General features: G+C 37.4%; 1 protein-coding gene across 3 annotated transcripts; it reads right to left on the bottom strand.

Moving 5' to 3' along the window:
• Window positions 1-3,915: 3,915 nt before the first annotated feature.
• PEX5L (peroxisomal biogenesis factor 5 like) lies at window positions 3,916-167,820 on the bottom strand. Of its 3 annotated transcripts, XM_007094576.3 has the most exons (15): window positions 167,608-167,820; window positions 166,031-166,102; window positions 99,229-99,333; window positions 90,562-90,673; window positions 82,477-82,671; window positions 79,044-79,167; window positions 78,041-78,137; window positions 67,280-67,375; window positions 19,487-19,603; window positions 17,085-17,228; window positions 14,167-14,237; window positions 12,442-12,639; window positions 11,626-11,791; window positions 11,078-11,235; window positions 3,916-4,987 (listed from the first exon to the last, which is right to left on the bottom strand). In XM_007094576.3, the coding sequence occupies exons 1-15, from the start codon at window positions 167,698-167,700 to the stop codon at window positions 4,783-4,785; spliced, it is 1,953 nt and encodes a 650-aa protein (XP_007094638.1). In that variant the 5' UTR covers window positions 167,701-167,820; the 3' UTR covers window positions 3,916-4,782. The 3 variants fall into 3 exon arrangements, with proteins under 3 accessions (XP_007094638.1, XP_007094640.1, XP_042812734.1); XM_007094578.3 differs by lacking the exon at window positions 99,229-99,333; XM_042956800.1 differs by lacking the exons at window positions 166,031-166,102; window positions 167,608-167,820 and adding an exon at window positions 101,826-101,868.
• Between the last annotated feature and the right edge of the window lie 75,973 nt (window positions 167,821-243,793).

Genomic DNA, 243,793 nt, shown 5'->3' with positions numbered 1-243,793 from the left:
TGCTCCCTCCATTTCTGGTCTCCTTGCCCTTATTTTTTCATGAAGCAGGGGTTACAGAAAAAGGCAGTGAGAGGACTTCCAAGTTCATTCTGAGTGACCATGAAATCACCTCATTATCTCTGACTTTCAGTGTTTTTAGACATACAGACCAAGTCCAGTTTCTTAAGGGATGTGGCCCACGTAGCTCACTCACTTATCAAATAAATAGGGCCATGTTGAGGACAATGGTGTGACACCCACACACTCACTATGTAACATTTGTGCAAATTAAGCCGTCACGTCCACTTTGCCTTATGGTGGTTTTCATGTGCCTGACATTACCCCAACCTTCCCACCTTATTTAGAAGGTCAGTATTTCTAATTTACTCCTACATTTTAGAAAATATTTGAAATGCACGATTCAGAATTTTGAACCCAAAACTCTGTGGAAGCAATCAACACAATTGCATTTAGTAGTGTTCAGACACACGGATTTTGTTTGAGTTTTGGATCTGTTGTGCCTCAACTGGTTTAAAACTTGTTTAGATGTCTAAGTACCTGGATTCCTCAGTAGATTCATTTGGCACTGGCTGCAACACTGCATAAGCCAGATGTGTGAATATCTGTAAAGTTCAGTGTAGTGTGATAGCAGGAAAACAGTCTTGACAAGAAGATATTAAAAGCAAATAGTAAAACTATAACGCAAAGTTCATGAAAATGTTTCCTTGCTCAGAAGCAAGGAAAAATAGGCTACCCTATGAGATTTAACCATGCACTGGGTAAATTTACATTCAGTACAGTTATCTTGCATGCTTTGGTTAATATTTGAGTAGGCAGATTTGCAAGTACTAATGCATGCGTTATTTTTTACCTGAGGTTATACGTTTTATTTTTTAAAAATTGCCTTTTTACAAACCTTATGCCAGAGTTCATCTATGAACACTCTTTAAAAAAATATATATCTATCTACTTCTTAGTTCAAAACAGTTTAATTTCAACCAGTTCTATAAATACTGAGATGACAGGGAAACTGTGCAGTAAAATCGGGAGACGGAATGAATTTGAAATCATTTTACAAAGTTGAAATCATGTGTGTGCATGTTTAATAATTTCTAAAATATGAGGACTCAAAAAAATTGGTACACAAATGAAACCTTCAGAATACCCTGTTTCTAGAATCCTTTCAGAATCATTTCAAGGTATAAAACAATAGCAACCACTAACTTAAAGTGCAGTCTAGTCTTGTGGAACTGATTCAGGGGCAAATGAGGAAGGGACACAAAATGACCATCTTGCTTTCTCTATATTCCCAAAGAGCTCATGGATAAAGTGTATGGAAGAGATTTTGGGAACTCCTGTTGTATGTGGGACTAGCTATACTTGTGTTCAAGTCTTGCTTGTATAGCAGGAATATACTAGAAAGACTTACCTAGTATGAGTATCTAGACATGGACCCAAGATACAACATAATAGTTCCCTTTAAAGAAAAGGAGAAGAGTGGCATCCAACTCTGAAGGTGAGTATGTCCTGCACATTCTAGCCCAGTGAAGTGTCTCTAATTTGCCATTCTAGCTCAAATACAGATTGGCTGAGAAAGCACAGCTCATAGCTGTCTGCTAAAAGCTTCCTGATGGACAATATCTGCCTTTCTTTAGGTGTCATGGGGAATGACCTTAAGAGGAAGCCTCATCCCCACTGTCAAGGTACAACAGCACGTAGAAATAGCCCACTTGACATAGGTGTAACATATCTTGAAATTCAGCAGTGATCACTGGATTTCTCTGCATTCTCATCCAATCTGCCAATGAAAATAAGTTCTTAAAAGTTACATCCATGCAACTGAAGGGCCATTCTAGAAAACCAGTACCATCCTCTAAGAGATCTTAGGCTTACTTAGTAAGACTCTCAGAAAAAAGGAACTCAAAGCCTTCCCAGGGTGCCTTAGACAGGAACCAAGGACACCCTGCCTTTTGAAATGGAAAGAATAAATGACAATTTCATACCACCAGGGTAAGATACCAAAACCAGTTCTGTCTTAAAAAAATGTGTATATACTTGAAAAATGCATACAATAAAGATCATTCTAAAATCTTACTAATTTTTGGTGGTGCTCTGATTTCTATAAACTTTCACTTATTTTTTAGTAACTGTTTTTACTTAATTTTGTTTAAAAATACTATTGAAAAATATCTTGGGCAATAATTCTGCACTTCCTGATAGGCAACAGACTATGAAAATCTTGGTTCTGATGGACACTAGATATATTGAAGAAAGTGCTACTGAAATTATCCAAGTATGATGGGAATGGAAAACTGTCTACTCTCCTCTGAATTCACTTGGTATTCTGACAGCAAAATCAAACTTGGGCTGCAAAATTTATCACCACTTAGCAACAATCAAATTAAATCAAAGTATCCTGCATTTACCCTACTGTCAGGCTTTAAACTATTAACTGAAGTCATGCATGTAGGGCCAACAAATCTAAGAAAACAGCCTATTGTTATTACTGCAAATTCGGTTACTGTTGAAAGTATAGAGTGGCATCATAAACAGAAACCTGCAAAGCTGGCTTTGAATCCTGTGTTCAGAGGCTCCTAATGGACTACGATGGATGCAAATCAGCCAGTCAGCCAGTGAACGCACGGGAATTGGCGGGAGCGACATGCATGGAATGGATGTTCTTCTCTCAGGGATATTCAAGCAGGCAGCTGCCATGAACTTGGACTCTGGCCCTGAGAGTCCTTTCTAGACTGAATTCTAGGATTCTAAAATTATAAAGAATATTCTTGAAAATATTGTTGAGCTTTATTTGCTGCTGAGACTGGAAGGAAGTAGGCAAAGACTGGGTTGTCACTACTGCCCAATGGTGAATGCCTTAATGCCTCTGCCTCCTGCTGTCCAGCTGGGGGCATCACCTTTGCCCAAGTGAGCTTCGACAGTGAAGATGAAAGCCCGGCACACCACAGGGCTCTCCACTCTTTGTCCTTATAAACCTTATAAACTCTTCGTCTTTATAAACTCTCTGTCGTTATAACACACGTGAACTTCAAGGATTTGTGGTTTCTTGTTTCCTTGAGGCCCCTTCCTACCTGAGGAACTTCCAAGGTAATAGAGGAGAGGATTTCTACCTGCACACCCCGCTCCCCTCCTCCACCGCCCTCACCAGGAGAAGCTAACTCTCCAGTCAATTAAACTGTCTTGACTCAAATGCTGTTTGCTTGGTAACTATAATCATGAGAGTAACCAGCTACTATTAACCAAAGAACACGAAGAAAAAGTTGGGATCAGATTGCTTTGGGGAAGATTCTGGAGGAAGGAAGGAAGGAAGAAAGGAAGGAGAAACAATAAAGAAGAACAGGACCACTTATTAGAACAACTTGCTAGAATTGGACACTGGCGATCTTATGTTTTGGTTAGCATTTTGCAAACAATTTTTCTAACTCTTTAAAAAATGATGTCAATCCAAATAATCACCAAGCCCCAACAGGGCACAACACACCCTGCAGAAGTGAGTAGAATGTAATCAATGAAATAAAACACCACTACCGACAGAAGGTTCCTGATACTTGATAAATGTTCCAAATGAGAGCCAAAGAAGCATGCATCTTTCATATTAAACCACTGACATTCAGTGAGATTCAGCTAGAAAATATTGATCTTCTATCAATTAGAATGCAGAAGGGAGAGCAATGCAGATTATTATGGAACTAAGAAAACACTTAATTTTTAGGAAAAAATGTATCACTCTTACGAAATACTATTTAAAATATTAACAGTTTAAAAGGAATATTGGTGTGCAGGGCAGTCAGAAAGCAAGTAAAGTATGACATTTAAGCAAGTTAATGTTAACTCTATAGAAATCCCATAATCATCCAAATTCCTCCCTGCAGAGAATGCATGAAGGGACAGTACAATGTCTCTTGCTTAAGTTCATACGGTCCCAGAAAGCATGTGAATAAGATCTGTGTTTGACATATTTACACCCTGTGTCCTATCTGCTTTCAGAAAAACTCCTTCAAAACTCTACACTATGAAAAACTATTTTCAGGAATTTTTATTTGGTCCATTGATCTAACAAGGCCGAGTTCTTGAATCTTTCACCCCTAAGTTAAAAATTGGAGCAACGGAACAAAACTCCAGCAAGGCATAAATAAGATATTAAAGTGCGTATATACAGTCCCAGAAAAGTTTTGATTGGGAACAGCAAAAATTTCTAGTGCAAAACTGCTTTTGCCAGCAAAGCTCCCTCTCTGGAGTCGAAGGGCTACAGTAAAAGTTAAAATCGGAACAGGTCTAAGCAATGCCTCTCTTTAGTCAAGGGTTAATATATGTGCATGCACCTTGGCCCAAACTACCTTGTAAAAGGGGGAATTGCAGGGGGTAGTTCAGAAACAGTCAGAATTCCCTGATCAGAGGCAGTGCTTTCTCCAGGTGTCCTATGAGCAAGTTCCTTAGGTGTGTCATCAGCTGCAAAAGTGAGGACAAAAACCCCAAAGGACGTGTTTTGAATATGCTTGCAGCTTGTGAAGAGTATTCACACACGGTTACTTTATCTTGGTTTGTCTTTGTGTCTCTCAGTTATTCTTCTGAGCCCAACCTTGACTCTATGTACAACATTTTGTGCTTTTGAATCTGAACAGAGACTGGGCATCGTCTGTAGGAGTTCCCTTGTGTCATATCACCATGGCCTTTTGGACATCTGGTTTTATCCTTTTTGGAATTCATAATAAAATAGTTTTGCATTTCTTAGTACAATTACACAGATAAGGATTTATCATTTTTAATTTTTTTTTTTCTTTTCCTTCAAGGATCCAAGTTGAAAGCTCTTAGGAGGACATCCAGGTCACCGAGATTAGCCGCCTGGAAGAGTTCTGGTTGGTCCATCAGAGAAAGTGCGATTCTGAGGGCAGCCCAGATATTCCCAGAGATTGCAGGATGAGGAACTTGCTGTTGATTCCTGCTTTTTCTTTGCAAACTGAGGGCAGTGAGAAAATTGCTGACCGCTTCTCTAAGAGGGTAGAAAAACAGACATTTAAAAATGCAACAAATTTCAGAGTTAGCAACTTAAAAAACAAAAATGGATTAACTTCTTTTAGTTCAAAACCCTAAATCACCTCTCTGAGGTGTTTTAGATCATCAGAGGAACAACCTTCTGGTTGTCTCATTATTCTTTTGTGAAAAATCATTGTTCAGTATAGCAAAACCAGAAAGAAAAAGGGAATTTTATTTTAAGAATGTCATGTGAGACAGAAAGAGTAATAGCAAAACCATTGCTAACTCATTAATGCATTCCTTTTCCCCCTACCTCAGGGGTAATTTAAAGACAGAATCCATTTGCAAATGTGAATTATACAACTAGGGTTGAAGAGGAAGCATCTGGCCCTACTCAGAAACAAAGTGGCTTAACTATTCCTATTAGTGATAGTAATATGGGAGGCGGCTGGGGCTGAATTGATTTGCTCTCGGAACATCTGGGTTGGAATCCTAAGCATTTAGCCTTAGGCAAATTTATTATTTCCCCAACTGTATAATAGGGATAATAGAACTCATTTTATTCATTTATTTTTTTTCCTTTTAAACATATGCATTTATTAATACCCCACCCTGTTCCAGAAGGGATTGGGGATGTCAGCAAGTTACTATCAGGGCTTCACTTTCTTCATCTCCAAATGGTCTAGGTGATATAAGTTCATTCCAGTTCTTCCCTTTTGTGACTCTGATTCTAATAATTTGTTGGTTATCTCCACTTAGAAGTTCTGTTAACACCTGGTATTTAGGGACGCTTATGTGGCTCAGTCGGTTAAGCGTCCGACTTCAGCTCAGGTCATCATCTCGTGGTTTGTGAGTTCGAGTCCCGTGTCAGGCTCTGTGCTGACAGCTCAGAGCCTGAAGCCTGCTTTGGATTCTGTGTCTCCCTCTTTCTGCCCCTCCCCTGCTTGTGCTCTGTCTCTCAAAAATAAATAAACATTAAAAAAATTAAAAAAAAAGATGCTTCATTTTAGAATATGGAAAATGGGATGGGGGTGGGGGAAACCTACAACTGGTTCTCCTGATTTCTGTTCATGGCATCACCATCCAACCAGCACCAAAACCTAATGCCATCTTCAACTATTCTTGCCCTTGCCCCAGCATCTCACTGAGCCACGTGGAATCCACTCTCTAATGTCTTTTCCCCACTTGGTCCTTCCCACGGCCACATGTAGTTGAAGCCCTTGTTAGTTGTCTCTGTTCTGTTCTATGGGAAGTCATTTTAAAATTTATTTATTTATTTATTTATTTGAGAGAAAGAGAGAGAGACAGAGAGGGACAGAGGATCTGAAGCAGGCTCTGCGCTGAGCAGTGAGCCCCTTGCAGGGCTTGAACTCACAAACTGTGAGATCATGACTTGAGCCAAAGTCAGACGCTCAACTGACTGAGCCACCCAGGTGCCCCAAGAAGTCATTTTAAAATCTTGTTGTGTGAGGTACAGTTGGATCAATTTATGTGAAATCTTTTATTAAATCAGATCACTAGTTCTCCAAGTGTGGTCCGGGGAACTCTAGGATCAGTGAGGTCAAAATTATTTTTACAATTCCGAGATGTTATTTTACCTTATTCTCATTTTCTCACGAATGTACAATGGAATTGTACAGTGATTACACAATATGTAAAATCCCAATAGATTGGATGTGGAGACAGATATGAGAATCTGTCTTCTATTAAGTAAGATATTAAAAAAAGTTTTTATTTATTTTTGAGATAGACACAGAGCACGAGCAGGAAAGGGGCAGAGAGAGAGGGAGACACAGAATCTGAAGCAGGCTCCAGGCTCCGAGCTGTCAGCCCAGAGACTGACACAGGGCTTGAACCCATGAACCATGAGATCATGACCTGAACCAAAGTTGGTCCTTAACTGACTGAGCCACCCAGGCGCCCCTAAGCAAGATATTTTTAAAAGTTGCAAAAATGATAAAAGAATGCCACTCTTCTCGCTAAACATTTTTTTGTTTTGGGGAATAATTATTTTTCATAAAATGTCTAATTTATGTTAACATGTAGTTAATTATTATTTTTAAATGAATCTTATAAACTTTCTCAGTTTAACTTCTAATATGGTAAATATTGGTGGATACAACCCACCTAAAAGCTCTTGGAGGTGCCTGATAATTGTTAAAAGTGCAAAGGAGTCCTGAGAACACCAAGTCTGTGAACCTTCCAGCTCTTTCTGTCCACAGCTGCTCTCTTGCTCATGTACCCGGTGTGCTTTCTGTCTGCACTCTCAGGACCTCTGTCCCCAGAAGCATGAATTCTGTATCAGACAAACTGGTCTTTGCTAAGAATGATGACACTGCTTTAATTTGTATCTGCTTTACTCTTCTTAAAAGCTTTTCACACATTTGATCCCACTTAATCCCACAAGGTCATTATTAAGCATCTGGTAAGAAGCTTTGAAGTGAGGCTGGACTTCTGATTCCAATGAACATGATCTAGACATTGGTTCATCTGTATTGTTAGACTGCCTGGAAATAAATGGCAACTGGGAAATGGTTCCACTGTATTTGGCAACCTGGCTAATGGAAGGGATTGGGATTCTAATCATCTTCTCTTTTGGATGTTTAGTAATCAAGCAAGAGAGGGGGGTTTATAAACAGATGCACATGTGGGGTTTACTTTGGAGGCCCTTTCTGGCTTCCTTGTTCCAGGATGGCAGCTCAAATGACAAGAATTCCATTTCCTCTCATCATCCTAGGCTCGTAAGAGCTCTGGGGGAGAAAGACCCCGGAATCTCCTCATGCACAGGCTGTTCCTAGCTGCCCCATGTGTGGCAGTGGTCTCTGAGGGACAGGGAGAGTACCAGAATAGTCTAAATGCTAACTTTGCCAGGCAACGTGAAGCGGTCCCCATGAAGATAGTCTAAATCTGTTCTCCAACTTGGGAACACAGAGTCCTTCTGGGGGATTTAGAAGATTGTACATGTATATGTATGAATAGTTTTTAAATGGTTTACACACACACATATATATGAATAAGCTGTTCATGTATGTCTTGATTAATAAAGTGCATTCATTTAAAAGCATTCCTCATTTTATAATATCTTTCCCTCATTATATTAATACTAAAAACATTAACATGAAAGGGGATGTGATTTATGTTTTCATTAAAAAGAGTCCTCACTCTTGATAATTTTAAGATCCTTTGGAGCTCCTACTGACAGAGGGGTAGCATTTCGAGCTACACATTTCACGCCAACAATTTCCTTTCCTTATTTCAATTGTATAAAGTACTGGGGACTTGCTTTGACTCTTTATAGAACATGTGCAATCACAGGAGTGCCTGGATGGCTCAGTCAGTTGAGCATCTCACTCTTTTGATTTCAGCTCAGGTCATGATCCCAGGGTCATGGGATTGAGCCCCACGTCAGGCTCTGCGCTGAGCATGAAGCCTGCTTAAGACTATCTCTCTCTCGGGGCGCCTGGGTGGCTCAGTTGGTTGGGCGGCCGACTTCGGCTCAGGTCATGATCTTGCGGTCCGTGGGTTCAAGCCCCGCGTTGGGCTCTGTGCTGACAGCTCAGAGCCCAGAGCCTGTTTCAGATTCTGTGTCTCCCTCTCTCTGACCCTCCCCCGTTCATGGTCTCTCTCTGTCTCAAAAATAAATAAAGGTTAAAAAAAAAAAAAAGACTGTCTCTCTCTCTCTCCCCCTACCCTTCTCCCCACTCACGTTTTCTCTCCCTCTCTCTAAAAAACAAACAAAAAAGAAAATGTGCGATGACAAACAAGTGTCATAGCTATGTACATAGACACCTGCAGCCCTTGAGGGAGAAGTTCCAAGACCCTGGTGGGTATGGAAGTATCTGAACCAGCTCTTGGCTCTTCTTCTCAGCCACATCTCTATTGAGGGTTATTATTTCCTAACTATCCACTTACACCTCGAGTTAAACTTATTTTCAGAATTCATTTAAGGTTTATGTCTCACTTGGTGGTCTTCTTTTTCTCAGGGGGAAAAAAAACCCAAAATATTTAGTACTGATAAAAATTTCCCACATCTAGCATGACGATAAAGGACCCACAGAGCTTAGCTGAGATGTTTTGAAATTTTTAAGTAGCCATTTGATCAAGGTTGCCCTATTTACCAAGTAAGAATACAGGATGCACAGTTAAATTTGAATACCAGATAAACAATAATTTTTAGTATGAGCATGTCCCATGCAATATTTGGAAAATACTTACCCTAAAAACATATTTGCTGTTTATCTAATTAAAATTTAACTGGGAATTCTGTATTTTATATGGCAACTCTAAAATTGACTTGCTCCTGTACAGGTGACTTTCTGCTTGAGGATTAAAAATCCATTCCCGGTAGAGTTGCCCATTTCTACCTATCATGGACCTTCAAGGCCTCCTGCAAGCGGGTGCCCTACTGAGGCTTATACATGTAAGTGCCAAGAAAGTATTTTATTGGCATCTCAAGTACTGTTTTCTACACTGTAACGAGGAGTTACAGTTAAGAACTACTCTACCAGAAGCCTTGTAAAAGCCTCCTCTGATAGAAGTTAATATGACTACATGTACATACATATTTATTTACATCTCTCCCTGTTCCAACAAAGGACCTAAGGTATCTTATTAAATACATCTATATGACATAGTTAGAAAGTTAAGTGACTAAAAGGGGTAAAGATAAAATCGGGTTAGGAAAATCAGATGAGACCAGAATGAACTTCATATACAAAATGGACATTGCCAGGCCTTTGACAGCTGATGTGCGAGGGGGCAGCAAAGGTTCTCCCGTGACCCTTTGCAGAGCTGATGTAAGGAGGGTCTCTGCAGTCGCACACTTCACAGTGCCCATGAAATAAAGCAAACCAGTTGCAGAGTCACTCAGCTATTCCTGGTTTTAACCTGAACAAGGTCCTCTTGGAGGACGGGTATAATCCAGTGACTAATGTTCTAAGATTCTTCTAGTATAAATGTAGCAACCAATTTCTGAAACGTCAATATTTGCCAATGGCACAATCCCCAAGGCAGTTCAGAAACAGCAATTTTTCAGATGTCAAAGGGATTGCAAGCCAGTTATGTAGCTCTCTGATGACTTATCTGAATAGATAATAAGGATACTGATGATGATGGCAATGATCAGAATCATAATAATAAATGCTGACTACTGTTCTGTGCTAGGCAATTACGTTTAACCTGCATAATAATCCTGCGGGATAAATATTATCACCACTTGTTTTTAAGCAGGTGAAGAAATTGAGGCTCACAGTTATGTGCCCAGAATCACAAAACCAGTAAATGGCAGAGCTGTGATTTGAATCCAAGCTTGTCTGATTCTAAAAGCCAGGCTTTTTCTGAGAATGAGAAAGGGTTACATTTTTTGTGGGATTTAAAACTAACAATTCTCTTTTTTCCAATTACAAAAATAATACCTATTTATTTAGAAAGTCAAAAAAGTAGAAAGCTAAAGAAGGAAAAATTACCTATACTTTCATTACCTAAAAAAAATAAAGGTCATTTATGGGCCCTGTAGATGCATAAAAAATAGTATATATGATATAGACCTGATGATGAGGAATCATGACAGAACAAGACATTTTAAACCATAAACGCACCATTTAAAATTTTTTCTTAAAATAATTTTTTAGCCAACTTTACTGGCAAAGTAGTTTTAGAAAACCTGGACTTTTTGTTGTGCTTTGCCAAAAACTGACCCTGGACCTTCTTAACTCATTTTGTTGGTTTCCCTGTCCCTATCCCCCAAGGTTCTCTTTTTTGCTTATTTGGGAAATGAAGGGTTGGAATGTTCAAGTTTCTCAAACACTTGCCCTTGGAAGTGTTACTAACTTGTCCCAACCCAGGCTGACTGAATGGAAATCTCTGGGGAGAGGCCTGGGAATCTACATTTCACAAGCTGCCTCCATGATCGCTGTTCGCCACAGGCTGAGAAACACTGAAGCACACTGTTCCTGCAGCAACAGGCCCCAGGATCCGAGGGTTCAAATTTTCCCTTGACAAGAGGAGGAGGGTTACTCCTACAAAAGGAGGTATTTTCACTGGGAAACAATCTTTCACCTCAGCCCTGCATGTGGCTCATGGTTCTCAGCCTGTGACCATACTTCACCTGTAGGCGCCCAGATTGATGCAGCTTATTCCCAGATTGTATCTGGATCGGATGAAGCCTGGCTGAATCTCCAGTGCTCGTGTGTAGGCCTCCACAGCTTCCTCACTGCGGTCTCCGTTCGCCAAGGTTGCCCCGAGACGGTTCCATAATGAATAGTCCTGATGACAAAATTAGAACTAACAACCAGTACGAGTCACGGTGACAGAGTATTCCCATATTTCTTGCAGAAGAAGGATGGTGGCGAAAAATTTATCCAGTGCTCATGGATGGGGACCATGACAGTGGTAAATTACTCAAATGATTTTACGGACAGCTTTGTGAAATGACTTTCATTCATCAAAGAGCAGCTATCATTTGATGCTGTCAGGTAGTTCATGTTTCTATTTTAGGTACTCAAGTATTAACAGCCACAGAAGCATATCATTAGTACTCATAATTTTTAAACCATTGGATGCAGGCAAATAAGGTGTAGCAGAAATGTGCAAAGTGTAGCCTGCGGCAACTTATTTTTTAACAGAGAACTTTATGGTTTCTTGTTGGGCACTTACCTCTGGCCGAACAGTTAAGGCAGCATTAAATGCATCTATTGCTCTGTTAAATTCTCCGCTCAGGTGGAACAGTACCCCCAGACCTGTCTGTAGGTCTGGGTCAATCATATCTCCATTTTGGTGGGCAGCTTCCAGATATAATTCCTTAACTCCTTCCAAAACAGAGCTGCAAGGGAAAAAATGAGATTTATAATCCAAATAGTCTGAACATATATTATTTACTATTATGTCCACTGTTCTAAGAGAATGTTCTAAGAGAACATTACATTATTCCCTTAATGAGAGGACTAATACTGCACATTAAAAAATACCTGCTGATTTTCATGAAATATTTTGTCATACACAGAAACAAGACTGTACTAAGTCAAGTCTTCCCAAGGAGAGTTTCATTGACCCTGTGAGAGCCAATGTGGAAAACCCCAAGGCTCTATGAGAAAGAATTTAACATCATGATTTATTGCTGATAGAAACAAAACCCCTAGAAGAAAGGACTTCCGTTTTTACTCATATCCAATTCTCAGTCTTTATGAAATGTGGTGCATTTTGTAACTTATTTTAGGTTAATTATATGTCCACAGCACTTTGCTTCGAATTATGGTACTCAGATAAACGCCTATGCGTGACTACAACGTTGATCATGTGTCCAATTGTTGGTTCTGCTCTCAGCATCAATCTTTTTAATCAGAGATGCTCTTCTAGCAGGATGTTGTCCTACAATAGTTCTGGAATGGCTGGGGCTGGGGGTTAATTACCCTTAAGGTGACTAATTGTGTATATGGGTGTTTACTGCCCACGGTCGTTTAGTTAGAAGCATACCTATCAACTGGAGACTTGGACATCCTCCGGGTAAGGCCTGGAGATCCTTTCTTGCTCTTCACAAGGTATTTGTACTTTGGATTTTGCTTAATCCAGTTCTTTAGAGCTTCGCAGGCATCCTGCTGATGGCCAGTGTTAGTGTAACTTACAGCCAAAGCCATCAAAGCTTTCAAGTTGTTGGGCTGTAATTCTAAGCACCTGCATCAAGGCATAAATAAATAAGTAAATAAATAAAAAGCCTATTTCAGATTTTTTTCTGAGACTGACTCTAACAGTTCTTTAGGAAATTTGAAGCCTTTACTAATTAAATGGTGCAAGAGCATTGCGAAGTTTATATTAAGCCCCTGGAAAATACCATATTTATCTATGTCAAAATTGGGACATAAGTATATTTGTAAGAAAGTTAAAACTCATCTTGCTGAGTGCTAGATATGGTAATTTAACAAATGTTTTTTAAAATGTTTATTTATTTATTTATTTTGAGAGAAAAAGAGCATGCGAGCAGGGGAGGGACAGAGAGAAACTCAAGCAGGCTCCACATACTCAGCACAGAGCCGGACATGGGGCTCAATCTCACAATTGTGAGATCATGACCTGAACCGAAATCCAGAGTCAGACACTTACCTGACTGAGCCACCCAGGTTCCCCTAAATGGTTTTAAAAACTATAGAAAAGGTGGCTAATCCTTGCACAAAATTTCTTAGGACTTTATTTCATGAGGCAGGGATATCACTGTTTCAGTGCTGCTCTACTATTAATATAGTAAACGTATCTTACCCACAAAGCAAACTGATTTGAGCTAAATTTGGATATCCAAAGATGAAAGGCTGTACAGTGTTTTATAAAGGAGAGGGAGAATCCTGTGTTTCTAGACAACTGAAGTGGGTTTGCAGAAGGCACAGGCTACAGTTGCTCCCCTCACGCTATTCCACTGGCCTCTAGTGGGGGCTTTTCAAGCTTTGATGTACATGAGAATCATCTGGGGAGCTGGCAAAAGGCAGATTATGTAATATAGTGGGCCTGGGGTGGGCCCAAGCCTGAGCAGGTCTGACAAACTCCAAGGTGATAATGAAGCTGGTAGTCCCTGGAGAACACTTTGAGTAGCAACCCCCAGTACCTACATCAGTGCTTCAGCGAGAGATTATATAGGCGGGGTGGTTATATATTAAGTAGGGAAAGGGGAAGTCTATTTGGTAGGGCTATTTTTTCAGGGTTGGAATAGGGGCTCTAATCAAGTAAAATGTGATGCTACATCCAGCCAAAGTAGCCTAGACCTTTACTCAGGGGCTCGGTAGTGATACTTTGGTATTGATAGGTCATTGAAACTATCTTGGGAGATTCTCTGTAGACACAAGGAGCTAAAATTACACTGAGATTATTTTGAGTATATTTTCTCCTGAGGAAAACCTTCAAATGCTGCAGAAGGTTACAAAGTTAAGAGGAACTATATATTTAATAAGTCTATTTTATGACTGCTTTTGACATGGATACTTTCATGCCAGTGATGGTCAACTGATTTGCAGGTGACAAAACACTGTGATTTAGGAACATCATTTCTTCATGAATTCTTGTTTCCCACAGCTAAGTGTAATACGAGGCATCTCAGCACTTATCCTGGCCAAATTCTTCATAATGTACCTAAGGGTTAAAATACAAGTCTGAAACAATAGAAGTCCATTAGCCAGGGCCCACTAGGCCCGTGAGTTTGCACTTAGTTTCATGTACCTCTGGAGGGCGACAATAGCTGCTTGTTCATTTTCATTCTCTGCCTGGGTTATCCCGAGGAACTGCCATGCCTACGAAAAACAACCAAGGTCAACATTGGAAGAGGAAGCAGAATCACTCCTGTGCTTTAGATTCCTCAGTGCAGAGCAACCTGAGATGCGAGAGTCTTGTAAAAGGGAAAAATGTCACATGCATTTCTTTATCCAAAGGCTCTTCTGACATCTGGGTCAAGATCCTCTGTTATTACTTACGAATTCTCAGGATTTATTCTCCTGTGACCCATGGAAACATTTGAATATCCGAGATTTCATGATATTAGGTGTCTTAAAACCAACAGATAAACATATAAAATTATGCATTTGTCAGGAAAAGGGGTGCAAAAATAACCCAGAAATGTAGCTGAAGAGTCTAAAGTTTATAGTAAGGAATCTCAAGATGTACAAAATGAAATCAGCTTGTAAAAATGCAAGTCTGACTGTTATTATAAGAGGTAAAAGAAATTTAGGAACTAGGGAAAAGAAAACAAAAGCTTCCACTCCAATGTGTTCACTGCTCTAATATCACTGTTAAAATGCATAAGGCACATATAAAATGCAATATAATACAGACATAATTTTATAGCCTACACTTATACTTTATCATGCATCATAAACGTTTTTAATGGTTTTACAAAATCATGATACTTAGAATTTTCAATTTAAATTTCGTTGAGTGGATATTCCATTATTTACTCAACCAATTCCCTACTGCTATAAGGTTGCTCCCACCCTGTGTTATTGTCAACAATGGGACAAATGTCTTTAAGCAGGTCACATATTTCATATCGACAATGAAAGTTTTTAATATAAGAAATTTCTCCCTATATACTCATAAGAACAATAATTCTCGCACCATTACAAGAGCAATCTACATGAACCAACCTCTCATTGCCGACACTGTCCTCAAATTTACTGGGGATGGGGGTGTATTAGAGTCTTAGGAATTTAAAAGGGTTTGGGGAGTGCATAGTTCTCCCACCTACAGACATTTTAAAGCAAGACTATTCATGAAAATACCTACACTCATCCTGAAACGCTGTAAGAATTATATTGGCTTTTCCCATCATGGGTTACTATTACCCATGCCATATCAACTCATAAAAAATACTGATTATTCCCCTCCCCTCTCAATATCGGCACTTCTCTTTAATCTTTCAGACGTACACAGAGCAGCCCCTATTTTGAGCTCACCTTCCATACATCTTAGAATGCTTCTTAAGATTGATGAAACAGTTCTTCTCTGGGGGTTTCTTGTTAGCCTTTGAGTAGGGTGTCACTTTCACTGTTCACAAATTGCCCATTATCTTAATTTAGGGGTCTCCAAGATTCAGAGGCCCTGGGTCCTTGGTTGGGATCCATTTGTTGTTAATCAGTGCCCTAATGTTCTCATTTATGAATCTGAGATAATAATGTGTATACATCTTTTTTAACCTTCCAGGGTTCCAATATTTTGGTTCACAATTCCAACTCTCAGTTCAATCTCATTTCACTGTCAACGTTTTGACTAACAAGACACCAGGGCTTTAACCTAGTGATCAGTTTACTCATCCTTCCTATACAGACTTTAAGTACAGTCAATAGTAATGATGAAGGCTAATTACTGATGTGTCAGGCACTGAACTAAGCACTTTATTTGTATGACCTAATTTAATCCTCACAACACCCAGTGAGATAGTTATTGTAATGTGATTTCCATTTTACATATGAGGAAATGGAAGCTGAGATGGTTTACATGACTTGTCCCAGATCACATGGCTCATGGCTCATGAGTGGTAGAGCAGGGATTTGAACCCACACAGGCCAGCAGAGCCTAGAAGCTTAACCACTATTGTATACTGCCATCTCAGAGCCGTGTATACCCCTCCCTAAAATTTCTGTGAATTTCTTATAAGGAAGATTCTTTATAAGACAATTCCCGAAAATTACTCATGAACTAAAACTTTACACCTGCTGCTATCTAATTATAGGCCTTCGCAGGTTTGGAAACATGGTGGACCAAAATAGGATGATGGAAGCCTCCCTGGGTGGTCTCCTGGCCTCGGTCTCCATCACCTTCTACACCTCAGCAAAAGGGGTTTTTCAATTCAAACATGCAAATCTGATTATATCCCTCTGCTGAGTAGAGTCCCCTGCTTTCATGAAGTTCAGAGTCTTACCCACCTCTTCCTACCTCCTCTCCTGCCATTGTCTCCTCTCCTCTCCCCACCTGGCACAATGTTTCATGCCTCACTGCCCACGCACAGACCACTGCCTCTTAACATCTTGACTCCCCTGCTGTCTTTAATTAATCTCCCTCCTTCAAAGCTCAGTTTTGGACTTAATTGTGGGAGAAGACTGGCTTAGGACCCTTGCTCTCTGCTCCCCTACCATCCTGTACATACTCTAACACTGCATTTCTTACACTGCATTGATTTATTTACTTGTCTCTCCAAATAGAATACAAGTGTGTCTTTTCAATGGTTCCATTTTTTCCAGCTCCTCAATATTTGAAACCCATGTCTGGCACAATTCTTGGGACATAGTATGTGCTCAATAAACAATGAGTGAGTAAATCAAGGGTGAGATAGGGTATGGCTCTAATCCTAGATGGAACTATACACTGGCCCCTGAAAACTATTGCTGAGCCTCTAGGTTGGCAATTTTGGTTTTTCATTTCTTGTCCCCATCCTTTTATTTTGGGCACTGTAGATACTGCAGATTTGGTTAGAGAAAGGTATACCTATTTGTAACTTTCAAACACACAGCACAGTAAACCAGGTTAACTCCTTTGGGAACCTTTAACTGAAGAAAATGCAGCCCAGTAGAACTCTGTGGCATCCTGTGTCCCTCATTTACACGTAGTCACTTTGTGAGCCTGGCAGGACGAAGGGGATAGGATACCTCTGCATCTCCAGGGTCCTGAAGAATTGCCGCCTCCATGAACAGTATGGTGACAGGCAGGTCCCCCTCCTTCAGTCTTTTTAAGCCCTCTTCAAATGCTCCCGGCCAGTCCTTGAAGGGATTTTCGGTGTGAAAGTAATATCCCTACAACGCAGAGAAGGGCCAATACAAGATCCATTGATTTATCTCTTCATTCTCACGTTCAGTAAGCTCTTTTTGAATTTGAATTTATGTATTTATTTTAATTAAAATTAAATTTAAATGACTGGTTTTCTTTCCTTCCTATGAATGTAGTACATTCTCACTGTATACAGTTTAGATGGTATTATTTTGTTATTGAATAATATAAAAAGAAGCAAAGTTACCCATAATGCTACAACCTAAATATCACTGCTGATATCCTGGAGTTTGTTTTCTCTGTTGCTCTTTTGTTCTTTTTGTTTCAATCATTTCTCCCCAAGATTTAAAAAATACAGAGTTTTGGACATATTTTCGCTAAGTGCTACCATCCGTTCCCCTCAAATGTTAATGCCACATACTGTACATCTGTGTATATGCTTTGGCCCTTTGGAGGTCTACAAACCATTCCAATATCTGAGATATTTTTTTACCTTCCTGCTCCTTGAACCAGTTTTTGCCCCATGGTGGGCCATACTGCCCCATTGAAAATGCATATTTTAAAGCTATAGATTTTTTATTTCAAAAATGTAAAAAATACAGAATTTATAAATAATCTAATATTTTTATGAATATATAAATTAAATAAATAAGCTTATGTATATATGCAGTTTTGTAGCTTGTGCCCCATTTGGTTTTTAAAATTATCTATCTTGTGCCTAAACTTATTTAATTAAGTTTCTACTGATGGACATTCAGGCTACTTTCAATTTTTTTATTATTGTAAATAAGATTAAAGTGAAGATCTCATGCTCAAATCTTTGTCTGCATATGATTATTACATTAGGATGGACTTCTAGAGGGCTTCATTAGACTTAAGGCTATGAACTATTTTGGAGCCCTTGATGTGTATAACTGTTTTTGAGAAAGTTTGTCTCAAGTTAAACTCTTATTGGAATTATCTGAGAGAAATGATTTGCTGCAACTTTACCAGCATAGATTATCATAATGTCCTTCTAATTTGATAGATACAAATAAGCTAGTCTGTTGGTGATGCTACTAAGGTTTTAAAATACATTAAATGGAGACCTTCATTCTCCACTGGCATTGAGAAAGATAACACCCCTTATCAAAGCCACAGGGTATGACCAGTTTATGTAGTGGTATAACAGATATGGGGTCCTGGGGACGAGAATCTCAGGGCCCAGCCATGCCTCAGGTGCACCAATTATAGCCTAGAGTCTGACAATCTATATCAATGTCTTCTCTTCTTGCTTAGTTTTGATTTCATTGTGGAAAAGAGTTATTTTTAATAAGATAGTTCTTCGGATTTTATGAGAATGCCTGGCCTACCGAGGGACAGAGAATGGTGGGGTAAGGAAGACGTTTTAATGAATGACTATGTAGGTTGAAAATCCCCTAAGATTGGAGACTATTCATCATCATATCTACTACAAGGTAGGCATTTAATAAATATTTGTTGGATTGAACAAATGGAAGTTATCCAGAACTGAATACTATTGAGACTTCCTCTACCATAAAAAGTACATAATACAAACATATATATGTATGTGTGTGTGTGTGTGTGTGTGTGTGTGTGTATCCCTTGAGTTAGAAAATTCCATACTTTTTCCTATCTTTTGAATCATTTCAATTTATTTTTGAAAATGTTTTTAAAAGCATAAATCCAAGGGCAACTGGGACATCATGGGTAATTTGGCTGGTTGTTCACTGAACTCTCACATTTGCTGGGGCTCCTATCAGGGGAATATCTTTGAGAAATCCCCTTGGGACTGGACCTGGCTGTGTGAAGGGTATCTTTTCCATGTAGTTCTTTCGTGAGCTGTGTGAGGACCCTGTGAAATATAGCCCTAAGCCCCCACTTCACTCCCCTGTCCATTGATACCATTTCTGTTAGCTCATCCACAGGGCTCACATGAATGACTGACAAAAAACATTGTGGGATCAGCCAGTTCTTGTCCCAACCCACCCTCAATGTCAGTCTGTTCAGTAACTTGCCAGCAGTCAGGATCCAAGCTCTTGTTGACTGCCAAACTGTATTAACATTGATAAAAATAAGGATATTCCATTCCAGCTTTGCTGTCTTCACACATTGGATGATTATATTGTTTTCATCTACCAGAATTTCTTCTAGGTCAGATTGACATTAAATTGTCTGTTTAATTCTTAACATTTTCACAAAATAGTTATTAACTAATTTATAAAAATATGATGCAAAGAGGTTGAGAAAACTGGTCAGCGTATATAAGAACAGAATTGGTCACCTTCTCACTAGCTGAGATTGTAACTTGGTTCTGGGCTTCTTGGTTCTCGGATATCCAATTCCTCCGGGCCATTTCTTCCCATTCTGCTTGCATCTTATCCCAAAACTCTGTATCTGACTAGGAGATAGTAAAAATGAAGACAGATGGATTTAAGAACATGCTATGTCACTTGGGTTATTTCTAGGAAGACAGTTTTACTCATAGATCAAAAGGAGTTCTTAGGAGGAATAAAATGTTCAAACTGGTCACATCCAATGATACTCATGGTTGAAGAGCTTCTGGAGGGTACTTAGTGGTCAAAGTGTTGAACTGGATTAGTTGTGACTTTCTGCAGCAGGAAAATAGTTACCATATGAAGGACCAATATCATATATACCAAATTCAACTAAAAATCCATTACTTGAGCAGTTTCAAGTGTGGGTACCAGCCACATATTTTAGGAAGGATGGTCTTTCTTAGAGTCACTCTCAGGATATGAGGAATTAGAGCAGTGGCTTTGGGACTGGAGGGGCAGTGACTTGGGGAGGCAGCTGGCCATGAACAAGGGAAAATAACATTAGTTAACCCTCCTCTGTGCCAAGCACTGTGCTGGGAGAAAACTGAGTCTAGAGGATTATGGTCCTAAAGCTAGGATTGCACAGGATCAGAACCTCGGTCTGGCTTCTAAGCCCATGCTCATCACCTTACGGCAAGCATGGCCTCGTAGGGCTAAAACATTAAGGAGACTGTCTTTTGGTGTGAACTTAATGGAGTCCTTTTAGTTAAGGTCTTACCAATGGCAGGATGATTTTTTGGAAAATATTACTTTGTGTTTTTCTCTTTATAATTTCCTTCATGTCTTCCAAAAGGGAAACCAGGATGTTGGCTCTCCTTTACTTCAGGGGAGGACTGAAGCAGAAATTTTCTGCAAGATCTGCCCCTGGTTAGCTTCTATTTTGTTAAGCCTGGAGAGAGTACTTTGGGTGTCCTGGCGTGAGGGGAAAGGGGCAAATATTTTAGAGAACCTAAGAGAGGAAGGGGAAATTTTCAGGGGTGGGAAAATAGAAGGAGGGTGGTGGGTTCTGAGATGAATGGGAGACTGGTGCTTAGCTTTTAGGTTTTTCCCTGCAAACTGGCCTGACCTCCAAGAGGGTGCCAGAGGGTATGGCTGGGGGGCTGACTTGAACTCTGATTCCCACATGGCAGGGACATAGACAGAAACTGGATTTCAAGGAACCACTTGGGGCTTGTCGGCTGTTAGCCATCAGCATGAACAGATGGAGGATGAAGACTCTGCCCTTGATTTCTGACACCCCATAATCCTTCCATATTTGGTGCCTGAGACTATGTTACTTTCCAGTTGGTAAGAGCGATGCTTAGAGACCACTTAATTTTCTTTAAAGAAAACAAGGGATTTTCCCTTGAACATCTGAGTGTGGGACTGACATGCACGCTCTTTACCTGCAAATCTCAATTTCTATGATTCTAAGTCCTGTGACTTGCTGACACCTTCAGGGTTGCCCTTCACCTTTCAGTCCTTCTATCTTACCATCTTCTCTACCCTCGTGCCTGATAGTGGTTGTTCTCTGGTGGGAACTCTTCAGAGTTGCTCCGAATGATAATTCTAAGTTTATTTCTTCCGGAAGTAAATGTTCGGGGATTAAGGGCCAACCCAACCTGTTTAATCCAAGGCTTCTAAGTAAGTAGTCGGTCTTGTCATTCTCCTTTATTATGTCTACACTGTGCCTTCCTACCACAGGAATGGGTCCTGTCCCTTCAGCAGAGGCCTCCCCTTGACGAAGGCTCAGGGCAGCAGGCACCTTGACAATCTGTGTCTGAGATGCTAGAAGCACATGGAATGGCCACCACTTATCCAGGTTAAGGTTAGGGATAAAATCCAAAATTTATTTTTTAACAAGTTTTTAGTAGAATTTCAAATTGTGCAAACAGATTGATCTCCAATATACAAAAGCAATGGCTTGATAATAAACTAAAAGGACATACACTGCCATGTTAAGAATAATCTGTCTTTGAATGAAGGGATGATGGGTGATGTTTTTCCTGCTTTATACTTTTCTGCACTTTCTGAATTTTCTAAGTATGCATTGCTGTTATAATTTTTTAAAGGTTCAAAACAACAATGAAGAAGAACAACTATCTGACCTTTGTAAATACCACAAACCTGAATATGTAAGTCCTGAGGAATTTGAAAAAATTTTCGGAGACCTGGGGGTCTGGGTAGCTCAGTCAGTTAAGCATCTGACTCTTGATTTTGGCTCAGGTCATGATCTTGCAGTTTGGGGGATTGAGCCCTGCAGTGGGCTCTCAGGTGACAGCGTGGAACCTACTTGGGGTCCTCCCTCTCCCTCTCTTTCTGTCCCTCCCCTACTCATACTTTCTTTCTCTCAAAATAAATAAATAGAATTAAAAAAATTTGCAGACTCATTTTCTTGAATAGCTTTTCAAAAATGTAGTTCAGCTTCTCTGCATAGAAACAAAGATAAATCTATCAAGTGAATTTTATAATGTTTACTGATTTTCCCAAGTCTTCTGAATGAAATAATGAAGAAGATTTTGTAACATGTACATCTGGTTTACAAAAGGATGCATCACCTTTCCTGTAGGTTCAAATTAGAGTTGTGGATGCATAAATAAGACTGCTATAGGAAACAGAACCTCAGTTAAGGTGAGGCTGTCAGGCTCTTATTTAACGAGATACTCCAGGACTTACCACTTAGAACAAATTATGCTGACTAATTAAAGTGCACAGCACAGTTTCATTTAATTACAGATGACTACTTTTAGCACAATTTTCATCCAGTCTCAGAATCCAGATTTCATTCATGTAACTGCAATTAACACTGCTTCTTTTTTTCTATTTCTAATCAATTTTAGAGAAACCTGAAACATATTTGAATTTTAACCATTGTAGATAGGACTGAAGGGATTTTATGTATTGATGATTTTCTTAGCTGTTCTGGGATTTTGGTAGATTGTTTTTTATATTCTACAGGTAATAAGTTATCTGCCTACATCAGAAATGAGCTATTTGCAATCTACTTTCATTTTTAAAAATGATTATAACAGTGGTTGATATTCATGAAAAGCTTGGGATATGTGGTATCGTGGTTGAGAAGGGTAGCTCTCTGCTCAGGTGGAACTGGGAAAAAAATGTGGCTCCATCACTAACCTTCTGCAAGACCCTTCACTCCGCTAGGTCTCATTTTCCCTATTTTTAAAGTGAACATATAACAGTGATCTTGGTTAGTTATTATGAGGATTAAATGAGAAAATATATCTGTGGCATGAAGTACACGGTAAATGTTAAATAAGTGTAGGTGTGTTTAGTAGTGTTTTTGTATCACTGAGAAAAATATAAAGAATAAAACAAAGATCTCACCTATAACCTCAAAGCCCAAATATACATCTATGAGTATCCTGGTGTTTTAATTTGCTGTAAATATGTACCCTCTTCTAGATAACTTTCCTCTATGTAAATCTTTCCCTTCTACCTAATTATTCAAAAATAGGAGCAAAGTTAAGAGATTATGGAAAAAAACTGTTAAGTAGCAATTAAAATGGTATTTATGGGGGCGCCTGGGTGGCTTGGTCGGTTAAGCGTCCGACTTCGGCTCAGGTCATGATCTCACAGTCTGTGAGTTCGAGCCCCGCATCGGGCTCTGTGCTGACTGCTCAGAGCCTGCAGCCTGTTTCAGATTCTGTGTCTCCCTCTCTCTCTGACCCTCCCCCGTTCATGCTCTGTCTCTCTCTGTCTCAAAAATAAATAAACGTTAAAAAAAATTAAAAAAAATAAAATAAAATGGTATTTATGAAGAGTTATTACAGCATGGAGCAGGCCTTGGGCCTTTATAAGTAGCATGATCATAATGATAGAAAACAGCAACAAATACTGTGTTGGGGAAAAAAGACTGTAGAGAAATGCACCCATAGTACTACTTTCATGGTTGTGAGTAATTTGTCCCATTACCATTCCTTGTATTTTACAGCATTTCCAAAATTTTGTATTGCTAGCATGTTATTTATTTTTATTTATTTTATTAAAAAAACATTTTTTTGATGTTTATTTATTTTTGAGAGAGAGGCAGAAACAGAGCATGAACGGGAGAAGGGCAGAGAGAGATGGAAACAGAATCTGAAGCAGGTTCCAGGCTCTGAGTTGTCAGAGACCATGACCTGAGCTGAAGTGAGACGCTTAACTGACTGAGCCACACAGGCACCCCTATTTTTTTTAATATAAAGTTTATATATTTATCTTTGAGAGAGAGAGAGAGAGAGCAAGCAAGCAGAGGAGGGGCAGAAAGAGAGGGAGACAGAGAATCCCAAGCAGACTCTGCACCGAGTGTAGAGCCTGATGTGGAGCTCAGACTCACGCACCTGTGAGATCATGACCTGAACCAAAACCAGGAGTCAGATACTTAACCAACTGAGCCACCCCGGTGCCCTGCTAGCACGTTATTTTTGTGAAAAAGTAAGATTTGGTTAAAAAATACTTCTTTTCAATTTCAATTCCTCCATGGTCTTTCTCCAAAAGACCCTACACTAGAGGCATCTCTTGCTTCTTTGAATTCCTTCGAATTAATATTCTGTATCAGTGGTTGGAAGAGAGTTGTGTGTTTCTACTAACCCTGTAAACTTGAACAAGTCATTTAAAGTCACCTGTACATTTTTTTTTTTTTTTTTTTTTGTCCTCTGTAAGGTAAGAAGTCTGAATTGATTAGACACTCAGGTTTGTTTACGCAGATTGACTCAAAAGATCAGAATAAGGGGGATGGGAAACAGGCTTCTAGTCTGTTCACTGATCTCTAAAAATTATACTTTAAAGCATTTTCCCAAGAATAAAGCTGACATTTTCCCTTTACTTTTTGATTGTAAAACTAGAAAATAAAAATTTCTATAAGAACCATGACAAAATTAAATATTAATGAAATTAAAATGTAAAGAGTAAAAAAATCAGCAATTTAATTTAGAACCAGGGACTTTTAAGGAAGAACAGCATATTGCCAGTTCCCATTCACCACCCTATTTTGGTCATCCTTGAGTTAAAGCAGAGATACTTTCAATTTTGTAGTCAAACATAATTGTTGATTAGAAGGATCCTGGGGTTGTGCTGTGAAAGAACTGTTTGATATAAGATTGAATGCCCATTGTGTCTGTGAGGAGTCTGACTTTCTTCTTCTTTCTTTAGACATCTATTGATTAACTGTCACTGGATCAAAACTTAAGCAATCCATTATCTATATGCAGAAGAAAAGAGGCATGACAAGAAATGAAAATCACTGTGCAAGCTTGGGTAAAATATTTGCCACAAACAGTTTTTGTTAACGTGAAATTATGTGCAGATCAGTTAGAGACCTTACTGCCCTGGGATCTAGCAGCCCAGGTTAGCAAAATGTGGCCAAAACATCTGTACTCACATATCATATTGACTAAAAGCTAATAGTCCAAGATTCCATGTGGCTGCCCAAAGAACACACTCAACCTGGGGCTGCAAGAATAGATGGTCAGCATCCTGATGGAGGATGGGATAGAATTTTGATTGGTCAGAATTAGTTTGAGCTCTGGGTGTAGTCCTGGGGGGGCCATGTAGTGAGGGGCATTGGCAAACTGGCATCTATTCAGGCAAGAGTGAATAGGCAGGCAGGAGTAACCTGGTTTATGAAACAATTCACTGGTAAAGCAACGTTCACAGGGTGATGGAGCTGAGTAAGTAGGTTTAGCCTTGTCTTGCAGACAGAAGGACTAGGGTGAATGAATGGCAGTTCTTGGGGGGCAGATTTTAATCAAATGCCCGAAAATGATGGGCTGCTTCCTCCTCAGAAGACTGGGTTCCCCAACATTAGAAGTCTTTAAACAGAAGTGCAATGACCAATGTGAGAAGTGCTGTAAAGACGATTCACAGATTAGCTTGACCTAATGAATTCTATGGTCTCTTAGGACCCTGAGTGTGTCTGATCGCAACATTACCAATGAACTGACAAATTGAGTCAAACAGGAAGGCTCAAAATTAATAAAATCTCTGAGATAAGAAAAGGGTCACGCATGCCCCTTTCTCAACCTAAATGGTATAGGGAAGAAAATCCATGGGCTTTGGCATCAAGTAAAACAGGTCGCAAAACTGGCTATGTTCCTTGTCAAGAGACCTTTGGCAATTCAGCTCACCTCTTTAACTCAGTTTCTCATTTGTAAAATGTAGAAAGTCTCCTGAAGTGGTTGTGCAGATTAAGTGAAACAATGTATGTGAAGTGCTTAAAACTAGTAACATTAAGAACAAAGGAATCAGTAGTTACTGTAATTTTATATTCATAAATGAAAAAAATTATTTCTCAGGATAGCGAGGGTGCAATAGCATAACCTGTACACTGCGTGGTTCAGAAATGTTGAAAAACAGAAATATTGGTACTAGCACTCAACATAGATTTTCTGGTTGCCTCTGGGTTAGACACGCTTCCTTGTTTAATGAAATCGGCCATCACTGCAGAAGTTGGCAGGCACATGGCAAATAGCCTGAGGCTTTCACCAAACGATGTGGTAGCAGGCTGGCTGCAGAAATGTGGGGAGAAAAAATTGGAAATGATGGGAAGGAGAGGAAAGGGCACAGGAGGTTAGAAATAATTTAATACAAGCTTGAGCAGGATGTCAGAATCTAAGATATTTTCCTGTTCTTTCTAGTCTTCCTCCCAGGGCAAGCTGCAAAGAGGAATGGAGTATTAGTGCACAATGAGGAAAACTTGTCCTTCAAATGGGTATGGTCATTTTTGAAAGAGATTTTGGCATATTCATTAGCAAATGAATCCCTTTGTGGAGCCAAAGTTTGACAAGATTATATCAGTTTGTGGCTCCATTTGGTATCTGTATTCACAGCAAAGAACTACTCTTAAAGGTGCACTGGGCCTGGAGGTTTGCAGACCAAACCTGGGGTTTGCTGCTGCTTTGGGCATAAGGTTTTGTGGGGCCGATTTCTCAGCAGGCTTCCTGGTGGCTCTTTGGGCAGCTGGTGATAGAGGACAACAGGGCTACTTTGTGATAGGCATAAGGAGATGGGAGCATGGAAGCCTGGCTGGCTCAGTTAAAAAAGAAGATGGGAGGGCCCTGGGGTTTGAGCCTTGCCTCACATCCATACGGTCACAAGTCCTGTGATAAAGGAAGTGGCATGTGGATGGATAGTTGCAGTGCAAGCCCTGACAGTTGGCTTTCTTTTTGTAAGGCAAATGCCTGACTTAAGTTTTGATTGATGAGGCATCCACTTCAAAATGGCTATCTTAATAAAAGACACCTTGCCGTTAGATCAGGAGCCAGGTCATGCATCGCCCCCTCCCCCCACCCCTACTCCCAAGGCTACTTTGTTTTAGACAGCTTGGTTGATTTCAATAACTGACCATTTGGGCTGGTTGTTTTTTCCTCCTCCCAGTCTCTAAATTCCTGCACTTCTGTTTTAAATGAGTGAATGGTTTAAAACCAATGAAGAATGAGCCCTCAAAACTCTAGGTCCCCTGCCCTCAACCCCAATAAAAGCAGAACCCTGGGTCTGCTCTCTTTCTCTCTATCCATGACCTCACTGTGTGGCTCCAGGTGGGCCATGTAATTTTCAGAACTTATAAGAAACATTTTCTCTTTCAAAATTTCCTGGTGGTTATTGCTGAGAGCATCTTGAAATCATAATAAGAACCACAGGCGCTGGTCCAGCCACAGCACCGGTCATTGATAGGCTGAGACCGACACAGAACAATAATGAACTAAAGGCAGTGTAATTCAGTTCTGGGGGGGCATTTCGTCTCCTTCGACCATGTTTACAAGCGGTGAAAAGTTACTGAGAACCTCCCTACTAGCTGTAATAAAATAAGGTATTAGAAATATGTACTAAACCCCAAGTAAGTGTCTGCACTTTGCATTACAGCAGCATTAAAGAATAAAACAAAAAACTTAGATGTGAGTGCTACTCTCAAGATGCTTACAGTCTAAGTAAAAGCAGAGGCAACTGTAATTCAGGATACAGTAAACAAATGGTGCAAAAAGAGATAAAATCACTTGCTCGAATCACATTATTTTTGTTAAATAAAAGAGCCAGAATTTTTTTTTGAGAGAGAGAAAGAGAGAGAGAGCTAGAGAGTGCAAGCATGTGCGAGTGGGGGAGGGTCAGAGGGAGAGGGAGAGAGAATCTCAGGCAGACTCCACATCCAGCATGGAGCCTGATGCCAGGATCGACCTCAGGACCATGAGTTCATGACTTGAGCTGAAGTTAAGAGTTGGATGCTTAACCGACTGAGCCACCCAGGTGCCCCTCATTCTTTCCTTTTACGGAAGATTGCATCTTCCAAATTGGCTAAAATGGTATTTCCGGTCTCCCATCCTCTTCGGAACCTTGCCACCCTCCTTTAAGGAGGTGGAGTCACTTGCCTGTCTTTGAACACTTGCTTTGACAAATAGAATGCAACAGAGATGACGTGCTGTGACTTTTGGGGCTAGATCCTACAAGGTGATGCAGGTTCTGCCTGCTTCTCCCTTTTCCTCTTGGGAAGGAAAAGGGTTCACGTTAGTCAGGGAGATAAGGGACTCTTTGGACGTTTTTTTTTTTTTTTTTATTTTTTTATTTTTTTTATTTTTGGGACAGAGAGAGACAGAGCATGAACGGGGGAGGGGCAGAGAGAGAGGGAGACACAGAATCGGAAACAGGCTCCAGGCTCCGAGCTATCAGCCCAGAGCCTGATGCGGGGCTCGAACTCACGGACCGCGAGATCGTGACCTGGCTGAAGTCGGACGCTTAACCGACTGCGCCACCCAGGCGCCCCGTTAAGGGACTCTTTGGGAAGGTTGCAGCTGTAAGTGGGAGGCTGAAGCTGTGGCAGGGTTTGGAAAAAAAATGGATAAACATATTCTAGACCTGCCTGGGTTAGGTGCATGAGTGGAGTGTCACAACTTTCTGATAAGGCCCAATAAAAGTCAAAGGCAAAAATCCTTGGCAGTTACCCAGTTGGGACCCTTCTCACTCTTGAGAGCTTTGTACTTTCCTCAATAAACTCTATTGTTTTGCTCACTCTGTTGTCCATGAAACTCACTCTTTGACTCTGTGAGACAAGGACCAGCACCTCTCCCACACTCTTGTAACCCTGTCAGGACAGCTCACTCCTGGAATCTAGCTATCTAGATGGCTAGATATCTAGCAAGGAAGCCCAGGCCTCAAAGAAAGGTCACATGTAGGTGTTCTAAGCCATTGCAGCTAAGGTGTCAGGCGACTATTGGCATAAGCCTGACATTTGAGTGAGAATGCCTTTGTTTGTTTATTTGTTTTTTTTTAAGATTTTATTTTTAAGCAATCTCTACATGCAATGTGGGGCTCAAACCCACAACTCCAAAATCAAGAGTCGCATGCTCCACTGACTGAACGAGCCAGGTGCCCTGAGAATGCCATTGGATGGTTCCCACCCCTCACCATCTCCACGAGGCTTTGAGCCACACCGACATGCAGTGGAATAAAGATGAATCATGCTCTCTGAGACTTACCCAAACTACAACTTTTGAGCAAAATAAATATTGCTTTTTTTGAGCCACAAGTGTTGGAGTAATTTATTACACAATCATAGTAACTGGAACATACTTTAGGTTGGAAGACTGGAGCACGGGAGGAAGACTAGATGTAGAGAGTGACCTTAAAGGGTTGGCAGGAGAATGAAGTGTGGTAGCATTTCCCCAAAGAGTATTCTAGAAACAAAGAGTTCTGTAGTCAAATGAGCTGGAGAAACGTTAGATTAACCCAGAGGCTGCCAATTGGTGGCCTAGGGGCCCAATCTAGCCACGAGACATGTTTTTTCCCCCACTCAAACTGGATGTAAAATTTCCATCAAAACCCAGATTTCAGACATCTCATGAAGATATGCTAATATTAGGCCCACGTGGACCAGAAGCAGCAACTGTCAGGTGGTACATGTAGTTTCCACTTCATCACAGCCACCACCAGATCACTATCTTTACCCACCTGGCTCCTGGAAGTAGCTTGTTTGCAACTTCTGGACAAAAGTGAACGCGTTTCTTACTGCATGACTTCCCAGGATGTTCATATGCTAATGTACATTTTAAATCTCTCAGCGGGGATGTAAACAGTAGTCACTAAATGTATTTACCTTGAAACTCTAAGTGTGCATCTGTCATTAGGGTTCTCTAGAACACAGCTTGGAAAATGCTGATGTAGAGACTCAGAGCATCTGAAGTTCTACAAAAACAGAACTCTTTGGTGGGATAAATTCGGTATATCCTGAGAAGCTCAGGGGTAGGAATTTACCACATATAGTTTGTTTTCATGTGACTTTTTCCAGTGAAACTTATCTCCAATTAGCCAGCAGGTTCTCTAATCCTCACATCTGCTGTGTGAATCAGAATTCTTCAAGAATCTGTCATTGTTATTGTTCCAGAAGAGGAAATGAAACCCAGAATGTGGAGGGAAGAATTAAAATGCTTTTTGTCTGTTTTTAAGAAGACAACTCATTTGATGAGTTTATCATTTCAATACTAGCTATTCATTTAAAATGGCTTTGAAAATACATATCATTACATATACAGATTGGACAAAGACTGGAAGGAATATGAAAAAAATGAAAACAGTTAATTTATTAATGTCATGGGAATTCTAAGGAGTTCCTAGCTAGCCTTTCCTCCCCCAACTTTCTGATTTCCCATATTGTTGTTTCTTTTAAAATAATTTCAATAAGAGAAAATCCTTGATAAATAAATTATTTTTTTCTGGTGACCAACAATGTTTAAATTCTATGATTGGTTTAGGGTCTGCAAAACATGCAAACATTTTTCGTATTAGAAATAGTGATTAAGAGTGGAAGTTTTGGGGTTAGACATGGTCAGAATCTCATTCTTGCCACTTAACTGTGGTGTGACCTTGAATAAGTTACAAAGTCTATGTCCCAGTTTTTCCAAATTAAAATGATGTTGTTGGAAGAGGTAATTGAGAGGATGTGACTGCCAGTTGGTCCTAGAGCTAAACCTGGGTAATTAGAAGCTCCTCACATACTCCCCCATCCTTTGAATGTATGGTCTGCCTACGGTTCCCATAGCAAAAGCTGTTCTAAGGATGCGGCCTTGAGAGAGGAAGGTGTTATTGAGACCATCTGGATGGTATATGTGACTGAACCCAGTGAAGGCCTCTATATAAACTTTTTAAGATTCTGGTGGGCAGGTGTGGAGATCTCTTCTTGCAGCCACATAAGATAAGCCTTGTATGCAAGTTTCCTTTCTTATTAAATCTGCCACCTACCAATTTAGAGTGGTCGCCGTTTTCGTAGGTCTCTCCTTGCCTTCTGTGTATGGGCCCAGTTTAGGAACCAACAGTTGGTGAGCCAGCTAGGAGACCAAAGTAATGGGCTTTGGGAAAGAGGCATTCACGGGGGAAATCCTATGTTGGCCACCGATCTCTATGTGAGGAGAGGTGGTCACATATGTTAGATGCTCTTGGACCACCATGTGAGTCTCAGGACACCCTGAAAATGCTAGCAGGTTTGATATACGTGTTTGAGAAACTACACATAGCACATTGCAGCAAAGAAGGGAAATGAGTGGCTGCCACAGTGGGCTGGCCTCTCATGTGGGCAGCTTGGCTGGTCACTGATGCCCAACTAGAGGCTGAAGTTGAGTTAGAAAGTTGGAAGAGCTGAGCTATAGAAGGACAAGCAGTTGTCCACTACTTTGCTAGCTTTGGGGCTGGCAGAAAAGGTAGAAGAGGAGGATAATAAGTTGAGGAACTTGGTGGTCAATTTTGCAAAGCTAAAAGGGTACAAGATGCCTTGGGTTAAGATCCAAGAGCTTGTGACAAAGCCTGATTGGGATACTGAGAGGAGAAATCTCTAGGAAAGTGAAGAGAGCCAAGAGAAAAGAGGAGGATGTTATGGTGATTGACAGTGACAACTGACAGTCTCGTGAAGTTTGACTCCTAACACAACGGGAAAATTTAAATAGTAACTACTCTAGATTTCCAATAATGAAGAAATATACCCCTAAAACTCCTAGAAGAAACTTGCATTCTTTCTCTGTCCCTTGAAGTTGTAAGTCTTATCATGCCCTGGAAATATAAATACCACAGGAGACAACTAAAACCCTGCCCACGATTGCCTGGGACTGAAGAGAGAAAAGGGGGAAAGACGCTTTTTAAAATACAGTTTGCTATAGAAACTCCCTTGCCCCAAATCTAGTCCACAGCCTCCAAAAGATTACTATTAAAGGGCACATACAAATCTTAAAAGTCTTCTCTACAAATAGTAATAAAAAACTTTAGCCATATGAGTGGGTAACATTTACTTGTTTCATCTGCCAGAAACACATTTGGATTTAACTGCTTTATAAACTAGTGAATTTTATATTGTTGTACTGAATTCATGGCTAGAGTTTTGGAAGGAAAGCTATGGGATCTTTTTTTGTGTCTGTGTGTCTGTTATGTATGTCCATGGACATATATTACATGTGTGATGTTTTTCTTTTTAATTTGGTAATTACCAAAATTACCAAAATTAAGTTGCAAAGAGCTCTATTTAATTGGCTTAAAGAAAAGTAAGCTTTAACATCAATGGTGTATTTATGTAAAACTGAAACTTTATTTTCTTTCATCTGCTACAGGGACAAAGTTTTCTTGGACTATTGGTTTGTCCTTGATGAGATTATGAAAGGTTTTCCTTTATCTTTTAAGTAATCTGCCTAGAAAACAAAGATTCTATGTTTTATCAAAATAATTTCATTTTGCGTCATATGGTCTTTAGCAGGTCTTTGATTACTTATGAAAAACTGAGTCTTCTCCATTAAAAGAGCTAAGATTTTTATTTAATGGATAATTTTTTTTTAAGTTTATTTATTTTTGAGAGACTGCGTGTGCACGTGCGTGAGGGTGGGAGAAGGGCAGGGAGAAGGGGAGACAGAGGATCCCAAGCAGGGACCTTCTCTCAGCACAGAGTCCAATGAGGGGCGCCAACCCTGCACCGCGAGATCATGATCTGAGCCGAAGTCAAGAGTTGGATGCTTAACTGACTGAGCCACCAAGTCTCCCAGAGCTAAGTTTTTTTTTTACAACTATATGACTTTCTGTATTTGCCTTTCAAATCTTTGTCAGTTTGGTTAAAATGATAAGTAAGTATTGTTTCATGGTGAACTATGACCCTTTTTAATCAACTGTTTTAAATCTTTTGATATTTTTGACAAAATTCACCAAATCAAATTTAAATGAGGGCTTGTTGACCTTGTCCTAACTTAGGGATTTTTCAGATCCCTGGAACATCTCAAAAGATGTGTTTTCTCTCCTTATAAAAGGGAGATATTAAACTAATTAGGCTTATTTGATATGCTAAATTAAAAAGAGTGCATATCAGATAAGCTTTCCTTAGGGTATATTTATATGGAATTCCTAAAAATCTGATATGTCCTGGTATATAATGTTATCAGTCGCAATTTTAAAATGTATGTCATAGAAATAACTAAATCTCCTTGTCAATTGCATTATAATGAACTCTCATCAGATCTTTAACTATGGCCATTTTTAAAGTCTTTTGTCATTTATAGACAGTTATTATTTTACTCTGATGCTTTTGCAAAAATGTTCCTGCAAAAGTGCTTCATCTTCAAAGAGATTCATGGAAAAGACTCTGGCAAGTACAGTTTTCTAATAACTAAGATCAATTTGCCTTCATGTGGGAGAGACAATAATGGACCCTTCAAGTGCTTCCCTAAGGCTACGTGCAAAGCTTCACATTATGTCATGGGATGGTAGCCCAATACAATGGCCCGATTCCATTGATGATATAATGTTAACACATGAAGATTTGCTGGATACTCTGTAGGCTTTGCTGGACATCTGTGAGGAAAGGATAGGCAATAAACCCCAGAAAATTTAAGGCCCAGGTGCTGCCATAAAGTTTTTGGAAGTTGTTTGGTTGGATAAGATACACATTGTCCCCAAAGCTATGATTGGCACGATGCAAGCCTATCCACTCCCACAAAACATGAGAGAGATGAAAATCTTTGTAGAGATTTAGGGGTTTAGAAGGACTTTTACTCCCACCTGGCACAGCGCCTCTGCCTTTTATACCACCTAGTAAGAAAAAGGGTACACATGGAACTGGGGGGTCAAAACAACAAGTCACTTTTGAGAAGGCAAAAACACTAGTAAGGCAGGTTAAAGCTTTGGACATTTCCCACAGAGGGCTAACATTTAAATTAGATGTGTCTGTGACTCCAGAAGGTATGGGTTGGGTACTATGTCAGGGACAACAGAAGGAGAGAAGACCCCTAAAATTTTTGTCCCAGCTCTGGAAGCAGAGAGAAACCTGATGTACCCCACAGAGCAACAGCTGCTAGCAGTGGACACAGTGCTCCTCTAGGTAGAGCTTCTCACAAAGGAACAGTATGTCATGATAAGAACTTCCCCTCCTATCAATGGATGAATTAAAAATATGTTTCACTGATCTACCTCTGCCATGGATCAAACTCCCACTTTGGCTAAACGGTATGCCTATTTGCAACAGAGGAGCACCCTGTCTGCTAGCCCACCGTCTCTGGAATTGCAGGTGCTACTTGACCCTGTAGGATATGTAGATCCTATAAATATCCTGCCCCTATTCCTATGGGACCCTTGTGGCCGGTAGAAAGAGAATGGGGGAAATTCTCACGGAAGCCTAGTATACAGATGCCTAGAAACAAGAATGAATCACAGCAGCCAGTGGGCTGAACTCGGAGAATTTTGTCTGTGATTGCTCAGGAGCCCTGGCTGTTAACCCTTTACATATAGTTGGGCTGTTCTAAAGGGATTAACCCTATGGCTTAGACAATGGGAAGCCTAAAGATGGATAACCATGAATGCCCTTGTGTGGTCAAGATATATGGAAATTCAGTTTCCATATTCCAAGATATATATTCAGTTTCATCTGTAGGAGCCTGAGGCAGTCCTCACTATTTTCCATGCCTTAAATAATAAGACACTGATCCTTCCTGGCAATCAGGAAGCTGATGCCTTAGCCTGGGTACACAAGTGCTAGCAATTGACTCTTCAGTAGATACAAAAGATTGGATGCATAGGAATAAACGTCCACTAGCACTCAGGTGGGATGCAGGATGCAGGATTGCCCTTGAAATACACTGACTTGGTTAATGCATTAAAAGCTTATCTTGTGTGTTCTTAATAATGCCCAAGACAATTGCTAGAGAAGTCTGGGGACATCCATGGGAGTTCCCAACCTGTGAAAGATTGGCAAATTGATTATATTAGCCCCGCCCTCAAGAGCAAAGGTTCTAAATATGCCTTGGTTTATGGGGACACTGTATCTGGCCTAACCCAAGTTTTCCCATCACTGTGCAAACCAGGCTGCTACCATTAAAGAATTAGAAAAGCTGAGTACAGACACCCTTGTCAAAAATACAGTGATCAGGGATCACATTTCAAAAGTGATAATGTGTAAGACTGGCCAAAAGAACATGACCATGTTCCATGGTTCCATGCCCCCTATAACCACCCACAAGCAGTAGGGTTAAAGAAAGGAAAAAATAAAATATTGAAGCAACAGATTAAATTACTATCAGGTAAAACTACCCTGGCTGGATAGACTAAAGTATTGTCCCAGGCTTTACTTCATTTGAATAATCAACCAATAGGGACTATTATCTTGTATGCCAAACTGGGGACTGCTGCTGAGACATTTGATGTTGTAAAGATAAAAAAGTCATGGTAAACAGCCATTGCCCAGCTCTCACCATGAATCAATGTGATGTGCTGCTGAGAACACCAAACCCCATCGTGCCTGGGAAAGATGTCATCTACTGGAATTTGCAATAAGACGTCTCACTGGAATGGGTAGATTATTTTACACCTCTAAGTGTGGGGAACTACTCAATCTCCACTGAGATTCCACTGTCCTGCTACAAGCTGAACCTGTTGAAATGCACGGTACATGGAATGGAACATGTGTCACCGAGAGAGGGGTTTTGGTCTAGTATCTCCCACCACCACTGTATCTCCTCATGCCTGACAGCGCTGCCTCCTTTGGCTAACATGTATGGTATGTACAACTGGGTCAAGTTCCTAAAGCTGCCAACCTCCCTCTCCTCAAGGTCAGGTGGGTATGTTCTGTTTTCCACTGATAAAATCACTTGGCTGCCTTCTTTGTTCTCTCCATTGGCCTGGAGGATGATATGGCACACACAGAAGCTCTTACTAAATTCACCCAACAAACCTTAACTGATAGCCAGCAAAGCCTGTCCTTAATGAATACTGAAATGTCTCTGATGAAAAAAGCTGTCCTCCAAAATAGGATAGCCTTGAGCATTATTATTGCTTTGTGGGGAGGCACCTGTGCCATTATCCAAAGAAAATGTTATGTGTTCATACCTGATGAATCTAGTATGTATCATCTATTTTAATCATATAAAAATATAATGAATGCCCTGAGTGATCTGAACCCCAGTCTAGGGGACTAAGTAAATCAGGGGTTTGGATCATGGGGTTCTTGATGGAAAAAATTATTATTTTGGTAATCATCTTAATCTATTTTCTTTTACATTTGCCTGTATTGTTGCTGTAGTATCTGCCTCCAGTGCAGTCAGACAACTAACAAACAAGCCACCTCCATGTTATTAACACCCTTGCTGACCACTCAGGGCACATTGCAGAAGAGGGGGACACATAAGATTCTAAGAGCCAATCAGGAGAGGTAAGACATTAGAAGAGGTCATTAAGAGGAAGTGATTGCTGGTTGATTCTTCAGTTGGACCCCAGCAACTGGAGGCTCCTCACCCCTTCCCTTGTCCTTGGCATATACATTCTGCCTACAGTTCCCATTGTTGGAGCCATTTTTAAGGATGTAGACTTTATAGATAGTACGATTTTATTGCAGCCGTATGCAGCGAATTATGTGACTGAACCCAGTTAAGGTCTCTAGATAAATTTTTAAGATTTGGCAGGTTGGTGTAGAGATACACTCATCTTGCTGCCCAACAGAAGCCCTGTAACTAAGTTCCCTTGCTTATTAAACCTGCCTCCTACCAATCTGGAGTGGTCTGCCTCTTTCTTCAGTCTCTCCTTGCCCTCCGTATGCAGAGGTCAGTTTGCGAACTGACAAATGGGAGTGATTTGGAGCTGCTGTGAGCACTGAGTGAAATAATGAATGGATTTAGGACAGAGAGCCCACCAGGGGTAGCATTTATTGGTACAACTAAAGCAACCTTAGACTGTCTGAGCATGGAAACAGGTTCTTTCCTCCTCTCCTTTCCTTAGCTTTTCCTTTAGCTGCAGGGAAGGCCACTAGAGCCATTGGTTTAGAAGCAGTTCCTTTGTAGCATTTTTTCCTGGTGATAAAGAATTTAACTTGTTATATCTAATAACCATGTAGACACTGCCTTACACTGTGAAAAGCTTCCTCCTCCCACACTTTGGGCGTATTTAAGGAAAAAAAATTGGGTCAGTTGTTTTGGAAAAGTTAGATTAAAAAATCACTGGTATATTGATCATACTGTACTGCTATTTTGACTTTTTTCCTTTTTCTTTTTGACTACCCGATTGTTATAATGGTTGACCAGGTGTGAAGATAGTCTCGATCCAGTTTGTTATTTTATGAGAGTATTGGGGAGAAATGGGTTAAAGTTGTTTTCTCTGATGCTGGAATCAAACTAGCTGACTGAATGATCAGGCAAAGATAATGAAAAGCTGCCAGGAGCTCCCCTGCCCTGGATCAGGTGGTGCTATCACATGGAAAGGGGGATGTGCTCATGCTAGTCTGAGCTAATAACTAGATACTCATAGCTACTGTGGAGCCAGGTAGTTTCTGTTATGACCACCAACGCCTTAGAAAAATTCCAGATGGTCAAAATCATCACACATGCTCTTTGTGTATTGATTTATTGGCCTGTGAGGATTAATTTGGATAGAAATGGAGAAATATTTTCTCTGCCAAAGATACTAGGCATTGAATCTAGCTTGCTGGCAGTGGCTGCCTCATTCCCAGTATCAAAACACAGAAGAGAAGACCAATATAATACTAGGCCAGAGACTCCATCGGCCCTGGAAAAAAATCCACCATTGGAGCACTCTTTTCTACAGAACCTAACAAAAAATGGAAAAGAGGTTCTGGATGGATTGACATTCCTCTGTTTTCGATTATTAGATTGTACTGGCAAAATTTGCTAACTTTTACAAATGACATATACCTATATTGGTATTTGGAGCTATGTTATAATTAAAACACATTTTGAAAGGCCAGATGCAATACTTTTAAAAAGAAATACTTAGATGTACAAGATAGTAGTGCTTTTATAATGTCTGTATAAAGTGGATTTTTTTTCATACAGAACCCTTTTTATTAAAGTATTTCATAAAATTTGAAGGGTAGAATCTTCTCAAAATAGTTTATTCTATATACTTACACATAGTACACTCATTTAGCAGAATTATTAAGAGGTCTACTATGTAGCAGGCAATGTTATAAAGTATACAGGGTATAGCATAAATAAGACAGATGCTGATCCTGCCGCTGGAGTGTGCAGTGTGGTGGGGCATAGCTGAGTGCAATCCAGGCCTGTAAGATAAGGGAAGAAATGGTGCTCTGGGAGCAAAGAAGAGGGGAACTCAACCTAGACTTGGGAGTTCAGGGATCTGGATACAGTGCAAGCCAACTGAGACTCTAAGGGTGAATAGAAGTTAGCCAGGTAATGGGGTGAGGAAAGAACATTTCTGATGGGAGGAACAGCATGTGCAAAGGCTAGGAGGAAGATTACATGGCTTATTCTGGGAATTGGTGATTTATTATGATGCTAATGTAGACATCAAGGTGAGGAGTCAGAGCTGAGGATGTAGAGGCAAGAATGGTCCAGATCACAAAGGACCTTATAAGACTAGGTCAATGATTTGGACTTTACTCTAAGGATAAGTGGGAAGTCATGACGCAGATCTGTGCTTCAGAAAGACTACTCTGACTGAAATGAAAAGAATGGAATAACTGGGCATTCTATCCCCTCTGGAGGCAGCAGGACAAGTTACAAGGCTGTTGGAGTTGTCTGTGTAAGAGATGGTGCCTGGAATTCAGTGTTGCATTTGACAGATATAACAGAAAAGGTGAAGTAGGGGTATGGTGAAGACCTCAGATCTGGACACGTGCAGTTTGAGGTGCTTTTAGTGTACGTTGGAGCACAGATGTCTAGTAGGCTATTGGCTACATGGGTTTGGTCTCAAAAAGAAAATGACAGCCAGAGCTGTAGATTTTCTGATTGCGGTGGTGACTGGAATCACATGAAGGGATTTGTTGAACCAGTGAGAGTACATCAGGAGGGAGAGCAGACTGTTCAGAGTTGTACTCTGGGGAACATCAGCAGTAAGTAATAGAGGAGGAAGAATTCACTGGAGAGAAAACCCAGTAAGGGAATCCTTATGTGGAAAAAGTGTTTATCAGTGTGGAGGGCTGTGGCTGGAGCACATCTGTGAGCATGAACAGCCATGGAGCTGTGATGATTTTGTCCAGAGCAACACCCATGGAATAGAGGTAGAAGCCAGATTGCCATGGATTGAGGGCAAATAAGAATAAAAAGACACTGCCATACATTGTAATAGTACATACAACCATCTTTGGAGTGTTTGTGGAGTTAGTGAAACTATGAAGTATCTGAAAAATCCTGATCTTCATTTAACTGGCTTTCCCCTGACAATTTCATGCCTTTTAAATTTTTAAAAAAATGTTTATTTATTTTTGAGACAGAGAGAGAGAGAGAGAGAGAGAGAGCAAGCGAGCAGGGGAGGGGCAGAGAGAGGGAGACACCAAATCTGAAGGAGGCTCCAGGCTCTGAACTGTCAGCACAGAGCCTGACACGGGGCTCAAACTCACGAACCGTGAGATCATGACCTGATCATGATCAGGTCGCTTAACTGACTGAGCCACCCAGGTAGCCCCCCGCCCCCGCCCACCGCACCCCCATTTATCTAAACTTTAACTGATAAGCCAAATGCCTTATTTGAATCGTAGCCAAGGCTAAGGATGTGAGTGGACTAGGGAAAAGAATAGCCATGTTTTCTTTTCCTATTCTTTGTCTCATAGAATCTGAACATCGTATCAGGAAGGAAGAGGCCTTAGGAGCATCTAGTCCAACTCCTTCCTGTGGGGATGAATTGTGGGGGTAGGGCAGAGAAGAGATAAATTAGATTATTGCATGAATCTGGGTTGAGACCAGGGTGATTGCAACAAAAGCAGAGAGGAAGGAGTGAACCAGAGATTTTCTAGGTGAAGAAATAAGAGGATTTAGTAACAAAACTGCATGGCTTCTTCTAAGATCAATAATATTGTCACCTTCAATGTACATAATTTTTAAAGAGCTTTCAAGTGCATTAACTTATTTGACCTTCATAAGTGAACTTTCCAAGGTCACTAGATAGCTAATCAGTGAACCAGGTCCAGGCCCACACCTTCTAATACCTGCTCTTGTACCCTTTCATTAATGCAGTCTTGTTTGCCTTGTCCTACTCTGCAGCTCTAACCTATCCTTAGCTTTAAGGATCAATCAATGTTGTTGCTTGGTAAATACTATCTTGATAGGAGGAAAGAGCAGAACAAAGCCCTTCTGCTTGTCTCTTGTCACTTAATTTTCTGAGACAAACCAAGTTCATTCTGTTTAGAAATACAAGGTCATTGATACTGCTCTCAGCTTCTTTTCTATCAGGAATGAAGGCAACTACAGTGGAATGTTAAAATGGGAGTCTTTCAGTTTAAGTGTTGGCCGCTATTCTGAAAAAAGGAAAGAAAAAAGAATGAATAATAGGTGCCTGACTACATATATAGGGTTTGTTAAAAGAACAGTATATATGTACATATATATTTCTAAAATTTTGCCTATATTCATTATCAAAGAGCTAATCCTGGAGGCACCAGAGGAGAGCATTTCGAGGCAGTGGTCAAGGATGTATGACCATCTACCAAGCTACCCAGCCACCAAGGGCTGAGCCATCCTGGAGCTATCTGGAATTCTACCCCAGAGGACTTCCTGGAAGGGTGAGGATTGGTGACTTCACTGGAACTGAAGTGGGATATTCGCAGGAAGAATCTCTGAGAGACCCATGAAAGCAGAACATGAGAGAATATACTCATGTTATATATCCCACTGAGCCCAGAGAGTGTTTATGTCAGGCTATGATTGTACCTGCCACATAAGGCTGGGTTCCTTCCCCTAGTCCTCACTGCCCTGGTCCCACCCTGGAGGGCTCTGAGGCTGTGACTAGTGAACAGAGTGGGAGGAAGTGGAGCCAGAAGCCAGAAGATCTACCTGGCAGCTTCCCAACAACAGAGGATCGGGCCTAATGGTGTTCCTAGCTTGGTGGGGGTGGTGAGAAGCTCTATGTTGTGAATATGGAAGGAGTCCTGTAATTATTATAGAGGACTGTGTGTCTTAGTTACTGAAACAACACTGCTTTTGGGGCTGAAAGTGTCTGGAGGACTTTTTATCTTCAAGTGACTGGAAAAACTATAGGCTGAATTGTGTTTTCCCAAAAGATATGGTAAGGTCCTAACCTCTGGTATCTTATTTGAATGTGATCTTATTTGAAAACAGGGTCTCTGCAAATGTAATCAAGTCCAGATGAAGTTCTTATGGTGAGTCCCATTCCAATCCTACTGGTGTCCTTATAAGCAGAAGGAAATTTGGCCACAGGGGCACACAGAGTGGAGAACACCATGTGAAGGCACAGACACAGAGGGAAGACAGCCATGCGAGGATTGAGGCAGAGGCTGGGAATGCCTGGGGCAACCAGAAACTGGAGGAGGCAAAAAAGGATCCTCCCCTGTAGGGTTGGGAGGGAGCAGGGCCTTGCCAACAGCTGGACTTCAGAGTTCTAGCCTCCAGAACTGAGATGATAAATTTCTGTTGTTTTAAGTGACCCTGTTTGTGGTGTTTTGTTACAACAGCCATGGGAAAGGAGTACAAAGGACCAATCTATGATTTCAGTCAGAAGCTAGGATAAAACTAGCTCACAAATGGGTTTGAATGGGCAGAAGATAGCATAAAATTTTCTTTTACTCTCACTCTGTCAAGTTCTGCCATTAAATGAATGAAATGATAGCCAAGAGACCTCGTGCCTGATATGTGCTCAACAAATAGTTCTGAATGAATCATTTCCTGAGCTTGCTGAGATGCACCCTTTTTCACACCCTAATGTCACTTAATTTCTCAAATGAGCTTATGTGCATTATTTCCATTTTTATAAATGATGAAGTTGATGTTACAGGAATTAAATAACTTGTCCAAGGAAAATGGCATAGAGCCGCAGAACTGGGATTTGAACACAGGACTTCTTGACTCCAGTAAGTGGTGCTTCACTACACTATCAGATTAGTCCAGAAAGAACTGGGTAGATGTCCCTATGACCTGTGTTCAGAGAACTATGCCTCACTTGAAAAGATTTCTTAGACTTAGAATGCAAGAATCTATTTTCGTAGCAATTTTGGTTCTTAAAACGACCAATTGAAAAGTCTATCTTTAGGAAAACATGTAAAGAATAGGTTGTGTAGTTCAAATCAATTCAACATAGATTGAAACCTAGACTCTATGTCTGTGTTATGTTCGTGGCCTACAGAGCTGAAAAAGGCAGTTTTTGACCTCAAGTAGCTCACAGTTGCCTGGAAGGAATTTTTGGGGGTGTTGAAAATTATTTTGGACCAGAAGTTAGAAGACGTGAACTCTTCTCCTGGTACCATCACTCCCCAAGAATGTGATCAGCCATATCGAACAACCTTTTTTTAAATTTCCAAATGTTAGGTAACTTTTTCTGTAAACTGTGAAGAGTTACACTAGAATCAGGTGGTGTTATTGTTTTTATAAAAATACTTTTCTTGTATGATTTAAATGTCCAAAGAGATGTGACACAATGTATCAGTCAGTATAATGAATGGGCTAACTAGCCAAGCACAAACAATCCTGTTTAAGTTCTGTGAGGACAAAACCACATTAGGAGCTTTTTTTTTCCCCCTTGGAGCCAGAGCTTGTGATTTATTTTTTAAAATGATATTTAGAATCTGAAGAACACTGCTGACTCAAGAGAAATGTAAAGGTCAATTGTTGCATCTAAGCTGTGCTGTCATGACATTTGAATAATTAAAAGGCTGTTTTCAGAGATAATTGTGGTCCCACATTTAACTAAGTATTTAATGACAATAAACTATAAACATGCTCTGTTTTCATCTGGTGAACTCCCCAGAGCCCATTAACTGTCCAGATGGCAGAAAATAGAAGGATTAAAACAGATTTAAATTAGGGATCACCTAAATCTTTCAAAGTAGATGTAAGTGAGTGTTAGGAGTGTATTTTTAGAGACCTCCTAAACTCATTCAAAATTTGAGAGGACAGGCCTTTTGTTTCTCTTAGGTATTTGTATTTGGGTTGATAGTTTTTGATAAAATGCTTCAAAAATTAAAAAAAAAGTCCTCCTTGTAGACAAATTGTCATTCTTGTAGACAAAAAATGGATGAATAAAAAGAAAAATAATCTTACTAAATTTACTGCTTAGATATAGTAACTGGGAGTACTTTGATATGTTTTAATTTAGGCTTTCCCACTATGTATACTTATAAAAACAATTGTGCATGAACTGAGTGTCAGGCCAGTTACTTCCTTCTCTGAGTTCCAGTTTTCTCATTTATAAGAAGAAGTTAGGGGTGCCTAGATACTCAGGGTGTTGAGCATCTGACTCTTGGTTTCGGCTCAGGTCACGATCTCATGGTTCATGGGTTTGAGCCCCCTGTCAGGCTCTGTGCTGACAGCACGGAGCCTGCTTGGGGTTCTCTCTCTCCTTCTCTCTGTCTCTGCCTCTCCCCCACTGAAGCTCTCTCTCTCTCTCTCTCTCAACAATAAATAAATATTAAAAAAAGAAGTTAAAGCACTTACTTCAAAAGATAGCTGTGAGGGATAGATTTTATAATACTTATAAAATACATAGCAGAGTGGAACATAATAAATGCTCAATAAGCATTAGCAATTATAATTATTTTATTATTTACTGGTGGAAATGAAACCTTCCTGTACTTGTGGTTGTGTAACCTTTTATTATGAACATATTTACATGTCATTAGATGCACAACTATTGCATCATTTTAATGGCCCTGTAGTATCCCATTATATGGATCTATTTTAATACATTTCACCTTCTCCTATTGTAAAAATTTGCACCAAATAAATTGGGCATGTATCCTTATTGCACATGAGCAACTCTTTCTCTAGGATTATTAAAGACTTGCTGGGTCAAAGGCACAAACATTTTGAAGATTTTGATATGTATTGTGAAGTTGCCTTTCAGAAATATTGCGCAAGCTTCTTCTGAGCATTATCATTGTAAATAGTTCTTTCCCACAAGGGTAACTAATGAAACTGAACATTTTTCTTCCCTACATACATATTCCTGGTAGAAAATTTGTAAAACCTGCTCCAGCTGATGGGAAGACTTTTAATGATTCAATTTATTTAATGGACATAAGGCTATTTGGGTTGCATATATCTTCTTGAGTCAGCACTGGTAAATCATATTCTATTAAGAATTATTCCATTTGTCTAAATTTTTCAACTTTTGACTTTTTTCTTTACTACTTTTAAGTATATGCTATCTTTAGATATAGCTCTCTTTTAACTTCTAATAGTATCTATATGTGCCTTAAAATTTATTTAATCTTTATTTATTTTTGAGGGGGGGGGGAGGGAGAGAGACAGAGTGCGAGCAGGGGTGGGACAAAGAGAGAGAGGGACATACAGAATTTAAAGCAGGCTCCAGGTTCTGAGCTGTCAGCACAGAGCCTAATGTGGGGCTCGAATTCACCAACTGTGAGATCATGACCTAAGCCAAAGTCAGATGCTCAACCGACTGAGCCACCAAGGTGCCCCTATGTCCTTTTCTTTTTTAAAAAAAAAATCAACATTATCAGAAATTCGTCAATTATATTAGTAAAAAAAAAGCACTCCTAAGCTTTGGCTTTGTTGTTCCTCTCTATTATATCTTTGTTTTCTAGTTTATTAATTTATGCTAAGGTTATTGTTTTGTTATTCCATTTTCTTTGAGTTAATGTTCTTTCTCTAGTTTTTTAGATGTCTTAGGTTGATGTTTAATCTACAATGTTTAGACTTTTCTTCTAATCTAAATATTTAAGAGTATCTAGGGGCACCTGGGTGGCTCAGTTGGTTAAGCGTCTGACTGTTGGTTTGGCTCAGGTCATGATCTCACAGTTCGTGAGTTTGAGCCCTGCATCGGTCTCCATGCTGACAGTGTGGAGTCTGCTTGGGATTCTCTCTCTCCCTCTCTCTCTGCCCCTCCCCTGCTCGCTCTGTCTCTCTCTCTCTCTCAAAAAAAAAATCATAAAAAAATTTAAGAGTATCTAGTACTCCTGAAATATTGCTTTTTCTATATTTTATGTTTTCATTTCATAGTATTTCAGTATTACTCAGTTGTAAGAATTTATTAATTTCCCTATCATAATTTCTTTCGAGGCTATGAGTAACTTATTCTAAAGTGTGTTCTTAAATGACCAAATATATGGAGTTTTGCACTGTGGTCAGAAAACATGATTTACGTGAAACTAATCCTTTGAAATGTGTTAGACTTGCTATATGGCATGAGTGAATTTGGTAACTGCTCCAGGTGTACTTGGAAAGAGTGTATATTCTGTAGTTTTTGTACACAGCATTTTATATATATCTATTAGATTAAATATTCATATCTCTAGTAATCTCTTTCAGATCAAGATAAATTTCTTAGAGATGCATATTAAAATATCCACCATGATGGCAGATTTATTCATTTTGCCTTATAGCTTTGTCCATTTTTTCTTTATATATTTGGAATACCTCTTTTTAGTTGCATACAAGTTTGGAATGGTTTTATCTTCCTGCAAATTGAATCTTTTGAATCTTTTATATTAGTTAGAAATCCTTTTAGCTTTAAGTTTTTTTTTTTTTAATTTTTTTTTAACGTTTATTTATTTTTGAGACAGAGAGAGACAGAGCATGAACAGGGGAGGAGCAGAGAGAGAGGGAGACACAGAATCTGAAACAGGCTCCAGGCTCTGAGCTGTCAGCACAGAGCCCGACGTGGGGCTCGAACTCACAGACCGTGAGATCATGACCTGAGCCGAAGTCGGACGCTTAACCGACCAAGCCACCCAGGCGCCTCCTTTTTTTTTTTTAATCTGATACCAATAGCTATTCCAGCTTACTTTTGGTTTACCTGGCATATTTTCCAAATTTTTCTTTCAGCTTTTTGTGTCCTTATGTTTTAAGTGAGTTTTTACAAATAAATTTAACATACTTCATTAAGAAAAGTCTAAAGTTAATAAATATATTTATCTTTCCCCTGAACAACACAAAACTTTAGACTCCAATTAGAATTTTTATTATATTTTTTTCTGAAAGTTCTATTTTTCCAAATTTGCCCAGTTATTTTTGCTAGTCATTTGTCTTTTCTCATGTTTTCAATTCCCTCTTTTATTTATTTAAATATATTAAACATTCTTTTACATTCTATGTCTGATATATCTCAAGTCTTTGACGTCTGATCATTCTGTTTGCTGTTTGTGCTGACTTTCACTCATGGTTTCCTTTCTTATGTGTTTTGAGATATCTGATTTTGAACTTCTATATTTTTGGAAGTTCTTCTGTGACAATGTCTTGAGGCTTGGTTTAAGAAGTGTTCTTTTAGGGAGAATGTGTGTATGTGTTTATGTATATATGTGTTTATGCATGTATGTGTGTTGATGTCTATATGTGTGTGTGTGTGTGTGTGTGTGTGTGTGCGCGCATGTGTGTTTGTGTATGAGTGTTTGGCAGCTGTAGGTACCATGAGGGGATACTTCAAATTGAATTCCTGGATTGACAGTTTTAGGACCATGCAGGTTGTACGAATTATAGCTTAATGTGCATGAAGACTGCTCAATGTTCCAAATTGTCTTGGACTACTCCCCAACTAGCCCTACATTTTTTTAGAATTCCTCAAGTTTCTGGTCTATTAATACATCCTGATCTATTATTAATAACATATACATTTCCCCCTCTTATTGAAGCATGGTCTTTTAAGGCTTCTGGATTTTTAAAACTTTACTTCCCATGTTTTTTTGCTCACTATTTTGTCAATTATCACCGGGTGACTGTCAAAATCCATAGCTGTAGGTAAAAGGGATTAGCAGATAATTTAGGGTAGCTGTTAGTATTAGTGCTTGTTTATACTTTGAATTTATGTTCCTACTTCATAGTTTTAGATTCTAAGGATTTCTCTTATTCTCTTTAAAACTAACCTTAAATTTAAAAAGATGTTTTTAATATTTAATATCTGTATTTATATGTAAATATTAAATATTTATATACATATTGCCAGCGGGTATCTATTCTACTATATTGCAGAACTTTCATTGTACTTCTATTTTTGTATTTTGTATTATATCTTCAATGTAAAATTTACCTTTAATCAATATAATCTGTCTTTTATATTCCACTTAATTCTTTTTGGTTTGTATTCTACTTTAACTGGTAGTGTGTCTGGTATAGCTTTGCCCATTTCAGTATTATGAATTTTCCCGTATAATTTTGTTTGTGTTTCTTTTGAAAACACTTATTTTTTTAATTTTTAACACTGTATCTTTGTTTTCTGATAGAAGAATTTAACTCATTTATATTTATTGCTCTTTCCCCTCATCATTAGCCCTATTGATAAGCTTTTTTCTCCTTTTTTGGTTCTTTATTAATTTGAAAGTATTACATTAATTTTTATTGTATTCATAGTTACCACTCAATTAAAAACAATTTTGATCTTTTATTTACTATTGATTCAAAAATAAATATTACATTGAATTCCTTTATTTAAGGTGAGAGATTTATTATTCCTTTTACTCCTTTCTACTTCTACTTTGTCCTTCTTGTGTTTACTGAAAAATCAAGGTTTCATTTTTTTTTTTGGAAAAAATCAAGTTTTCAGACCTAGATTGTTAATAAAGACAATATGTAGTCTATTTTAAGAATAGTCTTAAAATACTTTTAGAAATTCTTCAAGGTTTCTGGCATTTTAGTGGCATTCATTCTTATTACCCAGTACTTTCAAAGAGTTTTTTCCACTTGTGTTTTGTTTCTTTGATTATTTTAATAATAGTTTGAGACAGGGGAATTAATCAGGTTAACAACAGAGAAATAAAATTCAGAATTCAGAAGATTAAATTTCCCTTAAATTGCATTTAATTTGGATGCTTGCACCAGAGCTGCCTCTACATATTGATATATCCTTAAAACACAAGAATCCAACTTCAACTGTATTAAAGAATAATGGAGATTTTTGCTATATCTTTTCTTGAAGAAATGCTAACAATGTCTTTTCTTGAAGTTATAAATTCATTGGCTTCTGATAAGTTGTATAAATTTCCTGGGAGTTAAAATATTTAGATTCTAGGTCCACTTCTATTATTAAACTTGGGGAATTTTGCTCAAAATTTCTAGAGAAGGCAACATTTTGCACAGAAAAACCACTGTCCTTAGTGCCACAAGGCTTGGGTTTGAATCCTGACTGTTGTTATTTACTAATGTATAATGCGTGCCTTTGGGTAATTTATTCATTTGCAAATGGATTATTACAATTTAACTCTTAGGATTACTTTGATGATTAAGTGAGATAGTGTACGTGCAAAGCTTAATACAAATTTGACAAATAATAGATGCTTAATAAGTTATGGCATGGTAGGACAACAGCAAATAAAGATATCTCAGAATAAAGGATTTGAAAACTAAATAATTTAATCAGTGTATTGATTCTTTCCACTAAGAAGAAAACACCCTATATGTATTTTTAAAATATTATTTTCCTCCCTCAGTGTTCTGATGTAGCTTGCTTTCTAATGCCAGGCTTTAAAAATTTTTTTTTAAATGTTTATTTTTGACAGAGAGAGACAGAGCATGAGCGGGGGAGGGGCAGAGAGAGAGGGAGACACAGAATCCCAAGCAGGCTCCAGGATCTGAGCTGTCAGCACAGAGCCTTACACGGGGGTCGAACTCACAGACCACGAGATCATGACCTGAGCTGAAGCTGGACCCTCAACCAACTGAGCTACCCAGACGCCGCTCTAATGCCAGGCTTTTAAGGAGAAAAAGTTTCCAACACAGGCTGTTAATATTGGTTGTTATGGAGACCATAGCCTCTACACTACTCAGCAAGTCTAGAATCTGATAATCATGTCAAGGGAGAGGCTTTTGCCTTTGAGAAGAGAAAAATCTACTCTTTCTGGTAGAAGAGGTGGGGATTCATTATGGCAGGTGATATATTATGATGTAATGCTACTGATTTTCCTTTCCCTTTTGCCTTAAGGTAAGGAAACATAAGTGTTTGACTCTAAAATTCTAAATTCAGAAAAAATTCCAGTTTCAAGAAGATTATTCAAATTTGTTTACAAAATCAGGTATAAATTAAAAAGCAATTGACATAAATTGCTTGTTAATAGTTTCTGAGTAAAGACTTAATTGTTCCTAGGCCTTTGTAATTTTTTTCTTTGAATATATTGTAATTCAGCATAATGTTTTTCAAATGGTGACAAACAATACTGGCTATGTTCTCCATCTAAATATTACATTAAAAAAATAAGTGGGATACCTCCTCAGTCAAGCTTTTGCAAAATCATAAACATTGCCACTTGATCAAGGTTTCCTAAAGAAAATAGGGCAGAAATGAACAAATGAGTGCTAGACTATTAAGTTATGCTCTTGTGCTACTGTCTTATATTGAAGAGAATAAACAGGATTTTCTGGGTACATTGAATAAAAGGTTGAATTCTATTTTCCAGTGCCATATAAACTCATATAACTACTGTACTTTTCCTTCACTTGCAATCACAGTTTGTGATTATATATCTGTGTGCCATTCTAGAGATTGGAGATACAACAGTAAACAACACAAACTCTTTATTCTCATGCAGTTTCCAGTCTGGTGAAGGGATATACTAACAGAAAAAACATACATATATACATACCTACATAAATAAATAATATAGTATAATTTTGGATAGTTATGAGCTCTTAGAGAAATGGTTACATAGGATAATTCTGGAAGATTTGTTTTAGAAAAGATGATGAAGGCAGACCTCTCAAAGAGGGTGACCTGTGAGCTGAGACCTAAACAGTCTGGTTGAGAGCATTCCAGGCAGAGAATATGGAGATGGAAATGAGTTTGGAGGCATGAAAGGGCAAAAAAGCCAGTGTGGCTGGAATGTCCTATTGTGTGGGGAGGAGGGATGAGAAGGAATGATAGCAGGATCCCATTATGTCCATGGGCCATAAAATAAAAACTTTGTATCTCATTTTATTTTGGCATATTTTAACTGGCAGTATTGGCAGGGAAATAATAGGATCAGATGTACTCCCTTGAGAAGAGAATATGTGATTCTTTAGGGGAGCAAGACTGGAAGCTGGGAGACTAGGTAGGAGGCTATGGCTGTGGTTTGGGCCAGGGTTGCTGTTGGTGTGAAGGAAGGTTTGAGCATGGGAGATAATGTGATTTCTTTAGTCTGGAGGTTGCTTCAATAGGACCTCCCACTGAATTGGCTGTGGAGTAATAGGGAAAGGAAGAACATTTTCCAGGATTTTGGTGTGAAAAGATTGTGGTGCTGTTACTGCATTGGGATAAGGAGTGGTTTGGAGTGGGAAATCAAGAGTTCAGTTGTAGACTTGTTAAGTATATAATGGATACTAGAACCCAAGTGGTAGTGTCAGTAAGCAATAGATATTCAATTTTGAATCTCTGGGAAGACATCAAGGGTGAAAAATTGGATGAGAGCCACTAGGTTATAAGTGGAATTTAAATCCATGGGACTGAAAGTGATGGAGAAGGAAAAAATGTAGATGGAGAAGAGAGGAGGAGCAAGGGCTGTGTTCTGGGCTATGTACTACTTAGAAGAAAGATACAAGTGGATAAGCCAGCAAAGGAGACTGGGAAGGCATGGGTTCTGAGGCAGGAAAAAACTAGGATCTAGCTAGTACAATGCATCACTTGGCACACAGTACATATTCCATACAATCTAATGAAGAAAAGCATAAATGATTGATCTGCCTTCTGTTCCCTCTGCTTGCCTCTTCATCTCATCTCCCATTCACGCCTGCATCCCGCCCTCCAATCTAAGCAAATAGAGTAACACCTGCAGGACCTCAGTACACCAGACACTCATCCACGCATTTGCACATTTTCTTCTCTCTTCTTTGAATGCCATCTTCCTTCTACTCCCAGTCTCTGGTTCAACTGTGAGTGGTATGCCTGCTCTTGGGAAACCTCCTTGGTCCTTGCCACACAAGGTAAGTCTCCCTTCCGTATGCCCTCAGGGGACCAGGGTCTTACATGTATCATAGTACTTATTACACCATATTACAATTCTCAGTTATCTTTATCTTCCACCAGATTTTGGGTAAGTTGAGGGCTGGGATAGTGTCTCCCATTTTGATATCTCTAGCTAGTACCTAACGTAGGGTCTGACAATAATAGTCACTTCTTAAACAAACAAATAAATAAAGTAATGCTTTTTAAGCAAATAAATGAATGTATAATTCAATTTGTGAGGATCAATTCAACTTCCTAATGACTTTAAGTTGTTCTCCCTGCCTTATGTATTTCCCTCAGCTTCCATGGGCAGGTTTATGTTAGCTTATCAAACCCACAGAAAAAGGGAGCACAACAGGCTCAGAGCTCTCTACATGTGCTTATTTTATTGAAACAGAAGATGCCTTCCATTCTGTACATATCACATCTGCATTTTATATGAGAGAAACCTCCACTGACAAGGCTTTAGAAACATCACCATTGCACTACAGACACGACTTAGATATTACTGGTGTAGAGGAGATAAAAAGCATACAGTGTTGGGAATGCAAGCTGGTGCAGCCACTCTGGAAAACAGTATGGAGGTTCCTCAAAAAATTAAAAATAGAACTACCCTACAACCCAGCAATTGTACTACTAGGTATTTATCCATGGGATACAGGTGTGCTGTTTCAAAGGGACATATGCACCCCAATGTTTAAAGCAGCACTATCAACAATAGCCAAAGTATGGAAAGAGCCTGAATGTCCATCGATGGATGAATGGATAAAGAAGATATGGTATGTATATACAATGGAGTATTACTTGGCAATCAAAAAGAATGAAATCTTGCCATTTGCAACTACGTGGATGGAACTGGAGGGTATTATGCTAAGCAAAATTAGTCAGTCAGAGAAAGACAAATATCATATGACTTCACTCATATAAGGACTTTAAGAGACAAAACAGATGAACATAAGGGAAGGGAAATGAAAATAATATAAAAACAGGGAAGGGGACAAAAAATAAGAGCTTCTTAAATATGGAGAACAAACAGAGGGTTACTGGAGGGGTTTTGGAGGGGGGATGGGCTAAATGGGTAAGGGGCACTAAGGAATCTACTTCTGAAATCATCGCTGCACTATATGCTAACTAATTTGGATGTAAACTAAAAATAAAATAAAATAAAATAAAAAGCATACAGTGTGGTTAAAATCATATCATAAAGTTTCCTTAGCAGTCAGCATTGTTAAATGGGTTTATGTAAAATGCTCCTGCTCTTTTGAAGATATTTCAAAGATCCTTTAAAAATTGTAAAGAAGTCCAATGAATTGGAAAAATTTTACCGGATTGCAATGCTGCTCTATCTCATGTTTAACAATGAGGCAATACTACACACGCACCATCAACTTTTTAGAGTCGCTGCATCTTAGCCTGCTGCTAAAACACAGATGTGACACAGCTGTGAGGTGGATCCAAGCCCTTCCATGCGGTTCAGATTTCACCAGGACTCTGCAACCAGAGTTCTGTAACCAGGACAGGGAACTATTTCTAGTTTCATTCGCAAATGAATGGGCATGGCAAGATGTAAGAAAGGTTCACATTGAATGGTCATACATATATAAAGAACAAAGTTAGCTTTGGAGCTAGTGTTAAGAGCTAAAACAGGAACCTATTTTTAAAAAATTTAAAAAGAGGGCTCATGTTCATGTCATTCATCCTTCTTGAATTCTGGTGCAAATGTAAAGAACATCAACCTGTATTTTTTCAGTGTGGGATAAAATTATTTTGTAAATGGCACAGTATTTTTAGCCATTTTAGTTGAACCTTGAGCATTTGCCCAGATTGTGTCTTGTGACGTGTCCCTTGTAACTAGTTTTGTTGAAATGTGTTAACTTCAGTAAGTATACTAATAAAGCAGAGAAAAGCACTGAAGAGTGATAGAGAAAATCTGGGAAGAAGGCTAGGCAATAAAAAACATTAAAGGAATATTCAACCAATAATAAAACATATTAAAATAAAATGTAAAAATATGATATGATATATAGTTCAGTGGCCAATTAAGACAATGAAGAAAGCCAGATAGAGATGGGAAGAAACTGAAAAGACAGATATAAATACAGTAGGTAAGGAGGAAGATGATTGCTTATCTCTTAAAAAATGCTTCAATCCTAGTGATATATTCTCTTTGAAATTATTATTCTCAGGTCAAATAAAACATTAAAGGATTAAAAATACACTGTCCCTAAGAACTTCACAGCAACACAGATCTAGAAATGGCTTTGGAAGAAACTGGAAAATATAGCCTGGGACTATAGCAGTATGTAAACTTGCTTTTCCCTCTATTAGAACCTTGACAAAGAGCTTGTTAGATAAAGATCTGGTAATGAGAGAACTTTGTTAGCAGTGAAAATGACCCAAGCTGGTGATGTCAATTCATGCAAGGAATTCAACAACAAATCCAACATCCTAACTAGATGTTCTTTTTTCCCATCATGGCTTAAATTGCTGCAGCAGGAATTTAGAGTAGACATAAGGAAAATATATATTCTGACTGGCAATATTGCAAGACATCAAAATGGGTCACTTAGGAAAGTTTTGGAATATTCTTTCTTTCTTGGCAACTGCTAAAATTGAACTAAATTAACTAATTGCTAAAATTGCTAAAATAGAACTGATGCTCAGGGATAGCCCTAGGCAAAAGTGGACAACCAGAGACTCTAAGACCATCTCAACAGAAGAAAGGCTTAGAAATCTTGGAATCCAGAGATTCCCAAGCTTGTTTGCACATTGAGTCACCTGGGAATCTTTTCAAAAAGCCTAGATCATAGCCAGGACCAAGGAAATCACAATCTCTGGGGTGGGACACAGGTATCAGGATTTTTGAAAGCTTCCCAGTTATAACATGGTCTCATGTTACAAAAGTAACAACTGAGGCCCAGAGGGAAAGAGACTTTTCCCAGCCTGCCAGGGCAGCTAGGGAAGAGGAGAATTATAACCAAAGTTTGTTGACCCTGATCTGATACAAAAACAAACAACCTTTTTGTATGTTTATGAAATCAATACATTATCATTATAGATAACTTGAAAAAACATTGAAATTGCCAATGGAAGTCAATAATCTCTCAATTTTACCATCTAGAGATAAATTATTAATCATTGTTGATATCTTTGCATTTCCTTCTGCTATTTTCTCAAGGTCCATATATACTTTTAAACTTTTGTAAAAGTTAGGATTATGTTTCTGAGAATAACAGTAGACTTTCTGGAAAGTCCGGAACTAGAGGTACAGGTTGTTTGGGGATACTGAGCCATATCCCTGCTATTTTTCTCCCCCTCCCTCAGGGGACACATAGCATGAGGCCCCGTCTTTCCTGACACTTGCATCTAGCCTGAGGACCAAACGGATTCAGGACAGACCATGTAAGCTCTTCCTGAGTAATGATGCAAAGCCCAAGTGTAAGAAGACTGCCTTGTGTAGGTAGTGTCATCACCAGCTGCACACCTAGGTTAGGGACTCTGGGGCTAGAGGAAGCTAGACTGAGAAACTGTGTCTGCTTTTGCTCATGTGGCCATTTTAGTTCCATTATGCGTGGGGTCCTTGCCTGAATAAATCAGGACCTCTACCTAAATTTACAGTGGTAAATTTGTGTGTGTGTGTGTGTGTGTGTGTGTGCGCATAAACACACATTGTGTGTGTTCTCAAACATTCCAGACAACCTGAAGGATGCAAAATTATTATTTTGAATAAGGTACATTCTTATTATTGATCAAAATAATCACTGTGATTTGGTGGATCCATAACATCAAACTTATCTAATAAAAAATATAATTCTAATTTTGAAGGCCATACTGTATTATTGCCACCTGGCCAGTTAAAACTAAAACCTAATTTATGATTTGATTTTTTAAATCTGATGCTCACAATCCAATATCTATTTACTATAAGTAGAGAATAAATGCTTTAGTATCCTAAAACAGCTCATTTTGAAAAGGAAGACAATTCGCTGAAGACAAATGAATCTTAAATGATTTAGAAAAGGAAGTGGTTGTGAGAAGTAAGATGATTCATTTTCAGAAATACTAAATAAAAGTTGTGATATTTAGTTAAAATAGGTTTACAACCTATTGGAAATATGTATGAAACACAACCACCCTCCCAAAATGGAGTCCCAAACCCTTAGACACTTTACTTCCTGGTTCTTCTTCCCCTCTCCATTCCGTTAGCTTTGCAATGAGCATGCACTAAAGAACAGAAGTCCCTGTATCACCTCAAGGAATGCACTTTTTGCCTTACATGGGCATAGGCGACTTCTGGGTAAGGCTTTAACCTCTGTAGTACTCAGCTAATGAAGAATCAGGGTAGAGACTTGCATGCTAGGAGATAAATTGCCTGGTGTAACTGTCCAGTGTGTGCTTGTCCATCAGACACCCACTCTTGCAATGCAAGAATGTTGATTGAAGCCTCACTTCTTTGTGCTCTGAGTCTCTGTGTCCCCTCTTTGGGTGAGTGGGTTTTTTTTCTCACAGTGGTTAACTTCAAATGTAATTTTCTCCAGCCCCCTTTACTTTGGGGGCTGCATAAATGATTTCGGTAAACATCCTGTTCCTATCACAGAAACACACCTGAGGTTAACCGGGGGAAACACATTCTGATTGGTTTTACTTATTCTATGAAAATGAAATCTTTTTTCACATTTAGGTTTAATGATAGAGTGATCTACTTATTTCCCTTCTGTCATCAGATCAGGTAGTCAGTCTATATTGTATTATGTTTGCATTTCAGAAACACTTCAGAAACATGGAGAGCTCATCCACTCATCCCTCTACTATGATTACCCAAGTTTTCTGATGTAGTACATAACTGGTGTTTAATAATCATGACATTCTGATTTGAAGGCCTGACTTAAGGTTATTTACTTATCCATTTTTACTCTTTGGATGCAAAGTAACTAAGAATTCCCTGTAAATCTTTTATTCTCAGATTTCATCATGCAATTCAGCATTTCACAGGAAATCTAATTCATCTGAATAAATTGGATGTGTGGTATTGATAATTTCCAGTTATGTTTTAATACCTTTCTGCCTTTTACTTACTCTCTGTCCTTGCCTCTCGCCTTTCTATTAAAAAAGATGGCTGCCCTTGGCAGGGACTGATGTGTATTTCAAAGAATAACAAATAGTTTTAATATAAATTAAAATAAACATATTAATAAAAGAAATCTGATGTAAGAAAAAAATACACCTCCAAACTAAATTTCAAGTTCAAATAATTTTTAATATTATTTACTATCTGAATTCTGAATTTCCTCCTTCTATCAATACCTCCCAGGCCAGGAAAAAAACTAGCTCCAAGGGAATGTGTAAACATGGGCCCTAGTTCTGCTTGCCAGTAATCAGCAGTGTGTGCTTGGACGAGTCCCTTAGCATCCCTGAATTTCAACCCTTTCTCTGCAGTGATGGAGTGGGCCCTATAAATCCTTGGTATGAGGTACCAACTCTAACATGGCCTGTGACATCTCTTGTAGGACAGTAACCTCTTCCAGAGAAGACTGGGGACCTCTGGGACCATCATTAAGATCTATGAGGCTTAAGTTTATGTGTCAACTTGACTGGGCCATGGGGTGTCAAGGTTAAACATTATTTCTGGGTGTGTCTGTGAGGGCAGTTCTAGATGGCATTAGCATTTGAATTGTCAGACTAAGGCAGATGGCCATCTTTTATGTGGGTGGGCATCATCTAATCTGTTGAGGGTCTGAACAGAACAAAAAGGCAGAGGAAGGGAGAATTCCTCCTCCCTGCTTATCTGAATGAGCTGGAACATTGGTCTTCTATCCTCAGACCGGGACTTATACCATCAGCTCTTCTGGTCCCTAGGTCTTTGGATTTAGACTGGAGCTACACTACCAGATTTCCTGGGTCTCCAGCTTGCAGACAGTGGATTGTGGGACTTCTCAGCCTCCATAACTGTGTGAGCCAAGTCTTTCTAATACATCACTCTCCCTCTTCTTCTGTCTTTATATAGCCTACTGATTCTGCTTCTTTGGAGAATCCTAATATAAGATCTAAGAAACCGATGATTGATCACTTGGGAAGAAGAGATAGAACTCGTTACCTTCATGGAAAAGGACTGCTTTCTTAATCAATAGGAAATATTTATTTACTGAACATCAATTATGTATCCAGTATTATATGATATATCATATACCTTAGTCAAATGAATAAAGGAAATTCAAGATGACACTTTGCCCACAGAGAGGTTACTGATTCTCCACTGAACTCTCTATGGTTGTGTGTTTGATGCTCTACTTATTAAACCAATGTGCAGCTTAAGTGTCATCAGAAAAGAGATGTCTCTCATCATTTAGTGTTTTGATTTTATTTTATAAAAAGCCTTTCAAAGCCAAAATGGCTCTACTGAATTAAATATAGAACTGAAGACTAGAACTATTTTATTCCTGACTCCCATTATTTGACAGAAATAAGACATTTAACCTATAGATCTTATTTTTATTCCTTTTCAATAAATTGGGAATAATAATATTCAACATTATAGGAAGTTTTATAGAATACTAATGATTGGTTTATATGGGGCAGCATTGTTATTCAAGAGATGGAGTTTGGAATATTCTAGAGAAATAGAATTACATTATTCTTCCTATAGACACAAACTTCCTAGAGAGTTATTTAATAACTGCTCTTAAAAGTAAAAGAAATCCAGAGGAGAGAAAGAGAGAGAGGGAGGGCGGGAGACAGGCAGAGGGAGAGAAAAAAGATAAAGAGAAGAGGGAGAGGCATTCTAATTTTCCTACAAATATCAGAACTGGAAGGTACCTGTGGCAGAGACTGCTAGCTGTCAGTCAAAATATCCTCTCCTTTCTTCTGTGGTGATAGCACTATGGTCATTTCCTAGCCTCTCTTATAGTTTGGGGAATGGGTGGTGGTGGTGATGTGATGTGTTTGACTAAGCTCCAGTTAATAGAGTGTGAGTAGATGACATCTGGGCTGGAGCTTTTAGGAAGGTGGGCCTGCCTCCTCCAACGTCTCTTTCCCCTGGTTGGGGATGGAGCAAGAAAGCACTTGTGACTTGGCTTTGACCGTGCAAGTGAGGATAACACCCTAAGGAACCGGGGTGAATTTTGGCATGGAGCAGATCTGCCTGCTAGTCTGGCACTTTTATTTTTAACAGAAGAAATAAACTATTTTGTTTGAGCAATTGCATTTTGAGGAATATTGTATGGCTGCTAGTGTTACCCTATTACTGGGTCTCACAATCATTAATCCCAGTGTTTCTGAAACTTGAGTCACTTGATCCTAACTACAATTTATCATTTCCATATTCTATCTTATTTACTTAATGTATGTTGTAATTGATACAGTTCTTTTATTTAAATAGGTGAAGTCTACTCTATCCTTGTCTAAATTATGTCCACAAAGTCATCAGTTTGAAGTTCTAGTTATATTTTTCTAATATATGTTAAAATAAATGCATAATTATTAAAATGCTCATCCATTTTCCACCTAATCTTATAGACCAACTACATAAAACACAATCTAATTCAAACCTCTCATTTTACTGATGAGAAAGCTGAGGCCCAAATGGTAAGATACTGGCATGGGTAGAACCAGGATCCACATCTAATTGGAGACTTTTCCCATGTACATTATATGCTATCTCACCTTTTCCAGATGAGTTTAACATGTGATTCCTGTGTACAGAATCTTCCAACAAATGGTTTAAATTACTTTCAACTACAGTCTGACCGATCTTTAGAGAATCTCTTTGAAGAGGAAGGGATAAAAATTATTGTCCAGGTTTAGTCAATGCACAGGGCACAGAACAGTCTGTAACCGCTCAAGGCTGGCTCAGATGGAGTGTGTATCTTTTCATGTTCACCTTCTTTTGCACCAATTCACTTAGTAAATGTCTGTTGATGAGATCATGTCCAGAATGCAGATCCTATATTTCTCTGATTTGGAGTTAAGGTCTTTTTTGGTCTGGAGCTTATATCCAAGCTACTTTTTGGTCTGAAGCTAGTATACAAATATGATGGCCTAGAAGACCAATCCATGGATAACTGAGGTTTTGTTAGAATGGGTCAAGTTAAAGACTTTATTACTTTAGCATTTACACAGTGGAAGAATATGATAACCATCCATAGCACTGACTTTAAAAAAATACAGGCAGACTCTAAATAACCCTCTTCCTTTAAATAGATCATCTGCCCATAAATTTATTTAAGACCATCTTACACCTCTTTATACTTTCATCCATATCACCTATGAGGGTATATCACAAGTTATTCTGCAATAATTCTTCTCTATTCTTCATATTATTTTGGAAATTTGTTTGTGTAAAATGAAAGGAAAATGAATCAATATGAGAAAAAAGGAACTTTTGCCAGCTTCCCAATGCACAGTATCCCAAGTTTGCAGAATACATCTAATCTTTATGTAATCTATCTACAAGTTGACATGGGAAGCATGTTCACTAACATGACATTATAAGCTTTGGGATATCTGTATCCTGGTAGTTAATCTCAAGATTCCTTCAATATTGCCCAAAGAATGTTTTCAGATATTTTCAAAAGATTTTCTCCTTTTTGGATATTGAATCTAAGTCAGAATGATTTAAGTAATGTTTAATCCATTAATCTCTTCTACATTCTTCAAAGAGGTGACACTGTCATAGAAAGCAAAAGGAAATATGAGGGGGTGATAAAGGCAGATAATTGTCATGGTAGGAGTACACCCAAGTCAGTAGTGTTTTACATAATCTTATATTAATCAAAACAGTTGGAGGATGGTCTCAAATTTCCTTCAATCTTTTACTATTTCTGAGGTTCCTATCAGATCCATGGTAGATATGCACAGAATAACTTCAGGTGAAAACAAAATTTCTATATGGAAAGAACTTTTTAGCTTATGTCACTAGAACTGGATTTAACTGTTGGGTTGTTTTGAATATGGAGAGATAAAGAAGGTCACCCATATTTCTAGAAAAAGGAATTCTTTTACTATCCATGTTCATTAGTGTTAACACTAATTACGAATTTGCCTGTGATTTCTCATAAAGCTCTGCTAGAAGGAAAGTTAGCCTGATGCCTGAAGGGAAGTTATCTTGAGGGCCATGTCCTTTGTGATAAGACATAGAAATGGAAAAAATGAGACTTGTCATGAAGAGATGTGTAGACACTGTGAAGAAGAAAAGGCAAGACCCTGACCAGATCCATGGTGAAGGGATGAATATGTCCCTAAGGAACGTGGACTGTCACTAAACGGTCTTTGTTCATACTCCCTTGGGGATCAGAGAAGATAAATTGAGAACCAGAATAAATGGGAGGGGGTGGTTTGAAAGACTACATTCTAGGGTGAATGAATACCTTCTTTCTATTCTACAAGGGTAATCTTTCCATTTTTGAAGTACTGAAATGGATTGGGAATGGAGATGAGGAAGAGTATGAAATAGAATGGGGCTTGGAGGAGTAGAACAACACAATAATTATTTGCTTAGTAAATTAACCCAACATGTAGCAACTTAAACAAACATTTACTATGTCATACGGCTTCTGAGGGAGTCAGGACTTTGGGAGTAGCTTAGCTGGGTGACTCTTACTTGGGGTCTCTCCTGAGGTTGGGATTAGGCTGTTGGCTGGGACTGCAGTCATCTAAAAGCTTAATGGGGTTTGGGGAGATCCACTTCAAAGATGGCTCACACACGTGGCTGTTGAAAGGAGGCATCAGGTCCTCCCTGACTGTTGGTAGAATGCTTTGCTTCTCAACTGCCAAGGGTTCTCATGACATGGCAGCTGGATTTCCTCCAGAGCAAGTGAGCAGAGAGAAAAAGAGAGAGAGAGCGAGCGAGAACGAGGATACAATAGCTTGTATGACCTAATCTTCAAAGTCACACACCATGGCTTTGACTTTATTCTATTTATGAAAAGTGAATCACTAAGCCCAGCCCACACTCAAGAGAAGGAGAACTAAGCTCCATGTTTTGAAGGGAATGTCAAAGAATTTGTGGACATTTTAAACTACCACATGCAATATCACAAGTGAGGCTCAACAGGAGAATTGGGCCTGAGGAGAAATCAGATTTCTAGAATCTAAAGGTTTTAGTAGACTCAATTAATTAGCCAAGAGGATTTAAAATTACACTTCCTGTTCTTTTTCTTGCTTCTGACCACTATATTCCTTTTGTCTGTGCATCTTCATTTTTCCTTATTCACACATGTCATTATTCTTTTTCAAAATTTGCTCACAAGGATCCCTCCCTCTGGGTAAAATTAGAGCTGTGAAAACATTGATTAAAACGTGTACAATAAGCATTATGACAGTATTGGGACCAAGTGAAATGTGACTTTGATTCCAGGGATACAAAGTTCATCTTCTGTTAGTAGGTTTGTGACATTTCTTAAGCACCCACTAATGAAGAGATGCTTGGATGAAATACATGCATTTGAGGAATCAATTGCTAATTTGTTCCTTTATGCATCCAGCAAAAGTTTGTAGGGCCTAGCTCTGCACCAGACTCTCTGAAAGGTGCTGAGGACATAAAGGATGCAACATGGTCCTGCCTGGAAGAAGTCAAAGCCTAGTGTGGAGGTGGCCATGTAAACCCATAGTAGCAACATCATGTGACAAGCTATACTTGAGTGATCCCCTGAGCTGTGTGCATATATCTGTGATTCTTCCAGCTCTTTAAGGGCAGAGGCTGTCTTACTCAATTTTGTATTCTTAGCACCCAGCATAGTGCCTGGCCTATAGAAGGAGCTTAATTTGTTACTAAGAACGAATTTGTTACTAAATGCAGTTAATTTGAAGGCTGGGGCACCTAGAGAGACTAACCAGCAAAATACAATACTACCAGATGCTGGCTCTTTCCTTCCCTGCTAAATAGGGATAAGGATATACTTTTCATGTGTGGTTGCAAGTGTGCTGACTGCCCACGTGACTTCTCTCTCCTCCACAGATGCAACACAGTTCCCACTAGGGATCTCCATTCCTGGGAGGCAGCTTCAGGCCTCATTGAGCTCCCAGGGCTCCTTCCCTGCTTCTCACTTCTGAGACTCCTTGTGCATCCTTCCTAGAGACCCATTGTAGCTGACAGTGCATTAGCTAGATGCTGGCTAGAAAGAAAATCCAAGAGGAAAGTAAGTTACTTTCCCTTCTTGTTCAGGGAAGATTTTTCTTTTAAAGTCTAGAATATGAGGGGCACTTGTACCCCAATGTTTATAGCAGCACTCTCAACAATAGCCAAATTATGGAAAGAGCCTAAATGTCCATCAACTGATGAATGGATAAAGAAATTGTGGTTTATATACACAATGGAATACTACATGGCAATGAGAAAGAATGAAATATGGCGTTTTGTAGCAACGTGGATGGAACTGGAGAGTGTGATGCTAAGTGAAATAAGCCATACAGAGAAGGACAGATACCATATGGCTTCACTCTTAGGTGGATCCTGAGAAACTTGGCAGAAACCCATGGGGGAGGGGAAGAAAAAAAAAAAGAGGTTAGAGTGGGAGAGAGCCAAAGCATAAGAGACTGTTAAAAACTGAGAACAAACTGAGGGTTGATGGGGGGTGGGAGGGAGGGGAGGGTGGGTGACGGGTATTGAGGAGGGCACCTTTTGGGATGAGCACTGGGTGTTGTATGGAAACCAATTTGACAATAAATTTCATATATTGAAAAAAAAATAAAAAAAATAAATAAATTAAAAAAAAAGTCTAGAATATGAATATTTGGTTCTATGTCCTAAAATTACAACACTTTTGAACAGAGATGAAGTTTTGGTGATTTTTCAATAAAATGGAAGATATAGAGGCAAAAGCATCCTTCCCCTCCACCGTACAAAGCCTTACTTGATTTAACAGTTCAGCTTGAGCCTAAGCAATGTCAGCCTTTGCACATAAACAGATTCCCAGCTCATTTAAGATATGCAATAAATGTGCATGTGGCATTAGATGTCTTTTCTCTAGTAGAAGAGACTATTTTTGAGCATTTTAGCTCAAACATTATTTGATTTGTACATTGTCATGTATTATGCTGTGGAAGCAAAAACCAGTTTGTACCATGTAAAATATAAAACATGCCTAATATTACTCATGGCAAGGACTGGTCAGTGCTACCTGCATTGTTATAAATGTGTCTCACTGACTGATGTTGAGATGAGGACAACCACACAAGACACTTCAGCATAGCCTTGGCCGAAATCTATATGCCATAGACAGAATTGTTTGTCTCCAATCAGCAATGAAAATGTAAATACTGAATTATATTAGGAGGTGATATGGTACTTTACATGCAACAACAGAGAGAAGGAAGTGCTGACCACATTAGGTGATTAACAATCAGCCAGCCATCCATTAATTCAACAAGTATTTACTGAATACCTACTAGGTACCAGATATTGTTCTAGACATCAGGGTAGAGTGGTAAATAAGAGACAAGTTCCCCTTTCTCACGGAGGTTACATTTTAAAGTAAAAAGACAGACAACAAACTGACAGAAACAGACAAGAAAAGACCCAGTGATAAATATAAGGATGAAAAACAAAACTCTAGGCTCTGTGATAGCAATTGGGTGGTCAGGTTCAGCTTTTCTGAGGCATTGGCACTCAAGCTAAAATCTGGATGACAAGAAGAAAACTGCCACATGAAGATCTGGGAGGAGTGGGTTCCCACAGAAGACAGAGCAGGGCAATGAGGTTGTCGTGTGAGAGGAACAGAGGGAAGCCCCTGAGGCTCATCAGCGGACTGAGGAGCAGAAGGAGCTGGAAAGGGCACCGGTATCAGGTCAAGAGCTAGGATGGCGACAGAAAAATAGGGTTTAAAGATGGAATAAAACATGAAATAGAAGGAATATTGGAAACAGAGAAACAGATGATATAAAAATATAAGATAGAGACTTCGGAAAAATTCAGCTTGCTCCAGGCATGATTTTCCTATGTCTTACTAGTGTGAGAACCGTCTCTAATAAAGCCAATCCACAGCACCTTTCTTTATTTGTTTTGCAATGAAGAACGAGGCACTTTTCGTTCTTTTAAGAATCTCATGCCGTCTACAACTTGACAGTTTTCCCTTGATTACCAACATAATACATGTTTAAGATGGAACATTTGGAAAATACAGATAAGCTAATGGAAGAAGTAAGATCACTCCAAACCCAGCCTGCCAATATAACTGCTGTTAACAGATTCTCTTTATGCTTATAAATTGCAGTAATTCAGAATATGGGCCCTGGAGTCTGGGTGAAAACCATGGCTTTGAAACTTGCTAAATGAGTGTTACTCATTTTTCAATCAATCGTAATTGCTTATAAAATGCTATAGAAATGTCTGAAATCTCTTTAAACCTCAGTTTTCTCATCTGCAAAACGGGAATAGTAATGTTACCTTCTTCATAAGACTACTATGAGGATTAAACGAGATCATCCATATAATTCTCCTGACTGGCACACCGTATGCACTTTAACATGTTAGGCATTATGCCATTTTCATTTTACAAAGTTGGGATCATATTGTAAAACTGTCAGTAAAATACATTATTATTCCAATCATCACTGGACATTTTTACATGATCTTAAATATTTTCCGTAATGTAGTTTTTAATGGTTACACAGCATTTTACTATAGAGATATAATTTAGCTAATTCTCTATTCTGGGACACTTAAGCTGATTCCAAATTTTCACTATTTAAAAAATTATTGTAAAATTTCACGCTTATTTCTCTAGGATAAATTCTGAGTGGCTGGGTCAAAGGCTGGGTCATGTATACTTTGATGCCTTTCATCATATCCTCTCCATGAATTAGATTATACCCTTGGATAAGAATAATGTTAGGAAGTAAATAGTCCACATACAGGTGAAGTTTTGTAGGTCTGATTTACCATCAGCTTAGTGAAATACTCCCCTCTATCCCCTGCCTTTTTTCTCCACACCTGTTCATACCTTCTGATCAGCAACATCTTCCCTCATTCCCTAAGAAAGCTTCTCAGTTCCAGGCTTCCAGATGAGCCAATCTGCTTACAATTTTCTGATTTGCTGGGAATTCTTTACTTACAAATTCATTTCCCTTGAAGCCGTAAACTCATAGGATTTTAGTATATTAGAAATCCAAGCCCCTCATCTCACAGATGAGGAAACTAAAGTTGACAGAGCAAGTGATTTGTCCAAGTTGGTCCTCTGGTCCATGCTGTCAGACAGCTAGGCTGGGTTGGCTCATTTCTTTATCTCTAATACCTAGTTCAGAAGTTAGCACATGCAGACAGTCAGTGTTTGGTGAATGAATAACTACTTGAAGTGACTTACAGCCTCCAAGGATTCTAAACTGGAAAGGACCATAGAAGTGTGGAAACTGAAGCCCATATTGGTTGATGAAATGTATGTTGTCATTTAGCTATTAGTGATAAGTTGGAATAACACATCAGTTTCTCAATTCCCAGGAGAGACAAGGAGAAGCCAAGAGAAGGCTTTGTGGGGTCAGGTGGACATCATGTAGAGAAGGGATTAAACTAATTCTGCCTTGTTCCAGAGAGCAAAGCCAAGACGAAAGAGAAATGGAAGTTGCTGGGAGGCCAATTTCAGCATAATACATGGAAGAGCTTTTTAATGGTTAGTAATGTCCAAAATAGAAACATATTTTCTAGAAAAGAAGTTGCCCCTAATTTGAAGTATTCAAATAGAAACAGGGTATGTTTGAATAAATAATTTGTTAAGTGTGTTTGAAAAGAAACGAATTTTGTTCCATGTGCCTGGTTGGGATAGATAACTACTAAGGCCTCCCCAAAACTAAGGTGAAATGATTTTATGAATATATGTACACATACACACAGATGGATAAATGAATAATTTTTTCCTTATTGATATGTTATTTTGTAATTAGGTCTTTTGAGTTGAACCCATTGTGTTTCTCATTATAAATGGGACCAGATAAATTCTAATGTCTTTACTGACCCAAGATTCTATGGTTCTAAATCATCTTTTTGGTGATAATTCAGTGTGCTACACATAGTAGGAATTCAAAAGATGAATTTAAATTAGCTCTTAAGTCTGGAAAAATCTACATTTAAGATAAATTGAGTTACAGGCTCCATGAGTTGAACAATTTGATTGCACTCAGCTGGTCTCAGTCAAATATATCAATTGATCACATTCAAGAACACTAATGCATTAACTTTTTTTAAACTAAAAAGGGATAAAATTAAAAGAAGAAATTTGGTGAATTGTATTGTGATGAGATAAAGTTGTTCTTATTGATGAATGATGATATTAAATTATGGCTAGAATTATTTCCTAGACTATAAAACCTTTCAATATGAAACTGCAAATATGATTTAATTGCACTTCAAGTATGGAGTTACTGAAAGACTGCTCATAGTATAATAATTTCATCCAAATCCTAGTGGTAAGATAGCCACATAAATGAACCATATCACAAGAATACTTTAAATTTTCAAGATTTCAAATCATTGATGGAAATAGAGATCCTAAAAAATTCATACTTGGGTTTGGTGAAAAGCTCCACTCTTACATAGCAATCTAGCAAAGCTTTGATGAGTATCATAGATGGTGTCTGTAATGTACTCTTTGTGATTCCAACCAGGGAGGAAATTGATAAAAAGACAGCAAAGGTTGCTTCTTTGGGGGCTTCTCTTCCTTCTTTCCCCTTTTCTTCCTCTTTCTGTTTATGCTTTTCTTATTAGGAGGCTAAAAAAAGGGGGGTGCCTGGGTGGTTCAGTTGGTTAAGCGTCCAACTTCAGCTCAGGTCATGCTGTCACGTTTTCTGAGTCTAAGCCCCACGTCAGGCTCTGTGCTGACAGCTCAGAGCCTAGACCCTGCTTCAGATTCTGTGTCTTCCTCTCTCTCTGCCCCTCCTCTGCTTGCTCTCTGCCTCAAAAATAAATAAACATTAGAACAATTTTAAAAAAGAAATAAATATTCAAATGAAGCATTTCATTTGATTTATCAACATTGCCATTGTTTTGGACAATCTTAATAGTAAAAATTTATGACTCGAGTCAAGATGGGATATCCACTGGCTAGAATATCTCATAGAATACCTAAGCCTTGCTTTTTACCTCACTCAGTTAGAAAAATGTATATTTCAGGAGGAACATGAATTTCTCTGCCTTTCAGACATTGTGCTGGATGCTAGAGAGACAGAAATATCAAGCATGAAACTTGGCCTCACAGAGGCATAGCAAATTCATTGCATAGGTTCATCATGGAACACAGATGAGGCTCAGAGATCTTTCTGACCCAGGACTTCAGACAGATTGTTAAGCTATCACAGAATTGGCACAGGAATTAGCATTTATTAGTCATCCAAGTCAGAAGTTCTCTGGTAACAGATCTTATTCTAATAATCATTATCATGGTTACTTCGTGTCATTAAAGTAAGACTCATTTCATATGTATCCTGCTGAAGTCTGAGTTTTTGAATTCCACTCCCAGCAACATGAAACAGAAAAAATAATTTAAAAAGAAAGTTACCTCCACTGCTGCTTTTGCCCTTTCAAATTCTTCTTCTAAGGAGTGGTTTCTGGAAAGTAATGCACTTCCCCAGCGCTGTTCTTTGGTCAATCGAGCCTGAAATAAACCAAACGCATGGTGTTATACTACTGGAATTACTGAATACAAAAGTACAAATATTTTTCCTTTTCTCATATTTCCCTACAGTTTAAGAAGCATCTGCAAAGGATGCTATTTTTGGAGTACTTTGCAAGAATGATGTTACCCAAACTGGATGGTACCAAAATGTGTATGAGCCTGCATGCATGATTCTTCTAAGAGTGGGTCTTAGCCTTGGTCATGTTAAAACCAAAGCCCAGGCCCAGCCTCCCAAAGATCTTACTTTCATTGGTCATGGTTCTAGGCATTGATATTTTAGTAGCCTTCCAATAGGATTCTAATATGCAGCTAAGATGGAGAATCTCCATTAGAAGACTAGACCTAAAAACTGATATTCAGGCTTCCAGTTAGTTAGGACTAGCTTCGGGTAAAACTAAGCTGCAGAGATGGAAGGTGCTACTAGACCTTTTTCCTTACATACACAGCAGATCCTCATGGTGAATTCTCTTTCCTTTGCCTTCCCTCTATTGGCACACTCTGCCTCATGTCCAATATCCTCAGGACATTGCTCTGTTAAGTGGTAGTCACTTAGATAAAATCATGTTTGTTAATGTCAACAAGTTTGTCACAATTAACAGACATTGTGAAAGACATCTTCACTTAGCTAAATGCAAATATTCAGAAGACCAGCCTCCAGCCCCACAAAGATCTGCTGGAATTTTTTAAATGTTGCTAATTTTTTTTTAATTTTTTTTAACGTTTATTTATTTTTGGGACAGAGAGAGACAGAGCATGAACGGGGGAGGGGCAGAGAGAGAGAGGGAGACACAGAATCGGAAGCAGGCTCCAGGCTCTGAGCCATCAGTCCAGAGCCCGACTCGGGGCTCGAACTCACGGACCGTGAGATCGTGACCTGAGCCGAAGTTGGACGCCCAACCGACTGAGCCACCCAGGTGCCCCTAAATGTTGCTAATTTTTAATTTCACAAAAACTAAATACATTCTTTTTGAAAAAAATTAATGTTTTCAAAATCATGGAAGATAAGAGGTGTACCTCTAGAACTTCTTTTTGGTTGCATATATATTTATGTACCCTAGACAGTAACGTGTTACAAAAATTTTGGCGACATCAAGGGTATGCTATTCTGTAGCTTACTTTTCTTCATTCAACAATCTTGGAGAGTGTCCATATTTTGTATTTATAGATCCACTCTATTCTTTCCCAGGGATTTCCTAGTAAAGTATATATTGTGGTTTGTTCAGACCTTTCCCCACGAGAACTCAGGGTGTGATTTTTTTCTCCATGTAATTGCTTATTTTCTTGTCTATCTTTCTGCTACACTGTGTGATCCATGAGGGTAGGATTTTGTCTGCGAACTTTTGTTCTCCCCTGTACCCAGCCTAGGGCCTGACAAGTGATGTGTACCCTAAAGATGCCTACAGACTGCAGGATGAGGGACTGTCCTGATAAGGCAGCTAGACCTTGGGGAACAGGAAGAGGGATGCTTGTGGAATGAAGCTCTCTACACCCTTTTATTGCCTTTTACCCAGCTGTTTGATTACTCTTCTTTAGAGATGCTCAACCTTGGCTTCTATGGGGGTTACTTGAACAGGCCTGGGCCCCACCCTAGACCAGTTAAAGAATTTCTGGGGGTAGGGTCTGGGCACTAAATGTTTAAAAGCTCTTTTGGTGATTTTGAAAAGCAGTCATGTATGAAAACTATTGTTCCACAGCAAAACGTTGCCCTTCACTGAGCACTTACCATCTATATAGCTCAGCTGCTTTTCATTTTTTTCTCCATCATTGCTGGTTCTCAAGAGGACCCCCACCCCCTTATTATCACACAGTTGTAATACCAGAGCTCACTACATGCCAGATGCTGCCCCAAGTCCTTTAGATACTATAACTCACTTTGTCTTTTCAATAACCTGTGAAGTAGGTATTATCACCAACTCCATGAAATTGAAGCACAGAAAGTGAATTAACTTGCCCAACATCACACAGCTAGTAAGTGGTAGGGCTGATGCTCTGAGCCATGTTCATAACTACTGCACTATACTGCCTCTCACAGGAGGCTGTGCTCAAGTGGCCATTTTGGAAAGATGCAAAATACAGAAAACTCTCTCAGAGGTTCATGCACGGTTGAGGGAATCAACCAAGAAGTCCTCAAGAATATGGTGGGCTGAAAACAATAATGATGTAATTGTTATGCACAAGTAAATTGTTATGCATAAATAACAGTCTTAGACTGTGTTTCGCACTAATGAACAAGGAAGGTTAATTTATTGAAACCTTAATTCATGTTTTCTCCTCGATATATTCACTGCTGCGTCCCTGGTATCTCACAAACAGTAGCTGCTTCATAAGCAGTCAGTAAATACTTGTTGAAGATTTGCTGTTGGAGAATATGTGTATGAATTACTTAAAGGTATTTCTCTTTCCTACTCCCAGAACACTATGTGTTCTCAGTCAAGGTTTCTTGATAAATCCAAGAGGCTAAGGGGAACTTGTAGGAAATTGAGAGGGGACTTATTTTTTGGTTCTGTGCCTGGAGTGGCAGAGGTCTGTGTTAGCAAGGCCCTGTGCCCTGATTCTGGGGAAGGGGAATGACTACAGGGTGCCTTAGCAGAACACCTAGTAAAGAGCTAGGCCTGTTAGCAATACAGAGGTAAGGCCTCTGGAATAGTGTGTGTGGTCAGAAGAGGGAGGGCGATGAGGACACATCCAAGTCTGCATGGGCATCAGTGCCTCATTCTCAGGCGGGCCAGGCTCAATGACCACCATGAACAAGCACCTTCTCTTGTTCTCTGGGTCTTGTGAAAGCTACTACTTTCTCTCAACCCAGATAACTGAGGCGGGGCTGGGGGGAGAGAGCTCCAAAAACGTAAGTGGGATTGACTATCACAGGTTCCAGAGATTAGGATGCAGACACAGATCTTTTGGGGATGGCTGTTCATCCCGCTACCACCCTTATCTGACACTCTTGGGCCACAGTACATTTCAGTCACTTTACAAATATAAAGGTGCAGATGGTTTGTAAATTTTTAAAATTGGTAAGTCGTTAGGATGGTATAGCCTGGTAACAAAGTTAACACCAAATATGATATGATCTTATTGTCTTGTAGAAAGTTAACCAATCTTGTATCAAACTTGGAAATCTTTCTCTGGCATTTCTTTCCCAACCATCTCTGTTCCTTTACTTTGGAACTAACTCTTTTGTCTTCCTGCTGGTTCCCTCATTAATGAAATAAATAAATAAATTTTAAAAATGTGGACACATGGTGAGAAATAAGCTGTGTATTTATATAATAATGTCATAAATGACCCATGAATGGCATGAGAAGAAAGAGAAAGCACTAATATTTTTGTCCCAAGGCATCTCCTTTTATTAGAGGCACTTTTTACCAGTGAAATATGATCTGTCTTGCCTGTGAAGCCTGACCTAACAGAACTCCATTACTGTCACTGGCTTCCCTTCATCAATGTTTCACGACCCAAGTGGATTATGAACCACAGGACGCAAAGGGCACCATATATCAGGAAGAAGAGGCAAAATCTCTCTCTCAGGATTCTAGACTTGCAGTTCATATTCTCTTTGCCTCTTAAAACAGCAAGTGTAAACAGAATCCTACTGTGCAAATGAAATTTTATTTCAGTAGTACAATTACTATTTAGGTAAGTGCTATTTTCCACATAGTTAGAAAGGCCTTAAGTCATTACTAAGACAAGTTATTGTCTACTTCACATCTTAAAGCCATTTATTTTGTCCAAGGAAGCTAAGCTAAATGTTATAAAATATAGAAAAACACTGCAAACAAAGGCAGTTTTCAAGCCAAGAGTAATATGCAACTAAAAAGGTTCTGAAACTTTTCAGCCCCAGACATGCTAGTTTAGGATTGACAGTGAAATACGGATTCTAACACCTAAAGATCAGCCTTTCTTTCAACCAAGACTTTTTTTTTTTTTAATCTAATTTCTTTACAGGCAAAAAACTGTCGTCTGGGAAAACAGATAAGCAATGCTGGTAAGCTGCAGATATTGTTTAGTACTTGACTAGAGGAATGGTCAGCAAAACAATGATAGCCATAAATTTGAGTTGTGGCTGTTTTGGTATCACAGTGGCTATATTAGTAGTTCTCAAGCTTGAGTGGGCATCAGAATCATTTGGAAGTCTTGTCCAGACACAGATTGCTGGGCCCCACAACCAGGGTTTCTGCCTCAGTATGTGTAGGTGTGGGAGTGGGGGCCAGAATCTGCATTTCTAACAAGTTCCCAGGTGATGCTGATACTGCTGATGTAGGGCCCCACGATGAGAACTTCTGATCAGATGCTGACATTCCGTGTAGGCAAGTGGAACTCCGGAGTTTACAAATATACTCTGATGTCGGCATTACTTTGCATCATCGCCTGATTTTGAAAAATGCCCCACAGTTACAACAACCTCCTGGAAGTGCCTTGGCTTTAAAAATAGTATTTTAATTGGTTTAAGCTAATTGGATTTTAAGGTATTACACTCTCTAAAGAAAAAGGATTTTTTTTTTTCTCCCAGCTGTTGTTTGTTCTGAATGATAAGCACTGGGTGAAGGATAAGAAGAATTAAATAACTCTTTAAGAATATTGTTTTATTCTCTTTATTCAAAATCATGATTTGAAAATTACTGTATTTGTAGCTGTGGTTGTCCTAGCATAATAACCGTTGGCTAACCTCTATGTCAGTCTTTCGTAACTCCTTATACAATTGCCTTTACATTACTGCTAGAGATTTCCTAGCAAAACACAGTTTTAAAAATCTCAGTATCTTTTCAAAAGAGATTGATGGGGAATGGGAGCTGCTTAACTGTAGAAAGGAAAAATATCTTATAACAACTAGCAGACTTTGGGTAACAGCATAACACAGTATTTAAAAGCATAATCTTTGGAGTCAGACTGCCTGGGGCCAAATCCTGTTTGGATTTAATAGTAATTCGTGACCTTGGACAAATTACTTAATCTCTATAATCCTCAGTATTCTCACCTGCAAAATGTATATTCACTTATAGAGTCCATACAAGAATTGAGTACAATAACTCATGTAAATGCACACACAAAATGCTCAGTACATAGTAAGTGCTATAAAACTTGGCTTTTGTTATCACCTTTCTGGTTAGTGCTTGTCAGGTGTGGCTTTAGAAATTCATTTAAAAATTATCTGTATCTAGAGCACTTTTGTTTAGTGGTTAATAGAGACTAGTTAGATTCTTTTTAATTAATTGATTTATTTTGAGAGAGAGGGAGCATGTGCACACACACACACATGTGAGTAGGGGAGGGGCAGAGAGAGAGGGAGACAGAGAATCCCAAGTAGGCTCCACAGTATCAGTACAGAGCCCAACATGGGGCTCAAACTCACAAACTGTGCGATCATAACCTGAGTTAAAATTAAGAGCTGGACGCTTAACTGACTGAGCCACACAGGTGCCCTGAGACTAATTGGTTCCTTACACAGAACAGATAAACTCTTGCCTCATTGAGATGGTCACAGTTTTTTTCTTGATCAGTCAACAGATATTTATTGTTGAAGGTACACACAAAAAAGTCGTACCTTATGTGTCAGAGCAAATTTCTAGAGCTTTGTGCAAGGCGGGCACATATGGTTCCCATCTCCGTACCATTATGAAATTCTATGTTGTAGAACATTGAAGCAAATCAGTGCTGATTTTGAAAAGAGAGGGATAGTCTATTATCATGAATAACTAAAAATTATTTTTGAAACTAGCTTCCAAAATGCTAAAAGAATAAAATTTTGTTATGTTATTTTTATTTTGATCTGCTCTTTAAACAATAATTAGCCACTACTTTCGAATTGTTAAATTTGACAAGAGTTGTTTCTCCTCTGTTAGTATTCTCTTATTTTTCCACTTCAGCAAGTATTTGTTGAGTCCCTACTATGTGCAGATTTCCTACTATGCTGAAAGTGATCTTCCATATTTCTTTCCTTCCTTCTTGCCTTCCTGCTCTTCTTGCCCTTCTGCCTTTTCTTTGCTCCTTCCTTCTATCTTTGCTTCCTTCCTCATTGGTAGCTCACTCACACCTCATTGGTGTGCTGTCAAGAGGGAAGAAGGGATGTTGATGTGGATCCTGCACTGTCTTCCAACAAGCAAAACTACATAGTGTACCATCTAATTGTTTCTAATAGACATAAGGTCTTGATACTTCTTATAACTGAACTCCTTTTTCTAATTTTTTCACTGCCTTACTTGTAGCTTTTGGAGGGTTGACATTCAATCACATTTGCTGAACTGAAATGGGCTTAAATGCAAACTATTAGTATTGCAGAGAGTAGAGGTTCCGAATGAATTTGGGAGGGAGGCACAAAATTGTGCATGGCCTCAGATCCAATGGCAATCCTAATTTATCTTACAAAGCTTCTGGAAGAAAGTGATATTCTTTAAAATCCCTTAACTCATCTTAATCCTAGAAATGTAAGTAATAATCAGGGACTGCAATGAGAAGGGAAATAGATGGTTTGTGAGTTCTCTCGGGTGAATAAGCTTGGTGTAGTTGATATGAGGTGGCTTGTGGGTAGGAACAGGGCTTTAGAAGCTGATGGGTGATTTGAAGGCTGGCTCTTCTTCCCTTTGCTACTTCTTTTTAAGGTGAATTTCTCATGTGAGAAATGGGGATATTGATTTCCAAGATTATTGCAAGAATTTCAAATAATATGTTTGAAATATTTCATTTATACACATGAGGTGTGTAATAGGACAGCTATTAAGAATGCATTTCTGTTGTATTGCTCCTTTAAGAATTTAGAAAACATATCTGCACTTGTGTCTTAAAGTTACAATTGTTCAGGGGCTCCTGGGTGGCTCAGTGGGTTGAGCGTCTCACTTCAGCTCAGGTCATGATCTCACAGCTTGTGAGTTCAAGCCCCACGTAGGGCTCTGTGCTGACAGCTCGGAGCCTGGAGCTTGCTTCAGATTCTGTGTCTCCCTCTCTCTCTGCCCCTACCCCTCTCACGCTCTGTCTCTGTCTCTCAAAGATAATAAATGTCAAAAAAAAATTAAAAAAAAAGTTGCAGTTGTTCTGGCTTGGGATACTGCCAACTTGATGGAATTATGATTATATGGAAGGAAGCATTTTCTATGTGGAGGTCAGCAAAATCAGAGAGCAGCATAACTATGACTAAGTACTGGAGAGCCTGGTTCCTGCAGCTTAAGTCCAACTTCAATTGGCAAGAACCCGTCTTGGAGCTATCCTTCCAGTGTCCAGACGTGGCAAAGAAATGCTTAACTGTCACTTTCCAGCAAAAGCTGGGTTCATTTTTTTTTGCCCCACCTCTATCTCAACCCACTTATAGAAAAAGCTAATTTTACATCATTACCTGTGTTTTGCCTCAACATTTCAAGCGTTTTCTAATTTTTCAGATTGTATGATTTCTTTAAACAATTAACTTCAGGGAATACTAATTACATGGTTGCGTGTCAAGAAACTTTATTGTTTTATTTTTAAAAATTTTTAATGTTTATTTATCTTTGAGAGAGAGAGAGAGAATAAGCAGGGGAGGGGCAGAGAGAGAGGGAGACACAGAATCCAAAGCAGGCTCCAGGCTCTGAACTATCAGCACAGAACCTGACATGGGCTCGAACCCACAAACCACGAGATCATGACCTGAGCCAAATCTGATGCTTAACTGACTGATCCACCCTGATGCCCCGAAACTTTATTCTTAAATACATAGAGATTATATAATTTATCATAATCTCCTGCCACTGATTAGTGTATTCAAAACACTATTTGAAAGAGACCAGACTATGCTTTTCCTGTTCTCCATTTTGAAAAGAAAAGGAGCTGACATAAGAATTCTCCATTTTCTTTGTGATTCTGAAATATAATTTTTTTGAAATATGATTAAAAATTTTTTTAATGTTTATTTATTTTTGAAAGAGAGAGAAAGAGAGTGCAAGAAGGGGAGGGGCAGAGAGAGAGGGAGACATGGAATCTGAAGCGGGCTCCAGGCTCCCAGCTGTCAGTGCAGAGCCTGACGCGGGGCTCAAACTTATCAGCTGCAAGATCATGACCTGAGCCAAAGTTGGCACGTAACTGACTAAGCCACTCAGGTGCCCCTGAAATATGATTTTTAAATAAAGCTTGCAAATAGCTCCTCACCTGTTACCTGTTGAACCTAAGATAATTTATGTTGGTTTGAGAGAGAAGAAAACATTTCCTTGATTTTCCCATGAGCTATCTGTGTGATAGTGGAGCAGAAATAAGTTTTGGTAAGCTGAAATCGTTTATTTGAATAGTCTGCAAGCCAGTTTTAAGTTGAATTTTTATATCACCTTCATCATCTTATCTACCTACAAAGATCATATATTTAAGGGCAGTATGTTTCTAACAGTTAAAACACCTTCCTGTCTTTTATTACAATTAGGTTAATCAGCCTATGCTCTTGCTGCTTTGAGTGATTTAGTATTTCAGATGATTAAATTCCCCATTTCATGAAATTGTCCTCATTTAACCATACGGTAGACTTAAAACTAGGAGATTATGATTTTCCTAGTTTAGAAAAATCTTGAAAAGCATGCAGTGTTTTTAAAAAAGCAAATTAAGCGGGGGGGGGGGGGGCGCCTGGGTGGCTCAGTCGTTTGAGCATACAGCTTCGGCTCAGGTCATGATCTCACTGTGAGTTCGAGCCCTGTTTTGGGCTCTGTGCTGACAGCTCAGAGCCTGCAGCCTGCTTTAGATTTTGTGTCTCCCTCTCTCTCTGACCCACCCCTGCTTGTGCTCTGTCTCTCAAAAATGGATAAACGTCACAAACACAAAAAAAAGCAAATTAAGGGATAAATTCTTTACATATAATTGGTGAGCCTGTAAAGGATTCATGACAATTTATCTAGACAGAACTGTCATGGTGCATTTTAAATTATGTTTTGGAGGACAATATCGGGAATCCCACACAAATTTTCCAAAGCACATTGTGTTTGCTTAAAGGCACACCAGTGAGCAAGAGGAAGGATGCTGAGGTGGGATGAAATCAGACAACCAGCAGGAGAGGAGCAGTCATTGGAATAACAAGATAAATGCATTGTGGGTCTCCACGGCAACTGAGGGCCCCAGTTGATCCTCTGCCCCTCCAGCGTTGGGTAGAACACAGCCCACCTGTGCCAAATCTCCCGCTCTACAGAAACAAATGTTCTATTGCTACATTAAATTTTTCCAAGGATTCCAGGTTATGAAACAGTACCAATTACTTTAGCTGAATCTAAATCTCTGATGCACTTAATAAGAATGTTTCTCTAATAAACGTTATTAATTAAAAAAATACATTTAGAATGAATACAGAGGATGAAAATACATTTTTATGCTATATTTACAATTCATTAAGCTTTCTAGGTTTATTTGTTCTGGAAGTGAGCTGACTTGTTTTCCAGCAGAGTCCTGGAAGCAGTAATGCCCACTCCTCTCCAGTGAATGTTAGAAATGGGGACAGGAGTCGGTTCTCTTAGTGGTTGATTCCAGTGGTCTTCCTTTGCCTCAACATTTCTTATCCGTGTCCTCCTGCTCTAGGCTGCTTACCAGTTCTGGGTGCATGGACAATTTTCCTAATCTCACTGTGTCTTAGTTTCCCATCTACGAAATAAGGGTAATAAATAAACTTACCTCATATAGCCATTTGTCAGGATCAAATGAGTTAACATGTATTATTAGAAGACTTTATCATAACAATCAATAATATTTGCTATTATCATAATTATCCCTTTACTTCACCTCACAGTATCTCTTAGTCTGATCTAGTAAATTCAAGAAAATTTCTCTTGCTTACTCCATCTCACTTACTTTCAACTAGATTGCAGAATGCATGAATGTAGACACATTTCTTAAGAGATCTTTGTGGTTTTAGATCAAGGCTGCATCCTTAGAGAGTGTTTGTGCCAATGAAAAGATTGAGGCTGACTTTGGCCTTCTTTGTAGTATTACCCAAAGGAGAGAACTAGTTAGAGACAAGCCAGTTACACTGGAGTTGAGGGTCAAGTAGTGGACAGATAGATCCAGTTCATACCATACTTCCATCAGTGACTAGTTGGGTGTCTCAGAAAAAGGATTTTGACTTTACCAAGACTCTTTAAAGGATCCTTAAAATGAGGCTAATAACAATTCATAGGATTATTTGAGTATTGGATGTAACATATTAAAAGCACATAGTAAAGTTCCTAATACTTAGTGGGCATTCACAGATGGTAGCTCTTACTATTATAATTGTTGCTAATACTGTAATTATTAATTCTTCAACATGAAATTTACTTTAATGTGACAGTCAGGATCCTGATATGTAAGTACCTTGGTCCACAGGGCATACATGTGAATGAAGAGTCAATAGGTAAGTTCCTCTTTTTTGTGTTTTGTTATATAAATTTTGCTACTACTGGAGTAGAAGAGATTTTATATTGCAAAACGATGGAAAAGTAAATGGTAGAACAAAGAAAAAGTGCTAAATATATAGTGAATTCGTTGAGACATGTTCCAGCCAAATAGACACATATATCATTATTTGTCTCAAGCTTTGAGACAGATTACTGAGAAAGCATATGAAATACAGAAAAAAATACTTCAAACTTTTTTTTGGGAAAATTTAAATAAAATATTTATGATATAAATTATCTATTAGAAAAGGTGGGTGGATTAAAGAATCAGCTTTGTGACCTGTGTTGGAGGCACTAATTCCAATTCTGAAGCCGACTCAGAGTTCAGGGCGCTTTTCCCACCACTTAGTTCTGGTTGAGATCTGTGTTCTGAGGACCTAGAGGGGATGAAAAAAGGAGATTACATCAAGAAACAAATTCAACTAGGAAGACAGTCAAGAAACTGAGTTAATTTGGATCATTGAGAGTCATGATAACAAAGCTCTCATTAGAGTTTTGATGAAAAAGAGAGCTTTTATATCATTTTACACAACCAAGTTTGAAGTTTAAGTGGCTGCAGTGTGCTAGGCATAATCTAAATCTGATTGATTTAGAATTCAGTTCAATTATGTACAAAAAGTAAATAAACGCAATCCCATTTTTCTTACAAACAGTTCTGCTTTATTAAAAGTATTTTGGGAGGGGAGTGTCTCACAGTGACCCAGGTGTGATTTGATCTTTACACAGAATTTGAAATGTCACAATAAGTGGAGATGTACAAGGGGCAACAGGAGACTGAAACATGTTGCCCTTCAGGAAGACTTAAAAACATGGTAAAATTCAGGTGGCCAATTTTTCTCATGAGCATCCACAGATTGTTCTTAATTAGTGTATTATCTGACAATGATGATTAAGATAGTCAGAAAAGGTTACCTGTGTAACCAGAAACATTTAATTTAACTGCCATTCATATAATATATTGAATATGCACACATATGTACATACATACATAAACCTATTTTTATTGATCGGCTCAGTTACACATTCAGAAAATTATCAACAAATATTAAAGAAATATTGAATACTGGTTATGAATCTACCAAAGTCATTATTGGTTGAATTTTTGACAATTCAGATTTAATACTTAGTTTTAGAAGCTATGATAACTAACATTGATACATAGGGGGTTATACATGGCACCAAGTATTTGGATTGATTTAACTCATTGGCTATTTCAGTACATAGGAGAAATACCCATACAGTTGACACATCAATAGCTATTTTCTGATATTACAATATCTTACCATAAGAGTTCCTTTGATCCAGTTCTAGAAGAGCATGATTTTCTTTCTGCCATTGGATGCCCCTTGCTATTTCGATCTCCATGAAACTTAACATCATCCCATTTTTCCAGTTGTGTTTGAATGTCTATGAAGGAGATGGGAAAGGGGTAAAAGGACAGTGGAATATGAGATACAGACAGAAGAGAGATCAAGATTAAGAAGTTTTATACAAGTGAACTTCACTCAACTGATGCTCCTAAACCTAAGACCAGTGTTTTAAGGTTGCATGAAAATTAATTAAAACATGTGCAGCTAAATAAAAATGAGACTCATTAAGAAACATTGGTTTACTTATAGTTAAACAATCAAGTTCTTTTACCTGAATTTGTTTCAAGAGCTGTGTGCATTCTGAATTCTGTGTATGAGTCCATGGAACCCCCATGGAATGAACATATGGAGTACTATCCTACCTGCCTCTAGCTAAGGAGGTGACTTTGAGACACTTCTGGCATGTTTATAAAAAGAAATTCTGTTTATGCCATCCTTATCAAAATAACACCAGCATTCTTCACAGAGCTAGAACAAACAATCCTAAAATTTGTATGGAACCAGAAAAGACCCCCAATAGCAAAGCAATCTTAAAAAAGAAAACCAAAGCTGGAGGCAACACAATCCTGAACTTCAAGATGTATTACAAACCTGTAATCATCAAGACAGAATGGTACTGGCACAAAAACACACTCAGATCAATTCAACAGAATACAGAACCCAGAAATGGACCCACAAACGTATGGCTAACTAATCTTTGACAAAGCAGGAAAGAATATCCAATAGAATAAAGACAATCTCTTCAGCAAATGGTGCTGGGAAAACTTGACAGCGACATGCAGAAAAATGAACCTGGACCACTTTCTTACACCATACGCAAAAATAAACTCAAAATGAATGAAAGACCTAAATGTAAGACAGGAAGCCATCAAAATCCTAGAGGAGAAAGCAGGCAAAAACTTCTTTGACCATGGCCATAGCAACTTCTTACTCAACACGTCTCCAGAAGCAAGGGAAACAAAAGCAAAAGTGAACTATTGGGACCTCAACAAAATAAAAAGCTTCTGCACAGTGAAGGAAACAATCAGCAAAACTAAAAGGCAACTGATGAAATGGGAGAAGATATTTGCAAACGACATATCAGACCAAGGGGTAATATCCAAAATCTATAAAGAACTTATGAAACTCAACACCCAAAAAACAAAGAATCCAGTGAAGAAATGGGCAAAAGACATGAATAGACACTTCTCCAAAGACATCCAGATGGCTGACAGACACATGAAAAAATGCTCAACATGACTCATCATCAGGAAAATACAAATGGAAACCACAATGAGATACCACTTCACACCTGTCAGAATGGCTAACATTAACAATTCAGGAAAAACCGATGTTGATGAGGATGCAGAGAAAGAGGATCTCTTTTGCACTGCTGGTGGGAATGCAAACTGGTGCAGCCACTCTGGAAAACAGTATGGAGGTTCCTCAAAAAATTAAAAATAGAACTACCCTACCACCCAGCAATTGCACTACTAGGTATTTATCCAAAGGATATAGGTGTGCTGTTTCGAAGGGGCACATGCACCCCCATGTTTATAGTAGCACTATCAACAATAGCCAAAGTATGGAAAGAACCCAAATATCCGGGAAGATGTGGTATATATATATATATATATATATATATATATATATATATATATACATACAATGGAGTATTACTCGGCAATCAAAAAGAATGAAATCTTGCCATTTGCAACTACGTGGATGGAACTGGAGGGTATTATGCTAAGCGAAATTAGTCAGAGAAAGACAAATATATGACTTCACTCATATGAGGACTTTAAGATACAAAACAGATGAATTTAAGGGAAGGTAAGCAAAAATAATATAAAAACAGGGAAGGGGACAAAACATAAGAGACTCTTAAATATAGAGATCAAACAGAGGGTTGGTGAAGAGGTTGTGGGAGGGGGGATGGGCTGAATGGGTAAGGGGCATTAAGGAATCTACTCCTGAAATCATTGTTGCACTATATGCTAACTTGGATGTAAATTAAAAAAAAAAGAAATAAATGAAAAAAAAATCTGTTTAAAGAGATGAGCCTCACTGTTAAAAGGAGGTGAGAAGAAAGTGGAACACTTTTCACAGGTTTTGTATAAACTGATTAAGTTCATCAAAGGAGTGAATTAATAATGGGAAGAGAAAGTAAAGATGCAATGGAGAAAGTCAAGAGAATGCTAGAACAATTTTTTTCCCTGTGGTTTAATTCTTACAGTTAAAGAACTTGGCTGGGTTCATTTTCATTAATAAGTGTGTGACTGTAAATAAATCACTTAAACAGCCTTGGGGTCCAGTTTTTTAATTTATAGAAAGATAGGTTTAATTTATAGAAAGATAGGAGGTAGTCAATGTCCTCCATAGTTCTTTAAGTATTTTTATGACTTCTTCACAGAACATCTTCTTAAAAGCAGAGACATAAAAGTCTCATTTTTAAGTTTATTGTGTTATATTGTTATGAACTTAATATATCCTTACATAAGTGTGTAAATTTCATTTATTCATTTGTACAACTGACTAAACCTAGAACACGTGGATAGTGAGGAAGTACTGGAGATACTTATAAAGTTTTTCTCCAAAGACAAAGGCCTCAGAGAGGGACATGGCAGGGGAGAGGGGACATGTTCTGAAATACTTGTCGTTTTTCTTTCTCCTGATAAAGCAGACCTTAATTTGACTGGTTGCATGAGATGAATTAAGCTTTCCTTTTTCAGGAAGATATACAGTAGAAAACAGGATGGGCTTTGACGTTAATCAGAACTAGCCTCAAATTCTAGCTCTTTCTTATATTGAGATCTTGGGCAGATTATTTAAATTTGAAAACCTGTTTCCTCACTTATTTCAGAGTTATGATGAATTAATGGGCTAATACATGTAAATCATGCCAGCATAGTCCTGGACATTATAAGCCATCAATAAATGGTAGCTGTTACTATTGTATCAGATACATCCCCATGCATGTTACATGTTCTGGATGGCTGTTCCTGGACCTTGTGTTAAAGTTATTTTCTCTCTCTCTCAACTGGCTACCTCCCAATCTAGACTAAATTCTCCTAGAGAGCAAGATTCACGTGTTATTCTTACTTGTAACGCCAATGCCTCATATGGCACCTGCCATCTATCAAGAATTTGACACATGTGGGTTGAATAAATAAATGAATGAATCCACATCAGTTATGCAAAATTGAATGCCCCAACTGCATTTAATCCAAGAACAAAAGTGTGTGCTGCCCATTTCCTACATGGAATTAATCTTTTCTACTCCTTTCCCATGGTTTTAATGTCATTTGTGGAATTTCCTTGTATTAAGGCAGGAGCAAGCAGCAGGCGACACATGCTATTACCTTACCTAAATCTAAGGATGAAGTCTCTGGGCCTCGGAGAGGCTGGCCTCTCTGCTCAGCATCCGCACTGATGAGTTCAGATCCATCAGCCTTTTTCTTGAGGGATGAGGTTTTCGATGAGGCCTCCAACTTCTTGGCTTTGGTTTGGGTTTGAGAGACGGGTTCACTCAGGTCAAGGAGATCTAAGCCTGTGGTCAATACTGTCAAACATGGAAGAGGTTAAGATAAGCCCACTCACTGCTCTGAAATTATTTTTAAAAATAGGATTCAGTTAGGTGCAGAAGAATATTGTGGTCAGAAGTATGCAATTAAGTGAGATGACCGTTGATTTGTAAAGATGGTCTGTGTTTAGACTGGAAAGTTTGCCGTGTGTTCTCCTTTACTTGGCACAGTACAAACCCACAAAATAGGACTTAGACCAGCTTTACCAGGGATGAAAGTTTGCAAAACAGTTATGAGGAAGATTTGGAAAACTTTTTAAATGTCTTTGTGTTTAAACTTCAAACTACTAAAGCATATAGGATATAAAGGAATGCTATTAATCACTTTTTATTTAATTAAGCAGTTCAATCAGAGAACGGCTTGCTGTTTGGGCTCACACTAGAGAAGTATCTTATAATCCATAGTTGATGAATAGGTACACATGTTATGCCTTTGCTGTTTAATATGCAAATTTAAATTTCAACATAACAAGGCATAGAAGGGCTACACTTTAACTTCCCAGCAGGTTGATTACATTGTATTAAATACTCTAGTGAAGACAGAAATAATCATTTGTTCAGATGCAAACTAGGCAAATGAGAATTAAAAAGGCAAGCTTTGTAACTCTTCATCCTTCTCTCTCTTACAGTGCAAGTAACCAGGGTTTGAGTAGCTCATTGTGAGAAATGGAAAATTACAATTAGGGAAGGTCCCTCCAGTCCTGCCTCTCTACCAGCTCAAGTACCAGAAGAGGCTGACTTCTGGCCTGGAATCACTTTACCCCCAGCTAGTTTAGGAAAGTCATCAAAGTGACAGAGAAATCCTTGTGTTAGCCCTTTCTGGCACTGTCTACAACTATGACTGAACCACTCCTTTTCTTTGATCTCCCAGCAGGTCCTCCTGGTAAGGAATGGATTTTTGTGGATATCTCAACATTCTTCCATCTGCTCCCCCCTTGCACTCAAGGTGGGTCAGACCTCAGTTGAACTCACAACCTGGGTTTCTTTAGTACCACTGTCCTCATGAGCTAACCACCCCTATAGCGTCCTTAGGATAGTTTGTCAAGCTGTATTCTCAATACAGAATTGAGAAATTCTCAGTTTCTGATTTCACTTACAAATCACAGTGATGGGATGTTAATGGTGAAGTGGAAAGACCTGACTCTACCACTGCTTAGCTGTGTGACTTGGAGTAAGTTTCTTGACTTCTCTGAACTTCAGTTTCCTCCTCTGAAAAATGCAGAATTAATAAGTCTATCTTTTAGATAAGATGTGAAGATTAACTCATCTAATTTGTATATTGAATATGTGAAGTGCTAGGCATACAATAGGTACTCAACAAATGTTATTTCTGTTCTTTGGTGGCCAACTTGTGATGCTTTTCTTTTTGTTAATCTCCTCCTATTCTCCCTGTTGTTTTTCTATTTTGGGCAAGAAGCAGATCCATACGATGACAGAAAGGGGGAACATCACTGGGAATAAAACAGAGAATGAGACAAAGATATTGGTTACAGAGGATGCTACGAAGTAAATTTATCATAAAATGGCCTGAGAGCATCAGCTTATCTCCTCTGAGTCTTCCGGAGGAGATGGGAACCCCCTTCCAATGCTAAGATGCTCTGAAATATGAGGAGTGTTATGTGGCTAGCAAGAACCTCAACGTGAGGAGAAAGAAGTGGCTTTTAGAGGTAAGCCGCCTGGCTGGGTGTCTCAAATTTAAACATGGCAAGCGGCCAACATAGACTAGGATGTAACACATTTCATTTTCTTTGAATGTTTAAACAGAAATTTCCAGGCCACTATTACGTTGGCAGAGATTCTAGGCCTACCAAAATTTCCTTATAACAGAAGGAAGGAAGTGGGTAACAGTCTCGGGAATGCCATATATGTCTTTTTACTAATTGTACAAACAATTAGGAATTAGTCAGTTGCTCCTACACTTCTTTTAGCAGTAAATTATATAGGACTTGTCTACTTGTATATAGGAAGTATATTTATTACGGAATAATAACTGATGGAGTATTAATTTAATTCTATATCTGCTTCTCACCATTCAGAACAAATGAATTACTAAAAGAGTGAACCGCATATTCAAACTTCGCTCAGTAACATTCTTTCCCTCTCCAAACTGGCCTGAGCACTTCCTGTGTTGGTTCTGAGCTCTGTGTTCCTTTGTTCTTTTCCCAGCAAACATGAAACAAATGCTTGGCACACACAAAAGGCCTTATTTGTTACCCACTTGATGAAGGGGGTGGCTTGGAGGTTGAATGGTAAGCTTTGAAGCTGAGAGAGTCCCTGGGGACTACGATTTCAAAAGCATACAAGGATGGATGCAGCCTTTTGCTTTCTGGAGGAAGACAAATGCATTTTAGCAAGTGTGTGTGTGTGTACATGTGTGTGAGTGTGTTGCATGCACATGCACTTTAGTTAATAGTTTTGAAATAAGGGTCTCACTGTTCCATCTGGGCTTCGAAGGAGGCATACCTTGGCATGGAAGGGGGTATTGTTCTGCTGATTTTTGTAACCAGATTTTAAAGATTCTCTTAGACACATTAAAGTTTGAGTTCCAGAATCTGTGTGTCTAAATGAAGATAACCACCTCTTACAGTGGATGTGAAAATGTGTGTATATGTTTATGTGTGTGTGTGAGAGAGAGAGAGAGAAAGAGAGAGAGAGAGAGAAACTAATAGACTTAAAAATGCTATGTTGCTGGCTTTGGAGATGGAGGAAGTGGCCACAAGCCAAGGGATTCCAGGTACTTCCAGAAGCTGGAAAAGGCAGGGAGACAAATTCTCTTTTAGAGCCTCCAGAAGGAATGTGGCTCTGCCGACACCTTGATTTTAGGACTGCTGACTGACAGAATTATAAGACAATAAACTGGTGTTGTTTTTAAGCAACTGAATTTGTGGTAATTTGTTACAGCAGCAATAGGAAACTAATACAGCTTGTAGATCAGTGTCCATGCCAGGATGCAAACACAGGCCCTGTCACTCCCAAGCATGTGTTTGTTACCACTCCTCACTACACTTTATCTGAACCTGGAAGAAATATGCTGATTCCATTGGTGCGGCTTTGATTATTTTTTTGGTTATTCCCAGTCTGGCAGTTTGGGTAGTCTGAGGCAGAATTTAAATAGTTGGTAATCTCAAAAACTGCTTCTTTTTTTAAAAAAAAATTTTTTTACACTTATTTATTTTTGAGAGACAGAGAGAGACAGCATGAGCAGGGGAGGGGCAGAGAGAGAGGGAGACACAGAATCAGAAGCAAGGTCCAGGCTCCGAGCTGTCAGCACAGAGCCCAATGCGAGGCTCGAACCCACTAACTGTGAGATCGTGACCTGAGCCGAAGTTGGATGCTTAACTGACTGAGCCACCCAGGCACCCCTACTTCTTTTTTAAATCACCTAGTTTCATTGGATAGAATTTCCTGAAGATGTAAGATGTAAGATGCTATGTAAGTACTTGTTTCCATTTATCTCAAGGATACCTAATTGAAGATCACAACGTATTGAACTGCAAGGCTCCTACAGGGCACTGAAGATGTTTATGAATGCTAGATTACTTGGGCTGTGGGAGGTTAGGCTGCTTAAAACAGTTAGAATAAAATAGCACCTATTATGAAGCTCTGATTTGATACTTTGATGGTAAGCACAATGCTATTTACACCACTACAGTATAATGAGGCTCAGATTTCTAGTGTATTTCTCTTAAGGAATAAATCTACATGGAGTGGTTAGAGAGAGCAGATCATGAAACAACCCTGATTGGTGCAGCCACAGAATGTGCCACAAGGAGCTGATGAGATCTCTGTTCTGTTTTGTAAGCTACGCAGTTATTCTAGAAACATGGTATTCTTTAGTATAGTGGCTACAAAGCAAAGTCTCTTAGGAATAATTTTGCCAGTGATGTCAAATAGATAAAATGGACTTAAATAATTCAACAAATTTTTGCTTATTTTATCTGAATATGTAATTAGAGCTACTTCCTACATTTCTAAGTTCTCTCAAGAGGCATGCCATTGGGTTCACAGCTACTTGGGCTTCATAGAAATGTATTTTGTAAATATTACACTAACTTTGCAATTAAAATATTTAACTGGGTGGCTGTGACATGAGTGTGAACTTTGTTAAGGGTGGCTCTTCCCTTATACATATGGGTCACTTATACAGGTACACAGGTCTCATATAAGGAGTTGAAATTATTTTTTTTAAATCATGAAAAATGTTTCTTCTATAGTATCCAACTAATGGCTCAAGTTTGGGGATAAAATTTTTTTAGATTATGCACATTGATAAATGCAAACCAAGGACCCCCTGTTTTTCTTGGTCTTTAGAAAAGACTCTTTCCTGCACTTTGACATATGTTAGGTTTTTTGGGAGATTATAGACCAACAAGTTATTTTTGCAAATTTTAGAGTAAATAGTTGTTCTATAATGTAATCATGATCTTAAAATATCCATTGTCTAGTTACTTTCTGAACATTTGATATTTGCATCTGTGACAATATGTATTTATTTGTCATTTTAAAATCAAGGATATTAGTAATGATCTTACCTTACCTACCATGTAGGGATACAGTTTGAGAGGGTCAAGGAATTAGATACCATGTAGATTACAGATGAATTAAAGATAATTTGGGGTATTAATGACAAAAAAATTAAAAACATCTTTATTTGATCAGCTTGATATTATCATTATTGGATGACAAAAAGTTAATCCTAAACAAGCAGAACAAGTAGAAACAAGCAGAAAGTAAAAAAGATAATTCAATACTTTAGAAAAAGATTATAACTTAGAACTTCTATGAGACAGAAGACTGACATGTTCTTTTAAGATCAGTAGAGGAAAAAATCCTATCATTTGAGTGACATTTGGAAGAGATAAATATTTCCTATATTGTTTATTTTATGCTAATTTATATAAGAACTATGTTCTTTAAATATTTAAGTAAATGTCAAGGTGGTGGCACACTTTATTTTTTATTGGAAGAAAATGCCAAGTGTAAGTGACTCTCTTAGTCTTCTTGACTGACTTGGTACAAACTAGAAGCAGGTTTTCTTCCATATTTTACTCCAAGATTGTTTAATACCCATTCCTTAAGCATAAAGATATACATAATACTTGGGGTGTAACAGACAATGTTCAAAGACTGTCCTGATTTGTCAATGTACTTTCATAGTATTCTATAAAATAACAATATTCTATTTCAAATTATTTCTTTATTAAAAATTTAGATAGAAAATAGTAACTATATCTTTTCCCCAGAAACCTTAGCTATAAAATTATTGGACCAGATTGGAATTCTTTCCAAAGTGTTTGTATGCTAAAATTTTTCCTGTTTAGAGATGTATAATAATGTTCCATATTGAGATATCAATAGTAGGTTCTATAAGATTTAAGAAAAAAGTGTATTTCTTAGGCATTAAAAAATACGGAGTTTCCTCCTTGAGATATACTTTTAAGATTAAAAAAACACACTATCAAATAAGAGTATTCCTTCAGGATAAAAATCTGTGTGACCCAGATGCACTGAGTGATGAGGACAAGAGAAGAAAACCTCACAATCTCAAAATACCATTATTCTTGAACTCCTACTTTGGAGGGTGCCGTGGATTGAACTGTGTCCCCGTAAAAAAACTCATATGTTGAAGTCTTAAGTCCCTAGTGCCTTGGAATGTGACTTTATTTGGAAATAGGGTTGTTGGAAATATAATTAGTTAAGATGAGTCATATTGTAGTAGAAGAGGTGCTGAATCCAATATGGCTGGTGTTCTTATGAAAAAGGGAAATTTGGATACAGAGATAGACAAACACAGGAAGACATGCACACAGGAACAATGTCATGTGAAGATTACAGTTATGCTGCCACAAGCCAATGAACTACCAGCAAAGGAAAGTTTCTTCCTTTCTGTCCTTCCCAGGACAGTTTCTTCCTGAGCACATTTAGAGAGAGGGTGGCCCTGCTGATACCTTAATTTTGGTCTTCTAGTTGCCAGAATTACAAAACAATAAATTTCTGTTGTTCAATCCACTCAATTTGTGGTATCTTGTCATGAAAGTCTAGAAAACGTATACAGAAGGCAATATTGTAGTATTGCAATCGTAAGAAATTACATCTTCTTTTGAATTTTTTCTCCAATATTTCATATATCTCTTTCATAGGTTGGAAAAATCAAAGTGAAAGTGCCTTTTGAATCAAGTATTATGTTGCTGTCTCTGGTGGGCCCTTCCTAAGTGACATAATTTTAGCATTAGTGGGAGTTGGAAAGTGCATAAGGTACTGGAATCAAGATCTGAGAACTATCCTTTCCAGATTTTTTTTTTTTTTAGAACAATGGGAACTTCTCAGTGCATCCAATTCTCATGGATTTTCCTGAAGTGAGAGACACAAAGCTCCTCTCCAGTTTTGGAGGAATGAGCTCTAGTTTCATAGATAAGCAGGATAAATTTGATCAGGTAAAATCTGAACTTACTAATTTCTTGCTTAAATGTGCCAAGTATAATTTTATTTGCTTGATTACTCAAAGTGATAGTTGAATTTAGAAAATGATTGCTTTGGTGTGATATAAAGAAAGTTAATGCATTTGAACAGAGAAGCATCGGGTATACTGTTTTCCTAACCTGATACCTAACAGTAATGGTAACATCTGTTAGAGCTTACATGGTATTAAGCTCTTACGTAGATTGCTTCATTTAATCTTCCCAAGTAACCTATGAGATGTTACCATTATAGATGAGGAAACAGACTTAGTTAAGCAACTTTCCCAAGGACAAGAGCTGCTAAGTGGCACAGCTGGGTTTTGACATTGTGAACTGTGACTCCAGACACTGTAGACTATACTCCTGCATAAAGCTTCTATCTTGTGTTAACTTTGGCCGTTGTAATTTTTAGCATTTAAAAACCCCACAATTTCATTCACTCGTGATTTTCTTCACTTACTTAAAAGTGTAATGAAAATATACCAGGAAACAGCAAGCTGAGGACATGATGGGGAAATGGATGCACTTAACAAGGCAGCACGTAACTGTTCTCTCCTTTCTCCATTAAATTCTTTCCTGCAATCTAACATAGCCTTTGTTCTTTGATTCTGAACATCATTTTTTCATCCTTATTTGAACAAGATGCCTTTGAATGTGAGTGGTGACTGAATAAAATCAATGCAGAAAGGCTGTCTCTGATACAGAAGGTGAAAAGTAGCTTTTGCGTCACATCTTATGTAGCTCCCTCGGGGTGGGCCCTAAGTGACTTAGTTTTAGCATCAGTGAGAATTGGCAAATGCAGAGGGTACTAGAGAAGATGTGATTCATACCAGTGGGATCCTGCATCCACTCATTGGATGAATACTTATTAGTGCCTATATGTATGTGCCTACACAGATGATAGTTCACTGTTTGGGTATGTTTTAATTCCAGAAGAATATGCAAAGAAATCATTGTAAGAGGAAACAAGTAACACATTTACATGACAGAAAAATGAAATCGGCTCTTCAACATTTCAAGTCTCTAGGACTTTTAATTTTGTCATTTCAATCCGCTTGAAGGGGCTGCCTACATTTTTGGACTTTTGTCACACAAAATATTTCCAGCCATAACTTTAAAACCTTACTCTGAAATAGATGCTTTTGTTTTAAAGATTCCTTGTAATGTGACTTGAGATGCAAAGATGTAAATCTGCACAGAAGAGATTCATTTGCTAATATTCAGCAAAATTGGTTGGGTAATATACATTGCAGTTTCTTTTATATTACAGAGTGATTTACCATTTTATGTTGAATAGTATATATTCTAAGCTTTCATTGGTTGCAAACATTATTCTACTTAAAATGCATTATAGAAATAAAATATGCATTTCACTATAGTGAAATGGATCAGTTAAAAGTGAAAGAATTACCGGCTGTGTTGGACGTTACTGGCCTTGCTATTGCCTCCGATTTGGTTTCACAAAGAAAGTCATCGATGGAGGGACTCAAGAGGGGTCTGCTTTCTTGCTGTTCATTCACCAGCTGAGAACAGATGAACACAGGTATCAAAGGGCTTTGTTACACTGCAGAATCAGATGAATTAAATGTAGCCTTGCAACAAAATGAGAATAGCAAGCTTATAAATAAATAAATAAATAAATAAATAAAGGGGTAAGGGCAAGAAAGAAAAAAGATATTAAGGGATGGGGAATGAGCCTTTTAGCACTGTCAACATATGTTGGATGCAGCCAATTTCAGTTTTTAAAGCTCAAGCCTTTTTTTTTCTCCTAGTACTGTTTTAGAATTCTAATTTCAATATGTGGAAAATGACACCTAATGAATCACAGTTCCTAAGGACCAATCCCACTCTTCAGTTGGACAAAACACTACTGAGACCTGATATACTGGCCCCAGACTTTGAGGTGACACATTCTGTTTAGGATGGGCCATCAGTATTATGTGATAAACACACAGAGATCTGTATGTGTGTGGATAAAAGTTCTTCTTTTCTCTCTCTCTAAAAAAACTCAAGACATCTATGGGCACATATCCTTCTTGCATTTCCTTGGGATGCTTTTGTAGAGCATAACAAACATTATTTTGGGAGAGTAGAAAATATTGCTATATTAACTATATAGGTATCCAGTGGATATGTTTCTGAAAATCTATATGTAAAATAGATTTCTGTCAATTCAATTGTATTTTCCCATTGGCTTGTTCTCTAATTTTAGAAATCCTTCAGTTTGATTTTTAGTTGGTCTCTAATTAGCAGTGGCAGCCAATTATTAACTTTCAGTTATTCTGCACCTCTTAGAATCCAGACTTCCTTAAGTTCTGCTTCCATGGTTAAGGGAAGAAATATAATCATGACATGCAAGTGGTTAATTCCTAAATTAACTGTTTTCCTTTTTCAGGAGTTTTTATATTGGCCTATCTCAAAATTGACATAACCATCCAGTTTTCTACTTAAGAAAAAGATGTGCCTAAAAGCCTCTAGATTTTTAAATACTGATTTGCAAGTCTGCATTTTCAGAGACACATAAAATAAAGATGAAGTCTTATTTTCTTTATTTTTTTCTTCATTTTGGATATAAATTCCTTTGTAAACAGGGACTAATAATAATTCTTATATCACAGCTCTGTGAGTAAATGTGTGAAATGGGCCTGGATTAACTATGGTTTTAGAAGACCAGGGTGTTAGATTTCTGTAGGTACTTTTAGATGTAAACATTAAAAATTATAGTCTTAATTTGATAAAAATATTTCTAGAAATACTTTTGTCCACATAAAAATGTCTAAATGGAAAAACAAAGGAAAAGGCAGTTGAGAGGCCTTATCCTTTTAGGTAAGTCTATCTATCAAATATTTTTTTGGAGCCTCTCTCTTCATGAAACTTCAGACTTATTTTCTGGAGAAAGTACTTCTAGCATTCTCAGACTTTTCTCAACATAAGAAGAAAGAAATACCAAAGAGGGGGCTGTTCAGAGAGACCCTATGGCGTCCAGGACTGAGGTATGGCTTCTCCTCTGCCTCATAAGGTCTGTGTTTCTTCCACACCTACTGTCTTGTTTCTGAGCACACATCAAACCCAGACTGATGGAGTTGTTACATCTGTCTAATTTCCATAACTGAGCTGTTCCTGTGGCTTTCTTGCATAGATACAAATCAAAGAGGAAATAACAAACTACTTTCTGAGTCTGTGTTTTTCAAAATGGGGCACAGTTTAACTGTTGGGAAATTCTGGGGGTGTAGTAGGGGATGGTGGCAGGTCTCTGGGGTGAAGAGGATAAAGGGCCAGATTTCAGATATCATGGGAAGGTAATTTAGGAATTGAAAGTTTTTTTGGTTTTGATGGAGATAGGGAAGATGAAACAAGAAATATCACGAAATCTTTTCTTACAAGTTCTGAGGTCAGAGGCTATGTCTTACTCATACTTATATCCTTCACTACTTGTAATAGAATGTTTTCATGTACGAGGGGATCAATAAATGCCTACCAAATGGGACAGTGACTTTGCAGAAACTGAGGATGTAAAAATATCTACCTCAAACTGTCCAATTTTGAACTGTGTCTTCAGTTGGATGAATTTGGGAATCATTATTTTAGCCATACTAAGGCCTATTTTATTTGTATTTGTATAAATAAGAATAGCTTCTCATATGCCCCCTCCTCATTTTCAAACAAATTTATGGTTTTCTTATGGTGACCTGAGAATAAATCTTTTAGGTCCTAAAGGGAACTTGCAAAATGAACTGAATCTCCCAAAGAGTTCCTCTAAACTTTGCTTCCAAATTGTAGACCAATCTATTCTCTCCTTATTCGTTGGTAGGATATGACTTATTGACTTTCTCTTAGAGTTACTTCCTTCAGTTGGAAAACACTTTATGAACTTACCTCATTTCATCATTTGAGTACAGAATATATTGATGTTAAAAAATAATAAAAGGTGAGTCAAAAGGTTTCCATTTTTAAAAATAATTGAGTTAGAGTAATTTCAATTTGGATTAATCAGATGATCAGATCTGAGTCAAAATGACCCACTACATTAGTTTTTAGGGTCTTTGTCTTCTTACTTTGTTTACATTTAAAATTTTCATTTCTTATTCTCCTTTGTTCCTCTTCTCAATATTTAAAACACTTCAAAGCCTTTCTAATGGTCAGAGATTCTTACTTCTCTTTCAGGATCCCATTACTGGCACATTGTCTGGGAACCTTCTTCAGCATTAGGCAGTGAGTGTCTTCTTAGAGCATCTCCTTCTTGCCATGTTTTACCCAGTCTTATAACTTTAGTTTCACCTGTTTTTTCCCCTACTAGACTATGACCTCTTTGGAACTAGAGACCTTATCCAAGTAACTTTTGTATCTCATAGCAGCAGTTTAATAAACATTGACTGATTTACAGTCTAACTGAATGGTGAATTGTACAAAAGAATGATTACATGGGCACCCCCAATTTCATACTGGGTTTGATCAACTCACAGACAGGCCAGTGGTCCTCAGAAATGTTTACCAAGTTCCTGGCAGGCTTTAAACCATGAATCTAAGTTCATTTTCTCCCAGGGTTACATCATTTAAATGTTTGGAAACTTAAAGTTATCTAAAGGTTCATTTCTAAATGCAAGGCTTTTACCAAACAGTCAAGAATGCAAAGCTTGAAAGCCTAATGAGAAAAATAAGGGCATAGGCCTGCCCCATGCCATTCTTGGAAGAAGGACATGGCCCAGTGCAAATGGGAGGCCAGTGATACTTCAAGAAAACATTACTACCTCACTCAGGAATTTATTTATTTATTTTATTTTATATTTTATATTCTGTTTTATTATTTTATTTATTTTTTGAGAGAGTGAGAGAGAGAAAGCAGGGGAGGGGTAGAGGGAGAGAGAGAATCTTAAGCAGGCTCCACCCATGGAGCTGGAAGCAGGACTTGATCTCACAACTGTGAGATCACGATCTGAGTTGAAATCAAGAGTCGGGCGCTTAAACCGACTGAGCCACCCAGGCGCCCCTCCCTCAGGGATTTTAATTCAGAGATTCAAATTTGAAGATTTTGAGGGAGAACCTTACATGGTCAATGGACATAGAAACAAAAAGAAAGAGCAGAAGTAAGAAAGCTGCGCATTTACATGTAGGGGTTTCCTTGCCACCCAGAATTCACAAAGACTATTGAACATTTATACTTTCCTTGTAATCATAGGTTGTGAATGAAATATTCTGCCAAATGCCTTCAATTAACTTATGACTTAGACTGGTCAGTTGATGTGGCAACTATTAACCACCACAGGATCAAATTGGTTCTTATTTTACATCCAGTGTTTAGTATTGCACGGAATGCAGACAATAATATCAGCTTTAATAAATTATTGCCTCTTGGAAAGCTTTATCTAAAAGTGCATTTGCCTTAGTTCAACTTGATTTCTCTAATTTCAGTGTTAACAATTAAATTATTATGTAATCTAAGCTACAGGGAATATTTAACCAAGATGAAAGTAGAGTATTTTGCTTTTAAATACTGCCTGTTACTTAAGCTCCAGTGTATGTTTATATTGTTTGTTTTGTGACTTAAATATGTTTATTTATCTTTGAACAATATATTGCTTAGGTATTTCATTAAAAAGTACAGAGCTAAATAAAGGTTTGTAATAACTTATATCACCAAGATTTAACACCAGACCAAAATACATTTTGCAATGTCTGTAAAGGATAATAATCCATTATTCCATAATTTTTACACTTCAGATTGTTGATCTCAAACTGTTGTTTTAGTTTAAAGTAAAATATTCTTTTTATTTTTAAACACTTTAGTACTTAATAATTTTAAAAGTTCAAAAGTTAAAGTTAATAAGTTAAAAAATAGTTTACAAGTATCTCATATTTGAACTGTTAATTTAAAAAGTTTGTAATAATATACCATGAGGTAATAATATACCATGAGGTAATCTTACCTCATCTAAATAAATTGAAAAATTTAAGATTGTTTTGTTTTATATAAAAGCATAAATATGATTTTAATAAGTATATCTGTGCATTTTGAAAATTCATTTATTATTTGTGACATTGTTGATGCAAAGTATGTGTCATTTTAAAATAGGTTTTCTTTCATAATTTCATAATTGAACTACTTGTTTATGGCTTTATTAGTCCTATGCAAGTTTAGAAATTTGTGTGGTGCCCATCAAAATAGTGACCATGTCAAAACTAAGTTAACTGACTCAATCCACTGAAACCCCAAGACAACTAATTAAATCATTAGGATACATCCTTTAAATATTTAGACTTTGAGAGTTTTGTCATGGTAACTCTGACACCCGACCAAAGTAATTTCTTGTGAGCTAGTAATCGTACTAATAGTTCTGCTCTGCCTCCTCCCCCCACCGCAGTAAAGGATAACCATGTAATAACTTGCAACTCTTTGACTTGGTCTAAATGTCAACCAACTGACTATATTTTCCTGACAGGATAGTTAGACTTAAAAAATGTGGATCTGTTCATGGGGAAATAAATAGATATTACTGTTTACAGCTTGGGTAGTCCTAACATTGAGGCAGGCAGGAGAACATAAAGCAATTATTTCAAGTTGGTAATAGAAACCCAAACAATGCTATATTTAGCAGCCTTGAGAACATTTTTTCCAATCAAGGACATTATTCTTTTTATGTTTATAAGGCACAAAAATAATATCAGTATCTAGGTATCAGGAGTGGGGACAGATAGAAAAACAAGGGTTGAGTTTGCAAAAAAAAAAAAAAAAAAAAAAAAAAAGAAGAAAAAATTCCCTTAGCAAGAAGAGATCTGAAACACACACTTTTCAGATATTATACTCTATAGATATCTTGCTTAAAAAAGTGCTATGGGATGTGGTTAAAATGGAAATTTCTGATGGTTCCTTATGAGAAAAAATATTTGCTAACAATTTCATTTTCATAAAGAATAATAATTTTTTCTATGATATAAGCAATCTTTTGGCACATAGTTGTTCCTTCTTCCTCAAATTGGATTAATTTATACTATTACAGTCTAGAGGAGTGCTGTGCAATAGAAATAATGAGAACTTGCTAATTAAAAATTTTCTGGTAGCCGCTTTTAAAACATTGAAAATAAACAGGAAATAAATTTAATAATATATTTTCTTTAGCCCAATGTATCCAAAAAATGATCATTTCAACGTGTAATCAACATAAACATTATTAATGTGACAGTTTATATTACTTTTCTTTGAATAAAATCTTCAAAATCTGGTGCGTATTTTATACTTTTAGCACATCTCAATTATGGGTAGTCACAAAACACTCAATAGCCACACATGGCTAGTGGCTACTGTATTGGACAGCACAGGTCTAGAGAAACTCTTTCCCTCAAAGACTTGAGGACGTACTGTTTTTCCTTCAAACCTTTCATCAATGCACACTTGTTTACATACTGCTTGACTTCAAGTGTTAGTCTAGGACAGCATGAAACTGAGCTTCTATGAAGTGCTTAACATATTGTTTGCTAATACAGAATTAATAATGAAAGTAAACAAAAAGAGGAATTCTCAGAGGGCCTAGCAATTTCTGAATTCGGGTCATCTGGCCAACTCTCACGTTTTAGTTCAATTTGTTCAGTGTACTATAAATGACTTCACTGGATTATGTTTGGTTAAATCTCTCTAAAAGTGATTGTAATAATCACAAAATACAAAAAATGCTGCAATAAAAACTATTCTACACTTACAACCTGTTGACTGAACAGTTAGTAAACAAGTTAGGACTCAGTGTTTCAAGAACTTATTTTGTACTTTATCAATTATGGTTATTCTAAGGACATTATCGAGAGAGCAGCAATTAGTTTCAGACACATCTGGAATCTATGAATGGGCAGCTGGCATTGACATACCAGTGATGAAGATGAGTCAATGTAGTCAGTAGTATGTAGCACTATGTCAGAAGGGGCTATACAGGAGATGCTTGGACAGACATATTTCAAGACACTAATACATTCACACAGGATAACAAGTAAGAATGTGGTATGGTACACGGATTGGATGCTATGGTTGCTATGAGAAGTACTCACTTTTTCAGATCATTCTGCTGCTTTTTGGCTTGTGCACGCCACTGGTGCATAGCAGGGAAGAAGCCACTTGTGTATAGTGGAAAAAGTATGTCAACTAATAAAGCTGTATTTGACTGAGAAATAATTGTATCATAGCTGTCACTAAATTAATTCCATAAAATTATCATCACAACAGATGCATTACGTTTTATGAATCAGAACTGTTTGCTGATTCATAAACTAGCCAGTATGCAACAAGAATATGATGCACCAAAGAAAGCATTACATAATCTTCATGCAGTAAAATTGTAACTAGAACCTCAAAAACAGTTAATGAAACATTAGACAGGGATTAAAGAAGGAACTTGCTACACACAAATGTTCTGAATATGAAAAAATGGTAATCACAATTTCTTTTCTAAATTAAAAAAATAAAAAATGTATTTTGTGTTAAATTTTAAATTCAAGTGTAGGTTATAATGGTAATTTTGGACCTTTGAAAGGGATTACTGGAAAGCACATTGCATTGCATGGTTTGGGGGAAAGAATCTTAGGTCCTGGGGCCTGTCCTAACTTGTGATAATCTGAAATGATATTGTAGTACAACTATGCCAATGGCAAATCTGGATAGGTCTTCTACTGATGAATATGGCTCTGTCGTTAGCCAAGAACTCCCAACTAGTTCTCACCTCCTTTAGCATTTACCTGAGGAACTCTGAGCTGCGTATTTTGGACATGGATCCTACAAAGGGTAGGAGATCAATGTAAAACTGTACATGTTTTACTATGTAAATTAAGTAAAGAATGGAGACGTTGGTAAATATAAAGCATATTTCTTTGTAACTACCACTATGTGTGACTGGGAAGAAGCATCTCTTCTTTATGGGTAAAAATCTCACAATATAAAATTTAACCCAAAGTCCTAGGAATCTTTAATAATTTTTTTTATTATTCAAAATTGATTGTTGTATGATGTTATGATTTCCATTACTTACAACACAGTGTTTAGAATAAAATAAAACCACACATGTTGGCAGCAGCTGGGGATGTGATCTGATGATATTCTAAAAATAAGTTGCCATAATTTAGCTTTTGATATAAATGCCTTTCATGAGGACTGTAAATGGACATGTTTCTAATTCTAGACATGTTCATATAATTGGAACTGAATCACTGCATTTACTATTGCATTACAGAAAAAAAGAAATGTTTAACAATCTAATCTAAATTATAAGATAAATGCAAGTAAAAATATTTTTCATTTAAAAATTTAAAACTGATAGTTCCACAGAGTGGTGATGAGTTTACTATACATATTTATGTGGATTTTACAGGGTGTTTCAAAAGTCCCTGAGGACATACAGGATTCACAGTCTCAGCGTGTCTTTGCATACAAATGCAAACTTTTTTCTATACTTGTAATAATAAATGCTGAAAATGGCTCTCATGTGTGTATAATAGAGATGGTATTTTTGTTTTCAAGGTCACTAAGTATAAGAAAGGTCACAAATGCCATTTTCTGCATGGGGACTCAGGGACTTCTGGCTCATTCCTGTAAATTAGGTATCCACATAAATATGTATAGACATATATGTAGTATGCATAGTCACAACATAAATATATTTAACATTTAAGAAAATTTAGATATTCTACTGGTAAACTGACATATGTATACAATAGAACTTGTATTTATTCACAGGAATTTGATTTTTTTTTTTTTTTGGTTGTTGTTCAAATGTACCATTAGCTTAATTGTTATTTCTTTCCCAAAGTTGTTAACAAGATTCCTTTATAAAGAAGCAACATGGTTTACTTGCATATACATTTTTTTAAAACTAAAGTTGAGTAATGAACATTAATATCCACAAATGACTAAATGATGGAATTTTCCTTTTTTAGCAATTTTGGTTTTCATTTTATATTGTATAATTATTTCATTGAAACTGTGTTTTTTAAAAATTGGTTCAAGTTAATGTTTTTTTTTTTTTCTTTTTGCTAGTTAGAAATCACAATGTCTGATAGATTAACATATGTCAGCTTCCTACAGGAACCCTATGGGTCTGCCCACCTGTGATGTCATAGTAAGGAGGGGCTTTTCTTCAGCAGACTCCTCCCTCGGTATCTCCTTCATCACCATGGCAACAGCCTTATCTGCCGCCCTAGAGCCTTTTCCCTATAACAGTGAAATCAACAATGACTTGTGTCAGGAGAAATCTTTAACTTATTATTACAAGATATTCTAATGTTTAAAGAGCAATCCAACATAAATGAAGAGGTAGGCTGCTGCAAGTGAATCTTGAGGCTTTTGGCTGAGGAGAAAACACACAAAATCTGAAAAAAGATTATTTGTGAACTTTTAGTTACCTACTTTTTCACCTTTACAGCTGACATATTTAATTTTAACATAGTATTTTATATTTTATATGTATAATATTTTTTAAAGCAATTTGCATGACATGAACATAATTTTTATAGTATTGATTTAAAAACACTATGGATTGTCTATTATGTTAATTTACAAATTGTTCCTATAACATTCTTAAATGTTTTGAATGACAGAGTCTGCATCTGAGATCAGGATTAGGATCAGTGTCTGACTCCCACAGAGGGGTTTTGCTGGGTGGTCCCTGGAGTCTGTCATTTTTTATTGGATTGGGCATAAAAAGAGTAAAAGTGTCATAAAACTTCTAAAAATTCTTCAGTGGCTTAACATCACAGAAATTCACCCAGCTTGTTTATTTTGTGGAGATAGTATGACCTTGGTGAAAAAAGTCTGCAATTCTCAATGTTTTTGAGATTGAAGAATTTTAATGCAAGTTTAGAAATGTCTTTTAATTGGAGAATCCTATAAATCTAGGTGTAAATAAAGGATGGTTGATAACTGAGGCACTGATATATGTGTGTGTGTGTGTATATATATATATATATATATCCCCACATTTTTTGTTTCCCACAAGCAGAATTTGGGACTGTAAAGGGGTATATTGGCTTTCTGTCATTTTAGTTTACCAGACTATTAAGTTTTTGTGAGTAGATATGGCATAATGGAAAAAACAAAACAAAATATCACCTTCCCAACCCAATTAGAAACATCTTATACTATGTAAAAATTAAATAATCTCTAAACATTTTAAAAACAAAACGTCCATTTTCTCAGGTCTCTGGGCAAAGCTTCCCTAGAGAAAATAATTTTATACTAAGAGCACATATGAATATCTGTGCTGTAAATCTACTTAAAATACAAATGTAGCATATAGAGATATCATAGGCAAAGATACAAAAATGAACATATGGGGGTTTGTTATCTGAAAGGTAATTAAGAGCTAGGGTCAATAATAACTCCAGAGGTTGATAAATCTTGATAGTTTCCATGCAGCAAAAAAGGATGGAAATGCATTATTATCTTGGGTTTGCAAGAGGGCTTTTAAGTATTTAGAAGGTAGATTTACTCTAGGAAGCAAAACTGTCTATTTTCTCAGGCATTGCTTCTCTAAAATGTAATGAGTGGCAGCTTTTACTTATGAAAACAAAGAAAAACTTTCTCTAGATTTTAACACGTGTGAATCTCTTTACAAGGCGGAAAGTTTCTTTGGTGTGTTTTGACTTAAGAACTAACATTACTGAATGATAATGTGTTATCTCCATGATGGAATATCAACTACTAGAGATTTTATTAGCACATATAACAGTAGCAATTTTCATATGTGTTCTGGAAAGTTTATATGGCCACAATCCTTAGAATAACTGACTTCTGGAAAAATAAAGAAAAACAATGATTTACTGCATAACAAATTGGGGTGCATAATGATCCCAGGTTTTTTCTTTATGAAGCAATGTGAACTTCCTAAAACAGAGATGCATAAAATTCTGAATTCTGGGAAAATATTTATTATGGCACTATTAAACTATTTAACATTTTTTCAAACTATAAACATTATTTGGATGAAACATTACATACTATAAAGTGATATCGCTTTAAAAGCTACACTCATTTGTAGACTAAATATAGTTTAACAAATATATTTGCAGCTTATTTTTTTAAAAGAGCAAAATCATTTGTGAAGAATTCTTTCCATGCTCCAAGAAGTTCTAATAATATAGCAATAAACAAAGTGGCATGCTTATATTTAAATTCCTAATATATTTAAAATAACAAGGTATACTTTTAAAATAATAATAATAATTCAGAATCTGCTCTTGGGCTAAGAAAAAGATGTCAATTGATAAGCATCTCAAAAAATTTCAGGTCAATATTTCAATATACCATTTATTTGAAATGCTACCAATCATAAACTACATACAGATATTTTTCACATGTGCAACTATTATAGCTAGAATTAGCAACGGACATGCCATTTCACTAAAACAAAAAACAAAACAAAACAAAAATTAGTCCTTTCATGCTGAACTCTAGAACAAAGCAGTGGTCAGCTAGAAAGGATGTATAATAAACACATGCGGTGCTTTTTATTTCTTGCAGAAAAACCCACCAAAGCCAGGGTCAGGTCACTTTTTTGAAGACAGTGCCACTTTTTCTTCAAGGTTACACCTACTACCTGAAAAGAGTCATGACACCCATGTTAGTGCCTGCTAGCAACTTTTTTTCTTTACACCTTTTGGCTTTTGAGTTATTACCCCACGAGTAATATTCTACAAGTGTGGTACCGTCGGAGAACAGAACGGGAAGGTCCGCCACAATGACATCTCCATGGTTCCAGACAGAGCGTATACAACCACTGGCAAATCAAATGAATATGCTCATATAGCAAAGCAAGATTTCCCCCAGACCATATTGCCACCTCCACCTGGTATCTTCAAATCAAGCTGTGTTATCTCTGACATGTCCATTTATCTTGTGTGGGTAACACTTCTAGAATTCAGAACTTGGCTGATAATGGATTTGGCAATTCAGGGAATGATACTACTCTGCTTATCAGCAGCTGTGCAGGGCTGACAGTGATACACCCATACAAGTCTTTTCGTTTTTGAAGTCAGTGGCTTAAAACATTGTAAGAAATATGTATGCATAATTATCTAGACTTCAAGCTCAATTTTCTAAATATAACCACACCAAAGACTCAATATTAATCTATTATCTGAAACAATACAGAGAGAGCAAAAATGAAATATATGCTTAAGCATACAAGTGGATTTAGAGTACATTAAGCCTGTATGCTTCTGTGTAATTCTTAGCAACAACAGAAAAGAATAGTGCAATGTTACAAGTTGATTAGCACATTGGGACACCTTCCAGCAATTTATTTCAGCCTATTTCCTTTCGAATAATACTTCAAAATCACCTTTCCTCACTTCCTTTCTTAATTTCTTGAGATGGTATTGACTGTTTGGAAAACATCACCATATGTAGAGATTTCTATTTTTCTTGGTGATTTTCTGTAGAAAATTTTTCAATATTCTTTTTTTTCTTTTATCACTTTGTTTCCTCACCAGTGATATATATAAAATAATCACTTTTCTAACAAATAATAATTCTTGAGAACAATCTTTTTGTTAACTTCTATTATAAGATCAGGCATACATGAATGAAATACAGATAGTACAGCAAGTGACATTGACATTTATTAAGAAAATCTAATTTTGGCTCACTTGTCTGTGTTAACATAGTACATAAACAACAGAGTACAAAGTACTGAAGTCCCAGGATCTTCGCAGGCTGGACACCAGGCTGTGAAAGCTACCAGACATCTTTGGATGTGGAGGTATTGGCTCCAGGCCGGTCTCATAGGGAGGAGAACTAAATTATTTGGAGAAGCTGCTATGTGCTGGGTACTCTGCTAGGTGTTTTACCTATTTTTATTTGTACCATCACATGAAAGCTCTGTGGGGCACGAACTGTCTTTGCCAGATTGATAGTGAGGTGTGTGTGTGTGTGTGTGTGTGATGGTGTGATTTGGCTGAAGCCTCAAAGCCAGTATGTGGCTAAACCAGGACTGAAGGCACAGCCACCTCCCAGACTGTGTGCTTCCTTCTCTCCCACATCCCCCTCACTGATTGCTATAAATGCAGGTTGTTTATACCACTTAAGTTTCGAGAAGGAGCCACTTCTCAGTATAATCGCAGAGTGTGGGTCTAAGGAAATATTTTTGAAAAACGTTTTCTTCAGTGTGCAACGGTCAGTAAGAATCAGCCATCCATGACTTCACTCATGAGTATATTTTGAATGAAATGTTTTTGTTTTATCATTATGGAAAACTAACCTACAGATTTCATGTATATACACTTCTTTTCATTCCGTAGATCTTATCAGGTTTATAACCTTTAGCATCACTTTAATTCTTATTAAATGTTAACTTGATGCTATTAAATGCCATCTTTACTAGGATTGTCCTGAGGTTTTGGGTGCACAAAATACTTCAAGTATACAATTCCAAAGTTCCATGTCCCATTCATAAGCAATTTTGTAGTTGCAAATTCTATTACTGCTACTATGCAGATTGTAATTTAAAAATCATTTTTATTATTCTTAATCTATCAACAATAATCCAGAGTGCCTTCAACAGAGATATTCAAAAGTAGAAATGGAGAAAAAGTAAGTTAGGGGAAAAGTAAAAGACTATAATACTAAACATCACTGTTAACCCCAAATTATCTAATATATGAATTTAAAAAATAGACTTTCTTTTGTTATAATTATAAAAATTAATACGTGCTGTTGCCAAAAATTAAGAAAAAGCACTAATAAAAAATAAAAATAGCAAACCTGTCATTTTCATGCATTGTCCCAAAGTTTCATATTTACAACATTGGAGATTAAGTAGTTTTTTAGGATGAATGTTTTAAGAATAGGCAAACTACCATCAACTTTACAAGTTTGAGTGTATTAAATATATTTCTTCATATATACATGTAGGCAAGTAAATACTTGCCACTGATATTAGTTTAACAACGTTGTTTCAAATGAAATGATATTCAGTTTTGCATATGCTGAAAAATTATAAATCTCATAACTTCTGGACCCTGGACTTAAACGCACCTGTAAGAAGGTACCCACAAAAAAGCTAATTTCTGATGGTTGTCTTGTCTCTCACGTGCAGAGACAGGATAACCTTTTTTTACTTGGGAAGGTAAATGTCATGGTAAGTGTCATTTTCCAACATGGGAAAATGTCAGAACAATGCTTCCTGGTATCCTCTGAATGCTGGTGATCCCTGCCTACCATATTGTGTCCTTTCCCATTTTGTGTGTTCCTGTAGCTTTCTTCAAACTAGAGGAGGGTTTAGACCAGGCTGGTTCTATCACAGTTACAGTTAACTCATCCCCATCCCCTCCTCCAACAGAATAATTTTAAATTTTAAAAGCCATACAAATAGAACTAAATCTGGGTCTACTGGCTAATCCTTGTTTCTAATCATATAGAAGAAAGCACAGATCCAGATGTAAACAACTAGGATGCATGGACAGAGATTCTTAACCAGAGATTCATATATAGAATTCACAAATCATAATGTATTCACTATTGGTTCAGTGAGGGCTTCCATATAGTTCTTCCTTACTATCCTGTTTTTCTTCCACAGCATTGTTTTTCCAGATGAGAGGTACGCTCTGCTCCAAGCCATCACCTATTCTAGGAACTCTAGAAAGTCTTTCATTTCTCCTATATAATGGTTGTGCCCCTGGTGTGTGTGATGTGCTTAACACTTTCTGTTGTACCCTTCCAGACTCTGCAGGTGGTGGGGCTGTGCAGGGAGTGGGTTCAAGAAAGTCATGGATAACAATCTCTATGGTTGTTAACTCTAAACCTCCACCCACAAAAGTCACCAGGATTCTGAGCCCCCCACATGCACATTCACGCTCCTTGGCCTGAGTGATTGGTGCAGAGGGATATTGACTACCATGCGGCCCTAGCACTTTTGCCTTCATGGGTCCCTTCCTCCATTAAAAAAAAAAAAAAAAAAAAAAAAAGTCAAAAGTCGCATCTTATGACTGTGTTGTTATAAAGACAAACGTAATCCAGGCTGGATTTATTATTACACATCCATTATTATAACAGTCATTTTGGGGGCTCTGATTTTAAGAGAGATTAAAACATTTTTATGGGCCCTTAAAAGCATCTAGTGCCCTATATACTGTGTCCACAGTGCCTAATGCCTACATTGAGCCTGGGTCATGTCTTTTCAAGAGTCAGTGTGGCATCCCCAGGTCTGCTCTGCTGTCATCTTTGGGGGCTCTATTTTGGCTGTGGTTGTTCCCACCCTAACAGGCCCCTTTGCTATGGCCACTGCTATCACTATTTTTGTTAGGATTCAGGGAGTCTCCCCTAACAGTACTTACAAATCTTATTGGGTGCCCAATCAGTAGCTTTTATCTTGTAGTTCTTAAAACACACTCAGAAAATCTGGAACATTTAGGCCGAAGGCAGAAAACATTGCTGTGTAAAATTGATGGGATTCTTAAAATGTAATCTCTCCACACCAGACAGCAAGGCTAAGCACATTCTCTCCTGCCTCAGGGTGTGTTCCTGACCATCCAGGAGCACTTCTGAGAAAGTTGAGTCACCCTGTGTCTCTACTTTTATTAAAAAAACAGCCCTCAATGACTAGAGTCACCAACTGGTTCCAAAGTTTTCCTCACTGTTTTTTTCAATTTCTGTTCCTCAAGAGAGAAACAGAATTGTTTCTTGCCTTGCACTCCAAATTCCTGAGTTGTGCATTAAGATTAGGCTCCTCCCAGGGACCTGGTTATAATCCTCTATTTTGTAAAATGGTTTTTGATTGTGTCTCATCAAAAAACTGCCTTGTGTGGGTGGAGACTATGCTCATTTCTTTTGAACCATTTTGTACGATTAGGTATAAAATAGACACTCAAGTTTACTTAATAAGTACAAGTATTAGATGCTGTTTTCAAGTTATTTAAGATACTGAAATCACATAATATGGCCAACTTTGACAGGAAGTGAATTCTGAATTAGATAAAAAGTCTTAAAGACATTTAAGTTTCAAGCATCTAAATAAAAATTCATTAATATTAATAATATGTTGCCAAGTAAATATGTTTGAAATTTGCTCTGAAGGACAGATAAGACTTATTTTTAATTAATAAGATCCATTTGTCCACAATTTACCATTTGTTTGTTCTGTTGAGAAGGTTAAACATTCTCCCGCCTAAGCCTAATTGTCACTGTGTCCCTGGGGCTTATTTACTTGTGTGCTTAGCAAGCTTTCTTGACAAAAGGTCAAGGTGACAGCACTCAGTTCTCATTCACCTATAACCAGTGATGAATTGGTTAAGTTTACTATCACGTTTACTCTGACTAATGTGGCTCTAAATTACTTATCACCTATTTTATCTCAACATTGAGATAAATATAAACAATATATATTTACATATTTTATTTAATATATATTTATATATTATGTAAATAATATAAATTTGGTAATTAAGAAGTAAATGTAGAATAAAGTATTGTTTTCTTGTTTTGTATGATAAATCCAAAATTTGTTATTTAAAGTTATATTTTATAATATATTTATATTTTAGAGACTTTTAATAATATGAGAAATACACAACCAAAAATGTAATCTTAATTAAAGGTTACTCTTGTTACTTTCAGTCCCTTGTTAAATATCTCAGATGATTTGCAAAACAAGGTACTTTTCTGGGGTTATTTATAAGAAAAAGGAAACCAGTGAAAAACACAAAGTCCTAAAGATTACCTTGTTATTATTTTCTTTTTGAAAAATGTCTCCCCAAATGTAAGTACTCCAGACTGCTTGAATCTTACTTGCACAAATGGATGGATGTCCCAACATTGAAGAGAAAGTATGATAATTATTCTTCACCAGCATGGGTGCTTTGAGGATAAGGAAGTTGAGACCTGGCCTCTTTCTGAGAAGAATTAGGAGAAGAGGTCTTGAGGTCTGGTTTCTAAGCATATGCAATAGCCAGGTTAGTGCAGTATGTAAGATCTTAGACTGTTGAAGGTAGGTGGGAAGGAAACTTTGGAGGAAACATTTTACAAAAATAAAATATGGTTTCTTTATCATTTCTGTCTTTTCCAGATTTTCTAAGATTGGAAAATTTTCCAAAATAAATACAATAAATAAGAATCCTTGCAGGTAAATATGTGGTTAAGACCATGAAACAGTTTCTGTGAAACTTACTAATCAGTGATTAGATGCATCCCCCAACCTCTTGCCCCTAATAAGTAATATATCCATATACCAAGTCAAAAACAAGTCACAAGAAAGAATTTCATCCTCCTACTAAATTGGAGACCTTTAAATGTTGACAGTTATCTCAGAGCAAAGAGACTGAGTCCTCACACTCTTTTTAAAATAGATGGAAAGACCATATATTAATATATTGCTACCAAATTATTGACTTCGAGATAGGAAATTTATCCAGATGTCACAAGGAAGAATTATACTGCATCTGTTTTTTTTCTAGAGGAGGACTATTAGGTAGTGAAGTGGAATTTGTCCCCTTTATTAATGCTTCAGGTAAATTCTATTGCTAATTTTTGAACAAGGGTAGTAGACTTGGAGCCTAAGCACCCAGTACCCTTCTTTGCGGCTTTCCTCATTTTCTGGAAGGTGCAAGTGTTTTTACCAGCATGTTCCCCAGTCACCAAATGCTCTAGTTTTATTGACATAACTTAAGAAAAGTAAATTAAGAAACTAGGCCAATTCTAGCCAAGAAAGTCTCAGCTAAGGTATTCCATCTGCCTGACTTCCCTGAAACAGCTCTAAGAGAGAAGCTGAGGCTGTGGGAATTCCTATTCTAAAATTCTGGATCAGTCTCTGGCACCTCTGCTTACCTAGATAGTCCTCTGGGAGTCATTGGTAATGTGTGGGTTGGCTCCTCCCTAATGCCTCCCTGACCCTTGAAAGGGAATGAATAGTCTCTCTCACCTTGTGGATAAGAGTTAGGGAAAGAATGAAGAGACCTTGGAGCTGTGAACTCTAATGAGTGTGTGGCCAGGTATGGTTGAAGGGATTACCAGTTAATTGACCCCGTGCAGCCTCCACAGTCTGTGGAAGAGAAAGAGGGATGGCCATGCGGCATGTGGGCACCAACACTGGGACTGAAGTCAGAGGACAGAAGTTTTAATCCCAGCTCTGCCTTTTATACATTATTTTCTCTAAACCTTCATTTTACTTTCTGAAAATCAGATACAGTACTTCACAAATTTGTGAGAATTAAATAAGATTATCTATGAAAGCACTTGCACAATGCCTGTTATATTGTAGGTATTCAATAAAAATTAGTCAACTATGAACTGTTATTGCTTAGCTCATGGGCTCCATGGCCTAATTGTCCTTATGAGATGGATGGCAAAAGATGCAATATTATGTTTGTGAGATTCATCCATGGAGTAAGTGTATGACATTCTTACCACTGCGCAGTATTCCATCATCTGAATATACCACCATTCATATGAATGAATATTTATCCATTCAACTCTTGATGGACATAAGGGTTGCTTCTGGTTTTTGGCTAATGTAGAAAACACCGTAATGAATTTGAGTTTGGAGGCCACAGAGAATATATGAGGAGCAAACAACTGAAAAATAGAGGTGTAAAGAGTAAACAGACTTCCATAACAGCAACAGAGGCAGAGAATAGTCACAGTACATATAAGAGGTCTTATCCATGAGCAAATTAAGTCTGAATCTCTGCAGTCAACAATCAAACACCAGGGTTGGGATGACCTAAACCAAAAGGGACTAGTAACGCACAGAAATCAAGGATCAGAAAGCAAGACTGGGACATTGAATCTAGCAACCAGTGGATAACGAGAAACCAGTTTCTAATGAGCTGGGATTAATAAACGTTATGGGCTGAGCTGTTCCCTCCCACCCCCTTCCAAATTCATATGTTGAAGGCCTATCTCCCAGTACCTCAGAATGTGACTCTATTTAGAGATACGGTTTTAAAATGAGGTATTTGGGCGTTCTCTAATCCAATATGAATGGTATTCTTTTAAGAAGAGGAAAACAGGACACAGAAGAAAGACCATGTGAAGACACAGAGAGAAGACAGCCATCTAGAAGCCAAGGAGAGAGGCTTCAGATGAAGCCAACTCTGCCAACTCCATGATCTCAGACTCTTGGCCTCCAGGACTGTGAGAAAATAAATTTTTGTTGGTTAAGCCATGCAGCCCGTGGTACTTGTTATGGAAGCTCCAGTAAGCTCATAGATTAAGTGAACAACTACTGATTACAAAGCGGTCTTCCTTTGGTACCTCAGAAAACTGTTTAGAAATATCCAAAGACAATCAGTATGTAGCAGGGTTATTTATAAGCTTTCGCAGAGAATTCCTTTTGTTACTTCTAATCTGCTCAGAGACTTCTAGATACTGCAAACTAGACATTCTGAACGCAGGTGGCCACAATTGGCCACTATTGTAGTGTCCTGTCGGGGACTATGACCTACTTGTCAGGGAGAATTGCCTAAAAGAAACTCAGATGAAGATCGTGCCTGGAGTGGTCAGCCTGCGCCAGCAGGAGCTGTGCTTCTCAAACTGAATTGAGGTTTCTGCCACATGACCTCAAATTATAGTTTGGAACTTCTTGAAAAGAATTCTCTTGTAAAAAAGCATTTCACTTTTAATTTCAAAATCTGACTTGCCCAAGGAAGTTATTTATTCCCAGCTAAAAGTTTATTAAATTATATACATCTTAGAGACTTCAATTAGTTAATATGTACATCAGTTAAAATAGTTGATATGTACATAAATATAGAACAGTTGAAAAAAATAGAATAATTGGGAAGTAATCATGTATTACAGGTAGGTTTTTTTTTTTTTTTTCTTTTCCACAAGCTCTTGCTAATATCTCTGCAGTTTATTTTGTGGCAGAGCTTATGGCTTGTCTCTGGCTGTCAGATAACAGCCTGGACTGTTCTGTATGAAGACGTCAGCTTGGGACTTTAAAGGAATCAGGATTTCTGGAGTGCCTGAATGTTTTAAATGAAGTCAGTTTTCCTCTTTCTAATCACCATAAATCTGTAACTCACATTTCTATTATTATGCAGGTGACACATAAAACAGTTCATTTTACTCTTCTGTCAAACTTTCTGGCTAAAATCACAGTCCTGATTAACTCCAAATGTAGGACACTGTTATAAATATCAATAGATGTATGAAATTTGCTCTTGAAGTTACCACTTAAAGACCTATTAAAAAAGAAAGAACAACCTCTCGACTCTCTCCCCTACCTTGTGTATGGACACCCATGAAGACGAGAGGCTGTGTTGAAAGGACAACCAGGTGGACCATTCAGTGAGTCAGTATTCTAGTGGTTTTGAAGCCAGTGTCTCTATTGTGTCTAGACCCATGTCCTGTGCTCTATATTACATGTTGCCTTTTTTGGAAGTTCTCCTTCAACTGACAAAACGGGAAGGGAAGGAAATGGCTCAAGCTCCTACCTTTCCTTTGGTATTATTCCATTTGCTCATCTATCAACTCCAAGCTGCCAAGGGACACTCTAACCCAGTGGTGTGTGGCAACATGGCTTTATATACATATGGCTACTGAGGCTAATTAATTGGGTTCTGTGTTCACAGAACATGGGGCATGAAGTTGGAAACCGAGGGTTTAATACTCAGAAACTACCCTTTCCATTCTTGTGTGACCTAAGGCAGAGAATTTTGTTTTCTCTAGGTTACTAGTGGGAATGATACTATAAATTGCTTCACTGACTCTGCAGGGTTTTTGTGATAATCAACTAGGTGATATGTAAAAGTGAGCATTCAGTAGGCTCTAACAATTCTATAAATCAGCCAAATCTCATTTGTTAAGTAAATTATTTTCTATATGTATTTGAGAGTCTATAGTATCTAAAAGAACTATTTATTATTTTGAGAGTAATTTGATAATGCCACACTACAATGAGATGAAAAAGTTAACGAACTTGCCCTAACAATAGAAATCCAAAGCTAGTCTAGATCTGGCCAATTCAAGCAACAACTGCAAAACTCCAAGGTACCATTAGATTGCTAAAGAATTCACAGGGTGTTTTATGTGCTCTAGGATTGACAAATATAGAGCCATATTAGGAAATGTATTCAACCAAAGTTATATAATCACAATAACAAAGATGACTCTCAACTTTCAAAGTCTAAGAAAGGATTCAGTGTAGAGAACCTTGAGATTATTGAAACATTTCCAGCAGTTCTAAAAGTATATATTCCTACTAATTAGTTCATTGGTTTGTCTGATGAATTATTAATAGGCACCATATTCATATCTTGTTTCTAATTCTGAAGAACTAGAACAGTTTGATGAACCATTTAGTTCACAAAAGTGTTGGGTCATTTTTACATTCTGCTTCAGGCAGATTGTATGTGTCTCCTATACTGGAAATATGTTCATAATCTGTGTCCCAAGTCACTATAAATAGGCAGAAGAGTAATTTGATAATGTTAATTTTAAGCTGCCTATGAAGCTTTTCTGAATCTCTTAAAAATAGATTCTCTGCTATCCTCTAAAATTTTTTCCTCCAAACTCTGAGATATATATCAAAATAGATTAAATTAACATTTAAAAGAGATTTGGCCTAAACTCATTTCATCTTGCTAAATAATACAGTATGGTCTTTCAAGTTCAAAGATAAAAAAGCAACTACATGGTACAGATATTTCATTAGACTGACTGAAATTACACTAATTGTAGGTTGATGTTATATGTACAGAAAAAAGTTAATTACTTAACATGAAGATCCTAGTTGTTCCCATATCAACATATGCCAAATTTTGTAAAACTTTTAAAAGTTTCTCAGAAAGTATAAGAGGTCTTGGATTCTCTACCTAAGATATTTTTTTTTCAGTTTTTATTTATTTATTTTGTGGGGGAGAGAGAGAGAGAGAGAGAGAGAGAGAGAGGCGCGAGTGGGTAAGGGGCAGAGAGAGAGGGAGAGAGAGAATCCCAAGCAGGCTTGAACCCACAAACTGTGAGATCATGACCTGAGCTGAAATCAAGAGTCAGATGCTTAACCAACTCAGCCACCCAGGGGCCTCTCTACTTAAGCTACTCCTATAAACACTAAATTGAAGAAAGCTCCAAATGGTTTAAACACCTATCCAAATCAATTTATCTGAAAATTTACACTTACTCCTCTTTTCCCCCCTACCAACATTAACAATACCACATTATCTCCTTCCTTCTAGCCAATTAATCTGTTCAGGTACAGTAAAACAAAAACCTAATTAACCAGCATTCTCAATTAACTTTTCCAGAAAATTTCATGTTTAGAATAAAAATTAACTTACAAGCAAATAAGCTCATTTGAAAGATTCTGAAGATTCCAAGTTATGTACCACAGTCAGTCTATATTCATTCAGCCCATCTCTGACACCTGGGGACTATTCAGTCAGGAAAGATGCACCAGGGTAATAGCCCCGAGGCCTGTAATATCCCCATTCTTCAAAGAAAGAATTTGGTATAGTGTATTGCACTTAGTGATGCAGAAAGAAGCAGAAAGATGCAGAAAGATGCATTTAGTGATGCAGAAAATTTCTACATTTTAGGAACATTTGCCACTTTAAAAAAGTTTTTTTTTCTCCTTTAGTCAATCTTGATGTGATGAAAATTTTCAATTAAATATGACATTCAAATGGCTGTGAGTGTTCTGGTTAATTGAAACGCTGTCGTATATCACTAGATTAAAAACACAAAGATTTCTTTTTAATTTCTTATACTTAAACACTGCTTTTCCTCAAATGTTACCATCAAGATGATCAGTTATTTTATTCATTTTTTAAATGTTTTTATTTTTATATTTGAGAGAGAGAGAGTTCAAGCAGGCAGAGAGAGAGAGAAAGAAAGAGAGAGGAGAGAGAGAGAGAGAGAGAGAGAGAGAGAGAGGAGCTGTAGCAGGCTCTGCGCCAACAGCAGTGAGTCCAATTTGGGGCTTGGGCTCACAAACTGTGAGATTGTGACCTGAGCCAAAGTTGGATGCTCAACTGACTGAGCCACCCAGGTGCCCTAAGAAGATCAATTATTTTAAAGGTCTACTTCCTGTTTTTCCCATTAGTTCATCACAGATCACAGTTGCTTTTAGGTATAACACATATATATTCTGTCATACTTAAATGTATGTATTGTATATCTATCCATATTTATATCTATACCCATATGCAAATCATGGCCAACTTAATGCAGCAGTGTAAAAAAATTGAGATTCATTTTCTAGTGTTATTTCCATTTATAATAAATTGTGTACAGACCTCATTACAAATGTGCTTTAAGAGATTTTAAATTTCAGTAAAAACACAATGTACTCTGTTGTAGAACTTTCTATGTTAAAGTCATCAAGATTTAGAAATTCCAGAAATATTTTTTTCTGCCTGACCTTTCCAACAACTTTAAAAAACAATTATTTCAGTAGGCTTAGAGTTACTCTGACCTTTTCTTTGAAAAGGAAAAACGAAGTTGTTTGCATTTTTCCCCTCATTAAAAAAAATTCTTGTCTTAGAGAAGACTTAATTGGAAATAGAAGTGTGCTTCTTATCTTTGGATATTTTAATACCATAGTGATTTCAGGTACAGCAATGACACAAACTATGCCCCAGTGAAAGAAAGCGACTGACAGTTTTTGTAAGAATTTAACTTGGATTCATCCATTATGGAGCTTATTGTCCATTTAAGTCTCTCTTAATTAGTACTGTAGAATTTTACTCATCTGTTTTCAGTTTAAACTCTGTGAAGGTTTATACTTTTATTTCAAAATCACATAGTACCATATTAATATTTTTATCTCTTTCCTCTTCTTCAAAATGAACAATGAAATTAGGTACTTCAGGACTCTGGGATCTTTTATCAATAATATTTCTCTCCATATGATACTGCACAGGCAAGAGCAAGGGTTTACAAAAATACACAAACTGGATTTTGCCTTTGATTAACTTGGGCTTCAGAAAGTTGATGTCTCACTAACTTTTAGAAAGCTTTTAGAAAGTCAGTATTCCTCAGGGCATCAAACTTCCACAGAGGACAGTCCAAACAGTAGGAGTTGCCTGGCATCATAGAATGTTCTTGCAGGAAGGTAGGGGGGGGGGGAGCACTTTGTGCCTGTATCTCTGCCTATGTCTGTAGAATCTTTTTCCATCACTTCCTGTCCTGTAGCGCCTCACTTGGTAGCTTTTCTGCACCACTCACCATGCTGGTTAAGGCTGTATGGACACAAGTTTCTGGTCTCTGCAGAAACTGTTCCCTTCATTTGGAATTCCCATCTCCTCATCTCTTCCTGTTGAATTCTATGTATTCTTTCATATCCAGCTCAATCACCATTCTTCTTTGTTAAAGTCTAGACTGTGATCTCCTTGAAGTTGGATACTGAGACTCATATTCTGTTTTGTGTTGCTACAAGCACAGTCTTGTGAGTACAGGGGTGTTAAGTGAAAAGCTTGTTGAATGAATGAAGGCATGAATGGATGAATAGATGATATATAGTCCTGCCTACCTAAGACTTCTTGAGGTTTCTTCCAAACCACCTCCTCCCCAAACTCTTCCACCAACATCTCAGGCAGACTAGGAATGGCTCCTGGCTAAGAACGTAATGCAATTCTTAGCAGTAATAATTTAAAACCCTTTGATCTCATTTTAGTAGCCAAGGGAAAGGCTATTATGACTTTATGGCTCATCCATGGACTTTTCATATTTTCTGCAAAGCCATTTGTGGGGGTGGTTGGAAATCATACTTACTTTGGATTAAAATATAGTAGCAATTTGGAAGAGGGAGAAAGGAGAGAAAGAAGATTGGCTTAAAAAACTGCAAAATTAGGGGCATCTGGCTGGCTCAGTTGGAAGACCATGTGACTCTTGATCTCGGGGGTCATGAGCTTGAACCCCACGTGGGTGTAGAGAGTGCTAAAAAATAATAAACTTAAAAAACTTGCATAATTAAAACAAATTTTTGATGGTAAGCTAGTCCTCTCTTCAACCTCCCTCCCCTTGCAGTTATATCCCCAAACCTTTAGTGATATCTGCTGGAGTTACAAACATCTTCTGTAAGATGTAGCCTTTTGCTTATAATTGAGGAATAGAGCCAAATTCCACATTCAAATTGACAAGGTGTGGAAGAAGGAGAGAAAAGCAGAGAAGTAGCTGTATGCTTTGTTCAGTGCTATATATGAAGAACCCAAACAGTAAATGACACGGAATGGGTGCTTAAATATTTGTTGAATGAATTTTTAAAAATCCACAAACCTAAGACTGATAAAACAGAAGCAGGAGCTTAGAGCCAGAGAATTTAGCAACCTTCAAATTTGCAGAAATCTTGTGAAATGATGCGGGGATGGAGAGGTGCTGAATTTCACAGTGCAGGAGAGCTTTGAGTCAATCTTATCTTGATCTTAAGATTTAGGGAGACTCAGCTGGCATAGAGGTTAAATAACACAAAAGAGAAGAAACTGTAACTTGAATCAAAGATGTCTTAAGGAAGGACTGGTACATGTCCGGTGATTTTGAAACCAACACAAATGAACTTAGTGCTGAGAGATATGTGGAGAAGACACTGAATTTTGAAGATTACTGGAAAAAGTTGAAAATTGCAGTGATGTATTACGTGGAAATATAGTGGTTATGTGTTCTGCCTGGGGGAAGGCAAGAGAACATTTTCTGACTTTCCGAGTGAAACAATTTCCTGAACAATGTGAGAATGAAGGGGGCACAGAGACAGTGTTAGAGAGTCACCCCTGAAGAAGAAGGCTTTGTGCATTTGATGTATTCTTCATTTTAAAGCTTCCAAGAATAAAATAGTTCTTTACTTGACATCTAACAATGAACACAGCAATTTCTACCTCGGAGGAAATTACTCAGAACTGTAAACTTATCTGAAGAGCGTCATGGTCCAAAGAAGAAATGAACATCAGAGCATCTAGCTAATAAAAATAACTACCAAAATGATATCAAGCAAGCTACAAAGTTTCCAACTGAATTGTCATGAACACTTCTTGAAGTGGATATGATTATATCCTCATTTTACAGAAAAGGCGCTTGAAGCTCACAGAGAATAACTTGCCCAAAGACAGGTCTCTAGTAATAGCAGTAGTAGTAATGAGCAGTAATCACTTACTGAGCATCTAAAATGTACCAGGTACTGTGCTGAATACTTTACATATATTTCAACAGTACCTAGGTCACAACAACTTTTTAGGGTCCATATTTTTCTTTTTTATAACCATTTACAGATGAAGAAACTGAGACAGAGTCAGTGGGAGAACTAGTAAGTGTCAGAGATGGGACAAAAGTCCAGAGTCTGTCTGTGTTTTTGACGGCTATGTTTTATTGTCTACTAGAAAGCTGCGATTAGAAGTCAAGCCTGTCTGTCACAGGGGCCCACACTGTGAGCCATGCCTTTCTACTACCACCATGTTCTACTCAGTGATACCGCGGAACTTCTATTGCAGTTTATGTCTTCCTTGGACAAACACACTGGATACCAAGTAGCCACATGTGGATAAATTCCTGTTGTTACATAGGTCAAATAGCTGGAGGGTATGGTGAGAGCCAGGATTTGGGCACAGGCATATTCAACCCCAAGTGTATGCTCTTTAATTTGTACCGCACTAGGTAACTTTTGTGAAAAGTCCTGAAGACACTATGGCAAACCAGCTTTTTCAGTGTCATTGAAGTGGATAGTTTTTACTGAACTCCCTTTCTACCTCCCTCTGGACAGAGAGGCAGAAAGTCTAAGTTTAAATGCCAGCACTCCAACTTACAAGGGTGCAAATTTGGGTAAAGTGACCTTTCTGAGCTTCTCCGTTCTCATCTGTTAAAATGGGAATAATTATACCCACTTTACAAAGCTGTGTGGAAGAACTCAGTAAAGGGAGTGGACACTGTAGGCATTTGATAGACAGTAGTTTCTTCTCTTTTCTTTCCTTGTTCCTTTCTCTCTCATCTCTTTCTTCTCCTGGACAAAGCAAAAGGTATCACCATTTTTAAAGGCTATAAGCACCGTGCCAATTAGTGTATATTTGTGTGTACTGATAAGACTTATCCACAGACAGTAGAGAAGAAAAGGGGTCCTATGGAATGAAAAGATTTGAGAATTTTTTCAGGGACTTCAACTGCAAGCCCTACTGAATTCTCTAATGTACTTTATATCTCAGGCCAGCTCAAGGCCAGTGTGGATTGGGAAGCACATTCCACAGATCAAGTACCATCTCATTCTATGTGCTCATGGCTTCACATCTATAAATCCCAGATTGTCTTTTGTGTACACCACAGTTACTAGCACAAAAGGAAAGGCAAGGTCAGGGAAGTAACAAGACACTCTGTCGAATTCTTTATGTCAGAAATCAAATGGAATCCTTAAAACACTCCAGCAAAGTAGGTCCTCATACTTCCTTTCATAATGCTGAGGGTTAAGGTGGCAGTTGTGGGACTTAATCTGGTTTTGTTTAACTCTGAAGCTGAGGATCTTCCTACGACTATAGCAGACTGCCTTCCTTTAGGTACTTTATAAAGCATGAGCTAAATGGAGACAGTTCTTAGGCTTATGAAAAGCTTTCCAGTCAGAACTACTCCTTGTCTCCTATTTTGGTGAATGATTATGGGACTCTCTCACAGGCACCTTAAGTCACACTCGATGGAACTCAGGCTCCATGCTTTTCACATGTAGAAGTTACAGGTTCAGCATTTGGGAGAATGTTTATTTCCTTTTGAGTAATTTGTCTGCGAACAGAATAGGCTGCCACTAACTAGGCGTGTAGTGGCTGTGCCTGGAGCAGGGGTTCACGGCTGGGACGTCTGCTCTGTGCACATTCCTGTGATGAATGAGAAGGCAAGTTTAGCAGGGGCTTTCCCCCAACTCTCTTTGAAATGAAAGAAGGAAAAAATCAAACAACAAATAACTTCCTTAAAATAGCTAAGTGTAACTTCCTTGATATAGCTGCGTGTTAGAAGTGCTTGCCTTTCTTAGCTGCCTAGAGAGAGACCTGACAAATGTCCGTCAGGAAAAAAGAAAAGGAACTGCTTCTCTAGGTTCCCTGCTCCAAATTTATTTCATGGAGGCAAAACACAATGGATAGGAAAGTGGGAGCCCTCAACTTCTGATCTGGGTGGAAGCTCTGTCATATCCGTCTGTTGTCTCTCCTAATCAGAACCAGCTCTTTCTCCTTCTGAGGGGGTCTTCTTTCCTAATCCTTTCCTTTTTAGAGGAAAACTCACTTAAGCCCTCCTTCCTTCTTAACCTCTTTATGTTTTAGGTTGGGTCTTTAATAAAATGAAACTTGTGTTTAAGCATCCACTCCTTAGCTTTAACAGAGAATCCAAAACATCCATTTTTCCAAAGCAGAGTTTGTTAAACCAGAAGCATTTAAACAAAACATATCATGTTTTTTTAAAGTTTATTCATTTATTTTGAGAAATAGAGATTGAGAGCACACGAGTGGGAGAGCGGTAGAGAGAGAGGGAGAGAGAGAATCCCACCCAGGCTCGGCAGCTGTTAGCGCACAGCTCAACATGGGGCTCGATCTCATGTAATGAACTGCAAGATCACGACCTGAACCAAAATCAAGAGTCCGATGCTTAACAAACTGAGCCACCCAGGCGCCCCATATTATGGTTTTAATTGGGAAAAGCGAAAGGCATTCATGGAGAACCTATTATATGACAGGCACACAATAAGTGTTTGATCTAATATAATCCTTAAAAAATCTTATAGAAAGAAGGTTTTATTATTCCCAAGCTTAATAAAAAGAAGACAGCTTCAAAGAGGTTAATTTGCCCAGGAGCACTGAGAGAAAATATATCTATTTTCTAGACATGCCTTAATAAACTTTTCATGTTTTCACAAACATAGTTCCATCAGTACAGATAGGAACCACATCAGTTTTGTTTATGTGGAATCCTTATCACCTAGGAGAATTCTTCACACTTAATAGATGCTCAAAAAGTATTTTTGAATGAACTTATTTGCACTTTGCTACATAAATGGATATATTAGTTTTCAAAATTAATAAAATAGAGAAAGAAAACACATAATAGATGTGTATAGACTCAAGGAGAAAAACAATGGTAGCATAATATAAAGCCAAAAGCAAGTCTAGTACTAAAATGGATACCATGAGTTCCATTTTTCTTTTTTCTTTTTTTATATTTATTTATTTTTGAAAGAGACAGAGACAGAGTGGGAGCGGGAGGGGGGCAGAGAGAGACGGAGCCACAGAATCCAAAGCAGGCTCTAGGCTCTGAGCTGTCAGCATAGACCCCGATGCGGGGCTCGAACCCACAAACTGTGAGATCATGATCTGAGCTGAAGTCAGATGCTTAACTGACTGACCCATCCAGGCACCCCAAGTTCCATTTTTCTAAGATATTTATTTCTAACTAGGAACATTGAATCCTAATCAGTAACACAATATCTAGTTTCTTTAAGGCAGGAAACAAACTAATTGCTCTAGACATGTATAGCCCTTCTAAAAAGAAATTTTCTCCTTCCTAAGGAATTTTGTCCTAGGAAAAGGCACTGGAAAATATAATGAATAATGTTCTAAAAATATCTTTAAGGTAGACGTGACAATGAATGCATTCTATTAGGCCGTTTCTTACTGTGTCTATCCATAATGGCCAGTAGCATCACACTAGAGCATAATCCAATAAACACCATCATGTCAGTCGAATATGAGCTTAAAAAACTAGCAGAATGAAGACTTTTACTTAAGTCTCAGTTTGCACAGATGGTACTTATCTCTCTGATGCTGGCAACTCATATTTGAACTACATTACAAATGTATTTTGTTTAATTATTTGCTTGGAGTCCGTCCAAAGTTTTTAATATCTATCAGCCTTTATGATTGATTCTTCTAGTGCTTTGCAACCCACCAAGTATCATCACAACCACAATGAGAGTGAAGAGAGACATATGTGATCCAAGAATCTGAGCGAGATGACTCAGTCAGCATCTTCTCCCTTGGTGTACAAGGGTAGGGACTGCTACTGTGTCATCTGGAGCATGACAATGAGAACACAGTCCCTGGTTTTTCCTGATATAGCTTGCAATCCATCTGGGACTCTAGACATCCATTCTCATTCACATTCATGCACATCCCCTATTACTCCAACTCCTACACCTTTTGGCAGGAAATATCCACACAGCTGGACTGGATTCATAGGATGTTTTTATTTTTTGCCTCATTAAACTGTAGCTTTCCTCAAGCAATGTGTTTTCTTTATATTACAGCCCAGAAATCATTGAACAGGAAGAAATCATCTCAGATAAGTGCTTCAGGAAAAGGCTCAGGAATGGGCAACAAAAAGCATGTTCCTTCTGTTTTATGGAGTATTCACACAATTCTCCCTCCTCGACTCCCTACACTGGACAAGTATTTATTGCATATTCTGTAAAAAATTCTCTCTGGTGCTAGCTAGGCAGGTTTGTAACTGCTGTGGTTATTATTTGTTGCCTATAAGATTATGGATTAGAGAGCAGTAAGTCAGCCAGTCAGCAAATACTGCCAGGAACTGTAACAGGCTGGGGAGATGGTGGTAAACAAGACAAACAGATGTGATCCTTACAATTTGGAAGGGCTGAGTGACATTACACAAATATTTTCAAGCGTGGTAAGTGCCATAAAGGAGAAGCACAGGGTATTATGGGAAGAGACAATAGCAGGATGTAAGACAAATACCTCTTTCTTTATTTAGATGTGCCAGGAAAATATCTCCTCTCTCGATTATCCGGTGCCAACCTTTAGAATTTGAGGTCTTCCCCATTTTTTTTAAATGTATTTTGTACTTCCAGTATAATTAACATATAGCGTTATCTTGGTTTCAACTGTATAATACAATGATTAAACAATTCTATACATCACTCTGGTGCTCATCATAGTAAGTGTACTCTTAATCCCCTTCACCTATTTCACCCATCCCCCTACCCACCTCCCCCCTGGTAACTACCAGTTTGTTCTCTATGGTTAAGTCTGGGTTTTTTTTCTCTTTTTTTTTCTTTTTCTTTTTTCTTTTTTTTGTTTTGTTTCTTAAACTCCACATATAACTGAAATCATATGGTATTTGTTCAGAGCTTCCCTGCTTTGATTTCTCATATCATAGCCCTGTTTGAAGGACAAAACATTCACTGAAACTATCATAAGCTGGTTATTAGAATGATTTTCAACTAATTTAAATATCTTCATAATTCATGCAGAAAGATCATCCTTGCCTTTAATGAAAAAGAATTCCATATTCATTTCATAGGAAATGAATTATTAAATTGGGAAAGTTAATATATTGGTTATTCGCTTTAAATTCTCTGTGAGTCAGTCTGTTCAAAGACTTCAAGTGAATTCTTGATTATTCCAATAAAGAGAAAGTTGGCCTAAGTATTTATCCAGTGAGATTGGGTTCAAGTTCCTCCAAAGAATAGTGGGAAAGCTATCATTGATACACGTGTAGCAGATTTGCAGTGGTTCTCAAACTGCAGCTCCTGCATCAGCATCAGTGGCATCACCCGGGAACTTGTTAGAAATGCAAATTCCTGGCCCCATATGCAACCCACTGAATCAAAAACTCTAGGGATGAAGGCATCATGCTGTGTTTTGACAAGCTCTATGAGTGATTCTGATGCATGCTAAAGTTTGAAAACCAATAGCATAGTGTTAACATCATGGGTTTGTAATCGGATAGATCTGGAAACAGCTCCAGCTCTCTACCCCTTGGTAGTTGTGTGACTATAGGTAACAATCTCCTTATGCTTCCATCTCTTCATAGTAGAAATATTGGTAGAATGTTAGACACAGTAATAATAGTGTCTAACTTTTAAGTTTGATGTGAGGATTAAAAGAAGCAATGCTTGTACAGTTAGGTAAGCATAATATTTAAAAAGTGTTGGCGGCTATTTTTAATGGAGTTTTATCTGTTTTCATTTATGGTATTGGACTAATGGGTTATTGATTTGGTTTACTTGCAGGACAAACTGGGGTTATATTTATTTCTAATCTGGGTGACATCATGCTCAAGAAGGCAGTAATATCAAAACTGTCATCAGAGCTATCAGTGTATTTCAAAGACACAGAAAAGAACCTCCAAGCTAACATATATCATCAAAAGTTATCATCCACTGGGAGCACTGGATAGAGAAGCATCTCTCAGACTAGGAGGCTTTCACAGGCTTCAATTTTGTCTGGGATAGGTCTGACCTATCCCTAACCCTCTGCGTGGGGCTATGGGATAAAGTCTTCCTTGTTGCCTTACCAGCTCAGCTGATCTCTCTCTTTAGAACTCTTTCTCTGAACCTCTCCTATGACACTGATCACTTCTGCCATGTATTACAGTTATTTATGAGCATGCCATTATTGGCCAACCAGATCACCTTCTTGAGACAGGACCCAAATCTGAGTTATCTTCATACCTCCCTCAGCTCCTACCATCATGGGATGGTATCAGCCCTTGGGATGGGATCAGGGTCTTGGGAATGAATGAATGAGTCAATGAATGAGTGAATGAATGTTTTCAAACCTAAGTGCAAAGCTGAAACAATGTACTTCATACTCTTACCACAGTAGATAAGCACTAACCATAAGAAAAGAGACAAGCTATCTTACCTTCCCCCAAAGTCAAATTTGATCCCTATTATCACCTAGAAAAAAATGGGATCAAGTGGATTTTGCTTCCTAGAACCAATTGGCAAATACATATCCTGTTTTTGTTAAGTACTTAATCTCTTAGGACCATGGAAATATCCACAGCTGCAAAGAGGATGGAATTTCCTTGCCACTTTATACTTTAAATATATTAAGAGAATCAATGAGAAATTAGATTAATCTTTGTATTTTAGGATATAGTGCAGTGCACTGCACATAGAAGGTGCTCAATCAATATTTGTTGAATACATGAATGAAAGAAGGGCTGTAAAGTGCTGACCTTGGCAGTATAAGAAGAAAGCAATCAGGCAAGTACAATAAAACGACTTACTTATCACTTTCGTCTTAGAAGCCAGACATTCTGGCTCTTTTTAAACTCAAGTTGGAAGGCTATGTGCAAACCTGAGAGACTAGGAATGGAAAGTCCAGTAGATGGAATTTCACATTAGAAATTCATCCTCTCCTTCCCCAGGGAAGATGCTCAGAGGCTAGAGGAAGTGCCCTGCTTTAAAAAGTTTTCATTGGCAGCAGTGTGTTTTCAGTAATAATAATACTGGGCATTCTTGGAACTCGGCCTAATGTTATATTTCTTTTTTGTTGATTTATTCTTTTGAATAGATGTTACATATCTCAAAAAGAAAAAAATTAAGGTATCCAGTGGCAATTCTTCCTCATACCCCTATCCCTGATTTCCCTAATTCATCCATCCAGAGTACCTTAACCATACATAACCACTGTGAGTAGTTTCTTAAATATCCCTCCAAAGTGTCTTTCTGCTTGTACAAGCAAACACAGATATTGCACATATTTTCATTTTCCTGCCTTTTTAACAAGAGGTAACATACTATACCAATTATTCTGTACTTTGCTTTTATCACTTAATACATCTTAAAGATTTTTCTATATCAGTACACAGAGAATTACTTCAGTTTTATTATATGTGTATGATATTCAGTTGCAAGGGTATACCTTAACTTACTTATCTGGTATCTTATTAATGACTAGATTATTTCTTATTTTTTGTCATTAAAATCATTGCTATAATAAATAACCTTGAACATAGTGCTATATGTTTTCCAGGAGCAATAGTAACTCATTATCTGTAAATTTAGAAAAATTATCTTGATTTTGGGCCAGACACAAACAAACAAAAAACTATACCAATATTTATAAGAGTGTTAATGTTTCAGTTACTTGGATTATACTTAAAACTCTTTTCTCTCTGTGGTCTATATTGTGCATTATTTACTGCACACACTGCTTTACTCTTGATTTTAATCCAATCTCTGTCCTTCAAAGACCCCTCTTAAGTCTTCTAACATTCCTGTGTTGGGCACTAATTTTCACTCAAGTGGTCAGATCAAAATCCTCTTTCTCATCTCCAACATCCAATCCTTCAGCAAGTTTTCTCAACTCTCCCTTCAGAATAAATCTTGAACACCATCTCAACACCATCATTGATGGCACCTTGCTCTCATCTTTCACCTGGACCGCTCCTCACTGATTTCCTGCTTCCACCTCCCCACCTGCCCCCATAGTATTCTCCTTAAAAATCAGGATGGGATTTTGAAAAAGGAAAATCAGATCATGATGTTGCCTTTAGGCTCAGTCAACCATGATTGGCCCCCATTTACTCTCCAACGTTGAGGTTAACCCTCTCCTGCTCATTCACTGTGTCCTGTCACAGAACAGAACTAGACTTGTCCCCACCCCCATGGCTTTGTACTTGCTATCCCTCTTGCCTTCCACCAGACCCTTGTGGCTCCTTTTCATTTTCATGTTTAGGTCTCCACTCAAGTGTCATCTCCTCAAAGTGGCCCCCCTGATCATATCATAAAAAAATAATCCTTCCACCATTCTCTATCCTTTTATCTTGCATTTGTTTTCTTCATAGAACTTATTACCAATCATGGGTATTTTTCTAAGTGTTAGCTGCTGTCCTTCCCACTAGACTGAGACTGTTGTTCCGCAGAGCCTGGGCCTTCTCATTTGCTGCTAAATCTATAGCACTTAGAGTTGTGCACATGATAGGTGTTCGGCAAACATCTGTGGAATGAATAAGTGGATTATAAAATAAAATTTGTTTAACTGTGCATTTTTGGATAGCTTTGGAAATGGAGTAGTATTGAAAACTAGGCTTCAACTCATAGAAATGCTATCATCCAAAACAGCTTTCATAATGTCTGTGTAATGTCTCATTTTAATATGTGTCATAAAAAAGGAGTGGTGTGGACTTTGGCAGATCCATATATCTATATCTATATCTATATCTATATATCTATATAATATATACATATATCTTTATGTATATATATAATATATACATATATCTTTATGTATATATATATATGTAAGATATATACATATCTTTGGAAATTTGGGGCAAATCTCTTCATCTCTTTGCAGCTCAGTTTTCTCATTTGTAAAATGGGGATTTGAATGATATGAACTCGTTATATTTTAATTATCTATTAATTGAATAAGTATTTTCAATTACTATGTTCCAGCCACTGCGCTAGGCATTGGGATCACTGGTGAACAAGACTGATGACAGCACTCCATTTGTGAAGCTTACAGCTTAGTGTGGGGAGTCACATTTTCCCAAATGGTGGTAAGTGGGATAAGGAGAGATACGCGGTACAACAAGAGCACAGAACAGGGGCCCTGACCAGGTCTAGGATGTCGGCATAGGCAGAGACATGTGACTTGAGATCTGAAGGGTGGTTCTAGTTGTAGTTAATTAGGCGCGAAGGGGTTGGGGAGAGGGGACAGCACTCCAGTGTCAGGAGAGTGGCACATGTAAGAAGGGGAAGCAGGTCAGCGTGGCTGCCTGCAGAATGACAGGGAGAGGAAGGGGCTACACTGTGTTACTCAGTGGGCCGTACAGATTGGTGAACTGTTTCCACTGTCTGTCACCACACTGCAATAAGTCTAAACATTGAAAGTATGCGTTTAGACATTTTTACAGCAATTTCACAAAGTAAGTTTATTTTTGTTGAATCTAATAATAAAAAAGTTGGGCTTGCATTTTGCATGACTTTTTGTTTCTGTTTCACTTATCTGAGTAATTAGCCTTTATCACATTTATAAAAGCATGGATCCGCAACAGAGTAGATGCTAAAAAACAAAACAAAACAAAGCTGGCCCTTCAGTAAAAATAGTTTGTACAGCTCTGGGCTGAACTTTATGAGCTAAGTTAAAGATTTTGGTTTTCATCTTGCAAGAAATAGGTGTAGAGTGCAGCAAATGCTCATGTCGTTGGCATACTAATGCATGGTTTGCATGGGAGGAAAAACTCTGAGGTGACAATTTCCTTTACTTCAATAATAACTGAGTAAAACCAACCTATGTGCACTTATAAGAAATGAGATTGTGAGCCTTTAGATGGGACTTATTTATTCCTGTGTCTCCAGAGCCTTTCTGAATTACAGAGAGAAATTCAATAATATTTGCCGAATTAAATTTTAACTATAATTCAGAATAGTCATTCTCAAGGTTTGCAGCCTGTGACCCAATTGGGAGCACCTGTAACACTCCCTTTGGACCCCTGGTTTGTCCAAGGCTCACTGTTCCTGGGGAGGGAACCTACAAATCAGGGAATGAGGAAGGGCTAGTGCCTCATGGGGACACATACCCTCCCCACCCTAAGCTTCAGAAATAGTGCATACAGTGGCCTTCAAAAACAAGAAAAATGGTGGTGGGGACAGGGCGGCATTTAAACAGTTGTGTATCTGAATTACAGTCTAAACTTTCCAACTAGTTCTGGATAGAATTTTAAGCACTTCTGTCATTTTCCACAAGCAACCATCAGTTACCAACTGGAGCACATAGTTCTTTCTGTGTTAAATCTAAAGCTCAGTGATTCTTATAAAAACCCAGCAGTCCCCTTTGGTGTTACAGAGAAGAATTGAGGGCAAAGGACTGGAGCTGGCTTATACTCATTCAGTTTTATCACACAGAGAACAAAACCACCAGAGCACAAACCCCAGTTTTTGTTGAAGGTAATTAAATGCAAACTCACTCCAGCAAAATCACCAAGATCCACACTCGAAGCCCCTTTATTCTATTACCTTTCACTACATCCTCTTTAGCCTGATGACTGAAATCTGTAAGCAGTTGTCCCTGTCATTAGTGTGAGTTATTGAGAGTCCAACTGTAATTCTACCATCTTTACTGACTCTGGGTTATATCCTAAAGGGAAATATGTCAGGCTAGTAGGGATCACATGATAATGACTTAACCTGTCAAGTCTTAATAATCTTATAATGGAGAAAAGCAGTGGCAAGGATTATTTGAAACAAAGGATAATACTGAGTGACATTTAGAAATCCTGATTTTTTTTTTTTTAAATAGCTCTAGCCTCCTAAATACAGTTAAAATCAGGTTGCTTCCCCATCTGGCAGCAGGGGGCAGCCGATCAGAGTCAGCTCTGGCTCTGAAAGTAGTTTCAAGGATGAAAAATTTGCTGTGGAAAAATCCTCAAAGGGCTTAAATCTAAATGTGGACAACCCAGGAGTTGATTCCTCATTTTAAATGTATTTTTTTTAAATGGCTGAGTTAAGTATAAAGAATTTTGCATTTACTTTCAGTTCATAGTCTAGTTTATATTAGGTTGGACCTCATGAAATTGCCCTGTGTGTGTGTGCATGCGTGTGTGTACGTGCGTGTGTGTTGTGTGTCAAAAGCTATTAAATATTGGCAATTTCTAAGGGTTGGATCTAATACTTTGGAGTAGAATTCAGATATAGATACTTTAAATATACATGAAGGACAGGCACATGTTGTGACCAGTAACAGCCGTTGGTTTCAAGGGAGAGTGATGAGTCCTTGTGAAAACCTACCTTAGCCTCTCCTTGCTCCCCACAACTGGGATCATGGGTATTCCTCAACATCCCATCTATGGTGTCTGTTCCAGAACCAAGTACCTCTTCAACTTTGGGTCACACTGCCCTTGCCCACTTTGTTGTTCTGTCTCCATAGTCAGCGAACACCCACCTTGCTGTCACAGTCACCTGCTCATCAGATCAGGATACAGTTGTGGCTAAAATCACAGGCTCCAGAGTACTCTCCTTATTTTCAGAGCCCACAAAGGGAAACAGAGTTTCTATGTCTGAGTTGCTGAGCCTTGAGTGAGCTCTTTGTTCTGTCAGTGGTTCTTAAAGCGTGATCTAGGCATCACCACTACTTGGGAACTTGTTGCAAAAGCAAATCCTTGGCCTACTCAAACCTACTGAATCTGAAATTCTCAGGGTAGGGTCCAGCAATCTGAGTTTTATCAAGTCCTTCAGGTGATTCCGATGCATGCCTAAGTTTGAGAACTATTGGATTAGGTCATAAAACTGCATTTCTCCTTTGATTTTTTTCTGTTACCAATGGCCTTTGATAAGCTCTTTTTCCTAGACAGTATCTGATTTCCTTTCCAGCAGTGTAAAAGTTTAGCTGAATCCCAGGCTTTGGAAGTAGGCCCTTGTTATGCATGGAATGGCTTCCCAGTTGCCAAATGCCACCCTCTTGGGACGCTAATATCACCTACTCTGGGTTCAGAATAGTTAGCTTCTGCCTACGTCTTAGAACTCCAGGAAACCAGCTATTAGTGTCAACTAAAACTGGAGTTCCTGGTGCCCATAAACTTGGTGCTTTGCCTTCCAGATGAGTCTCCTATGGATGGGCTCTGCCCCTAGGCCCGTCCTGCTTTAGTGGGAAGGTCCTGTACTACATCTCATCCTTCTGTAACTTATGAGGACTAAAAAACCAGGTTTGGATTTCAGGTACAGTAAATGCTTTCTAGATTGTTTATATTTGAGTGTTAAAATAAGAGGAGGTATTAGGATCTGTCATTCAAGTGGCTAACTTAGGGCCACTTGGGTGGCTCAATGGGTGAGCATCCAACTCTTGATTTTTGGCTCATGTCATGATCTTGTGGTTTGTGGGATAAAGTCCTGGGTTGGGCTCTACGCTAACTGCATGGAGCTTGCTTGGGATTCTCTCTCCCTCTGTCTCTGCCCCTCCCCAAATTATAGCATGCTCTCTCTCTCTCAAAATAAATAAACTTAAAAAACAAAAAATTGGATAACTTAATCCCAAAAAAGGCCTGGATTTGTCCTTTCTTCCCCAAAAGCCATTTGATGTTTGCTCAAACCTTTCATCATTTTTATGTGTGTAGTAAATGGAGGAAAAGGGAAATGCCATCTCATAAAAATGTGATTTTTGAGAAAGAAATGGTATTATTTAAGAATAACTTCAACATTTCTTTCAGACAATACCTGTTTGTTTATTTGTCCACTTCCTCATCTGCCATGTTGAGATTCTTAAGGAAGGAAATCTGTCTTGTTCATTCTTGTAGTCTAGTACTAGCTTGTAAGGCATTAAGTAGTTGCTCAAGGAATGTTTGAGAAATGAATGACTGAACACACACACATTCATATGAAAAATAAAAGGTATATTTCTCTGAATTATCTAACTTAATGTTACCACAATCAAAACGGATTACATGGATTTGATCAATATTTAAACTCAATATCTATTGTCGTGTCCAGGATGGAGGCATAGACCTAAATTAGTGCTAGGGTTGGGTAACTGTCAATAAAGAGCCTGGCAAAGCTACTATCCTTAGAATGCAGGTCATAATCACATCTTAGGCTGTAAAGACTTCAAAGGACAACTATTCAACTCCTTTCATTATTTTAGAGGAGGAAACTGAGGCCTATAAAGGTGAAGTCAATTTTATAAGGTCATCAGGCTGGTTAATGGCAAACCAGAACAGAACCCAGACTTTCTGACTATCATTTTTTTTCTCAGCCTGCATTTGAAATCACATTTGACAATTATTTATAATGATAGAATCACATTGGAAAGGATGACTGTTCCCCAAATACTTTTTTCAAGATTAAAAATATCTTAGAAAAATGACGAGATGCCCAAAGCCGTATGCTCTGATGTATTTAAATTACTCTTATCTGTTTCTTCTAAGAGAAAGTTGCTATGTGTTTTTCTACCAAAGAAGTTCAAAGAAGTGTCACTTCCAAGCTTATACATGAAAAATTCCTTGGATATAGCATGCTCCCAAGAACTCAAATGCTAATCAGAGAGGTCCTGAAATATTCAGTTAAGTTCATATCTTAAACTCAATTTTCTTTAATTTCACTAGTAACAAAAGAAATAGAAATAAAAATGAGATGTCAATTTTTGTATATGAGTTTGGCAAAGATTAAAATGAGTGACACCCTTGGGGCACCTGAGTGGCTCAGTCAGTTAAGCATCCAACTTGGTCCTGAGTTCGAGCCCTGTGTCCGGCTCTGTGCTGACAGCTCAGAGCCTGGAGCCTGCCTTGGATTCTGTGTCTCCCTCTCTCTCTGCCCCTCCCCTGCTTGCCCTCTCTCTCTCTTCAATAAAATGAACATTAAAAAAAAAAGAGTGACACTCTTTTGGCTGGTGTATAAGGAAATAATATTCATTCCCTGTCAAGAGGAGGGAAATTAACAGCCTTTTTGGGGGGCAGTTTGTTGATGGAATCAACTTTTTACTTTTTTTATGTTTTGGAATCAAATTATTAAATGCCTAGTCTTCATTCAATAATTTTGCTTTGAGTTATTTACGTTAATGATATGACCCACAAAGTACAAATATGCCCATATACCAGAATGTTTATCCCAATATTATTTAAAATTATAGAAAAATGAAAATTACCCAAAGTCTATGAATTCGGATTATTTATACACATTATGTTAACCCATAAAACAAAATTCTATAGAGTTGTTAAAAAGATAAATCATATCTATATTTACCAAGATCTAAAGAATTCCAGGACATAGGGAAGAAGGGAAAAGTGAGGTTCAAAATCTCAAGTATATTATGATCATATTTATGTAAAAGTGTGTGTGTGTGTGTGTGTGTGTGTGTGTGTGTGATTATAGGTAGGCATGTATAATGATAACCCCCAAAATGTTGAAAGTGATTACCCTAGGATGGTGAAGTTGAGCTGCCTTTTTTTTTTTTTGCTCTTTATGTTTGCATGAATTTTATACATGAATAGGTATAAACTTTATAATTAGAAAAAAAAAACAAAGATCTATCTTTGTATTTTATTTTATTTTATTTATTTATTTTTTTTTATTTTTTTATTTTTTAATATATGAAATTTACTGTCAAATTGGTTTCCATACAACACCCAGTGCTCATCCCAAAAGGTGCCCTCCTCAATACCCATCACCCACCCTGCCCTCCCTCCCACCCTGCCCTCCCTCCCACCCCCCATTCTATCTTTGTATTTTAAATGAAATGAAGCTGAATGTTTTGGTTTTGCTTTATGATATTCTGACGAGTATACACTAGGCAAAGACATTTAAGACATTTTAAACGTCACAAGTGACAGGGTTTCAAATATAATTTGATTTAATTCTTATTCCAAATTGGAAAAATAAATTTAATTTCAGCTCCATTTGTGTTCTTAACTTTTTTTATAAGGACACCTTTGATGACATAATTCGTGACCCCAGACTCTTATGCACATATATCTTGTATTGTTTCCAGCAGTGATGGCTGTTCTGGACCATGCGTGTTCTTCCTGCTCACATAACCAGTGACTCTTGTTAGTAGGAAGTCTACAGTAAGTCATGGAAATGACTATGGCCACCTGCTGCACAAGTGCTCTGTGCACATGTGCCTTCCACGTGGGAGCTGTCGCCCACCGTACCAGCCAATGCTGCTAACGTTGGCACTTCAGGGAGCTCGTCCTAGATGAAATGACTGGAGGCAGTGGAGCCAAGTACAATCCCTTCGTTTGAGAAAACTAATTTCAACACCAGCAAAATGTCTATTACTAAAAAGCAAGCACTTCAAATGGATTTTTAACTGAAATTGGAAAACAGTCTGAAATTTGGAACAAGAAATGTTGATAAAACACAGGTAGAATTTTAAGAGTTTTAATTAGTTAATGCGAAGTCTTTTCTTCCTATTTCAAGGTACAGGCCTGTGTTCTGGTGTCAAGTGAGCAAGGGGAGAATGGCAGATGCGTAAAAAATATTCTTTGAATGAATGTAGTTCTACTTCATATTAAACTTTTGTGAGCACCAGAGTCCCTGAAGAGGCCCATCCCCAGAGATTCTGATTCAGTAAGTCTGTGGGGCTGATGGGCAACCTTGAGTAGCAATGATTCAGATTATAGTCTGCTCCCTACATTTTCTGACGCTGAGTTTGAATTGTGGCCCGCTCAGACATGCCTAATGGAAGAAGATCACTTCTCTATCTGCGAAGTTTGTTCCAGTATTCAGAAGGACCTAATGAGACACAAAAGAAGGGAATATCCTTCCGGACCAGCTAGGCAGATCTGCCAAATCCAGCCTGGCAATTGATGAGCACAGCAGATGCCCTGGCTAGCTCGCTTTCACATCCAGTATGCACCAACCCTCTCCAGATTGAGCTGGCTGGCACACAATTTGTGCACATGAATAGCTGCTACTCTGGAAATTATCCTATATGTATTTTCATTGAGTAAAATTTGCATTTCCATATAGCATATTTCTGTGTAAGTGGATATGGCAAGATATATATATATATATATATTATGTTATATGTTATATTATTTTATATTATATTATATTATATTATATTATATTATATTATATATAATTTAAAAAGTTGTGTGTACCGAACCAGGAATTAAGCTAAATGTCTGCTGGGTAAACCAGGCTATTTAGGGAGAAGGAAGGGCAGTGAGAATTAGCATTTATGAAGCCTCTGTTGTCTATCATGCACTGTTAAGGACCTTCAAACAAAGTGTCTCAATTAATGATTAGCACCAATGCACAATGAGATGGGCCCTATGATGCTTATTTGGTGAATGAGATCTCTCAATGTCAGAGGTAGACAACTTATCTAGAAAAATGAAATTACTGAATAGTATATCTGGAATTTGAATTCAGTTACATATGATTTCAAAGTCTATATTGTCTCTGTTCTCATCAACACAACATGGAACAAGTAAAAAAATTATTTAATTAGAGAATAATATTATGGATGTAACATCAATTTATATTCTGCAAACCATTTATTACTGTGACTGTGTGCCTTTTTGCTGAGTACACAAAGGATCAATACTGATACTCTAATTGCTTGGAAACTACCATCTCTAAAATACTGTCTTATGTAGTAGACATTTGACTGAATTAATATTCTTTTTAAAACATTATTTTATTACTGGTGAAATCTTGTAAATTAAAGAGTCATTATGTTTGTGTGCTCCCCACATTACAAATGGTCAGATGTCAATTTTATAGCATTCTGAATACCAGATTTTGTCAGAAGTAATCTGGCTGTGAATCAAACCCGGAAAAGAAACCAAGCTTCTTAAAAGTCCTGTGTGATTTTGTTATTATATGAGAATTATTTTCTTAAATCATTGTGTATGTGGAGGCAGGGGAGCTGGGGGTAGGCTATGAAAGTGAAAGACTTACATTAGCCCTAAATTACATTATTAAATACACTATTATTCCCTAAAAAATGGTACTTTTGAAGAATTTATAACACAGGAAAATGGTAATATATAACGTGTGAGAAAAAGCACAATCAAGGTTTATTTGCAATTTGATTTCAATTAAGGAAAACCATATAGACACAGAAAAAAGATTTGGAGAAATTGCAACAAAATAATAGTAATGGCTATCTTTGGGATGTGCTTACAGTCATTTTTGTTTTCTTTAAACCTGTTCATATTTTTTGTTATTCATTCCTACCATGACTATATATTACTTTAATAAGAGGAAATGCATCACCTTTTTTAAAAAAGTTAACCTACTGATTCTTCCCTTATTAAAACTTAAAGCAGGCGGTACAGATTATGTTGAAAGCCATAGTGGTGGCCCATCTTCTACCATGTGTTCATCTGTGCATGTATATGTATGAGAGAGAGAGAGAGAGAGGGAGGGAGGGAGGGAGAAGTGAGAGAATGAGAGGGATGGGAATTGGGAACTGAGGGTGGTACGGTCAGGCAAAATAGTTTCTGAATGCTGATATTTTTCTTCTGCCACTATTTTCAGGGTTTTGGAATCAGGCTCACACACTGACAAAGTACATTACCATAATTTAGTATGAAAGATGCTAACACATGTTAGATGGGACCCATCTCCTCATTTGAACATGTGGAGTAAGAAGGAGATGAAGAAGTTTTCGTCTGTGTAAGAGAGAGCCTACTTCTTGTGTTCTTAAGGATAAAGTGAGTTAGTAAACTTAGTACAGTACTTGACATTTAGGAAATGTTAGCCATTATTATTGAGTCAAAAGGAGTTACTAAGTTTCTAATTTAAGCTTTGAATCTAATGATTTTCCCCTTTTAGTCCCTTCTAGGTAGCTTAATTTTGCTCTGTTAACTTTAAGAAAAACTTTCAATCTGCCAAGGAAGTTTGACCACCAAAAAATTAGGCCTTTGCCAGGAGGGCTGGACATAGTTATGTGTAGGTGCCGCTGATAAGAGAAGGGACAGGGTGTCATGTACCTCTCAGGAGTCTAGTCATCCAGAAGAAAGATCAGGATGAATGGTGATTTATAGGATCCTTGACCTACCAAACCTTCTCTCTTGTGCTGTCTCTAAGATTGCCTTGGAAGGCTTAACCCATATGCCATGGCTATAAGCATTGCCTTCAGCACTGAGATATGCCCTGGGCTGGGCTTTCTAAAAATAAAGTTTAAGTGGAGTACACTGGACAGCCTATATGACAGCTTGAGTTTCCCTGGTTACTCACTTAAATTCCAGGTGTACAAAATGATCACTGGACTGAGTGCATTATTGTATACTAAAATGGAATTAATGGGATATTATAGTCATTTGATCAGCCAACACATGCTTATTATGCCCCTACTATATACTAGGTGCTAAAAAATATAAATACATGCATAAAAGTAGATCCTATCCTCAGGAGCTTTAAGCTACTAGTGTGATGGTGTTTACCCTGTTGCAATTGTAAAAAGCCCATATTGTTTTACTTTTAGGAAAATACTAATAAAATCCAAATAAAGTGTGGAATCTAGTTAATAGTAATGTACCAAAGAACCAATGTTTCATTAGTTGTGACAAATGTACCAGAGTAATGTAAGATGCTGACAATAGAGGAAAGTGAATGCAGGGTACATGGGAACTCTATTATCCTAGTGGTTTTCTGTAAACCTCAAGCTATTCTAAAAGAGAAAGTTTGTTTTAAAAAAATCAAATACCATTCGTTAAGCACTCAGTTTTGCCTTCAAGCACACTTAAAATCTGTCAACTCTGGCTTCCTTTTACATAACCATCTTATAACTATTGCCTCAGTTTATTTTCTCCGGGAAAGCCCAATGTGTTCCCCAGTTTTAGCTGCAAGTCCCAGCTGCACAGAATGTGGGTTTTGGGTTGCCCTTACAGTGGCTAGAAGACATTTATAACAAGATGAGGTGGAATCAGGCCAGCTCTTGGCTTGGCAGAAGCAGGGTGTCCTTAGTGTTTCTGAATACCTGGTTCTAAATATTTGGTCATTCTGGAATCCTAGTTCAGGGGTGTTAGCATCATTTCTCAAGACCATCCAACAACCACCAGGTTTTGCGCATTTGAAACAGGAAGGGGGCAGGAAGATAAAGCCTCTCTTGTGTGAAATGATAATGCTGTCTCCTTGCTGGGTTTCAGTTTCTTCATCTGAAAATCAGGGTGATGTCTAGCAGTTCTAGCATTGCTTGGTTCCTCTTGACCACATCTAAACAGAGCAATAGCAGCAGCAGCACCCCCACCTCTACCGCCTCTACCACAGCCTCCGCCAACACCCCCACCTCACCTCCTCCTCTGCCTCCAACACCGTCATCCTTCTGCTGCCTCTGTCTACCACCTGATCACTTGCACCTGAATCCCCACTTCTGCTCCCACCACATCCACCACCACTGTTGCCACCACTGGCCCTCTTCCCTCTGCCAGCTCCAACATTACTTTCACCACCACCACCATCACCACCACATGATTATGGTGTCAGAACCCTTCACATCAGGAAGACTGGCTCTGAAGAGGCAAAAATCTTTGGGATAAAGTCTTCAGAGGTGAATACAAAAATGGGGATGAACCCTTTCAAGTAAAACTCCATAGAGATGAAATAGCTTATGACATTCAGGGAAGAAATTCCTCCTTTCACGTATTAAAACATGGGCTAGCAGCCCACCATATTTCCCATTAAGTTCAGTGGAGTATAGATGCTAGAGAAGACTCCTGCTCATTCCTAACTTGGTTGGAGGAGAAGTTAGAAGATATTCAGTCTGCTTCAGAATTGTGCATCTGCACAAAAGGCCTTCAAATCTGGTTACTCAGAAGATTCAATGAGATCTGTCTAGTATAATTAGATCAGCATGATGAATTCAAACTTCTAAACCATCATTTAACACTTTGGTGGGTAAGGGAAACAGTGTGTTTAATAAAACTGTATCCACTGAGATTGAAATTATAAGGTTCATTAACAAATCTCCACAAAGTAAGATTTTAGGGGGAAGATACCACAGAGAAACACAATGAAAAGGTAAATACTTTAAGTGGGGAAAGGAGCTATCAAGTTAGACCTGCCTCAAGGAGGATATGCAAGGATAGGCTAAAAGCTCAAATTCCTTTCTTAGAGTGTTTCAAATTTAAAGAAGACATTGTTCCATTTTAGAAACTGATTTGCAGGGCATTGCTGCATCTTGTAAATTCCCTGGGACCTACAAATGCTGTTTCCTGCAGGTTGTGAGACCAATGCTGGCCTGTCTTAAGCCATTAGACCCCAGTCTTAAATCTCCTCTGTAGTTCAATGTACAGTCACCTACTGGATTAGCGGTTAAGTTCTGATGCAGCAATTGTCAGAAGTGTTTTATTCATGGAGATCACAAGACACAAGCCCTAAACGGATGGCCTGGTCTAGTGAATGAATGAATGGCTCATGGACTAAGGAAAATGCTGCTTTGTGCTATTGGAATTCTGCCCCATGATGTGATGCCATTTGAATTCCTCCAGGAAACTCACTGCACCTAAGAACTACACTTCAGTTTCCTTGTTGTGAAATTAAGTTTCCTATGTGGACTCCTTTTTATGAGGCTGGATGTTTAGGTTTGGGGAAATTACAGCTTCAAAGGAAGTCTGAAGAAAGTGAAGGCTGGGCATTAGGTTCTGATACATGTGCTTTTCTGTGTTAACTAGACACATAGACTTTTAGGCCTGGAATAGATCTTAGAACATACAACCCAGTTAGGCCCTTCATTTATATGCATGCAGAGAAGTCCAATGAATTGACAGTTTACATTCCTAAACTTCTTTCATCACCTAGAGTCCAGCAGCCCAACTAACATGCTCATGAGCCATGAAGGGGTTACAGCCGGGCCAGGAGCTGCTGCCCTTGATCTCTGTCAAGTGACCAGGCGTCTGGGGCACAGGCAAGGTCTGTGAATTTCCTTGGAGAGCAGCCTGGGAAGAGCAGGGTCTGAAGGTGCACAGCTGAAAAAGCTGCAAGGCACTTACCCAGAGAAAGGATGCATTTATATAATTTATTATCAACTTATCATCCTATAAAATGAGGGTGGATAAAAAAAGAAAATGAGAGTGGTATGATCATAGCCCAATTCGTTCTCTAGCAGTGCAGCCCAGAAATGCTTGGCACTGGGGCTCTTCAGCATTTCATCAGGTGCAGGATTTTAAACTTATTCACCGAATTCCAGGGAGGGAGATGGGATACATGCCGATTCTTGTTGGGTTCTAGTCAGAGCAGGGGACCTGACCACACTTCCCAGGGACTGTCACAGAGGGCACGGTCAGGTCCCAGGAGCCTGGACTTTGGGCATGGATGAGCAGAGATGGGTGAGAACAAAGTATGGAGGATGGGATGGGCAGGGAGGGAGGGAAGGAGAGAGAGAGGGACAGAAGAGGGGGACTGATGTTAGCAGCTCCTGCTAGTGGGAAAGTTTAATGAGAGGGGAAGAGATGCACAGAAGGCTTTTGGGAGGCTTTCTGTGTGAGGTGCTGTGCGACTCCTCACTCGCCATTTTCAGGAAACTTCATTAATGATCTAGAGTATTCTCCAAAGCTATGACATCTGGCCATTGTTTCTTTGAAATGACACAGCATATAGATTGCACCATGTGGGGCTTCAGTTATATTCAGGTAAGATAAACTCTACCTAGTATTCATTTCCCTCTAAAGGAATAGCAACCTTAAGCTCCATTTTTGTTCTGCCTGTATTTTTAGAGCAAAATATAACTCCTTAAGAACAGCATGGATTCAATCCACAGAGATCCAATTTAGAGAAATTTCCCCCTCACTTATTAAAGATTAAAGAACCTAATACATTTGTATAGTAGTGTGAGCTCATTACTTTAGTCCAAATAAAGATCTTCTAACACCCAAGATAAATGAGTGAACTATGACTAGGTTTGGTGGCTTTAAGATGTAAAAGATAGGAGGGAAGGGGCACTTAGCAACTTTCTCTCTTCTCCCAAATCATTTATTGAGTGCTTACCATGTGTCTGACAGTGTGGAGTCAGGAAAGATGAATAAGATATAGTCAGCAGTTCTTTACATTCAGGGAAACTGAAGTATAACAGTAGTGACACAAACAGTGGATAAAATACAATGTGAAACGTGGCATATAAGACATACGCAAAGCGTGGGACACAGGAGTAGAAGTACCATTTATTACTCATTATATGCCAAGTACTATTGTAAACATTGAAAAAAATTACTTATTTTATTATGGTAAAATACACATAACACAAAATGCACCAGTTTAACCATTTTTAAGTGTATAGTTCAGTGGCATTAAGTACATTTGCATTGCTGTGAAACCATCAACATTATCCATCTCCGTAACTTTTCATCTTCCCAAACTGAAGCTCTGTACCCACAAAACACTAACTTCCCATTGTCTACTCCCTAAGTCTTTGGCAACCCCCGTTCTTCTCTCTCTTTCTGTGAATTTGACCACTCTAGGTGTTTCATACATATGGAACCATACACTATTTGTCCTTTAAAAAATTTTTTTAATGTTTTTATTTTATTTTTGAGAGAGAGAGAGAGAGAGCAGAGAAGGGGCAGAGAGAGAGAGAGAGAGAGAGAGAGACACTCACAGAATCGGAAGCAGGGTCCAGGATCTGAGCTGTCAGCACACAGCCTGATGCGGAGCTCAAACCCACAAATGGTGAGATCATGAACTGAGCCAAAGCCAGACACTCAACTGATTGAGCCACCTAGGCAACCCTCACCATTAGTCCTTTTATGTCTGGCTTGTTTCACTGAGTATAACGTCACGGTAAGCATTTAACATGCAGTCTTCATGTACCTCTTAACAACTCGGCCAGATTTGTAGCATATCCCCCATTTTACAGATGAAGTAATTGATAATCAGAGAAGTTATTGACTCAAAAAATCACAGTTAATGAGTAGCAAAGCCTGGATTTGAACCCTGGTCTTGAGTGCTAAAGCTCAAGCTCTTGCCATAACACTAATTAATCTAGTAGGTGACAGTGGGGAGTCAGGGTAGCTACAAAAATTTAAAGGAAAGAAATAAAACCCAAACCTTTTTGATATAGTTTACACTAGCTGTAGGAATAGGACATCTCTTCCTATGAAAGTAACAAGATCATTAACCAGTCATTTCAAAAAGAAGGTTGATAGGTAGAAGAGGATGTACATCTAAGGTTCACTCTGCCTTTTTACAACAAACTGTTGCCATAAATACATCTATTACTCCATGGAATCCTCCCAGGAAGTGGCTGCCAGACTGAAAATAATTGTGACCGCCTTTTCTGTATCACTCCAAGCAAGCAAAGGACCCATTTTTCCTTTGAGCACTGTTTTCTGTGGCCAATACTTGTGATGTTTTGACTGTTTAAGAGCACTTTACACGTGGAGTCTGAAGAGGGCCACTCCTCAATGTGGTGCACATCACCAGGCTGTTTGGGACAGGGTTGTGTCTACAGAAGCCAGAACAATGGAAGCACTCTGGGATCAAGTGATCATCTAGATGAAGCTTCTGACCACTCCCTCTCTGTGTGCCCAAGGCTCCTTTGAGAGCAGTGCGATCTCCTTCTTTTTGAATCTTCTGGTCCCCAGCTACATCCAGGTTCTCCCTCCCTGCCCAGGCCCGTGAGATGGGTAGTTTCTCCCAAGCTCTTGCCTTCTCTGGGGTGCATACATGGAAGATGATGTGCAGTGACAAGGCTCACCTCTCGACTCAGCCTCCCAGATACCACACCCTGGTTTAGCCCCTTGAGGCAGGCTGCTTTTTGTGATAGGAGCTAAAACAACCAAAGGGCACGGCTTTCAAGTTGACCTCTCTTTTTCTCCTTTAATGTTAATTAAAGCAGATACAGTGGAAGGGGCATAACATTATTGCCTCAGGAGGCCTAGGTTCCAGTCCTGACTCTACCACTTAAAAGCTGTGTGTTTGGGAAAGCAAGCTGGTGCAGCCACTCTGGAAAACAGTATGGAGGTTCCTCAAAAAACTAAGAATAGACGACGATACGACCCAGCAATTGCACTACCAGGCATTTATCCAAGGGATACAGGTGTGCTGTTTCGAAGGGACACAGCACCCCCATGTTTATAGCAGCACTATCAACAATAGCTGAAGTATGGAAGGAGCCCAAATGTCCACTGAAAGATGAATGGATAAAGAAGATGTGGTATATATATACAATGGAGTATTACTTGGCAATCAAAAAGAATGAAATCTTGCCATTTGCAACTACGTGGATAGAACTGGAGGGTATTATGCTAAGTGAAATTAGTCAGTCAGAGAAAGACAAATATCATATGACTTCACTCATATGAGGACTTTAAGAGACAAAACAGATGAATTTAAGGGAAAGGAAACAAAAATAATATAAAAACAGGGAGGGGGACAAAACATAAGAGACTCTTAGATATGGAGAACAAACAGGGTTACTGGAGGGGTTATGGGAGGGGGGATGGGCTAAATGGGTAAGGGGCACTAAGGAATCTACTCCTGAAATCATTGTTGCACTATATGCTAACTAATTTGGATGAAAATATTAAAAAAATAAAATTAAAGTAATACTAAAAAAAAAAAAATTAAAAAAGCTGTGTGTCCTTCAGCAATGTGCTAGTGTAATCTGAACTTTGATTTTCTCATCAAATGGGGATAATAGTAATACTGACATCCAAGGTTGTTGTGTAACAATCAAATGATATATACCAAAGCACTTGCACAAATGAAGTACTATACAAGGGTTGATTTTTTTTTATAAACTATATTTTCTTTTAGAATCATGCTTAATTTTCTATTTATGGTACATGAAGTTTACCCTGGACTTAAAGCACTATCTTTATACTAAGTTATCTCCACCATCAGCATTTGTACTGCACGAGCACAAGCACTCACTGTGTGCCCAGTGGTCACCTTGACGGGGGGGGGGGGGAACAAATCATCCCATCTTTTAGCGCAGAGATAGCTAAGCTGATACTTATTCCTTGCATAAATGAGTGCATTGCTCATTTGATGCAAAATGAATTACGTCTACTTCCTCACTTCCTAAAAGGAAATCATCTAATAAGCTGGATGAACGAAGATGAAAATTGGCTTTTAATTAATTATTCAAAGCCTTTAAAAGTGTAACAATTAGCCTGCAGTAAATTATTGTGAGGAGAACAGAAACTCATGTTCAATTAGTCAAATTCTCTGCTATAGCATTTAGATATGGAAACTCAGTTTCTGCTCACTGGAAACTAATCCTCAGGGAAGCTGAATGCAATCTGAATTCTGTGAGCAAGGTTTCTTTTACCACATGAAGAATCACAAAAAGACAGACAAGGTGGTGCATACAAAGCATGTGACATCTGTGGCCCACTGCTGTCATTATCTATGAGAAAGAAAAACAGGGCTTGAATTCTTAGATGCTTAAGTCAGACAAAGGTCTCTTGAAGGGCTCAGTCACAATTCTCAACACAATGCTTGATTCTACTAATTCTACTCCATCTCCCTTTTCCTATCTACGTCAAACTATTCAAATTCCCTGGGCAGAGCAGAAGGAAGCAGGACCAAATAAAGTTTCCTGGTAAAACTGGGTAATTCAAAGATTAGAGCAAAAAATGCTTCATTTCCATGGGACTGTCTCAAAAAATTTCCAGAAGAATATATCCCCCACCCCCAAAGAAACTACAATGGTAGAAAAAGTTTGTCAAGTTATAGCCACTGAAATTACAATGTGGACCATTTATGGATGCACGGACTACTTTTCCATACAAAAAAAAATGGATGATATCAATATCTTTCATCAGAAGTTATTCCAAATCTTAGAGAGTAGAGAGAACATATCAGAAATTTTAGAAATATGGGTCCACAGGAGTTTCTGTTAGAAGAGCAACCATTAACTCAGATGAGAGCAGATTGCTGGCTTCAGAGATGAAAGGCTTATACTCAACCCAGCCTCCTGAGAAGAAACTTTTGTTCAACAAGAATCAAAAGACGCCGTGGTCCCTGGTAGAAGATCTCAGACAGTCTGGCAACTTCAGTTCAAATCCAGTCTTGGGCACTCAGGCAATTTTCTTAACCTCTCAGGCTTAGGGTTCATCATTTGTGAAAATCAGATAAAACTGCCCATCTCACAGTGCTATTGTGAGGATGAAATGAACTGTCTGGAAAGGTCTAGCATGGCCTGACATGTATGAGGAGCTTAACAAATGTCAGTTTCCCTTTCCCTTCTCCCTCTCTTCATCCTTTAAAACAATAAATATGTTTTACAAAACTAATTATGCTGTTTAAAATGGCCATATCACCTGTTACTACTGTATTGAGTTTGTGAACCAGTTTTTGTAAACCTTGTAAGATTTCAATTTATTCCCATTTTAAGTCACTTTTAGCAGTTTTTCTATCATTGTTCAAGGAAGGAACACAAACACTTAATGGAGCGATGTATTTCCCCACAACAATCTGCAAGCCTCATTTCTCTACATGCAGAAACTGAAACTCAGTGAAATAAAGTGAAATGCAAGAGTACAAACCAGTAAGTGGCCAAATCAAGACTTAAACTCAGGTCTCCTAAGCTTTCTATGTCCACTTCACAAAGCTAGATTGATTGCCTCTCAATACATTTATTTCTTGACATTTTGTTGCAATGTTAACCTCAAAGTCACATTTAAACTGAGAAAAGCTGTGCTGTGCGTGCACTCAGAAAATCTGTCTTACTGTCTGCTTTAGATACAGCAGAGTAAAAAAATTTAAGATAATTTTCTCCTGGTTCCCTTGTGATCTGACTGGATGGAATCAAGTTAACTGCAGTCCCTGTATCACATCCCCAGTAACCAGAAAGGAGCTGGTGGATGGGGGTTCTTAGGTTGCTGCTTCTTGATATGACTTAGACAGTGTGCAATGGGCTAAAGCTTGAGCTGACTCAGGATTCCAAGCTGGTGTCCCCATTGAGGGAGAGGATATTTGGCATAGTCATTAAGAGCACAGACTTCTAATCCCAGTTAAAGTCCTCTCTCTGCCACTATCTTGTGTCCTTCAACAACTTCCTCAATCTTTCAATGGGGATTAATGGCACCTGCTTCTCAAGGTTATGATAAAGGTGAAAGAAAGAAGGTATATAAACTTCTTAGCACAATTCTGGGTTAGCTAAGGACTGCAGATTCCACGAAGGTTCTGCATCTTGACAGGCATGTACCAGAGGCTCAGTAAATGTTTAACAGAAGTATACCTCCCATCCATCCATGGGAAGAAACCTTTCCTTAGGAGTGCTGTGGGATTTATTTAGCTCAGTGCCCTGTTCTCCTGGTGCAAAGCTTGCTGCTTCACAGCAGCCACTTCCTCTACTGGGCAGCTCTGATGGGAAGGCTGTTACACAGTCCAGATCAGAACCCTCGTTCCTCTACGCACACTCATTCGTCTCAGCTATATTCCACTCAAGGCCTGCTCGGTATATTTTCTGCCTCTTCTATGTGGTTGCACAGTGGAATTGTAGGACTATGGTAGTTTCCAAAGTTGGAAAAGAAAAAAAAAGTTTAAAAGTTTGTGGCCTACAAGTAGCCAAAATTCAGTGGACACTTAGATGCCCTTATTAGGGGTGCCTGGGTGGCTCAGTCATTTAAGCATCCAACTTTAGCTCAGGTCATGTTCTCATGGTTTGTGAGTTCATACACCACATCAGGCTTTGTGCTGATAGCACAGAGCCTGCTTTAGATCCTCTGTTCCCCCTATCTCTGCCCCTCCCCTGCTGTCTTTCTCTCTCTCTCTCTCTCAAATAAATAAACATTAAAAAAAAAAAGACGTGGGTCTGGTTAATCTACAATGTAGAAAATTTTGCATCTGAACATTCTCATTGGGGCACTCATTCGCTAGTTTGCCACAGACCTTCCCTCTCCCAACTTCCTTACACACAACCCTTATTTTCCCACTGAAATTCCTTGTTTATGGTCCAATGTGGAGGCTGAGGAGAGAGAAATAGCAGAGATGAAGAAGTTAGGTGATTAACTAAGATAGAAATAGAAGTGGTGATAGGAACAAAAGCAAGTAAGATGAAACAACAAATTTGCAAAGCACACGTGGACTCAGCTCTGAGCAGAGTAATGGTTTCAGTGGCTACTGAGAGTGGGAGCTCGGGATGAGGTGAGCTAAGCTAGAGCTGAGCCCCTAGCTGCAGACCAATTACATCAGAATTCCTGGGGGTGGGACCCACGATCGGTGTTTTGTCAAAGTCCTCATATTATTGCAGTGTGTGGCTGCGGTGGAGAACCCAGGAGTTAGCGGCTCTCCTACCAATACCAGCACCAGAAAGGCCTTCAATTAGTGAAGGTAGCTTTTGTGGGTTCAGGCTTTCCTGAACAACAAGGACCCACCTCTACATGTTATCAAATAGAGCTGGGATATACAGGGATTTTTGCATGGACAGAAAGAGAAGGATCAATGAGCAGTATCTGACATGTATTGTTAGCTCCGTGGGACAACATCAGTAGCAGTGGGTATGGGTTGAGCAGTTACTGGCTGTGTGGTGTTTCACAGTAGGTGAGACATGGACCCCCTCTCCTCGGGTAATTTTCTATTGAACGGAGGTTCTCACAAACTAATGAGCAGGGCAGACGTGGCAAATCCTTTTCTGCAGCACCGGGCAAGTGCACTCAGCTAAGAAACTGGTAGTGGTCTTTCTCGGTTCCACAGATAGGTATAGTCATCTATTAGAAGCAGTATTGCAATTACTAAGCATTAAAAATGCCATAAAAAGTTTAAATTTAAGCTCTTAAACATAGAAGGTAATAATAACAATTATGGTTGCCAGTAATTAACCATTTACTATGTGCCAAGGACACATTACTCCTAATTCTCATGCCAACTGCATGAGGCAGGTATAACTATCATTTTTAGCCAAAGATAAGAGTTTTAGGGAGGTTAAGAAATTGTCCATAATCACATCTAGAAAGTGGCAGAGTTCTGATTAAAACCCGGGTTTGTTTGAAATGCTCATTCTGTTACAGTAGCTTGATTCCTCAAAGCAAAGCAGAAACAATATAAAGATAGTACTGGTAGGGAGGAAATAGGATTCTTTCCTTTGTCTGTAGTTTCAAATTTTTTTTACAATAAACATATTTTACATGTTATAATCAAAAGTTACTTTGAGGGGGTGCCTTGGGTGGCTCAGTCGGTTAAGCGTCCGACTTTGGCTTAGGTCATGATCCTGTGGTTCGTGGATTCGAGCCCCGCGTTGGACTCTGTGCTGACAGCTCAGAGCCTGGAGCCTGCTTAGGATTCTGTGTCTCCCTGTCTCTCTGCCCTTCTCCTGTTGGTTCTCTCTCTCTCTTTCTCTCTCAAAAATAAATAAACAGTAAAAAAAAGTGATTTTGAAATGGGGGAAAAGTGAATGGTAAAAAGAGGAATCGGAAGAATGCTGTTACTAATTAGATGTTTTTCCTTAATTAACATCCAGGAATAAATAAAAATGTGTTTGACTTGCCACAACTATAAGTTTTATGGATTTGTATTTCAAAGCAAGTGACCTGGAGGTTCAGTCCACATTTTCATATTATGGTCTTTGCATTTGAGGCACAGACACCTCCTAAAGCTATTAAATGATCAAACTTCACAAAAGAATCCTGATGCAATCCTTATTTAGCAAATTGTCTTCCTTCCTGCAGGATTTTCGCTTGTGTTTGGTCTTTATCTAAAGCATCTGCCAAAAACAGCTCAGCTTCTCTGTCTCCTGTTTGACTGTGGTCAGCAAGGTGAGAAATTACAAGGGGGGAAATTAGAGATTGGAAACGGGTACTGACAGAGTTGTTATCTCACCAGAGAAGATGAGTGAGGAGACAAACAGGAACGCAGCACGGGAGAAATACAGTTAGGTGTGTGGGGCCAAGGAGAGAATTAGGGGTCAGGGGAATTTCCTCCCTGCTGGAGTGACCAGTTTACTCCTGGAAAATTATAGATGACACTATCACTTTGAAAGCTGGGTAGGTCCTGGCTGTGATTCTTCCCTTCTCCTCAATCCCCCATCCCCACCAGCCACTGAAAAAACAAAGTACTAGATAAACAAAAGGAATGCCTACCTCAGACGTTCTCTCTGTGGAAGCACAGAACTCAACTCGCTTATTAATCTGAAGCAGCTAAAGCTATTAATGCTCATTGTTAAATGCGCTTTTAACACAATTATATAAAATGGCAACTAAGAAGTTTTTCAAACCGTTTTTGCTGATGTTGATTTTAAGCACAGCAATCATTATATCTACATTCATGGGAAAAGACTTTAATAATATTTAATTAAAGGCCACACCAACAGTAAGCAGATCCCAGTTCTAATTCCATTGTGTCTCTTCTATTTACATAAAACACGTGCCTCTCTCTGTGGCTGGTGTTTGGAACAGCGTTATTTCTGCTCTGATTAATTATACAGGTCTTTCCCATTATTTTTTACTTTTAGTCAGTTTCGAGGTATTTTATATTCAAAAATTGTTCTTGGAAGAATGAATGAATTGCAAAATACAGAACCGAAAAGAACAGACAAGTAGTTTAAAAATCACTTATTCCAGCATCCAGAGATAATCACGGTTAATATTTTAGAACATTTCCTTCGAGTCCTTTTTGCTAATTATGTTTTAACAGTTGGATCTCTCCAAATTGTTGTTTTGCCTTTGTGTTTTGCTTAATGTGCTGTATTTTTCGCCTCGTCAGTATCAACTCTGTCAGCGTGATTTTAAGTCAACTATGTAGTATTCTCTAATATGGATGTACCAGAAATTATTTCCCCATTTTAAAAAATGAAAGGCCAACCAATTGCTATCTTTTGCATTTAGAACCCATGAAGTCTCTCTTTTTATATAACACATCTGGTAGAATTGCACACAAAACTGCCTGTGTTAATGCTGGACTGCCGTCTACAATAGGGAGTAATATGTTTTGTTCCCAAACACAAAGAAACTGAGTGGGGCAGATGGCCTTCCCACCTAGCTACTATATGTTATCCTCCTCATGCAAGGTAAGACCTATTGGGTGCTCAAAGGTGGAAGGAATGGGTAGCTTTATTCCACCAGCAGGTAGAGTCTGGAGTAGTCTTGTGGTCATGGACAAGGGAACTACAGGAGAAACAAGCATTTACTAGAAACCTACTGCTGAGCAGGAGAGTGTGGACGGCTGGGAACATAAAGATGAATAACATGCAGTTTCTTCCTCATAAGACCTGGCAATGTTGGCCCAATCTGTCCAACTGGGTTTCACTTTCAGCTGCTCTGGGACCCTGCCATCATCTTGCCTGAGACCCTGATCACCTCCCCTACCAACTGACAGCTTCCTTCCCTGAACCATCGGCCTTTGCTGAAGGTCTGTCGTACATGAACTGACCCCATGGTGTTGTGAGACTGCGGCTAAAGCACAAAGTGCTGCCTGAAATCCCACTGCCACGGGAACCTTCTCCGTTAGTGACACTTGCATTGCACCGCCAGCTTCCTGCCGCTCAGGGACGCTTTTCCTCCCTTCGCACTGCCCTGTGCTGCTGGGGTCTCCGCAAGCCTCGCAGTCAAACCTGCTGGAAAACGGGGGCAGCCTTGAAAGAAAGTCCCTCTTTCCTATCTTCTCACATATTTTACTTGCTCTAATAGCATCTACCGAGGGCCCGTTACCTACACCACATTGCAGGAAGCATTATGAGGCCTGATGTAGGAGTAAAGACTGGACTTAGCTGTTGAGGCATTTACAATCTTGGTGAAAATATACACTACACTGTGTACAAAACAGAAGTAAAATCACCATAACATGCCCCTCATTGACACTGCATGTCCCCAACGGGTCAAAGGAACTACGAGGGCAGGCGAGACTGAAGGACTCCTGATGGAGTGAGTGAGGGGTGAGGAAAGGCTGAGATGGAATTGGCAAGATTCTGTAATTGAGAAACATGAGAAGTGGCTTAGAGCAAAATGTGTGCTGGAGGCATATGTATGATGCCCAATGGCAAAGGGTATCAGATGGCACCATCATTATTCCTCCCGGAAGATCCAAGTGTTGCTGGCCTTTTCTTATTTTAGAATATGCATGAGTTTATTCCCTTTTGTGCTGCTAAATGCTGAAGGCTCTTACTACAGATACTTTGCATATTCCTTCAAAAAACAGTTCTTCCTGCCCTCCTGCCATGCTTAATTGAACAATACTGAGCTTTGTGATTTTGTAAGACACATTGCTAAAAAAAATCAGAAAAAAAAGCTTATTTTCCCTTGTCATTGACTTGAGAGGTGAAATTTTTGATAGTTTTAGAATGACAATTATGGCTGAGATTGCTAACTTTCTACCCTAGTATCTTTCTTAGTAGCATGCTCTTTAGGTGGACATATTACCATGTGGAGCAAATAACTCTATTTTTCCTAGGAACTAGGCTCTCCTGTCATCAGTTGTGATCATATGACTAAGTTCTAGGCAATGAAATATAAGCAAAAGGACTCTATGGAAATTGTGGGAAGTCTCCTTAAAAGGAGAAGTGGATAAAAGAAAAGGAAGAGAGTAGCAAAAGGAGGGGTAGATGCTCTCTTGCCTTTCTCTCACTTCTGCTTTCTGGAACTCAGAGATGATTGATGGGGATTCAGCAGCCATTTCGGAATATGAGGAACAGGGCCTCTTTCAAGGTACAGTGGAAAAGAGAGCTGGGAGAAGCCCTCATCTCTGATGACTTTGGAGTGGTCTTGTACCAACCCTAAATAGTGTAATTACAGACTTCTTTTAAGTGAGAGAGAGAGACAAACTGCTGCCTTTTAAAATCCACTTTGTTTAGGCATTATTTGCCTAAATATACATAGAACATATAATTCTCGAGAAAAGGGACAATGTTTATGCCACATGGTCCAAGGTGGGTTTTCAATAATATGTGATGATGAGGGTGGTGGTGAAATTAAAAGCAATGAAATAAAGTGGCTTAAACTGTTCACAGTTATTTTATTTAAAGATTCTGCTACTGATGCCATCCAATATGGCATATTTGTATGGTGGCGTAATCAAGGAGGTTTGTATTGTTTAATAAAAAGTCTTGAGCTATTTAACTGTTAAAAATTTCATTTTGCTTTGTTTTGAGATGCAAGAAGGCTGTATCATTTATAAATGGCTTCCACAGTGCTATAAGGAATGTCTCTAAATGACTCATCCTCAGTGATGGAGAGACTGAGCTATGGGAGGGTCTCACCATGACTCAGGATGGAAATGGTGGAATGATGTTAGGAAATCCATTCCACCAAAAGTGAAGGAAGACAGCCTCTCTGAGGAATAGATTCAAAAGCCAAAATGCAGTAAATCATGAGAGAAGTAGAAGAGCTGGAAGAGGAGACCTGGTCAACCAACATGAATGTAGTGAGAAAGCAAATGTTTGGCAACTAATGAATGATGAAGCTAAAAGTGGGCCAGAGAGACTCAATATACCCCCTAAAGTGAAATATTCTGTGTAGGTGACCCCTTTGTCTACTTTAGTCTTCTAGAAAAGTTACAAAAATTTTAACTCTTATGTTTCTCAACATTATTAGTCTATATATCCCAAGAGAGATGTAAGCGTGATCTCACCTGCCAACTGGGGAACCTGTTGCTTCTTAAGTTCCAAAGAGATTTCTTTTTTGTTCTTTTGTACCATCCTTGGATAGCTTTACTAACTTAAGATCTACAAGAACTAAGCTTAGGAATTAACTTTCAGTGAAAAAAGAAAATCGGTCATGAATATAGAAGCTTTGGTGCTCAGAATAGAAGAAACGCCTGGTGAAATGAGCCATTTTTCCAGTACAATTTGTCTTTGGGCCAATTATGAGTGAAATATAGACTTGGTTATGTGCAAAGTAGGAAACAGGACATGGCATTCTAGAACCCTCTGCCTGCTTACTTCCATTATTCAGCACTGAACTTCTTCCAAAGAATCTCTAGGTAGGGACTGGCAATTCCCCAGCAGGTGATCAGAAGGGGCTTTGCTTTGACCCTGACTCAGCCCCACCTTTCTCTTTGCTATCTGTGACTTTTTTTCAAAGAAGGCTCTTTTATTTAAACTCCCCAGGGTACTAGGCAATATATACAGTAACTAAGGGCTGTGTCTTTAAATTAAACAAAATGTGGTGCAGTTTTAATTTTCTTGATGGCTTGTGGAAAGGCAGGTGGCAGGAGGAACACGGGCTTTGGAGGAAGAATTTATTTCAATTCCATTTCTGGTGCTTTATGAGTTATACCATTCTTTTCAAAAAGGTTTCTCGATCCTTCTGAGCTTTGGGTTTGTCCCCCCCCCCCATTTTGAAAAATTGGCATAATAACAATAATACGTGTTAGGTTGTTGTCTAGCACATGTGCTTGACAATGTGAATTCCCTTTATTCTCACTGCCTCCCCCCCACTTCTGTCATAATGTAACTAAACTGGACTGTTGGGGTTTAAAGTTTGCTCCAACCAATTCCAACAATCTCATCTACAATGCTTACACAAGTGTTTAAAATGACCTCCGCACAAACTGATTTATCTAAATTTCTCTGCACCCTCCTTTACTCTGTCCCTAACTCTGGCTCCATCATGAACTTTAAGATTATGCACTTAAAAAATTTTTTTTCCCCATTCTGATAGGCTGGATGTTCTGTGGAAGCTGATTGTAGGCCTTATTTGTGATGTCAGAAGCAGATTTCTAAATCTGAACTAAATAAGATTTCTAAATAAGAACTCATTCCTGGTTACTAACCTTTTGCACCAGCGTACCCTGAAATAACTGTTCTGAAGACAGTTTATTGATAAAGGGACCAATTCCCTTCAAACTATATAGGGCAGTTTGAAATGTCAACTTACTTTGTGAGAAGAAGTTCTTTCACTGGCTCCTACCTTGCTGAGGTTAATTTGGTTTCTCTGTGTTTTGAGAGATATCATGTGACTTTTCTGCTAAGACTCATTATGAATTCTACATGCTTTTCATTTTTTTTAAAAAGAAGGCTCAGGGGTTAAAATGAATCTAGGAGGCCTTTTTCTAGTCCTAAGGAACAGATAGCTTATGTTGTTTTTACTTGGAATGTAATATTTCTCAACCACTAAGTAAAGTTTAGAAGCCTCAGCATAAGCTTTACTTTTCCAGGAAAAAGTTTTGTTCATTTAAAAAGAACAAAATCAGTACTGATGTTATTTCCTCAGAACCATCTATAACATAAATCTTTGCAAGACAGTCGAAAGACATAAATATGAAAACTTATCCACTCTTTTTCTCATTATGATTAGAGAGAAAATTATGAATCACTCAAAAGGAAATGCAATGTAATTCTATCACCTGCAAATTCATAAAATTAAGCCACATTGCCTCTCTCCTCAAGCATTACTGATCTAAAAGTAATAATAATGGATGTGTTCATTTTTCTACAGGGAATTTCATTTTTAAATTGCTCTTTAACACAAGAGGTCAATTTACAACCCCAGAGCATTAGTGAGTGGCATCCTTACAGATGATACGGTTTTGGATTTATTCACAGGAAGTAATCCTCTTGGGTAGTTCAGATGATTATTTTTTAAGTTTTCTTTAAGGAATTCTTCCAGCATTCTTGTGAGATAGAAGTAAGGAAAATATTATCACTTTGCTGATAGGAAAGTCAAGGCTTAGAGATTTGTTCAAGGTTAAATAGAAAGTCATCGGCAGAGCAAGGAACTTGAATCTTAGCATCCTAGTTGTATTTTAGCTCTGCTAATAGACCTAATAACTTCCTGCACCCCTTGCAACTGTAGAGTTAGTTTTGCATTTTAGGACCTGAGCAAAAAATTTTAATTTAGAATGCTCACTGAAAAGACCAGATACTCTAAAATGCATTCATAATTATTTATTTTTATCATTGCCTTTCAATATGAAGAAGTCATAGGGCTTAATTTTATAATGCAATTAGTGGCACTCCCATCATATAAGTTGCTTCACTTTATGGGTCTTTAAGTCTATATATTTTTTTGGCATAGGAATATCCTAGTGGGTCCATACATCTGTGTCCTCAATCCATATGGTACAAAAGTAAATTATATCCCAAGTTATTTGTGGCTCTAACAATATTTAGTCAATTTCCCTTCTCAGCAAACTTAAAAATTCATGCAAGCCAAATTTATGCAAATCAATGTTTGTAATTTGGCTGTGGTCAGCCTCAGGAAGCAGAATCCCATATAACTGCCATGTAGGTTGTGATTTAAAGCTAAGGTTTTATGAGAGCAGAGCAACATGCATGGTGGCATCTCCAGTGATATTTAAAGGTGCAGCAGGGATATTAAAAGATGACACTGTGCAAATTCCCATAAACATCATGCATAATTCATGGTCAATCCGTATATGTCTAATCATAGTAATGTACACGATTTTCTGGCAATCCCTTCCTTTTCTTTTTATTTGATAACCTGCATCCTGAAAGAAGAAGAGAAAGCTTTGGATGGTCACTACTCAAGTCAGGGAAAGTCATGGAAAAAAAAATGCCTAAGGATCACCTTGAATCAATATAAGGCAACCATTAAAGTGACATTTATAAAAACTAAATATCAATGTGGAAAAGTGAGGGTGGCATGATGTTACATAAAGAAACAGAAATGAAACTGAATGCATACTGACTGCAACTCTGCAAAAAATGAAAATTATGCTTGTGACCATGCAAAAATGAGAGAGTATGCAAAATGAAGAGTCCCTGGGAGCAAGGGTGAGACTTCCTGTCTCATCCAAAGTTTTTTTTTTTTTTTTTTTGAGAGAGACAGTGTGCAAGCAGGGGAGAGGGAGAGAGAAAGAATCCCAAGCAGGCTCCGTGCTCAGTGTGGAGCCCAATATGGGGCTCAATCACATGACTGTGGGATCATGACCTGTGCTGAAATCAAGAGTCTGATGCTTAATGGACTCAGCCACCCAGGCACCCCTCATCCACAGTTTCTGAGGAGGGTTTCATATACTCATAATAAGCAGAGTAAGCAGGGAGAAGGGACCCCAAGGGTGACCCTCCAGCACTAACAGGTAAGGTTTGTGGAGGAAGACCAGAGCGCTGCTTTTGGGAGGATACAGGGATCATAAGAAGCTCAGAGGGGCAGAGGTGTTTTGGGTGAAAGTCATAAGTGGCAAAATATCAACCCTTAGACCACTTTTCCAAATGGGCATGCAGAGAAACTGGAGATCTGCCAGCAAGTTGGGATAAACTAGCTCTACCGAACAGTTCAGCAGGGACTTCAGCCCGAGAAGAAAGGTCAGCCACTGTAGGGCAGCTGTCAGAGTGACATTTTCAGAGCACAGCAATCTACTCCCATAACAGAAAGTTATTTAACAAAGGCTGAAGTGACGAACTTTCTGGTTTTATTCCAGGCATGGAATTTTTCAAATGTGGGGAGCACAGAGGTAGTTCTAGACACAAAGTAAGGATTGGATTTATCATGAGAAGCACCTCAAATGGGAGGACATGAAGCACATGTAGCAACTGCAATGCAATATGTGCATTTTACTGGTTCCCTTGCAAGACAGTCTGGTCACCTGGTCCCACCATTCAGTGCAGTGCAGTGTCCCCATGGCCTCAGAGGTGGGCATTTCTTCTAGGACTGGGCAACTGACCTTTTTCATAGGTTTGCTTTGGGGTATGTGGGTTTATGGCTATGTATTCACACATTCTCTGTCTCTCTGCCTCTCTCTCTCTCTCTCTCTCTCTCTCTCACACACACACGCACACACACACAAGAATACTTTTGTTTTGAAGGGAGAATATTTCTTTTCCAGTTTACCCATCTTAATTCATTTATGCTTTTCTTTATCAAATGCATCTTTCCTTTATAAACAGAAAGGCTTTCTCAGATTCTACCATGTTACATTATTTTTCCTAGCACAGTCAAGATAGTACCATTACTAATATATCTATCTACTATCTCCCTAATAAGTCAGGGAAGGATGATGGAAAGATAACCTCCTAATTGTGAACTCCTGGGACCCACGGCTGCATATACTGCTGCACACAGCACATTTCCTTGTAGCTGTGCAATGTAGCAGACCTGTGTAAACTCCCTGTGCGTTAGTGTGCATGATGAAATGGGGATAGGACCTACATCATGGAGTTGTTGGGAGGGTTAAATGAGTTAATCTATATCAATCTATATAATCTATATAAAGCTTTTACAAAAGGGTGTAGCACATAGTAAATGCTAAGTGTTGGTATCTAAGAAGGTCCGCAACATACTGTTGACTTCTCAAGGGCCATGAGTATGTTTATGTCATCTCTGTGTCCCAGCAACTGGCAAAAACCTAGCAAGAAATGCACTGCCAAGAAGTTTCTGTAAAATAAATGAGTGATCTATCTAAAAGGTTAGATCATTTCCACTGAAATACACATATTTTTAAAACATGTATCTTCCCCCAGAAGTTATTTTATTAGGTGACTTTGTAATGGAGAAAAATAAAAGACAATTTAATTTTGTTCACATAGTTTATCTTAGAACCGATTTTTAAATATATGATTCCCTGTTTAGTTATCTCCCTTGAATACTGGAAAGTTAAATGTTGCCAACATCCCCTGAGCTGGTCCTGCTGTGCTCTCTCTCCACTGCTCCCCTGAATATCACATGGGGGGATGAACCTCGGGAAGAGGGCAGAATCAAGCTCTAATTTTTTTTAGAACCACAAAAGGCATAAATGTACTAAACATAATTAAACATTTTCCCCTACAACAAAGCTGCTGAAAATACATAGCAAAATTATTTAGATATCAAAATTATTTAGATATCAAGATTCTATCAGATAGAATCTTTTCTATAAAGAAAAGGCTCTCAGGTTTTTCTGTTTCCCCTTTGCTCCCCTTCTCTTCAGGAGTAGACTTTACTTTTGTTTTTCATTTTTTCCTCATTTCTCCCCACATTTTTAGGATTTAAGAAGTCTGCTTGTGTACAGAGCCAAGAGAGACTGTTCTTTCTCTCTCCTCTCTTAGCATTTGGATATGTAAAGGGGAAAGCTTCAGTCAGAACCATGAGGAGGCCTCCATCCCTCCAACCTATACCCTTCACTCCCAGGGGCATATCAGAAGATCAGTGATACAGATTGTATACACATATACATATAGAGGGTGAAGGCCAAGAGGGAGGAAGAGCGTTACACACCTGGGGTTCTTCCAGTTGTTCAATATGAATGGGGTGTAGAGTGGAGGCAGCACTGAATGAGGATAACAGGGTGGTCAGGGGCTGGACCACGCACAGCATGCAAGTTCAACTGAAGGGTTTGCATTTTATTTGGGAGACGGTGACAAGCCTTGGTTGTCTGCAGTCTTGGGTGCCTACCACCTGTGGGCTACACTAAGCCGAGCAGTGTTGGAGTCCACGGGGCATGTCTTGTTGGGCTACCGTGGTTCATAGATCCACAGGGAGATGATTTTAAATCAAGTTCCTTGGAGTTTGGATGGAAGGATAAGACTGCTCATTCGTTTAGTGAAAAACAAATTGTTTCCCTTTCTGCAAAAGCAAAGTTTCCAAGGTTTTCCATCTTTAGCATAAAAATTGAAGAGTAAGCCTGTTCATGAGCTTCAATTTGTTTTATTCTGTACTAAACAAGTTGATTAAAAAAATCCATCAACGAATGCACCATCACTCAGTAATTGTTTTTCAGAAACTACTCCCATAGTTCACAAAAATTAATGCATCAGTTTTGGGGACACATTTAAAGTTTAAAAATAGAAGCTGAGACTCTAGGGAAATGATCATTGGACAAACTTTGTCTGGAAGAAAACTACTTCCATAAACTGTTTAGTGTTTTCTACCATAAGAATTCATTAATTATTCACAAATTATACAAATGAGATAATTTTGTTGGAAAAAAGTGATGAATGAATGTTTTTTTCTATTCAGAACATCCCACACAAAGCCGAGATGGTACATTCTCTCACCATTTCTGTAATAAGTCACTTATTCATATATTTCAAGAATGAGATCATTTGGCCAAAAAAAATACTATGGTGAGGAATAAATAACAATTGTGTTGAATGATCATTTGTGTATGCATGTGTTTTCCCCAGATCACAAGATAGGAAGGAAGTGGTACTCACTATGATTGGGGGTAGACCATGTGAAAAATTAATGACTTAAAATGGAAATGACAGAATTGTAGAGTTGTTTTGGAGAAAGGGAAGGAAGCAGTGGAGCATTAAAAAAAAAAAGCAGTTTTGCAAGAACTGCGTTTCTGTCAAAGCTTATATATGCAGTGTCAGAGTAAGAGACACATTCCAGAGGCAGGGATCAGAGAATGGGGCTGAGCAGAAAGGAAAGGCCTCGGTATGGTGAAGCCTGGATGGGAGAGAAATAAATGCACAACCACAGAAATGACAAGGTCGGGGCCATGGCAGATCACAGACATCTGGGTCCAAAGTCAGAAGGGGAAGAAGAGACAGTTACACTCTTAACTCTCTCTGCTGTTTAAATATCAAAATAAGAAAAAAAAATATTTGTATGGTGTGTTTGCTCCTTTGTTATCTTTATTTATCAGATTTTGAATATGTAATGTAAATATGAGTATAAATATTTCCACCCACACCTGGCTTTCAAAGCCCTTATGGCAACAGCCACCGATCCGACCAGTAATCAGTGAGTTAACCTGCAGGGTGAAACACTGGCAGCGCATCTCAAAATGGATGGACTGGGACACTCCATGTGGAACCACGGACACGGCCCACAATGCGCACAGCCAATGGAGAAGGAGATGATAAACTGATCCAGGTGGAGAAGACCTGAGATGAGCTGTAGAAACTGTCTGCTTCGGCATGGAGGAAGCATTTTGTTCATCTTGTTAGGGGTGTCTTAGGAGATACAAATTCCACTTTTAAAATCCTTAATACCTGAATCCTGATATATACTGGGAAGTTGTCATAAAGTTGTGAGGTCCCCTTTATGAAGTAGGAAGCATCTCATGTAAACATTCTTTCATAAAAATCTACCAGAACAAATTTCATAGATTAAGCTGTGCACTTGAAATGCACACTTCTTTCAAGTGATTTTTCTGACTTGGTTGGTATATTTAGCTGACCAGCATGAGGGAATATAGAAGAAAGGATAAGCAGCTTAATTTAGAAAGGCAGTTACAAGGATAGATGAATGAACCCAAGACTAGAGGCTGCAGACCTGATATAAAATAACCTGGTGACACAGTCAAGCTATCTCCCTACTCTTAAACTCATTTAACTTATTTTGATGGAACTAGAATAATATAATTAAATTTCTTAGCAGCAGCACTCTTTCATTGAACAAAGCCTGTCTGCACACCCAGTGGCTGACTCGCTCTCTAAGGGATGGTGCCACATCACAGACAGCCCTCCCCACCAATTCACAATCCAGAATGGGCCCCGCAGAGCACAGTTTGAAAGCTCCAGGATTAGATTATCTAAAGTTCCTAACAGCTCTGATGTCTACGGTTCTCATGTTGGTCAGATGAATCTACTTAAAACAGCAACAAAAACAACCACCAAAAAACCAAAACAAAACCAGAAACAAGCCAGTAAAAGCACAACAAATCTTCCACAGTGAAAGGTTGAATGGTTGCATTCCAATCGGCTGAATCTGCTTTTAAGTATTACCATCTCTGGCTGTTATTTTCATATATCACATCATTTTTACACCCAGCATGTCAGCTCATGTCATTTCAATTTTGCTTTATTTTCTCACTGACTAAACATGCTGCCAGCACCTTTCCCCATTCGATTAAAAAGAAAAAAAATGGGCTATTTGAAAATTACTTAACATCTATATTTTTCCAACTGGAAAGTCCAGGTTTTTCTCATGTTGTATGTAATGAACATAGACTGTATATTAATACTTTAAAGATCTGTGATGCATACATATTTGTTGAACTTGAGGTGGCAATTCATGATCTCTCTTGGTGATTATAGTTTTTAACCGAGCCCTGTTATTTTCATTACTGTCTGGAAAATTGGGGAAGATGGACTGGTAGAGGGAAGCTGATGCTTGCTATCCAACAATGTTGGTAACTTGCGTACTCACTGAGATGCTAGACTGCCAAGAGGTGGCCAAAGACCTGAATAGGAGGAAATATCGGCAATGCCTTCTGCTTATAATATCTGACCTTCTCATTTTATCAGATGAGTATTCTTTTACATTTTAGGTTAAATGGTTCAGTTCCCTTTTGGGTTTTTGAACTTCTTGGAAGACTTAAAACCATCTGACAATTATACTTTAATGTTCATTATTTTCATCAAATCAACAACTAGGTTAAGTTAGTTTTTAAGGTGGAGGATATAAAGCAGGAGAGAAATAAGAAGGGGAGAGCAGAGGCCCACCCAGGCCCATGTCAGCATCCTACTCTCCTTTGATTTTAGAATCTCATGAGTATAACAGGTCACAAATTGGAACCCCAGGGTTGTATATAGACTCAGACTGCTTTGTTTGACTACACATTGTTGTAACAACTTTAAATTGACTTTAAACATTTAAAAAGCAGCAAATTGCTTCTATTGAAAAATTAGTATATGTGGTGACTCTGAGCCAATTTCCAGCAAGATGGCAATTAGCTGGATCTGGTAGGTGCTGCCGCCTCTAGAGGGGCCAGCTTGTGAGGCTTTCTCCCTCACTCCCTATTTTCCTTATACACAATCTATTCTCCTCATTTCTGTACCTAGTGGATCCAAGAAGGATGTATCTATGACCCCAGAATAGACTTGGTTGTTTAGAATTATTATAACTCAGTCCCGAAGAAATCCAAGGGAACTGTACAGCCAATAAAAATCTAAGAATTTTACCATCACCACCCCCCTAATTCCTGTACCTTCCATTTATAAAGTACTTATTATGCCATGCATTTTGCTAGGCATTTATATACAGCAACTTATTAATCCTCCCAACTATTTTATGAAATAGATAGTAGTTTCCTCATTTTATAGATAGCAGGCTGAGGCTCATAGAGGCTGGTTAATTTTCCCATAATAAAACTATTATGTGACCATACCCTGTTTTCATTCAGATTTAATTCAGATTCCTGACTGTGAAAGCCCTGTTCCTACCACTGTGTAACAACTTTGTCATATATTCACAATGTCCAAAGCTTGTGGGGACAGAGAAGCCAGCACTAGAGTACCTGATGGCACCTTACAGAAAGCATGCAGAACACTTGTGAAGCAGTGGGAATAAGCAAAGCAAAAATGTTGCAATGCAACAACCAACCTGATGTTCAGGGAAGAATGAGCTGCTGGTGGAAAGAACATGAAAGAAAGGCTGCAGTGGCCCTGGATTCTAGGCTTGGTTCTGACCAAAAGAGGATGAGCTGAATGCAAGGTTCTCCAGAGGGATATCCCCATCTGAATCTCACAACAGACATCTGAGCCAGATGGTGTTATTCCACGTTAGAGATAAAGAAACAGAAACCCAGAGAACTTAAATTGCTCACTCTAGTGTCTTCTGCTTAGTTAGTAGCAATTCGAGACTAGAAGCTAGAATGATGGTCTCCTACTTCAGGTTTCTCTTGCTTGTCTCTGTGTCACTCTATAAAGAGTGGCCATCTACATCTTCTGGGCTTCTACCTTCAGATCTCAGTAACATGTCAGAAGACTCTGAAATTAAGATATTAGGTCTACCCTTTTTGTTTTTCTTAGAGTCAGAGGTGATGCTTAGGGGAATTGGTACACTGAATTGAAATGCATGAAGTTAAACAAACAAAAATAAACTCCCCATTGTGAGTTTATAAGGAAAACATAAAATAAAATATTTTGCATTACTATGCTTCCCCCCACTCCACCCTTGCCAAATTACCAGTAACTCAGAACGATTTTTCTGTTTCTTAACAAAAATAGGAAATATTCAGGAATAAAACGCAGGGTGATCATGCCTTTATTCCAGTAATTTTTCTACTTAACCTAGTGGAAAACTTTTCCCCTTTCTTGTACAATATTTATGATGATAAATAGCTTTGCAGACAAGATGGCACTGATTGGACTACAGCAGTGAATCTTTGTTTACTACAATGTTGATTTCAGATAGACAGCAAATTTGAATAGCTTCAGTCTCTCTCATCACAAATACGTATGCCTTATTTTCATTGAACCTTTTCTCATCTATCAGTCTTTCCTAAGGAAAGCACTAATGAATCTGTCTGCTCTGAGAGTAACGAGGGCAACCACAACTGCAGAATGTGCTTTGTCCTTTCAGTGTCTCAGAGCGTCCTGCTTCAGAATCTCCAGGCTGACCAGATGGTCTCTTTTCTGCAACTCTAGAGGGGTTTCTGTTCTTGGTGACCAATACTGATCCCCAAGAAGGTATTCCAGGCCAGTTTTACACATGATACCAAGAAACATGGTCTCACACTTTAAAAATCTCCTCAGAAGTAATAGGATCTGAATTATATTTAAGTTAAGCTGCCATATTGTAATGGCAAAGAAAGCACTGGCCAGATGGTGCTGAGTACAAGGCAGTGACACATATCACCCCCATCCCTTTAGCATTTATGAATCCAAGACTCGTGTCAGCTGCTTAGATGGTGATACGACCACACTATCTGTTAACACCAGAGGGAAGTTGGATACCCTTTCCCGTTCATTGGTTTTTCTCATTCTTCCATTTTTATTTCATGATGGCTTGTATTCTCTTCTTTAGGATTCATTCCCACAATGACCACTAGGATAGAATTGCAATCCTATCCAAATGCTTCCATGTTACTGAAAATACAAGGGGGTGGCTATACTTTGTTTCTTCTTTTTCTTTAGAGAAAAATCACAGAAATTCTAGTTTCCATTGCTTTCTGCTCAGGCTTCTCCTATAAATTTAAAAGGACACTCTCAGAAAGGTTTTGGGCCAAGAAAAGTATGTTTTGTCTCTCTCCATGGTGCTCTCATGCCTCCTCTCTGAGGAAGTTTTGTAGGGAAGGGAAGAGTAACAGAATGTCAACAACCTTTTAGCTCTACTTCTGTATACACTTACTCTGAAGAGCATTTCTCTCCTAACAAATCCATAGGGGCCAAGAGGGAAGTAAACAGCTAAGCAGTGTTTATGGAAAAGATTATCCCTGTGAGGGTTCAATAAATAAATACTGGCCAATTATGATATTTCCTAGTATATTTATACAATTAAAACACTGGAACAAAATAGTTTCTTAAGACCCACCTATGGGATGACAGTAACGGGCAACTGTAGAGAGCTACATGGAGTGACAGAAAGAGTACTGGACTGTCAGGAGGGAGGGCTGGCTTCCAGTGTTCTCTATGTACCTAATCAGGACTCAGGGCAACTTGATTCACCTTTCTAGATCTCAATATTCTGCTAAATTGGGGTTGTGGGGTACTAGGGACTGAGTGCTTGTGTCCCTCCCCACAAATTCATATGTTGAAGCCCAGTGTGACTATATTTGGAGATAGGGCCTACAAGAAGAAGTGAAGGTTAAATGAGTCCTTAAGGGTAGGGCCCTAATTAGAGGAAGAGACTCCAGAGCTCTTTCTCCTTGCCATATGAAAACACAGAAAGCACAGTGACAATGCAGCTATCTATAAGCCAGGAAGAGAGAGCTTTTACCAGAAACTGGCCATACCAGCACCTTGATCTTGGACTTCCCAGCCTCCAGAACTGTGAGAAATAAATGTCTATTGTTTAAGCCATCTAGTCTATGATAATTCATGTGGCAGGTGAAGCAGACTGATATAGTGGTAATGACTAGTTAATTAAAATGGCATAACAATTTACAGTTTATAAAGCATTTTAATAGATTCTATCTTCCCAGAGAAACTCTAAGAGATGGTAAGAGCAGAATAATATTTGACAAATAAATAAATACCTCAAACTGATTCAAGCTCACAAGGCTATTGAGTGGAATTTAGTCATACTACAAACCTGGGTCTTAAAAGCACCTTTGAGTATAAATGGTTGTGGTTTTCTTGTTTTGCATCATTATGTTGGATGTCTATGAATTCTAGTCTTTAGGTATCCAGGTAATGCTCAGTTGAAGAGCGTAGAATTTATTACAAGTCCTTATATAACTATGTTTTCCCTTTAGAACTACAATAATTGTTTCTTTTGGTCCAGCAGTTCTCAAAGTGTAGTCTGGGACCAGCAGTGGGAGCTAAGGATATAGAAATGCAAATTCTTGGCCCTACCTCTTACCTACAGAATCAGAAACTCTGGGGATGCCTGCATCTCCCCCATCCCCCCACCCCCCCACGCCAAAACCTCCAACAAGCCTTCCAGGGGATTCTGAGGCTGCTAAGATTTGAGAACCACTGCTCTGACCTCTGTACAATTGTTCCCCTTGTAACTGGCTGATATTTGACATTTCCCCACCTTACTGCACTGAAGGCTATGCAGCTGCAACTCTGAGTCCTATAGCCAACTGGATCCATGACATACTGTTAAAACCATTCTTTAAATATTTGAGCCTGTGAGTGTATCCTTCATATAATCATAAATTCTATACTTTTGTGTTACCTTTTGTTATGTCCTTTAAGTTAACTTGGAAATTGAAAACATTTTAGAAGAAAAGTCATCTTGGTCCAGCATGTTATAAACCTTGAATGAAGGTGGCTCTATTCTAATTAAAAATAGCAATTTAAAATAGAATGAATTTATTATTTATTCAAAGTAGATAATGTTTTTGATCCCTTACTCAAGGTACTTGACCATCTACTCCCTCATTCCCATCCCTAAAATCTCAAAAGGAAATTAATATGTACATGAAACCTATTCCTAAACAAGATCTACAAGATCAATCAGGAAAGAATATTTTAAGAATAATAAAAATGATCCAAAATATACATTTAAAATTTCTCTTTTAATATTTATTCTAGAAAGCCAAATATATAATTTATTAATTATATATTTATTAATAATTGCATGTAATAATTTAATAATTATATTACTGATTATATAAATAATGCAATACACATATATTTATGTCAAATGTCTGGGGTTTAGAACCATTAAGATTTTAATTGAATATGCTTCCTTCGATTGCTTTCTTATGCTTGAAGTTTGAAAACTCTAGGGATTTCTAGTGGAAAATATGGACTCCAATGCCAGTCTCATACATTTATATTTAAATGACTATATATGTGTGTATATATGTGTGATTACATATGGCACCTGTTACTTTAGGACATTAGCACTAGTCTAAGAATTCTCTAGAACATTTTCATATGTATTTCAAATAAATTTTTCTAATAAAATTTCACAAAGAGAAAAGAACAATATTGCCTTTTAAGAATAAAACCTTACACATTTCCAAAATCACTTTTTCTCATGTAAAAATAACAAATCACCTTTTACCCCCTTGAATGGAGGCAGTCAGGGAGAACAAAATCCACACACTCTGTGCTATTTCTGTTATTAATTTGCTTATATAAGCAAAATTGTGAACTTTTTGTGGAAGTACAAGTCTTGCAAATCACACGACTGATAAAATGGCATATAGCTTGCACAGCATTTGTAGAGCGACAGCTTCTGAATGACAGATTTAATGAGATTAGTAGACTTCTGCCCAGCACAGCACTCCAACTATTTTATTTATCTTCTCTAGATTTTCTTTTGGCAGTTATATGAAGATTGACTAACAAAAATATCTACCATGTTTGTAAAATGTTATAGGAAGAATAAATTGAGCATAAAGATTCCTCCCCAATATAATATCTATGAGATGAAGCAATATTAAACAAATGTGTTTTACACACATACACACTTTTAATGTTGATCTCTTAAGCACAGAAAGAATTTTTGGTGGTATTATAAAGACTAATTAGAGTGTTTTCCTAAATGTTTTGCTTTGAGTTATCAACATTGTCATTATTTCAACCTAGGATTTGCTCACAACATCACCACCAAGTAAACCTTCCCAAAAAGGAAGGACTAGTCTTACTGCCAACAGCAAACATGAAAGCCAACTCATATTCATAATTACTCGCCTTTTAAAACGTGTTTTGACATGAATGACTCAGCAGAGCTGGGTCACTGCCAACTGGTTCCAACTGGTGCAATGCCACTGGAAGAAACATGATAACTACAGAGGCAAACAATGACTGAGCAAATCAAATCCTCCCTTATTTGATCCAGGTATAAAATAGCATTATTTTCTGAAACAGAAGCAAAGTCGGTTCCCTTAACAGTTAATAAAATGCGTTTAGGGACAACTACATACATGTTGTGAAAGGTACCATGAGAAAAAAAGAACAATGACTCTCTTGGGCTTTCCACTCCAGAGATCTCAATGTATACATTTATGGTTTTCTGAATCCCAAAATTTAGTTAAAACAAACAAAAAAAAAGCTTAAGGCAAAGAAAAAAAAAGGAAGGAAGGAAGGAAGGAAGGAAGGAAGGAAGGAAGAAAGAAAGAAAGAAAGAAAGAAAAGCAGACTTTGAGGGTAGGATGATACTAACAAAGTACAAAAAACATTTAACATTAACATTATAAAAACATTATAAACATTTGACTTATACATGATCAAGGAAGAAATAAAAAAATAACTTACTTTTCATTTTAATAGAGAAATGGATAGGTATGTGTGTTCTCATAATATACTCAATTGTATTTCATTAGTTCATCTGCCAGTCCTTCAATGAGAATGTCAGTCTAGGAATAGGATCTGTGGGAGATGGAGATTGTGTGCTCCAAGTAATTAATCTGGCATAATTAAAATGATAGCCAATAGCCCAGCAGAGCACTCGAGCTCCAGCCACACTTATCCTATTAACTAACCTGACAATTTGGCACTAAGTAGAAATACATGGCCAAAGTCCTCACCGACCTGTACTCCTTGTCCCCCAATTTACTCAAAAGCAGGAGAGTAAAGATAAGGCAAGAAACATTAATTTGAAGGTAGTCTGAGTGAACCCTGTAAGATCAACATATTCTGCACTTCTGGGGAGATGCTTTTTTTTTGTGAGTTTTCTCCCAGAAGACCATTTCAACTACTTCAATTATTCCAGACCTAAGAAGTAGGTCTCTAACTCAACGGCTCCTGATTGCTCTCTTCTGGTGGTCATTTTTCTTTTTTTCAGAAATATACACAATGGCTCCTTTAATGCAGTTGTCATGATGCAAAACAAACCGCACAATTAGGAAACTGTCCAAATGCAACTTGCCTTCCTGTAACTTGCTGACTGCTTTCTTTCTAACCTTTTCATCTACGCAGACTCCTTTGAATTATTTCTCAGTCTCCACCTGAGCTTACATCACCCTCAGAATTAGGGCCACTTACACATTAAATAGATGTGCAGTTATCTTGTCTCCTCAATAATTAACAGAGATATTAAGGGCCAATGCCAATTCAGTGGCATTAGTTGGAAACTTTCCATTACCTGGTATGTCATTGTTTATGGTCTATTAAGCAGCTTTCATTCCACCTTATGGGCCCATATAAAATCCAAGCTAGATGTTTTTCAAATCACAGGCAGTATTAAAGAATATTAAGTACCTTCTTCTTTTTATTTAAAAAAAAAAAAGATCTCTATATTTATTGCAGATATTCTGATAAAGTAAATTGGGCAATGTATATGTTTTCAACTTCCCAGTATTTTTGGTCTTTTACCCCCCTTTCCTTAAAGCATATTCATTGTTTCGCACTAATGTTAGCTTTCTCACTTTCAAAATAACACACTTTCTGATTCTTGTTTAATTTTTTTTCTCCAACCAAATTATATTGCTGTATTGATTCATTTTTCCCTAGGTCATGTAATTTTCTAAAAGTCCTCTTATCTTGTTCCATTTTTCATTGTCTTTATATATAGAACATGCATGTTGACATCATGTAGAAGTCAGTGGATCAGAGGGATCATAGGGGGAGGCTTAGCTGCTCTCAAAATCTATCTTGTTAAGCGGGCCTCAGCTGGACAGGCTAATACAGCCACCAGGGCAGGACCGAACACTCAAAGGGCCTCAGTTGTCAAAGATCTACAGTGCAACAGTAGAAAATGTATGTAAGCATTCACTTACCTGCTTTTGATCAACAATTATTTCGAGGTCTTCATCACTGCTTAGTTTTCCATATCCTTTTTCTTTACTTTTCTTGTGAAAGAATAATTTTAAATGATCATTTAGTTTCTTTCCATTAATAATGTTAATTTCCACTTAATACTTTTTAAATACTTTACTTAGGCTTGTTCACTTGTCAAAATACATCATTTTTTATATCAATCTCTCGTGGACAACAGCAAATGTTTTTATTGTCAAACTTCAGGCTTATAATTACTCATCAAGTATTTCTGCCTAGCCTCTCCCATCCAAATTACACTTTTAATCTTTTCCTGAATATTGTTATGTTTTTTCAATTTTGTAGTTTCAAAACAGATTCTTTAGTAATTTGAGATAGATCAAAAATTCCTTTAAGAGTCCCAGCACATTTTTATTAAAGACTGAAACTGCATTTAGTAATTGCACTATGCTTAAGACTTCAAGGATTAAATGTTTTATTTTAATCCCTTTTATATTTGTAAGAATAAGATAAGCACTATACAACTCAGATAACGAACCTACAGATTTTCTACATTTGCTTACAAATCCGATGAAAACTAACACTGGAAAAAATAACTCAGAAATAATTTTTAAAAGATATGTAAGATAGTTTTCAAAATTATGTAGTTTGAAAAGTTGGAAGAATATAGACCATTTTTTAAAAATGCACTTTATTGGCATTTTGTCTTCCCTTCCCCCACCCAGGTCCAACCCCCAACTATCTTCCCCAAAGCAAAAGTTGTAAAGTTAGAAAATGTCACAGATCATTTTAACCATTTTACTGTTGTGCTACAGGAGAAAGATAATACATCTGAGTCATTTTTTTTTTCTTTCTCCCAGTGCACTTGTTGATAGGAATACTAGAAAAGGAAGATTGCTTCTTCATAATTTCAGAAATCATAGTACCTCTGTAGAGGACCAGTAAGAAAAGGAAAATAAAATTCACTACATAGTTAGCTGTAGTTCAAGGTTATTATTTTTTAAAGAATCTTTTCTTTGTCTTCTGTATTAACTTCATCTGTCTTTCTGTATTAACTGCATCAACCAGAATTAAGGGAACTAAAAATATTTGTTTGCATCTATTGTGCCATATTAGGATCCCCATCTCATTGAGGGAAGAACTATATCCTTCAGTGAACATGACGTAAATCTTCTTTATACCGTGGGATATAATTCTTGTCTATTTTTTCCCCTTCCTCCCCAATAAACATACTTCTTATTTTCGTGGGTTTTTCTGTAATAAAGAGATTTCTGAATCTTCAAGTATTAGGATGCATAAATAAAATCTAAATTCTCATTCATATATTAATGAATTTAGCCACTTAGAACAGAACAGATGGCCACAGTATTTCTCTCTATTATTCTTCTGCTCATTTGAGGTTCCATTTCAGGATTGATGGAAAACAAAAAGAACAGGTTTGGTTTCAGTCAAGCTGACTTCCTTCCTATCACTTTTGTTTTTGTATCCTTTTAGTCTACTGGTTGCCATAAGATATTGTCCAGAGACCTAATACAAAACATTTAGAAATGCCTTTCCGAATATTGATCTATATACGTACCAAGTAGCTCATTTGCATGACCCGATTTCTGGACAAAAGGACATTAAGTAGAGTTGGAATGTGGGTCCTTCCATCCATTTCACTGTCAGGCATCCCAGAATTCTTTGCACCAGCGGCAGTGGTGTCATTGCCAGAACTTGCTGACCAAAGAACCACAGATCTTGCCCAGCAACAGTATTTAGAATGTATGACAATAATCAAAGTATCCCTGAATCATTGTCTTGACTTTGTAAACATTGTGAAATTTTTGGCTAGCACAAAAAGTCATTGAAACTAAAATCTCTTCTTTTCTAACTAAATTTTATCTGAGCACTTCTAGGTTTCCTGACTGCTGTTCTACTTTAATGCTCCTTAAAACACCCCATCTATTATTACTTATATACATTTTTATATTTCATCGTACGCATATAGACTATTCAGCCTCCTTGTCATAAAAGCTCTCAATTTTCCCTTTTTAATGCCCCAATCTCAGACTTCCTTGTGATTAACAAATCACTGCTCACTGATATAACAATGTCAGCATTCACCAAACATAATTCAAGATTGCAATTCTACCACTACCAAATTCCACCTTTCCAATTTAATCCCAACTTCCTTACTGATTTAGGAATATATTTTCCTGGAAAGAGGCTAGGTCAGGGAAGGAGATTATATCCACAACTATTCTAAGTAGAAGCTGGCATTTTCCAAGAGTGGGAGGAGGCATTTAGAGCTCTGATTTTGCATTTAAGCCCCTACTCTCCAAACAGCACACAACTGTATACAGAGTCAGAAGCCTTACAGTTTTACTCTAGAGTTAAGCAATATTTTCTACTTCACCCCATAACCCCAGGGGGATTAATCCTTTTCTAAACCATAATGGTTATTCGCCCACTTACTGCTTATTTCTAGTGCGAGCATAATCCTCTTTCAAGCACTCAGCTTCCCACTTTGACTGCTTAGCTCAGCCAGCCCAGGCAGAGATCTTCAGCTCTCCTCCCTCCTCCCAGCCAGGAATCCCTGTCTTCTATCTATGCACTTTTTTCAAGCACAAAAAGCAACTCCAAAGCTTCTGCGTGGTCTTTCACATTAGCCAAAGGACTGAACTAGAAGGAGAAAGAAAGCTAACCTCTCTACTGTCCTGCGTGAGGAGGCAGGGCTTCTGTGGGAGGAGAAGCCAGAGGGTAGTCACTTCCTGTGCCCCTCCCACCTCTTCTGGCAGACACTGGAGCTGAGGATTTCAACTGAGGCAATAAGGTCAGGCCCTCTCCACCACAACCTTAGCATGCTGCCTGCTGATGGTAGATTCTGTGCACTGCTCATCTATGAGCAGCTGAGAAGGGAGTGTCAGTGCTGTGGAGCTAAAATGGTGCGGACTTTGAGGCCGGAGAAGTGAGGAAAGAGAGAAAGAAAATAGTCATTTGCCGAGGATGCCTCACTCCTTATAACTCCTTTGACATTGGCTAAGTGTCCAATGTAGCCCTCCCATCTTCCCCACACCATTCTGAATCCTTCCTGAGTAACTGCAAGGAGAACTGCCTAGTTTTTTGTTAGTGCTGATAACTTTGTTAATACCATTGAATCAGGGCTATAGTTTTCTTAAGAATTTGAGTCTAACTGGTAAACTTTCCTTTCTGCAGACATTCCACCATCTCTCTTTAACCTTATCTACCTCCTGCTTCCCACCTTTCATTCTCTCATCCACAAAAGTAGAACAGAAATGTGGGTTTACTCACTTGAATTAGATAAACTATAAAACTTGGAAACTGTATAGAAAAACAATACATGCCCTCAGATATAGGATGCATTATATAAGAAAAATTTTCAAGTAGTAACAAAAAAAAAAAAAAACAGCAAAATAACAAAAAACCAAAACAAAACAACAAAATCTGGTGGGGTAGAGACTTGAAAAATGAAACTCTCATTGTTCATTTTAGAATAGGAGTTTATTAAAAAGTAAGAGTTTTAGGGGCGCCTGGGTGGCTCAGTCGGTTAAGCGTCCGACTTCAGCTCAGGTCACGATCTCGCAGTCCGTGAGTTCGAGCCCTGCGTCGGGCTCTGGGCTGATGGCTCAGAGCCTGGAGCCTGCTTCCGATTCTGTGTCTCCCTCTCTCTCTGCCCCTCCCCCGTTCATGCCCTGTCTCTCTCTGTCTCAAAAATAAATAAACGTTAAAAAAAAAAAAAAGTAAGAGTTTTAACCGAAAGACATCTGTCGAATTAAAAGGATTCTTCATACTTATTAGGGATGGAATACAGGAAGGAAATTTTCAAAAGGAAAAGAAACACATTAATTAGTTAATTGTGCAAATTAGCCCCAATTGCAATTTTTGCCTGACAGAATAATAATGTAAATAAATGTAAAGGTTAAAGATTACATAGAAAAATGCAAACTGGTGCAGCCGCTTGGGAAAACAGTATGGAGATTCCTCAAAAAGTTAAAAATAGAACTACCCTACAATCCAACAACTGCATTATTGAACTACTAGGTATCTACTCAAAGGATACAAAAATACTTATTTCAAGGGATACATGCACGCTAATGCTTATAGCAGCATTATCAACAATAGCCAAATTATGGAAAGAGCCCAAATGTCCATTGACTGATGACTGGATAAAGATGTGGTATATATATGTCTAATATATATATTAGACAGATTTCCATTATATATAATGGAAAATTACTCAGCCATCAAAAAGAATGAAATCTTGCCAATTGCAATGATGTGGATGGAGCGAGAGTATTATGCTAAATGAAATAAATCAGAGAAAGACAAATACCATATGATTTCACTTATATGTGGAATTTAAAAAACAAAACAAATGAGCATAGGGGAAAAAAAGAGAGACAGGCAAACCAAAAAACACTCTTAACTATAGAGAACAAACTGATGGTTACTAGAGGGGAGGTGGGTGGGAGGATGTGTTAAATGGGTGAGGGGATGAAGGAGGGCACTTGTGATGAGCACCAAGTGATGTATGGAAGTGCTGAATCACTAAACTGTACACCTGAAACTAACATTACACTGTATGTTAACTAACTGGAATTTAAACAAAAACTTTAAAAAGTTACATGTAAATATTTTAAAAATATTTTTTACTGTTATTTATTTAATGACAAATAGTAGACCTGAATTTAGTAAAACAAATGTTACACAAAGAATATATAATATAGACAAAAGCAACAAAGATCCCCCTGCTCTCTTTTTTTTATGGTTGTCAGTATTCAATTCTTATCTTCCTATTATCCCTATCTTCTATCCTTTCTTCTCCACCACCTTCTTCCCACAGCTAGCAAAATTGTTGCTTTCCTTGTTCTAAAAGATGACTTCCTCACATCTCCTTTCCCCTAAAGATATTCATTTAATCTCTCTTATCTTCCCACTGTCAAACTTGAAAGCGTGGTCTGTGCTCACTAGTAACAGCTCCTTCCTTTCTCTTCACTTTTAAGCCAATTACAATCAGGTTGCAATTTACAGTAATTGTATTCACAGTCACCAATGGACTTCTAATTATGAAATTCTCTAGGAGTCTGTTTTTAGAGCTCATAGTATGAATTAGCCCCCAGTGCAATTTGTGATTGACTACAGATGTCAAAATAAATGTAAATATTACTTATTTCAATGGTCAAATTTGACAAATGTGTCAAATGTCTTTGCTGTTATTTACACTATTACAGTTGTTAAATGGTGTTGCCACCAACTGAATAGGGTCTCCATGAGAGGGAGGAGGATTGGGAAAAGAAATGGTGTGCTGAAAAGATATATGCTGAGTTTGTGATGTCTTTGGAAAGTTCCTCCAAGTGGAAAGATGCAGTGGGTCACTCGGATACACAGGTCGATATCTGAGAAGAGACATAAGGGCAGGACATATGGATTGCTGGGGATAACTAAAATTGCAGGACTGGGTGAGCTCATTAAAAAAGAAAGCGGAAGAGATAAGGACTAAGGCCAGAGTCCGGGGAATTGTTATGTTTAAAGAATGGGCAGAGGCTGAATAGGAGCGGTCCTATGTGTAGGAGGAGAACCAGGAGGATACAGTCAAAGAAAGAGCTCTACTGTCAAATGCTGATGAACGGTTAGGTAAGGATGTATACTGCACACTCTCATTGTATTGGACATTCTAGCAGCCATCAAGGAAGAGAAGAATTCCTGGAACCAAGATCAGAGTAAATTAGTGGCTACATTGGTGGTAAGGGAGTACAGATACTGAGAAAGGAACTTATTTGCCTTTAGAAAAGCTTGAATGAAAAGAGAAAGGGAAAAATTTATTAAGATGGTAGATATCGTGTTAAGCATTCTACCAGTTTTTAAAAAAGGTGGGAGGAGGGCACTTGGGTGGCTCAGTCGGGTAAGCGTCCCACTTCCACCCGGGTCATGATCTCACAGTTCGTGGGTTCTAGCCCCGAGCCCGGCTCTGTGCTGACAGTTCAGAGCCTGGAGCCTGCTTTGGATTCTGTCTCCCTCTCTCTGCCTCTCCCCGACTCGTGCTCTATCTCTGTCTCTGTCTCAAAAATAAATAAACATTAAAAAAATTTTTAAAAAGGGTGGGAGGGAAGATGGAGTGGAAAGACAAAAATAGAGGGAAAGAATACCGGGAAAATTGTAGCTTCCCCCTCCTTTGTGTAAAGGTACTAAGTTCATTTATAGTTCAAGAAGGAATTAGTGAAGAAAGTAAAACTGTAGATGCCAGAAAATGAGGGGCTAGAATTCACGAGGCAAGAAAGGAAGAACAAACGCTTTTTGGAGAAAAACTGCGTGTTTCTCTTTGAAAATTTACAGTTATTTGACATATATTTATAGAAGAGAAATCTGTAAGGATACATACCAAATATTAAAAGTCCTTTTCTCTGGGAAATGGAATTATTCATGATCTATATGTTCTCTTTATACTTGGGAGTACTTTTTGAAAGAAGAATGGATTTCTTTCATAATAAGAAAGTAAACAAAGTGTGATTGCTTGAGAGATCCATAAAATTGCCATAGAAAAGACCCATTTAAAGTCTACTTTGCAGAAAAACAACTGGGTCAGGGCTTTACCCTTCCTTTATTATGTTTCTGGAGGAAAAAAGCTTATTTTGTAAAAAAAATGTAGGGATTCACGCTACAGTTATTGCTTACGTCCCTTGTGGCAAGTGTGGTAGTATGGTGAAGTGAATGTTTTGTTTATTGCATTTAATATGCCTCTTTCCTCTTGACTCTCCTTTATAATATTAAGCTTCTCAATTCTTTGATATCATTTGGGTCCCATGTCCCTTCTTTTTAAAAGATGCACAGTGTCAGCACAGCCACAAACACCACTGCTATAGGAGCCAAAGAAACAATAAAAAGAGAAAACAGGAAATAAGGGAGAAGGAAGTGTTTCTTCCCAAAGGCCTGGAATAAGAGAGTGTTTCTGTGATTAGGACATAAACCTGGACAGACTTTTGAAATAGAACGTAACCACATTACTAATTAAAAGGATGATTTTTAGATCTTTTATTTTTCTTATAAGTATGGAGGAAATCAACTTTCTGAAAGAAAAATATCATCAAGAGAATCATTTGCAGAGGGCTTAAGTCTGGCATTTTTCAAAAACTATTTTTTTGTTTGTTTGTTTTTAAAAGACATTTACAGTTGTGTCCCACTACCTCACCCTCAGTATGGTATGGTAAACGTATATGGTAAAACAATGTTATGGTATGGTGAAACATATATATGGTAAAACAAAATAGCCACAGGGAACAGTTTTTGAGTTTTGGGCCAGGTTTGGGCACACATCACCTATGGCAATCAAACTCAATTCTAAAGGTATATTTCTGGCTGAAAAAAGAAATATAAGGACAGCAAATATGTTGATGCAGTTTAAACCATGTTTTAAGTCATAGGCATATGTCCAGATATTTAGTAATATTTTAAAATCTTAATTCAAATCTAACTGGGAAAATAGGCATTCTGATTATTTAATAGTTGGATAATAAAATGGCAGTGACACACAATACAATTTTCACTGTAGCCTCAAAGTCCCTCCTTACTGGCTTTCTTATCTTTAGCATGGCTTGTGGTCTTTAGAAAATAACCTAAAGAGCTTATAAAGCTTCTTAAAAGTATTTTGTATTCTCCAAGTTTTCCAAAGATGAAAATTCAACATAAGCAGTCATTAAGGCTACTCAATCTTATACCATTATGCAATGGCATTTTCTTAAGTACACAAATTCTGTATTAGGTATCTACCTTCTTATACACCTTTGCAATATTTTATTGTGAAAAGTTTCCAACATACAGCAAATTTAAAAGAATTTTAAAGCAAGCACCTATATACTTCCTACCTACATTCTACCACTAACATTTTATTATACTTGTTTTTTTTGCATATCTATTCATCTATCTGCTGTGACACACTTTGAAAGTACAGTACATAGTATCACATTTCTACACCTTCTTCCCACCACGGCTTATCTTATTTAATTTACTTTTAAAACTCAGAAAAGCAAAACCATTTGTTCAGTAAGCTTCTAAACTAAGAACACTAAAAGTTCAGGATTTGTTCCTCTACAGCAAATTGTTGCTTTCATATGAAAAGCAAATCAGTGAACTACATTTCTAGCATTAAATGCTAGTTGTAGGTCCTATCACCAGAATTAGGAAAGAGGATTTCTGATCAAAAGGCTGTTGTTTTTTTGTTTTTTTTTTTTTTTTTTATAGTTCTGTAAAAAGCAAGTGATCAAACAACTCAACTTTTTGAAGGGACAAATTCATGGTGTGATAGGCAGTTCCAGTTGATACTAATCATCATGTCCTCAATTTCATATCCTTTTGTCATCAATGTTTCTGGTAAACAAGTTCACTTTGGGCTAAACAACAAGCATTCACCTCTGGAACATGCAACCGAAGTAGCAAGCTTCAACAGGGCTAGGAAGGCTAATGCCTACTCAGAAAGGTTACATATGCTCTGAGAAACAGTAGTGTCCCGGTGGCTTATTGAGATTAAGTAGGCAGACAACAAAAATTAAACTTGAAATTTCAGTTATGTCAGATTCAGCAATGTTCCACATTACTTTGAGGACAATAAGTAAACTCTTCTTAGCCCTCCCTCAGTCCCCAAATCAAACAAAACTACATTCAAAGAGAAAACAAACAAAATATGATGTCCTTCTTCACAGGAAAATTCTGAGTCCAATTCTTTCATCTGGAAGATTCTTGTCTCTACAAACATAAATTTTCTCATCTTCTGTAGACTTAGCTTTTAAAACTGTAAGTGCAGTGGTATGTAGCATGCAATGACTAATACATTAAAAAAATTGTTTTCCGTCTGCTGAAGACAATGACTGAAAAACGATATGTTTTAATCTACTAGATTTCTTGGCATTATGTAGTCTTGGTGCTCTTTCTAAAGCAAGGTGAAACTAACAAGTAGTCCCATTTGACAATTTCACCTGTCATCACTCAAACAGCAGGACTGGAGTGGTGTGGTGTAAGATAGGTAAGGAACCTGGGAGAACTGTCATTATTTTGGATCCCCAGATGGCAAATGAATACTACTATCACTTTAAAACATTTACCTCTCTGCCCCCTACAAAAACAACAACAACAACAACAACAACAACAACAACAACAACTGAATAAAAGGGCAAACTATGTATTCTATATCTTTGCCGCTTGAAGAATAAAAAAAGAAATAATCCATTTAAAACTAAACTATTACTTGATGTTCTTCTGATCCCTGTTGACACAATTTCCTATTTTTATATGCATTGGCCCTAGTGGATGGGATGGAACCATGTTACCCAATCTCAAACACAGCTGTGCTTATCATTAGCCTCTCCAGTGGTCCTTTTCTCTCTCGCTGGTAGTCAGCACACCTGGCATACACCTGCCACTGACTTTCTTTGTAACAATTGATCTGAGCATGATGATTTTATGCCTCGTAAAGGAAAAGAGCAGTCTTTTTATTTTAATAAAAATAAAGAAAAAAATTGAGTTGCTCCCATAAGCATTCTGCCCCCTAAATATATTATTCCTCTATTGTCAAACATTCTCTACACAAGCACATTGTTATGACACGTTGACACATGTTCAAGAAAAATTTGTTTCATGAACTTTTGTTTCCAAGAAGAGCCAGACCAAAGTTTGTGCTTTGGCTATAAAATCCATACAAAAAGTTATCATTTAAAGTTACCATTTAAGTTACCATTAAAGCTACATCTATGTGACTGGTGGATTTATAAGTAGCTTTTCTGTTATGGCTCAAATGAATTTTGAGGATTTTTTTTCTCCATGTGGATCTACACACAGACATGACAGACATGACAGCTTTGAATAAATCCCTCCTGTTCCTGAAAGTGACATTTCCCAGAGGCATAGCCATTACTCTCATCTCGGGCTCTCCCACTTGGCCTTAATAACCTTAAGAATCCTAAATCCACACCACAATTCTCATCATTTCTCCATCAATCTCCCTATGGCTTCTTTAATTCATCCCTTTTCTCCAGTGGTTTATAAATTCACTGATGACAATGTTACAAATAAGACATGGCAATCCCTAAAGGGTGGGCAGGTCTGGGGGTCCTATCCATTTTCTTCATGGGTAAAAGCTTTCGGGTAATTACTTGTTGAAGAAGCTCTTCAAAGTCACAGGGACAAGAAAGATCTGGGGCCACAGACAGCTTGTTTATCCACCGGACACGTGGTGATCAAAGAAAAATTAAAACAGCAGAGTCTAGAGGACATAGCCAATTGCATACATTACTTTATGAAAAACATCAACTAAAACCTTGGTTGATATAAAAAGTGTTACTACTAATTAGGGGGAAAACACAGCAGCTTATAATTACAGGCAAAGTTAAAATAATTCATTTATATAAAGTATTGTGACCAAACACCTGAGCTCAAATATTCTGTGAATCCATGGCTCAAGTAAAAAGGAGTTTAATGCCTAGAGATTATGTATTTGAGTCATGAAGGCAAGAATAATTTAAGAAGATAAAAAGCAGATTATGTGGCAATGTTGGGCATTCAAGTACCTGTTGAGGTTGTTAGGCAGAATTGTATTAGTTTGAACAATGGTGGCTTCATGTTGATGCATGGTCATCCTTTTGGCACTAGGGAAGCTAGCTAGATTCATTCAATACAGTTATGTGTTGCTATCACAAAAAAAGGTAATAGGTAGTGGATTACTTCTGACATTTTACCAAATTTGATATTACATTTTTCCATTACTGGAAAAAACAAGCACAAATGCATTTGAATACACAGGGTATCTTGGCACTTTGGTGATTCGTACAGGAAATTTTATATGACTTTATCAGCTAATAAGAAAGAAACTGGTCTTCAAAAAAATAACAGTTATAAAACCTCTCTTGTTTGGTGATAAGGGATATAAGAAGATTCTTAAATATGGCAATTTCAATTTTCCAGAGCATGAGCACGAAGTATGTTCATTTTATTCATGTGTTTTATACTTTGCACAACACTGCGATCCAAATGAGGAGAGGCCATCCCAGTGGAACAGAAGGGCTGGTCTGTGTGTATGGGTCTGGGGAGCAAGCGTGAATAAGAGTGATGAAGAAGCAAGTGCAGAAGAGTTAAGACTAAAGGTAAGAGATGGAAGGGCCTTCTAACATCTGACAGGAGGATGGTGTGGCTAGCGCAGATTGGAGGTTTGGGGGAGGGATGCCAGATGAGGCTGGCAGGAAGGCAGAGTCTTAAAAATCACGCCTTTATGTTAAGGCAATGTGCGGCAGTTGCAGGGTTTTAAGCAGGAGAGTGACATTATCGTATCTGTGCTTTAGGAAGCCCACCCTACTGAAATGGACAGGGAAATGGACAGGGAAATGGTGGGAAATGGACTGGAGGAAAGAAGACTGGAGGCAAGGAGAGCAAATGGGGGCTACTGAAGAGGTTGGTGTGTGATAGTCATGGGTCCCATTTAAACATAAGTTGAGCTAGCTGACCACACATCAGTTTTAGTAAGACATGCTTAATTCATCACACTCTGTATCATGAGATTACTTCTTCAATACTGGCCATTATAAGTAACAGAAGTATCTACATTTTCTGTAGTCAGGAATTAAATGAACAGTGAACGGGCCAACAAGTGACACACTCTAGGCACTCATTTAACTTGGTCATGTGCAAAATTATTTTAGAAAAAATCCAATTAAAAAAAGATTTTTGAGAGATACAGAGATAGATGGATAGCTAGAGAGAGATGTAATATAATTTGACTAAGATAGGAAAACATTTTGCACTAAGCAAAGGATACATATTTTTGTACTCTGTAAAGTCCTAAAGCAATATCTAAACTTTTCTTGTTGTTTCTTGTTATTGGAGAAAAACAAAGAGAGACTGTTTAAGAAAATACAATGTGAAATTGTTCAGTGCTGCAGCACATCTAAAAGGATTTATTGTGATTTTTTACATCTTTATGCAAACCTAAGAACTCTACCACCCAGGGATTAATAAAATGTTGCAAAGATGTATATTTACTCAGGTGTATTTGGGATATCATCAAACGGTAATATGCTTTTAAAAGAGTGGAGATGGCATATTTAATTTTTTAAAATGTTTCTATTTATTTTTGAGGGGAGGAGGAAAGGGCAGGGAGAGATACACACACAGAATCTGAAGCAGGCTCCAGGCTCTGAGCTTACAGCAGAGCCTAACACGGGGCTCGAACTCACAGGCCATGAGATCATGACCTGAGACGATGTCGGATGCTCAACTGACTGAACCACCCAGGTGTCCCTGGAGATGGCATATTTAGAGCTTGGTTAAAAAAACAAAAACAGTTGCTTCCACTGCATTTCACTTGTTTTTAACTTGTCAGAGGATAAAACTCTAATGGGGGAAAGTTGGAGTAAGGTAAGGTAGAGTAAGGCAGACTCAACTACAATATTTATCTTCTTGCTCAAAGTTTGGAGACACTTGCTACTTAACGAGACATTGTTTTGTTTCAATATTCAAAAATAGTTAACATGTTACATAAAAAATATTGAAGGATATTCAGCTGTGTAAGCAAACCTAAAAGGTACAGAATGAACTTCTTTCTAGAAGACTGCAGCATCCCAGGGAGTACAGATGACTACTGAAAGTCTTCTTTCAATTTTAATCTTCGCATTTTTCCTTTTTTCTCCTCTTCAGGAATAAAACCTCAAATCTTAGACGCTTCTATGATTGAAGTCATCACAAAATTTTGAAGACACGATGAGAATTATTTCTTGAACAACACAGAGCAGAGATGTTGATGTTCATCAATGATGAAGAGCATGAACTTGATTGAGAGAACTGTAAGGGTTCCTTTGAAGACTCTCCTTGCAATATCAGATTAATGTCCCAATGTGAATAATATATTGATTATGTATTACTGAGACACAGAAGAATGACTGATCCTCAATTACTTTAAATACATCTTTGGAAGTAGATACTGAATTTAATGAAGAGTCTTTTAAAAACTACTGCACTCTTGTAAAACTGTCCTGGGTAGGTGAGTGTGGGGGTTTTAAAGAGAGAAGAAGCAATGCTTTACTAAGGAACAGCTAAATTGCCATGGATAGTACAGTGCCCCAAATGGAAAAAGCTTTTTAAACTTATAAAACAACATCTTCTCCTCATAAGAAACACTAAAAAAGTTATTTTTAAAGTACAGAAGTGTGCCTATCACATTGGTGGTGCTCAGTAAATACATTTTTTACTTTTTTAGTTTTTTTTATATTTGAGAGGGAGAGAGAAAGAGACAGAGTGCCAACAGCGGACGGGCAGAGAGATGGAGACAGAATTTGAAGCAGACTCCAGGCTCTGAGCTATCAGCACAGAGCTTGACGCGGGGCTCGAGCTCTCAAGTGGTGAGATCATGAGCTCAGCTGAAGTAGGACGCTTAACTGACTGAGCCTCTCAGGCGCCCTGGTACTCAGTAAATATTTAATGAAATACATTTGCTTTGTGACAAAAAATAAAAAAGATTAATTATTTGCATAACTTCTAGCCCCTCTTAATTTCCTTAGTGGATGGCATTCCAAAGAAAAAAAGTTTACAGACATATACAGATATGAATGTACGTATAAATATATGTTCATAAATACATATATATATATATATATATATATATTTATGACATAAATGTGATTGTAGTACAAATACTAAACTACTCCTTTTACTTAACAATATATTGTGAATATCTTTTCAAGTTAACACACATCCATATCTACATTACACAACCAAATCCACCTTACATTAACAGTTTTTGTTAAGAAAGTTTAAGAAATCCTGGAAACCATTAGAATGAAGAATGCATTTAACACATAAAAGAAAATAACACATAAGTATGTCCATACAATCCTGGTGGTGCCCAAGATTCTTTCAGGTGGTCTGTGAAGTTAAAGCTATTTTCATAATAGTATTGAAACATTATTTACCTTTTTGCTATGTTGAAATTTGTATTGATAGTGCAAAAGCAACAGGGGTAAAACCATTAGCACCTTAGCATAAATCAAGGTGGTGGCACCAAACTACTAGCTGGGAACAGGACTGGCCGTTTAAAAATAAATGTAAATTATTGTTACTTAAAAATGATGGACAAACTATGTTTACATAAACTTAGAAATCTGGCACTTTCTTTCTTGAAAATAAATGAAGGAGATTTTCAATTCAAGGAAAACAACAATATTTGTTGCCAAAATTCAAGCTTTCAATGAAAGCTAGAATTTTGAAAAACATATCTACCACTGCCAGCCTAATAATTTCTCATTAGTTAAAGACATTTCTGATGAGATCAGAGGTACTAATGAAGAATTTTTCTGATATTATATAATGAAGTATGGCAACACTTGAATATATGGATAACTCAGTGAGCCAATATTTTCCAAATGACCAATGCATGGTAGGTTATCAAAACTATGCATGAGTTAAGGATACATGCAGAGTGTAAAGAAAACCAATGGATATTAATAGGTAAAAGATACAAAAAGTTCATGGATATCATTTTAGATTCTGCAGTGCTACTAAACTTTAAGAAATATCACCTGTTAAGTTTTGGTGCAGAATCAAAGAATATCCTTAAGTATTTAAGACTATGGGAAGACTACTTCCTTTCCCAACTATATATCTCTGTGAAGACAGATTTTTTTTCTTATACTTCAACCAAAAAGAAAAAATTGCAACACATTAGATGTAGAAACAGGTATAAGAATTCAACTTTCTATAAGCTCTTCTATTAGAGAGATTTGCAAAAATGAAAAATAATACCACACTTCCTACTAAAATTTCTACTTGTTTTGAAAACAGAGTTTTTACAAAAATTGTTAGTGGTATTAGCATGTAATATGTTTTATTGCTATTTTAAAAAGATTAATAAATCCATGGTTAATTTTTTTTTAAGTTTTCTTCTCTAATACAATAAATGCCAATAAGACATAATCTACACAAACAAAAGCTCTTTGGGGTCTTTAATATTTTTAAGAATACAGAGGGACTCTGAGACAAAAGTTTGAAAACCACTTATAATTAGAAAGACTAGAAACTTGTTTTGACGTGGTAAAACACTTTGGCCTTGGAAAATTAGTTTTTATTTTCCTTCTCTCTTAACGATAAAGCCAACTTATCTCTTTTGGATTCTGGTGGAAAACATAATAGACCATGTCAAAAATTACCCAGTTAGTCTTATGATAAATTTAATTGTGTGATACTTAGTATATATTTGAATTACACTTAATGGCTATAGCTTTAACATTTACAAATAGTCATACGTGGCTTATATCCTTTACTTTTCTTTGGCCATTCCATGAAGGTAGGTATTATTCTCCTTTTTAAAGCTGAGGAAATGGATAATGAGAGACAAAAAGTGCTTCATTCATCTAGAAAATGCTAGAACACAGAATCAAATTCAGGTCTGTTGACCTTCTGGTCCTGTGCTCTTTTTGCATCTTTGGATGGAAAAAATATCTCATGGTTATCATCAGCATAGACGATGCACTTCAGCTCTTGTACAATAGAAACAAGGGCTGAGTATTTTGAATTTGGTAAAAGGTCTTGACTTCTCCCAGCCAAGGCACATGGAATAGTGCTTTGTATATATTAGGTCCTGTTATTATTATTTTTCCTACTTAGCATAACAGTGTTACCCTGCATAAGGCCAGAGTAGCTTGGGTTTCACCCAACTCTTAGGTCAAATATGAAAGGGCTCAGTCAATAAGACAGAAATAGATGAATGACATACAAAAAAGCTCCAGAACAACTGCAGGCCTGAACAACAACAGAACAGTTTCCAGAGGTCATTCTATATACGCTGTTGACCTACACCTCAACTCAGCGTTCAAATTTAGAGGTGAGCAGATAGGGCAATATATCTGTTTTCTTCTTACCATGCCCAGTATAAACCAGCATTGAATGGCTGCTGGACATCATCCATTTTAATGGCTTCTTTCTACCACCATCTCAGGCTGCTGGAGTCACATGATGAGCCTTGAGAATCCAGGCAAGATTTTCCAATCTTAGCTTTAAACCCAATTTTCTCTGTTTTCCTAGTTTTGGTCCTATTGGTTTTACACCTGGATCCCCTCTCTACTTACTTCCTTCAGAAAGATGCAGTAGGTCTTGATTAGTGTCTCTCTGGGGCCTTTCTGCCTCCACCTCAGTCCCACTTTGTTTGCAAACAAGGAAACCTGCTTCTGACCTAGGCTTCTGAGAGCTACTTACAGATGCAGGAGGACTCAGCACTAAAGGGCTAAAAAGAAGTCCCACAGTATGACAGCATGAGTCAGACTTCCTGGTGGCTCCTGCAGAGCCCTTCAACTACCTGATGTTCAGGGGCAATGCTGGTAAGATTTGTCTGGGGATACAAGATGAGACAGATTCTGAAAGTTAAGGGAGCTAAGAGTTTCTGGAAAGAGTAGTTCATTAGCAGAGAAATATTTTTTAAAAAATATTTTTTAGCTTATTTATTTATTTTTAGAGAGAGAGAAAGAGAGAGGCAGAGAGAGAGGGAGAGAGAGAATCCCAAGCAGGCTCTGAACTGTCAGCACAGAGCCTGACATGGAGCTCAATCCCACGAACTGTGAGATCATGACCTGAGCCGAAATCAAGAGCTGGATGTTCAACCAATTGAACCACCCAGGTGCCTCCATTAGCAGAGAAATATTAATGTATTATTCTACCTGTATATTGATCCCAACACAGTACATGCACATATTGATACCAAATAAGAATAATGATCATAACAGCTAGCTCTCATAGGAACAATCTCATGTTGCTAGGAAGATTTATTTCCTATATAAATACAACTTCATGTAACAATAATAAGGCGATAATGACTCATTTAGAGTTTCAGTTTGTTATAATAAATTCACCTTGTGGAGGATGGTTTGCTCTCCATCAGAATGAAGACTTTACATATGTTATCTCATTTAATTCTCACTAATACCATGAGTTTGTTTATATTTTTTCTTAGTTTTTGAATAAGGATATGGAATGTCCTAAAGGCTTAGGATTATTTTTCAGGGTCATGTCCAAAGTCATACAACCTATAAGTATCAAACACGGAACATAAGATTTTCTGACCAATCCAAAAGTTTAGATTCTTTTCAGCACATCTCCCTGCCTCCAGTATATTTCCATTTGATTGACAGCTTGGATGACTTAATGCAAAAATGCATGTTTGGTTAAGTAGAAAAGAAAAAAATAAGGAAAGCCAACAACCCCTTTGTGCTTTTTTTTTAGACAAACTTCCAACTCAGAGCATATAATAAAGAGGTAAAAGGTCAGCCTCTGAGGTCAGATTTCTTGGTAAAGCCAGCTCTACCATATAACTTTGGGCAAATTATGTAACTTTTCTATGCTTAAATTTTCTCATTTGAGAATAATTAACAGAACCTATCTCCTTGAGTTGTTGAGGGAAAAAATTAATTAATACATATAAAGTGCTGAGAACAGTACTTGACACTTTTAATACACTCAATAAATATTAGCTATTATTAGCTGATATCTTTCCCTCCTTCTCTTCCTTCCTTTCTCCTCTCTTCCTTCCTCTCCCTCCCCTACGTCTCCCCTCTTTCTCTTGCCCTCATCCTCTCCCCTCCCTCCTTTTCTTCCATCCTTCTTGTAACAGGTTGAGTTGACAGTGTATAAGCACTACGCAATCTTTCTAGCAAGATGGTAAGACTCACCAAAGATGTCTCAAACTCAATCTTGAAGTTAAAAAAATTTTTTTTGACTGGGATTTAAAAATAGAACCTGGTGAGAAGCAATTCTTGCTGTGTCAACTTTTAGAAGGCTGTACTGAGAAAACCCAGCGGAGCTTTATTTTAAGAAGACCCTGAATGGCTTAGCTGCAGTTCATGGATACATCAAAACATCCCCTTGACGGTTCACTTTCCTGTGAACCTAAAACCAAGCAACATGAAGGGTTCTGGCCTAATGTCTCCCTTACAAAAAGCTTGACTAAACCGAACTCAGATGCTGTTGTCAAGTAACTGGAGCAGGACCCCAGCAGCGAGCCTTGGTTGCTAACCCTTTTCAAGTTCATCTCTTTGTTAAATCTACTTTTAACACAAACTGGATTTTTATAGTATGTTTCAGGGATGGTGCAAAATATTAAGGATACAGAGAAAGAATGACTACAGATGATGGATTTGGAAAGTAGGTAGTGAAGGACTTTGGTCTTGTCAACATCTGGGTACTAGCCTTGTTTTTTATCAGTTTTTTCCTAGAGGGCCAGTTATCTCAACTCTTTTGAGCTGTTTTTGACTTTCAAAGTTGGGGTTTGTACCAGATGATCTTTAATGTTGTTAATTCTATTATTTCTTTTTAAACTATTGGCAAGTCACTTAATTAGTAAAAGTGATTAAGAAAGAGGACAATTGTTAATTAAAGAAAGAGGCTACGCCTAATAAAATATAACATTAATTCAAAATACTGAGGGGGATTTAGTGCTTTCTACAAGCTGCTCCATACAGTTCCTTCATTTCTTTCAAAATCAATATTTCCTGACCAACTAGAAGGGCTACAACAAGCTTGAGTCTCCATTCTAATGCAACAAATAGAAGTAGTTGAAATTGGATGTGAAAATATATTTCTCAAGAAGGAATATGTTGGTGTTCAGTTGTTTTTATGTGTATGTGTGAACAGCTGCTCAGAAAAACTAATCAGGCCACTAAGGTGTAGAATTCACTGAATGGAGTGAAAAGTGGAGACACAAATGTATTTAGGAGCCAAATCACAGGTAACAAGCCTGAATGAAGATATCAGCAAGAGGAATGAAATTGCCATGGCCTGGCAAGTCGGGGTTTATATATGAATAAACTTGGATGTATATTCTTTGTGCTATGTTGGAAGATTCTTTACTGAAAAATCAGTAAAATACCATTATCAAGATAAAACTTTAAAAGGCAGACATATTATGTCATGAAGAATGGAGGATTGACTTGGAATACTTTTTCTGGCATTGGTCTTGGAACTGACTAAATTCACTGACATGTTTTTTGCACAGGCCTCCCAATAAAACCAGCAACTCAGTGGTAGGAATACGTTTTAGGCCATGGAACAGAAATAAGTTGCCTGACTCTATCCACTACATGCAGCCAGGGACCATAGCTTATACTTGCCTTGTTTGTCCAACCAGCACTGACTATAGTTTCTGATACAGAGCAGGCACTCAATAAAACTAAAAGTTGACTATTTGATTGATAAAGATTGGCCTTCTCCCTACCCCCAGCTTAAATAGTACTGTTGTATTGATGAAACCAACTGAATTAATCTGAACCAACCCGCCCTTCCAGTTCTCTGTCCTCTTCTCCACCATTGAACTAAAAGTTAAACTTTTACAAAATGCATTCAAAATTTTTAAATCATGTTGAATAGTTACACTAATTCTTATGCTAATATTAATATTAAAGATGAAACAATTGAATCACACAGAAAAGTTAAGTTGTTTAAAATAAAAATTAATAAAAAGTAGATAATGTATGTCCTTAAGAATATATTCCATAATATTTTCCTCTGGGCTCATACATTCAATGAAGAGAGGTACATGCACCCTTTCTGCCCACACCTCTCAATTTCTTCCTTTATTTATCATGTTCCTAATATGTCCCAGTCACTGTACAACACTCAGGAGACAGAAATGAATTAGGCCAGTACCCTATCTCACTATCTAGATAAAACTATTTCCAAAAATTTCCCATTCCACTGTATTGTCAAGAGATTTTCAGTAGTCATTACAGAATTATTTCTGGTGGTTATAATCTTTTAAAATGCAACCAAATTAAGATTTGAATTAAGAACATGTATTGTGCTTGGCATTATAGCAATGTAAAGTTTAAAGTACACTTTAAATTCCTGTAATATTCAGACCCATACACCACATGCAATACAAAATATTACAAATATTTTACATTTGAATGGCATATTAGTGTTTACAAAATTCTTTTATCCATAAGTTTAATACTTATTGAACACTTTTAGTCATTTTGTTCTCATTATAACCCTAGGAAATAATAACTAATATTTATGATAAGCCAGGCTATTCTGTTTTACATACATTTATTCATCTAGTTCTCACTATAACCATCTGAGAACTTTATTACCTTCATAGTACAGTGAGGAAACTGAGAAAAAGAGAAGTAGCTCTCCCAAGGAAAAGCGAGGGTTTGAATCTACACAAATGCCTAACTAAGTCCCAATCCCAGAGATTCTGATACAATTGGTCTAGACTGGGTTTGGGCATCAGTACTGCTTTAAAAGGATAATTACTTAAATGAACTCCTCAGGTAATTCCAATGTGAAGCTAAAGGTTGAAAACTACATAAGTAAACCCAGTATCCCTAACTAAGCAGTGCTTCACAATCAGAATAATTGCATTTCTGACTAGTGTAAGAAATTATTAAATTTAGGGCAATCTAGATCAGTCTGTAGACCCCATGAAATCTAAGAGTCTACTGTATTAAGTAATTGGCCAAATTATATAGGGTAGATTTATTAATGTCTGCAGCAGAAAGGTGAAGCACTGGGAAAAAGGGAGCTAATGGCCCATTAGCCTGGGTCTATAGAATCAGCTGTTCCATGTATTATAGCAGTCCAGTAAAGTAAAAACTGATACACTGAAATCCTTTTTGACACAAATTTCTAAATGTGTGGCTATACAGTTAAAGATTTCCTTCACCTTTTGCACCATAAGGTGTGGTCAGGTATAATGATCATTGTAGGCCTGGATGGGGTAAACTAAATCAGGTCGGCAGATCAGAATATTGGGGTTTGGAAACTTAGGTAGAATGCCAAAGCCTGATTGTGTGGCAGGAAAAAGTTCCAGAGAGCACACAGAGAGGTAGTTACCATCAGAAAAAACCAATGGGACAAGTGAACAGGCAAGGTTATGGATTCAGGATTCAGGTATGAGCCAAGATTTCTTAGAACTAAAGTGATTCTTATAAGTTTCCTATTTGAAGAACTACGGCCAATTTTCAAAAACTTGCCTTTGCTAACTTTAAAACTTAGTGGTTTTGCATTCAGGGCCAATAGTTTTTTTGTTGTTGTTTTGTTTTTAATTTGTGATAGAGTGAGGGAGTTTACCTTAATTATATATAACTATAGAATATTTGGACAGACCAATGTATCCTAGACCAGCTTTGTCCACAGAGGGCTAAGTGATATTTTCAGATTTCTTTGTCTTTAACTATGTGGATGAACCACTTATCACACCAGAGCAACTGAGCTCTGGCTGCCCCAGTTTGATGTGGCTATGATTATCTATGGCTTTCAATTTAAATATTAAATGGAAGCCGAGTGGTACCACAGCTACTACCATTTTTCCTCAAGCCATCATACTGTCAATAAATGAGGTGTCCCCCATATCACACAAATTTTAAATGTTCTGAACTTTAATTCCCACTGTTCCACATCCTAACAAGATGGCATCTTGCTATGAATAATTACTCAAAGATCTTCATATAAACACAATTTTTATGTAGTCATCTTAGCATAAAAACCAATATATTCAGCCTGGTATCCTAAATACATTCTTTAGCAAATGTTTAAAGTGTAGATACTTAATAGAATTACATAAACAATAACCACAATCTCCTAGGAGAGCATGATAACACTTTAAATGGGACTTTTTCTACTAATCATTTGCTACTTTGAACAGACCTTCTATATATATAAAATTTTCAAAAATTTTAGATCATGGAAAAGATTCATGGGGAATAGTGACTTTTCTAGTAAACTTGAATCATTCCATGATATTTGTTTTAAAAAGTGGTCACCTAAAAGAATGCCATAAAGGAATCAAACTTAGCTGTTTTTCACAGGTACATTTCAACTCAGATGATAAAAATGTGACTCATGTATCAGTATAGAGGTGCCTTGAAATTAAGAGTATGTTTTTGGATATTATAAAATCACATTTGGTTTTGTCACTTTCTAATCAACCCCTTACCACGTATTTCCCAACATTCACATGGAGGACAGTTATTATAGTGTTAAGTATGGCTTAATTAAGCTAAACATTAGATGTAGTTTCATTGGATAGTGCTTTGTTGACAGAAACCAGGATATCTTGATTGAATATTTATAATCTAAATGCATAAGGCAAAGTTAATGAGAAACAAAAATTGATTAATATAGTCACTAACCCTTGATATAAATATGTCAAGTATACATTAAGATATATCTTTGCTGTCTTTTTAAAGTTTTTATTTAAATTCCAGTTATTTAACATACAGTATATTAGTTTCAGGTAATAATTTAGTGATTTAACATTTACATATAACACTTGGTGTTCACCACAACAAGTGCCCTCCTTAATCCCCATCACCCATAGTGTTGCCACCATCAGTCAATACCATTTGACCTTGTGCTGGTTACTTGAAGCATTTGAACCCTGGTTTTCTTATATGTAAAAGGATTGGATCCGATGAGATTTTCTTCCTTTCTTTCTTTTTAAAAAAATTTTTTTAACGTTTATTTACTTTTTAGAGACAGAGAACGAGCAGGGGAGGGACAGAGAGAGAGAGAGGGAGACACAGAATCTGAAGCAGGCTCCAGGCTGTAAGCTGTCAGCACGGAGCACGATGCGGGCTCGAACCCGTGAACCGTGAGATCATGACCTGAGCCGAAGTCAGTTGTTAACTGACCGAGCCACCCAGGCCCTCCTTGATGAGATTATTTCTAATGTCTTCTAGCTCCAGCAGTCTATGTGTCTATGCTAATAAAAAATGTTTCTTTGGTCGTAGCATTTAGAAATCTCATGTTGGTACTGTTATCAATAATTTTCAATAGAGAAAAGATCCTGGCCATATCTTAAATATACCCCTTATATTTCAAAATAACATATCTTAAATATACCCCTTATATCTCAAAATAAACTCTTTTTTATTCCATTAGTTCCTATTTCTCATCATGTTCTATCATTATGATAATATCTAAACTGTTGATTGTTAGTACCAATAATTTATTAAGTGCCTACCTTGTCCCAGGAACTCTGTTCAGCACTCTACTTACATTATTTCATTTAATTTTAACAACCTCCTGGGACTTTCATTATACCTCCTTTATTAATGAGAAAACTGAGAGGTAAAGGTACTGGGTCCATTTCCATGAGTTCTCTTGGCTAGTCAGTTTTAAAGCTGAAATGTAAATCTATTTGCTTAATTCCTGTTCTTTAGCTTATTTTTCAGTCAAATTGTTTGTTTTCTTGTCATTCAGTTTTAGAGTTCTTTGTATCTTTGGATAACAGTCCTTTATAAGCTGTGTCTTTTGCCAATATTTTCTCCCAGTCTATTGCTTCTTCTAAGACTCTTGACTTTATCTTTGGCAGAGCAGAAATTCTTAATTTTAATGAAATCCAGCTTATCAGTTATTTCTGATTTTGCCCATTTTTCTATTGAGTTTTTGATAGATACATAAATGATAAAAAAGGGACTGTAATATATATATATATTTCTATAACTGTTTTAATTTAATATATCATGAGCTTCCTTCCTGTAAATATGTGTATTTTCACAATGTCATTTTCAATGGCTGTGTAGTGTTACATAGTTTAACACTAGTGGTGGACGTTTTAAATTTTTATTAAGTTTTGTTGTCATTGTTCATAAAATAAGACTTCAGACCATGTCCTTGTAGTTAAACCCACATGTACATCCTTTGAATTGCAGTTGATAAATAATGTTAGTTACATTTCTTTTTCATTATTCTTTCAAGCAATGATGTGCAAATTTGATTTGAAAACATTAAGTTTTAATCATTTTAAATGAAATATTTTAAGCATATATTATATGTAACATATGTAACTTGACACTTTAATGGGTTAATATCATATGCTTTATAGTCTACTCTTTGTTTTATTATCTTGCTTGCCTACATCTTCTGCTTCCCAATATATTTATATCATTCTACCCATTTCATGCATAACTAACAATCATAGCCACAGTCATAGTCAAACACACATATTTGTAAGTAAATACATTTAATCATATACATATATACATTAGTTGGGATTGTCATTGTTTTACAAATAGTATGATATTATACTTTCTTCTTTGTGTCTTATTTTCCTCTTACATAAACATCTCATAAACAATCACCTAAATCAACTTTCTTTTTTTTCACTGCTTGCATGTTATCCCAGGCATGGATGCCCATGACTTTTTCAAACTTAAAAAAAGGTGTTTTTTTTAATGTTTATTTTATTTTTGAGAAAGAGAGACAGAGCATGATCAGGGGAGGGGCAGAGAGAGAGAGAGAGAGATTGAGAGAGAGAGAGAGAGAGAGACACAGAATATGAAGGAGGCTCTAGGCTCTGAGCTATCAGCAAAGAGCCTGACACAGGGCTCAAACTCACAAACCACAAGATCATGACCTGAGGTGAAGTTGGCACTTAAACCACTGAGCCACCAAGGCACTCCTTCAATCTTTATTTTAAATGGGCATTTCACTTGGTTTCCTTTCTCTTTCAGTTCTGAACAATGCTGTAATTAGCATCGTTGTGCATTTTTTTCTTAAGTCTGGTTGTTTTTGTTCTGTGGGACAGATCCTAGGAGTGGGATTGCTGAATAAAGGAGTATACATACTTTTAATTTTTTAAAATAGGTATAAATTGCTTTAATATTTTTTTCTTGGACAGATGGATGTAAATGTTTTTCATTACATTTCCCTGTCAATTCCTTGAACATCTTTTCGTTTGTTGCCTGCCCATTGGGAGTTTCTCCCCTAGAAAAGTCCCCTTGTATCTTTTCCCCAGTTTTTAACCAGGCTGTTGGTCTGTTTATTGGCAATTTCTGAGAGCTTTTTGCACAGTATGGCTATTAACCCTTTGTGAACTGTTGCAGATATTTCTCCAAACCTGTATTTGTCTATCAAATGTTTATCTTCTTTGGTGCATATTCTTAACTTTTTCATCAAAAAATTTATGTACTTCAGTTTCAACCGCTGAAAGTCAGCTCTCCTAGAATTGTGGAGAGACCACCTAACAAAGTGTTTTATAAGAGAAGACTTGAGATAATGGCAATGTAATAAAACTCTTCCTTTCAGAATAATTTCACAAGTATAGTCAATAATCTTGCTAAATCAGGAAACAATTGCAATAACAATACAGAATGTCCCATAAGAGATCTAAGTGATCTTATATCTTCATAGCATGTGAAATCTGGAGGGGATCCTAAATGTTATTTTTAGATAGATTCTCACTCATTTCACAGGCTAGGAAACTATGATAGATGAGACCAACGACTTTCCTTTTCAAACAGAGAAAAGAGTGATATAAATCTGATCCATTCTGGGTTATTCACGGAGATGTAAACTGACACAATTCAGGTGAGAATTTGGGGCTTGGCTTCAAATACCCTATTGAGAATTTTCTAAATAAAGCCAGAAAGCTTAGCAGCTCTGTAAACAAGTTGATTCAGAAAACTGTCTCCAAAGGGAGCTTAGCTCACTCTATTCTATCATGCGAAACACAAAAAACATCTGTGTCTTAATCCATTATTAGAACAATCTGTACTATGCTCTATGCTTAAAGGACTGTCTTATTTCTGTGGCCTCAGACTATGTACTAAAAACAAAAACAAATACAAAAAACCCCCAAACTGCCATACATTAAAAAACAAAGGTTTATTTTCGAGAGAGAGTGAGAGTGCAAGCAGGGAAAGAGTAGAGAGAGGGAGACACAGAATCCAAAGCAGCTCCAGGCCCTGAGATGTCAGCACAGAGCCTGATGCAGGGCTTGAACTCATGACTGTGAGATAATGACCTGAGCCAAAATCAAGAGTTGGATGCTTAACGAACTGAGCCACCCAGGCACCCAGATACATTTTAATACCAAACTGCAGCAAGCCAAGATATAATTATTTGATCAAATTTATATTATTGATATTTTAATCCTTTAATGTATCTAAACTTACGTACACTCAAAAATTATATTTATATGTATTTATTCTGTTAAAGGTTTAATGAAAATATAAACTTCAATAAAAATAGAACCTTTTCATATTTAAAAGCTCCAGAGGACTCAGATCTTTGATTCAAGTTTAATTGTGGTACAATTGTTTTTCTATTTGGAAGATAGTTTTATATATTTTACATGAAATGTTGTGAATTTAACTTAAAAGTTGCTAAGAAGAACAAAAGCAAATAAATAATAGTTGCATCTTACCAATTGCTCCTTAAAAGACTACTTTGGCTCCCTTTGATTACTAAAGTGATATTATAAGAGTAATTAAATTTCTTAAAATCTAGCAGAAATCTGTTGTGCAAATAAGTGAAGAAGGCACAGTCATGATTTGAATTTACCAGTGAGGCATGTGTGGTAATGCTCTAGTAAGTGCTACTGATCACTGCTTTTATCCCCATCCATATCTCCCTTGACTGTCTATATAGGGAATCTTAGATTTTTCCCTTCATCTGACAATTTCAGTTATGAAGAGAGTGCTATTTGAAATAGCCTTTCCAATTTGAAAGTAATATTATTTGAATAGTAAGAGTTTAGAAAGGCTATCCTATAATTTATTTTTTGCTCTTAAACTGAATAAAAAAATGGTTGGGAAATTAAATCCTGAACACTTTACCAGTAGATTTCTATGGTCCTCAAACTTAATGTTTCTAGAGATGTCTGTTTGCTAGCTGTAGAGATGTCCAAATTTAGGGAAAGCATTTCAGATCACATTTTCATAGTTTTATATTCATAACAGGGAAGCCAAATTCATTTTTTAGTTATTAAGAATATTTACTTCATGGTTATCTTTTGGTAAGATTTGGAGAGAAGATATATAGGAGACTCAAACTGAACATAAAATTTTTTTGTCAAGCTAAAGAGAACTATATATGGTTCATAAAATATTGAAATAGTATCCAAAATAACTGGGCATATTAATATGAATGAACATGATATCAAATATATACAGGGACCCAAACACATGCCAAACAAAATGAAATGGAAACTTACTAGTGAGTTATCTAACTTGTTGATTTTTTGCAGAGGTTCAAAATCTTGTTGCATCAGAACTACCTAGATTTTTGTTAAAAATGGCATTTCTAGGTTGTACCCAAGATATGCTGAAGTCAGATCCCCGGGATGGGGCCCAGGGAGCTGTGCTTTCAAAAGCACTCCAGATGGACTCAAATTTGAACGTCTCTGACTTTGACAAAGCAGAGTATATAGTTGACCTTGATCTGAATCACTCTATAAGAATTTGGATAAAAGAAATGCAAAATACAGACTAGAATTACTTAAAACTTAGGAATTTCATATGAATCTGACTAGTGAAAATTGGCTTAACATTTTATAAAAACAGCATCGAGAATATATTAAAGTAACTTTATGAAATCTTCCAAAAGCTTTTAAAGACTTTTAAAATAAAATTTAGCTCATGAACATATTTTTCTTATTGCGTAAATGTTTAAGCATAAGACACTAATATTTTCCCCCCCACAATATATAGCAGGAGGGTATAATCTTTATGATTGGAAGAGAAATCATGTATTAAAAATAGACATCAAGAGTGGTGAAATTCTAACAAATTACCATGCGTTAAATTACTACTTCTCAGAACAGAAAAATAAAATTGAAAATAACTAAGTGTAAATGAATTGATGAGTCTTAATTTACTCCTAGCACAGGCATACTTTCCTTTCTTATCTGTTCAAAATTGAAATTTTTATAAATGTGATATGTGACTATTAGACATGCAATATCTAGGCATAAGGGCATCCATCTTTTCATGTTTATCTTTGAGAAGTTTCCTGCTCTTGTTATTAATTCAAACTTATTCAATACACCTTTAATCAAGTGACACAAACATTTACCCAGTTTTCCCTTGAAGTGATACTCATTAATGGATTCATCGCTCTCAGGTTGTTCTGTGCTTCAACCTTGAGTAATTAACAAAACCTCTCTGCTTTAATTGCTAATCCTCCCCTTAATGGCAGTCTATGACATTTTTAATTAATTACTTCAGCAACCTAATTTCCATTCATATCAGGGTCTTACATTCTCTTCACCACTTTCTTCCTTATTTATTATTTTTGTTAACAAGGGTACATTAACCCAACCCATGCAGTAGTAAGCAAACATACAAAGTCAAAAGGGTGTCCTAAGCCTGTGAGAGATAAACGTGCCTATTTTTTTTTCTTAAATAACAAAGTTAGGGGAAGAGGAATGAAGGCCACTGGGAAGAACACAAAAAGTGAAAATGAACCCTCAAATCATATTTACTAATGGCCAGACTCTTTTGGTACCATTTTCTGACTTTTTCCCTCAGCTCAAAAGCTGATTTTTAGAATAGTATGTTTGACTAATTTGTTTGCATACTTCAGATTAATCAAATAATTGCAGAAATTTAACTTCATTTCATTGTGTATAATAAACATAATGTTGATGGGTAAATGATAATTTTACTCATCATTGTTATTTTCAACTGGTTAAGAAAATTTCCAGTTTTTAGATAATTTATTTTTTCCATTCACCAGAATTTAACCTTTATGTACTAGGCTCTCTTCTCCATATTTTGGTCATAAAAATTGAAACAGTCTGTAGACAGCATTTTTTTTTAATGGATTCATTTACTTAAAAATTATAGGTAACTACAATGTGTAACTATAGAGGGTTGTTTCATGATCACATTCATTAACTATTTTAGTATCTTTCAATTTTTGGTTCTATCCTGTTACATGTCCTCATAAAGCACAATAGCTTAATTTTAGCAATCATTAATTAATGGATTTATGGCCACCTTTTACCACTTATTTACCATTTATTAATTTAGATTATGTTTATCTTTACTCCAAAAAGGATTTGAAACAGTTTCACAAAATTAAGCAAGCAAAAACAAACAAACAAACAAACAAACAAACAAAAACAAAAGGAAAGCCATTTAAAAGGACCAGGGAAGTGGAAGATCATAGGAACCCAATGCAAGTTATTTATTTGAAATTCTCACTAGATTTAGATCTGATCTCCTAAAATGGAGAAAAATATATTGGATTTTATTATTTTTACCGTCTTTCTAAAGTTAAGGAGATCCTATCTTTCCTCTGCTCAAAATCTCCTGATAGTTTTCTATCATATTTAGAATAAAATCCCAAGTCCTTATGGACTAGACTTAGACTGCTCAATACAGTAGTTCACCACATGTGTCTACGTACATTTCAATCAATTAACATGAAATAAAATTAAAAATTCAGTTCCTTAGTTAACATAGCCATATTTCAAGTACTCACTAGCCACATGTGGTCAGTGGCTACTGTTTGGGGCAGTACAGTATAAGGAACATTCCCATCCAGCAGCAGGTTTTACTGGGAAGTGCTGATCTAGAAGTTTGCATGATCTGATCCTTGCCTGCTTCTCTGACTTTATCATTTACCTCGTTTCAACTTACTCACTATACTTTAGCAACAACTGGCCTTTTACTGTTCTTAGAAATTAAAATTAGGTCCTGTCTTAGGGCCCTTACATCTGCTATGCTATTCCAACCATCTGAAACACTGTTCCCCGAGATACTCACATCTCACTTCAAGTCTTTGCTCAAGACACCTCCTCAGAGAGGGCTGATCTAAATGTCATCTACATCATTCTTTATGCCTTATTTTTCTTTTCAGCACTTGTCACTGCATTATATAGTCTTTTTGTCTTGTAATTTCTGTGATAACAGTGTCTTTGATTAGGTCATTTCTGTATGCCTGGCCTTATATAGTAAGTGCTCAATAAATAAATGCTTGTTTACTCCAATGGTTCTCTCCAGGGGGTGATTTTTGCCCCCCACCCCAGGTACATTTGGTGATGTCTAGAGATAATTTTGATTGTCAGAACAGGGATAGTGCTACTGGCATCTAGTGGGTGGACAAGAGGGATGCTACTAAACATCTAGAATACACAAGGCAGCTCCTGACAACACAGAAGTATCCAGCCTAAAATGTGAATAGTACTGATGTTGAGAAACTCTAGTTGACTTTCTATATGATTTATTCACTGAGAAAAGATAACAATTAGTCTAAAGAGACAAAACTGAATTACAGGTGTAGCTTATCAAATGACTCAACTAATGCTTCTTCTAGTTCACTTACATTTAAGGCAACTGAAATTTAATATATGGGTAAAACACGTTTCTCAGTTAACTTCTCTCACACCTAGTATCAATTATATGCTTTTACTGTATAAAACTGTCGTTTCTTTTAAAAACTTTAATAATATCCTCTCTTTTCATCTGTGCTCTATGCCATTGCCACCTGACTTTTCTTGTGTACATTTTGTGGCATTAATTGCCATTAATTTTGTGTGATTCATTGAAGTATTTAAAAAATTTAAGAACCACTCCCTGTGAAATGCCATAAATAATAAAAGAGAGTTGGTAAAGGGTTGTAGAAAAGGTGCTGGCCAATAGGAAACCTGTGTTCAATACAAGGTTCTTCACTGATTAGCTATGTGGTCTTGGGCAAAACGTGCCAGTTAAATGAGGTTCAAAGTGACACCCCTCTCACAGGGCCTGCCGTAGTAAAAGACCGCATCCATCCACTACATCTTTCCTTCCTTCCCATCAATACTCTGTGAACTAATGAAACTAATACACCTTGAAAAATTTCCTTGGCAATCTCCACCTAAAGAAAACATTAGTTGTCAATTACAGTGTATTATTGACATCCACATCATGATGCTTCTAAAAATTCTCTGGGAAATGAAACTTCAAAAGCAAAGTTGGATTAGGAGTTGCTTCATACCTTTTTGTTGATGAAGGAAAAGCTTTTCAGCATTAATGGTGATTTAGCTATTCAGAGCAGGTGGCTTCATTATCTTAAAATGAGTCAAATTACACTAATTACTGAAAAGGGCAGTGTAAGCAATATTGTAAGAAAACAGTAGCATCCTCCCCTGAAAAGATGACCTAGGGGAATGCATGCGACTATGGTCACAAGATACTTAATAATTCAGAAGTTGCCAAGCATTTTGATGATGTGACCTTCTCCTTCCCATATTTTACCATCATAGAAAATTATAAAGAGCATTGTTTAGTAGGTCTTTGTGATAATTTGTTTAAGTGAATTTAAAGGAAATAGAATGTTAGATTTTGAATGCAAATGAGATATAGTTTGCTAATACAGTCTTTTTTACTCTTTATTGAATGATAAGTTTCAATTAGTGAGTGACCCCTCCCTCCCTCTTTCATCCTTTTCTTCCTTCTCCTTTTCTTTTTATCCTTTACAGAGAAATGACACCAGAACACATCTACTGGGCTATTTTTAGGGGCACCTGGGTGGCTCAGTCAGTTAAATGCCTGATTCTTGGTTTCCGCTAGGGTCATGATCTCACAGCAATCTCAAACCCCATGTCAGGCTCTGTGATGACAGTGCAGAGCCTGCTTGGGATTCTCTCTCTGCCCCTCCCCTGCTTGCACGCTCTCTCTCTCTCTCAAAATAAATAAATAAACTTTTAAAAAAGGGCTATGTTTTAAACTCTAGAAGACTTCAAAAATAGTCTTTTTGAAGACAGAAAGCAACTAGGAGCTGAACTTTGCAAGGTAAGAATGGTGAGGAGTATAGCTTCTTAGCACTACCTAAGAAGAAACCATAAAATTCAGTATCTAACTTGGCAGTTGGAACACTTACAGAAATAAAACAAACCTGCCCTCTTAATTTTATTTTCTCCTCTTATCATCTCATGGCAATTTGCCTAGTGGAAAGGAATCATGGAGCCTAAAATAATTTAATCCTTAATGGCTTTATATCCATCACCTTCATGATAATCCCATTTGCCCCAGGTTTGGTAAATAGCTCCTCACAGAGTAGTGATACAATCTGTAATTAGACTTTTAAAAACTACTCTGAGATGAGCATGGAAGAAGAGGATTCCTTATTTATTTGTAAATGTTATGATAATAGACAGATAATTTGCTTTATCCAAATTTTCATGCTAGCATCTATCAACCACGATCAATTTAGGGTTACTTGAACACTGGCATAAAACAATATTCAATTAAGTAGAGTATTTCTGTACAATCTTTTTATGAGAAAGCGGCAAATGATCCCTTTTCCCATAATCTCTTTCACAACCAACTGATAATAGAGATTTCGTTTAAACCATATAAGTAAATAAATAAAAGGAAAGCAACAAACCCAAACTGGTAGTTTTATCTGGAAGTCATTGTGATTTAAGCCTGGTATCTTCCTTAGAAAGATTATATGCTTATAGCACTCAGCAAGGAGAATAGGTGTATACAATGTTGACCCTGGTTCAGGCACTACAAAAAGAGGGTTAAATTGTTTTTAATTTTATGTTTAACATACTTTATTTATTAAGATGAGGACATAATGTAATAGACAAAAGATTTCAACAATAAGGAGAAAATACAAAGGTTAATAGTCCTTATTTTATGAAATATATATTATGCAAGAGAATGATAAATTCCAGTATATGGAATATGTAATATACATATGAAGAATAAATTAAATTACCTATGAAAATCTCTAAAAAAAATCTTTTTTAATGTTTATTTTTGAGAGAGAGAGAGAGAGAGAGTGTGTGAGCGGGGTAGGGGCAGAATGAGAGGGAGACACAGAATCTGAAGCAGGCTCCAGGCTCTGAGCTGTCAGCACAGAACCCAATGTGGGGCCCAAACTCTGTGAGATCATGACTTGAGCCGAAGTTGGATGCTTAACCGACTGACCCACCCAGGCGCCCCTATGATAATCCTTTTGAGTGTTTTTATTTTAGTATATATTTCCTGACTATATGATCAGACTATTCTTTGAGATACAGAGTTAATTTTAAAATACATCTCTCTTAATCACACTAAAAAATCAAGTATTCATTCCATGAGCTAAAAAGAATAGAATTCTATTCACAATTATGTTACGATTACAAATTTTTAAATTATTCAGCAATCCTCAGTAAGAAATTGCAAATGCTTCTCATTTGGGCTTTCTGTAGTTTTCATAGCAGTACTTTTTGCTAGATTGTTTTCATCTTGGGAAAAATTATCAGTTTTGTTCTTTTGAATAAGTTAGTGTTTATTTTTATATAATTAAACATGCATGAATGCTTTTATACAAATACAAAACTATAAATGATTGGTTTCTAATTAAGAAAATGCACAACAATGTACTATCTATAATACATTTAGTAATTTTAAATGCTAATTTAATGCTAAAATACCAATGTTAAAGGTTAACTTAATGTAACACATATTAGTATAAGTCCCTATGTGTGTGCATGCAGGTATGTGTTCAAAATTCTCAATACTTTAATTTTTCTTCCAATTAGGTCTCGGTAAATCAAAATGAACATTTTTTTTTGGATAACAATAATAGATAAGATTAAGTTTTACTATGTTTAAAATTCTTATTTTTATCAGAAAGAAATTCCTTAGATGCATGTCTTCATATTTATCATTTTATTTAATTTTTTAAACATTTATTTATTTATTTTGAGAGTGAGAGAGTGCACATGTGCACAAGCAGGTGGGGGAAGGGCAGAGACAGGGAGAGAATCCCAAGCAGGCTCCACGCTGTCAGCACAGAGCCCCACGTGGGGCTCAATCCCACAAACTGTGAGATCATGATCTAAACCAATATCAAGAGTTGGATGCTTAACTGACAGAGACACCCAGGTGCCCCAATCTTTATCATTTTAATACTTATTTACCATAATTTTAGATCACTTGTGACTGAAACAATTAGTTTTGACTCTACCTGGGGGTTTGGAGCTACAAAGAATTTCATTTCCAGAGAGAAATAAGTTCAATAATGTATATGACATGTTTAGTAGAATGCCTGGTATATTCTATAAAATTTGGCTATTATGATTATTATTCATACACCAGGTAGAAAATATAATTGGTATTTCATGGTTTCCTGGGGATATTCACCTCCACTTATGGAAAGAATAGTCCAGGAAAATGATTAAAAAATTAATAACTATTGTATTGAGGATGATTTTGTATTATTTCTTTATTATCCACATTTTCTACAATGAGCATGTAAGGCTTTTATGATAAAAAAACAAATTTCAATTTTGTAATTGCTTTTTAACTTCTGTTGAACTTGTTTAGCACATCTATTTATCATATTCCATTGTGAACTGCCATAACTGTTAAGTGTGGACTAATGACATTGAGAAATCTTAGCATCATCAAATGGGAAATGTGATGATGCACCCAAGCTTATGTCCTTGAAGAGTCTGAGAGCAGACTGAAAATTCATGAAATATGTTTAATGTTTTCTGTGACATGTCAGCAGGTCTCTCTTAGGAAACAGTTGAGAAGGGAACCATTCTTCTGAATTCTGTGCTTCAATTAAGGGACAATGTGCAAAGTACATGACTTAAGTGCCAAGAAAAGAGACACAAAATTCCCAAATAACAGGCCTACAGAGCTCGTACTTTAATTAAAACTTTAAAAACAAGGTAAGAGGTTGTATCTTCCAGAAAGCATATCAGAAATTTAAATCTGGGAACTTATTAAAAACACACACACAAGATAACAGAAAGTAGTCTCGCTTAACAGGAGCTAAACTCTTAAGTCACATAAGAATAGTCTTAAAAATGCATAATAAAAAGTGTGGTCTGTCTTATATGTACTTAATGAAAAATAAGCTTAATCTCTTTCCATTAAATATTTTTTCTTCTGGTAGAGAAAAAACTCAATCATCCTGAAGTCTGAACTGGGATTATTATGGTGATTTTGATCTTGTAATTATAGCTATTTCACCAAAGGCTCTTATTTCATCCTTACACTGTACCTACCATAAGATGCATACTACAACTAAATATCAGTGTATTACTTCCATCATTTTAAAACTATTTTATTCAGTGCCAACACAGAGAATGATCGCAAATAAGGTATATTCCTTTCAAGCAAGTGATCCAAGAGGTGAACACAAATAACAATAACCCACTTGTAAAAGTGCTGTGAGAAAGGAAAGGGATTCTGGGCAGAGAGGGCTCTGTCTTCCTCCTTACCAGGGCCTTAGAGAAATGCTTTGCTGACAGATGAGTTGATTTTGTAAACCCCTTGAGGAAAGGACCATACCTCATTCATCTTTGCATCTTTTACTGCTAACACTCTGGAAAATGCTTAAAACATGGTTGTTTAATAATAGTGTACACAAATTGAATAGACTCTGAAACCAGATTTTCTGGACTCAAATCCTACCTTTGTCAAATTTGAGAATGAGCTCCTGGAATTTAATTATAACTTACAGACAACTTGTTTCCTCCAAAATAAAGGTTTCTAAATCCAAAATCTACAAAGAACTCAAAACCCAAAAAACAAATAATCCAGTGAAGAAATGGGCAAAAGACATGAACAGACACTTTTTCAAAGAAGACATACAGATGGGTAACAGACACATGAAAAGATGCTCAACATCAGTCATCATCAGGGAAATACAAATCAAAACCACATTGAGATACCACCTCACACCTCTCAGAATGGTTAAAATGAACAACTCAGAAACAACAGATGTTGATGAGGATGTGGAAAAGGGGAACCCTTTTGCACTGCTGGTGGGAATGCAAACTGGTGCAGCCACTCTGGAAAACAGGATGGAGGTTCCTCAAAAAATTAAAAATAGAACTACCCTACAACCCAGCAACTGCACTACTGGGTATTTATCCAAAGGATACAAAATGCTGAACTGAAGGGGCACATGCACCCCAATGTTTATAGCAGCACTATCAACAATAGCCAAATTATGGAAAAAGCCCAAATGTCCATCGACTGATGAATGGATAAAGAAGATGTGGTATGTATGTGTGTGTATATATATATATATATTTGCATTTATATATATAAATATATAATATATATATAAATATATAAAAAATATAATATAATATATACTATATAAATATAATATATATTTATTAATATATAGAAAATAAATATATAAATATAATATAATATATATGAAAAAATATATAATATATATAAGTAAATATATATATATTTGCCATTTGCAACAACATGAATGGAACTAGAATGTATTTTTTTCAGTTTATTTATTTATTTTGAGAGAGTCAGAGACAGTGTGAGTGAGGGAGGAGCAGAGAGAGAGGGTGACAGAGAATCCCAAGCAGGCTCCACTGTTAGTGCACAGCCCAACCACAGCTTGAACCCACAAAACGATGACAACACGACCTGTGCCAAAACCAAGTCAGATGCTTAACGGACTGAGCCACCCAGGCGCCCCTAGAATGTATTATGCTAAGCGAAGTTCAGTCAGAGAAAGATAAATATCATATGATTTTACTCATATGTGGAACTTAAGAAATAAAACAGATGAACATAGGGGAAGGGAAGCAAAAATAATATAAAAACAGAGAGGGAGGCAAACCTTAAGAGACTCTTAAATAGAGAAAAACAACTGAAGGTTGTTGGAGGGGTGTTGGGTGTGGTGATGAGCTAAATGGGTGATGGGCATTAAGGAGGGCGCTTGTTGGGACAAGCATTGGGTGTTATATGTAAGTGATGAATCACTAAATTCTACTCCTGAAACCATTATTATACTCTATGTTAATTAAGTTGGATTTAAATAAAAATTAAAAAAAATAGTAAAGAAAACAACAACAGTAAAACAACAAAAAAATTTAATTCTGATGTAATGTTATATACTATCAGTTCTCAGTATAATGGAAGAATAGGAAGAACAAGCATCATTCATGGTACAAGCATCCATAATTGTCTCACATAGCAAGATTTTCTTAAAGTGATCATAATTCTGTATTATTAAAAACTAAATCAAAGCAACATCCCTGATGCCTTATTTTACTGACCCAGAATTTCAGAGTTGGAGGTTCTCTCAGACCATACTGTATGCTAATCTCCTCACTATACAGGAGAGAATGCCAAATTGTAGAAAGGACCCAAGTTAGAAAAAATGGGAGGCAATGATGGCAGAGTTTTGAAATTAATTGTCTGGACTTTTGTCTTGACACATACTAGGCACTCAATCAATGTATAATGAATAAATAAAAGAGTAAAAGTGGGATGAATAATCAACATGTAAAATTATAGAAAAATATAATGGGAGTATCTGGGATTAAATTTATAAAGGCAGAAAAATAATGGCTAATCGTAATTTAGGCAACAACAAATGGGCATGACTACTTTGAGGAAAAAGCATTTCTTTCCATAAAAAGCAAGAAGTAAATGCTATTACTACTACCATCACCAACATAACATGAAATATTCCATCTTTTTGAGTTTAATTCTATCCTTCATTTTATTCTGGCATCTCAATCTTATCCTCACAGAAAATGTGGCAGGTCATACCATGGAGAAGAATGACTTTGATGGATCATTAGATAATAGGATTCAAAGTTTTATATAAATCCTTGCTGCTATCTCTAATGTTTAAGTTAACACCCTATTAACTAAATGTCAGCTCAGTGCTATGAAATATTTTTTATATCTATATTTATTTCTCTCTATATGTGAATAAGATCCTACTGCTGTCTTTAAGGAATTTTTAATTTAAAATAGATGAGACTTAAAAGGTGCTCACGTGGAACTTCTATCCCCAAGGGACCTTTAATATCGTTGTTTAATTTGTCCTTGAATATATCTGCTTGGGTTATCTGTCCAAGGATGAACAACACAGAAAATTCTTGCTGGTTTCTCTCTTGAAAGTAGATGTATACTACCAGAGCAACTGGATCTAGGTTTAGCTCTGGAAGTGATGTGTTTTTGGACTTGACCTTCACCTCCAAGGTGAATGATGCTGAGCTTCCAAAGATTCAGAAGATTGCTGATAGATTTTTATCACTTTTAGGATATAAATACTATATGTAGTTTTAAAGTATTATTCTTAAATGTTGCTATTTATTATTTTGGTTGGTTTATTCACATCAATATCTGAATGCTTTTATAATGTACATAATTTTGCATTTATTGTCTGGGTTGTTTGCTTTGCTAATCAATACACTTAAATCAATGGGAATCTTGAAGAATAAAGCATTACTAATTCATTAAGTCAAATATTTAACTTAAAATATTATTATTAAAATTTTTAGTGAAGAGTGAATAATGTTCATTAACATGTTATATCTGTATAAGCAACTATATTTTCATACTGAAATTTCATACTGGGTTAACTTCCATAAAAGATTCTCTCTAGTGGCTAAATTGCTATGTCATGATAAAAGGATAAAAGATCTGTTTACAGGTTTGAGTCTAAGTTTTTGTTATGAAAAATATCAGGAAAACCACTAGACCACTATATTTTTGACTTATGAATAGCTTGAAATAGCCATTTACCAAACTTAAATGTTTACCTATCTCCAGACAGTAGTATCTTTCATGATTTTCTCTCTGGTTTTGGAAAGGGACATTTTCCTTCACTTAACATCTAGGCTATGAAACAATGTTAAAAAAATTACATATGGATTACTGATTCAAGCCCCAGAATGCCTTCACATGTTTCTCTCCCTTTATACATTCTTAAAATATATTTTAAAGCTGTGGTCAGTATGAACGATGTGAGAAGCTGCCATTTTCAATAGAGGAATTAAAAAAAACTAATCTATTTGTCTTGGGACTATTTTTTGATATTTAATTCAATACACTGCATATATAGTTTATTAATTTACTCTCAGACTGAGTGTGCTACTTCTATACGTCCTGCACAACTGAGTCATATTTTAAATACTCATTTTCCATATACTCCACATTTAATTATATTGTCTTGTGAATGTTCTTTGTTTTCTTATTTTATTTAAATCAGATCTTTGTATATGCAAGTTTTCTTGCATCTTTTCAGATAGAGTTTACATTCCCTCATGAGAGGGATTATAAAGATTTGTTTCTATAAAAAGAGAAGATGCTCAAAAATATTTGATAATAAATGAATAAGTGGGCATTTACTTCCATCAACAAAACTTGGATATGCACCTTGCATAAAAGATTTAGGTATAGAGAAGGGAATCAGGATTCAAAATAAAGAAAAAGTAAGACGAAGAATGAGGACTCAGGTTGGGTGGATATCAGATATGCAGAAGAGATCTATTTCTTATTCTGCTCTGTGTTTCTCAGATTTTATTTTAGCACCCACAGCTTGGAAATCAGATAAGCTTTCCTGGGAGTGTAGCCAGAAAATAAATTGGATTTCAGTGATTTATATTTGTTATGGTTGTATAGTGTGTCAGGTGCTGTATGGAACATATATATTACATGAGAATGTCCTTTACCTCTAAAGGTAGTGTTCTGATTTTGCACCTGTATATTGTATTCCTCTCTTAAATAAAAAATACATTAATTGTTATTATAACTAGTTTTATACTTTCAATTTTTTTCTATCTTTTGGTAGGTCTGCTAACCTTATTACTGAGTGGGCTAGAACCAATATGGGCAGTGTGTAGCTCATACAAGCATTGGGAGGCTAGTCCTGGCTTTACCACTAACCATTGTAACCGACAATTACCAGAAATGGCAAGTAACTAATAATCTGTGCCTCTGTTAGTGATATGACCTGTCCTTCTGACTTGACCACAGTATTGTGAATATAAACTATGATATAAATCAGAACATTATTTTTTTTTCTTTTTTAGTAAAAAGTTCTGGTTAAAAACAATGAAAACATTTGTGACTGTGCAGTTATTTCCAAACTTGCCTTTTGTTTGGTCTGTTTTTAGGTAGGAGGAAAAGAGATTCTGTTGGCCTGGAGACCTTGTTCACTGTAACAGGAGATTGGCTGCTGCTCTGAAAAGCAGCACTCCAATTCACAGAAGGCTTGAAGTACAACATTTAGACAGTTCCCAACAAGCCTGTCATCCACGCCTGCCTGTCCTGTTTGGTGACATCCAGTTGCTATGCTTCTCAAAGGGCTCCCCCTGCCTCTGGGATGGCTCGTGGAGACTTGCAAAAATTCAGTTTGTTCAAGTTGTCAGGGAGTTTCATTATGATCCAGAACAGTAGGGCTGGGGTTTCTGGACTACTCTAGTAGAGGCATTTTGGAGCCACAGAGATCGGTGCAACCAATTACATTTTACAGTCATGTGTAAATAGTCAATATTTAGAAAGCATTTCTTTTAGCTCTATGCATTGGTGTCTATTTTAATTGTGTGCATGGGGGGTGAGAAGTGAGAGGGGAAAAAATGACAAATAAATTTTTCATTACTAAGTGGGATAGCATCAAACAAGCTCTGGACAGGGCCATGGAATGGTTCAAATAGGCTATGTTAGGCCATATGGAATCATAGTTGGGAGTAAAGTGAAGAATTTGAACTCTAAAGTCTCTGTGTTTTTAGAGTACAAGTGTGATTGTTAAGTATGCCTCCTATTTGATCAAGTTTTTTTGGTTCTTTAATAAAATCAATATTAGTCAGAAACTTTCACTGCCCTGAGATATTAAATTTGCTAGCTTCCTATAAAAGGGAGCTCCTGGCTCTGGTTAGAGTTTTAGCTTCTGGTCTCTACTTTTTACTTACGAGGTCAGCTTATTTTGAATTTTCAAAAAGGCAATTTTAGTGATACAAAGTGGAAACATAGCTTTAGGGTCTACTTTCCCATTCCCATTATAGATGAGCTGTATCAGGTGAACAGCACAACCATACCCACATTTCTTTGGGGTTCATAGAAGAAATCAGAGGAATGAAAGGGCATAGAAATACTTTTTTTACTGCAACCAACTTATTCCATTAATTAGTTTTAAGGTTTAATTTTCATTATGATAATCTTATTGTAGAGTTTTTAAAAAGTGCTAGTCACTGCCTTAATGAGACACTCCATGTTAATTAAATACTGTGAACAACCCATTTTCACCCTTAATAATATAAGGGTATTTCTTAAACAGAGAATCTAGTATTAGAATTTGGCAACAAATCTGTGTTCTTATTATCAAGAGTCAGAAATCAATCAAGCTTTTGTATTACTTATTGCATGCTTCAATTTTCTATTTTGAGATGTTCAGAGAGGTTAAGAAATTTGTCCAAGGTCACACAGATAGGGAATGCTATAACTTAAATTAATACCTCCTTCAAAAATTTTTCCCCTGTCTATGAAAACCATAAGGAAAATGCGAAAGTCATCTACGCAGCCAAATAATGCTATGATATTCATTTCACTCATAGCAATATAATTCATGGAGATGAATAACAGATGATTATCATTTCATATAATAAGTAAATCATGCAAATATAAACCCACATGAGAAAATATTATAACTAAGCAGGAAAAAAAAGTAAATATAGTATTGGTTTAATGTTTTGGTAAGTTGGATCAATAGTTTTTTTCCCTAAAATCAAATGTCATATATATACATATGTATACGATAAACTCTATATATAATTTATTGAACTTACTTTTTTATTCCATTAAAATATTTCAAAATGCTAATTTACTAAATTTTGGTTTAGAATAATAAAATAATAGTACTGGGGAAAAATTAAAATTCTGTTTAGTTATTTTGTGAATGAGAAAACTGGGACTCTCAGAGATTCAAAGGTGTTCCCCAAATCCTATAGTAGTTAGGCCAAAAGAGTCCTGGGATCCAATTTTTTTGCCCACTGGCTCCTTTTATTTGGTTTCTCACACCTGCCCCACCCCTCTTCATTAATCAGACATTTGAATGCATTACCCAGGATTAATGATTAAAAAAAATTTTTTTTAATGTTTATTTATTTTTTAAAAGCAAGAGAGACAGAGTACAAGCAGGGGAGGAACAGAGAGAGAGGGAGACACAGAATCCAAAGCAGGCTCCAGGCTCTGAGCTGTCAGCATGGAGCCTGATGTGGGGCTCGAACTCACGAAGTGCGAGATCATGACCTGAGCCGAAGTCAGATGCCCAACTGACAGCCACCCAGGCGTCCCAGGATTAATGTTTTTTAAAGGAAATACAGCCATTACTTAGAGATCTTGCATGTTCGGTTGCAGAAGCTAGCAATGAAGTGAGTCAAGTGAATTTTATGGTTTCACAGTACATATAAAAAATATGTTTACACTATACTGTAGTCTATTAAGTGTATAATAAATAGCATTATGTCTAATAAAACAATGTACATACTTTAATTAAAAATGCTTTATTGCTAAAAAATGTTAACCATCATCTGAGCTTTCAGCAAGTCATAATCTTTTTGCTGGTGGAGGGTTTGTCTTGATGTTGCTGGCTGCTGACTGATCAGGGTGGTCATTGCTGAAGGTTGGAGGGGCTGTGGCAATTTCTTAAAATCATACAATAATGAAATCTGCTACATCGACTGACCCCTTTTTTATGAATTCCTCTGTAGCATGCAATGCTGTTTGACAGCATTTTACCAACAGTGGAACTTCTTTCAAAATTGAAGTCAATCCTCTCAAATCCTACCACTGCTTTACAACTAAGTATATGTAGTATTCTAAACCATCTTCACAACATCTTCACCAGGAGTAGATTCCATCTCAAGAAACCACTTTCTCTGCACATCCATAGGAAGCAACTACTCAACTACTCATCTGTTAAAGTTTCATCATGAGATTGTAGCAATTCAGTCACATCTTCAGGTTTTACTTTTAATTCTATTTCTCTTGCTGTTTCTACCACATCTGCAGTTACTTCCTTCATGAACTCCTCAAAGTCATCATCTTCTAAACTCTGTTAATGTTGATATTTTGAGATCTTTCCATGAATCACAAATGTTCTTAATGACATCTAGAACGATGAATTCTTTTCCAGAGGTTTTTGATTTACTTTGCCCAGATCCATTAGAGGAATCACTATCTATGGCAGCTATAGCCTTACAAAATGTATTTCTTAAATAATAAGACTTGAAAGTCAAAATTAGTCCTTGATTGCACAACGGATGTTGTGGTAGCAGGCATGAAGAAAACATTAATCTTGTGGTTCATCTCCATCAGAGTTCTTGGGTGTCCAAGCGCATTGTCAATGAGCAGTAATAGTTTGAAAGGAATTTTTTTTCTGAGCAGAAGGTCTCAATAGTGGGCTTAAAATATTCAGTAAGCCATGTTGTAAACAGATGTGCTGTCATCCAGGCTTTGTTGTTTCATTTATAGGAGAGAGGCAGAGTAGATTTAGCATAATTCTTAAGGGCCATAAGATTTTTGGAACGGTCAATGAGCATTGCTTCAACTTAAAGTCACCAGCTGCACTCGCCCCTAATAAGAGAGTCAAGCCTGTGTTTGAAGTTTGAGGCCAGGCAATGACTTCTCTCTAGCTATGAAAGTCCTAGATGGCATCTTCTTCCAATAGAAGGCTATTTTGTCTATGATGAAAATCTATTATTTGGTGTATGTAGTCACTTTTATTAACTGTTCTATATAGATCTTATGGATAGCTTGCTGTGACTTCTACATCAGTACTTGCTACTTTACCTTGTATTTTCATATTATGGACATGGCTTCTTTCCTTAAACCTCATGAACCAACCTCTGCTAACTTTGAACTTTTCTTCTGCTTCTTCCTTGCCTATCTCAGCCTTCATAGAATTGAGGAGAGTTAGGGCCTTACTCTGAATTAGGTATTGGCTTAAGGGAACATTGTAGCCAGTTTGATCTTCTATCCATATTGCTCTAACTTGATTTATATCATCAGTAAGGCTGTTTTGCTTTCTTATCATTCATGTGTTCACTTGGACTAGCAGTTTTAATTTCCCTTCAAAAACTTTTTCTTTGCATTCACAACTTGGCTAACTGTTTGGTGCAAGAGGTATAGCTTTTGGCCTATCTCAGCTTTTGACATACCCTTCTCAGTAAGTTTAATCATTTCTAGCTTTTCATTTAAAGTGAGAGATGTGTGATCTTCCTTTCACTTGAACACTTAGAGGTCATCCTAGGGTGACTGGCCTAATTTAAATACTGTTGTGCATGTTAGGGAACACAGAGGACAAAGGAGGAGGAGAGAGACAGGGGAATGGTCAGTTGGTGGAGTAGTCAGACCACACACAACATTTATTGATTAAGTTCACTATCTTATATGAGCATGGTTTGTGGTGCACCAAAACAATTACAATAGTAATACCAAAGGTCACTGATCACAAATCACCATAACAAATATACTAATAATGAAAAAGTTTGAAATATTGTGAGAATTATCAAAATGTGACACAGAGACATGAAGTGAGCAAATGCTGTTGGAAAAATGGCACCACTAGACTTGCTCGATGCAGGATTGCTACAAACCTTCAATTTGTAAAAAGAACAATGCCTGTGAAGCACAATAAAGTGAGGTGCAATAAAATGAGGTATGCCTATAGTTCATTTTCATAATTTAATTTAATTCTATCTGCAAAGTTCCCAGATAAGATGTTCAGTCTATACTGGTCTACGAGAAACTTCAGAAGTTTAAATCAAACTGAATAGATGAATTTAGGCTAATTAAAAGATGAATTAGTTCAGTGATTCATGACTTAATCCAACATGCATTGCTCACTCACCATAAGGAGGCTCTGTGCTAGGCACCAGGATTGAAAAATGAACAAGACACAGCCAAGGGAACTCAGCAGAGAATAGGGTGAGGGGAGGTAAGACACAGGTCTGCACAAGCACATGGTGTAAGAAAGCATAGAGGAGGGTATCTACCTCAGTCCTGGCAACTCAGGAAAGACTCACTGTAGGAAATAACCCTTGACCTGAGTTCTGAAGGATGAAGAGGGATTAACCAAGCTGGTGAGATGGTGAGTGTTTTGGTCAGAGAGAACATCATTACAGAAGGCCAGAGACATGGAAGCACAGGTGCAGTTGGGGAAACACCAAAATTTAGCAAGACTAGGGTCCAGAGTGCTCATGGGGAAGCTGTAAATGAGAAGGCCAGGAAGTGGGCCCTTCAAGTCGTATCTTATTCTGGAGGCCAGTGTTTTCACATTTCAGTGTGCACTAAATTCACCTGCACAGTGTTAAAGTGAAAATTTCCAGGCCTTACTCTCATGGAGGCTGATTCGATAGGGCTGCAGTGGGGTCCAAGAATCTGGATTTTAAACAAATATTGTAGATAACAATTCAATCAAAGATTGCATTTGGAAAAACACTGTTACAGATGATGCTGCACCTTGAAAGGACTTTAAATAGAGGAGTGATATGATCAAATCAATGCTGTAGCAAAGATAGTGGTAGAATACATGTGACCCTGAACAAAAGGACTAGCTGTGGGGCTGGAGGCAGGGGCGGGGGTGGGGGGGCACAGAGTGACTCTTTAGGTAAGGGTGATAAAGTAATCTAAGATGATGGCTGTTAGGATGGAGAGACAGCGCAGGGTAGGAGTGAATTAGGAAGCAAGGGCTAGAACATTTAGATTTGATTCTGGGAGTAAGAAAGAAAGAGGAGTACAGATGAAGGAGGAAGAGGAGAGAATGGCTCCTGGTTTCTAATTTAGGTAACTGAGTAGATGGTGGTTCTATTAAACAATCTTGGAAAACAAGAGAAGAGGCAGACTGTGGAGGTTGTTGGTGGTGATAATACATCCAGTTTGAGACATATTGATTTTGGGTTGGACCAGGTAGAGGTGGTCAGTTAGTGATACTGGTATTTAGTTGGAAAAAAATAACTTGTTTGTAGATATATATTTAAGATGAGCACAGATGCCAGATTAACTATGTTTTCAGCTTAGCTACTTTAACATTTCCTTACCTGCAAACAGGCTGACTATCCATTTCTTAAAAATGGAAGAATTAGTTTAAAAAGTAAGTAAAATGGCAGAATTATGTACAGTACAAGCTACAGCTAAAATAACTTGACAAACTAGGTGCAAAAGACTGTACTTTAACTCTTAAGACAGAACATTAGTTAATGCTTCCTTTACATAACACAGAACATTTAAATTCTTTTATCACTGATTCTGAAACCAGGGAAAATTACATGAACGTGCTGGGAGTTGATCCCTGAAAGATTAATTTGAATAAAATCAACTATGAAAGAAATTATGACTTTTATTTTGGTACTTTTAATTTTACATTGAATTAGTTGATCAATACTATCACATTCTGATTTTTATAATGTTAATTTTGACCTTCTGCTCCTAAAGTAATGGAAAGTTCAAAATCAATTTCAAGAAATCAGGGACCAGTGACTCCATTTAATTTTTATTTATTTATTTATTATTTATTTTATTTTTTATTTTTATTTATTTATTTATTTTCAATATATGAAATTTATTGTCAAATTGGTTTCCATACAACACCCAGTGCTCATCCCAAAAGGTGCCCTCCTCAATACCCATCACCCACCCTCCCCTCCCTCCCACTCCCCATCAACCCTCAGTTTGTTCTCAGTTTTTAAGAGTCTCTTATGCTTTGTACTGTCTCCATTTTAAACAGATATTTTAACATCAATTGAGATTAGTAAGAGCTATGTATATTTCCTTCACAGTAATCTTGATCTTGCCATTTAGAAGTTCTCTTTCAACAAAGCTGGAATTTGCTCGTTCCCTGAAAAAATGGATGTCTAAGAGAGGAAGAAAATAAGAGACCTCCTCCAAGTAAACAGTGACTAATTTTTCAATACTGAAGTCACATATTTTATTTTATTTTATTTTTTTATTATTGTTATTATTATTATTTTTTGAGAGAGAAAGAGAAAGTGCACGCATGCACATGCAAGCAGTGGAGGGACAGAGAGAGAGGGAAAAAGAATCCCAAGGAGGCTCTGTGTGACAGCACGGAGCCCCATGCAGAGCTCGATCCCATGAACCATGAGATCGTGACCTGAGCCAAAATCAAGAACCTGATGCCCAACTAACTGAGCCACCCAGGAGCCCCTTGAATTTTTTTAAAATAAAAAGTAAAACATAAAAGTTAAATATTTAGGTAAGTGACAGATTTTGGAGGGGGGGACATCTTGGCTTAATTTATACACACAACCCAAGATTCTGCTTCTATACATGCAACACAGAGGGACTCTACACTGGGCTTCTGAGCTCTGGTTAATCCCACAGCTTCACTATTTTCGTGGCTTGCTGGCTATTTTGATTCTAGGGAGGCTTTCTGTACAAAAATATGGATGTTTCACAGCTGCCCTGTACTCCACTAGGAGAGTGTACCCCATCACACACAAAGGTACTCTCAAGGTACTAAATAAATATATGCAGATGCTGAATTCAGAGAACTGATAAAGCTGTATGGATTTAGTACTTGTCCTGTATAAATGACAGAAAGAATGCCTCAGAGATTTCTACCCTCCAAGACCATGCAATATTCCAGAAAACTTGCAAAATCTTTTTTGTACCCTCACTGTTAGTTGAGTCAGTTTGGAATACGTGAGGTACTGATGTAGAGACGTGACCTGAATTTGCTATGTAGGCTCAAGAAATAGAGTAAAAAAACCAGATAGACCCAAATTTTGGTCTCCCAACTGATTTGATGTAGGGGTTTGGGTGAGGCACTCAAACCTTGTCAGTTGCATTCTCTCTATCAGCATAACAAAGATAAAATATCTATCCTATGCCAACCTCACTAAAGCATTCTAAAGATTAACTTTTATAAGGCTCTCACAAAATGTGACTATTGTAGCAGAGATAATCAGTATTCTATTATAGCTGAGAGTTCTGCCATATTGAGGATAGCTTTGTAGAAAAATATCTCTTGTCATTTTCAGAATAAGGGTAGGGGAAGAGGTATGGCAGGATCCTCCCAAGCAGTACATCCCTTGAAGAATTAGGGAAGGTTGATCTTTGACTTCATAAGAAATAACAAGTATCTTGATGTTAGCAAAGCCTTTTAATTTATTTTCCAAGATATGGTTATTAGTGAACTGGGGAAATCTGCCCTGACCAACATTCAGAGATGTATTGTATCACTAATTAAGGGCTTGATAAAAATAGAATCCTAGAGCTGGAAGGAAAGTCAGTAGTCCTCTAAGCCAACCATCTTCCATAAAGACTAGTAAACCCACATCCAATCTGTGTTTGAATATCTTTGATAAAATAGAGCTCACTTCTTCACCTTTCATCATGCCCCTTCACACAAACACACGCATACGCACATACACACACCACAGATTAGAATGTTCGTAGAGGAGACCCTCTTCAGAGTCATACATATGATTGTACATATTGGTTGTACAAGGATGTCTGGATGAGAGGGCACAAGTCAGGTCTGAAATCCAACCCCCTAACTCCACTTTCTAAATCATGTGACTGGGTGTGAGACTGTGTCCTCTAGGAAAAAAGAGAGTCCATGTATTTGGCTCCCCAGGGAAGATCCCTTTTTATAATCTGATCAGAAGTGGGACACATATCACTGGCATAGTTATTTCTTCTCTCTTATTAGAGAAAGCTTTGACATGTAATGTTTGAATCTTTTTACCCTGTACCTGATGGGAAGAATTGCTCCTACATATCTCGGGCTCCCATGTCAAAATAACTGTGGGAAACATAAGAAGATCTCCATATTCAGATAGTCTTACAAATTTGACATGTCCCTTGGATGACCATTGTGAGTGCAGCTCCTTCTTTGGATCCTTGGAATAATGTGTGTGTGTGTGTGTGTGTGTGTGTGTGTGTGTGTGTGTAAATGGGGAGGTGAGGTCTGGAGGTATAAGCAACCTCTTACAACTGGGTGTAAGCAAATGACGGCCTCCTAGGGCAGTTCTAACTGATGTTCTGTCATCTCAGCGGTCTCACGGGTGTGTGTGTTAGCACTATGATCAACATCTCTGTTGACAACTATCTGAGCTGGTGAAGAGGTGTCTAGAACCTTAGAGGCATGGATTCTAATTCCAAATGACCTTGGTCACTTAGAGATATAGTTAGAAACCATTAGGAGAATCTATTACATTTCTAAGTCTGCAGCTCCAGACTGTCCTCAGGCTTTAAAGGGTTTGAACCCATTAAATTGCGTAGACTGCTTTGACAGCAGAGTGTTGGTTAATTACAGTGGCAATCTAATTATAAGGTTTATAAGGTTTCCCTGTAATTGATTCCCTTTCAAGTGTGTGGAAACTTCACTTCATATGCATTCACTCCTGAAAATCATGGGAATAGACCAGATTCTGGGGCTGTGTGTGTCTTAGAATCAGGAAGACTATCCCAATCGCACTTTGGAGTCCTTATTCAGGACAGTAAGGGACTCTTCTCAGTATTTCATTCATTCATTCATTCATTCATTCATTCATTCAGTAAATACTACATTAATAGTATGTACCTAATTCTAATAGTCTCCAGGAATACAAAGATATATTGGATATAGTCGCTGCCACAGATAGGCTTACTAGTTGGGGAGATTGACAGAAACAAGTAATTAAAGCTATATGGTAATTATTTGTATTAGTGATGAATTTAATATGTTAAGGAAACATTGAGGAGGAGATCGCTAATTCTGCATTGTGTGGGAGAATATGGGAGAACACTGGTGGGGGCACAGAAGAGCACTCACTGAAGAGATAACATTTAAGTGCAATATTGAAGGATGAGTAAATATTCAGTGTACAGAAGGCAAGCGTTTGGGATGGGGAAATGAAAAAGACATGCAGCACAGTGAGAGAACAAGAAAATCAAGCGTCTGCCACTACTGCAGACAACCAATTATGACAGGCACTGCTATGGCAGAACCTCTGCCTTCACACACAATGTATAGAAAACACTTTGCCAGTTCCATAAAAACAAAAGAGCTAATCCTGAGTAAGTCATCACAATGTATGGGTACATTTATTGGTTTAGAGAAGGTACATTATTAGAGCAAGATCACACAGACAATATGTTAGGGAAGCCAGGGTTTGGACTTGGGGCTGTCTGATCCTGGAGCACAAGTATGTTGTGCCTCTTTAGGTATGAGGATTATTAAGTGATGTATGATACATGCCATCAAAAGGCTTTCAGCATACTTTTTTTCCATTTTGAGGAGAGGCAATTAATTCTATCAAGACCTAGCCCTCACTTTCCTCATATATGAAGTGACAAAGTTGTGCTATATGAACTCCAAAGACCTTTACATTTCTAAGCTTCTATTTTCATTTAATCTTGCCTCAAGCTTAAGAACACTTTTTTTTGTCTTACATATATCTTACTAAAGACTTATATAATAGATTGCATATCAGTAATTAAAGACTCAAATACACAGGGCATTTTTATTATAATCATCCTCTGAATGAATATGAAACACCAACGTGTCCAGTTTTCCACATTAAATTCCTGCATATGGAGAAAAAAATGTTCTTATCACTAAAGTACATGATATGTATTTTAATTCCCTGATTAATTACTAAATTCTTCACAGAGCTCTTTCCAATTTTTCAAAAAGAATAGGAGTGAGCAGTAGATGGACATTGATGGATGATGGAGGGATCATTCTGTTTTTCTTTGCTGCATGATTTAATAAACCAATATATTCTAGTTTTACTGTATTCTATAGGCCTGCATGTAATAGCAGGCAGCACCAAACAAAAGGTTAAAGAAAATTATTTTCTTTTAACTATTCTCCCTGAAGGCAGACTCGACTTTAGTCAAGTCAATATAGAGAGGCATCTATTTTACTTTCAAGCAATATCTATAACATGTAATAGTGGGCATTGACTTTTTTTTTTAACTTTCCCAAATAAACTCTGTATTTGGAAAATCGCCTACCTTTGGAGTCTTGGTGGTAAGCAGATATGAACTTTTCCAAACTACCTTGCAAATAGGGTATGGATGTGTGATTCAGCTCCACCAACCAGCCACATCTGTCCCCACTTTGAATTGGGATTTTCGGGGCACACAGAAGCAGTCACAGTAGAGAATTCATCCTGGAAATGGGTGGGGGAGCAGCTGAAGATCCAACAGGGGTTTCCGTGGAAGCAGCAGCAGTGAGGAGCAGCTGAACCAGTGCCCAAGTCTAGGGTATAAGGGTGCAAACTGAGGTTTCTTTTCTGTGAGGACAGCAGTGGGGTCTGCACTAGCCTGCTTTGAGGTTTGACTGAGGCTGTGCCCTGCCTGATGCCTGGTCTCTCCATCCCAAGCCTAGTTCTAGAAGTCTGTGAGTGCCCCAATGTACTTAAAAAAAAACACTTTCAGAAACTTTTTATTTTGAAAAAATATCTAGCTACAAAAAAACTGCATGTATAGAACAATGGACTTCCATAATACCCTTTCCCCAGATTTACCAATTCTTAACATTTTCTATATTTTTCTTTCTCTTTCTCTGTTTCTCTCTCTTCCACTCTCTTTATGTAATTATATTATACATAGTATTATTTACATTATTCTAAATCACTTTAGAGTAGGTTACATACACTATGCCCCTTTACCTCCTTATATTGCAGCATGTATTTCCTAAAAACAAGGGTATTCTCTTACTCAGCCACAGTTTAGTTATCAAATTCAGGAAATGTAACACTAATATTAATCTAATCTCCAGTCTATATTCATATTTCAATTATGCCAACAGTGTGCTCTATAACAATTTTCTTTCCCAGGCCACGATCCAACACAGGATCATATATTGCATTTACTTGTCATATCTCTTAAGTCTTCTTTTAATGTGTAAATATATCAGTTTTTCCTTGTTTTTCAAGATATTGACACATTTGAAAAAATAATCTGTTTATTTTATAGAATATCCCTCATTTGGGGTTTGTCTGAGATTTTCTCATGATTAGATTCAAGTTGCTAATTCTTAGCAGTAATATTATATGCGTGATACTGTGTCCTTCTCAGGGCATCACATCCAGAGATAATATGCAGATGACTACCATATTGGTGATGTTGATTTTGATTACTTAGGATGTTGTTCAATTTCTTCACTTAAAAGTTATTATATTTTTCTCTTGTAATTTAGATGGTTGATATTTTGATGTTATATAAATGTCCTGTTTCTCCTCGAACTGCCCCCTTCCTCAGCTCAGATTCAGCATCCATTTATCATTCTTGCTTGAATCAATTTTTACTATGAGGATTGCAAAATGGTGATTTTTTGATTTTCATCATTCCTTCTATGTTTATTAATTGTCAGTATATACTTTTCATAAATCCCCTTTCTGCTTAAATGAGCCAGAGTTGGTTTCCAATGCTTACAGCTAAGAACCCCAAGGCTGATTAACTTGTATATTTAGGCAGCTAGTTCCAAGAACTTATCAAACCACCAAGACTCCAACCAGTTTACTCAAATGGTCAATCAAGTCAGTCCAAGGAGAAACACCTTTAACAAATGATACAACTTTTCACCGTGCCTCATTCCACTTTTAAAACACATGCACAGATCAGACTTTCTTCCATTGCCAACCAAATGACTACCAAACTGAATATATAAAATATCAAATAGACTAAAACTGAAAAGCAGAAAAATATCAATTTTTGTGACTAAATGCTAAACACCAAGATATTTGGGAATATTGAGCAGTTTATTATACTGTTTATTTTTCACTTGGATTTTTTTTTTGCTTGTAATAAATATCGAAATAAAGAAAAATAGTTTAATGGAAATAGCACACTGGGGGAAGGCAGCTTTCCCTCAAGTGCTAGCTCTGCTAACTTGTGTGGGACTTTGTGAGCAATTTTTTTTACTTTTCTGAATCTTAATTTCATCATCTGTGAAATGAGATGGTTGAACACAACACTTTCAAGAGTCTTTCAAACTCAGGATTTTATGACCCCAAAACTGAACATGAGTGCAATTGTTGGAGACATAAGGAACTGTTAACCTAGAATATTCTAATGAGGACATTTGGATCCAAGATTATTCTGGTATAAAGATTAGCAACTGTGAGATAACTCCCAAGTTATTCAGAGAATAGAAACATCAAAACAATTTGGAGAACAATTTAGTCTAGAGATCGTAAAGCTGTCTGAATAGATGTCTTTCCCAAGAGTTAAACAGTCTCACAGGCTTGGCATTGGTCAGGTCACATCTTGAGTAGTGTATCTTGCTCAGAGGGCCATACTTTCGTGGAGCCATTAAAACATCAAAAATGTCATCATGAAAAATTATTGAGTGAACTGGGTTGTTTATCTTGGAGAAGAAAAGATTTAATGGGATGAGGACATGATAATTCTCTAGCTACTTGAAGGTTTGTTTTATTCAGGTGGAATATAATAGGTTTTTTGTGTTTTCTCCAGACAGAAAAACTACAACCAACTGGGTGGAGGTTATGATACTGATATAAGGAGGAAACTCTATTCAAACATAATTGTGATAGTTGCTTTTATCAGCCCCTCTATCAGGGACATCATCATGTCTCTGTGATCTCAGAAAGCTACCCAAGAATCAAGCTTTTTGCTAGGGTCTCAGTGCAACAAATCAGGCCTTGTTCTCCATGTAAATGTTTTCAGACAAGTGCTTCTCAAACATCGAAATATATATATACACACATACATATATATATGTATATATATATACATATATATGTATATATATATACACACATATATATACATACATATATATCAATCATATATCAATCAATCACTGGGTATCTTGAGGAATTTCATTTCTGATTCAGTAGGTCTGGTGTGGGAACTGAGATTCTGCATTTCCAACAAACTCCCAAGTGTTTCATGTGCACATAATCACCTGCCCAATCAGATGTTACATTCCCATGTGACCAAAGGATATTATTCAGTATAAGCATGCATGTTACAGGTAACACCCATGTGAAAGGAGGTAAAAAGATGTTTCACAACTCTAGCAGCTTCGTCTTCTCATGATGTTTAAATGTTTTCCTGTCTCTTTTTTCCTTAAAGAGCTTCCATATTTTCTGACCTTTTACTACTTTTGATCATTTTGCCTACTGGCATGGCTCTGTCTACTTCTAGGCAGCCATGAATTAATCCCCCAGCATATCATGAATTTTGATTATTTTAGATCATTACTTCGACTATAACTATTTTTGGCACGACACACAGACATGCACACACAAACACATATACCATCTTATGGTGCTTTTTATTGGATTTTTTCCCACAAGGCATAATGGCCTAGGAACAGAAGCTTGTGTGTGCACAGGGACCCATGCCTACCTTCAGCTCTCTTCCCTTCGTTCTAGGCTTTGTCCATCTCCAAACAGGCATCTCACTCAGTAGCAACTGGGTAATGTATCCAGGGTCTTTTTATTATCACAGGGATTTTTATTTCACCCTGATACAATACCAGTTTTAACCCTCAAGACCATACAAAACAATTCTAGCCTCTTCCTGCATGATGATTCTTCAAGCATTTATATAGAGTCATCGCGGTCTCTTTGAGTCTTTACTTTCCAAACTAAACATCTCCAGTTCCTTCAATAATTAATCATATAAAATGGTTTGAATTCCTCTACCATACCAGTTGCTTTAAAAAATACACAAATTTTAAGAGGGTGTGTGAGAGTGGGAATTTTGTGGTTACCTAGGTAGATTTCTGGCATTACAACACCAATCATCTCTTGGAATCTTCATGACTTTATAGATCACCATATGGCATTCTATTTGGAAAAAAAATTTTTTTCACTACACCAAGTCCCATTTGCAGGGTTTTCCTGTTGTTGTTATTGTTTTTATTGTTTTTCAGAGGAATCTATGCATGAGCAGGGGTTTGGGGGAGTTCTGTAAGCACCTTCAATGCAAACTCTCCCACTTGGCTCAGGTTCCCCCCATTTCAGAGCTGCTGGCAAGCTTCTATATGTTACTCTTGAATGAAATGGTGGATAACTAGCCTCTTCCTCTCTAAATGAGCTCACTTTTTTTTTCATCTGTGCAATCTCTAACAGTGATTGCCTAAAAATTATACATAGGAATGATCATTTTAGTAAAATTTCACACGGAGAATAATAATGGTCATTTATCTAATGGAGTTTCAACAGAAGTAGTATACTGGTACTTATAAAGATCAGTCAAAAATGACATACTAAGACAACACTGGCAGTGTGTTATATTATACTCTGAGGTCTCAACACTCAGCAATGATCTGGATATTTAACCAATAGGGTATTAACTATCTTCCTGTATAATATGCTAATATATAAAACACAAAAATTTTTCTGAATAGAATGGGGAAAGAAGTTTTCCATTTGGTTTCCTTAGTAAAGGAGATGGCACAGGGAAGAGGGGTGGAAATGGGTGAGGTGGAGATGAAGGAAGGGGTCATTAACAGAAATGTAACCCTTAATTCATAGCACTCTGGTCTTGGTACCTGACACGTGGGTTACATGCTGTAGTAAATAAATTCTGAATTATAAAAAGGTGATACATTTTCAGAAATTTGGCAACCCCATTTCCTCTATCAGTGTATTTGAAATTATAGCATGTTTAGATGCCACAAAACACTCAGATTGGACTTAAGTCTCTTAATAAGGAAACATTAAAGTGGGGCTTACCTTCACTTGTAATGTAGGAAATGCACACTAGTTATTCCATGGGTGCATCAAGAAGTTAATTCTAGAATATAAAACCTTTAAACAGCTCTAGCTTATGCCTGTGTTGGCAACATGTGATCTCAATGAAAAGTGTGAAAAAGGAGACTGCCAGATGTTTTGACTACATGATACATCACACCTTAATGTTTCCTAGGTTGGCTGTAGTAATACTAGATATTCAAGATTTTAAAATTAACAAGTTCTCTTCTAACTTTTTCTTAGTCTTTACTTTAAAAATGTGTTATAATCAAAACATTCATGTGCTGGAGGTTTTTTCCTTAAAACATGTGTTTTTAGGAAGAATGTTTATAAACCATAAACAAAATCTCAGAAGAACATATTGTGTGTCTTTTAGTAAGTGTATTATATAAACTGTTGGCCAGTATGACTGGGGAATGATGTTTTCAGGTTAATCAATATTATACCATAAGTATTATAATTTTAAGTGTTAGAAGCTCACTATTACTCCCATATCAAGCATATTTGCTATAAATATATCAGAAAACACTTCAACATCTTTCTGGAGCTTGTGTCATAATTTGAGCATGAGCCCCACTGTACATGCATTTCCTTCAGCAGAATTCTAGTTAATACTATTTCAGACAATACATTCATTCAATAAATGAGTATTAATGCTGATTATCATTCATAGGAAGACCTTGAGGAGGTTGGGCAGGTGCCATTTGAGATGGGGGAAAGGGAAAGGCAGCAGCTACATCTGACCAAAACAACCAACCCCAGTCTCAGGTCAGCATTACCTCATTTTCTTTAAAACATTCCCTCCAGCAAGCTAATCTTCAAAGATTCTCTTCTGAAAATGCAAATACCACTGCAGGGTGTGTGTATGTGTATATGTGGTGTATTAGTATTAATTATATCTTTATTAGCAAAAGGTTGATAAAGGGAATGACATAGGATAGAAAATGGTGGCATCAAGGAAGAGAAAATGGATCTTCTAGAGAAGTGGAAATACCCATGACAAATATTACTTAGTTTACAGTTTTGCTTGAGGGTCTCAATTATGACAAACTACTATCACAGATGTTGAAATAACATTTTATAATCTTATCTTGGATTGGCTTCTTATATTTGTTGTTTCTAGTGAAACTAAATGAATCTCCTGTGGCCAGATCTACTTTATTAGCATAATTCATGTTACCCAACCTGTTCCCCTTCATGAAGATTTTTTTTTAAAGCTAAGTAATGTCAAAAATAAATACAAACACAAAAATCCTTTGGGGAAAACAAATAAAACGGCTACTTTAGAGCTGTTAATAATCTTACAATTATTGTCACTTAAATTTTCTTTAGTTAATGTCTTGTGAAGCCAAAGGATGTGGAATGTTTCCTTAGCCAGCTTAAATAAATAAAAAAAAGTCTGGTTTGAAGGCTTATAATGAAGATCAGTTACAATTACAATTAGATTTTTTGTTTGACTGCCTTCTGAAATAATTTTCTTTTATAACAAAAGCATTACTGAGGATGCTTCATTAAAAAAAAAAAAACCCTCAGTTCAAAATTGAAATTACATTGGTCTATATTTATACCTTCCCAGAAAAAAAGTTCGGCTAAGGAAATATTCAGAGACATGTAAATATTTTGCTCTAATTGGCACTGTTAATTCACATGCACATGTACAAATAAGCATTGCAGTACAGAGCATACAGAGGTATTGAAAGGATTAAGACTGAAGGGTATCTAATAGGATTAAAGAGTTTGGTCTGAACTGATTCTAAAATATATTTAATCACCATTGGCCCTCTTGGTCAAAAGGAAAAAAAAAGTAAATCTAAAATAGTCACTAAGGAAACGAGCTTTGCTTAAGTTGCTTGGGTGATAAATTCCCCTTGGAAATAACTAGTGAGGCAGTTGGAAAACAGTGCAACTCTAGGACCCTGCTCCTAAGAAATATACCTGTGGCATTTACTATGAAACCAAGAAATATATGCTGTCATGCTCTGCTTTATCTATCTACAATGGATGTCAACTTTTATCTTCAAAGGTGCTAGCAGAGTATGCTTTTGAAAGTCTGTGGCTTCTAAAATGAATTCAGGTTCTATGGTAAACTGGAAAATTAGCTATATGTGAAAGACTTACTAGATTTTATTTACAAAATCATTTAGTTGTAAAAACAAAGGCACTCCAGGAGTTTTTAAATTAAACTATTTTTTAAGGCTTCTTGTGAATACCTTCCCCACTCAAGACTGCCTATTTACAAACATTTTATTTTAAAATCTCTACAGAAAAGAGAAGAATTAGAAGGCACAGCTAATGATTGCAAATGTTTTTTTTCACTCTCATTTTAAGATATCAGCCAAGTAACACCAGTGTTTCAAATGAACTCCAAAGTTGGCAGAAGTGTTAGTAAATCTACTCATTCCTAGTCCAATTTACCAAATAAATATTCAGATTTTTAATCACAAATTAAAAAATTAAAAATTAAAATTTTGGAGTGTTTGGGCTATATGTCTGCTCCTTTGTGATTACCATCAGGGACACACAGAAAGATGGTGCTATCTCTGATAAGGAAGGCTTCTTTATTTACCCTGAATATATCAGCACAATGGAGATTTTGTCTACAGGCTCAATACTATTCTCTGGGAATAAGACTGGCCTTTTCAAATGTAAGCAAATATTATAAATCAGGTTGTAATAGGCATTATTTCTGGGGGAGAGGAAATCCCACTCAGATGATCATATATATCATTTAATAGCTACTACACTATTAAAACCATAGAAGCTTTATATTTAACATTAATGGTCAATAGTAAATAGGGAAAAAAAGTATTGTGCTCTGAAATTTTGGCAAGCATATTGATTACAGTCTTTATTTAGTAATGTTTTCAAGTTAAGCTTGGCAGCAAAGATTTGTGAGTTTTACTGCAAGCCATCATATTTGCTGTTACAGTAGTGCACAAGCAAAAAAACCAAAAACGTGAAGTTGGGAGCATGTGCAGAATCTTACATATTGTTTATTCTTCCAAAGTAAAATGAAACCCTCAGACATTGTTCTCTAGGTGATTCAAGTTTCACTAACATCCTCCCTCGAAATATTCAGAAAACTGGGTTAGAATTGTTTTTGGGTGCCTGGATTTACCAGACTGTTGCTTCAATTCTTCATTCACAAAAACATATTTTAAACAACAAAAAAATAATGTGAAAAGTTTTTGTAAATTCCCCGAGTAACCAATTGTGAATTTTGTGTGAATGAGCAATTTTCTGAAGATTGACACTATTCAGTAAAACCTTCCTATTGTACTCCAGTGAAGAAACTGCTTAGGGATAATAAATAGATAATATAGAAAATTGTAAGTATCATTCTTAGGGACATATGAAACATAAAACTATAGTAATGATCCTTTGTTAATTTTTTCAGCAGTCTGAATTCAACATTTCTGAATGTTTGAATGCTCCTTTGTTGTTAAACTTTCCAATTAACGTAGCTTTAATAAGAAACATGTAGACCATATCTATTATATATACTTAGAAATATACTTCAGTGACTAATTATTGTCCATCAACTGTGATAGAATTCCATTAATAATTTTCAAACAGGATGATGTCAGTAATATGGGAAATGGTTTTGGAATTCTGATAGTGCTGATTCAGAAATCTTACAAAACTTATGACACTGATTAATACCATTTTATATAAAAATAAATTACAGTCTAAGAGAATTTCCCCACAGACTTAGAAATTAAATATTTGGTAATACTAAATTATGAATGCAATAACATATCTACCTATTTTCAATTGCTCCAAAGACACAGAAGCAACACCGTCAATATTCACACATGTTACACACTAGTGTGAAGATACCACATATGATGACTATATTTGACCATCTTTGGAATGGAAAGGAACTCCAAACATCAAACCTGATGACTAAAGCATTTAGAACAGCAAAAAGAGCTCAGTTCATACTTTAGGAAGCTGAGTTAGTATTTTTTTTTCCCCAAAGTGTACAGCTGCCTTTGTAAGGAAGAACCAACCATGTGAATGAGAACTGAAGTCAAGGTTAAAATAATGTTTCCCAAGAGAGTAGAGTGCATCAGAGAGAAGCAGAGGCTCAGCTCAGATGAGCATTAACAACCAGAGGCAGCATCTTCCCTGAAAAACATTAGACTCTCTTGGACATATGTTTGAAATTCATCCTCCCAAGTCATCCTGTGACTGTAGAGATAGGTGACAATGTCCCACTCTCTGAAGGGGGAAAATACAGCACAAACCATTTAAAAAATTATCACTTTAAAAAATTATACAAAAGTGGCAAAGTGTTCTAACTGTCAAGAAACCTTTGCAGATGGTAAAGGAAAAGCTTTGTCTTTCTATTATTGTTTGCCCTTCAGTTGACATACATGCCGAGTTGCATCAATAGAGGATTACAACGGAAACACAGTCATCTCCAGGTTTCCTCTGTTTGGATTCCTTGATCTTGTTTAAAGAAACAGGCTCAGGGAATGCACAGAAAACAAACTTCCCCAATCGAAGTTCCGAGGTCGTTCCTCCCTTTCTCCCACCCTCAGAAACCTGTCTAGTTTACTGGACAGAAATGTCATGGTCATGTTGCACCACTTCACTTGTTGAACTGTGTGAGGGCAGCGCCTGACCACAATAACTTAGTGAGCCACCTTGCTTTTAAATTAGCCCCCCAAGATTTCTTTCCAGTTCAGTGGAAATGTCTTACCTGCATGTGTCCCTGGTACATTCTGCTTCGGCTTCTTCAGGGCTCCCTGAGGCCGCCGGATGCTTTCCCTCGTGTTTACTTGCACACCAACAGAGGGGAGAAGACGGCGTGCACAGTGTGTTCTCAGACAGTGCCCCTGAGCCGGGTGGAAGGCTCCAGGTAGCCCGGCCACTGTGGCCCCCTGGCCGCTCTGTAGGCTGCCGGGAACTGTTCTCCGCTCGGGGTGCTGAAAGCGGACACAGGAGAGCGCGCGGAGGAGATGAGGAGCCCAGGCGGCCAAGCTCACCCGCAGGCTCAGGTCCTGCTTCGCCGGGCGTTTCTAAAACTCACTCCTCCACCGAACTCTCTCGCTTCCTGCCGGGCTGCCTCATGTCTCTCTATCTTCGTCACGAACCCCCTTCTCCTCCCAACCCTGACGTGAGCGCCCACACCAGCCGCCGCAGCAGCTGCCGAGCGGGGCGCGCGCCGCCCTCCCGGCCGCGTCTCTGCCGAGAGGCCGCGGGGCCGGGCACGCGCGCGCGTTCCCGGCGGGCCCGTGAGAGGCCCGAAGGCGGTGCATGCACGCGGCCGGCAAAGTGCTCGTGAGTGGTGGTCGCGCAAGGCGTTCAGGTGCGGCGGCCGCAAGCACGGAGACTCCGGCACAGTAGATGGTCAGATGTAAGAAAAGTGGGAGGAAAATGCATTGTTGTCTCCAGGGCCATCCATACCGACTGAGCCTGTCATCGCACAGACATAATGGGCTGAGCGTGGGGGTTTCCGAAGAGTTTACTTCTGTTCTTTTTTTTTTTTTTTAATTTTTTAATGGTTATTCATTTTTGAGAGAGAGAGAGAGCGAGAGAGAGCGAAAGAGCGAACAGGGGAGGAGTATAGAGAGAGGGAGACAGAATCCGAGGTAGGCTCCAGGCTCCCAGCTGTCAGCACAGAGCTCCATGCGGGAGTCCAACTCACGGTCCTCAGATCATGACCTGAGCCCATGTCGGAGGCTTAACCAACTGAGCCACCCAGGTGTCCCTGAGTTTACTTCTGTTCTGATTTAGCTCTCACAAGTTACCTATCATTGAGTGAATAAAGACTCGCCCCACTTCACCCCACCCTCAATTCATTTTTGAGCACCCTATTTAAAATTCCAAACCCCAGTCCCTAGAGGCCTTCCATGATTTGTTTTTTTTCCCTAGCATTTAACATCATCTAATATCCCATGTATTTTACATATTTTATTTATTGTCTGTCTCTCTCTATGCAATGTTATTTCCATGCGATCAGAGAGGAGTGTATCTGCTTTTGCACGGATGTATCAGCACAATATACCTCCTGCCGCATGGTTGGTACTTTAAAAATATTTGTTGAATGAATGGATCTTTAGTATGTAATATACAGGTAGAGTGCATTTAGATATATCTCAAGTTAAAGACATTGGATAGTTTTATGGAGCTTCTACATTATAAATATATATACAATATATACATGTGCATATATGTATATGTATATGTATACTGTGACTACCTAGTTTTGTTAGGTAATAAGATCTCCATTTACACAGCAACCAGCCCCCCAAGTTATATACAACATAATCCCCCAAATAGTGCATACAGTATGTTATATCTTTCATAAAGTTAAAAAATATATCAACTCCCTAAGAACATAAATATATATCATGTACTATATGGAATATAGTATTCAGAATATTGGTGATCCTGGGGAAAGAGAAGCAGGGGAAAGAAATGGGGGGGCATTTTATATGAAGGTTAATTGTCAATGTCTTAGCTATTAGGTTGGGTGGTGACTCACGGATGTATATTATCCAATAAAAATTGCTATATAAATAAAACACAGCTATGCATGGACTAGTGAAGAAAGAGTGGCATAAATCAAAGAAATGATTAATCTAATCCAATACATCTGTGGTCCAAAAACAATGGACTGACTGACCAACCAACCAGCCAACCACAAAATGATTAAGACTTCTAAAGGCAGGAGATGTGTATTCCTGTTAGATTCCACCAAGAGTTAACTTTGGGAAATATCCTTTACCCTCTTTAGACTTCAGCTTTTTTATATCCAAACCCTGCATGACAAACTCATGGTTTTATCCTGAAAATTGAGACATGTTCATAGGAACTGTAAAAGGTAAAAGTACCACCTGTCTTATTGTTCTTTATAGGACAGAGAACTGGATAGGAGTCTGCAGGCAGAAATGCTAATTCCATCTCCCTACCTCACTGCTTTTTTAAGCAAGTATACTAATTCTCTACTTCCTCATTTAAAAAATTTTTGAATGTTTATTTATTTTTGAGAGAGAGAGAGAGAGAGCATGAGCAGGGGAGGGACAGAGAGAGAGGGAGACACAGAATATGAAGCAGGCTCCAGGCTCTGAGCTGTCAGCACAGATCCCCACGTGGGGTTAGAACTCACCAACTCTGTGATCATGACCTGAGCCGAAGTCAGATGCTCAATCAACTGGACCACCGAGGTACCCCTACTTCCTCATTTTTGAAGTAAGGCAAATATCTTCCCAGCCTACTACACAGGGCTGCTGAGAACTGAATGCATGCAAAGGGAGTTGTAAATTATAAGCCACCATATGTGATTATGTAAACAGACTTTTTTCCATTCCAGAGAAGATGAGTGACCATTTTCTGAGATGTCAAGCTCTACAAATTTAAAAGAAGGGAAATATTTATTGTAAAATGCTAGCATATTGGTATAAAAATCTTGGGGAAATTCTTCTGTTTGATTTGAAGGTGCTAGAATTCTATGAAGTAATAGTGGAGCCAAACTATTCCAATCCATACTATGCTTCCTATTATCTAATGACAGATTCAAGGAGCCATCACAGCATGGCAACTACCTAGAGTTGGAGATAAAACTCAATATATCATTTAAAATTTTTTTTAAAAAATTTAAATTTTATTTTAGAGAGAGAGTAGGGAAGAGGGAGAGAGAGAGAGAGAGAGAGAGAGAGAGAGAGAGAGAGAGAGAGAATCTCAAGCAGGCTCCACACATAGCCCAATGCGGGTCTCGATCCCATGAATGTGAGATTGTGACCTGAGCCAAAATCAAGAGTCAGATGCCTAACCAATTGAGCCACCCAGGCACCCCAAATGTATATAATTTATTAAAAACCTAAGTAACTCATTTAATTTTCCCTACATTCACAAATCTCAGGAATGTAAGTGAATCTGTGAAGGCATCCCTGTTTTCATTCATATTTATTAAGAACTTAGTATGTGCAAGTGCTGTGCTAAAGCAGAAATACATTGATGAATAAGACCATATCATCCCAGAAAGATAAACTTACCTAGACTTTTCTTTAAATGAATAAATAAATACATAAATAAATAAACAAACAAACCTCTACAGAGATTCCACAACTTCCCATTTCCCCTCTCTAAAAGTTTACATCTAACCTCTTCTAGTCAAATATTTCCCCTTCACTTTTTTTTTTAATTTTCTTTTTAACATTTATTTATTTTTGAGACAGAGAGAGAGAGAGAGCATGAATAGGGGAGGGTCAGAGAAAGAGGGAGACACAGAATCCGAAACAGGCTCCAGGCTCTGAGCTGTCAGCCCAGAGCCCGACGCGGGGCTCGAACCCACGGACCGTGAGATCATGACCTGAGCGAAGTCGGACGCTTAACCGACTGAGCCACCCAGGCGCCCCTCCCCTTCACTTTTGAACTTTAATCCTCTTCACAGCACAGAAAGTTCCTTCACAGCTTATAAATAAAAGCTTTGTGAGCAAAAACTTGACTATTAATTCAAGTGTCAGTATTTCAAGATACTTTTGATTCACAGAACCAGCTAGCAATTTATACATCTTATTTGGTTAGACCAAAAACTGCCATCCAAATTTAGGATATTGGCTAAGTAATATGGTGTTTTGGTGCAAAAAAGAAACTTTCATGTGCAAATAGATATACCAGTAGAAAATCCATAAGATAAAGCAGGTATGAACTGTATTCCAATGAACGCTAAGGATTTTATGATACACCTAACAAAAAGCTGAATCATAATATAATTATATTTGTGCAAATCTTTTTTGCTACGAATTGCAAATAGGCGGTTTTTAAAAGATCTTGAAAGGAGAAAATATGCATAACTTTCTCTATCCTCTGATTTCAGTAATGGTGAGAAAGTATCTCTTTGTGTAATCTTGTTCACTCCAGGGAATCATAAGGTAAACTGACATAAGGCAAACAAACCAGAGATACAGCAGTTTGGAAAAGGTGTGGTTCTTTTGGAACAAAGACAAGTGGCAGACACCTATGTGTCTGACACTTGGATTACCAGAAGTATTTGAATAAAAATGGAAAACTCTGGTAAACATCTAAATGCTTTATTTGACCTTTCACAGGATTTTCTAGTTTTCATATTAAAAATTAGAATCATGGAAAAACAACTTTGAAGATGAATTGGTAATATGTGTCAAGCTCAAACAATACCATCATAGGAAGCAAAATAAAGTCTCTGTACACACTGTGCAAAGAATGGTTACTAATGAATCTTTTCTAACCGACCTGTACACAGGTATAGAATTCACTGGCCTTAATACCACCATTAGCAACAGTCGGACTTAGAAGTGGTTGGGCTATGATTGACAAGCTAAACTCAAACTCAAAGTAATTCATATTATTAAGGCATGCAATGCATCTGAAGAAAACAAAGATAATTTACATCTCATTCCTTTCACATTGTTGTTTTGCAGCCTAAAATGCGCATGATTTAATACCAGGTCCCAGTTCCAGAAAATAAGTCTCATTTTAAATTCAAAGACCCTTCCTACTCAAAGTGTGGTCTACTGACCGGTAGCATCAGTCTCCTGGGACTGCAGACTCTCTTGGGCCCCATCCATGACCTGCTGAATCAGAATCTGTGTTTTAACGAGAACCCCAAGTGCTTTGTATGTACTATCAAATTTGAGCAGCAACTGTGGCCTAGGTGGTTTATTTATTGATGTAAGTGTATGGCAAAGCTACCTCTTGCCTTTTGCAATGACAGTCACGAGCAACATCAGTAGCAAGAGAAAAGCACAATGCATATTCTCTTCTATTTATAAGATAATCTCACTGTATTTTCAGTGGCCAGAGGACTTGACATAAAATCATAGCACACTCAGCTTTCTTACAGCAAGAAATGTGCTAATACTGCTTTTAGTTTTAATCATTATAATTAAATTAAAGAGTTGAGTGGTAGCAGAATACATTTTGTATTGATCAAGTTAAATTTTATTAATAAGTGAATCCTCATGCATTTTAAATGCCTATTGAAAATTCAGTATTATTAAATCTTTTAAAAAGCTGAGTAATAATGATGATGTCAGTATGCTTGTGGACTTAAAAAAAATCATTAATAATAGTCTTTTGGTGGTGATTCAACCATTCTTTTATAATCTGTACAATTCAAACCCTGCTGCTCAAAGATGGTGTAGGAGAGAACAAAAGTCAAAAAACTGTAGACCCAAATTAAAATGACTAATTGGTTTTTATTGTTCAATCAGAAGGAGGAACATTTTGTTAAAGTTTGCCCACTTGCCCTTTCTGTGTCTTTGACACATTGAATGGGATTAACTGGTGTTCAGGGCATTAGACCTGGAAAGAATTTTGGAAGCCCACACAGCAGACCCCAGGCTGCCAGGGGGAATTATGATTGAAGAAAAGTACATGGACTCTGGTGACTAGGAGATGGCAGCAATGTTCTTCCAAATGAATAAACAAGCTGGAGGCTTCAGAGTTGGGCTTCCTATTAAACCAATTTAGGAAATTACACTAAAATAATTTACATTTGTTTTTTCTTTATGACAATATTCTTTCAGCAATCCAATATTGCATTTAATATTAAATGTACTTTTGAGAATTTCCTAGTCCTGGTGAAAAAAATATTTGCAAAAAACCCCACAAATTTCTCTTGCTTTTGACTCCTCCTTACTACTCTTACTCTTACTCTTACTACCGCCATCCTACCACAGACTCTTTAAACTTGTTACCAGTCTCAAGGCTACTTTTATCACCTCCACCCATCTCCCACGCCAGTCATATTCATTGCAGCCAGACCAATTTCATAAAGACCAGCATTGATCATATTTACTGCTCAGTTCAAAAACCTTATTGGTTTTCTATTGCCTACTAATATCTAAAACTTTAGCTTTTTATTCATAGTCATGGAATATAGCTTGCCACCCAAAGCCATATCTTCTTCTAGTGGGAGGAAGAACTGTCTCTGCTTTGAGGAACTCTCTCTTCCCCACTCTTGCCCATTTGTGTGGTGGAAAACATTTTACTATGAGGCGTTGGGGGTGGAACAAATGACCCTGGCTGAGCAAACAGTGCCTTTAATACCCACTGGTCACAGCTGGGGCTGGGCATCTGATCCAAGTCCGTCAACCAGGGCAAATAGACTCAGTTCTGGGACTATTTCAGAGCAGAATGATTCTTCTGGACTGGGTGCACTAATGATGTCAGCTTGAATCTGCCAGCATCTAGCACTCTAAAATTGGAAAGAAAATTAACGTGGGGGAGAAATAGTCTAGTCAGTCTCCTGGGAGCAAAATTTGATCCATTAAATAAACCATATGTAAAGCTAGTCTTCTTCTGAATTTTAGTTATTTCAGTTAATACGTTTTCTTTTCTGGGTGAGTTGAATTTTCTGTATGTGTAACCAAAAGAATGACTATTAATACAGTGGTCTTCTATAAACTGGCCCCTGTCTTTTTTCAGTTCTGTATATTCCCTAACTTTTTAAATAACTATACTATTATATTAATCTCCAAACAGTTCAAGCTATACTCATACTCTTTCCTTGTCTTAGAATGTATTCTCTCTTCCTACTCCTTTGGAATAAAAGTTCATTCATTTTTCAAGTTTGGTCTCAAATTCCATTACCTTCATAAAGCCTTCATTAATCCTCCAGTTGAATACACCCCCTTGCTGGGAACTCCTTTATAGTACAAAATTTTCTTAATTCATAAAGTTTTTCCCCTGTTTAATTATTTCAGTGCTTCTTTACTCATCAGATGTAGGCAGATAGAGACAAGGACCCTGTTTTATTTTGTGTTTTGTTAAAATAACTTATAACATGTTAAGTGTAAAAAGTTCTCAATAATAATTAAATAACATAAATTATTTTAGAAGTATTTAGAACAGTATAAAATCTTTGAAAATAATTTTAAAATGATTTACTCTGAAGGCACATTTCAGATATATTTTTTAAAATAAAATATTAATGAAACTGATGATTTTATGTAGAATCACACAATGCTAAGGCTGGAAAAAAGCTTATAGTTTCTGTGGTCTGACTTCTTCCTTTCTCAAATAAAGATTGTGAGGACCAATGAAGTCAAGTGTCTTTTTCTTGACGTGCTTTTACTGATGTGGAACAAGTAATTCTATTCAACACTGCATAAAGGAATTTGAGAGTATGATCAACTCAAAGTATACTAATGGTGATAGAGTTCAGTTTATGCCACAAAATGCTGATATCTGAATAAAAAAAAATGAATTAGTATCCTATGGGAGGAAATGCAATGAATGAATAGTTAGACTTAGGAAAATCTAACTATCTTCAAAGGCATTTTAGGAATGTGATAGGACCAAAAGTTTACCTTATTTTAATGGAAATGATTTTGATTCTGCAGCTCATGAAGAGAGGGAATTCAATTTTTTAAAGAGTTCATGTTAGAAGAAGATAAAACACATTAAAACAATTACAGAGGTGATATAATATACAAGGAATGAAGAATTATTTCTAAGGTAAACCCATAGTTCTAATTCTGGTTCAGACAATTCTATTTTCTTAGATTATCCTACTCGCATATACCTACTGTTACAATAGATGGTTGTATGGGGGAAAATAAAAACCTTAAGCCTATTTTGAAAGAAGAAATAATATTTGATATGATATATAATGCAGATGGGTAAATGCTTGTTAAACCTATAACTTTAAAAAAATAAAATAGTCTTGGTATTTATCAAAGCTTATGGTATTTTGTAGCAGGATGGCAGAGATTAATTGTTTTTTAATTCCATAAAGAATGAAACACTAGAATCATTAGGATATTATGTATTTACAGTGTCTTAGTTTAGACTCTTATTATATATCTTCTGGACTAATTTATAAGAGCCTCCTAAATTTTTAAACATCTCTTCCTTCATTATAATTCTCTATAAAATAATGAAAGTCAGCATTTAAAAATGTAAATTTAAGATGGCAGAGAAACTCATCTTGTCACATGGATACAACTAGATAACACTCATATCAGTGTAAATAACCCAGAAAACAACTCAAAAACTGACAGAACAAACTCCACAGCTAAATATGAAGAAGAGAGGCCACATCAAAAAGGGTAGGAAGGGTGGAGATGCAGTCTGGAGCTAAATGGAACTGTGGAACTATTCATAGGAAAGAGAGATGCAGAAGGTGCAAGAAGGGAGAGAAAAAGACCCTTATACCAGGGAGCCCATATGGATAAGATGAATTCCCATAACATTCGGCTCTGAAACCAGAAGGGATGAATTCTGTGTGTTCTTACAATCAGCAGGACTTAAAACCTGGAATTTTAAAAATCAGTGGGCTCAGTTGGCTCTGGAAGAAACAAGAAGGTGAGAGGAAACTGAGTCCCCACCTTACAGAAACAGCACAAGAAACAACCCAAGGAGATACAACATAGAAGCAGAAGTTTGAAAAAGCCTGGGGCATATGGGAGGGAGAATTATTTACTGATCTTAGAGAGTGTGTCAGAGGGACAGAGATCTTGGGAGATACCTCTCGCAAAAAAGCTGGCATTTTTCTCCCTTACCTCTGAGCATAAACACAAAGCCACCTGCAGGAAACAGCATGGAGCTGACACTAATTTCGAGAAGGAAACAGAAATCCAGATCCAGGAGGCAGAGAGAGCCCCCAATAAAATCAACCCAAGGAGGTCCACACTAAGACACATAATAGTTAAAATGGCAAAAAGTAGTGATCAGGAGAGAATTTTAAAAGCAGCAAGAGAAAAGAAAACAGTTACATACAAGGGAAACACCATAAGGCTATCAGCTGATTTTTCAGCAGAAACTCTGAGGTCAGAAGGAGGTTCCATGCCATATTGAAAGTACTGAAGGGAAAAAATATGCAGCCACGAATACTGTATCTAGCAAGGCTATCATTAACACTAGAAGGAGAGATAAAGAGTTTCCCAGACAAATAAAAGTTAAAGGAATTCATGACCATTACACCAGACCTACAAGAAATATTATAGGGGATGCTGAGTGGAAAGGAAAGACCATTAAGTAAGGAAAGTAGAGAGCACAAAAGCAGGGAAAATAAGTATATCTGTAAAAATAAGTCAAGGAACTCATAAAATAAAAAGATGTAAAGTGTGACACTATACCCCTAAAACATGGAGGCAGGGGCAAAGAGTAAAGAATGGGTTCAAACTTAAGTGACCATCAACATAATATAGACTGCTATATGGAGAAGATGTTCTATAAAAACTGAATAGTAACCAAAAATCAAAAACAATGTGATAGATATGCCAAAAATAAAGGGAAAAGAATCCAAATATGTCAGTAAAGAAAGCCAACGAATTATGACAGAAGACAGTAAGAGAAGAAAAAAAACAGAGAAAGATTACAAAAGCAACCAAAAACAAGTAACACATGGACATCTATCAATAATTACTTTGAATATAAATGGACTAAATTCTCCAATCAGAAGACATGAATTATGGAATGGATAAAAAAACTAAGACCCATCTATATGCTGCCTACAAGACCTAAAGACACATGCAGATTGAAAGTGAAGGGATGGAAAAGCATTTACCATGAAAATGGAAATGGAAATAAAGCGGGGGTAGCAATAGTTATACCAGACAAAATAGACTTTAAAACAAAGACAGTAACAAGAGACAAAGAACAATACTATATAATAAGAAAGAGAACAATTCAATAAGAAGATATAACAACTGTAAATATTTATGCATCCAACATAGGAGTACCTAAATACTTAAAGCAGTTAATAACAAACATAACAGAAGTTTCAATTGTAATACATAAATAGTAGGAGACTTTAATACTTACATTAATGGACTGATCATCCAAACAGAAAATCAACAAGGAAACAGTGGCTTTGAATGACACATTGGACCAGATAGGTTTCATAGATATATTTAGAACAGCAGAATACACATTCATTTCAAATGTACATGGAACATTCTCCAGAATAGATCACATATTAGGCCAAAAACAATTCTCAACAAATTCAAAAAGACTGAAGTCATACCATGCATCTTTTCTGATCACAATACTATGAAACTACAAATCAACCACAAGAAAAAAAATCTAGAAAGAGCACAAATGCATGGAGGTTAAAGAACATGCTACTAAAAAATGAGTGGGTCAACCAAGAAATCAAAAAGGAAATTAGGAATGCCTGGGTGACTCAGTTGGTTAAGTGTCCAATTTCGGCTCAGGTCATGATCTCATAGTTCTTGAGTTCAAGCCCCTCATCAGACTCTGTGCTGACAGCTCAGAGCCTGGAGCCTGCTTTAGATTCTGTGTCTCTCCCTCTCTCTCCCCCTCCCCCACTCACACTCTGTCTCTCTCTCAAAAATAAACATTTAAAAAAATTAAAAAAAAAGAAAATTAAAAAATACATGGAGACAAAGAAAAATTAAACCACAATCGTCTAAAATCTTTGGGATGCAGGGGTGCCTGGGTGGCTCAGGTCATGATCCCGCAGTCTGTGAGTTCCAGCCCCGCATCAGGCTCTGTCCTGACTTTGGAGTATCTCCCTCTCTCTCTGCCCCTCCCCGCTTACACTCTGACTCTTTCAAAAATAAATAAACATTAAAAAAATTTTAAATCTTTGGGATGCAACAAGAGCTGTTCTAAGAGGGAAGTGTACAGCAATAGAGGTCTACCTCAAGAAGCAAGAAGAACCTCAAATAAACAACCTAACCTTACAGCTAAAAGAATTAGAAAAAGAAGAACAAACAAAACCCAAAAGCAGTAGAAGAAAGGAAATAATAAAAATTAGAGCAGAAATAATTGAAATAGAAACTAAAACAACAATAAACAAACAAACAAACAAACAAAAAACAATAGAACACATCAATGAAACCAGGAACTGGTTCTTAGAAAAGATCAACAAAATTGGTAAACCTCTAGCCAGACTCTTCAAAAAATAGAGAAAGAAAAAATTCTAATAAACAAAATCAGGAGTGGAAGAAGAGAAATAACAATGGACATCGCAGAAATAGAAAGCCTTGTAAGAGAATATTCTTAAAAATTATACACTGGCAAATTGGGCAACCTAGAAGAAATGGATAAATTCCTAGGAACATATAACCTCCCAAAATTGAATCAAGAAAAAGTAGAAAATTTGAATAGACCAATTACCAGCAATGAAATTGAATCAGTCATCAAAAAATTCCCAACAAACAAAACTCCAGGACTAGAAAGTTTCACAAGTGAATTTTACAAAATATTTAAAGAAGAATTAATACCTATTCCTAAATTTTTCCAAAAAATAGATGGGGAAGAAAAACTTTCAAATTCATCTAGGAACCCAGCATTACCCTGATTTCAAAACCAGATAAAGACACTACAAATAAGAGAACTATAGGCCTATATTTCTGATGAACATAGACGCAAAAATCCTCAACCAAGCATTAGTAAACTGAATCCAACAATACATTAAACCAATCATTCACCATGACAAGTGGGATTTATTCCCAGGATGCAAGGTGGTTCAATATTTACAAATCAATCTACATGATATAACACATTAATAAAAAAGGATAAGAACCATATGATCATTTCAATAGATGCAGAAAAGCATTTGACAAAGTATAACATCCATTTATGATAAAAATCCTCAACAAAATAGGTTTAGAGGGAACATACCTCAACATAAATAAAGGCCATATGTGGAAAACCCACAGCTAACATCATACTCAATGGTGAAACACTGAAAACTTTTCCTCTAAGGTCAGGAACAAGATAAGGATGTCCATTCTCACCACTGTTATTTAACATAGTACTGGAAGCCGTAGCCACAACCATTGGACAACAAAAAGAAAGAAAAGAAAACGCATCCAAATTGGTAAGGAAGAAGTAAAACTTTCACTCTTTGTAGATGACATGATACTATATATAGAAAACCTTAAAGACTCCACCAAAAAATACTAGAACTGATAAATTAATTCTCTAAGATCATAGGATACAAAATCAATATACCAAAATCTATTGCATTCTATACACTAACAATGAAGCAGCCAAAAGAGCAATTAAGAAAGCAATCCCATTTACAATTGCATCAAAAATAAGAAAATACCCAGGAATAAATTTAACCAAGAAGGTGACAGACTTATATTCTGAAAACTATAAAACAGTGATAAAAAATTGAGGATGACACAAACGAATGGATTGGAAGAACAGATATTGTTAAAATGTCTCTACTGCCCAAAACAATCTACATATTTAATGCAATCTCTATCAAAATGCCAACAGCATTTATCACAGAACTAGAACAACCCTAAAATTTGTATGTAACTACAAAAGACCCCAAAGCCAAAGCAATCTTGAAAAAGAGAAACAAAGCTGGAGTGTGAGTATCATAATCCCAGATAACAAAATATACTACAAAGCTGTAGTAATCAAAACAGTATGGTACTGGCACAAAAATAGACACATAGATCAATGAAACAGTATAGAAAGCCCAGAAATAAGCCCATGATTATATGGTCAGTTAGTCTTTGACAAAAGAGGTGAGACTATGCAATGGGAAAAAGATAGTCTCTTCAACAAATGGTGCTGAGAAAACTGGACAGCTACATGAAAAATGAAACTGGACCACTTTCTTATACCATACACAAAGATAAACTCAAAATGGATTAAGGACCTAAATGTAAGAACTTAAACATAAAAATCCTAGAAGAGAGCACAGGCAGTAATTTCTGTGACATCAACCATAGCAACATTTTTCTAGATATGTCCCCTGAGATAAGGAAACAAAAGCAAAAATAAACTATTGGGACTTTATCAAAATAAAACCTTCTGCATAACAAAGGAAATCACTGAGACAACAAAAAGACAATGTACTGAATGGTAGAAGATATTTGCCCATGACATATGTGACAAAGGGTTAGTATCCAAAATATATAGAGAAATTACACAACTCAATACCAGAAAAAGAAATAACCCAATTAAAATATGGGCTGAAAACATGAACAGAAATTTCTTTAAAGAAAATTTACAGATGGCCAACAGAGCCATGAAAAGGTGTTCAACATCACTTGTCATCAGTGAAAGGAAAATGAAAACCACAATGAAATATTACTTCACACCCGTCAGAATGGCTAAAATCAAAAACACAAGAAACAGCAAGTATTAGCAAGAATGTAGAGAAAAAGGAACACTTGTGCACTGTTGGTGGGAATGCAAACTGTGCGGCCACTCTGGAAAACTGTACGGAGGTTACTTAAAAAGTTAAAAATAGAACTACTCTACAATCCAGTAATTGCAGTACTGGGGTATTTACCCAAAGAACACAAAGGGTATATGCACCCTTATGCTTATTGCAACATTATTTATGTCTAAAATATGGAAGCAGCACGTGTCCATTGATAGATGAATGGATAAAGAGGCTTGAATTTTCCAAAGTGATGCAATTAATCCTTAGTGAGTAAATATGCAAGAAACATGTCAATGCTAATCAAGAAAAGAAAATACAAGTTTTATTCATTTAGTAAAGAATTGGGCATTCAAAACAAACAGAATCTTTTAAGTCCTCTAATGAGAAGTCATTGTCAGGCACCTGCAGTATTAATTAAGACCCACAGAAGGGTAGAGCTGAAAGGGATGCTGGTAATCACCTGCATCATGCACTTGATTTTACAGATGAGGAAACTGAGGCCTAGACAATTTAAGGGACTAACTTCATCAAGGCCTCAACCTTGGCCAATCCTGTTTACCTGGCCCAAATGTACTGAAATCTCAGGACTTGACCGTTTCAGAAAAAAGGGTGTAACAACTACCTGACAAACTTATTGGGCTTTCTTGAAAATCAGGGCAGGCCTAGGGATGCCTAGACCAGCTTTGAAGATACAGTTCCCTACCCTATATGAATAAGAAAAGCTTTTGAGGTAGAGGTGGGGTAGGTGGGAAATTTGATATATTCTCTGCTGTAATGAATTGAGGAGGCTCATTTTATTTTTTTTTTTTTTTTTTTTTTTTTTTTTTTATGGAAAATTTTATTTTATTTTATTTTATTTTTTTTTTTTATTTATTTTTATTTTTTTTATTTTTTTATTTTTTAATATATGAAATTTACTGTCAAATTGGTTTCCATACAACACCCAGTGCTCATCCCAAAAGGTGCCCTCCTCAATACCCATCACCCACCCTGCCCTCCCTCCCACCCTGCCCTCCCTCCCACCCCCCATCAACCCTCAGTTTGTTCTCAGTTTTTAACAGTCTCTAATGCTTTGGCTCTCTCCCACTCTAACCTCTTTTTTTTTTTTTTTTTCCTTCCCCTCCCCCATGGGTTTCTGTTATGTTTCTCAGGATCCACATAAGAGTGAAACCATATGGTATCTGTCTTTCTCTGTATGGCTTATTTCACTTAGCATCACACTCTCCAGTTCCATCCATGTTGCTACAAAAGGCCATATTTCATTTTTTCTCATTGCCACGTAGTATTCCATTGTGTATATAAACCACAATTTCTTTATCCATTCATCAGTTGATGGACATTTAGGCTCTTTCCATAATTTGGCTATTGTTGAGAGTGCCGCTATAAACATTGGGGTACAGGTGCCCCTATGCATCAGTACTCCTGTATCCCTTGGATAAATTCCTAGCAGTGCTATTGCTGGGTCATAGGGTAGGTCTATTTTTAATTTTCTGAGGAACCTCCATACTGTTTTCCAGAGCGGCTGCACCAATTTGCATTCCCACCAACAGTGCAAGAGGGTTCCTGTTTCGAGGAGGCTCATTTTATACCAGCAAGTACTCCTAATGGTACTGATCTAATTTGGTAAGTGAGAATATAGCCTGAGCTTAGGAATCTCTCAGACTTTGGAAAGAAAAGATATTCACAATGTAAAAGACAGACAAAGGGCAATTATACTTAATATGCAAATACCTTTATGAATAAATTAAAAAATAAATAATCCAATAAGAACACATTGTCCAATAAGAAGGCAGACAATGGGCAATTACACTTAATATGCAAAAACCTTTATAAATAAATAAAAAACAAAAAATTCCAATAAGAATATAAAATTCATAAAATAAAGAAGTATAAATGGTCAATAAATATAAATTCTCAACAAATTAAAAAGTTAGCAAAAATAGAAATGAAAGAAATGGTCACTTAAATACAGGAGCACCATAATCACTTATCATGTTGGTAAAATGTTTTTTTTGTTTTGTTTTGTTTTTAAATGTTTATTTATTTTTGACACAGAGAGAGAGACAGCATGAGTGGGGGAGGGGCAGAGAGAGAGGGAGACACAGAATCTGAAGCAGGTTCCAGGCTCCGCGCTGCCAGCACAGAGCCCGACGCGGGGCTCGAACTCACAGACCGTGAGATCATGACCTGAGCGAAGTCGGAAGCTCAACCTACTGAGCCACCCAGGCGCCCCGGTAAAGAGTTTTTTTTAAAAGAAAATGTTCGGGGCATCTGGGTGGCTCAGTGAGTTAAGCATCCGACTTCGGCTCAGGTCATAATCTCAAGGTTCAAGCCCAATGTCTGGCTCAGTGCTGACAGATCAGAGCCTGCATCCTGCTTCGGATTCTGTGTCTCCCTCTCTCTCTGCTCTTCCCCTGCTCATGCTCTATCTCTCTCTGTCTCTCAAAAATAAATAAGTGTTAAAAAAATTTTAAAAATGATAAAAGAAAATGTTCAGTATTGGACAGGTGTTTGAAATGGATACTTTCTTACATTGTGTGAGGGGTGCTGTCATTAGCAATTTACCAGGAAAATGATTTGGCAATACAGATTAAAAGCTTCAAAAATGTTTGTTCCTGAAAAGCTAGTATTTCCACTGTAAATAATTTAAAAATAATCACAAATTTACATAGACATTTAGAAATGAAGCATTGTTTATAATAATGGAAAATTGGAAACAACTTAAATGGCCAACAATAGGAAGATAGTAATTTATTAATTTGGATATTATGGAGCACTATTCAACATTAAAAACAGCGATTTGGAAACGAATGCCATGGAAAATATTTTTAGTAACTATTAGTGAAAAAAAGTGGTATCTATCATAATATTATATAGCAGAATACATATGTATATATGCAGTGTATGTGCGTGTATGTACATATAAATATATATGCATATATATATACATATATATATATATATGTCCATGCTGACTTTCACCATATAAACATTGTAATCACTTGTAAAAAAAATCATTTATAAAAAAAATTGACTAACCAATTCACTATCCAAACTCATTACCTAAATTAAAAACAAAACTATAAGGAATTTGCAAATGTTGTCTAGAGAAGACTCTTCAGCTGCCCTTGAGTCCTGGCAAGAGGATGTACAGAGCACTGCAGGCTCATTGCACCTGCTCCCTACAGGAGTGTAAATATGCTATGCATTATCACTATCCTTTTCCTTCTCTCCCCCTGCAGTCTAGACATTTAACACTGCCAGTAATATAACTTCTGTGAAGCACTTAAGGACTCTGCTAGCTCAGGTCCAATTCAGATGTTATTTTTATTATCTAATTCATTATATTATTATTTATGTTACAACTGTTTATTGTTTATTTCCTGAGGTATAAAGGAAAAATGATATTTGTATTTGTTAATGTGCAGATTCCATTTGTACTGTATGTAAACATACATACTAATGAGTTCATTAAGAATTTAAGAATTAGGTCATTGGTGTTTTATAAACATTATATCATGCAGAAATTCTTGGTGGGTTGTTAAATTTTGTGTTTAAGAGTATTTTAATGATATTTGGGGAAATCATTTGGAAGGTTTTGATGGGCTGGGAACACTTTTTTTAATTTAAAGTAATGAAATATGGCTTCTGTTAATTAAAAATTTGCTATCCAACACTTTGAGAATGAGATCATTTTAAGATAATGAAGATAATAAGAAATGTTTTTTGTGGGGGGTGTGCATGTTGTTTTGATATCTATACTGCAATTAAATGTCCTTGAAATGTTAGCAGTGTCTTCTCTGTGATACTGTGAATTCATGTTGGTTTTTTTTTAAATATAATCTATTGTCAAGTTGGCTAACATACAGTGTATAAAGTGTGCTCTTGGTTTTGGGGATAGATTCCTGTGATTCATTGCTTATCATGTTGAGTTTTACATTGTATTTCTATATATTTTGAATTTTGGAAAATGAGATTTTGCCATGAAGCTTTTTCAAAAAGTAAAAGAAGGAAGAGAAATAAATGAAGATCTCAGAACTCTACTTCAGTTGACTTCAGGAATTGGGGGGGGGGTAGTGAAACTATTTGTACAGGGATGTGGGAAGAATGGTTTTTTTTTTGCATAAATTTATCATGATTATAACCTAAGTTTATGATATGGGTTCTAAGAAAATAATTTATAAATACGTCCTTAGCAGAATCCTCTCTCTTTCTCTTTTGGATCTGAATTCATACTTTGTATCTCTTACTTTGTGTCTCTTGAGTGGCATTATGAGCAAGAAGATAGGAGCCAGCAATTCTAGGTGACAAATTTCACATTAGTAAGGATACCTTGTAATTAATTATATTATCTGTAAAGAAAGAACATAAATATTTACAAGTACTATTAAAACTATATGGTAGAGAGATACAAACCATTTCTGTAACTCAGCTGTCCCCAAGTTCTCCAGGCTTCAAGAGTTCTTC

This window comes from Panthera tigris, chromosome C2, assembly GCF_018350195.1.
Source record: "Panthera tigris isolate Pti1 chromosome C2, P.tigris_Pti1_mat1.1, whole genome shotgun sequence".
In the NCBI taxonomy this organism is placed as follows: domain Eukaryota; kingdom Metazoa; phylum Chordata; class Mammalia; order Carnivora; family Felidae; genus Panthera; species Panthera tigris.
The sequence above is the reverse complement of the archived record's forward strand: the minus strand, read 5'-3'. Positions and strand labels throughout refer to the sequence as shown.

What these genes read in the sequence shown, in the direction of transcription:
- PEX5L (XM_007094576.3), bottom strand. Translation starts at nt 167,700, where the DNA reads ATGCCTGACAGTGAAATGGATGGAAGGACCCACATTCCAACTCTACTT. An exon ending in GGGCAAAAGCAGCAGTGGAG is followed by an intron (nt 19,604 to 67,279) that starts GTAACTTTCTTT and finishes ACTATCTCCTAG; the next exon opens with TCAGATACAGAGTTTTGGGA. An exon ending in ATCAATCTGGGCGCCTACAG is followed by an intron (nt 4,988 to 11,077) that starts GTGAAGTATGGT and finishes CTACCCTCTTAG; the next exon opens with AGAAGCGGTCAGCAATTTTC.